The sequence below is a fragment of the Oncorhynchus masou genome, chromosome 28 (genome assembly GCF_036934945.1).
Source record: "Oncorhynchus masou masou isolate Uvic2021 chromosome 28, UVic_Omas_1.1, whole genome shotgun sequence".
NCBI classification, from domain to species: domain Eukaryota; kingdom Metazoa; phylum Chordata; class Actinopteri; order Salmoniformes; family Salmonidae; genus Oncorhynchus; species Oncorhynchus masou.
The window spans coordinates 60,029,751-60,289,391 of record NC_088239.1 but is presented as its reverse complement, the minus strand read 5'-3'; the positions used below and the strand labels follow the sequence as shown (position 1 = coordinate 60,289,391).

The 259,641-nt window shown below is 41.8% G+C and overlaps 12 protein-coding genes, 1 long non-coding RNA gene and 2 pseudogenes across 17 annotated transcripts in view; 6 read left to right on the top strand and 9 right to left on the bottom strand.

Annotated features, from left to right (window-relative positions):
• Window positions 1-31,849: 31,849 nt before the first annotated feature.
• LOC135517025 (uncharacterized protein K02A2.6-like) lies at window positions 31,850-35,962 on the bottom strand (annotated as a pseudogene).
• A 962-nt stretch (window positions 35,963-36,924) lies between these two features.
• On the top strand, window positions 36,925-42,075 carry LOC135518008 (G2/mitotic-specific cyclin-B1-like). The gene is made up of 10 exons (XM_064942817.1): window positions 36,925-36,952; window positions 38,705-38,853; window positions 39,114-39,248; window positions 39,342-39,458; window positions 39,615-39,797; window positions 39,902-40,060; window positions 40,816-41,052; window positions 41,139-41,279; window positions 41,510-41,620; window positions 41,733-42,075. Exons 1-10 carry the CDS (start codon window positions 36,940-36,942, stop codon window positions 41,835-41,837), a joined length of 1,350 nt encoding a protein of 449 aa, XP_064798889.1. The 5' UTR covers window positions 36,925-36,939; the 3' UTR covers window positions 41,838-42,075.
• A 36,697-nt stretch (window positions 42,076-78,772) lies between these two features.
• On the bottom strand, window positions 78,773-79,239 carry LOC135518652 (pro-MCH 1-like). The gene is given in 2 exon segments (XM_064943798.1): window positions 78,773-79,161; window positions 79,163-79,239. Coding segments are annotated over 2 exon segments (399 nt in total). The 3' UTR covers window positions 78,773-78,839.
• Window positions 79,240-89,117: 9,878 nt separating this feature from the next.
• Window positions 89,118-94,198, top strand: spag8 (sperm associated antigen 8). Its single transcript, XM_064943797.1, has 6 exons — window positions 89,118-89,353; window positions 89,652-89,811; window positions 90,069-90,114; window positions 91,133-91,247; window positions 91,437-91,499; window positions 92,809-94,198. Exons 1-6 carry the CDS (start codon window positions 89,282-89,284, stop codon window positions 92,920-92,922), a joined length of 570 nt encoding a protein of 189 aa, XP_064799869.1. The 5' UTR covers window positions 89,118-89,281; the 3' UTR covers window positions 92,923-94,198.
• Window positions 94,199-99,487: 5,289 nt separating this feature from the next.
• Window positions 99,488-154,806, bottom strand: LOC135518007 (atrial natriuretic peptide receptor 2-like). 2 transcript variants are annotated; one of them, XM_064942815.1, is made up of 22 exons: window positions 153,833-154,806; window positions 147,295-147,476; window positions 142,534-142,647; window positions 141,590-141,725; window positions 141,337-141,431; window positions 139,209-139,344; window positions 133,269-133,353; window positions 122,801-122,921; window positions 121,537-121,632; window positions 119,904-119,981; window positions 114,371-114,475; window positions 113,892-113,963; window positions 113,027-113,186; window positions 112,749-112,904; window positions 109,742-109,910; window positions 106,409-106,555; window positions 105,539-105,662; window positions 103,555-103,623; window positions 103,282-103,456; window positions 102,324-102,422; window positions 100,502-100,593; window positions 99,488-100,019 (listed from the first exon to the last, which is right to left on the bottom strand). In XM_064942815.1, the coding sequence occupies exons 1-22, from the start codon at window positions 154,533-154,535 to the stop codon at window positions 99,957-99,959; spliced, it is 3,177 nt and encodes a 1,058-aa protein (XP_064798887.1). In that variant the 5' UTR covers window positions 154,536-154,806; the 3' UTR covers window positions 99,488-99,956. The 2 variants fall into 2 exon arrangements, with proteins under 2 accessions (XP_064798887.1, XP_064798888.1); XM_064942816.1 differs by having other exon boundaries at window positions 121,537-121,611.
• Window positions 154,807-155,332: 526 nt separating this feature from the next.
• On the bottom strand, window positions 155,333-165,356 carry anapc2 (anaphase promoting complex subunit 2). The gene is given in 15 exon segments (XM_064942814.1): window positions 155,333-155,988; window positions 156,121-156,362; window positions 156,477-156,609; window positions 156,762-156,965; window positions 158,616-158,691; window positions 158,973-159,114; window positions 159,346-159,524; window positions 162,687-162,804; window positions 162,976-163,095; window positions 163,276-163,495; window positions 163,747-163,879; window positions 164,126-164,217; window positions 164,219-164,445; window positions 164,558-164,816; window positions 165,078-165,356. Coding segments are annotated over 15 exon segments (2,436 nt in total). The 5' UTR covers window positions 165,156-165,356; the 3' UTR covers window positions 155,333-155,775.
• Window positions 165,357-165,398: 42 nt separating this feature from the next.
• Window positions 165,399-168,270, top strand: ssna1 (Sjogren syndrome nuclear autoantigen 1). Its single transcript, XM_064942812.1, has 3 exons — window positions 165,399-165,746; window positions 167,360-167,559; window positions 167,994-168,270. The coding sequence occupies exons 1-3, from the start codon at window positions 165,695-165,697 to the stop codon at window positions 168,084-168,086; spliced, it is 345 nt and encodes a 114-aa protein (XP_064798884.1). The 5' UTR covers window positions 165,399-165,694; the 3' UTR covers window positions 168,087-168,270.
• A 124-nt stretch (window positions 168,271-168,394) lies between these two features.
• tprn (taperin) lies at window positions 168,395-199,112 on the bottom strand. The gene is made up of 4 exons (XM_064942807.1): window positions 196,810-199,112; window positions 174,426-174,624; window positions 173,749-173,873; window positions 168,395-172,113 (listed from the first exon to the last, which is right to left on the bottom strand). Exons 1-4 carry the CDS (start codon window positions 198,985-198,987, stop codon window positions 172,051-172,053), a joined length of 2,565 nt encoding a protein of 854 aa, XP_064798879.1. The 5' UTR covers window positions 198,988-199,112; the 3' UTR covers window positions 168,395-172,050.
• On the top strand, window positions 189,858-212,922 carry LOC135518002 (delta-aminolevulinic acid dehydratase-like). 3 transcript variants are annotated; one of them, XM_064942810.1, is made up of 12 exons: window positions 189,858-189,951; window positions 203,843-203,965; window positions 204,523-204,573; window positions 205,761-205,857; window positions 209,824-209,959; window positions 210,065-210,148; window positions 210,285-210,373; window positions 210,548-210,603; window positions 210,703-210,790; window positions 210,901-210,987; window positions 212,298-212,427; window positions 212,531-212,922. In XM_064942810.1, exons 2-12 carry the CDS (start codon window positions 203,850-203,852, stop codon window positions 212,587-212,589), a joined length of 993 nt encoding a protein of 330 aa, XP_064798882.1. In that variant the 5' UTR covers window positions 189,858-189,951; window positions 203,843-203,849; the 3' UTR covers window positions 212,590-212,922. The 3 variants fall into 3 exon arrangements, with proteins under 3 accessions (XP_064798882.1, XP_064798881.1, XP_064798880.1); XM_064942809.1 differs by lacking the exon at window positions 189,858-189,951 and adding an exon at window positions 202,904-202,992; XM_064942808.1 differs by lacking the exon at window positions 189,858-189,951 and adding an exon at window positions 203,019-203,141.
• On the bottom strand, window positions 200,037-202,916 carry LOC135518003 (transmembrane protein 203-like). Its single transcript, XM_064942811.1, has 2 exons — window positions 202,834-202,916; window positions 200,037-202,279 (listed from the first exon to the last, which is right to left on the bottom strand). Exon 2 carries the CDS (start codon window positions 201,976-201,978, stop codon window positions 201,562-201,564), a length of 417 nt encoding a protein of 138 aa, XP_064798883.1. The 5' UTR covers window positions 201,979-202,279; window positions 202,834-202,916; the 3' UTR covers window positions 200,037-201,561.
• On the bottom strand, window positions 212,716-216,322 carry LOC135518005 (uncharacterized). The gene is made up of 4 exons (XR_010452100.1): window positions 216,179-216,322; window positions 214,928-215,079; window positions 213,712-213,801; window positions 212,716-213,574 (listed from the first exon to the last, which is right to left on the bottom strand). It is a non-coding gene; the product is annotated as an uncharacterized LOC135518005 (long non-coding RNA).
• Window positions 216,323-217,137: 815 nt separating this feature from the next.
• LOC135517024 (F-box/WD repeat-containing protein 5-like) lies at window positions 217,138-222,430 on the top strand (annotated as a pseudogene).
• Window positions 222,431-224,857: 2,427 nt separating this feature from the next.
• Window positions 224,858-247,476, bottom strand: traf2b (Tnf receptor-associated factor 2b). Of its 2 annotated transcripts, none has more exons than XM_064942803.1 (11): window positions 247,231-247,476; window positions 240,645-240,843; window positions 239,385-239,463; window positions 238,961-239,059; window positions 236,539-236,700; window positions 236,314-236,388; window positions 231,346-231,420; window positions 229,838-230,074; window positions 229,240-229,543; window positions 228,923-229,071; window positions 224,858-228,774 (listed from the first exon to the last, which is right to left on the bottom strand). In XM_064942803.1, the coding sequence occupies exons 2-11, from the start codon at window positions 240,812-240,814 to the stop codon at window positions 228,556-228,558; spliced, it is 1,569 nt and encodes a 522-aa protein (XP_064798875.1). In that variant the 5' UTR covers window positions 240,815-240,843; window positions 247,231-247,476; the 3' UTR covers window positions 224,858-228,555. The 2 variants fall into 2 exon arrangements, with proteins under 2 accessions (XP_064798875.1, XP_064798877.1); XM_064942805.1 differs by lacking the exon at window positions 247,231-247,476 and adding an exon at window positions 246,991-247,114.
• On the top strand, window positions 247,469-253,435 carry coq4 (coenzyme Q4 homolog (S. cerevisiae)). The gene is made up of 7 exons (XM_064942806.1): window positions 247,469-247,555; window positions 249,611-249,763; window positions 250,226-250,322; window positions 250,462-250,564; window positions 250,656-250,785; window positions 250,874-250,967; window positions 251,654-253,435. Exons 1-7 carry the CDS (start codon window positions 247,492-247,494, stop codon window positions 251,844-251,846), a joined length of 834 nt encoding a protein of 277 aa, XP_064798878.1. The 5' UTR covers window positions 247,469-247,491; the 3' UTR covers window positions 251,847-253,435.
• Window positions 253,436-258,448: 5,013 nt separating this feature from the next.
• bspry (B-box and SPRY domain containing) overlaps window positions 258,449-259,641 on the bottom strand; it is a 13,602-nt gene continuing 12,409 nt past the window's right edge. Inside the window, exon 6 of the mRNA XM_064942802.1 lies at window positions 258,449-259,641. This exon is cut by the window's right edge and continues 316 nt beyond it. Within this exon, the coding sequence (XP_064798874.1) occupies window positions 259,422-259,641 (220 nt within the window). The 3' untranslated portion in view covers window positions 258,449-259,421.

Sequence of the window (259,641 nt, the reverse complement as noted above, 5' to 3'; positions counted from 1 at the left end):
GAAGGAGCTTGCCATGGAGTCTTGTTCTGAGCACACACAGTGCATGTGGAGACAAAGGCAGAGACGTCAGGAACCATTGTGGGCTACCAGAAACGTTGTCGGAGGAAGGCTAGGGTTCTATGTGAACATGGAGGAATGAGCCCATTCCAGGACCCGGAACCGGGCCGAGTTTGGGACAAACAACCGGTCAGCTGGGCCCCCTTCAGATTCAGGCTGGGAATGTTGTGCCTTGCGAACCAGGGTTTCAATACCCAAACCCAATGAGGCCGCAAGGCATGGAGGTAGGGAGAATGGTTTCAGAGACTGGGGGGTGGCAGAGGAACTGTATAGATGGGAGAGGGCTTTAGGCTTCACGTTTTTGGACCCTGGGTGGTAGGAAATGGTGAAGTTGAATCTTGTAAAATAACAAAGCCCACCGGGCCTGCCTGGAGATAAGGCACTTGGCTGTACGGAGTTAGCCTAGTGGTTAGAGCGTTGGACAAGTAACCGAAAGGTTGCAAGTTCGAATCCCCGAGCTGACAAGGTACAAATCTGTCGTTCTGCCCCTGAACAGGCAGTTAACCCACTGTTCCTAGGCTGTCATTGAAAATAAGAATTTGTTCTTAACTGACTTGCCTAGTAAAATAAAGGTAAAGTTATTACACATTTTTATGGTCGGCCCAATCAAAAAATGGCTGTTTTGCTCCTTCCAGCCTGTGCTTCCACTCTTACAGCGCCATCTTGACATCCGGAAGTTCTCGGTTACCAACATCGTAGTTCCTTTCAGCAGGATTGAGACAATGAGACAGGAAGGCACAGGGATGGAGCTTTTGGGCAGATCGCTGGGACAGGATGGCCCCCACTCCAACATCAGAAGCATCAAACTCTACCACAAATTGGCGGATAGATGGATGAGGATGGGTGCTGTGGTGAACCGATGCTTCAGGTCCACAAAGGCTCTGTCAACAGCTGGAGACCATGTGAACGGTACTTTGGGAGAGGTGAGTGCAGAGAGTGGGGGTGTAGGTTGAGGCCAATCTGGACGTAGGTTGAGGCCAATCTACCACTGCTTTCACCTTTTCAGAATCCATTTGAACATTTCCATCATCGATGACATATCCCAGAAAGGAGATTGTCAAGTGGTGTAACTCACACATCTCGGCTTTCACAACCAACTGGTTCTCCAGGAGGCACTGAAGGACTTATCTGACATGGAGAACATGTTCTTGGACAGACCAGGAAAACAAATCAGGATGACGTCAATATAAACGAACACAAAACAATTTAGCATGTCCCGGAGCACATCGTTTACCAGGGCCTGGAAGACAGCAAGTGAGTCCAAATGGCATGACCTGGTACTCATAATGTCCGCTGGCTGTGTTAAATGCTGTCTTCCACTCATCTCCTTCGCATATCCGAACCAGGTGGTAGGCATTCCGAAGGTCCAGCATGGAAAAAATGGTGGCCCCCTAGAGAGGTTTGAAAGCTGAGGAGAGGAGTGGTAGGGGGGGGGTAATGATTCTTGATCGTTGTATCATTAAGACCCCGGTAGTCAAAGCACGGACACAGGGTCTTGTCCATCTTCTCCACAGAGAAAAACCCTGCCCCGGCAGGAGATGCAAACGGACGGATGCCTCCAGTAGTGTCACACCCTGACCATAGTTTGCTTTGTATGTTTCTATGTTTTGTTTGGTCAGGGTGTGATCTGAGTGGGCATTCTATGTTGTGTGTCTAGTTTGTCTATTTCTATGTTTGGCCTGATATGGTTCCCAATCAGAGGCAGGTGTTAGTCATTGTCTCTGATTGGGAACCATATTTAGGTAGCCTGTTTTGTGTTGGGTTTTGTGGGTGGTTGTCTCCTGTGTCAGTGTTTGTACCACACGGGACTGTTTCGGGTTTTCACGTTTCTTGTTTTGTAGTTTATTCATGTATAGTTTCATTATTAAAGAACCATGAATTATAACCAGGCTGCATTTTGGTCCGCCTCTCCTTCCCAGGAGGAATCCCGTTACAGAACCACCCACCAAAACAGGACCAAGCGGCGTGGTGACAGGCAGCGGCAGCAGGAGCAGCGCAAGGAGGAATGGACATGGGATGATGTATTGGACGGCAAGGGTTGCTACACATGGGAGGAGATCCTGGCGGGAAAGGATCGCCTTCCATGGGAACAGGTGGAGGCAGCCAGGAGAGCAGAGGCAGCCGGAGAGAGGAGCCGGCGATATGAGGGAACACGGCTGGCAAGGAAGCCCGAGAGGCAGCCCCAAAAATTCATTGGGGGGTGGCACACAGGAAGTATGGCGAAGCCAGGTAGGAGACCTGAGCCAAATTCCTGTGCTTACCGGAGGGCGAGAGAGACCGGGCAGGCACCGTGTTATGCTGTGGAGCGCACGGTGTACCCAGTGCGGGTGCAAAGCCCGGTGCGGTACATAACAGCTCCTCGTATTGGCCAGGCTAGAGTGGGCATCGAGCCAAGTGCCATGAAGCCGGCTCTACGCATCTGGTCTCCAGTGCGTCTCCTTGTGCCGGCGTACATGGCACCAGCCTTGCACATGGTGTTCCCGGTTCGCCTGCACAGCCCAGTGCGGGCTATTCCACCTTGCCGCACTGGCAGGGCGACCGGGAGCATTCAACCAGATAAGGTTTGGCAGGCTCGGTGCTCAAGAGCTCCAGTGCGCCTGCACGGTCCGGTCTATCCGGTACCACCTCCACGTACCAGCCCTCCGGTGGCAGCCCCCCGCACCAGACTGTCACTCCGTCTCATCTCTACAGGTGCTCCCGTCTGTCCAGTGCTGCCGGAGCCTTCCTCCTCTCCAGCGCTGCCGGAGTCTCCCGCCTGTCCGGCGCTGCCAGAGCTTCCGCCCCTCAGTCCAGAGGCGCCAGAGCTCCTCTGTCCAGCGCTGCCGGAGCCTTCCTCCTCCCCAGCGCTGCCGGAGTCTCCCGCCTGTCCGGCGCTGCCAGAGATTCTGCTCCTCAGTCCAGAGGCGCCAGAGCTCCTCCGTCCAGCGCTGCCAGAGCCTTCCTCCTCTCCAGTGCTGCCGGAGTCTCCAGTCTGCCCAGCGCCGCCTGAGCTACCCGTCTGCCCAGCGCCATCAGAGCCGCCAGTCTGCAAGGAGCTGCCAGAGCCGCCAGTCTGCAAGGAGCCGACTGAGCCGCCAGTCTGCAAGGAGCCGCCAGTGCCGCCAGTCTGCAAGGAGCCGCCAGTCAGCCAGGTGCCGCCAGTCAGCCAGGTGCCGCAAGTCAGCCAGGAGCCGCCAGTGCCACCAGTCAGCCAGGAGCCGCCAGTCAGCCAGGATCCGCCAGTGCCGCCAGTCAGCCAGGATCCGCCAATGCCGCCAGTCAGCCAGGATCCGCCAGAGCTGCCATTCAGCCAGGATCTGCCAGAGCCGCCATTCAGCCTGGATCTGCCAGAGCCGCCATTCAGCCAGGATCTGCCAGAGCCGCCAGTCAGCCAGGATCTGCAAGAGTCGTCAGCCAGTACGGAGCTACCCCTCTGTCCCGAGTTACCGCTCTGTCCCGAGCAGCCCCTCAAACCAGTGGGGTCATTTAGGAGGGTTGCCGTGGTTAGGAGGCCGCGGAAGCGGACAATGAGGCGGACTAAGACTATGGTGAAGTGGGGGCCACGTCCAGCACCAGAGCCACCACCGCAGACAGATGCCCACCCAGACCCTCCCCAACAGGTTCAGGTTTTGCGGCCGGAGTCCGCACCTTGGGGGAGGGGGGGTACTGTCACACCCTGACCATAGTTTGCTTTGTATGTTTCTATGTTTTGTATGGTCAGGGTGTGATCTGAGTGGGCATTCTATGTTGTGTGTCTAGATTGTCTATTTCTATGTTTGGCCTGATATGGTTCTCAATCAGAGGCAGGTGTTAGTCATTGTCTCTGATTGGGAACCATATTTAGGTAGCCTGTTTTGTGTTGGGTTTTGTGGGTGGTTGTCTCCTGTGTCAGTGTTTGTACCACAAGGGACTGTTTCGGGTTTTCACGTTTCTTGTTTTGTAGTTTATTCATGTATAGTTTCATTATTAAAGAACCATGAATTATAACCAGGCTGCATTTTGGTCTGCCTCTCCTTCCCAGGAGGAATCCCGTTTACAAGTAGCCAGAAAATCCTCAATGTACTCCTCCATGGCCTTGGTCTCCGGGCCGGATAGAGAATATAGCCGACCACGAGGTGGTGTGGTGCCGGGGAGGAGATCAATGGCACAGTCATAAGGACAGTGCGAGGAAAGAGAAGTTGCATGTGCCTTACTGAATACCTCCAGAAGGTCATGGTACTCAGTGGGAATGGCAGAGACACCCGAGGCTTTGTTTACTCCCTGAGGAGGACTTGAAGGCAGTGGGAATGACAAAACAGGCTCCAACCCAAGATGGAGCTTGTGGTTCAGTCAATAACTGGGTTGTGTTTTTGGAGCTAATAAAATCCCCGAACAACAGGAACATGGGTTGAATCGATGAGGAGGAACTGTATGGTCTCACTGTGGTTTGCTGAAATCTGAATGTGCACTGTTCTATGGGTGACTCTTCCAATTGAGCACCTGTCCAGTGCCTTTGTGTCCATGGGGACAAAGAGAGGTTGAGTGGGAATACCTCATTCAGAAACCATGGTAGCATCCATAAAACGTTCATCAGTCCCAGAGTCAATGAGCACCCTGAGAGACTTAGACTGGTCTCCCCACAGCAGAAACACAAAAAAAGGTGTACGGGTGATTGGAATTAGGGAACTCCCAGTCTGGCTCACCAGAGTACTTGAACTCACTAGAGAAAAGGGTTTCTTGACAGGGCAGGTGGCTATATAATGTCCTACACCTCCACAGTACAGACAACATTTAGAACTCAGCCTACATGAGCGTTCCCCAACCGATAACGGGCAGAGCCCATGCAACTGGGAAGAGCTATCTAACTCACCCGTCGCTGATGATTATCAAGGAACCTGTTTTCGGCTCTCCTTGGAAATACACACTTCGGGGATTTCCTGATTCCTTAGGGCGTGTGCCAGCATCAACAGATGAACGAGTGCTCCCATGGCCTGACTGACCTCTCACACCGGCGATCTCGTAGGCGCCCATCGATCCTAATCGAAAGGGCAATGAGGGAATCGAGGTCCAGTGGTATTTCCTGAGCTGGGAACTCATCCTTTATCCCCTCCAACAGTCCGTGGAGGAAGGTGTCGAACAGAGCCTCCGGATTCCAGGAACTATCGGTGTCCAATGTGCGAAAATCTACTGCGTAGTCTGCCACACTATGAGAGTTCTGACGTACCTGCAGTATTTTGAGCCGCCTCCCTCCCGGGCACTGGAGAATCTAAAACCTTTCTCACCTCTGCCATAAATTCCTCCAGGCTATGGCACACCGCACATGGCTGCTCCCACACAGCCGTTGCCCAGGAGAGCGCCCTTCCAAACATGAGTGTGATTAAATACGCTATCTTCGATTGGTCCGACGGGAACAAAGAGGGCTGGAGTTTGAAAATGAGGGAGCACTGGAAAAGGAATGCCCGGCAGGTGCCAGGATCAACTGCATAACGCTCCTGAAGAGGTAAGCAGGATTCTCGGGGAGCCAGGGTAGGTTGAACCAATCCACAACTAGAAGAAAGGTTACTGAGTGGTTGGGAGGTCTGTGATGTGGCATGCTGCCTATGAGCTACTTCATGGATTTGCGCCATTATCGCCTTAAACCCTTGGTCGTGGCGTTCTGTCAGGGAATGAAGCCCTTCTAAAAGGTCCCGATGTAGCTCCCAATGGTGGTTCCCTGCAGGGAGACAACGTGATGGAGCTGGTCCAAGCCTGCTGGGTCTGTCATGGCCAGCTCGTACTAAACGCAGCAAAAAATGAAACGTCCTCTCACTGTCAACTGTGTTTATTTTCAGCACACTTAACATGTGTAAATATTTGTATGCACATAAGATTCAACAACATACATAAACTGAACACATTCCATAAACATGTGACTAACAGAAATGGAATAATGTGTCCCTGAACAAAGGAGGGTTCAAAATCAGAAGTAACAGTCAGTATCTGGTGTGGCCACCAGCTGCATTAAGTACTGCAGTGCATTTCATCCTCACGGACTGCACCAGATTTTCCAGTTCTTGCTGGGAGATGTTACCCCACTCTTCCACCAAGGCACCTGCAAGTTCCCGGACATTTCTGGGGGGAATGGCCCTAGCCCTCACCCTCCGATCCAACAGGTCCCAGAAGTGCTCAATGGGATTGAGATCTGGGCTCTTCGCTGGCCATGGCAGAACACTGACATTCCTGACTTGCAGGAAATCATGCACAGAACAAGCAGTGTGGCTGGTGGCATTGTCATGCTGGAGGGTCATGTCAGGATGAGCCTGCAAGAAGGGTAACACATGAGGGAGGAGGAAGTTTCCCTGTAACGCACAGCGTTGAGGTTGCCTTTAATGACAACAAGCTCAGTCCGATGATGCTGTGACACAACTCCCAGACCATGACGGACCCTCCACCTCCAGATCGATCCCACTCTTGAGTACAGGCCTCGGTGTAAAGCTCATTCCTTCAACGATAAAGGTGAATCTGACCATCACCCCCGGTGAGACAATACAGCGACTCGTCAGTGAAGAGCACTTTTTGCCAGTCCTGTCTGGGCCAGCAACGGTGGGTTTGTGCCCATAGGCAACGTTTTTGCCGGTGATGTCTGGTGAGGACCTGCCTTGCAACAGGCCAACAAGCCCTCAGTCCAGCCTCTCTCAGCCTATTGCGGACAGTCTGAGCACTGATAGAGGGATTGTGCATTCCTGGTGTTAACAGTGTTTACAGTGTCAAACACTGTTTTAACCCTTTACAATGAAGATCTGTGAAGTTATTTGGATTTTTACAAATTATCTTTGAAAGGCAAGGTCCTGAGAAAGGGGTGTTTCTTTTTTTGGTGAGTTTATAAAGGGCACAGGGCGAGACCCAAATGCAGACACAGGAGGCAGATGGTTGAGCTACAATATTTATTATGAGAAAAGGGTAGGCTAAAGGCAGGTCGGGTGCAGGCGAGAGTTTATAAACCGGACAGTCTGAGCACTGATAGAGGGATTGTGTGTTCCTGGTGTAACGGCAGTTGTTGTTGCCAACCTGTACCTGTCCCGCATGTGTGCTGTTCGGATGTACCGATCCTGTGCAGGTGTTAATACATGTGGTCTGCCACTGCGAGGACGATCAGCTGTCCATCCTGTATCCCTGTATCGCTGTCTTAGGCATCTCACAGTACGGATGTTGCAATTTATTGCCCTGGCTACATCTGCAGTCCTCATGCCTCCTTGCAGCATGCCTAAGACAAGTTCAAGCAGATGAGCAGGGACCCTGGGCATCTTTCTTTTAGTGTCTTTCAGAGTCAATCGAAAGGCCTCTTTAGTGTCCTAAGTTTTCATAACTGTGACCTTAATTGCCTACTGTCTGTAAGCTGTTAGTGTCTTAACGACCGTTCCACAGGTGCATGTTCATTAATTGTTTATGGTTCATTGAACAAGCATGGGAAAGAGTGTTTTAACCCTTTACAATGAAGATCTGTGAAGTTATTTGGATTTTTACAAATTATCTTTGAAAGGCAAGGTCCAGAGAAAGGGATGTTTCTTTTTTTGGTGAGTTTATAAAGGGCACAAGGCGAGACCCAAATGCAGACACAGGAGGCAGATGGTTGAGCTACGATATTTATTATGACAAAAGGGTAGACAAAAGGCAGGTCGGGTACAGGCGAGAGTTTATAAACCAGGTCAGAGTCCAAATGGTACAAGACGATAGGTAGGCTCGAGGTCAGGGGTAGGCAGAGTGGTCTGGCAGGCGGGCTCAGAGTCAGGACAGGCAACGGTCAAAACCAGGAGGTCGAGAAAAGAAAATACAAAATAATTTTACAAATAAGTTAAACAATGCAAAGAAAAAAAAACACAATTGCATAGGAACACGTAAAACGTCAGCCTTCTTTTCCGGCGCCATCTTAACTGTATGGAGCCACTAACTAAAAAGAGGGGTTCTACTTAGCTAACATTGTGAATTGTTTTAAGATGGTCATACCATGGATCATTTAGCTATTTAATTTGGAATTTTATGACCCTTCTACGTGTAAAAAAAAAATCTTTACAAAATCTTAGATATATGGAAAACAGATAGTCCCAAAAAATCATAAGGAATAATGTTTTGAAGTGTCTGTCTTATAAAGTGTCTGAGAAAGAAGAAAACTCAGGAAATAATTGTGTTTTTTGGACACATATTTAACCCCTTTTTTTGGGCACAAAAAGTCCATTCATTTTTTTTACCAGTACCAGGTTACCTTCAGACACGGCCCATGGCAGTTGTGGGTGTGGTAGAACAATACGGAGAAAGTATTGTGTTCGTGATAGTCTCCCCATTCCATAGAGTGGTCATGTTAGTTTGTAGGCCAAACCATTCTAACACCACTTTTGTGAGAAGACTGATTTTCGGGATGTCTCCTGGTCTGACAAACAGTGCTGTAGCTCTGCCACTTTACACTGCAGGTGCAGAAGGCTGATGTAGGCGGATGGAGATATCTATCTCTAGAGTAGCCCTTTCCAGCAGTCATAGACCAAAATTCAAAAGGCACTCGCACATCTGAGCAATCTTATTTGCAGGTGCATGGCAACAATTGAACAAGATGAAGGATTAAGGAATCCGCACACTGCTCTTGATAGTATCACTGAGATTTAATAAGCTTATGTATCGGCCACACGGCCTTCGTCAGAGCATTTGTGATTTTTTTAAATTTGCACCCTTATGTAGACCTGGCTCCACCCACATCCGTTCTACACATCGAAGGGGGTTGGAGGTAAAGGAAAAACAAATAAGTGCTACCAAATATAACAATATGCATTTCATAAATATTACAAAGTGTATAAATAAGGTGTATTGAACACGTCTGTAAAATCTCAATGAGGACATAGCAAGTTTTCATTAGTCATAGGGTACATCGTTCGAAAAACGATAATAATAATCTACAAGAGACACATATTTCATGTTCAAATTCACAACATAACATACATAGGCATTTCATAATTAAGTCCTTTAGGAAATAATGTCTGGAGGGTGAAAATCCCAAAACATTCTCTTTTGTAATATTGATATCTCCTCCCTGTCTGATATCTTAACTTTCTCTATGCCACAAAATCTAAAGGTAGAAATGTCATGCTTCAGGTCATTGAAATGTACAGCGACTGGATAATCCCTGTCATTTCCCCTGATTGAACTTATGTTCACTAATTCTCTGTTTGAGAGAGTGGGTGGTTTTCCCGACATAACAGAGCCCACATGGACATTTAATAATGTAAATAACATGGGTGGAGGAACACGTAATAATGTCATTTATTTGGAACCGTTTTCCTGTGTGTGGGTGGCAGAAATATTCACCCTTCATCATATTGTTGCACTGTGCACATCCTCTGCATTTATAGCTACCATTTGGTAGAGGGCGTAAAAGAGCCTGGCTAATTTTCTTTTGTGGCTGGCAGTTGGCATGAACCAATTTATCGAGTAAATTGCGACCTCTCCTATACACAATACGTGGTGGATATTTAAATTCAGCCGGCAAAGCTGTGTCCGATGATAAAATATGCCAGTCATAGACCAAAAGGGCATTCTTTGGCCTCATGGGTGGAATGTTATGAATATTTTTCAGAATTTCATCATTAATAAATATTTTTAGAAAATCACCAAAGAAAATCCGGTGTTTCTATGTGAAACATTTTTGTTATATTTCTGTCTTCTGTGATGTATAGAAATTGTAATATTGGGATGCAAACTCAAAATTGAATACATTTCAACTCTATATCTGACATGGTACAGGTGTCATATTTTTTTTAAAGCCCATAACCGTGTGTAAGGTGTATACTTGTGTTTCAAAGTAGATTTGTTTGAGATGATCTAGAATCACAATGTGTGATCCTGATTTAGCCCACTGCTGTAAATGGTTAAACTGACCGATTTCAATGTTTTATTACATTGATGCACACGCCTATAGACTCTTAAGGATTTTACACTTTGTAATTGTTTTAAAGTCACCATTGGCCTCATAGTGAAATCCCTGAGTGGTTTCCTTCCTCTCTGGCAACTGAGTTAGCAAGTGCGCCTGTATCTTTGCAGTGACTGCGTGTATTGATACATCTTCCGAAGTGTAATTAATAACTTCACCTTGTTCAAAGGGATATTTTCACATCTGCTTTTTTTACCCATCTACCAATTGGTGCCCTTCCTTGCCAAGCATTGGAAAACCTTCCTGGTCTTTGTGGTTGAATCTGTGTTTGAAATTCACTGCTCGACAGAGGGACCTTACAGATAATTATATGTTTGGGGTACAGAGATGAGGTAGTCATTCAAAAATCATGTTATTATGTGATTTGTTCAGTAAAGTTTTACTCCTGAACTTATTTAGGTTTGCTATAACAAAGGGGTTGAATGCTTATTGACTCAATATATTTCAGGTTATCATTAGAAAAACACGAGTTGACTTTGATATCTTATTAGGGCTAGCGGAACTCCTCGACAACATCCGCTGAAAAGTCATAGCGATATTCAAAAATATTTTTTTGAAATATTTAACTTTCATACATTCACAAGTGCAAAACACCAAATTAAAGCTTAACTTATTGTTAATCTACCCATCGTGTCTGATTTCAAAAAGGCTTTACAGCGAAAGCTGAGACCTGTTAGGTCAGAGCCTAGTCACAAAAACACATACAGCCATTTTCCAGCCAAAGAGAGTCACAAAAACCAGAAATAGAGATAAAATGAATCACTAACCTTTGATGATCTTCATCAGATGACACTCATAGGACTTCATGTTACACAATACATGTATGTTTTGTTTGATAAAGTTCATATTTATATCCAAAAATCTCAGTTTACATAGGCGCTTTATGGTCAGTAATTTTGTGCCTCGAAAACATCCGGCAAATCTTCAGAGAGCCACATCAATTTACAGAAATACTCATAATAAAAAACTTTGATAAAAGATACAAGTATTATGCACAGAATTATAGATATATATCTCCTTAATGCAACCGCTGTGTCAGATTTCAATAAAGCTTTACAGACAAAGCAAACCATGCAATAATCTGAGTACGGCGCTCAGACACAAAAACAAGCCATGCAGATACCCGCCATGTTGTGGAGTCATTAAAAGTCAGAAATAGCATTATAAATATTCACTTACCTTTGGTGATCTTCATCAGAATGCACTCCCAGGAATTCCAGTTCCACAATAAATGTTTGTTTTGTTCGATAAAGTCCATCATTTATGTCCAAATGCCTCCTTTTGTTAGTGCGTTTAGTAAAACAATCCAAACTCACGAGGCGCTTGCAAGTCCAGGCAAAAGTTCAGACAAAAAGTTCAAAAGGTTATATTACAGTTCGTAGAAACATGTCAAACGATGTATAGAATCAATCTTCAGGATGTTTTTAACATAAATCTTCAATAATGTTCCAACCGGAGAATTCCTTTGAAATGCAATGCAACGCAGGTCGCTCTTACTGGTGCGCGCGTGATCAGCTCATGCCATTCTGCCAGACCTCTTACTCAATCAGCTCTCATTCGCCCCCACTTCACAGTAGAAGCCTCAAACAACATTCTAAAGACTGTTGACATCTAGAGTGGGAGCCTTAGGAAGTGCAATATGACCCCATAGACACTGTATATTCGATAGGCAATGAGTTGAAAAACTACAAACCTCAGATTTCCCACTTCCTGGTTGGATTTTTCTCAGGTTTTTGCCTGCCATATGAGTTATGTTATACTGACAGACATCATTCAAACAGTGTTAGAAGCTTCAGAGTGTTTTCTATTCAATACTACTAACAATATGCATATATTAGCTTCTGGGCCTGAGTAGCAGGAAGTTGGGCACGCTTTTCATCCGAACGTGAAAATTATGCCCCCTATCCCAAAAAGGATATGATGTGGTATTGTGTGTATGCCAGTGACAAAAAAATCTAAAAATTCAGGCGGTAACACAACAAAATGTGGAAGAGGTCAAAGGGTGGGAATACTTTCTGAAGGCACTGTAAAACTAGCTGAAATGAGCCACCTACGATTCCCCACAGGGCAGCTTCTTGTTATTATTTCTAGCTATTTGGCCATCCAGAATAACCACAACATGGACTTTTACTCCATTGAAGCGTGCGCATTGTTTTCGTGACGTTGTCAGTTAAGCCGTATATTAAACCGTTCGGACTTTACATATGTTTTTGTGAGATGAACCGTTTTCTGCTATGTGGACTACAGAGAAGGGTCCACTCCCTTTTTTCTGACACAGAGGCTGTCCTTTGAAATGGTTCCTGGTTATCTCTAGGGGTTCTCATGGGTGTAGTTCAGAAAACTACCACCAGAACATTCTAAAAAACCTTCCTTACCCTCTTTGAGAATAATACAGTGCCACCGACGTGGCCCGCTACCATGGATTATGGGCCCCACCTCCCCTTCTCCGTGGCCGATGTAAGACATTTAAATGTGTTAACCCTCGCAAGGCTGCCGGCCCAGACGGCATCCAAAACCACGTCCTCAGAGCATGCGCAGACCAGCTGACTGGTGTGTTTATGGACATATTCAATTGCTCCCTATTGCTGTCCCCACATGCTTCAATATGGCCACCATTGTTCCTGTATCCAAGAAGGCAAAGATAACTGAACTAAATTACTATATTCCCGTAGCACTCACTTCTGTCTTCATGAAGTGCTTTGAGAGACTAGACAAGTCATATTACCTCCACCTTACCTGCCATCCTAGACCCACTTCAATTTACTTACCGCCCCAATAGGTCCACAGACGATGCAATCGCCATCACACTGCACATTGCCCTATCCCATCTGGACAAGAGGAATACCTATTTACATAGGTATTCCATTTGTCCAGATGGGATAGGGCAATGTAAGAACGATGTTCATCGACTACAGCTCAGCATTCAACACTATAGTACCCTCCAAGCTCATCATTAAGCTTGAGGCCCTGGTACTCAACCCCGCCCTGTGCAATTGGGTCCTGAATATTCTGACGGGCCCCCAGGTGGTGAAGGTAGGAAATGACATCTCCACTTCGCTGATCCTCAACACTGGGGCCCCACAAGGGTGCGTGCTCAGCCCCATCCTGTACTCCCTGTTCACCCATGACTGCGTGGCCATGCATGACTCCAACTCAATCATAACATTTTCAGACGACACAACAGTAGTGGGCTTAATTACCAACAACGATGAGACAGCCGACAGGGAGGAGGTGAGGGCACTCGGAGTGTGGTGTCAGGAAAACAACTTCTCACTCAACATCAAATCAAATGTATTTATACAGCCCTTCTTACATCAGCTGATATATCAAAGTGCTGTACAGAAACCCAGCCTAAAACCCCAAACAGCAAGAAATGCAGGTGTAGAAGCACGGTGGCTAGGAAAAACTCCCAAGAAAGGCAATAACCTAGGAAGAAACCTAGAGAGGAACCAGGTTGTGAGGGGCGGCCAGTCCTCTTCTGGCTGTGCCGGGTGGAGATTATAACAGAACATGGCCAAGATGTTCAAATGTTCATAAATTACCTGCATGGTCAAATAATAATAATCACAGTAGTTGTCGAGGGTGCAACAAGTCAGCACCTCAGGAGTAAATGTCAGTTGGCTTTGCATAGCCGATCATTGAGAGTATCTCTACCACTCCTGCTGTCTCTAGAGAGTTGAAAACAGCAGGTCTGGGACAGGTAGCACATCCGGTGAACAGGTCAGGGTTCCAAAGGAGATGATCATGGACTTCAGGAAACAAGAGAGGGAGCACCCACTTACCCACATTGATGGATCAGCAGTGGAGAAAGTTGAAAGTTAAGTTCCTCTGCGTACACGTCACGGACAAACTAAAATGGTCCACCCACACAGACAGTGTGGTGAAGAAGGCGCAACAGCACCTCTTCAACCTCAGGAGGCTGAAGAAATTTGGCTTGTCACCTAAAACCCTCACAAACCTTTACAGACGCACAATTGAGAGCATCCTTTAGGGCTGTATCACCACCTGATATGGCAATTGCACTGCCCACAACCGCAAGGTTCTCTAGAGGGTGGTGCGGTCTGCACAACGCATCACCGGGTGCAAACTATCTGCCCTCCAGGACACCTACAGCACCCGATCTCACAGGAAGGCCAAAAAGATAATCCAGGACAACAACCACCCGAGACACTGCCTGTTCACCCCACCCCGCTACCAACCAGAAAGTGAGGTCAGTATAGGTGCATCAAAGCTGGAACCGAGAGACTGAAAAAAACACTTCTATCTCAAGTCCATCAGACTGTTAAACAGCCATCACCAACACAGAGAAGCTGCTGCCTACATACAGACTCGGCATCATAGGCCACTTTAATAAATGGATCACTAGTCACTTGAATAATGTTTACATATCTTGCATTACTCATCTCATATGGATATACTGTATTCTATACCATCTATTGCTTCTTGCCTATGCCGCTCGGTCATCGCTCATCCATAAGTTTCCCACAGTTGGGTGAATTTTGGCCCATTCCTCCTGACAGAGCTGGCGTAAGTGAGTCAGGTTTGTAGGCCTTCAACTTGCTGAAAGTGTATTTTTTGCTTGTGTGTTTGAGCTGTTGTGTTTGTGTGTGTATATACAGACGACACCAGTCGAAGGGGTGGGAACAGAAGACCGGCGCCTGACAGAGGAGGAGCCCGCAGCAGGGGCAAAGAATCCAGCCAGCGAGGATGAGGATGATGAAGAGGAGGCTTCCAGAAACCGCAGAGGAGCTAATGAGAAGACGGCCACTAAGTCACATGACGGCGATGATGACAGTGAGGATAATGCCCCCAAGAGGAGACGAGGAGAAGCAAACAAAAAGAAAGGAGGAAAGGCCCAGGACAGTGACGGTGAGGAGGAGAAGGGGAACAAGGGAAAGAAGAAGGGAGCCGCAGGAAAGAAGGGGAAAGAAGAGGAGACCAAGGTTAAGAAAGGAGACACCAAGGAAAAGAAGAAGAAAAAGAAGAGAGCAGGTATCTTGGATGGAAATCAGGACCCCAAGCGATAGTGTGATGACCTTAGAAAAGATACTAAACGTAATACTACACAGCACAGGAATCAAAGTAATGGGTCAAATACATTATTTAAGTGTATTATACAGAGGTGCCAGAGGTGGGACCAAGTCATTGTTTTACTAGTCACAAGTAAGTCTCAAGTCTTAGCACTCAAGTCCCAAGTCAAGACAGGCAAGTCCGAGTCTAGTCTCAAGTCAAGACCATCAAGTATCAAGTCAAGTCTCAAGTCCTAAACTTTGAGTTTCGAGTCTTAAACATGTCATAATGTGATCTTCAACAAATGTAATACCATTTCATATTTTTAACAAGAGTAATAGTATATTACATTTACGCAAATGATGAATGCTTTTAAAATATCTATATATTTATTGCTTTCCAAATAAACGTTATATTTCCATGGAGATACATACATAGTGATACATGTTGATCGACTATTGAGGATCGCTATGGGGCGCAATCGGGCGAAGTAGGCTTGTACACAATCTCCCAACACACACACTCTGTGTGGTTACAGTAGGCTAACGTATGTCAATGGTTTTAGGAACAGCAGTAACATCAGGCAGGATTTCGGCTACCAACTGCCTAGCCAGGGTGCAATGATCACGTTCCCACACTGAATGACTGTGTGGAGGTTTATTGATTTAACGTTACGTTATCCTACATGATACACCAGTAAAGTAATAAAATATATAGCTGTCGGCTATATTAGCCACGACTTACCGTTCTTTGTGCAGCTTCAAATGTTGAACAAAGTTGGAAATTGTTGCGCCTCCGTCTAATTTTCTTCCAGCATGTTTTGCAAATTGCAATCAGTTTTTTTGTTGATACAGCATTGTCTTTATATAAGAAAATGATAATTTTGGGTATCATCTTTCCAAGTGCTCCATCTGAATTCACCCGCCGACGTTGTTGTCCGATTCAAACTGTAATCGGTTAAATGAAGAGTTGATGCGCTGCACACTTTTTTTAATAGAATAATTTTTAATATTTGGCCTTGGGGAGGGTATCAAGTCCAAGTCAAGTCACGAGTCATTGGTGTTAAAGTCAAAGTCAAGTTGCAAGACATCATATTTGTGACTTGAGTCCAAGTCATGTGACTCGAATCCACACCTCTGGTATTTGCTAAAATAGGATACAGCCTGATTTTAAAATGGATCAAATTTAGATTTTTGGGGTCACTCACAATATCCGATAATGTCAAAGAGGAATTATGTTTTTCTAAAAGTTTACAAATTAATTAAAAATTTAAACTGGAATGAGTCAATACGTTCAACCCATTTGTTATGGCAAGCCTGTCATGGCCGTCGAATGAAGAGGACAAAAGTGCAGCGTGGTGAGCGTACATATTCCTTTTATTTAGGATGACGCTGACAAAAACAATAAACAATACAAAACAACCGTGAAGCTTAAGGGCTATGTGCCACAAACAAAGTTAACACAATCACAGGTGGGGAAAAGGGCTGCCTAAGTATGGTTCCCAATCAGAGACAACGATAGTCAGCTGTCCCCAATTGAGAACCATACCCGGCCAAAACAAAGAAATACAAAACATAGAAAATAGAACATAGAATGCCCACCCAAATCACACCCTGAACAAACCAAAATAGAGACATAAAAAGCTCTCAGGTCAGGGCGTGACAGTACTCCCCCCCAAAGGTGCGGACTCCGGCGGCAAAACCCGAACTTATAGGGGAGGGTCTGGGTGGGCATCGATCCGCGGTAGTGGCTTTGGTGTGGGACGTAGACCCCACTCCACCTCTGGCTCACCCCGCTTTGGTGGCGCCTCTGGTGTGGGGACCCTCGTTGCGGGCCCCAGACTGGGCACCCTCGCTGCGGGCCCTGGACTGGGCACCCTCGCTGCGGGCCCCGGACTGGAGACCATCGCTGGAGGCTTCGTGCCATGGATCACCGCTGGAGGCTTCTTGCCATGGATTATCACTGGAGACTTCGTGCCATGGATCATCACTGGAGGCTTCGTGCCATGGATCATCACTGGAGGCTTCGTGTCATGGATCATCACTGGAGTGGAGAGACACACAGGAGGCCTGGCTCTGGGAGCAGGCACGGGACTCACCAGGCTGGGGAGACATACAGGAGGCTTAGTGCGTAGAGCTGGCACAGGGCTTACCGGGCTGGGCAGGCGTACAGGAGACCGGGTGCGTGGAGCTGGCACAGGATATACTGGGCCGTGAAGACGCACCGGAGGTCTGGAGCGCAGATCTGGCACAACCCATCCTGGCTGGATGCTTATCCTAGACCGGCAACTGCGGGTTGCTGGCACAGGACGCACTGGGCTGTGGATGCGTACCGGCGACACAGTACGTGTAACCGCAAAGCATGGTGCCTGAAGGGTCACATGCTCCTCAAAGCGACTGTCTTGCTCCACACTCCAACCCCTCCAAACTATTTTGTCCCTCTCCACTGCCAACCACTCCTCACTCAAACGGTCCAAGAATTCCTCCTCGGTCTCGGACTCACCCTTCAGCACCGACGCCCACGTCATCTGCCCCACCCCAAAAAATATTTTGGGGCTGCCTCTCAGGTTTCCGTCGTGTCCTCTCCTCCTGCCCACCCTGCTTGGTCCTTTGGTGGTGGGAAGTTCTGTCACGGCCGTCGAATGAAGAGGACCATAGCGCAGCATGGTCAGCGTACATATTCCTTTTATTTTGGATGACGCAGACAAAAACAATAAACAATACAAAACAACCGTGACGCTTAAGGGCTATGTGCCACAAACAAAGTTAACTACCCACAATCACATGTGGGAAAAAGGGCTGCCTAAGTATGGTTCCCAATCAGAGACAATGATAGACAGCTCTCCCTGATTGAGAACCATACCCGGCCAAAACAAAGAAATACAAAACATAGAAAATAGCACATTGAATGCCCACCCAAATCACACCCTGACCAAACCAAAATAGAGACATAAAAAGCTCTCTAAGGTCAGGGCGAGACAAAGCCTAAATGAGTTTAGGAGTAACAATGTGCTTTACAAGTCACCTCATCTCTGTATCCCACACATACTGTATGTGTGTAAGGTCCCTCAGTCGAGCAGTGAATTTCAAACACAGATTTAACCACAAAGACCGCAGGGAGGTTTTCTAATGCCTCGTAAAGAAGGGCACCAATTGGTAGATAGGAAAACAAACAAACAGACATTGAATATCCCTTAGAGGATGGTGATCCCTTTGAGAAAGTTATTAGTTACACTTTGGATGGTGTATCAATACACCCAGTCACTACAAAGATACAAGTGTCAGTCCTAACTCAGTTGCCGGAGAGGAAGGAAACAGCTGAGTTACCGAGTTTAATTGCAGTGATAGGAGAAAACTGAGGATGGATCAACAACATTGTCATTACTCCACAATACTAACCTAATTGACAGAGTGAAAAGAAGTTAGCCTATACAGAATAAAAATATTCCAAAACATGCATCCTGTTTGCAACAAGGCACTAAAGTAATACTGCAAAACATGTGGCAAAGCAATAAACTTTTTGTCTTGAGTACAAAGTGTTATGTTTGGGGCAAATTCAATACCACACTGAGTACCACTCTTCATATTTCAAGCATCGTGGTGGCTGCATCATGTTATGGGTATGCTTGTAATAGTTATGGACTGGGGAGTTTTTTAGGATAAAAAGAAACAGAATGGAGCAAAGCACAGGCAAAATCCTAGAGGAAAACCTGGTTCAGTCTGCTTTCCACCAGACATTGGGAGATGAATTCACCTTTCAGCAGAACAATAACCTAAAACACATGGCCAAATCTACACTGGAATTTCTTACTAAGACAGTGAATGTGGCCAAGTTACAGTTTTGACTTAAATCTACTTGAAAATCTATGGCAAGACCTGAAAATGGTTGTCTAACAACCAATTTGACAGACCTTGAAGAATTTTGATAATGGGCAAATGTTGCACAATCCAGGTGTGGAAAGGTCTTAGAGTCTTGCCCAGAAAGACTCACAGCTATAATAGCTGCCAAAGGCTTCTACAAAGTATTGGCTCAGGGGTGTGAGTATTTATGTAAATTACATATTTCATTTTAAATACATATGCCAAAATGTCTAAAAACATTTTGTTCACTTTGTCTTTATGGAGTATTGTGTGTAGATAGGTGTAGAAAAAAAAGTCATCCATTTTGAATTCAGGCTGTAACGCAACAAAATGTGGAATAAGTCCAGGGTTATGAATACTTTCTGAAGGCACTGGATTCTGCCAATTCCCCTCCCCCATTTCTCAATTTGTGTCACCCATAAGTGAGAAACCGACATGCCAAGTATAGACCATATCGTGGTCCATAAGCTAACTATCCGTCTGTCTGTCTGTGTCTGTCTGAGTGCAGGAGTCCATCGTGGATGGCATTGGCCTGCTAACTGTCTGAATCGCCGTGTCCCCAGCTAGCCCAACCTCTCACTGGACGCATATGTTCACTTGGCTACGCATGCCTCTCCCTAATATCAATATGCCTCGTCCATTACTGTCCTGGTTAGTGATTACTGTCTTATTTCACTGTAGAGCCTCTAGCCCTGCTCAATATGCCTTAACCAACCATGTTGTTCCACCTCCTACATGCGCGATGACATCACCTGGTTTAAACATCTCTAGAGACTATATCTCCCTCATCATTACTCAATGCCTAGGTTTACCTCCAATGTACTCACATCCTACCTTACCTTTGTCTGTACACTATGCCTTGAATCTATGCTATCGTGCCCAGAAACCTGCTCCTTTTACTCTCTGTTCCGAACGTGCTAGACCAGTTCGTATAGCCTTTAGCCGTGCCCTTATCCGACTTCTCCTCTGTTCCTCTGGTGATGTGGAGGTTAATCCAGGTCCTGCAGTGCCTAGCTTCACTCCCACCCCCCAGGTGCTCTCATTTGTTGACTTCTGTAAACATAAGAGCCTTGGTTTCATGCATGTTAACATTAGAAACCTACTCCCTAAGTTTGTTTTACTCACTGCTTTAGCACACTCTGCCAACCCAGATGTCTTAGCCGTGTCTGAATCCTGGCTTAGGAAAACCACCAAAAACCCTGAAATCTCCATCGCTAACTATAATGTTTTCCGCCAAGATAGAACTGCCAAAGGGGGCGGTGTTGCAATCTACTGCAAAGATAGATAGTAATACAGAACTCTGCAGGCTAAGTCTGTACCCAAACAATTTGAGCTTCTACTTCTAAAAATTCACCTTTCCAGAAACAAGTATCTCACTGTTGCCGCTTGCTATAGACCTCCCTCTGCCCCCAGCTGTGCCCTCGATACCATATGTGAATTGATTGCCCCCCATCTATCTTCTGAGTTCGTGCTACTAGGTGACCTAAACGGGGACATGCTTAACACCCCGGCCATCCTACAATCTAAGCTTGTTGCCCTCAATCTCACACAAATTATCAATGAACCTACCAGGTACAACCCCAAATCAGTAAACACGGGCACCCTCATAGATGTCATCCTAACTAACTCGTCCTCCAAATACACCTCTGCTGTTTTCAATCAAGATCTCTATCACTGCCTCATTGCCTGCATCCGTAGTGGGTCTGCGACCAAACGACCACCCCTCATCACTGTCAAACGCTCCCTGAAACACTTCTGGGAGCAGGCCTTTCTAATCGACCTGGCCGGGGTATCCTGGAATGACATTGACCTCATCCCGTCAGTAGATGATGCCTGGTTATTCTTTAAAGGTGCCTTCCTCGCCATCTTAAATAAGCATGCCCCTCTCAAAAAATTTAGAACTAGGAATAGATATAGTCCTTGGTTCACTCCAGACCTGTCTGCACTTGACCAGCACAAAAACATCCTTTGGCGTTCTGCATTAGCATCGAATAGCCCCCGTGATATGCAACTTTTCAGGGACGTTAGGAACAAATATACACAGGCAGTTAGAAAAGCTAAGGCAAGCTTTTTCAAACAGAAATTTGCATCCTGTAGTACTAACTCAAAAAAGTTCTGGGACACCATGTAAAGTCCATGGAGAATAAGAGCACCTCCTCCCAGCTGCCCACTGCTCTGAGGCAAGGAAACACTGTCACCACTGATAAACCCACTATAATTGAGAATTTCCATAAGCATTTCTCTACGGCTGGCCATGCTTTCCACATGGCTACCCCTACCCCGGTCAACTGCCCGGCACCCTCCACAACACCCCGCCAAAGCCCCCACCATTTCTCATTTACCCAAATCCAGATAGCTGATGTTCTGAAAGAGCTGTAAAATCTGGACCCCTACAAATCAGCCGGGCTCGACAATCTGGACCCCCTCTTTCTATAATTATCTGCCTAAATTGTTGCAACCCCCTACTAGCCTGTTCAATCTCTCTTTCGTATCGTCTGAGATTCCCAAAGATTGGAAAGCTGCGGTCATCCCCCTCTTCAAAGGACACTCTAGACACAAACTGCTACAGACCTATATCTATACTACCCTGTCTTTCTAAGGTCTTTGAAAGCCAAGTTAACAAACAGATTACTGACCATTTCGGATCCCACCATACCTTCTCCCCTATGCAATCTGGTTTCAGAACTGGTCATGAGTGCACCTCAGCCACGCTCAAGGTTCTAAACGACATCATAACCGCCATCGATAAGAGACATTACTGTGCAGCTGTATTCATCGACCTGGCCAAGGCTTTCGACTCTGTCAATCACAACATTCTTATTGGCAGACTCGACAGCCTTGGTTTCTCAAATGATTGCCTCGCCTGGTTTACCAACTACTTCTCTGATAGAGTTCAGTGTGTCAAATCAGAGGGCCTGTTGTCCGGACCTCTGGCAGTCTCTATGGGGGTGCCACAGGGTTCAATTCTCGGGCCGACTCTCTTTTCTGTATACATCAATGATGTTGCTCTTGCTGCTGGTGATTCTCTGATCCACCTCTACGCAGACGACACCATTCTGTATACTTCTGGCCCTTCCTTGGACACTGTGTTACCAATCCTCCAGACGAGCTTCAATGCCATACAACTCTCCTTCCGTGGCCTCCAACTGCTCTTAAACACAAGTAAAACTAAATGCATGCTATTCAATCGATCACTGCCCGCATCTGCTCCCCTTGTCCAGCATCACTACTCTGGACGGCTCTGACTTAGAATATGTGGACAACTACAAATACCTGGGTGTCTGGTTAGACTGTAAACTCTCCTTCCAGAATCACATTAAGCATCTGCAGTCCAAAATTACATCTAGAATCGGTCTCCTATATCGCAACAAAGCATCCTTCACTCATGCTGCCAAACATACCCTCGTAAAACTGACCATCCTACCGATCCTCGACTTCGGTGATGTGATCTATAAAATAGCCTCCAACACTCTACTCAACAAACTGGATGCAGTCTGTCACAGTGCCATCTGTTTTGTCACCAAAGCCCCATACACTACCCACCATTGCGACCTGTACACTCTCGTTGGTTGGCCCTCGCTTCATACTCGTCGCCAAACCCACTGGCTACAGGTTATCTACAAGTCTCTTCTAGGTAATGCCCCGCCTTATCTCAGCTCACTGGTCACCATAGCAGCACCCACTCGTAGCACGCGCTCCAGCAGGTATATCTCACTGGTCACCCCCAAAGCCAATTCCTCCTTTGGTCGTCCTACCTTCCAGTTCTCTGCTGCCCATGACTGGAACGAATTGCAAAAATCTCTGAAGCTGGAGACTCACATCTCCCTCACTAGCTTTAAGCACCAGCTGTCAGAGCAGCTAACAGATCACTGCAGCTGTACATAGCCCATCTGTAAACAGCCCATCTATCTACCTACCTCATCCCCATACTGGTATTTATTTATTTATTTTGCTTCTTTGCACCCCAGTATCTCTACCTGCACATTCATCTTCTGCCGATCTACCATTCCAGTGTTTAATTGCTATATTGTAATTACTTCGCCACCATGGCCTATTTATATCCTTAACTTACCTCATTTGCACTCACTGTATATGACTTTTTTGTTTTCTTTTGTTCTACTGTATTATTGACTGTATGTTTTGTTTATTCCATGTGTAACCGCCATCGATAAGAGACATTACTGTGCAGCTGTATTCATCGACCTGGCCAAGGCATTCGACTCTGTCAATCACAACATTCTTATTGGCAGACTCGACAGCCTTGGCCTCGCCTGGTTTACCAACTACTTATCTGATAGAATTCAGTGTGTCAAATCAGAGGGACTGTTGTCCGGACGTCTGGCAGTCTCTATGGGTGTGCCACAGGGTTCAATTCTCGGGCCGACTCTCTGTGTTGTTGTATGTGTCGAATTGCTATGCTTTATCTTGGCCAGGTCGCAGTTACAAATGAGAACTTGTTTAAAAATGAGCAGAACCAGAAGGATGAAAACATCCACCTGAGGAGGTTCCTGCGTGTGCTGGCCAATGTCATGATCATCTGCTGCCTGGGGGGGGGGAAGTGGCTACCTCATCTTCTCCGTGGTGAAGAGGTCCCAGGAGTTTGCCAACAGGGACGATCTGAGCTGGTACAAGAAAAATGAGGTAATGCTTGGAGAATGGTGTTGATGTCAAGTACATTCTTTCAAACCAATAGAATCAGTTTATATTTGGAAAAAATGTATAGTGATATTATGTTATATAGATGTAGGATCTTCATTTGATCACCTGTTGCAGGAGGCTTAAAAAGGCTTCAGAAGTTTGTAATTTCCACTTTGAAATTTCAGACTTGATTTTCCCTTACAAAAAAGTATCAACCCCTACAAAAATGGCCATTAATTATAATCCACATAATAATGTTTCCTGTTGATGCAGAAATATTTTCCGGTTGTAGCAAACTGGCTCAAATAAAGATCCTACATCTGTAATATTGCAGCCTTTTTTTCCATCTCATTCATTACTGACTAAACAAACTTCCCTCTCTATTTCATCACTGACATCTTTTTTTATCATATGGCGTTGTGTAAAGTGGTGGTGTAGTGGGGAGATGGTATGATTCCTGCCATGGTTACTCTGTGTAGTTGGAGCTCATCATGTCCCTGTTGGGCCTGGTGTGTCCTCCCCTGTTTGAGACAATCGCTGAGCTGGAGGAGTACCACCCCCAGATCACCATCAAATGGCAGCTGGGGCACATCTTTGCCCTCTTTCTGGGAAACCTCTACACCTTCCTATTCACCCTATTAATCTGTCCAGAACTCTTATTCATTTTACAGCACAAAAATAAATACATCTCTCTTCTCCCTCTTACAAGCCAAATCCATCCCTCTCCACCTTCCCCTCCCAGTTCTCCCCCAAGCCAAGCTTGTCCAAACCTCCTATCCTTGCCCACCCAAGCTTGTCCTTACCTCCCATCCATACCCACCCAAGCTTGTCCCAACTTCCCATTTGTCCCACCCTCCCTACCGCTCAGACACACTTACACCCAGCCAGATGTACTCATCCATTCTCATCCATTCCAGACAAACTTATACCCTATGCATCCACAAACCCATTCTCTCCCACCCTCCTACACATATTCATCATCCCTCACTCTTCCCTCACACTCCCATTCATCTACACAAACATGCACATCCTTAGAACAGTTATTGACATGCATGCTATATTTCCCCCTTTGAATTGTCTTTTCAGTCTCCATGTAGCACATTGGTTACTTCAACCGTTACTTCATAGAGAAGAACAGCTACTTGGGGAAAGTAGAATATATATTGTCGAGGAGAGGGAAAGGATATTGTCTCAACCTATGATAAGCTGGTCTAAGGCATCACTGTATGTAGCCTAGTGCACTCATTGTTTTTACTACTTCGTCCTCTTCTCAGAATAATTATTTTGGTCTGATGGTTCCACAGTTTGAAGATCACCATGTGTGGGTATTTAGCGTTCTTCTGTTTCACACCGATCCTATGGCATCGTTCCAGATCTTTTGCTGATATATCCACATCAAGTTCCTCTGATATCTGTTTGACCACGTAGCAGGAAAATGCCCCTTTTTCTCGTTTTCCGCTAAGGCCAATTTTCTCATGTTGTTTTGATTCATTCTGTTTTCTTGCTGGTTCAATTCATCTTATAAAGTTTGCAACTTTGATTCCAAAAGGCACATTTTGTTGTCTTGTTCGTTCATGCACATGCTTTGTTAGTACGTGTCTGACATGATAGCCTTTACTTTATTTTTAAGCAGATCTACTTTTGCAACAACCATGTAAAATGGCACCGGAGAAGAAGGCAGACTTTAACGAGTCAAACGAGCCCGACGATAACGATATACTGCTGTCTTGGGAACAGGCCCAGATCCCTGTGATTTGCGGGAAGAGGAGGCAGAGAAAAAGGGTCCGGAGGGCAGGCTGCTTTCTGAGAATTCGTAGGCGATAGAATAAACCCCCACTTCCTTCCATTCTGCAAGCAAACGTGCAATCTTTGGACAATAAAATAGATGACCTTAAAGTACCAACGGGACATTCAAAACTGCAAAATCTTATGCTTCACGGAGTCATGGCTGAACGACGACACTATTAGCATACAGCTGGCTGGTTATACGCTGCACCGGCAGGATAGAACAGCGGAGTCTGGTAAGACAAGGGGCTGCGGACTATGTATTTTTGTAAATAACAGCTGGTGCACAATATCTAAGGAAGTCTTGAGCTATTGCGCGCCTGAGGTAGAGTATCTCATGATAAGCTGCAGCCCACACTATCTACTTAGAGAGTTTTCATCTGTATTTTTCGTAGCTGTTTACAAACCACCACAGTCAGAGGCTAGCACTAAGACAGCATTGAATGAGCTGTATTCCGCAATAAGCAAAAAAGAAAACGCTCACCCAAAGGCGGCGCTCCTAGTAGCCGGGGACTTTAATGTAGGGAAACTTAAATCCGTTTTACCAAATTTCTATCAGAATGTTAAATGTGCAACCTGAGGAAAAAAAACTCTGGACCACCTTTACTCCACACACAGAGATGCATACAAACCGCTCCCTCACCCTCCATTTGGCAAATCTGACCATAATTTTATCATTCTGATTCCTGCTTACAAGCAAAAATTAAAGCAGGAAGCCCCAGTGACTCGATCAATAAAAAAGTGGTCAGATGAAGCAGATGCTAAGCTACAGAACTGTTCTGCTAGCACAGACTGGAATATGTTCCGGAATTCCTCCGATGGCATTGAGGAGTACACCACATCAGTCATTGGCTTCATCAATAAGTGCACCGATGATGTCATCCCCACAGTGACCGTATGTACATACCCCAACCAGAAGCAATGGATTACAGGCAACATCCACACTGAGCTAAAAGCTAGAGCTACCGCTTTCAAGGAGAGGGACTCTAACCCAGAAGCTTATAAGAAATCCCGCTATGCCCTCTGATGAACCATCAAACAGGCAAAGTGTCAATACAGGACTAAGATCGAATCGTACTAGACCGGCTCTGACGCTCATCAGATGTGGCAGGGCTTGCAAATCATTACAGACTACAAAGGGAAGAACAGCCGAGAGCTGCCCAGTGACACGAGCCTACCAGACAAGCTAAACTACGTCTATGCTCACTTTGAGGCAAATAACATTGAAACATGCATGAGAGCACCAGCTGTTCCGGAAGACTGTGTGATCACACTCTCCGCAGCCACACTCTCCGCAGTAAGACCTTTAAACAGGTCAACATTCACAAGGCCGCAGACGGATTACCGCCAGACGGATTACCAGGACGTGTATTGTGAGCATGCGCTGAACCACTGGCAAGTGTCTTCACTGACATTTTCAACCTCTCCTTGTCCGAGTCTGTAATACCAACATGTTTTAAGCAGACCACCATAGTGCCTGTGCCCAAGAACACTAACGTAACCTGCCTAAATGACTACCGACCTGTAGCACTCACGTCTGTAGCCATAAAGTGCTTTGAAAGGCTGGTAATGGCTCACATCAACATCATTTCCCAGAAAACCTAGACCCACTCCAATTTGCATACCGCCCCAACAGATCCACAGATGATGCCATCTTTATTGCACTCCACACTACTCTTTCCCACCTGGACAAAAGGAACGCCTATGTGAGAATGCTAATCATTGACTACAGCTCAGCGTTCAACACCATAGTGCCCTCAAAGCTCATCAATAAGCTAAGGACCCTGGGACTAAACACCTCCCTCTGCAACTGGATCCTGGACTTCTTGATGGGCCGCCCCCAGGTGGTAAGGGTAAGTAACAACACATCCGCCACACTGATCCTCAACATAGGGGCCCCTCGGGGGTCTGTGCTCAGTTCCCTCCTGTACTCCCTGTTCACTCATGACTGCACGGCCAGGCACGACTCCAACACCATCATTAAGTTTGCCGATGAGACAACCTATAGGGAGGAGGTCAGGAGGTCTGGCCATGTGGGAGGAGGTCAGAGTCCTGACCAGAGACCTGGCCATGTGGTGCCAGGAAAACAACCTCTCTCTCAACGTGATTCTCATCGACGGGGCTGCAGTGGAGCAGGTTGAGAGCTTCAAGTTACTTGGTGTCCACATCACCAACAAACTAACATGGTCCAACCACACGGATTTGCCAAATGGAGGATAAGGGATGGGCCTGTATGTTTTTCTGTGGGTAAAATAAAAGTGTTTTAGCGCACCTTGTGGTGCAAGAGACGGGTTGGTAGAAGTGAGGTAGGACGGTTTTAAGTCAACCTGCTTTAAAACCTCTTAGAGATCGGGCTACTTTTTTCAACATTCTGTTAAAAATCGCGCAACATTTCAACGTCCTGCTACTCATGCCAGGAATATAGTATATGCATATGATTAGTATGTGTGCATAGAAAACACTCTGAAGTTTCTAGAACTGGTTCAATGGTGTCTGTGACACCATTGAACAGAACGAGTTCCGTGGTCACAATCGCCAGGAAACCTGGTCACTAAATCGACGGAGAAAAAAATCAATCCGCCAGTCCATGTATTGTCTATTGGAAGGAAAAATACTTAAGGCTGAGAATACAGTTCCTATAGCTTCCACACGATGTCGCCAGTGTTGTGATTTCGATTAAACTAAATCGTTGGTCATCTGAGTAATAGCCACATCCGGTTGTCAAGTCCACAGCTGTAAACAATGGAACCGGAAAAGTTGGCTACGTTTCCCAAACTTGTGCCTATTGAATACAGATCGCTCCGTGATCAATTTGATCGTTTATTAACGTTTAGTAATACCTAAAGTTGGATTACAGAAGTAGTTTGAAGTGTTTTGTCAAAGTTTATAGGCAACTTTTTTAATTAAAAAAAATAACGTTGCGTTTAAAAAATGTGTTTTTCCTGGATCTGACGGTCTTCATAAATGGACATTTTGGGTACACAAGGACCGATTTAATCGGAAAAAAAAGACCCAATTGTGATGTTTATGGGACATATAGGAGTGCCAACAAAGAATCTCGTCAAAGGTAATGAATGTTTTATATTTTATTTCTGCGTTTTGTGTAGCGCCGGCTACGCTAATTGTTTACGTCCCCTTCTGGTATTTCGGGGTATTTCGGCAGTTGCGTCCCGGGTGGGCCAGAGAGATTAACCTCTAGCGTCGAGCAATCCCGTATCTGGGAGCGTAATCATAGCCTCAAGCTCATTAGCACAACGCAACGTTAACTATTCATGAAAATCGCAAATGAAATGAAATAAATATATTGGCTCACAAGCTTAGCCTTTTGTTAACAACACTGTCATCTCAGATTTTCAAAATATGCTTTTCAACCATAGCTACACAAGCATTTGTGTAAGAGTATTGATAGCTAGCATAGCATTAAGCCTAGCATTCAGCAGGCAACATTTTCACAAAAACAAGAAAAGCATTCAAATAAAATCATTTACCTTTGAAGAACTTCGGATGTTTTCAATGAGGAGACTCTCAGTTAGATAGCAAATGTTCAGTTTTTCCAAAAAGATTATTTGTGTAGGAGAAATCGCTCCGTTTTGTTCATCACGTTTGGCTAAGAAAAAAAACAGAAAATTCAGTCATTACAACGCCAAACTTTTTTCCAAATTAACTCCATAATATCGACAGTAACATGGCAAACGTTGTTTAGAATCAATCCTCAAGGTGTTTTTCACATATCTATTCGATGATAAATCATTCGTGGCAGTTGCCTTTCTCCTCTGAACCAAATGGAAAAGTGGACGCAGCTGGAGATTGCGCAATAATTTCGACGGAGGACACCAAGCGGACACCTGGTAAATGTAGTCTCTTATGGTCAATCTTCCAATGATATGCCTACAAAAACGTCACAATGCTGCAGACACCTTGGGGAAATGACAGAAAGTGTAGGCTCATTCCTGGCGCATTCACAGGCATATAAGGAGACATTGGAACACAGCGCATTCAAAATCTGGGGCATTTCCTGTATGAAATTTCATCTTGGTTTCGCCTGTAGCATTAGTTCTGTGGCACTCACAGACAATATCTTTGCAGTTTTGGAAACGTCAGAGTGTTTTCTTTCCAAATCTGTCAATTATATGCATAGTCGAGCATCTTTTCGTGACAAAATATCTTGTTTAAAACGGGAACGTTTTTTTTATCCAAAAATTAAAAGAGCGCACACTATATCGAAGAAGTTAAAGTCTCCGCTCACCAGAAGTGTTGCTTCTGGGTGAGTGGTTTCTTGTTTGTTTATGGCCCCATACAGTTCATTGAGTACCATAGTGGTGTTGGCATGTGGAGGAATGTAGACAGCTGTGATCATTACGTATGAGAACTATTTTGGTAGATAAAAGGGTCTACAGCTTATCATGAGGTATTCTGTATCACGTGAGCAAAAGTTTGAGATTTCCTTCATACTTGAAGCAGCACACAAGCTGTTATTTATGAAAAAACACACTCCACCTCCTTTCGATTTCCCCGAAGCCGCTGTCTGATCCTGCATGGAGAATCCACGAGTACTACGTGCATAGCATCAAATTCCAGACACATTTCACTAAGACATGTAATTTCGCAGCTTTCAAGTCTCTGTGATAGGAAACCCTTGAACTAAGCTCATCCATTTTATTCTCGAGTGACTAGACATTTGCCAATAGAACAGAGGGGAGCTCTGTTCGGTTCTCTTCTTCACCTTCATTCCAAACAAACATTATCAAGAACGCCTAGCCCTAGCATCATCATCTAAATTAACTAGCTAGCTAGGCTGTTGGCTTGTAAAAGACAAAGAAAGCTAAATGTGTTTTTATGAATTGCTCATGCATTTAAATAGCTAGGCAAATACACGGCTAATTTAGCCATCTAGCTCGGCTAATGTTGCTAACTAACCATGAGCTGGCTAGATAAGTGTACATTTAAAACTTGCCCAAGACAGTTCACAGAATTGTCAATTTAAACAACTTCAGCCAATTTATTAATTACAACATTTTGTTAACATTAGATAGTTAATCCAGAGATTCTTAACTTTGCCTCGATTCGGCAGTCTCGTCCAGATCATCATGGCCCTGGTGAGTGATGTGACGCTTAAGACATTCATTTATAGTTCTGAATGACAAGCCTACACGAAACAGTTCTTATTTGCAGGGTTTCTAAAATTCACAATTGATCAAATTAATGGTGGACATCTTATTAGAACCATTTCCGTGTTTGACCGCTCGGCTTTATGGGTATTATGACTCATACTTCTTCTTCTTTGGTATTATGGCAGTGCGCAAACACGTTATAGGTGCGTGCTGTCACCTACTGTATTGGCTGTGTATCAGCCTACTATTCTGTAATATGATTTCATTACAATTTGTGAAAATAAAAATGCCCTACCAACTAACCCTACACCCATTAAAACCTCAATCATTATTCCACTACTTTGGCCCCATCTGATCCTACACAGGCCAGCAGCCTGGGAGGGCAGGACATATTGTACACCCAAGTACTTCTCTGCAGCTGCCACCACAAAATCTGTCCTCCGTGATTTACATTCCATTCCTGTGGTACAGTTAACAACAATGGCCATGAATGCAAAAAAAAATAAACCTTACTGAAGCACGTGCTATTCCTATCACTATTTATTAAACATGTCCTACTCACAGGGATTCTTATAGGATCCCTCACCCTGGACTATCTTTCTCTACTACTCGCTTCACTGCCTCATCATACGCTACTCAGATCCTGGCAACCTCAACCTGCCTTTCTCTCAATGGACACCTCTGATCTCCAGCACCATGGGTACCCCTGCAGTTTACACTCACAACCTTTCCACGGATATTACACATTCCTTTGTCTCATGTCATCCTGCACACTTCTCACATCTAGGAATCTCCCTCCCACACACTGCTACTACATTACCATAAGCTTGACAACTAAAGCTCTCACGGGATAACTGGCAAACTAACTAGACTTTATGTGGTAAAAACTCTGTATCAAAACTCAGTAGTACAGAAAGTGTATTCTCTATTTCACCACGATCTCCACCAGCTCTGCATCGCACCAAAAAGGGGGCGTTGCAAATCAGGAATCTTCAACTTCAGTTGACCCCCCTCAACACTTAACGCCACTCCAGTTATCACTCCTTTCAATGGTTGTTCCGGAGAGGAAAGCAAGTCACAGTTCTTGTCCCCAGCCACATGTTGCAGTGTGCACGTTCCCTCTGGGAGGCAGAAACACAAAAGAATCGACACGATTCCACATCAAGTCACTTTCACCGAGCCAACATTCCCCAACCTCTTGTCCACCTAACTTGACACAACATATGGATCAGCCAGAAGGCAAGGATCCATTCTCTTTAAAAATCTCACCCCACTGGGTAAAGAAACATATTTATCACCAGTAGGATGAGGTTCAAACTCTGGTTCTTTGTCGCACCTTAATTCATCCTCACTCTCATCATGTTCAATTTCCTTTGACTCATACTTTGGTAGACTATACAGATCATTGGTTGTATGATCATGTAGTATGTAGTAGTATGTATGTAGTTTTCTACATGACTAGCAGAAGGGCAGTAATATCAAAGACAGTACAGTATGAAGATAGGCTAAAACTGCGTCTCCAATAGAAATCCCGGATCACACTTGCAGGCAATGTCATAGCAACATTGGCTAGATACACGTCATTGGGTCTAAGTCTTCTCGTGCCGAACTGCGCATATGTAGGGCATTAAATCAAAGGCACACCTCCAATATAAATTGTTTTTGACAAAAATGAAAACGTGTCAGTTTATCACTTTCACGAGGTTTGAGTAATAACATGTTCAACTACTAAAGACATTGGCTTGAATCTAGGTTGTGGCTTTAGATTTAAAGAAAATTAACAACTAGAGGAAGAATGCTTCACTTATCTCATTGTTTGGTCTGTTTCGCAAGCATTCCCAATTGTATCCACTTTTTGTTGCATTTTTTATCCAAAAGATTCAAGTCATTAATTTGTAAACTTGGAAAGAGGGAACAACCTCATAATATAACAAAGTGTTCTTAATAAGTCCAAGTAAAGGAAGTGGAATTGCTTTGCAAACCTTCATATATTCTCTGAGTAATATTAACCTGAAATTTACCAATGAACTCATCAAACGGCAAAAACTCCCCAGTGTTGTCTACCAAATCACATACAACATGAATACCCTTGTCAAACTAAAGGCATTTGAAAACGGATTTCCTATTAACTTAAATAACTCTATTCTTCCAAGTCAATGTTTTGTGTGGGGAAACATTGTGCTTGAATACCATTTTCCAGAAAAATAACATGTAGTGTCTTAACACTTAGTACTTATTTATGTAATAAGAAAGACTGAATAAAAGCAATTGAACTGGAGCTTCACATTTACTCAAACTAGTTAGTACCAGAATAACATAGAACAACACTGCGCATGACCAAGGGTGCTCCCGCCTTAAAGGGGACATCAGTAATTAACAGAACATAACATTCCTTCTCTTATACAATCAGAGTTACTTTTACCAAACCACAACTGAAACATTTCCCAGAACTTGTTGTAGTTATTTTGCATCCTTTAATTTGAACTTGAACAGTTAGTTTTTGTTTGTTTGTTCATATGTCTAGTCTGTCTGGTGGGCGGTGCCTTTGTTCTGGGTAGCGCCTCGGATTGTCTGGAGGCTCCTGAACATCCTCAGTGTGTGCTTGTTCCATTATAGCGTCTGCTATAGCAGCACCTTCATCAACATGTTCCCTTCTTTCAGCCTGGGGTCTCTTTACTGCCCCACTGTCCTCTACAGTTCCTGAGAGTGACACACAGGGATCTCTCGGTGCCTGTTCTCTCTCGATTGTTGTGCTGTTTTCCGTGGAATGCATTTGGTTAATGTGACGCCGCCACATTATGTCTGGGCTCACTTGAACCTGGTAAGTTCTGGGTCCCGTTTGTGTGTGTACGGTCCCTCTTGTCCATTTCCCCCCTCTTCTGTAGTCTCGCACCATCACTTCCTGTCCTGTTTGGAGATGGCACTCCCGGCCACCAGAGAGCATCTTGGCTTGTTTGTTCAGCACTTCATTACGCCTGTTTGGCTTCATGATGTCCAGCTGTGTGCGGAGAGGCCTCCCGAACATCAGTGCGGCTGGGCTTTCATTTGTCGTGGCATGTGGGGTGTTCGGTAGGAGGCCAGGAACTTGGCCAGTTTTGTTTGCAAAGTCCCTTCGTCTTGTTTTGCTGCACGGAGTCCTTGCTTTAGGGTTTGCACAAAGCGTTCTGCCAACCCATTGGTGGCAGGGTGGTACGGAGCTGAGGTTGAGTGTTTGATTCCATTTACTGACATGAATCTTGTAAACTCGTCACTTACAAAAGCGTGCGCGTTGTCACTTACCAGCTGCAGTGGCAAACCGAAGCGTGCAAACGTTGTTCTGAGACACTCTATCGTCTGAGCTGAGGTGGAGGAGTCAGTGCAAAACACCTCTGGCCATTTGGAATGGGCATCAACTATAACCAGAAACATGTGCTTTTCAAAGGGACTAGCATAGTCCACATGAATTCTCTGCCATGGCTCTGCGGGCCATTCCCATGGGTGGACTGGGACAGGAGCAGGCATGTGAAGGGTTTCCAAACATCCGCTACAGTTCTTCGCCATGTTTTCTATCTGTTGATCCAGACCTGGCCACCAGAAGTGGCTCCTTGCGAGCAGCTTCATTTTGACAATTCCAACATGACCTTCATGTAATTGCTGCAAAACTAGATGTTGGCATTTCTGGGGTATCAAGACTCTCATTCCCCACATCAAACATCCTTGGTACATTGTAATTTTGTTTCTCCGCTGGAAATACGGAGTCAGCTCCTTTCTGCCAGTAGCTGGCCATCCTGACATGGTGTAGGTGTACACTTTTGACAAGGTCACATCTTTCCTTGTCTCCTGTTTGATAACTGTGCTTGTGACTGTTAGGGCCTTGAGCTGAGCGGTATGGAACATGTCCACTGCATCCACCCTCCTTTGTCTTTCTCTTGTACATGGCAGTCTGGATAATCCATCTGCATTTGTGTGGAGGGATGACGGTTTAAACTCAATGTCATACATATGACTGGCAAGGAACAGGGCATATCACTGTAACCTGGCTGCTGTCATTGCCGGAATGCCTTTCTTTGGACTGAAAATGGAAAGCAACGGCTGGTGATCTGTAACCAGTGTGAAACGCTTGCCATATAGGTATGGGTGGAATTTCTTGACGCCCCACACTAGTGCCAGTGCTTCTTTGTCTATTTGTGAGTAGTTTTTCTCTGCATCATTCAATGTTCGTGACGCGAATGCAACTGGCCTCTCTGACCCATCTTTCAGTGTGTGAAAGGACGGCACCTAAGCCATAAGGGGACGCATCACAAACCAACTTCACTGGCATTTCAGGGTCGTAATGCATCAGGACCTGTTCAGATGTTATGAGCCATTTTGCCTCCAAAAATGCATTTTCACACTGCTCTGTCCACCGCCATGTCCTATTCTTTTCCAGGAGCTGATTTAGAGGCTGGAGTACTGCTGAAAGGTTTGGGAGGAATCTTCTGTAGTAATTGATCAGTCCAGTGAAAGATCTCACTTCTGTGATATTTTGTGGTCGTGGTGCCTGTACCACTGCCTCAATTTTGTCCTGTGTTTTGTGCAATCCATTGCAGTCAATCTCATATCCACAGAAGACAATCTTGTCTTTGAAGAACTCACACTTCTGTAAGTTTGCCTGTAGACCAAACTCTTTCAGTATTTTCAGGACCTCTTCCAGGTTAGCCAGGTGCTCTTTGTCGGTGCGTCCTGTTATGATCATGTCATCCAGGATACACTGGGTTCCTGGGATTCCTTGCAAAATCTGGTCAATAGTTAATTGCCAAATGGCTGGGGCTGATGCAATGCCAAAAACCATGTGGTTATACCTGTATAGACCTTTGTGTGTGTTTATTGTCAGGTACTGTTTGGAACTCTCTTCAACCGGTAGCTGCAGGTAAGCCTGTTTCAGATCGATTTTACTGAAGTGTTTCCCCACAGCTAGTGCAGCAAAGATGTCATCCAGGTGTGGTAGGAGGTATTGGTCCACATGCAACATTGAATTCACAGTTACCTTGAAGTCCCCACACATTCTAACAGACCCGTCTTTCTTCACAATAGGAACTATGGGTGTGGCCCATTCGCTTCTGTCCACTTTTGTCAGGATCCCTGTATTCTGCAAGCGATCGATTTCCGCTTCCACCTTTGGTCTCAGGGAGTATGGAACAGATCTGGCTTTGCAGAATTTGGGGGTTGCGTCATCTCTTAGTACAAGTTTTGCTGTGAAGCCTTTTACTGTTCACATCTGATCACTGAAAACTGTGTTGTATTTCTTCCGCAAGTATTCCAGTGTTTGGTCTGTACCATTCTCTTTGGACTGGAACGTGTGGAGCATTTTCAAGTCACACCAGTTCAGCTTTATTTTTGAAAGCCATTCCCTGCCAAATAATGGGGGGCCAGTTCCAGGCACCACATACAGCTGTAACTGCTGTTTGCCCCCCATAATGCACTCAGACCTGCAACACCCCCATTGGGCTCAATCTCTCTCCTGAGTATGTCTTCAGCAACACATTTGTGTTCTTCAGCTTGATAGCCTTAAAGTGCTCATTGTAGACGGTAGTGGAAATTATAGACACTGCAGATCCTGTGTCCAGCTCCATTTTGAGGGGTTTGCCTTCGATATCTGGTGTCACTCATATTATGCTACTGCTGGGAGAAGTCACTGTGTTTATCTCCATTGTACCAATTAATCGTTCATCTGAATCACTGCCACTGTTCTCTGCTAGTGCATTCACAGACCCTTTCATTTTATCAGTTTTCCTGTTGTGACTGAATTTTGCTTTGCATGCTCTTTGAATGTGCCCCCTTCTACTGCATTTGTAACAAATTTCGTCTTTGAAACGGCAGTCCTCTGCTCTGTGACCATCTGTCACACCTGCTGCATTTATCGGCCACACGGGGGAGCTGTCGACTGCGTGAAAACTTGTGCAGGGAGATTTGTGACAGGTCCGTACTTCTTTTACTTTGCAACTCAAATGCATCTTTAGCCGCGATTTCCATAGCCACAGCAATTTCAACCACCTTTGCAAACGTGAGCTCTGATTCTGTGAGCAAACGTTTTTGAATGTGTTCATGTTTCAGTCCACAAACAAATCTATCCCTTAATGTGTCATTTAGGTTCTCTCCAAACTGGCAATGTTCAGATAGTTTCTTCAACACTGCTACATATGTACTAACACCCTCCCCCTCATTCTGATCTCTCTTGTGGAAACGAAAACGTTCCGCGATGAGGAGTGGTTTAGGTGATAGGTGATTTTGCAATATCTCCACAATCTCTGTGATTGTTTTATTTGAGGGCTTCAAAGGGGCAGTCAGATCTCTTAGCAAACTGTATATTTTTGGGCCAATTAAACTCAACAACGCTGGTACTCTTTTGTTATCAGCAATGTCGTTTGCAATGAAGTACTGTTCCAGTCGTTCAATGTAAGTTGCCCAGTTTTCTTGCGTGTCACCAAACACATCTATTGATCTGCCGCCTCGTTCTCGTCAGCTCTCCCCTCGTCTTCACTGCTTGCTAGCTGTTATGCTACAGGGTCAAACTCTTCCTCTCTTCCTACGAACTCCATCTGTATTCGTGATGCACACTGCAGGTAATCATCCTCGTCGCCATTGTAGTGTCTTAACATTTAGTACTTATTTATGTAATAAGAAAGACTCTGAATAAAAGCAATTGAACTGGAGCTTCACATTACTCAAACGAGTTAGTACCAGAATAACATTGAACAACACTGCGCATGACCAAGGGTGCTCCCGCCTTAAAGGGGACATCAGTAATTAACAGAACATAACATCATCATATGAAACATCATGTGAAACTTAGACAATTTCACAGGTCATTTTGGAGGGTCAAAATACACCAAGTTTATTCAACAGACTGTTAGGGATATGATACAACATAGAGATAGGATTAGACAGACATCATTTCAACCATGTAATTCTAAAACACCCACTAACGATTCAATATCAATAGCCTGTAATCCTCCACGATCATACTCTTTCACTAATTGTCATCTCCGAATATAATGCGTTTTATTCCTTCAAACAAATCTAAATATAACAGCATTGACTTAAAATAAATAAAAAGGGACTGACTTGAGTAAATGATTCTAGATAAACAATCAGTCTTGGACAAAAGAATAAGACCCAAAATTGAGATATCACGTTGCAGCCACTGACTTAATGACTCTCATAGAATTAATCATATTATCGATGTTTAAAGATTCTCTATCTGACACGTCGTTTTTAGTGATAACAATTCATAAATATTTCACTTCATTTTTAACAGGTATGTAGGCAATGTTAACGGAGTCACAGCAATTCATTGGCATGAGATCACATTTGTTAAGAGGTTTAGAAACTCTGTGGTAATATCACAACGTTTTTAATGCCGCAAGTCGGGTCTAGGAAACTCAAATGTTCGACTTACTAACTGGTTGAATGTGCCACGTGTATAACTGCAAGTAATACATTTCAAGGTAAACCTAGTTCCGACTCGCAGATGAATATGGAATTAACCATACCGTCTTTGGTAATATGATGCCACGTTCACTTGCTAGTCGGAACTAGATAACGTGTTTGTTGTTGTAATGCCCCGTTAACATCAACTGGGAAATCTCTGACTTCCGACGTCAATTCATCCAAGACAACTGGGAACTCGGAAAAACGAGCTCTGACTGGGAAAATGTATTTTTGAACCGTCATCCAACTCGGAATTCCAAGTCAGGAACTCGTGCCTCTTTCGAGCGCTCCAAAATTCCGACCTGAAGATCACTGACGTCATGATTCAACCTAGTTTTTTCCAGAGGTCCAAGTTGTCTTTAAAGCACCATTATACATACACATGCCACGTTCAACCAGTTAGAAAGTCGGACATTTCGTAGAGTCCATGATTTCCAGGGTATGTGGGACGTCCCTACTCCATTAAAGTTGAGATGTAAAATGGTTAAGATAAAGGATTCTGGTTAGGGTAAGATTTAGGGTGGGACGTCTGATCAACAAACTACTTTCCTAGTTCCGACTTGCACGTAAACGCACTATTACGACCGTAAATACTCAAATAAGTCCAAAGTGTACACTTGTATTAGATAAAATACAGGTTAAGAAAATCAGCTACAAAGGTTTATAAGAATATTTGGGACATGTGTTCTATATAGTAACACAAACCTCAACTAAATTTTACATGAACTGTAAATACAATACAGTGCCTTTGTTTTGAACTGGTTAACTTGCTTCTTATTTATAAGGTAGCGGAAGTCTTTAAAAAAACTACTAGCTAAATCCTGTCATGTGATTACTGGTCGTCCGAGGAACGCATTCTAATCACGTGCTTGTCATCCAATCAGATGGCAGCGCATTTTGGAACGCAACGAATGAAATTCGAGTAAACCAGGATTTAAACTACGGCTATTCACCCTTAGAAGTTGTGTGCAGTAAGTGTATTCTCTTTCGCCGAAGCATCGCATATTTAGAAATGGCTCACCGTATGACCAGAGTAAGTTGTATTTTTCAGAAATTGTTTTGTGCTACGATATATTTGGTTTGTTATAGCTATGTGTGTTACGTTTGCAACTTGTTCATTGCTTTTGCTTAGAATTCAAGCTTAAATGCAGAGGAGTGACTCGCCTCGTGCCTCAGCAAAATGTTTTGCTTCTGCCTTCTCTGACGTTATTGTTTACTCGTTCAGTATGCTATATCGTGTTCTATTTTAATAAAATCTTATTCTACATGGTTCCCTTTTTTTTATTCCTTTAGAATCGTCTGGGTTCCTCAGAGAACCAAACTGCCCTGCCAGGCAAGGTAGTTCTGGGAACCAAGCCTACACTGAGAACACGAGCTGCGCTTGGCGAAATCGGAAATGTTGGAGTCCCCAGACAGACTCTGAAAAAGGTGACTTGTATTTTGGGACAACTTCACAATGCATAGGTTTCTAGCTACCCTGTTTCTAGTACTAAAATACGGTGCTTCATTTTTATTCTACAGGATGCCAAGGCAGAACCCACAAAGGTGGTTGAGAGGAAGGCCAGCACACGGTTGGCGACTGTCCCTGAAGTCCAACAACCCCCAAAAGTTATTTCCCCAGTTAAGCTGGAGGTTCAGGTGAGGTTTCTGGGGCAAAGGGCAAGAATTTGGCTGCTTGTGATTTCTTTGTAATAGCCTTCAATCTGCTCAACTTCATGCACTATCATGATTAGATATTGTTCACTGTCATACCCCATATTGAATAACACTAGTATGTATTTATCTATCTGTCAGGTTTTCCCTGAGCCATTGTCTCCCACAGCAATGGAGACCTCTGGCTGTGCTCCCATTGAACTGTGCCAGGCCTTCTCTGATGTCCTACTTAATATTAAAGATGTGGATGCTGACGACTATGACAACCCCATGCTCTGCAGCGAATATGTGAAGGACATCTACAAATACCTTCAAAAACTTGAGGTTGGTGTATTGTTTCTCAGCTGAAAGCCATGGTCCAGGAAATGTATTTTATTGTCCTACATGTGCCTGTTGCTTACATATCCCTTTGTGTCGTCTCCCCTCAGGTTGATCAGGCTGTTAAAACCAAATACCTGGAAGGACGGGAAATTACAGGCAACATGCGTGCCATTCTCATTGACTGGCTCGTCCAGGTCCAAATCAAGTTCCGCCTGCTGCAGGAGACCATGTATATGACTGTGGGAATCATTGACCGCTTCCTTCAGGTAATTTGCTTTACCCGCTGTCCTAGCCACCCTGATAAATTACTGCCAGTGAACTACAGTGTAGCAGGAATGACGCACAGCCCACCAGTGGGCTTGCTTGCTGACCATGTTTAAATGCGCACAATATTCTGGATGGTAGAGCGATATTCCACGTAAGGTCTTATTCGGGATAAGCTGTTTACATGCACCTTTGACAAGCTGCTCAAGTAGCCATGAATAAACAGGTTCCTTGTAAGTTTAATGGTAACTGTAATATGGACACTGACTGTAGGTGTAAAACCTCTCATATGTAGCATAATAACTCTTGCAGCACTATACAGTTCTTGCACTAAAATGATACAACATGTGGTTATTTTGTCTCACATTAGTGGAGAAATGTGACTCTAACATCTGCATTCTAATAGATGTGGAATCATCTTTGAAGCTTATGCAAGCAGACAGCATTTCAACTATACAAAATATCCACCCAAGACTTTTCTCTGCTTTTAATTTCCTTAACGGGTCAAACTGATAATTAGTCCTGTGTAACATCTTTCCATTTTTTTGGGGGGGGGGGGCATTGTCTCCCCTGGCTGTAAACAACATTGACTAGATTACTAATGCGCTCTATTGACATAAGGCATTATTCTGGTGAGCCCTACTTCATTTAGTTTTCTAGGGCAACACGTTAAGCCAGTACCGGCATGTATCTAACTATAGTTGACAAATGGCCTACCAACTTATGGAAATTATAAGCAAAAAATGTTCTTCAACAGGATAACCCAGTGCCCAAAAAGCAACTTCAGTTAGTTGGTGTGACTGCCATGTTCGTCGCCTCCAAATACGAGGAGATGTACCCTCCAGAGATCGCAGACTTTGCATTTGTGACTGACCGTGCCTACACCACTGCCCAGATCAGGGACATGGAAATGACGATACTGAGAGTGCTGAAGTTCAGCTTTGGCCGCCCTCTCCCCCTCCAGTTCCTCAGAAGGGCCTCAAAGATTGGCGAGGTATACCAACCCCTTCAACACTGACACTCAATCTGTATTGCCTACAGTCACACCAGTTCTAGAATCAAAATGACATCTCTCTACAGGTGACTGCTGAGCACCACACCCTGGCAAAGTACTTGGTGGAGCTCACCATGGTGGACTATGAGATGGTGCACTTCCCTCCCTCCCAGGTGGCCAGTGCAGCCTTCGCCCTCACCCTGAAGGTCTTCAACTGCGGTGACTGGGTAAGATGTCCTTCAGTAACTGCTGTGGGATTCCACCATATTTGCTTATCTGGTCTCTGATCAGTGATTGTGGGGAAATAAGCCCTTTGTTTATTTAACTAGGCAAGTCTGTTAAAAAAATTCTTATTTACAATGATGGCCTAACCCGTGTCACTCAGGAGCCCTTGGTGTATACCAGGTCACTGCATCACTTGATCTTGTCACTTACTGCCTTTGTATCCTCTCCCCAGAGTTCCACACTGCAGCATTACATGAACTACACCGAAGACTGCCTCGTCCCGGTCATGCAGCACATAGCAAAAAATGTTGTGAAGGTGAACGAGGGACAAACTAAGCATATGGTGCGTTGAGGAACCGCCTTATTAGTGAATGCCGTTAACAGCTCTTTAAATGCACCTAATTGTAAGACATCTTCTACAAAATGACCTGTTGCCATTTGTTTTTCTTTTGCAGGCAGTTAAGAATAAGTACTCTAGTCAGAAGCATATGAAAATCGCCACCATTTCACAGCTGAAGTCTTCGCTGATCAAGGACCTTGCAAAGCAGCTCACCCTATGAGATGCCTGAAAGCACTGATGATTGTACTGTACAGAATGTATGTAACTTATGTGATTTTAGCAATTATGGGAGAAACATTGGTGTTGGGTAGTGTACAGCTTTTGTTCCCAAACCTGGGTTTAGACCATTCCAGTAATTAAATGCTTTGAGTTAATGTAGGTTTGTTCTACCCTCTGTGATGTGTGTCTGATCAAGACTGTATATTCAAGTAATGCCAATAAACATTTTAACATTTTAATTCTACTTTGCTATAGACACTTTATGGCTAACCTTTTTGGCAGACTGTAGGCATGGCAATCTTTACCAAGGATCACCTTCAGTGCTTGGTTGTCTCTCCCCAAACAATTTGATTAGCTAGTTTTAGGCATTAAACTTTCTAATGACTCTTTGTTGCTGGGTGCTATAGTCCTCCACCAGCACTGACTTCTGCCTTAAGCTCTCTTTGGCTCCTTGACATTATCCTCACAAATAGTCTGTGTTCTGTAAACCTTAATGATCAGGTTTACACCTTACAGCCTGTTTGTCATGGCTTTACAGTGAAATGTGCTTTCCTCATCTGTCAGATGCTTGCTTAAATTTTAATGCGCAAGCCTTCATGAAATGGCCTCCGGTATTGAAGACGCTTGGACCTTATAATAAAAAATGTTTAAAAAAAAAAATACTTCCTCAAGAATTGTGTTTGGTGACAGGCTCGGCATACTCTGGCTGGCTCTCGTTCAGGCAAATGAGGAATGTGTTCACTCAGGCTATCCAGAACGCCAAAGTTAGTTTAAGGAACAGTTTTCTCTGTGGGTATAACCCTAAGACGTTCTGGAAAACAAAGACCTGGCTAATAAAACCCTTACAGCTGCCCATGTCCCTTAATGTTGGTGGTTGTTACTGACAAGAAGCACATGGCTGAGCTCTTTAATGACCACTTTAAGTCAGGATTCCTATTTGACGCTGTCTTGCCCATCCAACATTTCCTCATCTCCCACCCCTTCTAATGTGACTCCCCAATGCTTCTCTTCCCTGCCCCACTACAGTTTTCCTGCTGGCAGTCACTGAGTCGAAGGAGCTCCTTAAACTTGACCTGTAAAAACCATCTGGGTCAGATGTTTTAGACCCTTTAAGGTTGCTGCCCCTATCGCCCAACCTCTTTATCCTGTCTCTTCTTGGGATGTTCCAATTTGCTTCGACGGCAGCCACAGTTTGTCCTTTATTTAAAGGGGGAGATCCTGTTACAGGCCTATTTCTGTTTTTGCACTGATTATCAAGTGTTGGAAAAACTTGTCAATCAACTGGCTTTTTTGATATAGTATTCTCTCAAATATGCAATTTGGTGTCTGCTCAGGTTGTGGATGTGTCACTGCAACCTTAAAGGTCCTCAATGATGTCACCATTGCCCTTGATTCTAAGCAATGTGCTGCTATTTTTATTGACTTAGCCAGCCCACAAGAATGGAATACCGTAGCAAAGACTTTGGCTAAGGAGTATTGGTGTCTCTGAGGGGTCTTTGGCCTGGTTTGCTGACTACCTCCAGAGTGCAGTGTATAGTCAATCTGCTCTTACCTACTGTCTGTCACCAAGGGAGTACCCCAAGTCTCAATCCTAGGCCCCACTCTTAATTTACATCGGAGCTCAGGCAGTAGGAAGCTCTCATCCATTTACATGCAGGAAGGCTTATACTCAGCTGGCCTCTCCCCGGATTTTGTTAAATGCTCTTCAACAAAGTGTTCTTAGTGTCCAAGCTTTCTCTAACCTAGTTCTGAACACCTTCAAAAACAACGGTCATGTGGTTCGGTAAAAATGCCTCTCTCCCCACAGGTGTAATTACTACCTCGAGTTTAGAGCTTGAGGTAGTCCCCTCATGCAAGTACTTGGGAGTATGGCTAGACGGTACACTGTCCTTCTCTCAGCACATACCAAAGCTGCAAGCTAAATGTAAATTTAGATTTGGTTTCTATCGTAATCGCTCCTCTTTCACCACAGCTGCCAAACTAACCCTGATTCAGAGGACCATCCTACCATGCTAGATTACGGAGATGTGATTTATAGATCGGCATGTAAGGGTGCTCTCGAGCTGCTAATGTTCTTTATCTATTCAGCCATCAGATTTGCCACCAATGCCCCTTTTATAGGACACATCACTGCACTCTATACTCCTGTAAACTGGTCATCTCTGTATACCCATCGCAAGACCCACCGGTTGATGCTTATTTATAAAACAGTCTTAGGCCTCACTCCCCCTATCTGAGATATATACTGCATCTCTCATCCTCCACATACAACACCCGTTCTGCCAGTCACATTCTATTAAAGGTCCGTAAAGCGCACACATCCCTGGGTCACTCGCCTTTTCAGTCTGCTGCAGCTAGCGACTGGAACGAGCTGCAACAAACACTCAAACTGGAAAGTTTTAACTCTCATTCAGAGACTCCATCGACACACATGCTGACAGTTGTGGCTGCTTTGCGTGATGTATTGTTTTTTTCTACCTTGCCCTTTGTGCTGTTGTCTGTGCCCAATAATGTTGGTACCATGTTATGTGCTGCTACCATGTGTTGCTGCCTTAGGTCTCTTCATGTAGTGTTGTCTCGCTTGTTGTGATGTGTTTTGTCATATCTCCGTCCCCGCAAGGAGGTCTTTTGGTAGGCCGTCATTGTAAATACGATTTTTTTTCTTAACTTGCGTACTTAAATATGTTTTAAGTAGAAATAATATGTTGTTCATTTTGAAGGAATTCATATTGCACAACTTGGTCTTGTAACTGTAAGTGTCCACGAGAGGGAGGTAGTGCTCTGGTTACAGTCCTATCTTGGTTAGTGACTGTTTTAGTGATCTGCTAGAGTAGTTCTGACATGCCCACAACCTGCAAGTGACATGCAGCTCATTTCCTTTTGATGCTTGCATGCAGGGCACATTTAGAATTTGCCACTGTAAAACTAGTCTAGTCCAAATATTTTGTTGGCGGTCACTGTAAATAAGAATTTGTTCTTAACTGACTTGCCTAGTTAAAAGTAAAAATAAAGTAGTTTAAGTGAGGAATGCAACTGCTTGTGCCACTTGCTGGGTTTAGAGGGGAAATGGCAGTTCAGTTCATTAATGGTGTTCACATGCCTTTTAAGATGCCACACCTGAAGGCTCTTTGCTGGCTACACGTGGCTGTGCTAGCCCAGCGGCTCCGAGCTGCTCCTTTTCAAGGCCTCATCACTGCAGTCTTAAGGAGCAGATATTTAGGTCAGATCCATTCCACTAGTCAAGCCCCATTCTGGCTTCTAATTCCAGTATACATGTTTTGTAAATTAACATGGATCCATCCCTTTTGTCAATGAAAAGCTATTTTATTTTGTAACACCCATTTTCTTAGTGGATAGGCTTGGACAACAAGGGGTCAACAGCAATTATCTGATTCCATAGTCATAACTGTTTATAAATCTTAATTCCAAGTGGATGTAGATTGAGATCTGTCTAATTCAGATTTAACAGTAAGACATTTCCTACACATCCAGTTACCCTAACAGCCATTCCAATGAGTTTAGCCTACCCTTTGAACTCACAGATTCCAGTTTAGGAACAATGTCACCTGTCTATTTTCTGGCACTGCTTTTTTGCTAGGTGGTTCCATTGCAGTCAAGGCTGTAGATTAAGAGCTACTTGACTATTCTTGGAATATGAGGATCCCATTAAAATAACAGGCAGATGCACAGGACTCATAACCCGTCCTGGAGAAAGCAAGCGGCGTCAATTACAATTGATCACATCAAGCCTCAAGTATTTAAGGCCAATGGACACAGCAGAGGGGGAGAAGTTCACTTTAGCCCATCCACAGCTGCTCGCCAGGGGACCTTGTGCAATGACCCACAAGGGGATTTGCAGAGCTTACGCTGTACAAGACCACCTGTCATCCCACAGAGGCTCTTCACTGTATCCATTATGGCCATCATAATTGCATCTGTTGACGGCTCTCAAACTGTTTATTGGACAACCGCTTGTCACCAAATGAGAAATATTACAGTTATGTTTTTGTTATTTGGAATTAAACCTGGTTTACTGTAGTTTGTTGTACAGATCACGTTGCTATAAGTCTAAATTAGTAAATATTAAGAACACCATTATACCAAGCAGCACTCACTGAAATATGTATTTATTGGAGAATTAAGAAAAACATTGCTTTAGTAAATTGCTTTTAGAACACAAATGCAAAGTAGAAAAACAAAACAAAACCTGCTGTCATGGGCAGAGGGGATGCGTTAAAGAACATCTATAGGTTCATCTTTTTAGCTCTACCTTATGCTACTCTTCATAGGGACAGATGATCATTAGTTTCAGTTACCCAGAAAGCTGTGCTTTTAAACCCGGCCCATGCTGAGAACTCATGCTTGAAGGGTGAGGTCATGAATGGGCAGCAAGATCAGTTTACAAGACATATTCCTTCTGTGGAGCTTGAAAACATACGGTTGAAGCCGCCTGGACCCCTGGATTTTGGGCCTTTAGCTTTTTGTGGAAATTTCATGGAAAGCAGTTGTAGGCTAGAGTGGGGTAAGTTGAGCCACATTTGTGTCTTTGTTTCTAAGAAACCATACACAAAATGTATGTTTACCAAATTTAGGAAGAGGTCATAATATCATGGAGTCTGTGAAGGAAGAAACCACATGGAAAAAGTGGTAAGCAAGTTAGGAAACAAAACAAACTAGCTTTACACCAAGTCAAATTAATTTGTGTTAGAGATTTTATGATGCTTGTATCTAAACCAAAGTATATAGTTGTAATATTGTTCTATACATCAGTAAGCTTTAATACGAGGTCCTAAAACTAGCATGAAAGCGCATCATTGTAACTATCTGGGATATGAATCAAAATGTTTACCTTGGGGTAAGTTGAGCCAATAGCAAGTTGAGGAAATGTAAGTGTTTTCTTCCCAGGTGTAATGCAAGGCATTATCGCTGGGATATGAGGTATTAACATGGCCTATCCTATGCAAAGAAAGGGGTTCAGAAAAGTACTAAGTGTTTGTTAGGTGTTAAGCCTGTGTTAAAATACACTTAAAATTAATAAAAGACAAAGTGATTGTGATTGTGTTGAATTGTGTTTGGGAAATAAAGATAGACATGGTTTTAAAAAGGTAGTGGTAATATTTAATTCAGTACAGAAATGTGTAGGCGGCTTCACTTACCTGGCCCAGGGCTCAACTTACCCCATACCCGGGTTAAGTTGTGCAAAGAGACCTTTTTTTGGACAAGCTTTGTTTTCAAAACTGTAATGTTCACATGAATTCTGATTATTTCCAGGTAAACACAACATCCTGAAATATATGTGGATATCTTTGTTAGAATACTATATTTCCTGAGACTAAGTGATGCTGAATGTAAAAAAAAAAATAAATTACCCCACTCACCTGTATGACATAGTGGAATCGTGGAGATGAGTGACCACATAACTGTAGTGATGAATGACCTCTCACTCATTAACCTGCGTATTATTGTTGAATATTGAATAACAACAATATATCATATGTCAAAACTGGATTTATGATTTGTGAAGTTCACACTTGGAATGCCCCAGAATTACATCAAATTACACACTCATTACATCAAATTACAAACTCACTGATGACATCTTAAAGACACTTTTGGGATAATCTTTATTCAACCATATTCAATCAACACTAAGGCACAAAAACTCATGTCATATTCTATTTTTATTCAAGCCCTCCTCAATAAATTAATTCAAGAGTCAGGATTGATGTCCAGAAAGAATGAAAAACTTGGCCTCAGAAACCCATTTAATATTTCTGAGATAAACTCAACCAAAGTTGAATTGTCCAAGACCAGAGTCGAACGTTTGGAAGTGTTTCTCAGTCTAAACATTATCCGGGATAGCCAGTGCACCCTTGAAAATGAGTCCATACACATTCTCAATTCACAACCACTGCGTATGTGTGTCTCAGTTCAATAATGACAAAGTCAAACAAACACAACCCCACAGAGATGATGTTAGGGTTTCTGTGGGGTGCTAATAGGTATGCAGCTGGCAACCGGACTGAAGTCTCTCGGCCTGAAAGTGAAGCACGAATAAACCAAGGGGGCATTCATTTTCACAATTTATAGATAATAATAAAACAACAAAAATCTGTGTGCTCCCTGAACTTTACAGAAAGGCTCCTATTGTGTCCTGAACACTGGTCTGTTTCAACCAGGTGTGAAAAAGCATCACACCTTGGTTCATTCCAATTCACTGAGCAGAACTTTCCTCTGACCACGTAACCTCTTTGTTAGAACTGAACGGCAACAGCTCTTTCACCCTCTTTGCCCAAACAAGTTCATACCCTCACATTTGTTGAATAGTACAGCATTGATCCTTACACTGCACATTTTCTTACTAAACCAAACCCACTGTTTGTTTGTTGTCTTTGCTCTAAGAACTGAGAACCTCCCAACTCATCTGACTTTGTAACACAACAGATACACTGGTAACAAAGTATTTACATAGTTATTAGCTTGTGGAAAATTGCTATGCTGTTATCATTGAATAAAGTTTATGATAATGCCATTAGCTTTATAATTGATCAGTCAAATCAGATCACTTTTTTTCTCAATTTTTATCCATAAAAATGTGATACATTGACACTGTGTGCAGTTGTGCTAATGCCTATTTTGCAAGTTAACATGGCTGCGTTTACAAAGGCAATTCTGATCTTTTTCTCACTCTGGAAAAGATCTGATGCGATTGGTCTAAAGACCAATTAGTGGAAAAAATATCCTAATTGGGCTGCCTGTGTAGACGCAACCTTATTATTGTGAGTTGAATCATACTGTTACTTAGTAGCTGTCAAATTTTTAGGGATTAATGCCAATGTACTTTGTTTATGTTTTGCTTTGACAATATGTTAAATTATGAGACCAAGAGTGCCTGTAACTCTTGTTTTACTTGATGCTTTTAAAATCAACACATTTTCAAATGGTCCAGCTCCTCTTTCTACAGAAGTTCTTGGAACCACTGGCTTTTGCAATATGACTACATCAAGAAACCTTTAATGGAAAACAGTTTACAACAAGATTTTTTATCAGCCGGAACTATAGGTATTGTTTTTTGTGTGTATTACGCTTGTACAATATTGATCACTTCATGACAATTCCAGCTGGGGGTTTTCTGCAAACTGGCCTTGAACCTGGAATGAACCCTCTTATCAAGCAGTAGGTTTAAATTTAGTGCAGAATCTGACGGGAAATGGCAAATTTCCAAAACATATCTTTCTATACTATCAGTCTATCACCACCATGTCCTGTACTGTAATCTATGCTCAAGATAGATCCACTCTTCATTCCCACAACCATATTTCCACCCCATTCCATATACACGATTTATGAATACCTCATCTGTATATCTATATTCCAGATTGGCTTTGACACGTACACCACAATGTGAATGAGCTATTGGCTCTGACTTCGTAGGATTTCAATTCAACCACATAGTGAAACCATGGTGTAAAAGGCTCCAGATGTAGCCGGAAGTCTGTGGGGACTGATGTAAAGATGCTATATGATTGCTCTTTCATCATGTGGCTCATCAAACAGCAAGATTCTGTCATTTGACCTTGGTGAATCAGCTAACCAAGCTAACACTTCTCCAGTCATGTTATAAATCTTTAGGGCATGTAGGGAGGAGGGGGGAGGTTGCTGCTGATACATTTTAAATCTACCTCTGGGGTCACTTGACCATCTCCAATGTTGTTGTGAGTGTGTGTGTGGCAGTGGATTTGCTGAGAAGGCCATTGCACCTGGACACTTTCTGTGAGTTTGCTCACCAACCAGAATCCAGTCTTTAGAGAACAGCTGTCCATGCATCATCATAATTCTATTATGACTTTGAATTGACCCGAATGAGACAACACAATCCATTACCTGTTTCCTTACAAAACATGTTGGAGAATTAAATTGATGAATATGTCCATGTAAAATGATTTCAGTGAAAGTTTACTATAAAACATGTTGGAGAATTAAATTGATGAATATGTCCATGTAAAATGATTTCAGTGAAAGTTTACTATAAAACATGTTGGAGAATTAAATTGATGAATATGTCCATGTAAAATGATTTCAGTGAAAGTTTACTATCATCAACAGGGATGACCTTATTGTAAGAGCAGTGTGTTCGGGTAGTTAATTTCTACCCCAAAGCTCGCCAAAATGCTATGTATAGTAGGTGTAATGGAGTAGGTGTTGCATTGGCACACAATGCTGAGTAAGCAGTTCCATAAATTGGAATGGGAGGGAGCCTCATTTTTCTTTTTCTTTACATGAAAGGTGGGCAATCCCCTACAAAAGACAATCCCATTACTATCAACATGGTTAATCTCTTGAGATTTTTTACATTCTTCATCTGTCATCATTCTCTAATAAATGACCTTGAGTTTATATTCCAATACGATCTCCTTCATTAATAAACAATTCTCTCAACGACTATTTTAGTTTGAGTCATTCAGTATAGTGTAGAGGTACTTAACCTTGTTGGAATAGCTCATCCCCTTGCCACGAGGATGTTGTGTGTGAATATTGTCACTGATGGCTCTTCGCTCTGACCAGGACATGAATGGTAAATGAGTGAATCAACACAAATCATTTATCAGCTGTTTGTTTTGCTCATTGGTATACAACAGAATATGGGAAACTAATTCCCCCATAGGTGGAATTGCCGTGGGGTATGGGGGGACATGTCCCCCCCCCCCCAATATTCAGAACAGGTGGTTTCATCGAATTGCAGGAAATTTGCTTTAACTGTCAACTTTGGGCATGAAAAAAACAGTCCAACTCCTCTTTCAACATTTTCAAACAGAAATGGGGTGTGCATTTGCTAGTTCATCAATGTACCATTTTGGTAATGCGCACTGTGACTGACATAGTCAGTTCTTTAGCTAAGCTAGCCACTTGAGGCTAGGCAGTAACTTCTCCAGTATGTGGACATCATTTCACATGATTTGTTTTTGGATGGAAGCTGTAGAGAAATGGAGAAATGGCACTTCTGTAGCCAAATATCTTATTCATCCATTTTTGTTGTACTTTATAAGCATTAAATGATCTGGTATGATGAGTTTTACAATTTAAAGTCATTATTTTCTCAAATTCAACCTTTAAAGTAACTCAAGTGTTTCCAGATTTCTATGAAATATGACCTAAAATTAATTACAATATAAATTAAATAGTTTTAATTAAGCATGTTAAAAATAAGCTTTTCTGTGTTGGAATGGTGTGGGCGTATACTGGTCATAAAAAATATTCATGCGATTAGACTGCTGATTGGCAGGTTCATCCTCCTCAGGAGGATGACATCGTCCTCTATGAGATAATAGCAACCATTTATGAAACGGTCTCTTTGAGATACAAGATTGAGGTTGGGTTTTTGAAGTGTTTTTTTCCACTCCAATTTATGCTTTGCCACAAATATAAGTATAGGATGAGTCAACAACATTGTATGGCTATGAGTTAACAGAATATGAACTTTTAAATGTGAGACTTTCATGCGACAGTTACTTTAAAACTGCAACATTTTCTCTCAGCCTTATGGCAGAATGTGTAGAGTAGCAGGAAATTAGCTTTAAAACTGCAAAATGTTCTCTTTTCCTCATGATAAAATGTGAAGAATAGCATGAGATTAGCTATAAAACAGCACATTTCTCTCTCTGTTACATTGCAAAATGTGTAGAATTGCAGGAAATTAGCTTTAAAACTGCAAAATGTTCTCTCAGGCTCATGACAAAATGTTTGGAATAGCATTATAAAATGGTAACATTTTTTTCTCTCTGCCACATAGCAAAATGTATTGAAATGCAGGAAATTATGTGTTTTCCATAAATATATATATTTATATATACGGACATCTCTCCAAAAAGTACTATCTTTGTCCACATGTGCAGTTGCAAACCGTAGTCTGGCTTTTTTATGGAGGTTTTGGAGCAGTGGTTCTTCCTTGCTGAGTGGCCTTTCAGGTGGCCTTTCAGGTTATGTTGATATAGGACTCTTTTTACTGTAGATATAGATACGTTTGTACCTGTTTCCTCCAGCATCGTCACAAGGTCCTTTGCTGTTGTTCTGGGATTGATTTGCACTTTTCGCATCAAAGTACGTTCATCTCTAGGAGACAGAATGCATCTCCTTCCTGAGCGGGATGACGGCTGCGTGGTCCCATGGTGTTTCTACTTGCATACTATTGTTTGTACAGATGAACGTGGTACCTTCAGGCGTTTAGAAATTGCTCCCAAGGATGAACCAGACTTGTGGAGGTGTACCATTTTGCTTCTGAGGTCTTGGCTGATTTCTTTCGATTTTCCCATGATGTCAAGCAAAGAGGCACTGAGTTTGAAGGTAGGCCTTGAAATACATCCACAGGTACACCTCCAATTTACTCAAATTATGTCAATTAGCCAATCAGAAGCTTCTAAAGCCATGACATAATTTTCAGAAATTTTCCAAGCTGTTTGAAGGCGCAGCCAACTTAGTGTATGTAAACGTCTGACCCACTGGAATTGTGATACAGTGAATTATAAGTGAAATAATCTGTCTGTAAACAATTGTTGGAAAAAATACTTGTGTCATGCACAAAGTAGATGTCCTAATCAACTTGCCAAAACTATAGTTTGTGGAGTAGTTGAAAAACTAGTTTTAATGATTCCAATCTAAGTGTATGTAAACTTCCGACTTCAACTGTATATACAGGTATATTCATTGTGGGGCCTTCCACTTATACTGTGTTTTTGAAAATACACCCCCATAAACCCCTCAAAATACCTCTCAAGAGAGGCATAGTAAGTAATGACAAACTGTAGAGTTGCACAGATGGGACATGACTTACTGTTCATCCCCCCTCAATATCAACACCACAATTTCGCCCCTTGAATTCACTCCAATGAGAACAATTCATCTGGAAATGCTCTGTAGTTAATCTTATCCTATAGGATCATCTGTCCACCGCACCCCCAGTCCTTGTGAACAGAAGTGGTGCTATTGATTAGATTAGTCAATAAAAGCTAGTTCCCCCTACTACTATTATACTAATGCAATTAGAGAGAATGTCCCAGGAAAGCAGCCTTGCAGGCCAGGTTATAAAGTGCACCAGAGCTCGTAAATTATTCACAAGCCCCTTCACCAGCTGAGGCCTCCATTAGAGACGAGCGGGCGGTGGGCGATGATGTCACACAGCCCCATGGAGCCAGACAAGGGCACCTGGGACTGAAACTGAATGATTGAGTCAGCTGTGCACGCTCTGTTCAAACCGCTCAGGTTGTAATGATACTGCCTATGTCCAGAACAAAGAATGAAGGACTGTAGAGGCATTCAATTGAAAAGTTATGTAACCCCATTTGATTGGGTCGGTCCAGAGAGATGGGAAAATGTGACTGGATTTGATAGCTTTTCTCACAAATGGGACCATTTATGAAGAGATACACTGTCAATTTGTCGAAACATTCATGTATCAAAGATCTGAATTGGTATTTCATATTCCAGTCTTGGACTGCAGTAAAGGGAATGTGTGACCATTTTCTTTTTTATCTACCCAAAAATATATATCTCAGATGGAGATCGCAAAGGGCATCTAACAACTTCTGTTTTATTTAGCCTGTTCCATCAGTGTTACATCAACAGGGTTCTATGTGACTAAGCTCAGACAGAATACATTGAGGTTAATACCCATAAAATAGCAGACATTTTCATGTCATTCATAACAGCACACATCTAAAGTAAACACTCTTGTGCAAAACTCCGAAATGGAGAATAGACTGATTGAAATCAGCCAATTGACAGGATGTTTTATCACACAGCTCAAAGCAGCTCATCTACCTACTCATCTAACTATAGTCACCTTGGGACTGCTACTGCCATTGACTATTGACTGCTTGTCAATAAGGATTAGAACTAGCCTGTTTCATAACAGCCGTTTTATAATGTCCATGTGTCATAAAAGCTAAAGCACAGCATAGCCTGTCTTCCAATTTCCTTCAGCATTAGCCAGGACTATTGTCTTTGTAATGCCCAATGCCAAACAAGGCAGCAACAGCTGAGCTAGCTATGACTAAAACAGACAGGCAAATCCAGACTATACCCAGCCCTCAGTCCAGGTTTAAAAACACCATGAAACAAGAATTGCGTATTTAAAGAAAGAGTCTGAGGTATTTCTGCTCTCCTGCTGGTCTGCTTCTCTCTCATTTCTGGGAAGCCCAGCTGAAAGTATATACAGTAGAAACACTGTGGAAAAATCAACATATTCTGCAACAAAGCCAAGAACTAAAGGATGACATTGCCAAGCGCTAGCTCTCTGCTCTGAGCTCAGAGCTTCAGGAGGGCTGGAAAGGGCTTCGCTTCAAATCAAATCAAATCAAAGTGTATTTGTCACGTGCGCTGAATACAACAGCATTACAGTGAAATGCTTACTTACAGGCTCTAATCAACAGTGCAATTTTAAGTAAAAAAAAGGTATTAGGTGAACAATAGATAAGTAAAGAAATAAAAACAACAGTAAAAACGACAGTGAAAAATAACAGTGACGAGGCTACATACAGTAGGGAGGCTATATACAGTAGCGAGGCTATAACAGTAGCGAGGCTATAACAGTAGCGAGGCAATATACAGTAGCGAGGCAATATACAATAGCGAGGCTATAACAGTAGCGAGGCTATATACAGTAGCGAGGCTATATACAGTAGCGAGGCTATAACAGTAGCAAGGCTATAACAGTAGCGAGGCAATATACAGTAGCGAGGCTATAACAGTAGCGAGGCAATATACAGTAGCGAGGCTATAACAGTAGCGAGGCTATAGCAGTAGCGAGGCAATATACAGTAGCGAGGCAATATACAGTAGCGAGGCTATAACAGTAGCGAGGCAATATACAGTAGCGAGGCTATAACAGTAGGGAGGCAATATACAGTAGCGAGGCTATATACAGTAGCGAGGCTATAACAGTAGCGAGGCTATATACAGTAGCGAGGCTATAACAGTAGCGAGGCTATAACAGTAGCGCGGCAATATACAGTAGCGAGGCTATATACAGTAGCGAGGCTATATACAGTAGCGAGGCTATAACAGTAGCGAGGCTATAACAGTAGTGCAGCAATATACAGTAGCGAGGCTATATACAGTAGCGAGGCTATATACAGTAGCGAGGCTATATACAGTAGCGAGGCTATAACAGTAGCGCAGCAATATACAGTAGCGAGGCTATATACAGTAGCGAGGCTATATACAGTAGCGAGGCTATATACAGTAGCGAGGCTATATACAGTAGCGAGGCTATAACAGTAGCGCGGCAATATACAGTAGCGAGGCTATATACAGTAGCGAGGCTATATACAGTAGCGAGGCTATAACAGTAGCGCAGCAATATACAGTAGCGAGGCTATATACAGTAGCGAGGCTATATACAGTAGCGAGGCTATATACAGTAGCGAGGCTATAACAGTAGCGAGGCTATAACAGTAGTGAGGCTATATACAGACACCAGTTAGTCGGGCTGATTGAGGTAGTATGTACACGCAGGTATGGTTAAAGTGACTATGCATATGTGATAAACAGAGAGTAGCAGTAGCGTAAAAGAGGGGTTGGCAGGTGGCGAGACACAATGCAGATAGTCCGGATGACCAATGTAGCTTAACTTGCTCTCTAGCTTAACGATTTGATTTATTCTCTATTTGATGACATGGAGGAAGCAATCAGTGCAGAGCAGTGCATTAATTGTGCTGTGTCATGCCTTAATGTAACCTTTATTTAACTAGGCAAGTCAGTTAAGAACAAATTCTTATTTACAATGTCGGCCTAGGAACAGTTGGTAAACTGCCTTGTTCAGAGGCAGAACGACAGATTTTTACCTCGTCCGCTCAGGGATTTGATCTAGCAACCTTTCAGTTACTGGCTCAACAATCTAACCACTAATGAAGGAAGAAGGTAAGAACAAAAATTAATTCAAGGAATTCAGACCTTTCTTATACTCATTGAGATTCCCACACTATTCTCTGACTAATATACACATAAAGCCTTTGATTTGAATACAACTATATTATATAAAAGTCAACATTATTTCAGGCACTACAGATATATTTATATGTGCACAAGATAGTTTCCTCTGGTGGCTCCACAGTGACATGTGGAAAGTTAATCAAACAAAAGTCAAGCTGAAACATGTTAAGTACTTGCACTGATTGTTTCTACCGATTAAGGGAATTCAATCAGCAAATTAAGCGCTCATAGTCCAATTGGCCTTTGGCGCCAGCAGCTGTGTTACAGGTTATTGAAACTATTAGGTTAATCTTATTATCGCTAAATTGAGTTGTACATCATGGTTATGTTTGTACAAGCGTCAGTTTCCAGGAGACAGGTTCTTCTCTAATAGACATGTTTTATGCTACTGTCTACATAACTCTGGACTCCAGGACTAGTTTTAGACATGCAGCACAATCAGATCAGCTATGAAAAACAGATTAATTTTTTTACTAGGCAAGTCAGTTAAGAACAAATTCTTCTTCTCAATGACAGCCTAGGAACAGTGGGTTAACTGCATGATCAGAACGACAGATTTTGTACCTTGTCAGCTCAGGGATTTGAACTTGCAACCTTTCAGTTACTAGTCCAATGCTCTAACCACTAGGCTACCCTGCCACCCTGATGATGTGAAAAGATCTGATGTGATTGGTCAAAAGCCCAATTAGTGGAAAATAATATCAGAATTGGGCTGCCTGTCAAAAGGAAAGCATGTACATTGAAAAAATATATAAATATAATTAAGTGTTGGTCCAGGGTTTCATGAGCTGAAATAGAAGATCCCAGGAATGGAGGTCTCTGATTCAAGGTCCATTCTTTTCATTAAATGCATTCCCTTCTTCTTCTTTTTTTTACTCCTTTCTGTCAAGACGAAGATGAGGAATATCATGGGATTTTCATGAAGTAAAAATTAATAAATTCATGTTTATATTAAAAAGTTACTTATTACGAATTTCACTTTAAAATGTGGCATACAAATAATGATTTACAGACAGTTCCATCATGTTGCAATGAAACAAGAAAAAAAGCATTTTGTTAAAATTTGTAAAACAATGCAAAGATTTTTATCTGTTTAGGATTTGACCAGACAGGCAAATCACTTAACCATTGATGTCTTCCAGATGTGATTTTTTTCCCCCCAAGGTACCCCACAGATAGCGAGACACATTTATTTTAAACTGCAAATCGACTACTGTTAAACAATGAAAATCTAGGAGACCATTTAAAGACAATTTCTGGCATGCTACAATTATGCTTCACATGCTAACCTCTTTTCACTGTCAGCTGTTTCAAGCATTTTGGACGGGCTCATGGGTCTACCTTCACTGCAAAGAATGCCTCCCTCCAGCCAAAATGTCTTCCAACATTGCTGAAACTCTACCCAAGACAAAACATCAACTGAGTGTCATCCATCAGATTTCATTTCCTCAAATGATTGAATGTGTATTCATTCACATTTTACATACTCTATCTACTGTTTACATTATTTTCATAAACGACAAGAGTGTCTTTTGCAATGATAAGTGGTATGAAGGAGATAATCAGGGGTTCAATTTGGAATTCGGAGGTGGGGGAGTCCTATTTCGGGAGGATAGGTTAGGATTAGGGTTGAACCAGGCTTCAACATAAGGCTAGGGTTAGGGTTATGTCAACATTAACCCTAACCCTAGCTTAATGTCCACACCCCAGCTCAACCCTGGAGGTTGGAGGTTCTATCCACAGGATTGACAACGCATCACCTTATTTCCCTGGACTTCATAAAACACATGAGGGATACACAGGGAAATTGGATTTCTCCCCTAAGCCAACCCTAACCCTAATTCTTGGTTTATCGTACTTTTATACTTTTTTATTGTACTTTTCTCTTTGGACCTGTAAGGTGCTGGAGCTCAACTTTATGACCAAGTCCTATATGGGCATTGAGACAAAGCATTCACGTCATCTCAACTGCAGTGAGAGAGCATCTCTATATGAGATGGAGTTGAAACAATGAGCATGGACAAGCACCACCTCAATAAATAAGATAGCACTCTGTTCTGTATTAGGCAGATGGTGATGAAAGCACAGACAGTGTGATTGTGGGACTGCGGTAGCGATATACTGTACCTGAGCCAACACTCTGGGTTTTATCAGTGTAACACTTGGGCTAAGTGGTTGTAATTTCAAACATTACATCAAATGGTGCAATCTCATGATTAAGATGTTTAGCCTCCCAATTTTCCATCTTTTACCATTGTTTGGTGAGATTAAAGTAGGCCTGTTGGTCTTCGCCTATGTTCATTTCATCTTAAATTAACCAAGTCATATATTTTCACACAGTTTTTTTTTCTTCATGCCCCATCCAATAACATAGATAGCACATACAGTTCAACATATTGTTTTCCAATAGTACAGGGATACATCCATTCAGTATATGCTCCATTCAATCACTATGTCCTAGTCATTGAGAACAACACAAAACAAATCAATGGCCTGATCCTTTCCACTGAGAGTGTAGAACCAGAGCCATTAAGGCCAGGCACCTTTTTTTCTTTACTCTTCTCAGACTGAAACTTTACCAGTTGATATTTTTGATTTATAAGCTTTATTTTTTTAATAACATATGCAAATGAGGCAACACTTCCTTAAAATGCGCTTATTTGCATATTACGAGAATCAGTTTTTCAACACATTGCTTCATGGCAGAATAATTGTTGTTGTTTTATTGTGACAAGACACTCAATGGTCAGACTTTTACAGAGCAGTTAATCAAAATATTGTAATTTCATGGATTTTTTTTTTTAACTATGTATGACGGATGCATATTTTGCAGATAAAATTACACGTAAAATCAAAACGATATACAAGATATTTAAAAAAAGCCTCTGTAAAAGTCTGACTATAAGACCTAAGAACCTGTGTGTGAAATAATGTGACTGTACATCATATGCTTTGAAGACTGTTCTGTCGGGCAAATCTGCAGTTTTGGGAAAATTCTCACATCACTTTGTTCAATTTGTCACATTCAAGGTTTTTGTATGGCTGTTGAAATGTGCAGAACATTAATCAGCTATGCCTGGCCCATATGTACGGCCCTCTTTGAGTTGTTGCTGGAGCCGCTTTACTTTCTTGACCGTGTCCTGGGACCTGCCCCTACGCTTAGCACATTCCATTGAAGCAGCATCAGCTCTCACAACACGCCTCACATTCTCCTCTCTGATTGCCTCCAGTGCCACCAAAGTGCTGTCAAGCCACAATTTGTCTATCACATTTGATATAGCAGTGGCTCCCTCATTGAATGTGGCTACTGCCATACTGGCTGCTGCGTCAATGCAGCCTTTGCCCACAAAGACAGTTTTGGGGCATTGGGATCATATTACAGTTCAGACATTCATTTTCATTCTGGGATCCTCCGTGCTGCATTCTTTTGAGGTTATCATTTGACATCCTATGATATACAGGTACCATATTCTTTGCAACCTCTTTATTCAAAAAATGTATGGCCTCCATAGTTTTTGTGACTGGGTGGATCTTCACCCTTTTCTAGGGCTCACTGGTACCAGCACCAATGCACACACCTATCCCGTAGTAGAATTCTATCATGACAGAATCACTGGTTGGTGGGGTCTATGTTGATTTTCAGTCTCGTGTTTAGATACTAAGGGAAAATCAAAACATGTACAAATTGGTTTATTTGTGACATGTGGAATAAAAGCCACTGTTGGTTGACTGGCTGCTGCCTGGTTGATCGCTGCTAGCTCTCATCTTCATCTCAACTAATTTGCGTCTCGACGCGCTGCTGTCGGCTACCTCCTTTTCCTCAGCTATCTGTACTGTCACTGGCTGCCTCGATCGGGTGATCTGGCACATTTTTTCTTTCATTCACTGTTTTTCTAGCATTGGCTAACTGAGTTTGCTTATTTTTATTCACAAACTGTAAGTATATTCTTCGACATTTTCTAATTGTGTCTCTCTTCACCGGATTCTTAGCGGGATATTTTCAAACAAGCAAGTGCGGCACGTGAGGCATTTTAACCAATCAGGTTGCTGGAAATACCAGTAACCGGATGTCAGGAAATTGCTATTTTTTTTTCGCACGAAGCACTACGTCTACAAAGGATATAGCCATGTATGGTCTAGCTAACGATATGCTCCGGAAAACAAGCTTTTGAATGATATATGATTCAAAATGGAGAGTTTTAAAAATAGTGGTTGAAGTTCTACATGAAACATGCTAACAACAGCAACATTTATGCTAGGTGTAGTTGACAGAATTGGGATAAAATGAAAAGTAAGTATTTATATACATTATTGACGATTTATTTGTACATTTTATGAGAGTATGGAAGTTTTTGCAAAATATCCCAACATCTGAAAATTGACAAATGGAAGCAAAATCACAAATTCTGCATGTGGTGCCTGGCCTTAATTATACGTTTTTTTGACTGTAACCCCAGTGTTACACTAGTGTATACACCCTTATGTAATTCTAGGGAAATTGTGTTTCCATAGCTAGGACTGACAGTCAGGATTTGTGATATCATGGGCAGAAAACCCAATTAATCTCCATCATTCATTGAAGTTGATGGGTCATTTATAACAAAACATTTTGATATTGCCTTGCATTTCAATTATTATTTCACTAGTAAAGTGGAAAAACTCCAAATGGAAATTACAACATTGAATAGTGAACCATCATCTTTTTGTATGAAACATCTAATAATGAAAGAGTAGGATTGCTGTTTTGAATTTGGTAAAGTTAGTGTGAGAGGTGGGAAAACTATTGCTATCCATCAATAATGATAAGCTACCAGGTATAGACAACCTTGATGTGAAACTATTGAGAATGGTAGCAGACCTTATTGCCTTGGGCCATTATCTCTTCTCTATTTTTACAAATGATTTTCACTGGTCGTACACAAAGATAGAATGGCTATGTATGCAGATGATTCCACACTCTACATGTCAGCACCCAAACCCAAAATTCTAAATAAGGATTTACAGTCAGTATTAGACTGGGTGATTCATGGTAAACTGGTGTTAAATACATCTAAAACTTAAATCATTGTATTTGGTTCAAAACATTCTCTAAGACCTAAACTGGGGTTGTGTATAAAGGGTGTGACACCGGCCAAGTCCTGGCTGTTCTGCCGCCCTCCTCCTATACCCCCTGCATTCAGTTGTACAACATCCACGTCATCGGCGCACAGGGAACAGTGGGTTAACTGCCTTGCTTGGGTCAGAACGACTGATTTTTACCTCGTCAGCTCGGGGATTCAATCCAACAACCTTTTGGTTACTGGCCCAACACTCCTACCCGCCAGGCTACATTATACTGTACTATACTCTACTGTGCTGTAGTGTTGTACTCTACTCTACTGTACTCTACTTTTCTTTACTGTACTGTAATTTACTGTACTGTGCTGTGCCGAGTGGCACAGCGGTCTAAGGCACTGCACCTCAGTGTAAGAGGTGTCGCTGCAGTCCCTGGTTCAAATCCAGGCTGCATCACATCCGGCCATGATTAGGAGTCCCATAGGGCGCTGCACAACTGGCCCAGCTTTGGCTGGGGTAGGCCGTCATTGTAAATAAGAATTTGTCCTTAATTGACCTGCCTAGTTGAATAAAGGTTAAATAAATACAATTTAAAAAATGTGCTGCCTTAAACTTGTAAAAAATAGATTGTTTCAGATTTGGTCCAGTCAAATATTCGGGCCAAGTCAAGGCCGTCCGGACCGGGACAGATCTGAACCAATTATAGATGTTTGGGCAAAATATAGACTGGTATGTATCGGATGTGTGTGGACATTGAAATCAAGGCAGGTCCAGACCAAATCTGAACCAAATGTAGATGTCTATGGTTGGTTCAGATTTGTTGAAATCAAGGCCGGTCCGGACCGCACCAAAAAAAGACGTCAGTGTCGGTCCGTGCTTAATGGGGTGGAGCCTACAGTGTTCGCCTGCAATGGAATTTTATGAATGACCATCATTTGGTAGGCCTACAGTTTGTAAAACAGGAAGTTGCATTGGCTTTGTTAGTTCTGATTCCTGTGACTAATCCTCTTGGCTATTTAAGCTCTGAATATCAACTACCCAACTTATCCTGAGCCTATTTGCAAATGAGAATCAATCTGTTTACACAGAGGGAAATGCAGAAGTACTTTTTGCTATGATCATCTTGTCAAAACTGTACTGATTTGAAAAGGCGTTAAAGTTCACAGTTAGCCATTGTTATGTAAATGCTGCTTGAAAGTACCAGTGGGCTGGCTTTGGCCTCAGGTGAGAGCAGTTCTGCCAGAGCCAACAAGTTTTGTGTAAACTTACTGTAGCAATAGAGGCTGGAAAGGGGCACAATACAGACATTGGAAAATTCTGCCTTTCCTACACATGCCTTTCCTGTGCATTTCTCAGTAGTTGGTATTCAGACTTAATATAGTATTTGGTCACCTACAAACAAGCAAGATTTCTGTCTCTCACAGACCTGTAACTTCTTCTTTTCTTCTGTCCTCCACTCATTGCCTGTATTAATGGCACCTGTTTGAACTTGTTATCAGTATAAAAGACACCGGCCCACAACCTCAAACAGTCACACTCCAAACTCCACTATGGCCAAGACCAAAGAGCTGTCAAAGGACACCAGAAACAAAATTGTAGACCTGCACCAGGCTGGGAAGACTGAATCTGCAATAGGTAAGCAGCTTGGTTTGAAGAAATCAACTGTGGGAGCAATTATTAGGAAATGGAAGACATACAAGACCACTGATAATCTCCCTCGATCTGGGGCTCCACGCAAGATCTCACCCCGTGGGGTCAAAATGATCACAAGAACGGTGAGCAAAAATCACAGAACCACATGGGGGGGACCTAGTGAATGACCTGCATAGAGCGTGGACCAAAGTAACAAAGCTTACCATCAGTAACACACTACGCCGCCAGGGACTCAAATCCTGCAGTGCCAGATGTGTCCCCCTGCTAAAGCCGGTACATGTCCAGGCCCATCTGAAGTTTGCTAGAGAGCATTTGGATGATCCAGAAGAAGATTGGGAGAATGTCATATGGTCAGATGAAACCAAAATAGAACTTTTTGGTAAAAACTCAACTCGTTGTGTTCGGAGGACAAAGAATGCTGAGTTGCGTCCAAAGAACACCATACCTACTGTGAAGCATGGGGGTGGAAACATCATGCTTTGGGGCTGTTTTTCTGCAAAGGGACCAGGACGACTGATCCGTGTAAAGGAAAGAATGAATGGGGCCATGTATGGTGAGATTTTGAGTGAAAACCTCCTTCCATCAGCAAGGGCATTGAAGATGAAACGTGGCTGGGTCTTTCAGCATGACAATGATCCCAAACACACCGATGGGAAACAATTGAAGGAGTGGCTTCGTAAGAAGCATTTCAAGGTCCTGGAGTGGCCTAGCCAGTCTCCAGATCTCAACCCCATAGAACATGTTTGGAGGGAGTTGAAAGTCCGTGTTGCCCAGCAACAGCCCCAAAACATCACTGCTCTAGAGGAGATCTGCATGGAGGAATGGGCCAAAATACCAGCAACAGTGTGTGAAAACCTTGTGAAGACTTACAAAAAACGTTTGACCTCTGTCAATTGCCAACAAAGGGTATATAACAAAGTATTGAGATAAACTTTTGTTATTGACCAAATACTTATTTTACACCATAATTTGCAAATAAATTCATAAAAAATCCTACAATGTGATTTTCTGGATTTTTTTCTCATTTTGTCTGTCATAGTTGAAGTGTACCTATGATGAAAATTTACAGGCCTCTCTCATCTTTTTAAGTGGGAGAACTTGCACAATTGGTGGCTGACTAAATACTTTTTGCCCCACTGTACGTTACAGAGGTAAGAAAGGTCAACGGAATGGAATGGAATGATGCAAAATGTAGTCTACAAAATAATTTTTGTTAAACAGAAAACCCAAACATATGGCAGCAGATCCACAAGGTCGGCCATGAGAGGTGACTGTATAGTTCCCTTAAGGAAAAGCACCTTTAGTAAATCCGCTTTCTCTGTGAGAGCTTCCCATGTCTGGAGTACACTGCCATCAGCCACACATAACTGCACCATCTATCACACTTGGACATGGCTAAAGGTCAGCCAGATTTGTGAACATAATCCTTAGCTGTGTATTGTCGCTTTCCATGTTGTCTGTTGTCTGTAGCTTGTGAGGTGTGGAAACACTGTTGCTTTTATGGATTTTGTCTTGTTGCTTTTTGTTCTATGTTGCTCTGTCTGTATGCTATGTATTGCTTGTCCCATGTTGCTCTGCGTGTTATCACTGCTCATTGATTGTCTGTATTGTAATTGTTTTTAATAACCTGCCCAGGGACTGCTGTTGAAAATCAGCCGGCGGGCTAAAACCGGCACTTTTCCTGAAAGTTGATTAATGTGCACCGTCCCTGTAAAAATAAAATCAACTCAAACAACTAACTCTAAAAAGACAGTTATAAATGAATGTGGGTATTACTGACGGTGGCCCCCGAAAGTGGCTAATATTTAACATGATAGAAATGGTCAAATAAACGGAGAAAAGCCTGTGCATATAATGAAAACATTCTAAAGCGTATACATCAACTCGGCAGACTCGGCCCTACAGATACAGTACCTATAGCTTGGGTCTCCAAATTTCATCCACTAAAATTTTTAGGGCATACAACTCCAAATAATGTTATTTACAGCCTATTTCACTGTAGAAAGGAGCCGAAATACATTTCATAACTCATGTTGATATGATTTATTTTCATATGACTGGTTTAAAATGAGTCTCCATGGATCGTAAGGAAAAATAATCTAAAACAATTGCTATGTGTATTTACAATAACCTTCTCCAAACAAATGACTAATTTACCTACCAGTTATCAATAGCTCTGATCAATTTGTAGATTACAGTTCATGGAGAATGCTGTTATTTCTATTGAAAAAATAAAGTAGAGGCTTTTCCCACTTCGAACCGGCACGTTTGCACAACCTTATTCATGGTTTCCTCACACGTAAAGGTGTCGGAAATATGAGGTCAAAGGTCAGAATATGGTGTATCTGTAGACATACCTCTGCCACACCTTCATTTGGTTGATCTCCACCCCAAACAAATAGTGGGTGAATAGCATGCTTTTCTCATGTTTAAGTTCAATGTCAGAATACGCATAGAGAGAAAAGTGCACAAAAAGGGAATTGTGTTCCATGTACACGTGCTTAACTCAGGTAGAAATTCCCCCCAAAGGAGAAATAAAATATCTGTTTAAACAAGGAATCAGAAACCATTATAGGTGGCTCTATCTATACTGTAAACAAAACATGAAACGGAAAATGTATTCTGTATACTGTAGAATAAACTGAAAATGGTCAAAACAATACATGCAACATTGATCTCTTGTTTTTTTACTTTTTTTTACTTGGGAGTCTAGTTAGTCCAACACAAGAATTTGGAGATGATACTTAATTTTGTGTAGTGAGCTAAATCAGGGTCACACAGAGTGATTCTTAGTAGTGTTGAACAAATCTAGTTTGGAACAGAAGTATGTGTCACGTTCTGACCTTTATTTCCTTTGTTTTGTCATTATTTAGTATGGTCAGGGTGTGAGTTGGGGTGGGCAGTCTGTTTGTTTTTCTATGATTTGGATATTTCTATGTTTCGGCCTAGTATGGTTCTCAATCAGAGGCAGGTATCATTAGTTGTCTCTGATTGAGAATCATACTTCGGTAGCCTGGGTTTCAATGTGTGTTTGTGGGTGATTGTTCCTGACTCTGAGTTTGCACCAGATAGGGCTGTTTTGGTTTTGTCACATTTCTTGTTTTGTTAGTTTATTCATGTATAGTGTCTTTATTAAAGTACCATGAATAACCACCACGCTGCGTTTTGGTCCACCTCTCCTTCACCAAAAGAAAACCGTTACAGTATGCACCTTATACACATGGTTATGGGCTTTCAAAAATAAGACACCTGTACTGTCAGATATAGAATTTAAATGTTTTTGCATCACAACATTACACTTTATATACATCATAGAAGACTCAAATATAACAAAACTGTTTGACAGAAACACTGGATTTTAGTTGTTTTTAAAATGTATTATGAAAAATATTAATAACATGCCACACGTGAGGCCAAAGAGGGCGCTTTTGGTCATTGACTGCAGGAAAGGCTACACCTTGGTCAATAATGTTAAAGTTTTGAATATGGGTCCTGATTCAACTGTGCTAATTCTTCAAATGAAAAACAACCTTTCCAGACAGATGCATTTTTTTTGTGTTAATCTAAAGAATTGTTGGTGTAATAACATCCACAGTAATTTCAATGAAAACAAAATCGAGTCCCTTTAAAAAAAAAAGATAACCAGCCCTGCAAGTGACACTTACAGCCTCCAAATCAACAGTTTCCAGATGTTTCTCCAGCAAGGCTTAAAGATGTAATCTGCAGTTCAAACAATAGTAAAGCAGTCACCCACTACTGTTTTGGAAAAAGCTGAGGGACAGGACTGGAGAAATGTTACTACTCTCAAATTCATAGACAGAGCTATGGATGCATATAAGTTAAATTCTTCTAAAATCAATGGGTATACAGCGGTCAATTAAAAGTATCAATCGCAAATTGCCCCTTTAATGTGTGCCATCTATAAAGAACCACACTCTCCCATAAAACCCTTATCTTGGTACATTGTGCATGTGCTTATGAGATGCAATGCCTCTGGAAAGTATTCAGACCCCTTTAATTTTTCCACATTCTGTTATGTTACAGCCTTATTTTAAAATTAATTTTTATATTTTCCCCCATCAATCTACACACAATAACCCACAATGACAAAGCAAAAACACATTTTTAGAAATGTTTGCAAATGCATTACAAATAAATAATGGAAATATCACATTTACGACAGGTAGCCTAGTGGTTAGAGCGTTGGACTAGTAACAGAAAGGTTGCAAGATTGAATCCTTGAGCTGACAAGGTAAAAATCTGTTGTTCTGCCCCTGAACAAGGCAGTTAACCCACTGTTCCTAGACCGTCCTTGAAATAAGAATTTGTTCTTAACTGACTTGCCTAGTTAAATGTAAGGTGTCATGTCTTGTTATGTCTGTTCCTGTCCTTTCTCTTCACTCTGTCTCTCTCTGCTGGTCTTTTTAGGTTACCTTCTCTGTCTCTCATTCTTCAGCTGTTCTACATCTCCCCTAACTAGCTCATTCACTCTTTCACACCTGTTCTCTCTTCCCCCTCTGATTAGGTCTCTATTTCTCTCTCTGTTCCTGCTACTTTCAGTGTCTGATTCTTGTTTGTGTTTTTGATGCCAGAAGCAAGCTGTCGTCTCGTTTGCTTCCACCTTGTCCTATCCTGTCGGAGTCTGCCTGGCAGGTGCATCCTGCACTATACTACGTTCTTTTTGTTCCATTGTCAACGTTGGAAGAGGATTTATGCCATTCCTGTTTTTCATTAAAGAACTCTGTTTTCTGTTAAAACCGCTTTTGGGTCTTCACTCAAGTACATAACAGAAGAATCAGACCAAGAATGGACCCAGCGGCTCCGGACCCTTTTCACTCCGCCGTCGAGATCCAGGGAGCGATGCTAGGCAGACACGAGGAGGAATTGTCTGCTGCTCGACATGCCGTTGAGACCCTGGCCGTCCAAGTCTCCGACCTCACAAGACAGGTTCACCAACTCCACCTCGATCCACCGCCCACTTCCAGGGTTTCCGAGTCTCCGGAGCCCAGGATCAACAACCCGCCCTGTTACTCTGGGAGCCCACTGAGTGCCGCTCATTCCTCACTCAGTGTGATGTGGTGTTCTCTCTCCAGCCCAACACTTACTCCAGGAGCGCAGCCCGCATCGCCTACGTCATTTCTCTCCTTACCGGACGGGCGCGTGAGTGGGGCACGGCAATCTGGGAGGCGAGGGCTGAGTGTATTAACCAGTTTCAGGACTTTAAGGAGGAGATGATACGGGTTTTTGACCGTTCTGTTTTTGGGGAGGAGGCTTCCAGGGCCCTGTCTTCCCTATGTCAGGGGAATCGATCCATAACGGATTATTCTATTGAGTTTCGCACTCTCGCTGCCTCTAGTGACTGGAACGAGCCGGCTTTGCTCGCTCGTTTTCTGGAGGGTCTCCTCGTCGAGGTTAAGGATGAGATCCTCTCCCGGGAGGTTCCTTCCAGTCTGGACTCCTTAATAGCCCTCGCTATTCGCATAGAGCGACGGTTTGATCTTCGTCGCCGAGCTCGTGGAAAGGAGCTCGCGTTCTCCGTTGCTCCCCTCTCCACATCACTGCCACCTGCCGCATCACTGCCACCCTCCTCCGCCGGCTCGGATGCTGAGCCTATGCAGCTGGGGGGTATCCGCATCTCGGCCAAGGAGAAGGAACGGAGAATCACCAATCGCCCTGTCTCTACTGCGGCTCCGCTGGTCATTTTGTCACCTCATGTCCAGTAAAGCCAGAGCTCATCAGTAAGGGGAGGGCTACTGGTGAGCGCAACTACTCAGGCCTCTCCTTCTGGATCACGCACTACCTTTCCGGTCCATCTCCGCTGGCCCGGTTCATCTGCTTCCTGCAGTGCCTTGATAGACTCTGGGGCGGAGGGCTGTTTTATGGACGAGACCTGGGCTCGGGAACATGACATTCCTCTCAGACAGTTAGGGGAGCCCACGGCCTTGTTCGCTTTAGATGGTAGTTCTCTCCCCAAGATTCAGCGTGAGACGCTGCCTTTAACCCTCACTGTCTCTGGTAATCATAGCGAAACCATTTCTTTTTTAATTTTTCGTTCACCTTTTACACCTGTTGTTTTGGGTCATCCCTGGCTAGTGCGCCATAACCCTTCTATTAATTGGTCTAGTAATACTATCCTATCCTGGAATGTTTCTTGTCATGTGACCTGTTTAATGTCTGCTATCCCTCCTGTTTCCTCTGTCTCTTCTTCACAGGAGGAGCCTGGCGATTTGACAGGGGTGCCGGAGGAGGAGTATCACGATCTGCGCACGGTGTTCAGTCGTTCCAAGGCCACTTCTCTCCCTCCACACCGGTCGTATGACTGTAGTATTGATCTCCTTCCGGGAACTACTCCCCCGGGGTAGATTATACTCTCTGTCGGCTCCCGAACGTAAGGCTCTCGAGGATTATTTGTCGGTTTCGCTCGACGCCGGTACCATAGTCTCCTCCTCCTCTCCCGCCGGAGCGGGGTTTTTTTTGTTCAGAAGAAGGACGGGTCCCTGCGCCCATGCGTGGATTATCGAGGGCTGAATGACATAACAGTTAAGAATCGTTATCCGCTTCCTCTTATGTCTTCAGCCTTCGAGATCCTGCAGGGAGCCAGGTTTTTCACCAAATTGGACCTTCGTAACGCCTACCATCTCGTGCGCATCAGGAGGGGGACGAGTGGAAGACGGCGTTTAACACTCCGTTAGGGCACTTTGAATACCGGGTTCTTCCTTTCGGCCTCGTTAACGCTCCAGCTGTCTTTCAGGCACTAGTTAACGACGTCCTGAGAGACATGCTGAACATTTTTGTTTTCGTTTACATGGACGATATCCTGATTTTCACCGTCTCTCTCGATTCATGTTCAGCAATACGCGTCCTCCAGCGCCTTTTGGAGAACTGTCTTTATGTGAAGGCTGAGAAGTGCACTTTTCATGCCGCCTCTGTCCCTTTTCTCGGTTCCGTTATTTCCGCTGAGGGCATTAAGATGGATCCCGCTAAGGTCCAGGCTGTCATTGATTGGCCCGTTCCTAAGTCGAGCTGCAGCGCTTTCTGGGCTTCGCTAATTTCTATCGTCGTTTCATCCGTAATTTCGGTCAGGTGGCAGCTCCCCTCACAGCCCTTACTTCTGTTAAGACGTGCTTTAAGTGGTCCGTTTCCGCCCAGGGAGCTTTTGATCTTCTTAAGAATCGTTTTACATCCGCACCTATTCTTGTTACACCTGACATCTCTAGTCAGTTTGTTGTTGAGGTTGACGCGTCAGAGGTGGGCGTGGGAGCCATTCTTTCTCAGCGCTCTTCTCTGACGGCAAGGTCCATCCTTGCGCGTTTTTCTCTCATCGCTTATCGCCGTCAGAACGTAACTATGATGTTGGTAATCGCGAACTGTCGCCATCCGCTTAGCCCTAGGCGAATGGCGACAGTGGTTGGAGGGGGCGACCGTTCCTTTTGTCGTTTGGACTGACCATAGGAACCTTGAGTACATCCGTTCAGCCAAACGACTTAATGCGCGTCAGGCTCGTTGGGCTCTGTTTTTCGCTCGTTTCGAGTTTGTTATTTCTTATCGTCCGGGCTCAAAAACACCAAGCCTGATGCTTTATCTCGTCTCTTCAGTTCTTCTGAGGTCTCCACCGACCCCGAGGGGATTCTCCTGAAGGGCGTGTTGTCGGGTTGACTGTCTGGGGAATTGAGAGGCAGGTAAAGCAAGCACTCGTCACACTCCGTCGCCGCGAGCTTGTCCTAGGAACCTTCTGTTCGTTCCCGTTCCTACTCGTCCGGCCGTTCTTCAGTGGGCCCACTCTGCCAAGTTAGCCGGCCACCCCGGCGTTCGGGGTACGCTCGCTTCCATTCGCCAGCGTTTCTGGTGGCCCACTCGGGAACGTGACGCGCGTCGATTTGTCGCCGCTTGTTCGGTCTGCGCGCAGACTAAATCTGGGAACTCTCCTCCTGCCGGCCGTCTCAGACCGCTTCCCATTCCCTCTCGACCGTGGTCTCACATCGCTTTAGATTTCATCACCGGACTGCCTTCATCAGCGGGGAAGACAGTTATTCTTACGGTTGTCGATAGATTCTCTAAGGCGGCTCATTTCATTCCTCTCGCTAAGCTCCCTTCTGCTAAGGAGACGGCTCAGATCATTATCGAGAATGTTTTCCGAATTCATGGCCTTCCGTCTGACGTCGTTTCCGACAGAGGCCCGCAGTTCACGTCTCAATTTTGGAGGGAGTTTTGCCGTTTGATTGGGGCTTCCGTCAGTCTCTCGTCCGGCTTTCATCCCCAGTCTAACGGCCGCGAACGGGCCAATCAGACTGTTGGTCGCATTTTACGCAGTCTTTCTTTTCGTAACCCTGCGTCTTGGTCAGAACAGCTCCCCTGGGCAGAGTACGCCCACAACTCGCTTCCCTCGTCTGCTACCGGTCTATCTCCTTTTCAGAGTAGCCTCGGGTACCAGCCTCCGCTGTTCTCATCTCAGCTCGCCGAGTCCTGCGTCCCTCCGCTCAGGCTTTTGTCCAGCGTTGCGAGCGCACCTGGAAGGGGTCAGGTCGGCACTTTGCCGTAATAGGGCGCAGACTGTGAGGGCCGCTAATAAGCGTAGGACCAAGAGTCCTAGATATTGTTGCGGTCAGAGAGTATGGCTCTCCACTCAGAACCTTCCCCTTAAGACAGCTTCTCGCAAGTTGGCCCCGCGGTTCATTGGTCCGTTCCGTATTTCCCAGGTCATTAATCCTGTCGCAGTGCGACTTCTTCTCCCGCGCTATCTTCGTCGCGTTCACCCGGTCTTCCATGTCTCCTGTGTTAAGCCCGTTCTTCGCGCCCCAATTCTCTCTCCCCCCATCCTTGTCGAGGGCGCACCCATCTACAGGGTTCGTAAGATTTTGGACATGCGCCCTCGGGGCCGTGGTCATCAGTACCTAGTGGATTGGGAGGGGTACGGTCCTGAGGAGAGGAGTTGGGTTCCCTTCGGGACGTGCTGGACCGTTCGCTGATCGATGATTTCCTCCGTTGCCGCCAGGTTTCCTCCTCGAGTGCGCCAGGAGGCGCTCGGTGAGTGGGGGGGTACTGTCATGTCTTGTTATGTCTGTTCCTGTCCTTTCTCTTCACTCTGTCTCTCTCTGCTGGTCTTTTTAGGTTACCTTTCTGTCTCTCATTCTTCAGCTGTTCTACATCTCCCCTAACTAGCTCATTCACTTTTTCACACCTGTTCTCTCTTCCCCTCTGATTAGGTCTCTATTTCTCTCTGTTCCTGCTACTTTCAGTGTCTGATTCTTGTTTGTGTTTTTGATGCCAGAAGCAAGCTGTCGTCTCGTTTGCTTCCACCTTGTCCTATCCTGTCGGAGTCTGCCTGGCAGGTGCATCCTGCACTATACTACGTTCTTTTTGTTCCATTGTCAACGTTGGAAGAGGATTTATGCCATTCCTGTTTTTCATTAAAGAACTCTGTTTTCTGTTAAAACCGCTTTTGGGTCTTCACTCAAGTACATAACAAAGGTAAAATAAAAATAAACATAAGTATTCAGACCCTTTACTCAGTACTTTGTTGAAGCACCTTTGGCAGCGATTACAGAGTCTTCTTGGGTATGACGCTGCAAGATTAACACACCTGTATTTAGGGAGTTTCTCCCATTTGTCTCTGCAGATCCTCTCAATCTCTGTCAGATTGGATGGGGAGCGTTGCTGCACAGCTATTTTCAGGTCCGGGCTATGGATGGGCCACTCAAGGACATACCAAGACTTGTCCCGAAGCCACTCCTGCATTGTCTTGGTTGTGTGCTTAGGGTTATTGTCCTGTTGGAAGGTGAACCTTTGCCCCAATCTGAGGTCCTGAGTGCTCTTGAGCAGGTTTTCATCAAGGATCTCTCTGTACTTTGCTCTGTTCATCTTTGCCTTGCCGCTGAAAAACATCCCCACAGCATGATGCTGCCACCACCATGCTTCACTGTGGGGATGGTGCCAGGTTTCCTCCAGACGTGACGCTTGGCATTCAGGCCAAAGAGTTCAATCTTGGTTTCATCAGACCAGAGAATCATTTCTCATGGTTTGAGAGTCTTTAGGTACCTTTTGGCAAACTCCAAGTGGGCTGTCATGTGCCTTTTACTGAGGAGTTGATTCCATCTGGCCACTCTACCATAAAGGCCTGATTGGTGTAATACTGCAGAGATGGTTGTCCTTCTGGAAGATTCTCCCATCTCCACAGAGGAACTCTAGAGCACGGTCAGAGTGACCATCGAGTTCTTGGTCACCTCCTTGACCAAGGCCCTTCTCTCCCAATTGCTCAGTTTGGGCAGGCGGCCAGCTCTAGGAAGAGTCTAGGCAGTTTCAAACTTCTTCCACTTAAGATTGATGGAGGCCACTGTGTTCTTGGGGACCTTCAATGCTGCAGACATGTTTTGGTACCCTTCCTCAAATCTGTACCTCGACACAATCCTGTCTCGGCGCTCTACGACAATTTCTTCGAACTCTAGGCTTGGTTTATGCTCTGACATGCACTGGCAACTGTGGGACCTTTATATAGACAGGTGTGTGCCTTTCCAAATCATGTCCAATCAATTTAATTTACCACAGTTGGACTCCAATCAAGTTGTAAAAACATCTCAAGGGTGATCAATGGAAACAGGATGCACCTGAGAAAAGGGTATTTCAGTTATTTATGTTTAATACCTTTGCAAAAATAATAATAATAATGTTTTCACTTTGTCATTATGGGGTATTGTGTGTAAATTCCTGAGCTTTTTTTTGTATTTAATCCATTGTAGAATACGACTGTAACATAACAAAAGGTGGAAAATGTCAAGTGGTCTGAATAATTTCCAAAGGCACTGTATGTAAATGTCAAAAGGCAACCTGGTTTAGAAATTAGCCTTTGGAAAGAGCTAGGCTTTGGTAATTAAACCCTGGCAGTATGTTATTGCACAGAGAAGGGAATTGGGAGAAGTGTTTGTGGTGCAAGGGCAGAATGTGACACCCATCAGGATATCAGCCAGAGAAAGTACTGTATGTGGGGAAGTGTACACTGCAGACTCGTGGTCCTTTATTTATTGATTTTTATTTCACCTTTATTTAACCAGGTAGGCTAGTTGAGAACAAGTTCACATTTACAACTGCGACCTGGCCAAGATAAAGCATAGCAGTGTGACACAAACAACAGCACAGAGTTACACATGGAGTAAACAAACATGCAGTCAATAATACAATATAAAAAGTCTATATACAGTGTGTGAAAATGAGGTAGGATAAGGGAGGTAAGGTAAAAAATAGGCCATGGTGGCAAATAATTACAATATAGCAATTAAACACTGGGGTAATAGATGTGCAGAAGATGAATGTGCAAGTAGAGATACTGGGGTGCAAAGGAGATTAAAAAATAAATAAAATAAATAACAGTATGGGGATGAGGTAGTTGGATGAGCTATTTACAGATGGACTATGTACAGGTGCAGTGATCTGTGAGCTGCTCTGCCAGCTGGTGCTTAAAGTTAGTGAGGGAGATATGAGTCTCCAGCTTCAGTGATTTTGCAGTTTGTTCCAGTCATTGGCAGCAGAGAACTGGAAGGAAAGGTGGCCAAAGTAGGAATTGGCTTTGGGGGTGACCAGTGAAATTGTCACGCCCTGACCATAGTTTGCTTTGTATGTTTATACAGTATGTTTTGTTTGGTCAGGGTGTGATCTGAGTGGGCATTCTATGTTGTATGTCTAGTTTATCTGTTTCTGTGTTTGGCCTGATATGGTTCTCAATCAGAGGCAGGTGTTAGTCATTGTCTCTGATTGGGAACTATATTTAGGTAGTGATTGTCTATGTTAGTTGCTTGTGTCAGCACATTTCGTATATAGCTTCACGGTCATTGTTCATTTATTGTTTTGTTCAGTTTACTTCGTGTTTTCGTCATCCATTAAAATGATGCATTCACACAACGCTGCGCTTTGGTCTGCTTCTTACGAATATCGTGACAGAAATATACCTGCTGGAGCACTTGCTACAGGTGGGTGCTGCTATGGTGACCAGTGAGCTGAGATAAGGCAGGGCTTTACCTAGCAAAGACTTGTAGATGACCTGGAGCCAGTGGGTTTGGCGACAAATGTGAAGTGAGGGCCAGCCCACGAGAGCATACAAGTCGCAGTGGTGGGTAGTATATGGGGCTTTGGTGACAAAATGGATGGAACTGTGATAGACTGCATCCAATTTGCGGAGTAGAGTGTTGGAGGCTATTTTGTAAATGACATCGCCGATGTCAAGGATCGCTAGGATAGGCAGTTTTACGAGGGTATGTTTGGCAGCATGAGAGAAGGATGCTTTGATGCGAAATAAACTGATTCTAGATTTCATTTTGGATTGGAGATGCTTAATGTGAGTCTGGAAGGAGAGTTTACAGTCTAACCAGACAGCTAGGTATTTTTAGTTGTCCACATATTCAGAACTGTCCACATAGTCATAACCGTCCAGAGTAGTGGTGCAGGTGTGGGCAGCGATCGGTTGAAGAGCATGCATTTAGTTTTACATGCATTTAAGAGCAGTTGGAGGCCACGGAAGGAGAGTCGTATGGCATTGAAGCTCGTCTGGAGGTTAGTTAACACAGTGTCCAAATAAGGGGCAGAAGCATACAGAACGATGTCATCTGCGTAGAGGTGGATCAGAGAATCACCAGCAGCAAGAGCGACATCATTGATGTAGACCTCCTGTTCAATGTTCAAAAACAGTGAACCAGCACCACTGCACACATTCAGCGCTGCCGTTAGGTAGCAGGGGGACACTGTGTAAGCACCCTAAGGGAAGTGTATTTGTAAGTAAATGCTTTCAGAGATTACACACACCAATTCCTACAGGGATTCAACCCCATCCATTCTTAGGTAATACAACTCCTTGGTATTAACAAAGTGCTATTGAAATAAAATGACATAACATCCTAATGCTATTGCAATTACCGTTATCTATCCCCATGTGGGTTGAACTGATATCCAGGAAGTATTTTCTTCAGAATAGTTTAGTGCTGTTCAATGTTGCTGCATTAATGGTGAACAAATATTATTCTCCACTGCTGAGGGGTGCTCATTATCATAACACAATGTATTGTTGCTGACTCATTAACTCTATATTTTCTAGGAATTGTTCCTGTCCCTCTCGTTCCATCTCTATCAGCTGATCAGCTGATCATGAATGGTTACTGTCTGCTTGACATTTCAAACCAAGGTTTATTGGGGTACAAATACAAAAACTGGTACTTATCATCCCTCTTCTTTCAGACATGTACCTCTAAAAAACACTCAATTAATTATCTATAGGGTTACTTGTTATTTACACAAGTGCACTACAATACTGTCAGGTACACTAGAAATGCAAATCATCTGGCATCATTATGACATTAAATAATAATTTAATACCTCCCTTTCAAGGTCATGAGATATAACATATCTAAAACACACTCCAGGTTGGCCAGTAAAAATGTCCTCAATTAATTCTAACACATCCAAATTCTAGTAAGCAGTGTTCTTTTGACTAATCAATGCTACAAAGGACTTTAATTCGCCTGCTGCTCTGACAGTTCAGAGTATTTATATACAAATTTTTTGGTCCTTCATTTGCATCTGCATTTGACAGGGTGGCTGCATCAAAACATTGTAGATACAGTAAGCCCATTCCAAACTCTCAGGGCATTTAATTAATGTCCCCGGAACAACAGGAAGCTTAATGCACCTCTTAACTGAGCTATAAACCCTGAAGGTCATTCTCAATTGAAGTGTACCTCAGAATGGCAGACAGACAAGAGGCAGACAACATACTAGTGTTCAGAGGTTTTCTCAACCTTACTGCAGCACTTAGTGGAAATCATATACAACCTAATGCTTTGAAAGTATAAGGACATCTGCTTAGGGTCCTGAGACACTCAGCCGTTAGACGTGTTAGTAATGTAACTGGGGACTGGAATGTTTAGCATGAGATCATGTCAAACTCCCAGACAAAGTCTGATACATGTTAGTAATGTAACTGGGGACTGGAATGTTTAGCATGAGAGCATGTCAAACTCCCAGACAAAGTCTGATACAGGTTAGTAATGTAACTGGGGACTGGAATGTTTAGCATGAGATCATGTCAAACTCCCAGACAAAGTCTGATACATGTTAGTAATGTAACTGGGGACTGGAATGTTTAGCATGAGAGCATGTCAATCTCCCAGACAAAGTCTGATACATGTTAGTAATGTAACTGGGGACTGGAATGTTTAGCATGAGATCATGTCAAACTCCCAGACAAAGTCTGATACATGTTAGTAATGTAACTGGGGACTGGAATGTTTAGCATGAGAGCATGTCAAACTCCCAGACAAAGTCTGATACATGTTAGTAATGTAACTGGGGACTGGAATGTTTAGCATGAGATCATGTCAAACTCCCAGACAAAGTCTGATACAGGTTAGTAATGTAACTGGGGACTGGAATGTTTAGCATGAGATCATGTCAAACTCCCAGACAAAGTCTGATACATGTTAGTAATTTAACTGGGGACTGGAATGTTTAGCATGAGATCATGTCAAACTCCCAGACAAAGTCTGATACATGTTAGTAATGTAACTGGGGACTGGAATGTTTAGCATGAGATCATGTCAAACTCCCAGACAAAGTCTGATACATGTTAGTAATGTAACTGGGGACTGGAATGTTTAGCATGAGATCATGTCAAACTCCCAGAAAGTCTGATACATGTTAGTAATTTAACTGGGGACTGGAATGTTTAGCATGAGATCATGTCAAACTCCCAGACAAAGTCTGATACATGTTAGTAATGTAACTGGGGACTGGAATGTTTAGCATGAGATCATGTCAAACTCCCAGACAAAGTCTGATACATGTTAGTAATGTAACTGGGGACTGGAATGTTTAGCATGAGATCATGTCAAACTCCCAGAAAAAGTCTGATACATGTTAGTAATTTAACTGGGGACTGGAATGTTTAGCATGAGATCATGTCAAACTCCCAGACAAAGTCTGATACAGGTTAGTAATGTAACTGGGGACTGGAATGTTTAGCATGAGATCATGTCAAACTCCCAGACAAAGTCTGATACATGTTAGTAATGTAACTGGGGACTGGAATGTTTAGCATGAGATCATGTCAAACTCCCAGACAAAGTCTGATACATATATTTTTCCTGTGTTGATACACATTGACTTTCTTTTGGTCTTTTTTTTTACACATGCAGCTCCCTCATAACATCACACGGTAATGAGCAACATAATACTAATAAGGAGAAATCTAGTTATACAATGCAGTCAGTGGAATGAGATGGGAGAGATGAAAATGATAGAGGATACTGTGTACAGAGGAAAATCTGGCAACAGGACAAAGTGTGCAGTCGTGAGATTATAGTAGGTAACAGAATGAGACAACATGGAACTTGTAATAATGTGCTTTGATAACCAACAAGATTAACCATAATAACATTATTTTCTCAATCAAGAGACTGGAAAAGAGTATTTCAACTTATCACATAATCGGTGATTAAAGGCCAACTTGAGCAATCATCGCCAACCCAAGTAATTGCTTCTTGATGCAAACTCATTATCATATTGATTCTCAGCTCACCCCAGGAAGTTTGGAGACATTCAGAGCCATGTACACATCCACAAGAGGGAATGATTATCAATGGTTTCACAATCAAACACTGCAATAAATACACGCTCCTTTTTTCCTCTGAAAGCTGGACAGAATCCACTCAGAACCTGGACAGTTTACATTTACATTTTTTTGTAATTTAGGGGACACTCTTAACCAGAGCAACTTACAGTATTGATTGCAAAGATTTTCATACTTTTTTCATACTTGTGCCCCGTGGGATGTATGGTGGACAAACAGAATATGACTTCAGCTGATTATTTCTGATATCATACTGGTTATTAGCAACACCACATTATTCCCGGAATGATGCAAATCTCTTGTGTAGTTTATAGACCTACTTCCCACTTACTTCCCATTCCAGAGTGATGTAAATGTTAAAGACCAAATAACAAAAGGCTGTTGTAAATGTAATACTGTGGGTAATTTCATAATGCTATTATTTTAGAATAATTGGCTGTCGCAACCTTATTAAGACTGATAAAGGCCTCCCGAGTGGCGGAGGTGTTTATGGCACTGCATCGCAGTGCAAGCTGTGCTACTAGAGAAAAACATACACAAGACGTCAAATGCAGTGTCCTGTCTTTTTAATTGCAGATATCATTTCATGTAATTACATGAATACATATACTCAAAAGCGAAAGATCATATTATACAACTTAAGATGCAGAAGGGTAATCTGGCTGGCAGATTGATGATGAGACGAGATGCTCTCATTGGTCAACTCTACACCTCCCAGCAGGGTCGGTACACCCTTCCCACCATACACCTCATGGTGTCCCTCCTGACGATGGAGATGCTGGGGCTTAGGTCCTGGCCAGCCTCTCTGCGGTCCAGAGTCAGGGCTCTGTCAGGCCCGGCGGCTGCAGCTCTCAGCTTGTAGAAAGGAAGTCCTCTGTTCAGGTTCATCCACAGGCCAGAGTCTGCCAGCAAGACAATCTTGGAGCTCCTGCCTCTGACTGAATCAGGACTGTTTTCAGACACCTCTACACTCAGTAGGGAGTCGAGGGTATCTTGCTCCAAGGCGACGTCGTCCATCTTCCCGATGGGGATCGAACATGGATGGTGTGTAGCACTCCAAGAAAAGTGCCACGGCAAAGGAGATGGAGAGGACAGAGTGTCTCATCTTGGAGAATGAGGATCTTCGTTGAGGTTGATGTTGCAGGTTGTTGTGATTTTTTTCGAGCTCGTTCTCTTCTGACCGAGATGTTTGTCTTCCTCTTTTATACTGGACTTCCAGGATTTGCAACATTTGAAATTTGTTTCATCACTGCTTTTCTTCTCATTGTGTTTCAGGATATTAAACAGTATGATGACGTGAGACCCCGAACAGTGTTGGAGTGTTGTGTCTTGTGGAGAGTTAATTAAGCTTATTTGTAACGTGGCTGGTTTTCTAAAGTCTGTGAGGATGAAACAGTGGGATTTCATTGAATAAGGACACAAAGGAAGACGCCATTCCAAGAGCCTGCCCTTTAAAACAACTGGAGAGGATTACTCACACCATTTACTACCTTGTGGTTAAGGACTCTCAATGATACATACTCCCCTCTCATGGCCACCTTATGACAATGTAAAATAAGGGATTTCAGGTGGGATTACAGTTGAAAAGTTAACTAGTGATCATTGAAGTGCTTGGTGTGTATGTGGCACCAGGAAAACCAGCAGGGTTCTTTGAATACGTGTTGAGAGGAAATTCATGTCGTTACTGATGTAAGGCTTTGGTGAAGATCGGAAATGTCTTTTAATTCAGAGCATATCCTTTATGTCTGCTGTCTGTGCTCTCTGTAAAGCCTTATTTGTTCACATACTGGTACCTGCATATTTGCAACCTTACCTAATTAGGAAGATCAGACAGGGAGTTAAGGGTTGAAAACCTGCTCACATACTGTAGCCCTCTTCAAACAGAATGCTGGTGTGATGACGATGGGTTCAAAGTCAGCTTGGCTAGAGATTTGCACAAAAAAGGAGATGTTGGCTGGTGAACCGTCAATGGTTTTGTTTGGTGATTTATAGAGATGACCTCAGATAAGATATTGCTACGGTCAGATGTTGTTACTGCATAATAACTTTTCAAATACGCACCACTCTCGTCCAAAGAAGTATATATTTTTGGGGAGCTGTTATTATTGTTCTATAAATAGGCCTACTACAGTATATTTTGGACATTTGTCTGTTTATTCATACGAGCATGTCTTGCTTCAAAACTTAGCTTTGTTTGATAAGGGTTGGTTTTTGCCCAATGGTCAAACCCAGCTGTAAAACTTTAAAGTGGAGGATGTTTTTGTGTCTTAGAGTAGTTTTCCAAGACATTTTAAAGAAATTGATCACTTTAGATAGGAATCTGATTTGTTCAGATATCGTTAGCACACATGCATGTATACTGTGTGAAAATGACACTCTAAGAAGTTCTCCCATAGTTCCCCAATTAAGAGGAATAAACTTGAAGTAGGTGGTATCTGTGTTTTCGTCTCAGAGAAATGCTTTAATGGCCTCCTTTAATGTTATTTTCCCTTCTCCTTATCAGAGAGAAAATGGTTCTGTTGAAGGGGATCTAGAAGTTTGCATTATTGTTTTCAGCAAATTAATACTCCAGCCTCCTCTTTCTGCAGGTGAATGTTAAATGTCAAAAAAGAATTGGATGTAAACAAGCCGACTGTGTTACGTCCGTCATCGGAATGAGACAAAAGCGCAGTGTGGAAAGTGTACATCTTTATTTTTAGATGAACACCAAAAAACAACAAAAGATAAACAAATGTTAAGTTCTGCAGGCTAACTAGTAACTGAACAAAAACAAGATCCCACAAACACAAGTGGAAAACAGGCTGCCTAGGTATGATTCCCAATCAGAGACAACGATAGACAGCTACCTCTGATTGGGAACCATACCCGGCCAACAAAGAAATAGAAAACTAGAATGCCCACCCAAATCACACCCTGACCTAACGAAATAGAGAAATAAACAGGCTCTCTAAGGTCAGGGTGTGACAGACTGGCTCGAACAGAAAATATTAAATTATATTGCAACTCAAATAATCAAACACGATGCTATTAAAATCAAGCAACTGGCTAGAGACAAAATCAAAATTTCATAAGGATTTCTAGCAGGGTTTAGTATGATATACAAGAAAAAAAAAGCATATCAGGATGCAGTACTATGTTTTTTAAATTCAATTAATGTCCTCTTACTCCATTTATTTAAAAAATGTCCATCACCCCCCCCCCCCACAAAAAAAATAATATTCAAGCACTTCATATTTCTTCAAAATCAAAACAACCTTAAAATCTATATTGAACTTACACTGAACAAAAATATAAACGCAACATGTAAAGCTTTGGTCACATGTTTCATGAGCTGAAATACATTTCTCAGAAATGTTCCATATGAACAAAAAGCTTATTTCTGAGCATTTCTCCTTTGCCAAGATAATCCATCTACCTGACAGGTGTAGCATATCAAGGAGTTGATTAAACAGCATGATCATTACACAGGTGCACCTTGTGCTGGGGACAATAAAAGGACACTCTAAAATGTGCAGTTTCCACTCTATGCGAAGGAGATTCTGCACTGCATGATGGTGGTCAGACCAGATACTGACTGGCTTTTTGATCCATGCCCCTACCTTTTTTTCCCTTTTTTTTCACAAATAGGTATCTGTGACCAACAGATGCGTATCTGTATTCCCAGTCATGTGAAATCCATAGATTAGGGCCTAATCAATTTATTTCAATTGACTGATTTCCTTATATGAACTGTATAACTCTGTAAAATCTATGAAATTGTTGCGTGTTGCATTTATTTTTTATTCAGTATATATTAAAAGCTAACTAAGTAAATCAAAAATTACCTGGCCACAGCAGTAGGCATGTATTTTCTTAAATTAAATATTTTTCAATTAGGTCAACAGTTTATAATGGGTCAAACAGTCCATAGTCACATTAAGAACATTAATGTCATTCTGAAATGTGTGCATTTTCTAAAACTCTGACCTTTAATGGCTTCCAGTCTGGAACAAATCACATTGGTTATTTTAGTGTGGGTGATGTACTGCCAGTGTGGCCAGATGGAAAATGCCATGGACCATTTCTTATTGAAAAGCGTGTCTGTGTTCTGAATGGTCAAAGTTAGCCAATCTGTGATGACTAAGGTGGGCGGGATTGGATAAAGTGCATTTCACAGGCCTTCTGTTCCATAAGACAACATGTAAGGACCAAATGGATGGATGCTATGGGGGGTGACTACAGCTAAGATTACTGAAACAGGATGTCATGACGATAAATCTACTTTTATTTACAAGTGGAGAACCCACTCAAACAGACAGACATCACTGAAAGTTGTGGAAAACAGAGTAATGACACGGTGAAAACCTAACTGAAACCACATTGAACTTTTATAACCTGTAATTGATCTGATGATTAAACAGAACCTCCAAATCATATTGTTGATTCATTCATTCATGACTTTCCTTATAAACCACATGTGGAGAAGACAAACAGTCCGAACCCCACGAGTTATTCATTCGCAGTATGGAACTGTATTGACCTCTGTATGTGTCCAGTGGTGTTGTGGATACTGTAGTTATAACAGAGTGGGGTGTTTATCTGTTGGTGGCCAGTGTGTTTCAGGCCTCTCCCTCCTCAGGTGTTTGCTTGGTGATGTGTGTGGTTATTGGAGTACAGCTATATACCACATGTCCATGACAGACCTGACTCTATAACATAACTAGAATGCTTGTTTTATGCACTATGGATGCCATTCTATCATAAATACCGGATAAAATAGGCAGTCAAGGCAACATGAAAGACTGCAGACTTTTTATACTCCTCAATATGTATTTTCTTAACTTTTCTATCCTTGAAAGTCGAGTAGCAGGGTAGAGGACAGGGTACCCCTTCCATGTTTGCCCTTGGGCGAGGAGAGGGGGTAGCAGCTAGTCCAGAGCAGCGTTCAAGGTGTTTGTGTTTTACAGAGAATCACATATTGACTGCAACACTGCCTCACCACTATAGAAAAAAAGGCCCTTTGAAGTGCGAGGCCAAGGTGGGCAGACCAGCTGACTACACTGACGATGCCAACCCAAACACCAGGTTTGAGGGGCGCAAAAAGACCCCAGCCAAGCACCGAGGGGAGACAGTGCCTCTCACATAACGCAGGGCCCTTTTGGACACGGCAACGCACTTCTTTAAAACAACACCAAGAGGCAGGCCGCACCAAACAGGCTAAAGTGTTATTCCAGCTAGGTAAATACAGGGCACAGATCTAACAGGGACGAATGCCACATATTAACAGGCACAAATTGAATTATGTTGTTGAAATTCCATGCATTCTGCTAGCCAGTTTGAGATTGGGGTGATAGAAATCTATGTCTTTCCACTTACGGCGTGAGGATTTCTGAACCAAACTCACCATTCAGAGGCAGATCATGCCATTTCTAAAGGATGGATGACATAGTCCTCCAGTCTTCTATCCTGTGAAGAACCTAGAGAAGGTAATCTAGTGTGTCTTTCATATAGACTTTGGATAACAGTCAGCTCACCAGGGTAAGGCATTGACGTTGACACTTAGCATGTGTGCCCAAGGACACTTTCAGGCAGCAGGCACTATTGCATTGGGATTTAGAGATGAATACAAACTAATTAGGGTCTGAATGGAAGATAGAAGTTCAGATCTGATGTAAGGTCAGTTTTGCTCTATAGCTAATGGATAAGGTTAGGCTTGGATAAAAGGCAATGGATGAAAGCCGATCCTAGATCAGAGGCTACCTCCACCTAAATCACTCATTAGATACAGTGCAGAGATACCATAAAAGCCATATGGACCCAAATAGGTCTGAGTCATGAAGGGGTCGCTAAATGCAATAACAAGAGGCAAAGCCATCTTCTCATCTTTGAGCACTTAAGGATGTATAATCTCCCATACACATACACAGGTTACACACACAAAGAGATCTGCAGAGATACCAGTAGCCATGGTGATGGTCAGACAACAAGTAATCATGATGCAGAGTATAAATAGCAACACAAGCTCTCTGGGTGTTGTGTAAGAGAGAGACAAAAACATGTTTTGCGGAAAGTATTTCAGGTTTTTTTCTTAGTGAAATGAAGGAATAATTCATTATATGGACATGCTCGATAAAATCTGATCCCCTTCCAAATCACACACACCTCGGTGACCAAACCGTTAATATTGGGTTTTGGAATGTTGTTCCAAGACTCTGGATTATGAGCATTAGTAATGTTGTATTTCAAAGGGGACTTGAACATTTGCTATGAGTGTTGTGCATTGACTATTTTTAAGTTGTAAGTCGCTCTGGATAAGAGCGTCTGCCAAATGACTTAAATGTAATGTAAATGTAAGTGGGAAATAGGTAAGGTTTGTAATGTATGAGACCTTTTCACTCTCTTTTCTTAGGTCTTTGTTATCAAAGTGTTAATTCAACTAATTAGTTCCAATGTAAGTAATGCCAAGTAGAAACTGGGTGCGATTCTTGGCATGATGTGTTTGTTGCCAAATTGTTATTCTGCTCCCATGTGGAATGATACAAAGAGAAAATGTCTCAAGGAGTTCTGATGATTTCACCCAAAAAGTCTTCATACATCACAACGCATGAATAATCTGGTTGGGAGGATCGTTTTGCGCCATATGAAAAATCTAGCTTCAATAAAACATTGACTGGATTTCTGACCACGCTTTATACTGTGGAGGTAGACCATTCCAGACACATGGGCTGTCTGATGGCTCATGTAAAAAAGACTTGAGTGGTTAGGCCTTTACAAGAAACTCCTCTGTTGTGTTACTCAGTAACAGGATCCCATTATGTTTGGGTTGCTGTGACAGACTACTCCATGACTTACTCCGTGATTTGTCTGTTCGTCACATGTTTTTGTTATAGGCTATTGTATATTCAATGGAACTGCTCATCATAGAAAATAGATTAATATACAGTAGAATCACCAACGCCATAAAACATTTTGTTATGTTACAGCTTTATTCTAAAATTAATAAAATAAATGTTTTCCTCATCAATCTACATACAATACTCCATAATGACAAAGCAGAAACAGGGTTTTATAATTTTTGCAAATTTAGTATTCAGACCCTTCGCTATGAGACTCGAAATTGTGCTCAGGTGCATCCTGCTTCCATTGATCATCTTTAAGATGTTTCTACAACTTGATTGGAGTCCACCTGTGGTAAATTAAATTGATTGGACATGATTTGGAAAGGCACACACCTGTCTATATAAGATCCCACAGTTGACAGTGCATGTCAGAGCAAAAGCCAAGCCATGAGGTCGAAGGAATTGTCCTTAGAGCTCCGAGACAGGATTGTGTCGAGGCACAGATCTGGGGAAGGGTACCAAAAAATGTATGCAGCATTGAAGGTCCCCAAGAACACAGTGGCCTCCATCATTCTTAAATGGAAGAAGTTTGGAAGAACCAAGACTTTTCCTACAGCTGGCCACACAGCCAAACTGAGCAATCAGGGGAGTAGGACCTTGGTCAGGGAGGTGACCACGAACCCGATGGTCACGCTGACAAAGCTCGAGATGGAAGCTACTCCTCAGTAAAAGGCAAATGAAAGCCCCCTTGGAGTTTGCCAAAAGACACCTAAAGGACTTTCAGACCATGAGAAACAAGATTCTCTGGTCTGATGAAATCAAGATTGAACTCTTTGGCCTGAATCCCGTGTCATGTCTGTAGGAAACCTGCCACCATCCCTACGGTGAAGCATGGTGGAAGGCAGCATCATGGTGTGGCAATGATTTTCAATGGCTGGGACTGGGAGACTAGTCAGGATAGAGGGAAAGATAAATGGAGCAAAGTACTGAGAGATTCTTGATGAAAACCTGCTCCAGAGCGCTCAGCACCTCAGACTGGGAAGGTTCACCTTCCAACAGGACAACGACCCTAAGCACACAAATACAGGTGTGCCAAGTTTGTAGCGTCATACCCAAGAAGACTTGAGGCTGTAATTGCTGCCAAAGGTGCTTCAACAAAGTACTGAGTAAAGGGGCTGAATACTTATGTAAATGTGATATTTTTTATTTTGAATATATTTGCAAAAATTTCTAAAAACAATTTCATCCATTTTAGAATAAGGCTGTAACATAACAAAATTTGGAAAATGTCAAGGGTTCTTAATATTTTCCAAATGCACTGTACATGTAAACAGCCATTCACTCAGAGATATTTATAATTTCACTGAAATTATGCAGGAGTTCATGCAGGAATTTGAAAGATCTAGTCATTTTGGGGATGATTGTGCTGTAAAGTTTCACGTTTAGGACGTATTAAAGGTGTGCAGGCACATGTTTATTTTAACAACGTATGTAATTGTTTTGCCTTGCACCTGAACTGAGTAAAGCTGGTGTGGAGCTTACCGTTTTTCTCAATTGCGTACAAGCAATTTTCGGATCTGTGTTGAAACGTAAAGTATGCTCAAATCCATTTCAGCACTAGCTAGCGATCTTGCTAACCTTGTCTAGCTAGCTCATGTTATGTTGTTGCATTTGCTTTTACTACTACACCATCTTAAAAATATTAGCCAGCTGGCTTTATAGCTGGTTCTGGAGTTGGATTTGTCATAAGCATTCATTTAGGTAAAAATTCGCCACAGATGGAAACCACTGGACTAACTTTGACTTCGTCAACTATTGTTATCTCCACATTTGTGTAGTCTTTCATGAATGGCAGCCGCAAATCTGCCAGAAGAAAAGGTTTGAAAGAATAAGATGAAGCTCCGGTAATATGTATAACTATTGAAATGCGAAATTCTAATGGACATGGTACAACCCTTGGCAGGTAAGCTGCTGGCAGGCTTTGGCTGCGGTACAGCAAAGCCAAATCAGGAAGTGCTCATGGTTCTCACATGGGAAGTGAAATGATAGGCTTCAATGATTTTGATAATTTTATGTTAAAAATAGTGGAGGTTAAAAAACATACGTTTCCAGATCCTATTCTAATTTGCTTCATGGCTCAGACGGCCAAGCAGACACAAGGATGTTTGGTTCATCTCAGTTGCAAAGAGGATTAATTTTGTAGCTGTTTCTGATTAATTAACAATGCCAGGCTTGTTGGTGGGTGGTAACTTTCAATTAAAACCAAGCCCTGAAATGAAACTTAGGTTGAACATAATTTGTGTGTCATATCGTAGGAAAAGATACCGCATTCACATGGATATGTTACTTCAAGCCCAAATATATCATACTTTGAGTAAAATGATGACGTATTGCCTTAAATCGTTGTGCAGCATCATGGGTATGCTTTGGCCATCGTCTTTCAGCTAGATTTGCGTTTAAATAAAATATCATCATTCAATACAAAATTCACTGTTAAGTGTTCAGTTCACAGAATATTAACACATTGTTTTCATCACAATATAAATATGTGCAATTGTGTTCATTGTTTTGGCAAGCAGTAAATACTACTGCACCAAATTATAGTGTCATACCATGTACAATATACGGAAAGATCTAGTCAATGGGGACCGTCTAATTGTGATGACTTTTTACATTTTGCGGACATGCAGAGATGCAGAGAATGAAGTTGAGTTCTAAGTCATTTTGGGTTACTCCTAAGTCATCATCTTCAACATTGTGGCCTTCCATTATAGAGCTTTGCTTTGATGTTAATTGAGGCATATCCGTTGTTTTCCTCCATTGTATTCACCTTTCCTTATTTCTATTGTGGATAGTGCTTCTGTGCACCAATGGAAAGTCTACAAAACAATAAGCAAACCAGCCTTTGGAATTGGATTGTGATGATACCATGAATGAATCCTGCACACACTATGCTTTTTTCATATTTTTTTTAGTCAGGAAAAATATTTGATTTGATGTGTATGAAATTAATTCATAGGGCAGATGCCTTGGAGAGAAAAATATTCAGGGCAGACACAGGGCAGTGTTTCTCCAATCACAATGCCTCCAAACACAATAACATCTTCTTTATTCACTGTAATTGTACCTCAGGGGGCCATTTCTTCTCTTGGAACCAAAACAATGCATTTCACATTCCTGCATTTCATGCCATACCTTCCATCCTCTACATATCCATGTCATTTGTCTTTCCTCTCACAAGAGACACCTCAGTCTGTACTGTTACACACACATACACGCACACACACGCACACACGCACACACACGCACACACGCACACGCGCACGCACGCACACACACACACACACACACACACACACACACACACACACACACACACTTTTTAAGAGCAGAAAGCATTGGCATTTTTTAAATAAAATGGCTGTCTGGTGAATAGACAGGAAGCTACATTTAAATTTTGCTCCGTCATCTGGACAGCTGTTTGGAATCAGTGTATACCCTGCCATCCCTTTCCCCATCCCAAGGGTCTCGGGAGAAAACGTGTCATGACTGGCTGCTTTGTGCACAACCAATGGGCACATCTGAGGACAAATCCATCCACCCTTTTAGAGCAGGTACTGACTATATGCGGTTTAGCTGCACAGTGCAAATACTGAAAACAGGGTTTTGAAATTGGGGTGTGGACACAAATACACATTGAGTGATGTGAATGTTAGCTACATAAAATATAGTGCTTTATGGGCCAAATTATATTAAAACTTTACACCAAGGATTTAATAACAAAATTATATTATAGAATGTTGTGTGTGCTGAAATTGCACGTCATGTTTACAATACCGCGTTGGTATTAAGGCATTATTTGTTCGACCAAATGGAAAAACGTCTATGTGATCATTTGAAATAAGAGCAGGATAAAAAAAATACAAATATATTTGATACAGATGTTATTATTAACATCATGGCATACATATCGGTGAATGCTGTGACATATGAAATACGAGTGATGGTGTAATCAATGTGTAATAACTACGTAAAAAAAAGAATGAACGTGTTAAATTATTATGTGACTTGCAGTCATATTCCGGCCCTGATTGGTCAACAAGCTTATTTGACCCGCAAAGACCCAAAATTATCTCTATGCTTATTTTCGAATGACGTCACGATGTCGTTTGTTTACAGTTGTTAGGGTTACACTTCCACAACAGAATAATAAATAGTGGTAGCTACGTTTAGCTAGAAGCAAGCTAGCTAGCTACATCAACTATCTTGGTTTCACAAGATAAATTACGATTTCACACTACTAACTAAGTGCATTGTAATGCAAATATAATGACTGCGTTGGACACTTCTGTTGAACAAAAATCTATTGGAAAATGTTTGCTGTATAACTGGGTAGAGGAGGTGAGTTTTTTTCTCGGCAAAAGTTGTCTCAATATGAAAGCTGGTAGTGGTGTGTGTGTGTGTGCGTGTGTGAGGGCGAGAGATGTAAGTTAGCGGTAGGCCTACATGTATAGCTAAGTTCAGGTATATGAGGGCTCGCATGTTCTCCCTCCTGTTTTCTCAGTTAGCTATGAGTGCCATCCTTAATAGGTCATTAGTACAAGTCACTCCTTTAACCAATTAAAAATGATTGAAAACAACAATATGTTGTCACACATGGCACAGCTTTTTATTAGTCTTTGGAATTACATTCATTCAGCGGGCCACTGCCGTCCTTGACAATGAGAGGTCCAGAGCGCACATCCACAAAAATGGACATAAAGGGATTCTCACAATGGATCTGTCATCCAAAGTTCAAGGTGTCACCACAGTGAATGCTGCTTTCACCCCTCCCAGGGGTCACGGGGTGAGACAAAGAGGTAGGTACAGAATAAGAACATTGAACACCAATAAACATATCTACATCCAGCCGACCTTGAATAGATTTTTCCTGCAATGAGTTTTAGATTCAGTGGATGCCATGCCACATTCAAACATACTGTAACCTTACTACTGTGCAAACTGTTCATAAGCATCCTGTTATGCTGTCTCACTGGCTGACTTGATTAAAATTCACTCAAGCATTTTAGAGTTCGGTTTGTGTTTTGCCCATGTTTTATTTGTTTTATTTGTTAAGGCCTCAGAGGAGAACTTTTGGAAAATGATCTGCTGAAGAAAATAAGGTAGGCCTAACTGACCAAAGTATCATTTCATAACAGTTATCATAATGTGAACAACACATTCAAACTTGAAAAATATATATATATTACTCGAGACGTGACACAACACTGTTCAATCGATGCCTTGAGCGGAACTGGTAGAAGGAAAGTGATGTAATTAACAAGTCTTGGTTAGTTTTACAGTTCTATGAACACTTTGTGCTTTTTGATTTGACTTCATTATCTGATTTAACATTTATGTGCAGTGGAATGTGGTTCATAGAATGTGTCCACAACAATGTGGTTAACATCCCCCAACAAGCGATTTTAACAAAGGGAGGTAAGAAGGTTAAAACGGGTTGTTGGAGGGGAGAGAGTCTCAACTCATATTCACTGACTTATGCCATACAAAATCGCACAGTCACAAAACTGAGCTAGATTTTTACTGAATGCTCAAAGTTAAATGTAAAGAACATTAACAAGGCTCTAACTAGTTTATTATGACAAAAATAACATCAATTTAAATAAGTAGCATTAGTCATAGAACCTTTAATAGTGGTTTGGAGAGTGTTGCTTTGTTTTTCCATGGCAATAGTCTGCTGTAGGGAAACAGTAAGAGTAAATGTCAACATATCAACACTTCTTGGAAGCTGCTCAACGTGAGAATTTAATTTGGATCTGTGGACACCAGTTATGAAGAGATAGGACAGGGAGTTTACACCACAGATAAGTATGTTATGTATGTTATGACAACCTGTATGAATAATGTAGAATAACAGTGGAACTATGTTATTTTGATTCATATGGTAATGAATGTATTATTATGCATATTCATACACTAATCATGTAAGCCTAAGAATAAATAGCCTTTATCACTGCATAGACCTTACACACAGCAATGCAGCTACTGATAGATTTAAAAATAGTAATCTAAAGTTCAGCAATGTGAAAATGTGAGAAAACAATGTCAGAGTAGCAGAGACAGATAAGGCTATTGCTGTAGGTTCTCATGCTGATATGGCACTCCTCCTCTATCCCACAGTGAGCAGACACATGCAGAATTTAACCCTGAGCCTCCCAAAACAGAGTTCTGCTCCACTACCAAGGAGGACTACAAAGTTGAAGGCTTTCTGCCTTCCCTGCCTTCACCACTAAAGGTCTTCTAAATCAAGTATATTCTATGAACATGATTACAAAATTCCACTCTTTGTGAGACACCTTGTTTTGGGACTAGTTACCTTTTATCATTTTCCTGTCTTTCAAATATAAAAATGACTTCAGCATTATTCAACTCATACTTGAACAGAATGTTCATTTCTAATGCATTCTTGGTTTGCTGTGATTAGGAGCATGACTACAAAAGCGATCAGGCAATTACATTTTGGAGTGAGAATCATCATCAGATACAGGTTGGTCTGATTATTACATTACTCACCCATTTGCATAACCCTCTCTACATTATCGTAAATGGAGAGAGCACCATGTTTTTACTATTACTGGATGGCTGCTTAACATTATAGTCAACACTAGACAAAATGCCGTTGTTACATTTTTTCATCTATATTATTTTCAATTATTAAGTCAGCTTTTGTGTGTTGTGTCATTTACTCTGCTATAGTACAGTGACTGTGGCGTTAGTGGTCTGTCTGTGTTTGTAAAGCATTTGTTGCTTGGCTATTCCACTTACAAAATTGAATACAATAAATTGCTGGAAGAGACCTCCCACATACCCACAACTCAGTAAAACATTACACGAGTGTGTAAAGAAAGCAATTCTTTTCAGAAGCATTTTATTTACCCTATCAAGGTTACAGGACCCATAGCCTTATATTCTTAAGTATCCTTAGGTTTGTACTCTTTGGGACTCACTCCTAACATTATATTATATAATTATATAGTATTTATATTAATATAGTATTCATATTATATTAATCTCTACTGCACAATCTGGTTTTTATTTTCTCAATTAAACCATCAGTATTGTTGTACATCTGGCCCTTGAGTTTTAGTATTTGATGGCTGTTGATATGTAAGATATTAACAAATGAAAATGATTTAGCATATGTTTGTAATTTTGGTGTCATATTTGATGGCTATTTACAAGCCTCCATTTTGAATGTGGTCTCAAAGTGCCCTTCAATAAGACATCTTATTAAATTCTGCCAATAGACTTTAAAGAGCACAGCTGGTACAGGCTACTGTCGATTTCTGAATGAAATGATACATCTCGCCTCCCGGGTTGCGCAGTGGTTAAGGGCGCTGTACTGCACCACCGGCTGCGCCACCAGAGACTCTGGGTTCGCGTCCAGGCTCTGTCGTATCCCGGTCGTGGCCTACGCACAATTGGCCTAGCGTCGTCTGGGTTAGGGAGGAAATCCTTGTCTCATCAAGCACCAGGTTGGGTTGTGTATCGGAGGACGCATGACTTTCAACCTTCCTCTCTCCCGAGCCCGTACGGGAGTTGTAGCGATGAGACAAGATAGTAGCTACTAAACAATTGGATACCACGAAATTGGGGAGAAAAAGGGGTACAATTTAAGAAAGAAATGATACATCTCATCCACTTTTTAACTCAGTTAATTTAAGCCTTAAATGAGCAGATACTGTAATAATAGCATACCTAGCATACCTTCACTGTAGTCTGATAATACTCTACAGTCTACACAAAAAACTTTTTAAACAACAGCAAGTAACATGTACCATGTTCTGCCGTCTCAGGGTGTGACAGCGGTGAGAACCAGGGATACCCCATTCAAGAAGAATGCCACCTTCAGCACACCTATCAGTGAACACATGGATGACAAGCCTATTCTGTACACACCGGAGAATTAAACTGTTACTCATGTGCGCATTGGACACAGTGGTATTAAATTATTGTTCCATAATATTGTGTATGAATATTGCTCTGTTTATCATTTCAATTAGGTCTAGTCTCTGCACTGTATATGAATTGTGTAAGTACTGCACAAATTATTTAACACAAGCAGACAGATGAATGGTTTTGAATTGTAACTTTATTTCAGGGTCATTGTCTCCTTGCAGAATTACAGTTGTTGTTTTTTTATTCATACCAGAGCTTTGTATTAAGAATATTCTCTCTGTTTGTTCATGCTTTTATTTTTGTTTGTAGGTTATTTTCTCCTATGGTCTTTTTCTCAAACCTTTGCAACTTGTAATTACCACAATTGAGCAGTGCAGAACAACAGAAAGCCACATGTTCCACTTTCCTCTGTGCTGGGCAAAAATGGATCTGGCTATTGTCCTTGGACAAATGGCAAGAAAACCATTTGTTTTCTGAGATGAGGAAAGTGTTTTTCCAGCGTTAGAAAGAGAGGCACACAGAAGCCTCCTCCGCCTTACAGATGTCAGAAATATTGATGTTCATATTGATGTTCATGCAGCCTCCTTACTTTAGAGAGCATGGCTCCAATTCAGATTCCTGTTCTGTCAATCAAGAGACATGTCTACATTGTGTTCCTCTCTCCTCTTGCTTTCAGCAGAGATTATGAGGAGGTAGCTATGGCAACAAGTAATTTTAGACTACACTTATGCAAATTATCCCCCAAAACATTTCCTTACCTCATGGGATTAGAGGGGGAAACAATTGATGTCTGAAACAGATGCCATTTATCTACTTCCAGCCAAGTGAAATATATTGCATATAATTGTTTTAATTCAAATTAACTGTGAAAAAGTAAATATTCATTGAATAAATTTGGCTACTAATTTTCTTCCATGATTAATTTCAATTAATAATGTATGTTTTGATCTATCCATAACGGTGTATTTGTTTAAGTTTATAAAAAATGTATTACAATACTTAATTCTCTGTATTTCCCTGTGAAGGGAGCACTGCTCTGAGTTATTAAAATGGATGTAGTGCTTTTGTCAGAGGAGACAAATGTTGAACCATCTTATGAACTATGTGCTTGTGATACAGTAGGCCTACATACCTGCAGTAGAAATTCCTTCAATGCATTCCCCGTCTAAAGTTCCCTTCTTGGTTGTTGTTGTCTCTCCTCCCAAATTGTATCAAAAATGCTAATGGCGTTCTTCACCCTCCCTTCAACTCTCTTCAAAAAATAAAACCAGGAGCCTTTGATGACTCAACCATTACTCATATTCATCCTTCATTCTTCTACTGAATTCTACAGTATCATTTAATTTAATTTAAACATTTGTATGCACACATATGTACAGATTTGGATACTGTACACTCCCTGAAGGGGAGACAAAAGTGATGAGAGACTTATGTGACACTTACAGTGGGGCAAAAAAGTATTTAGTCAGCCATCAATTGTGCAAGTTCTCCCACTTAAAAAGACGAGGGAGGCCTGTAATTTTCATCATAGGTACACTTCAACTATGACAGACAAAATGAGAGAAAAAAATCCAGAAAATCACATTGTAGGATTTTTTATTTATTTATTTGCAAATTATGGTGGAAAATAAGTATTTGGTCACCTACAAACAAGCAAGATTTCTGGCTCTCACAGACCTGTAACTTCTTCTTTAAGAGGGTCCTCTGTCCTCCACCCGTTACCTGTATTAATGGCAACTGTTTGAACTTGTTATCAGTATTAAAGACACCTGTCCACAACCTCAAACAGTCACACTCCAAACTCCACTATGGCCAAGACCAAAGAGCTTTCAAAGGACACCAGAAACAAAATTGTAGACCTGCACCAGGCTGGGAAGACTGAATCTGCAATAGGTAAGCAGCTTGGTTTGAAGAAATTAACTGTGGGAGCAATTATTAGGAAATGGAAGACATACAAGACCACTAATAATCTCCCTCGATCTGGGGCTCCACGCAAGATCTCACCCCGTGGGGTCAAAATTATCACAAGAACGGTGAGCAAAAATCCCAGAACCACACGGGGGGACCTAGTGAATGACCTGCAGAGAGCTGGGACCAAAGTAACAAAGCCTACCATCAGTAACACACTACGCCGCCAGGGACTCAAATCCTGCAGTGCCAGACGTGTCCCCCTGCTTAAGCCAGTACATGTCCAGGCCCGTCTGAAGTTTGCTAGAGAGCATTTGGATGATCCAGAAGAAGATTGGGAGAATGTCATATGGTCAGATGAAACCAAAATAGAACTTTTTGGTAAAAACTCAACTCGTCGTGTTTGGAGGACAAAGAATACTGAGTTGCATCCATAGAACACCAAACCTACTGTGAAGCATGGGGGTGGAAACATCATGCTTTGGGGCTGTTTTTCTGCAAAGGGACCAGGACGACTGATCCGTGTAAAGGAAAGAATGAATGGGGCCATGTATCGTGAGATTTTGAGTGAAAACCTCCTTCCATCAGCAAGGGCATTGAAGATGAAACGTGGCTGGGTCGTTCAGCATGACAATGATCCCAAACACACCGCCCGGGCAACAAAGGATTGGCTTCGTAAGAAGCATTTCAAGGTCCTGGATTGGCCTAGCCAGTCTCCAGATCTCAACCCCATAGAAAATCTTTGGAGGGAGTTGAAAGTCTGTGTTGCCCAGCAACAGCCCCAAAACATCACCGCTCTAGAGGAGATCTGCATGGAGGAATGGGCCAAAGTACCAGCAACAGTGTGTGAAAACCTTGTGAAGACTTACAGAAAACGTTTGACCTCTGTCATTGCCAACAAAGGGTATATAACAAAGTATTGAGATAAACTTTTGTTATTGACCAAATACATATTTTCCACCATAATTTGCAAATAAATTCATAAAAAATCCTACAATGTGATTTTCTGGATTTTTTTCTCCTAATTTTGTCTGTCATAGTTGAAGTGTACCTATGATGAAAATTACAGGACTCTTTCATCATTGTAAGTGGGAGAACTTGCACAATTGGTGGCTGACTATATATCACTAGCCACTTTAAACAATGCTACTTAATATAATGTTTACATACCCTACATTATTTATCTCATATGTATTCGTATATGCTGTACTCTATGTAATCTACTACATCTTTATGTAATACATGTATCACTAGCCACTTTGTTTGCATACTCATCTCATATGTATATACTGTACTCGATACCATCTACTGCATCTTGCCTATGCTGCTCTGTACCATCACTCATTCATATATCTTTATGTACATATTCTTTATCCCTTTAAACTTGTGTGTATAAGGTAGTAGTTTTGGAATTGTTAGCTAGATTACTTGTTGGTTATTACTGCACTGTCGGAACTAGAAGCACAAGCATTTCGCTACACTCGCATTAACATCTGCTAACCATGTGTATGTGACAAATAAAAAATTGATTTGATTTGATTTGACTAAATACTTTTTTGCCCCACTGTACTTGGTTTATAAGGGCCTGATTCAGACTTAGGAAATGTATGCTACAGACAGAAATGGGCATATCACATCATTGACAGAATCCGGTGGCGCTTGTGAGGGTCATAGAGCAAAACAGAGAACACCACTGTGTTTTTGAGAGTCTCATCTTTTCATAGAGTTGTCACATTTGTTTGGACGCTACAGATGTTTCTGTGAGAAGACAGATTTTTTGGGATGTCTCATGACCTGACAAACATCGCTGTAGCTCGGCCACCTTCCACCGCCGATGCGGAAGGCCGACATACGCAGATGGGGCGGATTGAGACGCAGCCCATGCAAATATCTCTAACTTAAACAGACAGATTTTGACGGGGATTTTTTTTTTATTATGTTACTTAGATTGATGCACAGATTAATTTTAAGGATTAATCTGTCTACTCCCCTTCATCTACACTGATTGAAGTGGATTTAAGAAGTGACCATAAGGGATCATGGCCTTCACCTGGATTCACCTGGTCAGTCTGTTATGTAAATGTTCTTAATGTTTTGTACACTCAGTGTATATTGGTGAATCAAATTATTATTTTTTGATTCATCATGAAAGTTGCCATATTCAATTGTCCAATCCATTAAATATTGGAAAGAGGGAAAAGTGTACAATAGGGGTTGACCAGTAGTCCTATAAATCTACCCTAATAATCCTCACTAATCATGAAACTGATGACAACGGTTCAGTCTTCCTGAACCATGTACAGGCTTCAGGTTTAAACTCAATATGATCTGCATTCCATAATGATTCAAATAGGTTACAAGTGACAAATTATATCACAACTTGTAATATTCTAGCCTAACATGATCCACTATTGCTAGCGATCCCCAGAAACAACCACAGGAACTTGACAGAAAGTAATGTAAACTAACGATGAAATGGAATGATGCAAAATGGAATGAAACAAACACTAACATGACAGTTCTACATTTATGGTGGTATAACTGACGAGGGCTACCGATAGTGGCTAATGATGATATAAACTGAAGGAAAAAAATACAGTGAAAAGTCCAGGCATATAATTAAACCATTCTTGAAATCATAAATCAACTCCGTGGGTTTGGCGCTATAGGGTCATTTGCGCATGGCTACAGGGTGGCAGGTAGCCTAGTGGTTAGAGCGTTGGGCCAGTAACCGAAAGGTTGCTAGATAAAATCCCCGAGCTGACAAGGTAAAAATCTGTCGTTCTGCTCCTGAACAAGGCAGTTAACCCACTGTTCCTAGGTCGTCATTGTAAATAAGAATTTGTTCTTAACTGACTTGACTAGTTAAATAAAGGTTAAATAAATAAGCATGATCACTTAATTACGGAATTCCCCCTTAGTTAATTGGAACAGAGATGAAGAGACACATGATGCACACTGCCATGTCACAGCAGCTAATGACTGGCGATGCAACAGCATCCTGCACAACCTGATGACTGTTAATGTACAGTACAGTCAGGTTCTTCTCACTCTGCATCTCTTTTTTGCTCTGTCTGTCCACTCCTGAATTTTGCAAACAGTTCATTATAGTCACTACCTGTGCGGTTTGACAACATTGCCATGTGAAAAGGCGAGATATTTTTGTCAGTGGTGCATATGGTGGTGTTCTAACATTTAATTGAAGGTTTCTGATACTGGCAGATGCAATGCAAATACTAGGCTCCAGTATCGTGGGACTTTAGTTAAATAAAAGAAAGAAAACATTTAAAGCTCCTTAGCTTTGCATAACTTCTGTCATTCATGTGTGAAATGCAATAGCCACTGTTGGTTTATGAACCTATTAAAGTGATATTGTAATGGACTAAAAAGGACAAAGCAGGGGACAACGCTGTACTTAGAATTTAGGATGTCTAAGGTACCGCAGCAATTTCAACAGAAGGGCCGGGCCATTCAAGATTCCCAACAGGTTTTGCAGACTAACTTACATTTTCACTCCTAAAAAGAGAAACCTTTCAAACAATAAATAAAGCAGATTCTCTAACATTTTTTTAGAGAACGTCATAAGGACATTAAATTCTGTCCAAGTTACATCAGGGGAATATTGTCCAGTTATTAAAGCTGGTCCGGTTCCACGAGAGGGCAAAATGGGACTTAGCCCCCTCAGTTGAAACTTGTGTCCCCTCAGTTTTAGTTGTATGTCCTTATAAAAAAAATAGCATAAAAGTTAAAATGATTGAGTGACAGGTTTGCGCGAAATCTGTACCTCTACTGCTCTGTATCAGCACCATGGACAGAGTGCTCCACGGAGTGTGTTTGTGTGTAAGGAGGGGGGGGGGGGGGGTATGGAAAGCCACCGGGTGGTTCGGTATGACTCCTTTGGATTTCAATAAAAAGCTGCCAAATATAGATTGTGTTATGCCTTTATTGATCTGATATTTTGTCTATATGCCTACAGTAGGCTTACCGCTGTTTTGTTCTTTTCGCATTCATTCTTTCGCATTCCCAGTTGTATTATTATTCAAAGCCCCATTTTTTTTGCATGAATAACTAGGCTACTACTTTCAGCATTTAGTTTGCATTATTTTGGTTAGACATATGTGTGTAGGGCTGCATTCACATAAGGTAATTCACCTTTTACAAACAGCATATCTATCTTGTAGCCTATATTCGTTACCAAAGTGGCATTGCTTTAGTGTGTAGGGCGCTGTCTATTGTATTGATACAGCGCAGCTAAGATGGGCTACAGATTTCGCGCCAACATGTCACTTCAAAAGCACTCAATGGTCTCGGAGTCTCAACCTTTGAACTGTATGTTTATTGTGATAGAAGCAGAATTCTAAATAGTTCCAATGCAAGAACCACCAAAAATGTTGCTCCCTCACCGATTTCAACTGCCCCCTTAGTCACTTTATCCTGGCACCGGGTCTGTATAAAAGTTAAGACGTACGGTCAGACACATAAATAGTAAGCTGGTTACAAGAAATGTCCCCCCTTTACCGCCAATGATGATATTTCAAAATGTTAATGTTTTGTAAAAATCGGATTTACTAAATCATGAAATGTTTTTATCAAAAGTACATTAATGCAGTGCACCGACTCACAGGGTTGAACATAAATAATATTATCTGAACAATGTATGAAACACAGTTGTAATGTACTCAGTTTATTGAACAAAATATCTTACAATATCTTGGAAATACATATATCATCTTGTACTCTATAACACCACTGTGGAACTCGGACCTCTGCATTGACATCTATTACACTGTGCGCCCATCCGTTATGAACGCTGTATGGAAATATTAATACAGAATTGACTTCCAAACACATGATATAAATCTAAATATAGAAAGTACTCAATCTCAGGACAGAAAGATTCTCCATACAAAACCTCTTACAATTGTTGGGGCAGTAACCGTACACAGGTATTATAAACATACCATTAAACATCCCTTCGTTTCCAAAAAGGTCTAATTCAGTAAATATTGTTGTTCCGCTTTTGGGGAAGGAATCACCTTTAGGCCTTATTCTAGAACAAATAAAGCATTGGCTGACTGTGCCACTGTGTAACCTCTGTGGTTGGCTCCACTGTGGGTACACGCTACCAGCAGGCCTCTCAGATAACGTACACATCAGTCTTCTCCCCTTCAAGCCAATAGGTTCGCATTTTGCCTTTGCCCTGGAAAAACACATAAATCAATAGGCTCATCAATAGAGACGAGTGGGAGTGATAGATACACAAAAGGGCTTCTCTTTCTTAAAGGGTGACCCTGGCATTAGCTGGGCCTGTTAAAACTAATCTGGCATCCCTAGAGAGAGTACACTACACTTCATAACCAGACTTTATGGTTTTCTTCCATTTCAACAGAAGAGTACAGACATCCTTTTTTATGACACTCGTAATCTGAGAGATCCAGAGCTGCAATCTACTGAAATGCACTGCACTAACCCTAACATAATGGGAATCACAAGACCACATTTCACTATAGCTGACCCTGTAAAACAACAGATTTCACTGCACCTATCTGGTGTATGTGACAAAACACTTTTGTATTCTTCATTTATTTTTCTATCATATTAATTTATCAGACAATATAGAATACATGAAGCCATTACAGATAATGCTGACAACAACACATGCATTATTCATTGTGGCCTTACCTTCATTTCTACCTCCCCTCTTTCTTGGAGTTCAAAATAGCCAAACTCATCCAGCACTTCTTTGGTTGCTGAGGACAGGTGGATCCTCAAGGCTGTGAAACACATCAATAGACAATCACAGTGAGTGCTTTGCAGGGAGTGACACCGAGAAGCATTAATGAAACATTTATCCTCTGCCATATGCACTGTGGTAGATCATAACAATTACAGTACGCATACATACACACACACACACACACACACACACACACACACACACACACACACACACACACACACCACACACACACATACATACATACATACATACATACATACGTATGTCAACCAAGTGTATGTTATGTGAAGGTCAAAAGTAGAAATGAACAGTGAAATCTTCCTGTTGCTGTAGAAATAGTCCCTAGAAAGAGCTGTTGACAGTCCAGTCCCAGAGGTGATTCCTACCACTATAGGATATTTTATGGTATGCAGTTTATCACTATGGATGTGGCCTGGCTATAAGTGTTATTAATTATTTATCAACGGACGTGAAAGCACACAGCAGGAAGTGAGCAGGAAGTGAGTGGGTTAATCAATAATGTGAGAGTCACTCACAAAAAATCCTGGCTGGCACAGCACCAGCGGTCCAACTACCACTACACCAGTTAAGAACTGCTGCCAGTAATACCAGTCTAGATAAACACTATTAAACTATGATGACAACCTCCATTCCCACTGTTGCTTTGTGATTATAAATATCCCATTCCCTGTCTACTTAATCTATCCCTTGATGCTTCATTTCTTACAGGGAAGTATGTGCAAAGAGCTAGTACACAATATGTTTTGTTATGGATTCTCAGACACAAGCATTAGTCAGATTTAGTCAAGACAAATAATGACGGGAAACCAGTCTTTCACAAAACAATTGCATAAGTAAATATTCAACACGGAATGCTCGACAGACAAACTAAATCCAAATCCAAGGAAATACCACATAATCAACAGGAAATAATGAATACTTTGTTGTTTTAGTTTGTGTCAGCTGAAACATACAGTGCCTTCAGAAAGTATTAATAGCCCTTGACTTATTCCACATTTTGTTGTGTTACAGCCTGAATTCAAGATGGCTTTTTTCTCTCACCCAACTGCACACAATGCCCCATAATGACAAAGTGAAAACATGTTGTTAGACATTTTTGCAAATGTATTGAAAATGAAATACAGAAATATCTCATTTACATAAGTAGTCACACCCCTGAGTCAATACACATTACAATCAACGTTGGCAGCAATTACAGCTGTGAGTCTTTCTAGGTAAGTCTCTAAGAGATTTGCCCACCTGGATTGTACAATATCTCATCCTCAGTTTTCTCCTATCACAGCCATTAAACTCTGTAACTGTTTTAAAGTCACCATTGGCCTCATGGTGAAATCCCTGAGTGGTTTCCTTCCTCTCTGACAACTGAGTTAGGAAGGACGCCTGTATCTTTGTAGTGACTGGGTGTATTGATAACACATCCAAAGTGTAATTAATAACGTCACCGTGCTCAAAGGGATATTCAATGTTTATTTTTATGTTTACCCATCCACCAATAGGTGCCCTTATTTGCGAGGCATTGGAAAACCTTCCTGGTCTTTGTGGTTAAATCTGTGTTTGAAATTCACTGCTCGACTCAGGGGCTTACAGGATAATTCTATGTGTAGGGTACAGAGATGAGGTAGTCATTCATATTGTTGTCCCAACTGGATTCCAGAATGTGACACTGTTTTATGCGGCTACATTTCCACATTAATAGTTTTAAGTGTTAAAGTAGGAAAACAGAGATCCAAATCTGAAACTCACCCTCTCCATTCGACTCCATCCGAGACGCTGTGTTGACAGTATCTCCAAATAAACAATATCTGGGCATTTTCAGACCCACCACCCCAGCACAGACAGGCCCTGTACAGAACAAAAGGCAGTGACATTTACTGGAAATATCCTCCATAGCATACTGTTGATGGATAACAATTTCTTTCATCACCAGAACCTCATGATAAGCCAAGTGTATTTAAAAGCATGATCAAGATATGATTGAACTCAAAAACAACATATTCCCACAATGACAGGATCAGGCACCTCCCACACACAATTTTTAAAGACCTATCAGTGATGATATTCATGTCAAGTGTTTGAATAAGAATATAAATAGTGCCTGCATGAGATAATTGTGTCCAAGCACAACAAAAAACCTCCTTTGCATGCAATACAGCTTGTATTTGTTGTATTTGATCATCATGTCAAAATATTGTAGGTACTGGAGATATCTCCAGAGATTTCTTAGCTGAAATACTGTAGGTCTTAAAACCTAGATATTGTCATCAACTGTCATAACCAATCACAGCAGTTTATAACAATTAGTGCGCAAAAGCCCCATGCAATCATGAGGCAGGATACATAGGTGGGCAATTTAATCACAAATGACTTCTTGTCTAGACAACTATTTACCATATAATAAATACTTTTGTGTCATAACATAATTCAGTTATTTGTCATAGAATTAAATAAACTGTCATTGGCTAGGGAAGATCATGTAACATTTAGGAGGTATTGAAAGATTTGCATTTGTATGATTTATTAGAGGTGTTTTGACTGGTAACAATATGGATGCTAAGGATCAGGAGAAGGATTGGGCAGTTCCCAAAAGCACTGATTCATTCAATTTGAAATACAACAACAACAACATCTATCTTCTAACAGTAGTTAAGCATAAGACATTTTAACCATCATTTCAAACTCTATGTGAAATGTGAAATGATACCTGTGTGGATTCCTATCCTTAGCCGTAGTTGGTCTTGGGGTCTGTGACGAATCTTGAATGTTTTCACTTGTTCTAGTAAGGCTAAAGACATCCCAGCTATCTCCCTTGCGTGTAGGTTACCATTCCTGACTGGAAGCCCTGACACCACCATGTACGCATCACCAATGGTCTCCACCTCAGATATACATGACAACGTGTTAGTAGGTTGAAACAGGTGATTATATATATAAAATAACCATATTTACATTACAAAACATTATTAATCTGACTTACCTTGTACACATCAAAATTATCAATGATAGCATCAAAGCAAGTGTAGAGATCATTCAGCACTGTCACAACCTATGAAGAGTAAGACAAAACTTTAGCTACGGTACTCAGGTAAACTAGAAACAATAGTTCAAGGGTAGAACAATCACAAACACCACCACTCAAACCAGGTAACTGTTACCCTCCTGCTCCTTCATTCTCTAATTCAGAAATACTTCTTCAACTAGTGGCAAACATTTGTGAAACATAGCAATTTCAAAGATAGTGTGCAAAGATAATAAGTTCCACTGTGCGTGTTCATGAGGCATGTTCCATTTGGTTTGCCCCCGTGATTGACTGAGATGTGTTTCTGCATGAACTCCCAATGGTTCCCCAGTCAGATTAAAATATTTCTGCTCCCCCTGCCTTGGACAAGTGCCCAGAACCTCAACTTACTGAGAAATGTGCTTGCATGAGTAAAACAACGCAACAGACCAAATACTAGGGACACATTTTCACAATATTTTCTGGAATCTGAAGAGTAATACACATCAGCTGTTTATTCAAAATATGAAGTGTTTCTTGTCATTCATAAATGTTTGTATATTGTAATTCCTTTGAGGGTCTATTGGTCAAGTTAAGAGATTCAGTGGCTTATGGAGAGAGAAATGGTGCGAGGAAAACAGTCTCAGTTCTAGTTTAACTTTCAGAGGGGCTTAGCATTATTTATTAAACCATTACGACTTAATCTGGGGGGAAAATGGATAAATGTAATTCAATGTTTTAATTAAACAGAGCACTAACTGGTAGGTGAGATACCTAAACCTCAAAGCTACACTAATGTTGAAAGAATACCGTCGGGTTTGTGACCTTAAAATCAAGTGCGTAGAATATAAGTGAACAATGAATATATTTCACATAATACATCGCCACTGAAACCTAGTGGTTGGATTCTTAGCTCTGAGCTATATTAAAATACATTTGATGAAAGGTAAGATTTATGACTGTACTTGTAAGTAGCTTCTGCTGGATGAATAGAGTAGATCTGTCTGAGTGTACCACTCGCCAAGTACAAAATATCGCTCATGCAGAGTTATTGGAAATTATATGAAGACTGACGTGTCTTCACAATTTTAGAAGAAACACTCCAGTAAGACTTTGTCTGAATTCATGGCACAAGTAGCATCAAGAAGAAAACCTGCTTCCTCTGGATGGATTTCAGAATTCGGAACGACCAAAATGTCTGGAGAAAATAACATGTTGGGGCACTGCACTTAAAACCATTACAACCATTGAGACCATTACAACAATCCCATCAAATCAAATCAAATTGTATTTGTCACATGCACCGAATACAACAGGTATTCACCTTACAGTGAAATGCTTACTTACAAGTCCTTAACCATTCATCAGCCAATCGTCATACAGTACTTTAGACCCTGGTGAAGGGATTCTCAATATATGAGTGGTCTTGAAATCTTCTTCTTCATCTTCTTCTTCATGAGAGAGAACACATTTCATAGCAGCTACAGCACCCAGTGACTCAGCAATGCGTCAATGCGCTCTCAGCTACTCACAATAGCTATTTTGAGTTGTGGCCTTCATGTGGGAATGCTGTGTAACTATGAGACATACGGTAGGTGCTTTAATAGGCTCTGCATGAGTGAGATCGGTGTAAGTAACAAAGAAGCTCCTCTACATTTCCTCTTCATATTCTCTTCCCATAATGAGTTGTTGGACCAGCATATTTTCAAGCTTTCTTGTCAACTACCTTCAAGTGTCTTGAGGGAGAGTTTACAGGAAGTCTGTCATTTCCCACGGTGAATTGATACTTTGACTCAATAAACCTTGAGTGCATTTTACTTAGCAAAACTGACTGGTCACACAGTAAGATTCAAAGTGCAAAATCATGTTGTGAATTTGCTCCTGCTGTTGGTTGGTATAGGATAGCTACTGTATAAAGTCTGTACCTGTTGATGGTTAGGAGTATCTACTGACAGTTGTTTACCTGCAGTGGTGTACTCTCAGCTGACATTGACGTGAAACCCACAATGTCACTGAAGTAGATTGTTACACTGTCAAACGCCTCCGCTTGGACCGTCTCCCCTCGCTTTAGCTGCTCTGCTACTGAGCTGTGGACAAGAAAACGCTAAGTAAGTAAAACCACAATGAACAAAATGCTTATATCAGTGCTTAAGAGATAATGTTATCGTTTGCTATAAATCAACAGTGACAGTAAGCTTGGCAGCTACGATCCACAATGAGTAAATAAGCAGATTCTACCAGTATCATTTCCTGTTCACCAATATTTTAAGGTACAGTAAAGAGCCAGAGGCACAGTGCAGCACTAGCAGCTGGGTTAATCCAGGACTCTGGTCAAATGATCGGAATTTTGCAGTGAGAGAAGGTATCTCTCGGTTCTCTCAGGCCATTCTCTGTCTGTCAAATTGGCTGAAAGTTGGAGGGAGTCATTTGGCCAGACAATGGGAGGATAAATGAGTGTGACTATGGCACTGAGACAGACAGCCTAAATAGATGGAGGACATGGCTTATCGTTTGCTGCTTTCGTGTTATCAGAGGTGCTTAACACCCTATCACATTTCTCCTCCTAGTTCTGGTTAATGAGAAGTTTGCTTGTCAGCTCCCATCTTGCCTTGCCCTTTCATCTCCTCTCTGCTTAACTGTGAATGTGTATCTTTTTTTAAATTGTGAGATATAGAAAGCTGAGACGCTCTTTCTTGGAATTTGAACAGTGATCAAGTGGCACAGCATTATACGGAAAATAGTTTCCTCATTTTCACAATTTGATAAGCAGAAGTTCAGACTGATAATAAGGATAATAGGGCAAGACGAAAATCGGAATAATAATTATTCTTACTGTGGCAAGATCTGGTAAAGTAGATTTTCGGCTTTTCTCTTCTCCTCCAGGTAGGCTTGCGTTCGTTCCTCTACCAGGTTCTCCAGGTTGTTGGCATACTGCTCCATCCTGGACAGCAGGTTGTTCAGAATACTGGTACTTCCCTCCCTGTGATGAAAAAAGACAGAAAGATAACATACCCATTCATTTGTTGCCATTCTGAATGAAAAATATCTGAACTTTCTATTCTGTTAACATCACCTAATGTACAATTCAATGCGTATTTCAGAAGTGACTTCATGGTCTAGGGCCCGATAAAATCTGTAACATTTTTTTGCCTGATTCCGTTTAGTTTTTCCTAAATCCATTTCTCCGTTTTGTTTTTCCAATTTATTTTCAGGTTTTCGGCCTCTCAAAATCACACTTTATTTATACATCAGGAGGCCACTTTTAAGATCTGGGAAAAATCTAAGAATGTTGAACTTTGTGTGTAGTTACCCTTTAATGCAAGTGTGCACCAGCCAGAGACCATTGTTTGGTTAGCAGAGTTTCTGTAGCGCTTGTGGGATTGCAGAGTTTCCTAAACGAAATGCTCACTGGATTGATGCAAATAATCATGATATAATTCTGTCAGGTAGGCATAGACTACACTGTAGTTAAAATGTAATTGAGAAGGTTTTTGGGAAATCCTTAACATTTACCAGCAGACGGTTATCATTATCATTATCACTAATGGCTACACAAAGTGGCGGGTTGAATAAAGAGAAAAAAATACCTTAAAAAAAATCTATAAATGTATAATTCTTGTGCAATTTACACTGTGTACAAAATATTAGGACACCTGCACTTTCCATGACATAGACTGACCAGGTGAAAGATATGATCCCTTATTGATGCCACAGGTTAAAGAAGGTTTGAAGCCTTGAGACAATTAATACATGGATGGTGTATGTGTGGGTGAATGGGCAAGAAAAAACATTTAAGTGCCTTTGAACAGGGTATGGTAGTAGGTGCCAGGTGCACCGATTTGAGTGTGTCAAGAACTGCAACGCTGCTGGGGTTTTCACACTCAACCGTTTCCTGTGTGTATCAAGAATGGTCTACCACCCAAAGGACATCCAGCCAATGGCAGGCCAGTGGTCGAAAATGGGTCATTGATGAAAGAGGACAAAGGAGGCTGACGAATTGTGCAGAGCAACAGACAGGCTACAGTTAGTCAACTGACAGTCCAGTACAATATTGTTGCCCAAAGACCCATAAAATAATGCACAACTCGTCGTACCTTGACACGAATTGGACATGGCAGCTGACGACCTTACAGAGTTCCACTTCTTTCAGCAAAAAAACAAGAAACTGTGGTTGCAGTAGGCTAAGGAACGAAAACACTGGACACTGGAGAATTGGAATTACATTGCCTGGTCTGATGAATTGTGGTTCCAGCTGTTTTATGCTGATGGGAGGACTATGGTTGTAGAAAAGGCCCATGGAGTTGGTGGAATAATCCTTTAATTCATTGCCATTTACTCAGCTGGGCCAGGGGCGCTTTAATTAGGTCAGGTGGAAATGTCCGACCGATCTCAACTCCATAAAAGGAGGAAATTGCCATCGCCTGATCTCGCTGCTTTCTCTTCCTTAACACCATCTGATCCAGAAGTTCTGTGCGTCCATGAATCCACGTAAATCCACCGACTCGTACCTTTCATCTGAATTATCTGTGGCGATCGGGAGAGTGGGCCATTCAGTTATTGTTTATAGTTATCACCGCGGAGCGCGGCTTGGAGCGCACGCTTCAAACATATTGTGTAATGTGAATTGTCAATGATTACATCCCTACGGATCGTAATGAAATGAAATGAGAAACGTCATTGTTTGCTAACTGATTGACTTTGATAATGGGATTATATTTTGTATTGTATTCACTGTTTGTATTATTTCATGATTTATGATAAATAGTTACGAGCCTAAATGACTCGCGGATGATTACTATTAACTTCTTAATGAACTGGACTGTTGAATTCCCTAAATGATGTTAATAATGGATGATATGATTTGATCTTTGATTATGAATTTGATTGGATACATGTTATCTGTTTCCTTTGTGATGCAACACAGACTACTCAGTAAATATACCACTTTATGGTTAAAGGAATTCCTGCCTCAGTCTCATCCATTCCTGTCACCTGACACGTGACCACCTGTTCACCTTCACTGTCAGCCATCCTACCTGTCCAGCTACCCACACAGATTCCACTAATCTTTCAATGGTATTGAGAAAACCACATGAGTAGATGCATCCATCTTGCTGCGTGTTAACATTGCAGGCTGGTGGTGGTGGTGGTATGGTGTGGTCTTTTCATGGCACACATTGGGCCCCTTGATAAAAGTGGAGCAACGTTTGAATGCCACAGGATATCTGAACATCATTGCCTATCAGGTGCATCCCTGCATGGCAGCAGTATATCCATGAATGGATTTTTTTCAGCAGGATGCCACAAGGCTAGTATTGTCCAAGAATGGTTATACGAACATTACAGTGATTTCAGCTTACTGAAGTGGCCTGCGCAGTCACCAGATTTTAGTTATTCAAGTATACATTACCAAAGTTACCATAGATTGACAAAAATTACCTGTTAATTACCAATATTACTGAAGATTCTTTGGTAAATTACCGGTACCTTCGCAACCGTAGTTGTGATCTCCCTGTCACAACTGTCAGAATTGGAGAATTTCTACTATACCAACACAAAAAAAGCCTTTGTTTGCACTTGTAGGAAATACAGAAGCGTTGAATAACATCAAAACACTTCTGCACTAAGGGGGCACATCTGAAAGTTGCAGGAAAGCTTAATCCAGCGACAAAGCAAATACCAGGGTCTGATTTCCTCCCACAGCTCATAAAGTACTTTATTTCCTTCATCAGAGGTCACTCATCTGTACATCTTTAAGGTTTTCCTGCTTTTGATCAGCATCCGGTGTGCCCAGCTCAAGGGAAAACATGCTTTTTACATGCATACACGCACACACCACGGAACCAAAATATGCATCTAAATCATGCATAGCGTAAGCCATGAAAAACAAGATAAATATGAACCACACACTTTTGGAGGTAGAAGACTTCCTATCACTCTGATCTGAAATGATTTGTGTGTGATAAGCATCCCGATTTTATTTAATATTAATAGTAGATCCCTTTTCCAGCGTCTCTTGATAATATCAATTTAATGCAATTATTTCCTTCATTCTCTTTTTCAAACATCTTCATAAAATAAATCCAAAGAAAATATGATCTACATGGTATCTGATACAAGATGAGATTGGAAGCCATTTTGGGGCACGACGGTGCTCAGTGCTCACTTGTTTAGTTTGGTGATGTAGATCTTGATGTGGCTGAAGTCTGGCCGCTCGACGGGGTCCTCGGCCCAGCAGCTATCCATCAGGATGGTCAGCTTCTCACAGTGGCAGCTGTTGTCTGTGGTGGGCCGAAAGTAAGGACTCTGGTCGTTACGCACCTTCTGCACTATCTCTGTAATAGACAAGATAGGGGGAGTGTTAGTGTGTGTGTTCTGCATTCTCTGGGAAAAAGGTGAAATCGATCAATCAATTAAGGGCGTTTTCACACATAGTTTAGAGCTATAGCTCGAATCAGAGTCAGACTATTTGTTAATATAATGTTTTCATTTGGTCAGGTTGGTTTCACATTGCCAAATGTCAAACTAATAAAAATGTCTAAACGTGTCCATGCAAGTTATTTGCTTATTGGACAAAAATGCATTGATGATTATCATGAAGGAACACTTGTGTTCCCATCTTCATACTACTTTCGCTTTTGTCTTCCAACAACATGCGGGAGGAAACTCTAAACACGACGTGAATAGACTATATTCAGTATAGCCCGGTCTCTACAATTCTGCATTGGACGCACTCATAAATGTGCTGCTACCCACAGAATGTTTCAGATATCTCAAGTTATGATGCTGTGTGCATTTCATCAAATGCTCGCAGCCAAACAACCAATAATAATGAGCGACTGGTTCTTTTCCTGTATCTGGTCTGGACTGCGTTCTCACCTGCAGCGAACCTCATCACGGTAAGAATTGAATTGGACCGAGACCACCCTTTTTGATGGAACCACAGTACGTTGTTTAGTGAGCTCCCGAGTCTGTATAGAGTGTTTACACCAGTCCAAACGAAGGGGGTAAATGCACCAGAGTTCGGAAAAACAGCACAAAACCAATTTGGTGTGAAAGCCCCCTAAGTCCCAGGGAGAACTGAAACCAGCAGTACTGCAGCCCTCGAACTGAAGACTGGAGTTGTCCAACTCTGATGATTGTGACTTTTACTCCATTACTTTATCGATTAGGAACATTCAATCAAGCAGGAAATAATGGCACTTGATTCATGATGAACAGGAGGTAAGCTGCCTAAAGTATCTGAAGAGACAGAGTAATTGGCTCAACAATGGAGACAGACAAAACAGGGCATTTCCATGTAAAAGGACCCATGAGCACCAACGTGAAGTTCATAGGAGCATATCAAATTGGGTGTAAAATGAAAGCTGAGTCTATATTTTGGGGAAAGGAAGGCATAGATACACTGTTCAACCAGTTTCAATCTTTGAAAAAGTACATCGAACCGGCCTCACAACCGCAGACCACGTGCATGGCGTTGTGTGGGCGAGTGGTTTGCTGATGTCAACTTTGTCAACAGAGTGCCTCATGGTGGTAGTCGGGTTATGGTATGGGCAGGTATAAGCTATGGACAACAAACGCAATTGCATTTTATCAATGGCAATTGGAATGCACAGACATACCATGAAGAGATCCTAAGGCCCATTGTCGTGCCATCGATTGAAACCGATTGAAACGCTATTTAGCGCACACCGCTAACTAAGCTAGTCGTATAATTTTAAACCGTCCCCTCGCTCATACCCGGGCGCGAACCAGGGACCTTCTGCACACATCAACAAAAGTCACCCTCGAAGCGTCGTTACCCATCGCTCCACAAAAGCCGCGGCCCTTGCAGAGCAAGGGGAACTACTACTTCAATGTCTCAGAGCAAGTGACGTCACCGATTGAAATGCTATTTAGCGCACACCGCTAACTAAGCTAGCCGTTTCACATCGTTACATCTACACCAGGCAGTGTCAGAGGAAGGCCCTAAAAATGGTCAAAGACCCCAGCCATCCCAGTCATAGACGGTTCTCTTTACTACCGCAAACGGTACCGGTGTGCCTCGTTACTTTTATAGCCTCGCTACTGTATATAGCCTGTCCTTTTACTGTTGTTTTATTTCTTTACCTACCTATTGTTCACCTAATACCTTTTTTGCACTATTGTTTAGAGCCTGTAAGGTTGCATTTCACTGTAAGGTCTACCTGTTGTATTCGGCGCACGTGACAAATAAACTTTGATTTGATTTGAAGAACTGCCTTCAGGCTATGGTCAAACACGACACCCCAACCTGAGTACTCCGTTCTGCCACCTCTGATCTCTTGGCCCACCCACCCACCCCTATGGGAGGCCAGCTCCCGCTCAGCTCAGTCCAAGCTCTTCTCTGTCCTGGCACCCCAGTGGTGGAACCAGCTTCCTCCTGAAGTTAGGACAGCAGAGTCCCTGTCCATCTTCCAGAAAATGGCTGAAACCCTACCTCTTCAAAGAGTATCCTAAATAACCCCACAGCACCCTTGCCTCTTGTAAACTAACACTTGCACACACCTTTCTATTTTCTACTAGCATTGACTTTGCTGATAGCTACTGATAGCTTTTATTCCATTTCTGTGTTCTATTCATGTGCTTTTCTAATAACCAATTTCTTTGTTCATGCAAGTGACTGAATGAATCCTCACTATCAGTATCTGCAATTTGGCAATACGCCCAGAACTTTGTTTTGAGAAAGGGATGTCTTAGTTTCAAGGTCTCAGCTTAGAGAGAAGAAGCCTCATGAGGTATTGGTCTGTCACGTGAATTAAGCAAATGTTAGTGATGAATGAATTATGAATGATGACTACGCTAAATCATGCAAATATAACTTGTCTGTATAAAAGAGAACTAACTGGACTGCCCTGGGAGGAGCTCCTGACCAACATGTGTACTTGAGTTGGTTGGAACCTCTCCAGCACGCTGAAAGTAAACAATGATTCATTTAAGATTGATTTTGAGTGTCCCTGTGTAGAATTTCCACGACACTGCTTCATTAAGGATAAAATGTACTTACAATGGCAGAGATATGTTTCTGCCTCACCTAGCCTCCTTAAGAAGAATACACTAACTGTAAGTTTCTCTGGATAAGAGCGTCTGCTAAATAAATGACTCGAATGTCTAAATGTCATTACAATTGTGTTTAGTGGCATAATTCATTTTACCTTTGGGGCTCAGATCCATGCCCTCCACATAGAAGGGTCCATTCCTCAGGGCTATCTCCTGGAGTATGATGCCAAAGCTGTACACATCTCCTTTCTGGGTGCCCTGTGGAGGGTGTCTGTCGTAGATCAACAACTCAGGGGCCGTCCACAGCTTCTCTGGAAACACAACAAACTCACATTATCCACTGAACACCTTTTCTTTTATCCAATCCTCCATTTAGTTTCCTTCCATTGGTGAAGAGGCAAAGTGATCACCTCCGCGGACAATGTTGACCTACTTGCATAGAGTGCGTGCGAGTCGTCATTTTCACATGATGAATGGAAACTGGCCAGTCCGTAATCTGTAATTTTCAACACAAATCGACTGTCCACCACACAATTAGATGACTTCAGATTTCCATGGGAGCCGATGTAGCTGTTGTGCAGATAGTTCATTCCCTGGCGGAGCAAGCATGAAATGTACCGTTCAAGACATTTTTCCTACAGTATAGCATACGTGAAAACATACTGATCATGTGGAAAATATGTGTTTTGAGTTTGATCGAAATGGAAATGCAATAAAAATTCTGCATGGATCCAAGTGTTCAGTTTACATGTCACATTGGAACTTTTGTGGTATTAATGTGCACAACATTTCTACGGGGACTCAAAAGGATACTGCACTCTCATGTATACCTCTAATATTTTGAGACACTTGTGTATCAGAATGTGGCTTATAGGCTTTTTTGCTTGTCAGAAGGTCCCTGTTGTTGCCAGCTTGAAGGACGGTTATTATATCAGCAATGTGGTTGGTGTACGCCATTCTCCATGTATTTCACCAATATAGTATCTCTCAAGATAGTGATTTCAAACAAAAAGCCCCTTTGTTAGAGCAGGCTATAAATAACTATTGAAAATATATGGATGATTACTTTTTATTAAGTGCAAAGAATTTTGTGGTGAGATTGTGATTATGTTGCTGTCCAAGTTTGAGGTCATATGAAGTTTGATGCATATAGCCATGTGACCTCAAAACAACCAAACTGCAGTTACCAACCTAGTATTGTTGACTGCTATCTTACAGCAACATGTGACGTGGCTACACACATGGATTACCTTTATATTTTCCACAATATGACACCTAAGTAGGTGAAAAACACATACCTTGACTATGTCGTTGATGAGTGAATAGCGGAACATCCAGTCCAGATTGATGCTCTCATTCTCCAAAATGTCCTAAAAGTGAAATAAGCATTTCTGGAAACTTGCTGTCATCTTGCTACATCACATGTATCTGTCCTGTCTTTTAAACAGTAACACAGTGTTACAGTGAGTCAGTATGAAATGTTTTCACACAATAAGCTCCATTGCTAAAAGTTTCCTATAGTTTTACATTCTTACATTTTTGGCAGTTAAATAGTAGCAGTATATCAGGCTGGCATTTCAAACTGAACATGAAAGTCAAGTGTTTGTTTCCAAATGTCTCTCAGCATTTTAAACCATACATTTACAGAAATAGTATGAATGAATAAATGAGTAAGATTACACTGAATGGCCATTTTAATATAATATTGGTGGTCATACTTGACAAAACATGCAATACAACTAATATTCCATGAAATATAATGATTGTGAGGTGTTACCTGAAGACTGCCTCTGGGACAATATTCAGTCACGATGCAGATGTTGGGAGGGTCAATGCAGGCACCAATGAATCTGGTTAAATGGTTGAATTGCACATCTCTCATCTGTAACCAAAACAAATATAATTATTACATCATTATAGCTATATCTCTCAAGATTATATGGCAATAGATGCTAAACAAAATGGATGAGCTTTTCTAGAAAAGCTAACAAATAGGACAGACAAAACCTCATCAGAATAGTCTATTTACAGCTAGCAGGTTTGGCACGGTGTCTTGTCTACGTGTTGAGTATAGCATTCACTCATAGGCCATCCAGTTGACACGTGCATGTGAATAAACTGGGCCGAGAGGTTATGAATGAGGCAGTGTTGTGAAAAACCACAGAATGTGAAAAAATATGGAGGTGTTGAAAGGATGTACTAGCTATAATATGAGTGCATAGCTGGCTAACGTGTCAAATGCATTACATGGGATCTAGTCCAAAAATGAATCATGTCAAATGAAATGTCATGGAAATCACCTTGGAAAGCATTGTGAGCTCTGTATTTAAAAGTTCCATATGCTGTGTATGTATAAACAACAGAGTGAAGGAATCTTTTAAAGAGACACACAAATTAATTCCTGTCCACATATCCTCTCGGTTTCAATACATCCATGCCCTAGCAGGGAGGAGGTACATAATATCTCTGAGCAGCATGAAACTTCTAAAAAAACAGCGAGCATAACCTGTATGGTGTGTTTTGGTCTGAGGCCATTTCATGGAAAACAGAGCTGAGTGACAGCTGTTATAACACCAAAACCAGGGAGTCAGTCACTCCTGTTTCACGACTCAGGAGAAGTTAGCATACCCTTTGGCCTATATCATTTCCCATGCTGAACGCTAGCTAACGGGGGAGGGGAGGAGAGGCTCTGGAAGACAAGCAGTTAAGTTTCCATTGGCAGAACCCTCTCTCCCCCATCTGGTTGGCTCTTTCATGAGCGGGGCCGGGGCGTCTGAGGAGCTGCTAGCTCAGACGGTTGTCTCTCCTGTGCTCGCAGCCTGCCCACCGCCGTGTCTCATCCAAAGCTCAGACACAGACAGAGTGAGAGAGCCCAGGCCACCCAGAGCCTTATCCACCAACACGGGTGATAACTCAATTAATACAGACCCAGAGATCAGATAATAGCACTGACTTCTGGCTTTTCAGTAGCTTTAACCCTCCTGCTGTGTTCTGGTCGAATGGGACAGATTTACAAGTTTTCTCTCTGAAAAATGTAGTTCACTTAATCTGATTGTCATAATATTCCATGACTTTTGTCCACACAGAGCATCTCAACACACAAAATACATTTGGATGATTTTCATTACATTTTGGGTGTTCTATTTAACTTTTGTACACCTGTGGTGTTCCCGGTCAAAGGAAATTAATAGGTGAGATTACAATTAGTGTATAACATTTAGTTCAGGCATATCCCCATTCATCAGATGGACACATTTCTTCTCCCAGACCCCCACATGCCTGTGTGTTTGAGCACACACACACACCTCACTCCCCTTCTTGGCTTCCATGACAACCCCCACGGGAACCTTTCCCCAATATAATCTTTCCCCCACGGGAACCACACCTGTTGGCATTCTCACAAACAATCGCAACATTGTTTCAATAATATATAGAACTTTTCTCACATCTCTGGTATATAAAGCTTTTTTGAGGCCTTGCTCACAATTCATTCTGTGGCAGCACAATGACCAAACGATATACTGTATGTGAGGCTCTTGATCATATCTTTGATCATGATACTGGTGAGGAGGAGAGAGAGTCCCTGTTAAACTTTGACACAAAGTAGTCTGTGATAACTAGCACAATATATTTAATCTGAGTATTTGTTATAGTCAAAATAATTCATACATTATGCTTTTTCTAACTTAAAAACAAGTTATATGAGCTCAGGTCAATGAGGCCTACAGGCCATAAATAGCAAATAGAAGTTCAAAACTTGTAATGTACACAAGAACTTAAGTTGATAAAAAGATCTATCACAACATTAGGTGATAATATATGTATTATTATGGATTTATAATCAGCTATAAAGGAGCGGTCATTTTGGACCGGGAACACAGAATTAATTAACATGAAATGAACACAACAGGAGGGTTAAACTAATATGTTTCATCAATGTTTGCCTTTTCCAAATTGTGTTTCAAATATTAGTTTTTTTTTCTTCCCCCATTTCCTTATAACTGTCTCATAAAATGTCATTCCCAAAACGGAGACAATTTCCTTCATCCACAGCTGATGTTGGAGGGTGTTTGAGGATGTTTGAGGATCTGTCTTTGTAACAGCAGCAAGAGCACAGGTTCATTAATGAGACATCTCCTGCAGCAGAGTGAAAGAGGCCCTCCTGTGACCAACCTGGTAATGATTCAGTACACATCCCCTTCACATCCCCCAAAGTCTACAGTGGCTTAACCTCCTCAGTGGGAGAGACTCATTCTACTACTGCTGTTGCACAGGGGTCATAAACAGAGGTATGATCCCCTACAACAACAGGAGGCAGGGAACAAGGCAGGCACATTCAACTCTAGTCCTGGAGGGTCCAAGTGTTTACTACTTTAGTCTTTTCATCAGCGACTGGTTTAAATCCGGTGAGTGGACTCTCTATAGCAGCCAATAAAACTAAATCATCGAGGTAAAAGACCGCTATATTTTTACATATGAGTCATTTTATAGACACCCTTTTCCAGAGCAAGCTTCCAGTAGTGAGTGCACACATTTTCATACTTTTTTCATACTGGCCCCATGTGGGAATTGCACCCACGACTCTGATGTTTAAAGCACCATGCTCTACCAACTGAGCCACACGGGACCATCCAGCTGAACGAAGCTTAACAAACGCTTACTTAGGGAATGAATATCCCTGCAGTGAGGTAGTAAAGAGTTAAACAACACACCAGACTTTATGATAATAATGTTAAGTAATAACATCACACATACAGTACATTTGGAAAGTATTCAAACGCCTTGACTTTTTCCACATTCTGTTACGTTACAGCCTTATTCTAAAACGGATTAAATCATTTTTCCCTCATCAATCTACACACTATCCCATAATGACAAAGTAAAAACAGGTTTTTAGACATTTTTGTAAATGTATAAAAATGTCCTACTGAAATATCACATTTACATAAGACCAAGACCAAGGAGATGATTGTGGACTACAGGAAAAGGAGCACCGAGCATGTCCCCATTCTCATCGACAGGGCTGTAGTGGAGCAGGTTGAGAGCTTGAAATTCCTTGGTGTCCACATCAACAACAAACTAGATTGGTCCAAACACACCAAAGTTGTGAAGAGGGCACGACAAAGCCTATTCCCCCTCAGGAAACTAAAAAGATTTGGCATGGGTCCTGATATCCTCAACAGCTGCAACATCGAGAGCATCCTGACCGGTTGCATCACTGCCTGGTACAGCAAATGCTCGGCCTCCGACCACAAGGCACTTCAGAGGGTAGTGTGTACAGCCCAGTACATCACTGGGGCAAAGCTGCCTGCCATCCAGGACCTCTACCCAGGCGGTGTCAGAGGAAGGCCCTAAAAATGGTCAAAGACCCCAGCCTCCCCATTCATAGACTGTTCTCTCTACTACCAAGCGGTACCGGAGTGCCAAGTCTAGGACAAAAAGGCTTCTCAACAGTTTTTACCCCCAAGCAATAAAACTCCTGAACAGGTGACCAAATGGTTACTCGGACTATTTGCATTGTGTGCCTCCCCCAACCCCTCTTTTACGCTGCTGCTACTCTCTGTTTATCTTATATGCATAGTCACTTGAACTATACATTCATGTACATACTACCTAAATTGGCCTGACCAACCAGTGCTCCTGCACATTTGCTAACCAGGCTATCTGCATTGTGTCCCACCACCCGCCAACCCCTCTTCTTACGCTTCTGCTACTCTCTGTTCATCATATATGTATAGTCACTTTAACGATACCTACATGTACATACTACCTCAATAAGCCTGACTAACAGGTGTCGGTATATAGCCCTGTTACTCTTTTTTCAAATGTCTTTTTACTCTTGTTTTATTTCTTTACTTACCTACACACACACACCTTTTGTTTCTCGCACCATTTGTTGGAGCCTGTAATTAAGCATTTCACTGTTGTATTCAGCACACGTGACAAATAAACTTGGATTTGATTTGATTCAGACCCTTTACTCAGTACTTTGTTGAAACACCTTTGGCAGCAATTACAGCCTCAAGTCTTCTTGGGTATGACGCTACAAGCTTGGCACACCTGTATTTGGCGAGTTTCTCCCATTCCTCTCTGCAGATCCTCTCAAGCTCTGTCAGGTTGGATGGAGAGCGTTGCTGCACAGCTATTTTCAGGTTCAAGTCCGGGCTCTGGCTGGGCCAGTCAAGGACATTCAGAGACTTGTCCCAAAGCCACTCCTGCATGTCTTCGCTGTGTGCTTAGGGTTGTTGTCCTGTTGGAAGGTGAACCTTCGACCCAGTCTGATGTCCTGAGCTCTCTGGAGCAGGTTTTCATCAAGGATCTCTCTGTACTTTGCTCCGTTCATCTTTGCCTCAATCCTGACTAATCTGCCAGTCCCTGCCACTGAAAAACATCCCCACAGCATGATGCTGCCACCACCATGCTTCACTGTAGGGATAGTGCCAGGTGTCCTTTAGACATGACGCTTGGCATTCAGGCTAAAGAGTTCAATCTTGGTTTAATCAGACCAGAGAATCTTGTTTCTCATGGTCTGAGAGTCCTTTAGGTGCCTTTTGGCAAACTTCAAGTGGGTTGTTGTGTCTTTCACTGAGGAGTGGCTTCCGTCTGGCCACTCAACCATAAAGGCCTGATTGGTGGAGTGCTGCAGAGATGGTTGTCCCTCTGACAGATTCTCCCATCTCCATAGAGGAACTCTGGAGCTCTGTCAAAGTTACCATCATTTTGGCCGGGCGGCCAGCTCTAGGAAGAATCTTGGTGGTTCTAAACTTCCTCAGTTTAAGAATGATGGAGGCCCCTGGGTTCTTGGGGACCTCCAATGCTGCAGACATTTTTTGGTACCCTTCTCCAGATCTGTGCCACCACACAATCCTGTCTCGGAGGTCTACAGACAATTCCTTCAAACTCATGGCTTGGTTTTTGCTCTGACATGCACTGTCAACTGTGGAACCTTATCTGGAAAGGTGTGTGCCTTTCCAAATCATGTCCAATCAATTGAATTTACCACCGGTCAACTCCAATCAAGTTGTAGAAACATCTCAAGGATGATCAATGGAAACAGGATGCAGCTGAGCTCAATTTCGAGTCTCATAGCAAAGGGTCTGAATACTTTTGTAAATAATGTATTTCTGTTTTTGCATTTCCTAAAATGTCTAAAAACCTGTTTTTGCTTTGTCATTATGGGGTATTGTGTGTGGATTGCTGAGGGAAATAATAAGGCTGTAACATAACAGAATGTGGAAAAAGTGAAGGGGTCTGAATACTTTCCGAAGGCACTGTATACAGTAAAACATTTGGCACTGATCTGGACTTACATGTTTGAGTTCAAACAGCACTTGTCTGGTCAGCTCTATCCTCTTCTTGTTCATATGTTTGATGGCCACCAGGTTGCCCTGTGTCAAAGAGAGATAAAGAGCAAGATAAAGAGACAGATATTAATAACCTTCTATGCAGGCTATGTGACAGACTACTGAGTGGTGTACTGAAAGAGATGTGTTCTATGTGTGGTGTACTGAAAGAGATGTGTTCTATGTGTGGTGTACTGAAAGATAAGTGTTCTATGTGTGGTGTACTGAAAGAGATGTGTTCTATGTGTGGTGTACTGAAAGATAAGTGTTCTATGTGTGGTGTACTGAAAGAGATGTGTTCTATGTGTGGTGTACTGAAAGAGATGTGTTCTATGTGTGGTGTACTGAAAGAGATGTGTTCTATGTGTGGTGTACTGAAAGATAAGTGTTCCATGTGTGGTGTACTGAAAGATACGTGTTCTATGTGTGGTGTACTGAAAGAGACGTGTTCTATGTGTGGTGTACTGAAAGAGACGTGTTCTATGTGTGGTGTACTGAAAGAGACGTGTTCTATGTGTGGTGTACTGAAAGAGACGTGTTCTATGTGTGGTGTACTGAAAGAGACGTGTTCTATGTGTGGTGTACTGAAAGAGACGTGTTCTATGTGTGGTGTACTGAAAGAGATGTGTTCTATGTGTGGTGTACTGAAAGAGATGTGTTCTATGTGTGGTGTACTGAAAGAGATGTGTTCTATGTGTGGTGTACTGAAAGAGATGTGTTCTATGTGTGGTGTACAGAAAGAGATGTGTTCTATGTGTGGTGTACAGAAAGAGATGTGTTCTATGTGTGGTGTACTGAAAGAGATGTGTTCTATGTGTGGTGTACTGAAAGAGATGTGTTCTAGAACTTAATGTGACCATCTTTGGGAGCTGTGTGACAGACAGGAATCCATTCATTGTAGGAAAATAGCGAAAAGAAAGGACATGTATAAGGTTCATGGGAACATTGACCTATTCCATTCTTATTCACTGAATTCTTGGGAAGAGGAAGAAAAAAGGGAAAAACATAAGTAAGAATGGGTGTACTTTAGTGTTCCTTTAACAGAGTATAGTATCTGTGTGCCAGGTATATTTACCATGAACTCTATGCTACCGGAATGGAGAGTTATATCTGTCATTTTGAAATGGGATGATAAGTCAATCTTCAGAGAAGGTGAGGAAGCGAGAGAAATCCAGGGAGACAGTACATTATAGACTGCTAGGTACAATAGGATGAATATAGCAATTGAGCAGCTCACCATCAAATTCAAGGTGTGCATTCTAAATAGAAACAAGGAGAAAATATAATGCTTTGGATACTTTACAGCATATTTCTATAGAGAAGAAATGTGTTACATGTAGCCAACAACCACGTCTCAACATTCAAAGTCTGACGTTTTTCACATAATCCTCCCCATTCTCAGTAGACTCATTAAACAGAGACATTAACAACAACACGTTGCTAGCTGTGTCCAGACGAGGTGTGAACCACACTGTGTATCACATTAAAACCAGCCCAGCTGAGCTGTGCAGAGCTCGCCTACTCTCTTCTCCATCTCCTCTGTGAGCGTGTACACGTGGGTGAGCAGGAGTTGAAAATGTCAGAACTCAGAAAGCCTTACCTTAAAATAGCCTGTTTTAGCAAATAGCTGATATTTTCCATGGGCAGTTATCAAGGAGCCGTAGCTGGAGCCTCTCTGGAAGGAGGAACAAGTATCCTTTCTCAGATAAGATACAGTCAGAGAAATGTTCAGGCACACTACAGTTAGGTTCAGTTTGGTTATCATTACATATACAAATATACAATGTTCACTTAAACAATTCAGATGAATTATTTGCAATAGCTTGAGCATTTTATTCATATGTATGTGCAATGGGTATATTTGCCAGTTAAATGAAGAATTGCTGTTTTCATATGCTAAACCGAATCTCGGGAGACGTATGTGTAGCAACGGGTGTACACAGAGTGAATGAAAAGGGAGTGAGGGTAATGTATTAAGTGTCAGCATGCACTACACATGTTTAGATAATGCAAATACTGGCAACACATGGCATACTGGAAATAAATCGGTCTGGAAAATCAACATGTTTCCCACACTATTATCCCAGGAAATGGACTGAAAGCTTGTAATGAAGAAGGTGTGTGCATGTGCGTGCATGAATGTCTGCACGTGTGTACTGTACGATTTGGGATTATTTTAACAATCATTTAATATGTGTCTGCCACCGCAAACCCAGCCACCTTCAGTAAACCACCGGGAAGACGTTCAAGAATGTTTAAACTAACATAGGATTTCGACTGTTTTTCTCTCTTTCTCTGTCTTTTGCTCTCAATGTAAAACATATACTGTATGTACAGACACCAACATGTAACTACAGTTCTAGATACATTCCAATGCCAGTGTTGTTACTGCACATTTTGTGTGCTATTAAACAACAATGATGTCATAAATTGTACCACGGAGACAGACATCTAGTCCTCTGTTGCATATAATAATAATAATAATAATAATATATGTATTTTATATACCACTTTTCATTACAAACGGAATCTCAAAGATGCCTTAAGAACAAAGCTATGAGAGAGGTAGCAGTGATACTGTGGGTCTGTAGAGGTTTTGGCAAGATAAACTGCATCTGTTGAGCCTTTTCTTTCCCACTGGCTAAAATGGAATTCTAATCTGCTAGAGAAACAACAACAACTTCATCTCCGATGCACGGCAGTGCCAGGACTACTGACCAAATCAAAACAATATTAAGAACAAATTGTGAGGAAATGTTTTAGGCTGCCAGCATGTCATAATATGAGATCGCTCTGAACAACTAATAAACAACATAATACAGGTCATTCATTGGTTTGAACTCTTATTTCAGAGACAAATGTACCTGTGAGAGGGTGAGACGGCTGCCTGCTTTTTTGGGATATTTGTTGGGGCTCTCAAACTGCAGGTCCTCCCACTTTATCCTCCACAGCATTCCAGCCAACTCCTTTTCCAGCTTCAGTTTCCTTCAACAAGAACAGCAGGAGGACACATGAATAAAAGTGTTTACAACAAAGGCACCGAACTGAAACTCTAGCATGTAGATACATTATGCATACATTGTTGTTATCAGATTGTTCTAACATGATATAATCATTACTGTTATGATCTTTCAACATAATTGACACTTGCCATATCAAATGAGATATTAAACTTTTGTCAGTGGTATTTCCTCAGATACTATCTGATTAAATGAATGATTAGGGCTCAGCAATCTAACATTGACAAAGGGTAAAGTTTGAACTGTCCACAGCTCTATGAAAAATCATCAAAATTAAGTTGTGGTATTATGATATTAACTTTAATGATGTAATGTTACAATTCTACCTCCCCAATGTCGATCAAACTGTAAGTTACCAGAACAAAACTAAATACGGTGTGACCAAAAATAGACCACTTAAAATATTTTTAAACACCAGTATAACTGGTAATCACTCTTGAGATGTGAAAAAAAATATCCAAGTGAATAAACACATCTGGTGCAGATCTCTCAGGACCTGGTGTTTCTCAACATCCCCCCGATTTGCTGCAAAAATTCCATGTTTTTAAAATCCTCAAACATGGCTTCAATGTTAGGAATGTGAGCGTTTTGAGGAGGAAATCATTATTAGTTTGATACGTTGAAAATGAAGGGGGAAAAAGAGCAGAGCCACACATTCCAGGTCAGTCTAAAAGGTGCAAGACACTTCCAGATAGTGCCAGTATATTATTGCAGCGTTTGCATATTGGTGGATTTTACCCCTCTGCTGAGCCACCTATTGAATAATTATTTAACTACATGTACCATACATGTGACTTGAAAATGTGTCCTGGATAAACAAATAAAACAGCTATTTTCACTCACATGTACAGTACATGTAGTTAAACAATTATTCATATATTCCTAATTTCCTCTTCCTGCAAGTGCTGCATTTCCACCCACAGTGGCCAATCATCATTCATTCTGATCTTAACTCCCGTCCTCCTTTTGCTGGGTCTTAACATTGAAGACTTGGAGCTGTTCTTGATGTGTATGCACAGGAACCAACTTCCATGGCCCTGCATTCCAGAGTAGCCAATTCATAGAAGAAAACAAAAGGTACTGGGTTTTCAAGTGACTCCTTGACTAAGTAGGAACTGTATTAACTGTAGGTATGTCTAAAACAGACATAAGTTGTACCAAACATAAGAACTACAAGATAAGCCTCATCTTAGTAAGTAAGTGTCTGATCAGCTACTTTTACTAATCAGCTACTTTTAGTCAATTCATAAACCAGATAACAACTTGTAAGTCTCTTGGGGTATGTCTCTATATCTCTATAAACTTGGCACATCTAGCCACTGGGATTTTTTTCCCATTCTTCAAGGCAAAACTGCTCCAGTTCCTTCAAGTTGGATGGGTTCCGCTCGTGTACAGCAATCTTTAAGTCATACCACAGATTCTCAATTGGATTGAGGTCTAGGCCATTCCAAGACATTTAAATGTTTCCCCTTAAACTACTCAAGTATTGCTTTAGTAGTATGCTGATTGGTTGTTGATTCATGTAAAGTTATTTGTTTCATGCCCGTGAGTATATACTGTTGAAGTCGGAAGTTTACATACACCTTAGCCAAATACATTTAAACACAGTTGCACAATTCCTGACATTTAATCCCAGTAAACATTCCCTGTTTTAGGTCAGTTAGGATCACCACTTAATTGTAAGAATGTGAAATGTCAGAATAATAGCAGAGAGAATGATTTATTTCAGTATTTGGTAGCATTGCCTTTAAATTGGTTAACTTGGGTAAAACTTTTCAGATAGCCTTCCACAAGCTTCCCACAATAAGTTGGATGAATTTTGAACCCTTCCTCCTGACAGAGCTGGTGTAACTGAGCCAGGTCTGTAGGCCTCCTTGCTCGCACAAGCTTTTTCAGTTCTGCCCACAAATTTTCTATAGGATCGAGGTCAGGGCTTTGTGATGGCCACTCCAATACCTTGGCTTTCTTGTCCTTAAGCCATTTTGCCACAAATCTGGAAGTATGCTTGGGGTCATTGTCCATTAGGAAGACCCATTTGCGACCAAGCTTTAACTTCCTGACTGATATCTTGAGATGTTGCTTCAATATATCCACATAATTCTCCTTCTCATGATGCCATCTATTTTGTGAAGAGCACCAGTCCCTACTGCAGCAAAGCACCCCCACAACATGATGCTGCCACCCCAGTGCTTCACTGCTTGCCTTTTTCCTCCAAACATAATGATGGTCATTATGGCCAAACAGTTCTACTTTTGTTTCATCAGACCAGAGGACATTTCTCCAAAAAGTACCCATGTGCAGTTGCAAACCATAGTCTAGGTTTTTTATGGTGGTTTTGGAGCAGTGGCTTCTTCCTTGCTGAGTGGCCTCTCAGGTTATGTCAATATAGGACTTGTTTTAGTGTGGATATAGATATTTTTGTACCTGTTTCCTCCAGCATCTTCACAAGGTCCTTTGCTGTTGTTCTGGGTTTGATTTGCACTTTTCGCACCAAATACATTCATCTCTAGGAGACAGAACACGTCTCCCTCCTGGGCAGTATTTTTTTATTTTACTAGGCAAGTCAGTTAAGAACAAATTCTTATTTTCAATGACAGCTTGGGTTAACTGCCTTGTTCAGGGGTAGAACGGCAGATGTTTACCTTGTCAGCTTGTGGATTCGATCTTTCAAACTTTCGTTTACTAGTCCAACACTCTAACCACTAGGCTACCTGCCACCCAACTAGAATTGTGATACAAGTGAAATAAGTGAAATAATCCGTTTGAAAACAATTGTTGGAAAAATTACTTGTGTCATGCACAAAGTAGATGTCCTAACCAATTGCCAAAAATATAGTTTGTTAAAAAGAAATTTGTGGAGTGGTTGAAAAACGAGTTTGAATGACTCCAACCTAAGTGCATGTAAATTTCCGACTTCAACTGTATAAGCTCTCTGGACTGTGCCTGTGTGGAAGAATGGAAATGTCACATTATCGCTGGGGAGCGGTGCAATCTTTTAAGGCAGGAAACACTATTAAACTAATTCTCTCTCCCCCCAAAAGTATTTTTCTATTTAAAGGCCTTCATTTGCAGTCTGGTAGCCGCAGCACCAAAGTGCTCCACACTAGCTCTATTGTTTCATAAATCCCATATGTGAATACCTTTGCTGGACAAACTCTCCATTAAACTACAGAGCCCTATAGTAGGTTCTACTCAACATCCCCTAACACTTCACCAGGGATGGGGAGTTATAAACCGTTACATGTAAGCGATTACAAAAAAACACTAACTGTCATCGTTACATTACCAGCTAAATTATTGTAATCAGATTACAGATACTTTTGAAAAACTAGATGATTACTTCAAGGATGACTTTTAAACTCAGAAAAGATGTTTGCGTAAAAAAATCTTTGACACTTCTCTGTTTTCGCAATGACATTCAAATCAGCATTGAAAAAAGGCGCACGTTTAAGTTTGTTCCACCTGAGCGAGTCTGACCACAAGTCAGAGACCACTATGATGACACACCAAATGTGCTTGATGGATCGCGGGAAAAGAGCAGGAATAGGCTTTTGTAGGCTACAGTCCAAGCTATGTCTTCCAATGGTGCAACTGCTGTCGGCATCCAAAGATTATCCAACTTGAATAAACGCTTGGAGGTAAGGATGACAGTAGTGGTGTAGCCTACGGGCGATACGGATATCACTTATTATTGATATCTACATAGTGCATTGATGTGAATCACACTGCTGCTCTCTCATTTATCTATTTGCGCCTTACGGATTGTGGTTGTTGTGGATGGCTGTTCACAAATCTAAATGTGTATTTGAACCCAATAAAGGTTGAATTCAAGAAGTTTAAGCTGCCTATCAATCATTGTTTTTGAAACCAGTGGACAGCCAGGGAAAAATGTGCTATTGCAACAGCTGCATAGTGCAGATCCCAGCCTAAGGAATAAAAGTCTGTTTTATAGATCAATCTAATTCATGCTGATAAAAAAAATCCATAGTCCTAATGGACACATGCTCAAACTCACACACTTTTGATAGACATAAAGGGGCAATCTGTAGTTGCTACATCCATTTTTGGACTTATAAATTATATTTACGGTACCAGTCAAAAGTTTGGACATACCTACTCATTCCAGGGGTTTTCTTCATTTTTACTACTTTCAACATTGTAGAAAAATAGTGAAGACATCAAAACTATGAAATAACACATATGGAATCATATAGTAACCAAAAAAGTGTTATACAAATCAAAATATATGTTATGTTTTGTCACGTTCGTTGAATGGAGGAGACCAAGGTGCAGCGTGATGTGAATACATTCTTCTATTTATTAACGAAGAAATACTAAACAAACTATACAAAACAACAAAAAGAACGTGACGCTGTATATAAACAAATGCCGACACAGGCAACTAACCGTAGACATACAAAACCCAGAGACAGGAACAAAAACACATACATCACCCATGTCACACCCTGACCTAACCAAAATAATAAAGAAAACAAAGATTACTAAGGTCAGGGCGTGACAGTACCCCCCCCCCACCCACCCAAAAAAAAGGTGCGGACTCCCGGCCGCAAACCTAAACCTATATGGGAGGGTCTGGGTGGGCATTAATCCACGGTGGCGGTTCTGGTGAGGGACGTGGACCCCGCTCCACTTCTGACTCGGCCCACTTACGTAATGTCACTGGAGCGGGAACCCTCACCATCGACCCAGGGCTAGAGGACGCCACTGGACTGATGGTCGAGTCTGGAGTGAGTGGCGCCTCTGGACTGGCGGGAGACTCTGGCAGCGCCGGACAGGCGGGAGACTCTGGCAGCGCCGGACAGGTGGGAGACTCTGGCAGATCCGGACTGGAGGGAGAATCTGGCAGATCCGGACTGGAGGGAGACTCTGGCAGATCCGGACTGGAGGGAGACTGGCAGATCCGGACTGGAGGGAGCCAGACTGTCACCCGTCGTAGGAGGTTCCGGTCTGTGGCCCGTCGTAGGAGGTTCCGGTCTGTAAACTATCGCCGGACGCTCTGGACTGGGTACTGTCGCTGGACGCTATGGAATGGGTACTGTCGCCGGATGCTCTGGACAGGGTACTGTAGCCGGACGGTCTGGACTGGGTACTGTCGCTGGACGCTCTGGACTGGCAAGGCGCACTGTAGGCCTGGTGCGTGGTGCCGGCACTGGTGGTACCGGGCTGGGGACACGCACCTCAGGGCGAGTGCGAGGAGCAGGAACAGGGAGTACTGGACCCTGAAGACGCACTGGAGGCCTGGTGCATGGTACCGGCGCTGGTGGTACCGGGCTGAGGACACGCACCTCAGGGAGAGTTCGGGGAGGAGGAACAGGGCGTACAGGGCTCTGGAGACGCACAGGAAGCCTGGTGCGCGGTGTTGGCACTGGTGGTACTGGGCTGGGGACACGCACCTCAGGGCTGGATGTTTATACTTGCCCTGCAAATGCAGGGTGCTGGCACAGGACGCACAGGGCTGTGCAGACTCAGTACGCAGATCCCGCGCAGGATATCCTGGTCCAAGGAGGTACACTGGAGACCAGGAGCACTGAGCCGGCACTCTCCTACCTGGCTGGATTCCCATTCTAGCCCGGCCAATGCGAGGAGCTGGAATAGAGCGCACCGGAGACACCGTGCGCTCCACCGCATAACACGGTGCCTGACCAGTAACACGCTCCCCACGGTAAGCATGAGGAGTTGGCTCAGGTCTCCTACCTGACTTAGCCAATCTCCTCGTGTGCATCCCCCCAAAAAAATATTGGGGCTGCCTCTTGGGCTTCCGTGCTAGCCGTGTACCCTTATATCGTCGCCGTTCCTCCATTCTCCTGTATCCCTCCTCGCACTGTTCCATAGAATCCCAGGCAGGCACTGGCACTTTCTCTGGACCACCTCTCTATCTCCTCCCAGGTTGTTACCCACTCATCCTTCTCCCGGGTCCATTTTTCCACCAAGCGTTATTCCTCCAATTCACGCTGATTGGTCCTTGTTTGGTGGGTTATTCTGTCACGTTCATTGAATGGAGGAGACCAAGGCGCAGCGTGATGTGAATACATTCTTCTATTTATTAACAAAGAAATACTAAACAAACTATACAAAACAACAAAACGAACGTGACGCTATATATAAACAAGTGCCGACACAGGCAACTAACCATAGAAAAACAAAACCCTTAGACAGGAACAAAAACACATACATCAACCATGTCACACCCTGACCTAACCAAAATAATAAAGAAAACAAAGATAACTAAGGTCAGGACGTGACAGATTTGAGATTCATCAAAGTAGCCCCCCTTTGCCTTGATGACAGCTTTGCACTTTTTTGGTTACTACATGATTCCATATTTTCCACTTATTACATAGTGTTGATGTATTCACTATTATTCTACACTGTAGAAAATAGTAAAAATAAAGAAAACCCTTGAATGAGTAGGTGTCCTAAAACTTTTGACCGGTGGCGTATATCCATTGATTCTTGAAGAATATAACTTATAAATAAATGGCTCATGAGCTTAGTTCAACTGTCACACTCCATGAGAACCCAAAATAAAAGCTTGTTTTTGTCCAATGTCTGTAAACAATGTAAATGTAAACAAACACTGTATAGCCTCATACTATGGTTAAAACAATAATTTTGATATCATGGATGGTCAATCCTTGCATCCATAGCTCTGTCTATTAATCTGAGAGTGGTTAAATTTCTCCAGGCCCAGGCCCTTAGCTTTTTACCAAAACAGAGGAGGGGTGGCCGTTTTGTTATTGTGTCATCTGTGGATTTGCCCTTTAAACTGCTGCATATTGTCAAGATATCAAAGAGTCACCAACAAAAAGGTAAACAATGGGCCTATGCAGCATATGACATTCATTTTCCAAATGAAAATAGCCCTTTTCAGTAGTGCTCAAAGCATGCCATTCCATGAGTGCAGCATTTACTTTTCAACTCGAACCAATGAGCCCAATCAGTCCTCCATGACAACAAAATCATAAACAACAGAGTAGGGCTGTCTTATAAATCCTTAGTTTTGGGGATTTTCTCAGGTAAAATTATTTGGCTAATCTATACTTTCATATTTCCAAGTCCTATTGTTGAAGATCAAGGGGTATATCATTTATTGTAATGACTGGAATTCTGTTAGCCTTTGGTTTTTAATGTAAAGATATAATTTAATTGTATTATTATATGTAGTAGAAAGCGATTAGGTTAGAAGAAGCCTACTTAACCAACTCATAAATTAAAATCTAACATCCATATATGGCCAGCTATTTAAACTTTAACTTTGATTTATCTTGCAATAGATTCCGTTCAATTGGTAACCTACATTTCTGTCTTCTTCTAATGCCTCTTAAAACCTCGCTGGGATATGTGGGACGGTAGTGTCCCACCTCGCCAACAGCCAGTGAAAGTGCAGGGCGCCAAATTCAAAACAAAAAAATCTCATAATTAAAATTCCTTAAGCATACAAGTGTTTTACACAATTTTAAAGATACAATTCTCGTTAATCCAGCCACAGTGTCTGATTCCAAAAATGCTTTACAGCGAAAGCACCACAACCGATTATGTTAGGTCACCACCAACTCACAGAAAAACACAGCCATTTTTCCAGCCAAAGAGAGGAGTCACAAAAAGCACAAATAGAGATAAAAGTAATCACTGACCTTTGATGATCTTCATCAGATGACACTCATAGGACGTCATGTTACACAATACATGTATGTTTTGTTCGATAAAGTGCATATTTATATTTAAAAAAATAATTTTACATTGGCGCATTATGTTCAGTAGTTCTAAAATATGCAGTGATTGTGCAGAGGGCCACATGAATTCACAGAAATACTCATTATAAATGTTGATGAAAATTCAAGTGTTTTGCATGGAACTTTAGATACACTTCTCCTTAATGTAACCGCTGTGTCAGATTTCAAAAAAACTTTATGGAAAAAGCATAATCTGAGTACGGCGCTCAGAGCCCAAACCAGCCAAAAGAAATATCTGCTATGTTGGGTAGTCAACATTAGTCAAAAAGAGCATTATAAATATTCACTTACCTTTGATGATATTCATCAGAATGCACTTCCAGGATTCGCAGTTCCACAATAAATGTTTGTTTTGTTCGATAATGTCCAAATAGCTTATTTTGTTAGGGCGTTTGGTAAACAAATCCAAAAGCGTGTTCAGGTCCAGCCAAACGTCGGACGAAAAGTTCAAAAAGTTCAAAAAGTTCCGTTACAGCCCGTAGAAATTTGTCAAACAATGTATGGAATCAATCTTAAGGATGTTTTTAACATAAATCTTCAATAATATTCCATCCAGACAATTCCTTTGTCTTCAGAAAAGTAAAGGAATGGGAGATACCTCTCATGTGAAATGCGCGTGACCAGCGCGTGACTGCTGGCAGACCTCTGACTCATTCCTCTCTCATTCTGTCCCACGTCAGAGTAGAAGCCTCAAACAACATTCTAAAGACTGTTGACATCTAGTGGAAGCAATATCCCACTGTATCTACAATAGAGGCTGGGTTAAAAAACTACAAGCCTCAGATTTCCAACTTCCTGGTTGGATTTTTCTCAGATTTTTGCCTGCCATATGAGTTCTGTTATACTCACAGACATCATTCAAACAGTTTTAGAAACTTCGGAGTGTTCTCTATCCAATACCACTAATAATATGCATATATTAGCATCTGGGACAGAGTAGCAGGCAGTTTAATCTGGGCACCTTATTCATCCAACCTACTCAATACTGCCCTCCTGTCACCAAGAAGTTAATTAAGGGGAAAGTAATCTAAAAGTAACTGAATGTAATCAGATTACATTACTGAGATCGGGTAATCCAAAAATTACGTTACTGATTACAATTTTGGATAGGTAACTAGTAATTGTAACAGATTACATTTAGAAAGTAACCTACCCAACCCTGCACTTCACACACATTTAAACCCAGTCAGTCTTTATTAGAAAGCCAAGATGACCCTTCTTTGAATGTTATAAGATACACATGGAAGGAAATGACACCTTAAATTGTGAAGTCTTTGAGAAAATGTGCTTGTTCACAACTCCTATAACAGTACCCTATATAGCCAAATAATGGAGTTTCATATAAAGCCAATGACCCAAACATATGTTTCACTCCAGAAATGCAATTCTGCCTGTTTCCTGAGGAATACCTAGTATCTAACTAGTATCTAACTGTAATTATATAGATTTGGTCATTAAAATCCTGGCAAATAGAGGGAGGCCAATGAATGTTTTGAAATTAAACATAACTAATATGAAATATCAGTGTTCCTCCTGTGACGGAGAGCATTAACATCAATATTAGGGGTGACAGTAGATGCATTCATTTACTGCCAAAACTACACCTGCATGAACAGCATGTGTGAACATTTACATGTCGCTCTAGATAAGTAAGGGGTGTCAAATGTCCGGACCACGGGTGGTCTAAGTAAAAATAATATTGGGAAAACGAACTCGACATACTTTAAAATGACTAAAACCAAATCGAAACAGTGTAGAAATGAAAATTTACCTACATTCATACATTTCCTTGACCTTGTCCAGCTCGCCAATAATCACATAAATTAAAGCTAGACATTCAGGCAGCTTCGGAAATTCCAGATACGATGGCGTTTTGATAATTTTGACGGCGAGGAAGTATAAGCAATTTTCAGAGCAGCCCTCTAGACCTTGTTGAAGACAGAATGCAGCCCCTACATAGACAGGGTTGAGAGTACCAATCATTTCCCCAGCAGATGCACAAGCACATGTGGGTGTTTCTAGCCTCCGCATTTAAAAATCCAATTATGAAAAACTAGAACTAGAAAGCTCACCGGAACTCTATTTCATTTCACAAACAGGTTCATAGCAAAGTTCATAGAATGCGACTGGAGATCAAGCAAAGGTCTCTGTCTACATTCAAGGTAAAGAATAATAACAAAGGAACGTGTTAATTACTATTATGTGAGCGTAACTATGTAGTTGTTCAAATATTTAGGCCAGATAGTGTAACTGAGTTTACCTTGGGAAGTGACATACTTCTCTGCTTTACTTTTCCACCATCACTTGCTGAGTGGTTGCTCCTGGCAACAATCATGTGCATTTCATGCTGGCACCTATAGTTGTGCTCCTAATAAATCCTCTTTGAAGCACATCAATTCTCTCTCTCTCGCTCTCCCCCCCTCTCTCCCTCCCTTCCTCTATCCCTCCCTCCCTCTCCCTCTCTGTCCCCCCCTCCCTCTACCTCCCTCCAAGATGAAAGATGTTCATTTCACTGCTTGGTCTTCAGAGCACAAGCCTGAATGAACAAAACAACTCACCTGTAAATGAGAAAGCTGGAGATTCCAAAAATGATGAGGGCTAAGCCAGACCCGACAGCTACAATCCCCAGCACTGGAAGATGACCTGAAAATACAGGGAAACACAGCAATGTACATATTTCTCCTTTTATTAACATTTCACGATTTATAAAATTTGTTTTCAAAACCAAATGATGCTTTCAAAAATCAATAATATTAAAACTCCACAATGCTTTCCTGAAATGAATATATTCTGTATTTGGGTACCGTAAAACTTTATTTGCTTAAATCACTGAACGCAACATGCACTTATTAGAAACAGGCTTCTATTTGAGCCAGGCGTCTATTTCCTTAATTCACACAGCTTTTGCTCATTTGCATAGTTAATTGTTTGATTCCAGCATTCACTTCCAGCCTTTTAATCAACTTCTTTATTTTCTGCACTAATGTGTTACCATTTACACACTGTGTCACGTTTCTTTTTTCTTAGTATGACAGAATAATTATTCTCCTCTTTAACTGTGCATTTTTGATAGGTCATACTTTTGCCACTATAGGGCGATTGGCTGATTTCTGGGGGTTTGTACTCCTGAAGTTGTTAACTGTTTTGTGCTTGCCAGTTAGCTAGTAGTTCTCAGCTGTTAGCAGCAGGCGCGCAATAGCCCCGTGGCTACCGCGCAGCCCCCCGGGGGCCTGCCGAGCCTACCTCGCAGCTCCCCCAGGGCCTGCTGCTTAGCACACAGAGAGAAGCACAAGGTTGAACTTCACTCAACTTTCTAGAGCAGTGGTCACCAACCGGTCGATCGCGATCGACTGGTCGATGTCCAAGGCATTCTAAGTCGATTGCCAAACATTTCTGTAAAAAACCCAACAATATAGCCTTGTGTTCCTATTTTTTTTTTATTTGTCTCGGGCCGATGGCGGTAGATACACTTGATTCAGCTGCCTTGCGTGCCGTTGCAGGCGAACTGTTGCCATTTTGAACCATTTCATATTGTAGAAAGTACAAACTCTGCCGTCCCGCCAGGTCCGAGAGCAAATCAAGTACACTATAGGCCTAACGCTGGTCAATTGGACTACCGTGTCTGCAGTAACGTAGCAGGAATAAAAGAAAGCTATAGCAAAGTTGATACTGTGAGATTTCAAAACTAGAGAGATACGAGAGATGAACTCACTCGCTCTTTGACAGTCTATGTTTAAGTTCTTACTCAGCACTGTCAACACTTTGTATTCAACGCTTTTATAAGGCATAAAATGTGTGTTCTTCATATTTCCACTCAGCGCTACAACAAGCACTGCAGCAGTAAGGAATGAGTATGAAAGTGTATCTATAGGCTTGCATTGTTATTATTAGTGGCTTGGGTCTTTTTTAATATCAAGGAATATTTCACTTTCTCTGCTCATTGGAGTAACAACATGAATTACTTAAATGTATGCTCCCTCAGCTGTGCCTCACAAGTAATACAACAATGGATCTATTACCGGTGTGTTCATATAGCCTACCTCAAATTTTTAAATAATGCATTGGCAGGGCAATTCAAGCAAAGCCAATATGCATAGATCATTTATAGGCAGGGCCTATAGCTTACTGTACAAACCTCATTGCTACAGTACAGTTTTTAAATGGTTAATGTTTCATAGGCTTACGTTTAAGTCATGTTAAACAAATTACTGATCGGTAGATCTCGGCTTGCATTTTGACTCAGAAGATGATCTTGACTCAGAAAAGTTTGGTGACCAATGTTCTAGAGTTTTCCCTGTTAACACTATCAACGTTTCCCTTTATTGTGGCAATTGTGATCGAATCAATGCAATATAATCCACTTTCAATGCAACATACCGAAACAAAACTAACAATGCAAGAGATTTGGTTGTAGGTTGTACTTTTATCTAGACTGTGTTTACAGCATGAGCGGTCATGAGTAGATGCGCTTGTTTTGAGATAAAAGCAAGAGCTGCACGTAGCCATGTGTGCACATTTGTTCATATCCTTTACTAGTTAGTGAGTTATTAGCCCAGTTATAGATCATTTGTAGTCAGCAATAAGGGAGTGATGGCTTCCTGCAAAAGCACAAAATGTTTACAATTCTAGACATATTTGAAAAGCGAGTCAGGGAAAGAGCTTTTTTCTTTCTTAAAGGGGCAGTGTTGTATTTTGAGACCGGCTTGAAAAAGCTAAGTAGCCAATAGGCAGAGGGTAGCATAATTTGTCTGATTCACTGTGATAATGGTATGGGAATAATAATGCATTTTATTTTGTAAAGGTATTTTTTGCATCAAACAACACAACAACATTTTCAGTCATCTCCTTGTCTGAAGGACAAGTCCTGCATGTTTTTTTTTCTTCAAAAGTCTCATGGAATGTAGGCCTACATTGAACACCAGACATTGACTGCTACTGTAGGGTGAATGATAAAATTGTTATGGGATGCATTTTCTCCATTGTTTTTGATGTTAGGCCACTCTAGTAGGCCTACATTATGATCAAATATCCTCAGTAGCCTACTTGGGTACCGCCTCAGTGTTCACAGTAAACGCTCACTCAGTAAACGCGCACTGCATTTTCACAATGTTCAAGTTTGTGCTCAGCAGACCTGAAATATGCTCAGTGCTGATTTTTTTTGAAGGAACATTGGTTAGCAGCCAATGGCTAGCAGTTTCTTACTGGCGATAAAAACAGATGATTGCCATCATTTTTCCAATCATTACTGAATTATTTAATGTAATAAGTCAAACATTAAACCTTGCAAACAATTCATAATATTTTTTAAAGCTTTTATTTGATCAGGGGGGCCCAATTGAGACCAGGGTCTAATTTTCAATGGTTCCCTGAAAACAACATTACATTAGAACATCACAGGCATCATAAACAAATTATTCATGTCAATAAAAACTCATTTATCATCAGGGTTTTCAAAATTCCCTAGTGGCACCAGGGAGTCCAAAATGTGTAACTAAAAGCGGATTTACCTAGTTCGATGGAAACCCGAGGAATCTCAAGAGTTAACCAAGACCTAACAACGAAGTTAGGTCTTTTGGAAGCGTGTATAGTAGAGCTTTGTAAACAAAAATTGAGTAATGAAGTGATCTACGGGACCAACCTTTTGACACAGGATACAGTGATGCGTATTAAAACTATCACCTGTGATAAAGCGAAGGGCACTATGGTTGACGACATCCAAAGGTTTAAGAGTAGTGGCTGCTGCATTCCGATAAATGGTGTCACCGTAGTCAAGAACTGTCAGGAAAGTTGACTGTACAATCTGCCTTCTGCTGTTCAGGGAGAAGGATGATATATTTCTATAAAAGAAGCCTACTTTAAATCTCTAACTAGCTCATCCGTATGTTTTTTAAACATTAAATTATTATCAATCCAAAACCCCAGATATTTATAGGAGGGAACCTGCTCGATGAAAGAACTAACCAATGCATGACTGTGTAAGCCTTCTGAAATATTTCTACGATCATTAGAAAACAACGTACATTTAGTTTTCCCGCATTAAGTTCCATTTTTTTTATTAACAAGGACTTTTTGCAAGGAAACAAAATCAGATTGCAGCTCCAACATAGCCTGGTCAGCCATAGGGACAATAGCGTATATAACAGTGACATTTGCATACAGATGAATGTTGCAGGTTTTTGAAAATAGACCAATATTATTTATATAAATAGTAAAGAGGACAGGTCCCAAAATCGAGCTCTCAGGGATACTTTTAGTAATAGTATGGTTACCTTGAAAATAATTCATTTAGACCAGGCGTTTATTTGAAACAGGCTTTTATCTGCTGAAATGTGCCGTATATTAAAAGGAACAGGCGGCTATTTGAGACTCACCGTTTAATTGTAGTTTTAGGGTATTCTATATTAGCCAGCACTTACAGACATAATATCCACCAGTAATATTTCCTAAAAATAACATATTGTACATCCACCCTGGCCTAAATTAAGCTCACACTGGCCTAAACTCACACTCTCCTAAATTAAACTCACACTGGCCTAAATTAAACTCACACTGGCCTAAATTAAACTCACACTGGCCTAAATTAAACTCACACTCTCCTAAATTAAACTCACACTGGCCTAAATTAAACAAACTAACCTAAATCAAACTCACACTGGCCTAAATTAAACTCACACTGGCCTAAATTAAACTCACAAATTAAACTCTCCTAAATTAAACTCACACAGGCCTAAATTAAACTGCCTAAATTAAACTCACACCTAAATTAAACTCACACTGGCCTAAATTAAAAACTGGTCAAATTGACCTAAATCAAACTCACACTGGCCTAAATTAAACAAACTGACCTAAATCAAACTCACACTGGCCTAAATTAAACTCACACTGGCCTAAATTAAACTCACACTGGCCTAAATTAAACTCACACTGGCCTAAATTAAACTCACACTCTCCTAAATTAAACTCACACTGGCCTAAATTAAACTCACACTCTCCTAAATTCAAGTCACACTGGCCTAAATTAAACTCACACTGGCCTAAATTAAACTCACACTCTCCTAAATTAAACTCACACTGGCATAAATTAAACTCGCACTCTCCTAAATTAAACTCACACTGGCCTAAATTAAACTCACACTGGCCTAAATTAAACAAACTGACCTAAATCAAACTCACACTGGCCTAAATTAAACAAACTGACCTAAATCAAACTCACACTGGCCTAAATTAAACTCACACTGGCCTAAATTAAACTCACACTGGCCCAAATTAAACTCACACTCTCCTAAATTTACATTTACATTTACATTTAAGTCATTTGGCAGATGCTCTTATCCAGAGCGACTTACAAATTGGATTAAACTCACACAGGCCTAAATTAAACTCACACTGGCCTAAATTAAACTCACACTCTCCTAAATTAAACTCACACTGGCCTAAATTAAACTCACACTGGTCTAAATTAAGCAAACTGACCTAAATCAAACTCACACTGGCCTAAATTAAACAAACTGACCTAAATCAAACTCACACTCTCCTAAATTCAAGTCACACTGGCCTAAATTAAACTCACACTGGCCTAAATTAAACTCACACTCTCCTAAATTAAACTCACACTGGCCTAAATCAAACTCACACTGGCCTAAATTAAACTTACACTGGCCTAAATTAAACAAACTGACCTAAATCAAACTCACACTGGCCTAAAATAAACAAACTGGCCTAAATTAAACAAACTGGCCTAAATTAAACAAACTGGCCTAAATTAAACTCACACTGGCCTAAATTAAACTCACACTGTCCTAAATTAAACTCACACTGGCCTAAATTAAACTCACACTCTCCTAAATTAAACTCACACTGGCCTAAATTGGTGTCTTGGAGATATATGTCACGTACCACTTGCTGCATCAACTCAGTTTTTCAAATGTGCCTTTTTCAACCATCCTCCTATAAGTGACCCTCTGCGTGGCTCCATTACAGTTCTCCTTCAGTCTAACTCATGCTACCTGAGTCAGAAGGTCATTCCTAGACATAGCAGAATCCTGTCTGTCTCTTAACCTTGTTCAGCAGGCATACTGTAATATATCATCGTGCATGAGTGTCTCCCTCCTGTCTTCCTCATATACCACTGAGACAGCCAGACTCACAAGTCAGATAATTATTTGTGGATGGACTCTATTTGGAGAGATTGTTACTTCTCAACACTCTCCCCCTCATTCAATATCTATAGATACCATATCAACACATTGCAGTGGCCAACCTAATTATTATTTATTAGCTAATACATGTATATTACTTCATAACAAATGTTGCTCCTTCTACAGTAGCCACATTTTTTCATCCATACATCCCTTCCATGAAAAAACATGTTGCACATGAAATAGAATCAACGCAGATGGTACAACATGTAGCAGAATTAGTCAAAACTGCTGTACTACTATATAAGCACCTGACTTACCTATGAATCACTTGTACAGGAGCCAGCCTACTTTACATACCATCAGCACAGGTGGGGTCATCAAAAGAGAAGACGCACGGTGGGTTATCCAGAGGTGGGCTTCCTTTGGGCCAATGAATCCTCTCCGTTGAGGACCAGATGATCTCTTTGTTAGTTCCATTATAATGGGCCACAAGCTGCAAAACATCAAGAAAAAGTTTATGCAATTTTTACAAACGCGATGGCAGAAATCCCATGGCCAAATGATACATTCAGGGGGATGAAACTGGAGCATGTTACCTAATTCAAATGAGCTGTTTTCTCCCACTTCAAATAAGAGCACAAAGCACAGTATTACTCTAATGAGTGCCTGTTTAAATTCACAGTAGCATTAAAGCTGCATATTAAAATAGCCGTTACTCTTTTTCAGTACCTTTAAAACATATGAGCCCATCAGTGAAGAAAGCACATCTTTGGCATGCTTTTTTGGGGCACGTCCATAATAAATAACTATGTGACTAAAATGTTCAACATTAACATATACTAATATGTATAGCAAGACACAATATTGTTGACTTAACAGACCTGGCAACTTTTCAGACAAATTAGCTGTTTGGAAAAGGTTGTCTGAGAAACGATGGCCTTTCAGCTCTAGCAATGGGACGTTTATTGTTTGATGCTATGGGATTTGTCAGCCCAGTCAACAGCTTCCCTTTTCACAGAAGGGCATTGTGAAACATGACTCCCATGTCTCTAACCAGTCGCTGGAGAATGTCAGTTTAGCCTGCCTCCTTAGTGGAGGGCCAAACAGGCATGTTGGGTCTCACTGCTAGACAGTCTGTGAAGGGGGGGGGGGGCAGCCCCACTCAGAGGGATGTAAAAATAATGCAGGTTGTAACCGTTTGTTGTGGAGCAGGAGGACCACTCAACTCAACCATTTATCAATGGATTCACTAGTTGCTGGTTTCTACAGAACCGTGGCTTTCTAATCAGCCATTTATTCACATTGGGAAGTTTTAGTTAGGTTAGCGGACTCTCTGATCAATCTGGAATATTTGTGTCCTCCAGAGAGCAACTCTGGAACAGTTCAGAGAGTAATGGAAGTGTTTGTAGAGCACAAGACAAGAAAAACAAATATCTTCATTTGAATTTCAGGGAAATGTTTTTTTTTTACACATCTTATCATTAAAAGAGTACTGTACTCCAGAATACTGTATCTCCCAAACAGTAATAGCATTTGCATGATGTTGAACATTTACTTTTAATTACATTGATGGCATCTTGGCAATTCCCAAGCAAAGCATTGGGATTTCAGCTCCACATAATTCATTATGTGGAGAGGAATTTCGAGGGAAATTGTTGTTACAGTAATTACAGCAACTGTAACATCTGTAACAGATTAGACCGGTCCCCCAAAAGCACTGCTCTCACTCATTACTAGTATTTACTACTGAAATATAAAATATAAAACCATAAAGTAAAATAATTGATCTTATCTTGATCTTATATTTTTGTAGTTTAGAAATATAAATGTCTATGGAAATGTTGGCTAGAGCCTTAAACAATAACTATAAATAAGACTGTATAAATAATCTGCATCCCTCATCACCTCTGTGGGATATTGTAAAAGCAGGAATTTAAAAATGAACACTGTTAATGAAAGTTCACATAGGAAAACACATATTGATAATGCCAAATGTTTACTTGGAGAACTCTTAAGGGTTATTTTGTAAATCACACTCAAAACTAACCTAAAAGTACCTTTGTCATAGTGACCATATGGCCACTCATCAAAGCATATTTGCATGACATCATTACATGCAGCTTAAATCTCATGATGATGCCAAAGTGATCAGTCTATCTGAGCCAGTCAGAGCCATGAGCTGCAGCCCCCACCACTGTGCATGGTGTGCACTTCAGACCACAATTCAAACAGTATAAAATAATGGTGCACTGTCTACCACTATGGTAAATTAGCAACACATGTATTGTGTAATGTTTATAAACTATTGGTCCTTTTTGAAATAGTAATAAGTATCCTGAGCTGAACACAACTGTATAATTAACTTGCCAGAAAAACAAAGCCTGAAAATAAAATAGCAAGTTGTGTCTTTCTGTGAGTCGCTTCCAAAATAGACAAGCTTTAGATGTCTTGCTTAAATTGATCTACCTGCAGAAGTATCACTTACCCCATACTCTCCAGATTCCTGGTTTGTCATTGCCCAGAGGTTAAAATCAGTGTTCCTGGCATTGTTTTTGTCTGTGGTCACAAGTCCTGTAACCCCTTAAACACAGAAAACCTTCACATTTAGACATTTCATATCACTCATAATGCAACAATGGGTTTAACAAATGCACTAACTTTTTCCTTTCCAATTGACACCAAATAGATGAATGCAAAGTCAACTAAACACATCACCATGATCCACTCATAATATTCACCCCAGAATCGCAGGTTTTGCATCCTCTGTGTGATGCTGATTCCATCGTTCTGGGAGCCCCCCTCAGCTAGCGTGTCCTCCAAGGCCTTAGCATACATCACAAAGCCATCATAGAAGCAGCCAGCGATGAAATCCATCTGAAAGGAATGGAATGGAGGTCTGTACATAAGCCAGCAAGAGAGTATTCTTCATGATCTTCGTGTCTGAAACAAGTCTGAAACCAACAGGAACCTGAACAGCTTCTAGCCCCAAGCCATAAGACTGCTACATAGTTAGCCAAATAGCTACCTGGACTATCTACATTGACCCTTGTTGCATTTGACTCATCACATATGCTGCTGCTACTGCTTATTATCTATCCTGTTGAATAGTCACTTTACCACTACCTATATGTACATATCTACCTCAATTACCTTGCACATCAACTCGGTACTGGTACCCCGTGTATATAGTCAAGTTATTGTTACTCATTGTGTTTCTATTCCTTGTGTTATTGTTTTTCTATTATTTCAAAAATGTTCTCTCTGCATTGTCAGGAAGGGCCCGTATGTAAGCATTTCACCTGTTGTTTACGAAGCATGTGACAAATAACATTTGATTGATTGATTGACTTCATTTACCATTTGCCTGGAATTCTACCTTGACCCCTATAGACATGGGTCTATGGCTGTCTCTAGTTAAATATCTGTTTGCATACACTTAGTCTGCCAAAAGGCTATACATCTTCACAAAGAAGAGTGAAGTTTTTCATGAATCAAAGAAGTCCATTAATAACTATGCACAAATTATCTGAATTTATGATCTCTCTTGGGTCCTTTGAAAGATATTTCAAAAACACAGTGCTTTTTTCTAGTGTGGAGAATCCTATCAAAGGTGTAAAAGCCTTTCAACAAATAAACTTTGTGGCTCTGATGCTGAGATGTGGCAGGATTTCAAACAACTTACCAGAGAGGGTTCTATGTTCACATCAAAGTCCTTCTGAGCTCTAATGTGGAGCTCATCTTGGAACTGTTTGTACTCTGGATTATCAGGCTCCCTGTATGTTATTACCAACACAGACTGGGCGGAAGAGAGAGACAACAATGAGAAAGTGGAGCATTCCTGTGGAATTACACAAGGATGTAATTTCAACCTCCGTCCATAGGGGACTTGGCTTTGGGACACGACATCGGTAGTCTGTGTAATACTTGGAATCCCTGAGTTGTGCATCGTTCTCTATCAAATAAACATGAATCCAACTTTTGTCCAAACAGCAGACCAGGCAATTCACGTGAGACTTCCTACCACAAAATCTACCACTGTCTACATAGCAGGAATATGGTACGGATTTGATAAAAGTTGATTCATATGTTTATTTGATAGCGAGGGACACATTTCACTTCACGTCTGGTGGGTAGAGTTCCTATAAATTACACATATACCTGAGTTGACAGGAAAGGTTTTTTTGGTGTAGTCGCAACCCACCAAAACAATTCACAACTCAGGGAGTCCCAAGTCATACAGACTCTGGATGTCCCAGAGTCTGTATTCTACAAACACGTCACACAATAATTAGTTGCTACGCACTTGCTCAGCACCTGGATTAAACTCTAGTTTCATGTCAAGTCAAACAGCATTTAGCCAAAGCAATCTAGTACAGCCATCTTTATCTCTGCACAGGTTCCTGCAGCTACACTCTTCATCAAGCCAGCCAGCCATTCAAACCGCCTTCCGTCCCGCTCCCATGCATTTGCATGGTCCTAAAATCAGAACCTAATACCTCTAAACTGCATTTTCCTTTTAATCGGGATTGGAATTATTTTAGTATCCTATTTTAAATTGTTGGTGTTGAGCTGCCATACCCAGCTGACGTGCTTGGAATCACAACCAGAGCATCATAAACATGTACCAACTACTGTTTGACAGGTTGGAATGGTATGCAGACTGATTTCCTACTGGGTGGAAATGTCAATGATAAACATTACATTTGAAGTGTATTGTCAACACCAGAAGTAGGATTAATGATGAACAGATGTCTCCTCTTTTATAATCTAAATGGTCTAATTAAAAAGTCCATTATGAGTAAACAGCAACAACATTATTTATAGTGAAGAATAGACAATCTGCTGTATCCAAATGCACTTAAATTTATAGACATGTCTTGAAGAGAAGGCAAAAACATAGAAGAGCAGCTGTGGTAACTCTGTATATTGCTTATGTTATCCCTAATTCCTCGTTGCACCACTTGTTACAAATTTGCTATTACACGACAGTTGTGTCTTGTTGCATATTGTTTGATTATGTCTGGATGGAAAAGCACGCTTTCTGCCAAAGACTCAATATAAGGTCATCACTTGAGTTTTGACTTGTACTGTGCCTTGATATACTGAAATAAGCTTCATCCTTCTGAATGGCTCGACATATTAATGATAAACAACCAACTTCCAAAAGCAATCAACGTTCTATGTGCAGCATATTGCCATTTTACTGAGTTACAGTTCATATGAGGAAATCAGTCAATTGAAAAAAATGTATTAGGGCCTAATCTACGGATTTCACATGACTTGGAATACAGATATTCGTCTGTTGGTCAAAATAGGCCTCAGGATCTTGTCACGGTATTTCTGTGCATTTAAAATGCCATCAATAAAAGGAATCAATATTAACTATGTATTAGTAAATCTCTATGAAGTTCTTCAGTTTATCTAAAATCCAACCAAAGTGTATTGGTCCCGTGCACAGGATACAGGGTGTAAACAGTACAGTGAAATGCTTACTTGCAAGCTCTCAACAGTGCAGTACACATTTATAAAGAAAAAGTACATAATACGTAATAGATAGGTAGTAAGAAGAAAAATAGCCATGTTTGGAAATATATACATAATATTAATATACAGTATAGACAATGAAAAGTGAGTAGTGACATGGTTGAGCAGCTTTGATAAATAATAATAAATAGTAGCAGCAATGTTGCCTGTGTGTGTGTGTGTGTGTGTGTGTGTGTGTGTGTGTGTGTGTGTGTGTGTGTGTGTGTGTGTGTGTGTGTGTGTGTGTGTGTGTGTGTGTGTGTGTGTGTGTGTGTGTGTGTGTGTGTGTGTGTCCCACTATCTCCATCTACAGTGCCTTCAAAAAGTATTCACACCCCTTGACTTTTGACACATGTTGTTGTGTTATAAAGTAGGATTAAAATGGATTTAGTTCTCATTTTTGTCAACTATCTACACAAAATACTCAGTGGAAGAAAAATGTTTTATAAATTGTAGAATTTATGAAAAATAAAATAATAATATATCTTGATTAGATAAGTACTCACCCCTTGAGTCAATACATTTTAGAAACACCTTTGGCAGCAATTACAGCTGCGAGTCTTTCTGGGTAAGTCTCTAAGAGCTTTACACACCTGGATTGTACAATATTTACCCATTATTATTTTTACAATTATTCAAGCTCTGTCGAGTTGGTTGTTGATCATTGCTAGAAAGCCATTTTCAAGTCTTGCCATAGATTTTCAAGCCGATTTAAGTCAAAACTTTAACTAGGCCACTCAAGAACATTCAATGTCATCTTGGTAAGCAACTCCAATGTATATTTGGCCTTGCGTTTTAGATTATGTCCAGATGAAAGGTGAATGTCTTCCAGTGGCTGTTGGGAAGCAGACTGAACCAGGTTTTCCTCTAGGATTTTGCCTGTGCTGAGCTGTATTCCGTTTCTCTTTTAAAACTCCCTAGTCCTTGCTGATGACAAACATACCCATAACATGATGCAGCCACCACCATGCTTGAAAATATGAAGACTGGTACTCAATGATGTGTTTTGTTGGATTTGCCCTAAACATAATGCTTTGTATTCAGGACAAAAAGCTAATTTCTTTGACACATTTTTTGCAGTATTACTTAAGTGCCTTGTAGCAAACATGATGCATGCATTGGAATATTTTTATTCTGTACAGGCTTCCTTCTTTTCACTCTATCATTTAAGTGGAGTAACTACAATGTTGTTCCATCGTCATTTTTCTGATAATAAAACCATTAAACTAATTCACTGTTAAAATCACCATTGGCCTCATGGTGAAATCCCTGAGCAGTTTCCCTTCCCTTCCGGCAACTTAGTTAGGAAGAACGCCTGTATCTTTATAGTGACTGTGTGTATTGATACACCATCCAAAGCCTAATTAATAACTTCATCAAACTCAAAGGAATATTCAGCTTATTGACTCAAAACATTTCAGCTTTTCATTTTGTATTAATTTAAAAAAAGTTCTACAAACAAAATTCCACTTTGACATTATGGGGTATTTGTGTGTAGATCAGTGGCACAATTTTAAATTCAGGATGTAACAACAAAATGTGGAAAAAGTAAAGGGGTGTGAATACATTCTGAAGGCCCTGTAAGTGCCTTGATATTCAGTCTGATATCTCTACCCTACACTTTTGTATTGTAACACTTCAGAAAAAGATCTGCAATTGCCAGACAATAGCAGACATGTTTTACACCACTTACAAATTAAGATGACTCAGTCAAGTTAATTAGCCTAACTATTCTTTATCAATCCAAAGCCATTTGTAGCACCTTTCATTTGGAGTTCAACACCGGAATCCACATTTCCAATACTAAGTAGGTGACTACAGTAACTGCAGTGCAGTCAGTGACATTTAACAGCCAAATTGGAAGAGGAGCATCTGTACCCCCACTCACTTATTTTTTGACACATTAATATGCATAAGTAAGTGGCTTTTAGCTGAAAAAAACGCTCTCTCCTTCATTAAGTCCATCCAAGTATTAAAGTCCAAGCAGAGACGGGGGCGAGGCAGGGAGTAAGTTATGACCTTTCTACAGATTATTGCCTGCCGGAGTCTGGACCCTTATGAGGTTTGCATGTTGCAATTTCCTTTTGCAATTTGTGGGACCACTAATTGTTATTATAAGCAAAGGTCAGTTCTGACTTGAATGCAGTGAGTAAGCCTGGTTTAGGGGAAATTTGTGGGTTGGATTAAAAGGATGTGATGGGTTACCTCGTTAACTGTTACGTTATGGATCAGTGAACCAAAATTGTTCCAAGCTGGTTGTCAATGGCTGGTGACAAACAACAAACATATACATTGTACCTCATGCAATTTGTATTTGTTTACTGTTTATAAACATTTTGTTATGTTTTAAGATAAAACTTTACAGTAATTCATACACGTAGGCTACATGTGGGTCAACCTCATTCAACTTGATGAACTTTGTGTTCCCTTTAGTACAGGTTCAGTTGGAACAGAGGGGTACGAAGGTATTCTTTTGATGGACAGGCTGCTGATTCACACACGAATGAGAGGTTTTGAATTGAATGTCCTCAGTGAAAGACATCCATTTCACATGCCAAATGGCGGTTTCAGACTTGTGATCCTGTCTGGCTCCAATTACCGAAGGGAGGAATGAACTGACAGTTCTGCACCAACTAATTGACAGAGTATTTGGACACAATTACTCAAAAAGGATTCTGCAATAAATTAAATGAATCAAGCGTAATGAATGAAATGGAAGGAATATTTCTCCGTCTCCATCCATGTTTGTCTGTCTGTCTGCCTGTCTGTCTGCCTGTCTGTCTGTCTGTCTGTCTGTCTGTCTGCCTGTCTGCCTGTCTGCCTGTCTGTCTGTCTGCCTGTCTGTCTGTCTGCCTGTCTGCCTGCCTGTCTGTCTGTCTGTCTGTCTGCCTGTCTGTCTGCCTGTCACAGTGCAGTGTACCTTGAAGACCTTGATGGGATCAATCCAAAGGCTGTCGTTGTTCAGCCAGGGTTTGCGCTCCGTTAGGCTTTCAGCAAACACGTCCAGATAGAAGATGGCGTAGTTCTCAGGGTCTGGGATCTCACTCTGGAAAAGCTTCATGATTTTCAGAAACGTGTCCGGAGGCCCGCAGATATACACAACTGTAGAGAAGACAAAAAAACACAACACAAAAGTTACTTATGACTGATTATCTGAATTATGGTTCTATTTCCTATAACTGCTTTAGCTATCAAACCTCTCCATTTTGTGAATTGCTCCTCTTATCATTGGTAGACTAGATGTAGATATGAACCATATGAGGTATGGAAATCAATCCAAATCAGTAAGGGGAATGCTGTTATGAGGAATCATGTGTAGGTACGCCTACTGAAGTTGCACAGCCATGTGTCTGCTATTTAGGGGGAGTGTGCATGTGTGTTTAGAGTGTTTAAAGCTGTCTGTGCTGTACGTCTGCCTACATAATACCATCCCATTCTGTTTTCATGCAGTCTGCTCCATAGACAGTATGTCTGTAGGCCTTATTTCCATTCGCTGCATATGTCATAGTGACTGCTGCCAGCTCTAAGGCAGTCCTCCCAGTTAGCAGACATTTCCTCAAGTGTTAGACCAAAGTCGGCACAGACCGCCTCTCAGACCCCAACTCTCATCTCTTCCAACATAGCTCACAAGGAGCCATGCCAAGTAGTCATGCCAAGTAGTCATGCCAAGTAGTCATGCCAAGTAGTCCTGATGTCTCCTGGACATCGTCCAAAACAAATGTACAAAAAGGCGGGGGAAAAGTCAACCTGTGTTGTAGGAATCATAAGGATCTGCCTGGGCTTAACTTATTACAAAGCACATCAAAGTGTTTGGTCAATTTTGTTTCACTTAGCGGCAGACTCAAAGATAGCAACCAGCCCACCTTACCTGAACTCTCCCTTTCTAGTAGAAGGCAGCATTAGCTCCCATGACTCACACAACATCTACACATAGAGAAACTTAATGCTGCAATGACTATTAAGTGCATCCCATTCTGTTCATAATCAAGCGCCTGAGTCTCCAAGCCTATATCATGATTACATTCCATTTGTAGTTTTCCCAGGTGTGACGCTTGAAAGAAGACCAATGGAACAGTCTGCAAAATTGCATGTTTAGAAACTACCATCAACGACAGTGTTTTGTGTAATGTGTATCTTACTTATTAAAGTGTAATATAAATATGACAGAGATCATTTTAGAGATAATTATTCTGTAGACCATTGTGTTACCATGGTCTAATCTGTCAGATGGACTTTCACAACTCTCGTAAGAGGACTTAGGAACCGTACGCCTTCGTCGCATGTCTTTGTTCTCTTCCAGGAAGTTGTACACAACTTCCATAAACACATTTATATCTCCGATAGACAGAAAAGAGCCCGTCACAAATGTGATGCATGCTGACAGTTTTTGATATACAGAACCAGTCAACAGTTTGGACACACCTACTCATTCCAGGGTTTTCTTTATTTTTGCTATTTTCTACATTGTAGAATAATAGTGAAGACATTAAAAGTATGAAATAACACATATGGAATCATGTAGTAACCATAAAAGTGTTAAATAAATTCAAATATATTTGAGATTTGAGATTCTTTGCCTTGATGACAGCTTTACACACTCTTGGCATTCTCTCAACCAGCTTCATGAGGTAGTCACCTGGAATGCATTTCAATTAACATGTGTGCCTTGTTAAAAGTTCATTTGTGGAATTTCTTTCCTTCTTAATGTGTTTGAGTCAATCAGTTGTATTGTGACAAGGTAGGAGTGGTATACAGAAGATAGCCCTATTTGATGAAAGACCAAGTCCATATTATGGCAAGAACAACTCAAATAAGCAAAGAGTAATGACAGTCCAGCATTACTTTAAGACATGAAGGTCAGTCAATTCATAAAATGTCAAGAACCTTTAAAGTTTCTTCAAGTGCAGTCGCAAAAACCATCAACCGCTATGATGAAACACATCTCAACATCAACTGTTCAGAGTAGACTGCGTGAATCAGGCCTTCATGGTCAAATGCTGCAAAGAAACCACTAATAAAGGACACCAACAATAAGAAGAGACTTGCTAGGGAAAAGAAACATGAGCAATGGACATTAGACCAGTGGAAATCAGCCCTAAATTTGAGATTTTTGGTTACAACCACCATGTCTTTGTGAGATGCAGAGTAGGTGAACGGATGATCTCTGCATGTGGGGTTCCCACCGTGAAGCATGGAGGAGGAGGTGTGATAGTGTGGGGGTACTTTGCTGGTGACACTGTCGTGATTTATTTAGAATTCAAGGCACACTTAACCAGCATGGCTACCACAGCATTCTGCAGCAATACGCCATCCCATCTGGTTTGCGCTTAGTGGGACTATCATTTGTTTTTCAACAGGACAATGACCCAAAACACACCTCCAGGCTGTATAAGGGCTATTTGACCAAGATGGAGAGTGATGGAGTGCTGCATCAAATGACCTGGCCTCCACAATCACCCGACCTCAACCCAATTGAGATGGTTTGAGATGAGTTGGACCGCAGAGTGAAGGAAAAGCAGCCAACAAGTGCTCAGCATATGTGGGAACTCTGTTGGAAAAGCATTCCTCATGAAGCTGGTTGAGAGAATGCCAAAAGTGTGCAAAGTTGTCAATAAGGAAAAGGGTGGCAACTTTGAAGAATCTCAAATATAAAATATATTTTGATTTGTTTAACACTTTTTTGGATACTTCATGATACTTCCATATGTGTTATTTTATAGTTTTGATGTCTTCACTCTTATTCTACAATGTAGAAAATAGTACAAATAAAGAAAAAACCCTTAAATGAGTAGGTGTGTCTAGACTCTTGACTGGTACTGTATATATATATATATATATATATACATATATTACATGAAACACAATTTGTGTGATTTCAGTGAGAGGTCTATATAGTATCTGTGCTACATTATGTTGGCAACCCTGTTAGCACTCAGGTAGTCTGCAACAAACATTCACATACAGTATGTGCCTCCACAAAAGAGAAGACACAGCTTGATGTATTCTTCCTTCTAGCCGTGTGGCATTTTTTACCTTTATTTAACTAAGCAAGTCAGTAAAGAACTTGCCTCTACCTTCTTGCCCTTTGTTCTTTTGTCTGTACCCAATAATGTTTGTACCATGTTTTGTGCTGCTACCATGTTGTTTTGCTACCATGTTATTGTCATGCTGTGTTGCTTCCATCCTCTAGCACTGCCTTAGACCGCTGTGCCACTTGGGAGCCCAAGTGTATGTGTGCTTTTTAGTGGTCTGAAAATGATCAAGGTGTGAGCTTTCTCCACAAGTAACCTGGTGGGACTTTGAAAACATAATTGGCCTCATGTTCAGTCTGGTTGTTAAGGTTTGTTAATTTGAGGCAGGTAAATGTTTTTTTGGGGAGAAATTACATGTTTCTACCATTTCTCTTTTTTCATGAACAAATCTGATAGGAGGCTAATAATTAGACTTCAAAGGGTTTTCCCATCAGATTCAGAACACAAAATCAGAGGGACTATGTCGGAATGAATCAATTTACATTACAAATCTGTACCTGACAACCACTGGCTTAAAAACAATCAACACTCAACGCTATACAGTACTGTCAAGACGTCAACCAAAATGAGAGACCACACAGTTGAGGTAAAGGTTGACAACCCAGGGTTTATATGTTGGTGATCTCAGAGGGATGAATGTGAATGGAATGTCAAGCCAGAACTCCAAGCTTAGACAAGCCGTGACAAAACCATTAGCTTCCGTGACCCCAAGCTCACCATGGCGGGCCCATAATTCAGCTAAGAGGTTTGGCAGCTTTCAAAATGATTTTCCTGATGTAACAGCAGTTAAGTACCATATGCAGTGTTTATTGCACTATTTGTTAATGTTACTGCTGGAAATGTTTTTCAAGTGTTTTAAAAGAGAATAAACCCAGTCATTTACATGCATCACTCATTGACAACACAGTCGTATCTGCATTCTGTGCTAGGCTGCTTCTTGCCGAGTCACTCTAGTCTATAATGTTCTTCTCATCCACCGATTTCTAATCAGTACCCTGACAATAACTATTAATGAAAACAGTGAGCCAAGAGTATCATTTTGTGGTTATAGTAATGTTTTAGGGTTATTGAGAAAACCGAAGGCCAGTATCTTCCCAGATGATGTGAAAGAGTTTAGTGTCTTTACTTCTTCCAGATGAACCAACACACAGCATCAGACAGTTCCTACAAACAGAACAGTTCTGGGCCAAAGCACACATCAATATCACTTGCCAGTATTTGTGTTTCGCTGTTGGACTTTCAACACCCCAATTCCCCTCTATCGGTATAGATATTTTGATATTGCAGTATAACACAATGGTCCAAGGTTATTGTTTAGCTGATGCAACTTTGTCAGTAGAATTGATCGTTAACATCATTCCATTGTATTATTGATATGCAGCATCCAATTTTGATGGATTCTGAGTTACCAACAAATTTGAAAGCAACAAATTTGAAAGCAACAAATTCCTAAAATATTTAGTCTTGAATTTGTGAAATATTTATTCAACTGAGACACAAAAAAAGCATTGATGTCACTTAATTGTGTGGATAAGGGTAAACAACAAGAAAGTCTAGCTGCATAATGCAACTGTGAGCTGCCTGTTCCTGATGACTAACAGAGAGCAAACACTCACAAGTAACTGGTAGCAAACAAATGACCCATTTTCAACCTTAGATGTGTCAACACAATGGGTCATTTGCCACATCTAACAATAAATCAGAGTACATGTTGTATTAAGACAGAGGTGTAATGGGTCTCTACAGACAACATCTCTCTACATCACTAACAATATTATTTGTAAATGTTATAATGTAGTGTGATGTGTGTGTGAAGACTTGGCAGAGTCTCTGTTTATATGCTTTCTCCGCCCATTACAAGTAGTGAGGATTAATTAACCATTTCTAAAATAGTTTTGGAGTTAATCAAATGTAATGACAACATTCCTGTTGTAATGAACATGTAATAAAATATTCTACAGTGGGGATTACCATGGAAACAATGTTACAACAGCTGTGTGTCACTGCAATTTTACACTAGGTAAATAATCAACACTATTTGTGTAATGATAAGAATGTATTTTTAATTGTTTTGAAATAAGCAATAGGCTACATCAAGTACATAATGGTGAACTGTAAATAGAATGAGCTGGAAAACAAGGTGGTGTGAGTCAACACGGCATTAATGAACAATAATAATGCCTTAGCCTTATTACAGGTAAAACTGAATATTTACAATCATTTTTAAAGTTTCAGCTGAAAATGCCTGTCTACTTAATTGGGATAGATGCTGTAAATAACATGTATGAAAGACCTATTGAATAAGAAAAAAAATTAAGAAAATCTATGCGTGCAGGCACATAATCTCTCTCTCACACACAAACACACTTTCAGTGATTACGCAGGTGGTTCACAGCAATAAATGGTGGTCTGGTAAGTCACATACTGGGTTTAGAAGTGAATTCTATACTGTCTTCATCTCTTCACTTCTCCCTTTTTGTTTACAAAGCTCTTCTTCACAAGCTTTCAACACATCTCACTTATCTGTTACAGTACAAAAATAAGGGCCACCAAACCCGCTCACAGGGTTGGTTAACTCTTGAGGTCCCTCGTGTCTCTACCAACCAAGGTAAATCAGCCTTTAGTTTTAATACCTCATTAAATCTTTGATCCCTAGTGCCAACAGGGCAGTTTAGAATTCTGATGAGGAGTACATTCACTTAGGTTTACAAGTGTTTTGTTGATCGTGGTGGCTTATTTGTGTTGTTGAGATGTGGTGTGTCTATCTGCTGTATCTTCTAGTTTATTGTTAACAGTTTTATTGATTTATGTTGTGAGTGGTTTGTTCTCAGGGCACCATTGTGAATGAGACCCTGGTCTCAATTGAGACCCTGGTCTCTCCTGAATAAATAAAATCTAAATAAAAAAATAAAATAGGTAGGCTTACTAAATACGTTTTTATTATATTAAATAAGTATTCCAAGAACATGTTTAACTCCACTTTAGGCCTATGTAAGAATATGCTTTGACGAACACTGAGTGTACAAAACATTAGGAATACCTGCTCTACACCGGTTTGAGTGTGTCAAGAACTGCATCGCTTCTGGGTTTTTCACGCTCAACAGTTTCCCGTGTGTATCAACCACCCAAAGGACATCCAGCCAACTTGACACAGCTGTGGGAAGCATTAGAGTCAACATGGGCCAGAATCCCTGTGGAACGCTTTCGACACCTTGTAGAGTCCATGACCCGACGAATTGAAGGCAAAGGGAGGTGTTCCTAATGTTTTGTACGCTCAGTGTATATGACCAACATTGGCTACTCGTAAATTAAAAACGTAAGCCCAAATATCATATTAGCCTACTATCAAGCCAATGTTCCACATCTTATAATGGAACATCTACATTTCATATTGCACATGTGGAAATAGCCAATTTATAGACTTACTTCTTCCGTGGTCTTTCATGAAAGTAATGATTTCTTTATAATAGCTTGGCGAGTCTTGATATGGCAAGGCATCAACTGTGACATTTTCCGCTTTCAAAATTATGTAAATTCCTTCAGAGAGGAAGTAGTGAGGTCGGTCATCTTTTTTCACATCGTGAAAAATCAGAATGGCACGAGAGGTCCAATTAAACTGCGCGTGAATAATACTAGCAAAGTCTCCCAATTTTGTTGTCGAGGGTCCGGTGCGCACAATCGTTTTGTACTCATCCCCGTTAACAAACCCATATGCTGTTCCTCCCGCAGTTATCAATGGGAGTTTCCAATGAGATGCAAATCTTCCAACCGAGGCCACTGAATACACGCAACCTGGTCCGAAGAAAGCATCTGGTTTATTATAAAGTTTTGTGTCCACGGCGATAATCTGTGCCTTATTTTCTGCGCAGACACCGGTTGAATCCTCCGTGCTGAAATTCAAGAGTTGAATTGAGTGGCCTTGGAGAACTCCGTGCTTCTTCTGTAGATTCTCGTTCGCCATAATAATTGCTGGGAAAACCCGAGGCAAAGCCCAGGGATACTTGTGGTAATTGTCGGGAAGCATCACCGCAACTGTGATATTATTTCCCATCTTCGTTCGACACCTGGATATGAGAGAGTATGTGAATACCACAAATAAACAGTATCCGAGATCTGTTTTATATCCCATTGCTTTAATTTGAAGTATAAAATAAATCCAAGAAAACGGACCTCGTGTGTTCACCTGGAGTAGTAAGACGCCTTACTGTCCTGAAACCTAACCATATGGCTCTCTATTGAAATGCAACTTCAGGCACTAGAAGAAATGTTTAGGTAATCCATGTGTCATTTATCATCTTTAACGTTGCTCTAATGGTTATCCAGCAGTGATTCTGTGCGTTGTTCACTTCAGCGCATTTCTAGGACTGATGTTCCTTAACTCGCCCCTCCGAGTGTGATAACATCCATCCAAATGACTGGAACTTAAATCACAGAAACATTCAGTGCAGCCCCACACACGTCATATCACAGGTCTGAGAAAGACTAGGAAGAGGCGCCCCCTGCCTGCTGTCAATGTTCTTCAGTCCTGGTCCTTGGAGACCCACCCGGTGTGCAAGCTTTTGCTCAGCCATAGCACTAACATAACTGATTCAACTACCCTTGAATCAGGTGTTCCTGCTGGGCTCGAACAAAAACCTGCACACGTGTAGCTCTCTATGACCAGGTCAAGAGATGATCAGTTAAATATGAACTGTTTTTGACAATAATCTGTAAGACACAATTTCAGCAGTTGCAAGCCTTGTGTTAAACTCCGTGAGAGTTGAATAAACAAAAACACAAGCATGCAGTATACATTCCAAACTGAGACGCTGAATTTGATTTACACAAATCTGAGATTCCATAATGATCCACTAGAGGTCAGGAGTTCCTCACAAGGCTTCATTTCGACAAGCGCTACAATAATCTTTTATGACAAATACAATCATATTACATATTCATGTATTTTTATTAACTCAGACAATTGTCATGTTATCAAAAGGGGAACTTCAAAATACACAAAGTCCAACCACGTCTCAATTCAATGTGCAGCTTTGTTTTAAAAGCATCAGAACACAATGGTTGCTGAAACACATTGATAGTATGATTTTTGAGTCCTCCAAAACTCATAACAAAGTCAAGCAACCTGGATGGTCAACAATAAAGACAGAATGAGAGGTTCATGCTCCTTATAGCCATTAGTATTGTAAGACATAGTAATTCAGCACGATGCTTGGCATTTTCAGTTGCCTTTACAAACCCATTTCTGAAAAGGTTCATCTGTGAAACTGGAGTCTCCAACTGCAATGCAGCATCATGTACATTTCAGAAACTAATCAGATATTTCCACTTTTCAGTTGAACCTCCTCTTTTCTCCTCTCTTCTCCCCATCCTCAGTTGGTGGACTTAGGCAGTCTGTAGATGCCTGCGGACATGATGAGCTGATGGTCTCGCACTTTCCTTTGCAGGAAGGCCTGCAGCTCATTCACGTCCATCTCTGTGACAATTGGTCCCGTGGCAACAAACATCCTGAGCATGGAGTGGATGCGCTCTAGGGTCATGGTCTCCAGGTTGGTCAGCATGGCCTGGATGTAGGCCCAGAACAACTGCACCAACAACCACGTACACAGGGGAGAGAGAACACTGCTGTTAGGCCTAGCTTGATTTGTATTTGACAGGAGATTTGTATTTGAATTCCATGCCTCCAATGTGTGTGTGCGCGCGTGTGTGTAATGCACCTGTAGTTTCTCCTCCCTCTGCTCTGACTGGGTGGTGGTGTTGGAGTCTCCCTCCTCGTCACTGTCAATCAGCATCACCCCTCTCTCAGGTCTCTCCCGGGACGAGCCTGTTTCCAGGACAGAGTAGCGCCCCCCAGCCTCCTCCTTTAGGACCCCCTGCTGCTGCCACAGAGCCAACTTCCTCCTCACCATCTCCTGGGGCACGCCCAGGACCCCACTCAGCTCCTCCAGAGTCCACGAGCCTTCAGGACACATAGACAGAGAGAGCGATGGTAAAGCTAAATCTTAGTTACTTGTACAATGTTTGTATGCATTGATAAGTTGTACATAAGGCCTGTGATGGCCATAGTAATAACTTTTGTCTTGGAAGTGCAGGATGATGGCAGCATGGATGGGGGACACAGTCAGGTTAGTCAGAGTCCTGTCTTCCAGCTCCACATCCAGGGTCACTAAGCCCAAATGAGGCTTCCAGCTCAGGGTCCTCATCGCCTGGGGAGCGAGAGCATTTGAATTATGGAATTTAATTTTTAAATTAAATTTCCCTATTCATTCTCTGTTGGCCTGGCTGCCAGTCTGTTTATAAAGACTTGACTAAAGAAGAAACAGACTAGCACCCAGGCTATGGCTCCATCATCAAGTACCTTGAGTTTCTCGTAGCGGTGTGTGTAGGCCTCCATGGCTTGGGAGGCCAGGGGCGGGAGCTCCATCTTCTCCTCCTTCAGTGTGGGCCAGAACTCAGAGGACAGGATCATGGCTGACAGGGCCAGAGGGGGCTGCTCCTCCTCAGCCAGCCTGGACTCCTCCTCCCGGATGTTGGTGTTGATCCTCCGTGAGTCAGCCACGTCCTGGAGAGAGAGAGGGAAGAGAGGAGAAGAGAGTGAGGCTCTGTCCTAAAGTGCTTAAATGCCCTCCTTTTCTCATACTGTACTGTCCTGTGTCCTCGGCTTTTATCCTATGATAGATGGGACTGCATGTATTTTTAAAGATACTGCTTTGATCAGTGGTGATCAGAGTATGTGAGCGGAGCACAGAGTGCCCAATTTGACTGGAGGTGGAGCAAGATTCCCCGAGGCTGGAGCGTCGGCCTTCTTGCCTGATCCAATTTCGCTCCAGTAGCGCTCACTTCACGAGCTCAGGCCATGTCCGGCCCAGCATGCATTTGTAGTCCACTTGTGTACTGCTATATTCCCTTGATTTAGCTACTGTCATCCAGTTTGCTACATATTTTCAAAAACAAACTGATAAAACAGGAGGACTAAGAGTAAAAGAGGGAGTGCAGTGATGTAGTCTCCACAACTAAATAATAAATTGTGGAATCTGAAAAGGCATGTATTCCGAAAGCATGATGGTGTACTTACTACGTGCGCATGCTAACAGAAAGGAATGAGGTTGGTAGCTAGCTAAGTGTGTCATTGTAGCAAAGTATTTATAAACAAAATAAATCAGATCTCTTAAAAGTTTTGTTCAGTTTCGTTCATGTATCTATACAATGGGCCAAAATTGATTTTGCATCCATTTTGATAGGGTTATTTTACCTGAAATCCTTTAGGCTTACCTGCAGAAAAATAAAAAACAACTATACACCCTGCCCAGCTGGCAAGAGTGACCCAAAGGATGTTTAGCATCCCCAGTGGCTCTGCAAGTGTGGAGAGGATATTCTCCATTGCTGGCCTTCTCTCCAGGCACCATCGCATGAGTCTGAAGTCACAGACTCTGGCCAAACTCGTGTTTCTAAAAATGAATTAAAAGGCACTGTAGACTGAGCCTAATAAGGCATTTTTCGTTTAGTTTGTATTTCATTTTAAGTCAGCGCCTATATGCGCAATTTATAGACGACAATGATTTAATACAACAAAATGTTGTTTAAACGCTGAGCACTTAATGTCCCTGACTCCCTACCAGCCTAGTGTGTTGCACTTGCAAATGCTTCACCATGTATTTCTTTGTAGGCTATAGCCTTGAAATAATTGAAATAATATAGCCTAAATAACACATTTTTGTTCCTCCTTACGCTCCCTGTCTGGCTCCTGACTTATTTAGAATGTTTATAAGCTGTTTAATATGACATGTAGCCCATTTAAATTTATGAGCACTTCTTCCAGTCACCTTTTCCTGTTGTTTATTCAAATACGTTTCATTCAAATCATATGGTTTGGTTTGAATAGTTCAAAACCAAATGACCCCGTGACCCAGTAGTCACAAAAATAGATGAGTGTTGGTTAAATTGTGACTTTAATGATTGGAGTGGCAGTTTTTTCCCCCCGTGAGCGAGGAGCGATTTTTAGTCGAGCGGTTTGAAAGGACGTGGAGCACCGGGAGTGGTGCGCAAGCATGGCTCCATGAGCAATGAGCATGATTTCTGACCTGCTCAGCTCCGCTCACATACTCTGATGGTGATCAGTTGTGACACAGCTAGGGAGTCATGATGTCAAAGCTCACGCTGGTATGAATGGGGACTTAAGGAGACACAGAGTAGTGCATGTACAGTACTTTACCTTCAGCATCACCTCGCAGTAGTGCATATGGGACTCTCCAAATCTCAGTTTCAGTAACTCCACATTACGGATCTCCCTGGAGGCACATGAGAAAAGTGACTTATAGAACAAATATGGAACGATTTCACTCACCCAAAATGACCAGTCAGAGAATACATTATAATCAACAAGACTACCAACACCAGTATATCTGCGTAATAATAGGGTCTCCAAAGTGTCTCAAGTGTGTAGATGGATGCTGAGTAGTAGGATTTCATGGTGTGCAGTAAAGGAGTGAAGTGAGTAATGTACAGTATAGCAATGGGATACATGCCTTTGGAGTGCAGGTACTAGCTACTGTATGTGAGTGTTGCGTACCTGGCCGTATTGTAGTTGAACTGGTGGAGCAGCCTGTCTGCCAGGACAGTTCTGTACTCGTCTATGAAAATCTCTTTACTGCCATATATGCTGACCAGAAGAGTGATGATGTCAGACGAACGTCGCTTAGACCCTGTCTTGTCTGAGAGAAGAAGGAAGATGATTTTGCATTTAGTGAAAGAGATGTGTTGGAGAGGTGTTCTTTCGGAGCAATTCTAGTTCAATGCAGCAGAAACAGGAAACGGACACAGTTTGCCTCGTGTGATGACAACCAGATAGTGATAATCATATACAATACATCTCCACTGGAGAATTGGAGTTCACAGAGTAAGAGAATGCAGTGTGTGTAAGGTGGGTACACAGAGGGTTCGACCTGTCACAGCATCCTTAGGGTCTGGGGTCCATTCCTCTGGGTCGCTGCCCTCGTCCTCACTGTCCTGGGTCTCCAGGGTCACGGGGTCGGCACGGGACAACTCATTGGCCAGGTCACTGCAGCCCTCCGCATCTCCAGTAAGGCTGGCCACTATCTGACGCACTGTATCCTCACGCGTCCTAGCAGCAGCACACAAACGTTACGTCAACATCACAGCAACTCAACAGCAATACGCTATGGGAATCAAATCTGTCAAGTATCAAATAAAATCTTTGTCACATAATTCGCACACAATGTGTAGACTAACAGTGAAATGCTAACTTATGGGCCCTTTCCAACAATAAAAAATAGAATATAGAATATAGAGAAATAAAATAATAACACAAGGAATAAATACACAATGAGGGTCTGTAGTGGTGTATAAAAAATTGAGCACACAGCAATGCAATCTCCATAGCAAACATTGGCCGTAGAATGGCCTTACAGAAGAGCTCAGTGACTTTCAATGTGGAACCATCATAGGATGCCACTTTTCCAACAAGTCAGTTCGTAAAATGTCTGCTCTGGTCAACTGTGCTGTTATTGTCACGCCCTGACCATAGAGAGCTGTTTATTCTCTATGTTGGTTAGGTCGGGGTGTGATTAAGGGTGGGTTATCAAGGGGAATTGTATATCTATGTTGGCCTGGTATGGTTCCCATTCAGAGACAGCTGTTTATCGTTGTCTATAATTGGGGATCATACTGTATTTAGGTAGCCATTTCCCCATTGTGCTTTGTGGGATCTTGTCTATGTATAGTTGCATGTGAGCATTATTATAGCTTCACGTTTCGGTTGTTCGCTTTGTTGTTTTGTTCTTTAAAGTTTTCTATTCCAAAATAAAGGATGGAAACATACCACACTGCATCTTGGTCTACTGCTTATGACAAACGTGACAGTTATTGTGAAGTGGAAAATGTCTAGGAGCAACAATGGCTCAGCCGCAAATTGGTAAGCCACACAAGCTCACAGAACTGGACCGCTGAGTGCTGAAGCACGTAGCGTGTAAAAATCGTCAGTTGGAACACTCACTACCGAGTTCCAAACTGGAAGCAACGTCAGCACAAGAACTGTTTGTCCAGAGCTTCATGAAATGGGCTTCCATGGCCGAGCAGCCGCACACAAGCCCAAGATCACCATGTGCAATGCTAAGCGTCGGCTGGAGTGGCGTAAAGCTCACTGCCATTGGACTCTGGAAACGCATTCTCTGGAGTGACGAATCACGCTTCACCATCTGGCAGTCCCGGCGGACAAATCTGGGTTTGGCGGATGCCAGGAGAACGCTACCTGCCCAAATGCATAGTGCCAACTGTAAAGTTTGGTGGAGGGGGAATAATGGTCTGGGGCTGTTTTTCATGGTTCAGGCTAGACCCCTTAGATCCAGTGAAGGGAAATCTTAACACTACAGCGTGCAATGACATTCTCAACAATTCTGTGCTTCCAACTTTGTGGGAACAGTTTATGGAAGGCCCTTTCCTGTTTCAGCATGACAATGCCCCCATGCACAAAGCAAGGTCCATACAGAAATGGTTTGTTAAGATCGGTGTGGAAGAACTTGACTGGCTTGCACAGAGCCCTGACCTCAACCCCATCGAACACCTTTGGGATTAATTGGAATGTCGACTAAGAGCCAGGCCTAATCTCCCAACATCAGTGCCCGACCTCACTAATGGTCATGGTAGAATGGAAGCAAGTCCCCACGGAAATGTTCCAACATCAAGTAGAAAGAAGAGTGGAGGATGTTGTAGCAGCAAAGAGGGGACCAACTCCATATTAATGCCCATGATTTTGGAATGAGATGTTCAACAAGCAGTTGTCTACATTCTTTTGGTCATGTAGTGTATGTACATATTGGTAGGGATAAAGTGACTAGGCAACAGAATAGATCATAAACAATAGCAGCAGTGTATGTGACGAGTCACAAGAGTTAGTGCAAAAAGGGTCAATGCAGATAGTTAAATAGTTACCCAATAGCTACCCGGGCTAACTATTTAGCAGTCTTATTGCTTGAGGGTTGAAGTTGTTCAGGGTCCTGTTTGTTCCAGTAGAGAGCAATATTCTCTAACATTTGCCTCACAATGCAACATGTAAAGTGTTGATCCAATATTTCATGAGCTGAAATAAAAGATCTCCGAAATTTTCCATACGCACAAAAAGCATATTTCTCTCAAATGTTGAGCACAAATTTGTTTACATCCCTGTTATTGAGCATTTCTCCTTTGCCAAGATAATCCATCCACCTGACAGGTGTGGCATATCAAGAAGCTGATTAAACAGCATGATCATTACACAGGTGCATCTTATGCTGGGGACAATAAAAGACCACTCTAAAATGTGCAGTTTTGTCATAACACAAAATAACACAGATGTCTCAAGTTTTGAGGGAGCGTGCAATTGGCATGCTGACTGCAGTTATGTCCACCAGAGCTGTTGCCAGAGAACTGAATGTTAATTTCTCTGCCATAAGCTGCCTCCAATGTCGTTTTAGAGAATTTGGCAGTATGTCCAACCGGCCTCACAACAGCAGATCACGTGTAACCACACCAGCCCAGGACCTCCACATTCATCTTCTTCACCTGAAGGATCATCTGAGACCAGCCGCCAGACAACTGAGGAATCTGTGGGTTTGTACAAGTTAAATATTTCTGCATAAACTATCAGAAACCATCTCAGGAAAGCTCATCAGCATGGTCATCGTCCTCACCAGGGTCTTGACCTGACTGCAGTTCTGCGTCGCAACTGACTTTAGCGGGAAAATGCTCACCTTTGATGGCCATGCTGGAGAAGTGTCCTCTTCATGGATGAATCCTGGTCTCAACTGTACCGGGCAGATGGCAGACTGCGTGTATAGCGCCGTGTGGGCAACGGTTTGCTGATGTCAACGTTATGAACACAGTGCCCCATGGTTGGTGGTGGGGTTATGGTATGGGCAGGCACGGATGGCAATTTGAATGCACAGAGATACCGTGATGAGAACGAGGCCCATTGTCGTGCCATTCATCTGCCACCATCACCTCATATTTCAGCATGATAATGCACACCCCCATATCACAAGGATCTGTACACAATTGCTGGAAGCTGTAAATGTCCCAGTTCTTCCATGGCCTGCATACTCACCAGACATGTCACCCATTGAGCATGTTTGGGATGCTCTGGATCAACATGTATGACATCGTGTTCCAGTTCCAGTCAATATCCAGCAACTTCACATAGCCATTGAAGATGAGTGGGACAACATTCCACAGGCCACAATCAACAGCCTGATCAACTCTATGCAAAGAAGATGTGTCACACTGAACCCACCTGAGGTACTTGCGGATTGGTTGGCACGCAACCTGCAGGATGACCATGGATGGGTCCAGCTCCCGTAGGGCCTTTATAGCTGAGATGTACACAGTGATGATGTCAGAGGTATGGACTCCTAGAGGGGAAGAGGAATGTTGTTGGGATGGGATTCATATACACAAGTCTAGTTTCTTCTGTAACATTGTGTTTGCAAACAACACTTAGTCTTCACTGCTTTAAATGTGTAACAGACAAAATAAACAGCAAACACCAGTCATTGTTTGTAATCTACCATCGGTTCACTGACCTGGATGAAGCAGACGGGTGTCAAAGGCTGTCTTAAGGGACGTGAGGAGCTGCTGCCTCTGATTGGTTCTCTCCAGGCAGAACTTGAGGTCATCGATGGCAGGCTTTGACTCAGGGAAATCTGACAGGGACAGAGCAAACCACAGCATGTGAGGGAGAATAAATAACCACGACTCTCCTCCCTCTCTGTATCTCCTTCCCAACAAATCTCTTCCCTATGCCATCAAGTGCCCAACACTAACTGCTTTCTCTTATTATTCACCACCTCCCCATCTTCTCTCTCTGTTCCCTAACCCCTCACCTCTGATGATGCTGAAGAGCTCCTCGATCCTCATGTTGACGTAGATCCTGCAGAAGAACTGGTGCATGTGACACCTCCAGCGCTGCAGCACGGCGTTGGCTGGCTGGCCCACCACCCCAGCCCCGCTGCCTGTGCCGGTGGGCACCGTGCCCAGTCCACTGACTCCACCCACATCACTGGCAAACACCCTGCTCAACCAGCCCAACACCAGCTCTAGCCACTGGAGAAAGAGAGAAAGAAAGAGGAATTTGAGAGAATGTTTTTAAGTAAGATAATAAGTAAAACAGATAAATGATCACATTTCTGAGATTTGGACTTGGTGTAGTAAATTGTTTGAAAAACAAATCTTATTTGGTCATCAACCTATTCTGTTGAGTAAGGCAAGCTGGAAAAGTCTAACTTGTTGATAGGTAATTCCACTTTATTCTGTGAGGTGGTCCTCCCATAGACAGGCTCTTTGGTCTACTGTACCTCCTGAAAGTCGAAGAGGAAAGAGCTCTCGTACTCCCCCCTGCAGTGCTGCTCCATCCGCTGCTCTATCAGTTTGTGTAAGATGGACGTCACTGCCTCTGAACTGACCCGCTCCAATAGCTGCAACCTGGACCTGGGGGGCGGGACAATCACACTTTACCAGATTTGTAGGAAGAGACAACCGCACAAGATACATTTTAAACATAGCAGGCACACAAAGGTAGAGATGTAGACAATGGTTAAGGAAGTGAACCCTGATCTAAGACATTTGTGATGTTGTTTGTTGTTGTCATATTTGAATGTAAGACGTTAAGCAGTACAACAATTAGGGTCTATAAAACAGAGCAGACAGTGACACAGCACCCCTCCATTCACTCACAGTACTTGGCTGAGCTCTTGCAGCTGCTCCAGGGCTTGCTGACACCAGCATCGCTGAGTGGGGACAGTGCAGCCCTGACAGACCCCCCTCAGGCCCCCCGTCCCCCTCGTCAGCCTCCCCTGCCTCCCCCTCCTGGGTCATGTGCACAGAGAAAGTCCTACTGTAGAACTCCAGTATTCTCTCCTGGAGCACAGCCGAGGGGGAGAACAGCAGAATGGCCCTGATGACAGAGAAGGCCCTCTCACGGAGACCCCTGGCCCCAGGGCCACACAGACCACCCCGACCCTCGTCCTGCCAGGTACCCAGCCTCTCCAACCCTCCTGGGGAAAAGGATATAGAGCACATTTTTATGCATATGCCAAGATTCTGTTCAGTCAAAATTCTAGCATTATTAAGGGTGCATTTAACTGTAACTTCAATGTTTGAACCCACCTAGGAAAGGTTGCAGTCTGTCCAAAAGGGTACGGAAGGCCATGAGTAGGATCCTGGCCCTGTCCTTCTCCTCCAGTTCATTCTCTGGTTGCTTCATTCCAGCCCAGAACTCAGGGGCAATAGCAGTAGTAAGACGCACCTGCAGGGTCTCCATTAGCCATCCCTCCAGAAACTGTCCCAGGCTGTTAGAGCACAGCAGGCTAAGCCCCTCAGAGAGAGACTCATCAGACATGGTGATGTCATTGGACACTGGAGACACCTACAGACAGAGGAAATTGTTTATGTTCTTATAAACAGATACAGTCTATGGTGTGTATGTACATTGATAGATCAACATTGGTCTTAGCTAGTTAGCTAATGCCTGCCATGTGAATCTGTTAACGTTAGCTATCTAACGTTACATGTCCAGCAGCCAACCACAGTGGTACAATTGATCTTATTTAATTCTCACATAAAAGGCAAGCAGGCTATATCAACAACGCATGGTAGTACCGTAGGCAAGTTATGTCCATCGACTCACCAGAGCTGCAGTTACGGTGTCCCAAGCAGAAGGTAGCCCCTGTGGTACTGAGAAAAACATCTCAGTAGAGTCCATCATCCCGGGTAGACCTAATTACTCAGCGAGAACCACTCGATTGTGTACTGACAAAGTTATCGTCTGTGTTATATCACTCACCCATATTAATAATATGTACGTATCATAGTTTATAAGAAATACTAATATGAATCTAAAATGTAATTATAGATGCCATTTGATTGAAGTTATCGCGCTCTTGCTAAACCTGTGGCGCATAATAGTGACGTATGTGTGGTTGCGGAAGTCATAAAAGTGTGGCGGAAGTGTACGTGACAGTTTGTTAGCTAGTTGTCGTGGAAACAAGCTAAATGGAGGGATTTTGAAGATAGTTAAGGACAGTGTCGGTGTCGAGAAGGAGTCCATATCGGCTGCCTACATCTTTGCACAAATGAGCCAGTTTGCAAACTAGTTAAATCTAGCGAGAGATTATCTGTAGCAATACCTTGGCTTCAAACTGCAAAGTTATTATTGAGTCGCTAACTAACGTAGATAGTACTCTGGCTGTGTGCGCGAGGAAGGGCCCTGAAGAGCTGGAAAAGTAAGTATAATCGACAACAATCATGACCCAACAAGGAGCAGCGCTACAAACCTACAACAATGAGCTTGTCAAGTGTAAGTGAATGTGGCATTTCGTATATTTGTCTTTAAATACTACGTTGCTTTAGTTAACTGTTAGCTAGTTTCTACCTAGCGATGTCAATATGTTAGCCAGCTAGCTTCTTGTTTTAACTTGTTTGGGTCCGTTGTGGAAATATCTGTATTTTTTATACTGTATTTAGGCCCTTCAGGGACAAAGATTTCCCGAATGTATCGTATTCCAGCTCCTCATTTTGGACAACTACAGCTAATTAGGCACGTGTGACTGAATCTGGTTAGTTAACCTTGAAAGAGTATGCTGCTTCTATCCCATGCTTTGATGCAGCCTGTTTCTAGGCTCTTTCTCTTTGCTGCGGGTTCCTTTTCTCCCCCAATAGAAAGTCATTATTTCCCTAGGTGCATGTGCAGACAGTTCTTTTTTTCCTATATCACTACACAAGAGTGTGTGATTCAGTCAACTGAGTTGTTGAAAGGTTAGGGAGGGGGATTAAATGCGGCAGAATCATGTTATTCCTTACAGGCAAGAGACGCTAGACTTGGACCCAGCTGTGCGGAAGTTTACCTGTTTTACTTGTCAAGGAAATATGTTTAGTTTGAAATACTTTTACATTAATTTATTTCTTTAAGCCTTCATTTAGTAATTTACACACTTGTGACACCCAGTGTGTGGTTAGTGGGAGGGGATATAATTGTTACAAGAATGTTGGTATCCAAGTAGTAGGTGTGTTTGTACTGCATATACTGTCTGCAGCTATTCCAGACTACAGCAGACCCATGGGAAATAGCCACAGACTATAATTGACCTTGCTTTAGCACAGCCATCAAACCCCTGACACGTAGTTTAAATCAAGACATGGCATTCTGCTTGTGTAGAATTTAAATGCATCCAACTCTGAGTAACTGTTTCAATCAGTCCATGTATAGATGCCCATAATCTCACTGACATGACTGGTAATGTCAGAGGAATTTGATCTAGACTTTAGCCCAGGTGTTCTGCTTCATAAGACTATTTTCATTGGAATTGTCTAAGATCAATTGAACCCTTGATTCTCAACCCACTCCTTATAGTTTTGATAGATTTGTCAGCAGTTTTGAATCATAATGGCTGGCTTTGAAAATATAGGCTAGTATTATGGAGCTGATTCGATGGAGTGTTGATGCAACTAATGCCTATCTGTATACTATGAAAGATCTAATTCCATAGCTACGGACTAAGATGTGACCTCTGGCAGTGGGATTTCATTAATGCATGATTGATACAGTCTCTCACACTTTAATCCACCACAGGCTGGAATGGGCTGATTCAACAGGAAAGGGATGCTGAGTGAGGGTGACCTCAATTTAGACCTCCCCCTCTTATCCCTCTTACATTGTGCACAGGAAGTCTGACATGTATTTAGAAGGATAGATTATAGGCCTCTAGGTTGTTTTCTCTTTAAAATACCCAGATTTCTTACTATTCACAGGCTGTTGGGACTAGGAATGTAGGCCCAGGCTATATTTGATGCTAAGCATTCAAGTAATTAATTTAGGCTATGGCTACACTGTAAAAACATGAAAATTGAACTGAATACCATGGTCGTATCCACATTCCATCTCCTAAACAGCCAGTGTTTCCTTTTCCCCAGGTATCGAGGAGCTGTGCTCTAAGAGGGATGAGTTGAACCGTCAGATACAGCTGGAGGAGGAGGAGAAGGGTCGTCTACAACATGACATTCGTGTCCTCACTGAGAAGCTAAGCCGCGTCAATGAGAGCTTGGCCAGACGACTCACCGCCCGCGCTGACTTTGACCGCACCATCGCTGAGACTGAGGCTGCCTATATGAAGGTCAGGCCAGGGATCAGGGGCTTTATTTTTCATGTTTTTTCAACGCTAGTTTAGTCTCACAAAACCCTGAATGGATATGTCCGGTTTACAGGATCGCTCATGTTAATTTGACTGCAAAAAGACCCTACAAAATTAACAGGGCAAGACATTTTCTGACTCACAAAAGAACCCTGGAATTACTTGTTGTAATTCAAGACAACATACATCCCACGTGTTTTCTTAATATTCAACTCCCTTGGTGTTACTAAGAGCTTAATGGCAGAGCAAACAAACGCCCGTAAGTGTCGTTAATTAAAAACGGAGTGCTCAGACTTTCCAATCAAATTGTTACACAGCACATTGTCATGCTGCATTTCATTCCCACTTACCTCAGGCTATATGGTATTTCATAGACTGAGGCAAGTGTCTTATGTTAATTCATGCCTTATTCTCAGATTCTGGAGAGCTCTCAGACACTGCTGAGTGTACTAAAGAAGGAAGCGGGAAATCTCGGCAAAGCCACTGAACCCAGAGGGAAAGACCACTGACGTCCAGACTACCTTCCCTCTCAACCAGATACCAGCACTTCCCATCACCATCTTATCTAGAACTGTTTGTAATATATTTGTCAAAATGTTGAATATTTAATTCTGCTCTTTACTGGTGTACTTATTTTATATCAATTGAATTATTTTAATAAAGTTTGAAGATTCCCTTCACATTTGCCACCAACTCAAAAGTAATTCCATTTGTTGTGAGTGCTGTCTTTCAACAAATACGCACACTCGGAAGATTCTGCCTTCACATGAGGGCTGGATACTAGTCTGACACTCTGCACCAGAAACTATTCACACTGTCAAGGCTTCATCTATTTATTGATCTTTCATTTGTACAGTTGACATTTTTTTTGCCCAAATCATTGACAACTACACATTTTACAGTAAGCACATCTTTGATGCTGGAGATTAATAGTGTAGCTGGAAGCCTCATCTTTCTTAACAGGAATATTCAATGGTCCCAGGCTTCAATATTCTTTCAAGTGAATCCGTCTCATCCCAATCTTGCTGGTGTCACTGAAACATGCCATTATAAAGCCCTGGCTCTTGGTCCCCTGATTCAATTAAAGGCACAATTCCCAGAAAAAGCTGCTGGCCTACTTAGGGATTTGGTCCTAAATGCAGCAGTTGGCACAGATGAATGGCAGGTGTGCTCTATATGCTTTGTGGGATTATCAGTGGACACTACCCAGTTATCATTCCCTGGTTTCCCCAATAGGGTTGTGGCAGAAACAGATCATGCATTCCTTGTTTCTCATTGATTGAACACTTTCACCTTGCCTGTATTTGAGGTTTAAAATAAAATCTTGACAAGTGTCTAATCATGAAACAGTTACAGTAATCTAAACCTCTTCCTTTGAAGATATTCAAAAAGAAATACATTGGCGTATATAAACTGTACATCAATACTGTCCGAAGGAATATGTTTGAGAATGTGAGTTGTGTCCACCACAGTAATTGGCATTGAGTAAAAATCTTGAAAACAAGATCAATGTCTTCATTACTGAAATAGACCAGCTCACTCTGGCAGGGGCTCCCAAACTCAGTCCTCTGGACCCCAATGACTGCATGTTTTGGTTTTTGCCCTAGCATTACACAGCCGATTCAAAACTATTCATCAAGTGTGTAGTGTGAAGGCAAAAAACAAAAACGTGCACCTGTTGGGGTTCTGCAGACCAAGTTTGGGAAACCCTGCTCTATGGAATGTGAATGTGTAGGAGGTCTGGCTGTTGAGGTCAGAAGCTATTCACTGGTCAATGAAGGAAAAACATGGCCATGAGGACACACCCTTGTTCCATCTAGCACAGCTATTTGATCCATACACTACACAAGAACGAGTATCTAAAAGGTGACCTTTCAAACGCACATGCTGGTGAATTGTTTCAATAGTTGCTATTCTTGGTCTACCTTTGATCTTGGTATCTTTCACACTTGGCAGTGTTCAAACATTAACACAGAATGGGGGAAATTGTTTATAATAGTATTCCAGACAATGGGTCTAATTTACTGTCCCTTTGACATTAAGCTTCTTGCAGATGGTATAATATCAAATGGTCACGAGCTGCTGAAGCAATATTTGAAGCAGTACTTCACAGCTCTTTGATGATCAAACAAAGTTGAGCAGGTCTACAGAGCATTTCTTAATTATAAGAGGGAGTGTTGTCATTCGCTTGCTCCTGCACTCTTCTGGCAAAATCTCCAACACAACATTGGAAACATACAAAAACTAAAAAGGCACACAGAAGAAGCATACACTAAGGGGAACCAAGTCAATTGAAATCAGGTAGAAAAACAAACGACTAGGATTGTGGAACCCTTGCCGTATTTAAATATTGTTTGTTTTTGTCTGCCCATTCCCTATGAAGTGTGGCGTCCTCAGCCTACATTTTGGGACTCCAGGACACGATAAGAATGGGCACTGATGGCTTCCTTGTTTAAGGAATTTGGTCACCACCACTACACAAATCCCCTTTACAAGGACACACAGACACTGCTGCATTCGGGAAGTATTCAGACACCTTGACTTTTACTACATTTTGTTAGGGCCTTATTCTAAAATGGATAAACAAAACATATCCTATCAATCTACACACAATCACCCATAATGACAAAGTGAAAACAGGTTTTTAAAATAGTTTCCACATTTATAAAAAATAGAAACTGAAATACCTTATTTACATAAGTATTCAGACCTTTTTCTATGAGACTGGAAATGTAGATGTTTCTCCAACTTGATTTGATTCCACCCGTGGTAGATGTAATTGATTGGAGACGATTTGGAAAGGCACACCTGTCTATATAAGGTCCCACAGTTGACAGTGCATGTCAGAGTAAAACCAAGCCATAAAGTCAAAGGAACTATCCATAGTGCTCTGAGACAGGATTGTGTTGAGGCACAGATCTGGGGAAGGGTACCAAAAACATTTCTGCAGCATTGGAGGTCCCCAAGAACAGCGGCCTCCATCATTCTTAAACTGAGGAAGTATGGAACCACCAAGATTCTTCCTAGAGCTGGCCGCGCGGCCAAACTGATGGTCACTGACAGAGCTCCAGAGTTCCTCTATTGAGATGGTTGTCCTTCTGGAAGATTCTCACATCTCTGCAGCACTCCACTCATCAGTTCTTTATGGGAGAGTGGCCAGACGGAAGCCACTCCTCAGTAAAAGGCACAATGCAGCCCGCTTGGAGTTACCCAAAAGGCACCTAAAGGACTGACCATGAGAAACAAGATTCTCTGGTCTGATGAAACCAAGATTGAACTCTTTGGCCTGGATGCCAATTGTCTGGAGTGCCAGTCTGGAGGAAACCTGGCACCATCCCTATGGTGAAGCATGGTGGCAGCATCATCCTGTGGGGATGTTTTTCAGTGGCAGGAACTTGGAGACTAGTCAGGATCGAGGGAAAGATGAACAGAGCAAAGTACAGAGAGATCCTTGATGAAAACCTGCTCCAAAATGCTCAGGACCTCAGAATGGGGCAAAGATTCACCTTACAACAGGACAACCCTAAGCCAAGACAATGCAGGAATGGCTTCAGGACAAGTCTCTGAATGTCCTTGAGTGGCTCAGCCAGAGCCCGAACTTGAACCCAATCAAACATCTCTGGAGAGACCGGAAAATAGCTGTGCAGTGATACTCCCCATCCAACCTGACAGAGCTTGAGAGGATCTGCAGAGAAGAATGGGAGAAACTCCCCAAATACAGGGGTGCGAAGCTTGTATCGTTATACCCAGGAAGACTCAAGGATGTAATCGATGCCAAAGGTGCTTAAACAAAGTACTCAAATGTAAATTTATAAAAACCTGTTTTTGCTTTGTCATTATAGGGTATTGTGTGTAGATTAATGAGGGGGAAAAAACTATTTAATCCATTATAGAATAACGCTGTAACATTAAAATGTGAAAAAGTCAAGGGGTCAGAATACTTTTTGAATGCATTGTATTGTGGTCATTCCTGTTATACATACGCAGTATATATAATATGACAACAATGATGGAGACAGAGAGACATCAAGGCAGACAGAATGGAGCCAGATAGCCGCCTTCTAGAGATCGTAAAGCCTGGAAAACAGCATTATAATGCATGATTATCTTTCAAGCTCAGATTTCTTTGGACAATCAAATACAGTCTGTCAGAGATCTGGTTCAGACTTCACCGCTCAATGGCAGTCAGTGAGAGGAATTGGTAGTGGTTGAGAGAACAGACAGATCAACTGTACATGTAAGGTGAGGACAGTCCAGCTGCTTGGGTTGTGGTTGGTTGGTGTCTATGTATCAAATTAAACAAGGTGTGAAAAAAAGAGTGCTTTGATTGTGTTGGAGTGCGACTTGAGGTCCAATTCTGTTATGTCTCACTGGGCGGGCACTGGTAGGAGTCTGGTCCCAGCCTGGGTTGTGTAACTGTGGTTCTGAGTCCAAGCTGTAGGGCAGTGGTCATTCCTGTTTGGTCCAGGCATATCAGAAGTACAGAGCAGGATCACTGCTGAAATCTGACAGCAAGGAGCTGTCTGCTGGGGTGAGCTGATATATATATAAAATGAAGAGCAGGGTAAGGGTGGAGAGAGAGAAATAGAGTTACTTTAGTAAATGATGTGCTGTTATGCCATTCTGATACTTTTAAAGTAGCCCCACAAAAGTTGAGGTTGAGGAATGAATTTGTCATATATACAGTACCGGGTCACAAGTTTGGACACACTCATTCCAGGGTTTTTCTTTATTTTTCTACATTGAAGACATCAAAATCATGTAGCAACCAAAAGAGCGTTAAACAAATCTAAATATATTTTATATTTGAGATTATTCTAAGTAGCCACCCTTTGCCTTTATGACAGCTTTGCACACTCTTGGCATTCTCTCAACCAGCATCATGATGTAGTCACCTGGAATGCATTTCAATTAACAGGTGTGCCTTGTTAAATTTGTGCAATTTCTTTCCTTCTTAATGCCTTTGAGCCAATCAGTTGTGTTGTGACAAGGTAGGAGTGGTATACAGAAGATAGCCCTATTTGATGAAAGACCAAGTCCATATTATGGCAAGAACAGCTCAAATAAGCAAAGAGAAATAACAGTCCATTACTTTAAGACATGAAGGTCAGTCAATTCATAAAATGTCAAGAATTAAAAAAAAAAAGTTTAAGTGCAGTCACAAAAACCATCAAACACTATGATGAAACTGGCTGTCATGAGGACCCTCCACAGTAAAGGAAGACCCAGAGTTACCTCTGCTGCAGAGGATGAGTTCATTATAGTTACCACCCTCAGAAATTGTAGCCCAAATAAATCCTTCAGAGTTCAAGTAACAGACACATCTCAACATCAACTGTTCAGAGGAGACTGTGTGAATCAGACCTTCATGGTCAAATTGCTGCAAAGAAACCACTACTAAAGGACACCAATAATAAGAAGAGACTTGCTTGGGCCAAGAAACATGAGCAATGGACAATAGACTAGTGGAAACGATGAGTCCAAATTAGCGATTTTTGGTTACAACCGCCATGTCTTTGTGAGATGCAGAGTAGATGAACAGATGAACTCTGCATGTGTGGTTCCCACCGTGAAGCATGGAGGTGGTGTGATAGTGTGGAGGTGCTTTGCTGGTGACACTGTCATGATTTATTTAGAATTCAAGGCACACTTAACCAGCATGGCTCCCACAGCATTCTGCAGCGATACGCCATCCCATCTGGTTTGCGCTTAGTGGGAATATCATTTGTTTTTCAACAGGACAATGACCCAAAACACACCTCCAGGCTATATAAGGGCTATTTGACCAAGGAGGATAGTGATGGAGTGCTGCATCAGATGACCTGGCCTCCACCCAACAGATGGTTTGGGATGAGTTGGACCGCAGTAAAGGAAAAGCAGCCAACAAGTGCTCAACATTTGTGGGAACTCCTTCAAGACTGCTAGAAAAGCATTCCAGGTGAAGCTTTTTGAGAGAATGCTAAGAGTGTGCAAAGCTGTCATCAAGGCAAAGGGTGGCTACTTTGAAGAATCTCAAATATATTTTGATTTGTTTAACACTTTTTTTTTTACTACATGATTCCATAGTTTTGATGTATTCATTATTATTCTACAATGTAGAAAATGGTAAAAATAAAGAAAAACCCTTGAATGAGTAGGTGTCCAAACTTTTGACTGGTACTGTTGCCTTACCATAACTTCCCCTGACATCTGTGTGCGCTGGAAATTGGTGTCCCCCTGGTAAACAGGGTCATCAAGCTTATGTTCCTGCCAGCTGTTAAAATCCACAGTGTGCTTGGGAATGTAACTGGACAGATCTGAAGGCATAGGAATGGGGAAAGCACAATGCAAGTCTGTAGCACATTGGTTATTTATTATACATAATTTTTTTGCACGAGCTCATGTACACGTTGATTAAAGATTGGCAATAAACTGTGTAATGAATAACAAATCTAATTATACTGCATGTCTACTGTTTAAATGGGGAGACATTTATGGGAGAGCAAATAAAAATGACAGTTAAGTTTAGTTACAACTCACTGAAAGATAGTTTGCCTGCGACCCCCAGCGGTTTCTTCATTAGGATGTAATGCTAACTCTGACCAGTAGGTGTCTCCCATGCTACATCAAACAGTAGCAGTTCAGTGCCAAACCACCATGCAGCCATTTCCAGATTACTAATAGGTTGTAGGAATTCATTACTTTCCCGTATCTTACCCTCTTCACCATTAGAATATGTTTCATTTAGTCAGTTCGATTACTTTCCCTTTAACTCTGTCCTCTTCTCACTCCAATTCCATCCCCTCCCTCTTCCTCTCATTCTATACGTTTCCTGCCTTCCTTTCCCCTCCCCCCATTCCCTCTCTCACCAGTGCCGTTGCTGGTGTAGCTCGGACGAGGGATGTGGATGCGGCCCACCATGCTGGGCTGATCTTCCTCCTGACCTCCTCCCTTCCCTTCCGCCGCCGCCTCCTCAGCATCCTCCTCCTCTCCGCTGTCCCACACGCTGCTCTCTGAGGGGTACTCATAGCTGCTCTGCATGCTCGACTCGTTGAACGATATCTTCAGCTGAGTGAGGGGGAACGGAGAAGTCCGTCAGTGATTTAAAAACACTCAAACATAAGACTCAGTGGTGAAATGGTAGGCCTGCTGTTTTCTATGGTTCTTTTAAGGGTTGAGTGCTATGATTTGAATTGATCTCCTATCAGCACTTCCAATTGGTAAGTGTACCAGAGAGAAAATGTCAGCTTCATGTTAATTCATGTACAAAGCTTGACATCAGGCTAACTCAATGATTGGGATTTCCCCTAGCTCTGCTTGCCACAATACTAATTTTCTTCCTCAGCACGACAAAGTCAGTTTAGTATGATAGTACTGCCACAAAAGATTCAAAGCTGCAGAATTAAAATACCGCCGGTTTATTGTGCATACTGTACTTTACTCCCCTATGATGACAGAATAGTTATCTGACCACATTGAACAATAACAAAGAAATGTGTTTCCTTATTACTGTATCATTAAATGTAATTTGGCTTATCGCATTGTCAGGCTGGCCTAGTTTGATTGGATGAATTTCAACACCAGCATTATATGGTATGTGTACGTGACCCAAACTGAACCTAGTAGCCTACACAAGCACATTATCTTGATATATTGGGGTTACCTTAAAGGTACTTGTTAATATGAGAATATGTGCTTGACCTGTGAGTTTAATTTTCCAGTGTTGGCCTCTAGTATCATGGCACAGGGCAGGTGGCAGCCTTGCAGGGGCTGCTGGCATTGTGATTGATGGCTGGAGAGCTAGTTGTACGACATCTCCGTTTGACAACACCCCAGCGCTGCACAAACATGCCACTGTGGGGTGAGACTTTGTGGCAACATGTTGCAGAACATGACTATCAACTTCACAACAGCCAACCTCAATAGTCTGAAGGCTTAATGAAGCTCAAAACATTGACCTTTAATGGCTAATAAGCTGTGACAATTAAGCGTACATGTACAAAATGAGAATAGGCTGTATCTCATACATTCAATAACTCAAGTCATTTCTCAACTTCTCAGCCCCGATGATATTGTATGCTTTGATAAAACAAAAACCCATTGAGGCTTGCTGCCTTAACGCTGATTTCGAAAGTGCTTTCATTTTCACTTGTGGTGCATTTTGCAGTTCATCATCATAATAAGCATGTGCTTTCAGAAGGGAAAGGGCATGCATTGAACTCTATTAATAATCTAAGCACTATAATTAGACAGTTTTATAAAATCAGTCATTTTAATTCCTTACAATTAAAATTACATTAAAACCCAAGAAAGATGCAGATATCATATTAGGGACAAAACGTGTTTTTTAATCATGAGATCTATCAAGACAGTGTATTAGTTGTGTGTTTGGCCTGGTCATGGCTGAACCAGAGTGACAGCCGTGGCCTTCCAGTGACAAAGACCAAATGAGGAGCACAAATACTATTTTTAAAAGTTATTAAATCCAGTCTAAAGCCATATCACTGGAGCTACAGCCCCAAAAGACCATCAGCTTTACAAATCAGCTCTTTTAAATGTCTAAAACCCTCGCTCTCTCCCAAGTTCCCTGATCAACTTAATCACGCCAAAGCATTTCACCACGTGGCCCATAGACTCCTAAAGCAGGACATCTCCATGCCACGAGAGTGTATCAATAAAATCAGACTAGCCGCGGGGTTAGCTTCCTCTCTGTGTAGATCTGGGCTGAGACGTCAGGGCTGCCCCTCTCTCTCTGCCCACCCGTGGCTATGAAGGCCTGTATTATTCAAGAAGTGATTGCTGTCCTCCTCTCTGGGCACTGAGACAGGCCAACAGAGGGCCGATTCAGGCACCAGGCTCTTCTCATTCACCACTGCACACTTCAACAGGACAGAGACCACAGAACCAAATTGTCTGAGCGCTCTCTCACTCCAAAAACAGGACAATGACACGGAAATGACTCAGCTGAAGAGGATTTGAGCATTTGCTGTTGGTTTTTATGATTTTTTTCCTCAAGAGAGTAGTGAGAGTGTATTAATATAGTGTTGAAAAAAATGGTGTCTGTTTGCAATTCTGTCTGTGCGGGAGAGAAAGTGCACAACGGAAAGAGTAACAATGCGAGAGAAGGAGCGAGACAAAGCGAGAGGGAATTAAAATTTTCCAGGCCACCCAGCACGCTGTCCTAGTTTAGTAGAGGGTACAGTGACATGGTGCACATTGAGACACACGGTAGAATCTGGTAGAGTTCATCCCAACATTCTGGCAGCGGATTGGAGGGGAGCTCTGCTGTGGAAATTGGGTAGGAGCTACAGCAAGTACAAGAGTGCAGGGTTTGGGCATTTCCATTTAAAAGGACCCATGAGCACCAACATGTGAAGTTCGTAGGATAATGTCATTAATTTATATATAGTACCAGTCAAAAGTTTGGACGCACCTACTGATTCCAGGGTTTTTCTTCATTTTTAATAGTGAAGACATCAAAACTATGAAATAACATAGAATCATGTAGGAACCAAAAAAAGTGTTAAATCAAAATATATTTTATTTTTGAGATTCTTCAAAGTAGCCACCCTTTGCCTTGATGACAGCTTTGCAAGAGGTTCTCCTGCTCCCTTATAATTATCCGTGAATTCCTTTTTGATTGTTTTTTTGTGAGAGATGTAGCCACTTTCGTTTGTTTCCCGCCGTTTCAATGGAAGTGCGTTGGGCTTCTCTTTTGCGGTAAAACCATGTGTGATTATTAGGAAGATGAGGATTATTGGCTTCAACTTGGCCATCTATACAAATCCTTAAATAAAAAAAGGAACCTGGTTTTTGGTCACTTTCTCATTATAAAAACAGCGATGGTGAGATTCAAATGGTGAGATGAATGCTACAGCTCGTCATGGCTTTATGTGTCCCTGCATCGTCCCCATAGGCTACAGAAAGACTGGATGCATGGAGATTTATTTTGTCAGGCAATGTCCACATTATTCTCACATTTTAGAATGTAATAATTTTTATATCGCTGCATTGGCAAGGCCTAAACAAAACAATTATTCTTAAAGTGGTAATGTCCTACTTTGATACTTTTTGCATGTTTTTTGGAGCAGTAGGGTTCTAGATTAGGCCCTATATGTACAATTATATAACATTGAGGTCCTTGACCATTACAATGAAGTGCTTGAAGAAGTCCCTGAAAGTCCTTGAATTTTGCTTGCCAATGTCTTTATGAACCCTGCTTAGAGTATGTGTAGTTCTATGTTGTTGTATAGGTGGAGTTATGGGCCAATATGCATATATTCAGTTTTATTCCTCTAAGTACACTGCATGATAATCTTTAAGATTTTTGTTTCAAACCATTTAGAAATTTTGATCACGATGTTACACATTGGCCCCATTATTTATGGGGTCCTTATTTAGGGGTCCTGTGTGGCTCAGTCGGTAGAGCATGGTGCTTGCAACGCCAAGCGTCGTGGGTTCGCTTCCCGCTAGGGCCACCCATATGTAAAAGTAGTGGCCCCAGCCGACTTGTAAGTCGCTTTGGACAAAAGCGTCTGCTAAATGGGATATATTATTATTATATTATTATTTATAGAAAGACCCATATACCTGTTTAAACAAGTTTCCATCCCAAAATTAGGAAGAAGCAAAGGCTTTGATTTCTGTTCAAATAGATGGAAAAAGTTTCTTAGACCAGTTTCCCAAACTTGGTCCTAGTCCTTGGCCCCCCCAGGTGCACATTAAAATGTAAATACTACACAGTCTTAACAAGTATTTTTTACGACAGTGAATACTACAGTAAAGTCCCCAAAAACACTACAGTGAATACTATATTATTTATAACATAGTATACTATTGTTTTTTCAAAACAGTAAAATAAAAGTAGAGTACAGTAGAACACACTCGAGTAGTGCCTACTGTACCTGATTTGGTCTCGTCTGAACCAACCAAATACAGTGTTTGGGGGCAGAGCTCATTACAAAAGAAGGATATTGTATATTTCTACCTTTGTGTTCAGGATACATCACCATGAAGAGAAGGACATTAATATCCATAATTATACATTTCTGTATAGTACAAATCAGGGACCCATGACGAAATTCCGTTAACAAAATAAAACATTTCAAAGTCAAGGTGTCTTTCTGCAGACATCTTTGAATCTTAATTCAGGGGAAGATATTTAAGAGCTTTTGGAAAACGTGGTCTCATAAAATACTGAGGGAGATTTTACTGTAATTCAGTTACCAAACTTTGCATTTGCAGTCTACACAGTTCTTCCAGCAAATATGTTTTTGTGAAGTTCAGTGTAAATTGTTCAAAGTGGTCTTTGTGCATAGAATTATATATTTTTTTTATTTAACTAGACAAGTCAGTTAAGAACAAATTCTTATTTTCAATGATGGCCTAGGAACAGTGGGTTAACTGTCTGTTCAGGGGCAGAACGACAGATTTGTACCTTGTCAGCTTGGGGGTTTGAACTTGCAACTTTCCGGTTACTAGTCCAACGCTCTAACCACAACGCTCTAACCAGTAGGCTTCCCTGCCACCCCATATGGTCTGTTAAACTCTGAAGTCTGTTTGGCATACATTTTAAAGTAAAAAATCTTAATCAAAGAATAATTGCATTACTGTGGAATTGCCCAATTGTAGGTGTGTGTGGGTTTACATGGGTGTGTTTTGTGATAGGAGGGGAGGAGGGATAGCCTTGTTAATGCCCCTCATTGAGGTGTGGGACAGACTGACCACATGCCTGATTAAAGCCCAGCCAGTTAATATTAGAATCCTACTACAGTGGAGGAGACAGACAACCACTCGCATACATTATCATATACAGAGAGGAGATTTGTGCGTAACCGATGTGAAATAGCTAGCTAGTTAGCAGTACGCGCGAGTAGCGTGTCAATCGGTGACATGTCTCGCTCTGAGACCTTGAAGTAGTTGTTTCCCTTGTCGCTCTTTTTGTGGAGCGATAGGTAACGACGCTTCGAAGGTGACTGTTGTTGATGTGTTTAAAAGGGTCACTGGTTCAAGCCTGAGATAGGAACGGAAGCAACACTGTTAGATGAGCATGGATTGGAGTTATTCCACTAACATGCTGACTAAACCATTGCAAAATAAATTGACACGTTATTCAATAATTTCATTCAAATTCCTCGTGGGCGTTTACGTAGCCAGGCGCTAAAATCGAACTTGGTTCTATTTTAGGCACCTGACGCGCTGCAAGTCCCGCCTCTCCCATCTACTCATTGGTTTATAAAACGAGCATATTAACCCACGTGGGTGTTTGAAAGATGTGTGGACATCGTTCCAGTCCAGTTGGTGGCGATAATGTGGTTACCAACAGCCATATATAATCCACAGAAGAACAAGACAACAAACGAGGAGAGATTAATAAAAAAATATATACAATTAAATAAACTGCTTTCACCAGTAGATTTCTTTTCCGAGTCGAGAAAACCTGATTTGACTGAAATTGATTTTTTATTTTACCTTTATAAAACTAGGCAAGTCAGTTAAGAACACATTCTTATTTTCAATGACGGCCTAGGAACATTGGGTGAAATGCCTGTTCAGTGGCAGAACGGCAGATTTTATACCATGTCAGCTCGGGGGTTTGAACTTGCAACCTTTTGGTTACTAGTCCAGTCCAAACACTAGGCTACCCTGCTGCCCAATAAAAAAATTATACAAAAATCCAGCAAAAAAAATAAAATAAAAAATAAAAATGCCCATATGCATTTCAAGTACAATAACCCAATCTTAATCTCCCAGGACAAATAACCTAGCAACAGCAAACTCTTAATGTCCATGAATGTTTGTGTTAGGACCGGTCCTCAAATTTCAAACGCTACATAACCATCTCATTCCAAAATCATGGGCATTAATATGCTGTTGGTCTCCCCTTTGCTGCTATAACAGCTTCCACTCTTCCGGGAAGGCTTTCCACAAGATGTAGGAACTAGAGGTCAACCGATTATGATTTTTCAACGCCGATACCGATTTATTTATTTGAAATAATGACAATTACAACAATACTGAAAAAACTTATTTTAACATAATACATCAATAAAATCAATTTGGCCTCAAATAATGAAACATGTTCAATATGGTTTAAATAATGCAAAAACAAAGTGTTGGAGAAGAATGTAAAAGTGCAATATGTGCCATGTAAGAAAGCTAACGTTTAAGTTCCTTGCTCAGAACATGAGAACATATGAAAGCTGGTGGTTCCTTTTGACATGAGTCTTCAAGGTTGTAGTTATTATAGGAATTATAGGACTATTTCTCTCTATACCATTTGTATTTCATTAACCTTTGACTATTGGATGTTCTTATAGGCACTTTAGTATTGCCAGTGTAACAGTATAGCTTTCGTCCCTCTCCTCGCTCCTACCTGGGCTAGAACAAGGAACACATCGACAACAGCCACCCTCGAAGCAGCGTTACCCATGCAGAGCAAGGGGATCAACCACTCCAAGTCTCAGAGTGAGTGATGTTTGAAACGCCATTAGCGCGCATCCCGCTAACTAGCTAGCCATTTCACATCGGTTACACCAGCCTAATCTCGGGAGTTGATAGGCTTGAAGTCATAAACAGCGCAATGCTTGAAGCACAACGAAGAGCTGCTGGCAAAACGCACAAAAGTGCTGTTTGAATGAATGCTTACGAGCCTGTTGCTGCCTACCACCACTCAGCCAGACTGCTATCATAGACTTAATTATAACATAATAACACAGAAATACGAGCCTTCGGTCATTAATATGGTCGAATCCGGAAACTATCATCTCGAAAACAAAAGAAGTTTATTCTTTCAGTGAAATACGGAACCGTTCCGAATTCTATCTAACGGGTGGCATCCATAAGTCTAAATATTCCTGCTACATTGCAAACCTTCAATGTTATGTCATAATTACGTAAAATTCTGGCAAACTAGTCGGCCCAAACTGTTGCATATACACTGACTCTGCGTGCAATGAACGCAATAGAGATGACAATTTCACCTGGTTAATATTGCCTGCTAACCTGGATTTCTTTTAGCTAAATATGCAGGTTTAAAAATATATACTTCTGTGTATTGATTTTAAGAAAGGCATTGCTGTTTATGGTTAGGTACACATTGGAGCAACGATACGCACTGCATAGATTATGCAATGCGGGACACGCAAGATAAACTAGTAATATCAACCATGTGTAGTTGACTAGTGATTATGATGATTGATTGATTTTTATAAAGATAAGTTTAATGCTAGCTAGCAACTTAGCTTGGCTTACTGCATTCGCGTAACAGGCAGGCTCCTCGTGGAGTGCAATGTAATGTAAGCAATGTAATTAAGTGTTCTTTCAGTATTGTTGTAATTGTCATTATTTCAAATAAATAAATAAATATAAAATCGGCCGATTTTAAATCGGTATCGGCTTTTTTTGGTCCTCCAATAATCGGTATTGGCATTGAAAAATCATAATCGGTTGACCTCTAGTTCCTACATCTAGTGGAAAGCCTTCCCAGAAGAGTGGAAGAGCGTTGGATTAGTTAACTGTAAGGTTGCAAGATTGAATCCCCCGAGCTGACAAGATACAAATCTGTCGTTCTGCCCCTGAACGAGGCAGTTAACCCACCGTTCCTAGGCCGTCATTGAAAATAAGAATGTGTTCTTAACTGACTTGCCTAGTTAAATAAAGATTAAATAAAAAAGGTGTAAAAAATAATAAATGTCCAAAAATACCGATTTCTGATTATGAAAACATGAAATCGGCCATTCCGATTAAATCGGTTGACCTCTAGTTGGAACATTGCTGCAGGGACTTGCTTCCATACAGCCACAAGAGCATTAGTGAGGTTGGGCACTAAAGTTGAGCAGTTGGCATTCCAATTCATCTCAAAAGTGTTCGATGGGGTTGAGGTCAGGGCTCTGAAGGCCAGTCAATATCTTCCACAACGATCTCGACTAACCATTTCTGTATGGACCTCGCTTTGTCCACGGGGGCATTGTCATGCTGAAACAGGAAAGGGCCTTCACTAAATTGTTACCAAAGTTAGAAGCACAAAATCAGCTACATTAGAACGTCATGTTTTAGCGTTAAGATCTCTTCACTGGAACTAAGGGGCCTAGCCCGAACCATGAAAAACAGCCCCAGACCATTATTATTCCTACACCAAACTCTACAGTTGACACTATGCAGTCGGGCAGATAGGGTTCTTCTGGCATCCACCAAACCCAGATTTGTCCGTCAGACTGCCAGATGGTGAGTGTGATTCATCACTCAAGGAGAACGCGTTTCCACTGCTCCAAAGTCAAATGGTGGAGAGCTGTATACCACTCCAGCTGATGCTTGGCATTCCGCATGTTGACCTTAGGCTTGTGTGCGGCTGCTCGGCCATTTTATGAAGCTCCCGACGAAAAGTTGTGCTGACGTTCCTTCCAGGTAGTGAGTGTTGCAACCGAGGACAGAAGATTTTTTTACGTGCTACAGGAGCTGTTCCTCCTAGATGTTTCCACTGCACAATAACAGCACTTACAGTTGACCGGGGTAGCTCTCGCTGAGCAGAAATTTGTAGCAATTACTTGTTGGAAAGGTGGCATCCTATGACGGTGTCACGTTGAAAGTCACTGAGCTCGTCAGTAAGGCCATTCTACTGCCAATGTTTGTCTATGCAGATTGCATGGCTGTGTGCTTGATTTTATACACCCGTCCGCAAAGGGTGTGGCCCGAATCCACTAATTGAAGGGGTGTCCACACTTTTTTATATATAGTATAGTTTGTTCACAGTTGGTTTTGGCATTTTAACCTGCGTGTCATGAACGTGTCTGGTGGAGATAAACAATCAACATGCGCACAATGACACGCGGAGCCTGTTTGATCAGCATGTAACGCACAACATTTCAATTCCAATTTTTTAACCAGCCTTAAAGTAGACAGCAGCTCTACAGAACACAAAATAGTAGCAGGAACCATTGGTTTCTGAACTTGCAAACAACCATTAGCAAATCTTCAAACATGTGTTAGTAACCACACTTACTGATTTAGTGCCTTGAAGTACCACCCCCTACTCCTTACACACAGTCAATCATGTAGGCAGAATCTCTCACAGCTGTGGATGAAAGTGTTTGTTTGCTACAGTGTGAGCCGTCTCTTAGATACAGTCAAAGAAAGAGAGAATGTCAAATGAATGAAAAAGTGATATGGTCCATTACAACGTCAAAGCTAAGGTGAATATATACACCAAATGTACAAAACATTAGGAACACCTTCCTAATATTTAGTTGCACCCCCTTTTGGCCTCAGAATAGCCTCAATTCGTTTGTGTCAAAAGTGTTCCACAAGTATGCTGGCCCAGTTCTTGACACACTCAAAACTGTTGCGCCTGTCACCTACTACCATACCCCGTTCAAAGACACTTAAATATTTTGTCTTGCCCATTCACCCTCAATGGCACACATAAACCATCCATGTCTCAATTGTCTCAAGGCTTAAACATCCTTTAAAATCAGTCTCCTCCCCTTAATCTACCCATATTATAGTGGATTTAACAGGTAACGTCAATAAGAGATCATAGCTTTCACCTGGGTTCACCTGGTCAGTCTATCATGGCAAGAACAGGTGTTCCTAATGTTTTGTACACTCAGTGTCAGGAGTAAGAGAGAAAGCTAGTGCTGTGTATGGACCTCTTCCTTATCCTGGAATCCTAATGGCAATATAGAATGGCCGCAGCTTGCGTTGCCAGGGTGACAAATGCCATAGATAAATGGGAGAGAGGAGGTGGAGCATGAACAGGCAGTACAGGACTGAGAGGGAGAACGAGAGAGTAGAAGAGGCATGCTAGTAGACAGACAGACCGTATTGTATATGCTCATTGAAAGAGGGAGAAATAGGGCATAGCATTTGAGAGAACTGAGTCCGATTATAACCTTACCACAGAAACAGTGCCAGAACATAATAAACCACAGAAAACCATGGCACTACAGACAGATATGATCTGTGAGAAAGACCATCTACAGTACATGCAGTTGGTGATGTAACTGTCACAGTGGGGTTAGAGGGGAATGTGAATATTATGTGTTTGTATATAAATAGACAGTAGCAACTGAACAGTGTTACATATACAGTCAGGCAACATTATCTACAAGAACACACTGAGAAATAGTGATATTAATAGGGGCTGTTCCATCTGCCCACATGACCTCAACACACAGTCCTGTTTTTATACATCCCCGAAACCACCTCCGCATCATTCTATCCATCCGGTTCTCAAACACTTCTCTTTTCCTCGTTCTTTCGATCGCTCTGACACACACAGGTCACGTCTGAATTAAACATGACACTGACGCTTTGCTGGATGAATTCTAATTAGTGACTGGCGGAGCTATACAAATGACACAGGCTGTATGAGAGCTGTGTGTGTGTGTGTGCGCGCGCATGTGTATGTAGGTGCAATATTTGACTGTGTGCCATCATCATTTTGTTGGCATTGCCCCAATAGTTCCGTTTCTCACCCTGCCTGCCCGGGCTCACAGAACTCTACAGCCGGATCACACTCACTGGAACGGTCACGCTTGTCACAGGCGCAGACGAACCGCACACAGGTCGGAATGAAGCTGAAGACCCAGTATCAATGGCATATTTACACCTCGGTATGGGTCTCGAGGCAAACACTGGTCTCTGCTGCTGCAGTAGATGCACCTTAAATACACAGACCTACTGGAGAGGCACAGGCAGGCAAGCGTGTGACAATGGGACGTAGTTATGATGAATGTTCCAAGATGCTGAGATAGATGAACCGTTTCAGCCACTAAACCACACTGAGCCTCTTGGGTACGACAAACAAAACACACACACACACAGCGCATACAGAATCAAGCACACCCAGGCAGGCACAGTAGAAGTCGGAAGTTTACATACACCTTAGCAAAATACATTTAAATTCAGTTTCACAATTCCTGACATAATCCTAGTAAAAATTCCCTGTCTTAGGTCAGTTCAGATCACCACTTTATTTTAAGAATGTGAAATGTCAGAATAATAGTAGAGAATTATTTCAGTTTTTATTTCTTTCATCAAAAGTGGGGCAGAAGTTTACATACACTCAATTAGAATTTGGTAGCATTGCCTATAAATTGTTTAACTTGGGTCAAACGTTTCAGGTAGCCTTCCACAAGCTTCCCACAATAAGTTGGGTGAATTTTGGCCCATTCCTGCTGATAGAGCAAGTGTACCTGAGGCCTACAAACCTGACTCCTTGCTCGCACACGCTTTTTCAGTTCTGCCCACAAATTTTCTATGGGATAGAGGTCAGGGCTTTGTGATGGCCACTCCAATACCTTGACTTTATTGTACTTAAGCCATTTTGCCACAACTTTAGAAGTACGCTTGGAGTCATTGTCCATTTGGAAGACCCATTTGCGACCAAGCTTAAACTTCCTGACTGATGTCTTGAGATGATGTGGATATATTGAAGCATTATTTTCCTGCCTCATGATGCCATCTATTATGTGAAGTGCACCAGTCCCTCTTGCAGCAAAGCACCCCCACAACATGATGCTGCCACCCCCGTGCGTCACGGTTGGGATGATGTTCTTCGTCTTGCAAGCATCCCCCTTTTTCCTCCAAACATAATGATGGTCATTATGGCGAAACAGTTCTATTGTCGTTTCATCAGACCAGAGGACATTTCTCCAAAAAGTACAATCTTTGTCCCCATGTGCAGTTGCAAACCGTGATCTGGCTATTTTATGGCGGTTTTGGAGCAGTGGCGTCTTCCTTGCTGAGCATCCTTTCAGGTTATGTCGATAAAGGACTCGTTTTACTGTGGATATAGATACTTTTGTACCCGTTTCCTCCAGCATCTTCACAAGGTTCTTTGCTGTTGTTCTGGGATTGATTTGCACTTTTCACACCAAAGTACATTAATCTCTAGGAGACAGAACGCATTTCCTTCCTGAGCACTATGACGGCTTCATGGTCCCATGGTGTTTATACTTGCGTACTATTGTTCGTACAGATGAACGTGGTACCTCCAGACATTTGGAAATTGCTCCCGAGGATGAACCAGACTTGGAGGTCTACAATTTTTTTTCTGAGGTCTTGGCTGATTTCTTTTGATTTCCCCATGATATCAAGCAAAGAGACACTAAGTTTGAAGGTAGGCCTTGAAATAAATCCACAGATACACCTCCAATTAGCTTATCAGAAGCTTCTAAAACCATTACATAATTTTCTGGAATTTTCCAAGCTGTTTAAAAAGGCACAGTCAAATTAGTGTATGTAAACTTCTGACCCACTGGAATTGTGATACAGTGAATTATAAATGAAATAATCTAACAATTGTTGGTAAAAATGACTTGTGTCATGCAGAAAGTAGATGTCCTAACCGACTTGCCAAAACTATAGTTTGTTAACAAGAAATTTGTGGAGTGGTTGAAAAACACATTTGAATGACTCCAACCAAAGTGTATGTAAACTTCCGACTTCAACTGTACATAGATACACACTCGACAGAAATGCAGACAGAGACCGACACACACAGTCAAGGAGGGAGCAAGGAGAGAGGCAAAGACTGAAGCGTGCAGAAGAAAACGAAGTAGTGAGATAAGAGGAGAGAAGGAGGAAGTGTGATGAGGGATGGGAAATGACTCGAGGTGGTAAATAATTAAACACAATGGACCTTTACACCTGGAGCACACAATAATTGGATTTCCTGTGTTACAGACACGGTGCATTGGCATTACTTAAGTATGGACATTTTTAACTTCCCTTACGCATGGCATGACTTTCCCACAACCAATAAAAAAACAGTTTCTTAACATTGGACAGAGGAATGCACTATTGTAAACCATGACTGCTGCTAGGATTGTAATTTTCCAATTTGAGATATTTCAACTAGGGCTGATCCCAATTAGTTGACTAGTTAATCGTTTGGTCGATGGGCTGTTGGTCAACAGTGATTTATTTGTCAAGCAGTGTGTGAGATAGAGAAATAAAAGAATGATGGCACACGAGACACCTGTCTGATTTGTACCCTTTTCAGTGAACTAATCCATTGGAGGCTGTGTGAATGGCACAGTCCAAGAAGGGAATTGTGGCCAAAATACACATCTCTACAGAATGTGCCCTCTCCCAATTGGTCCACATGCATTGTTTCATAACTTCATTGTGTGAATTGTTTGCCTTGATTGTAAATAATAATTTGTTCTTAACTGAAATGCCTGGTTAAATAAAATAAAAATGTAAAAACAATGACGGCCTACTCCGGCCAAACCCAGACGATGCTGGTCCAATTGTGCGCTACCCTATGGGACTCCCAATCATGGCCGGATCTGATAGTACCTGGTTCGAATCCAGGCTGTATAGTGCCGCATCTAGGACTGAGCTGCAGTGCCTTAGACTCCTGTGCCACTCGGAAGCCCTATCAGTTCCCCATTACATATATCACCAGTAGTAGCCTACATTTACTTTGAATTCCTAATCTACAATGTTTGTTTGGTTATGGTCATTTCTATTAATGCATTCAATATATTATTCCAGTCTTTCACCGTTCTCATTGTTGGAGTGGACACGTTGCTTGCACAGCATACAACCTATGCTACACATGTGAGAAACAAGTTTGGGTTTATTTCATTCAATTTAGTCATTTGTTTGAAGCGCTACTTGTCAATGTTGAGTAAGGACACACCTCTGATTATGTGTAAAAGTAGGCCTATAGACTACCTGGCCTGCCTGCAAATGTAGGCATATAAATATGTGCACAATTGTGGATCGGATATTATTTCCGATTGGCTTAATGAACTACTACTAATGACCTGTGGAGCTTCTCAAAGTAATGTTGTTTTCTTCACCTCAAACAGCAGGCAAACAAAGTCTGTTTTTACATCCATTGAGAATGACAATAGTTCATCAATGTATCTGAAAGATCTTTCCAGCTCTCTCCCTTTTCTATAACCACTCAGCGTGAAAGGGAAAAATGTCATGCCCTGATCCAGTGGAAATGTCATAAAATAGATCTACTTGATGAGCTCTTATCTCTAGGGAAAAATAGCCTACTGCTGTGTCTGTCTCAAGCTCACTGGTGTAAAGAGGGCCCTACATTTTTTTTCAATGTTGCAAGTTTGCTAGCACGAGCTTCTGGCTGGACCAAAGTTGATACAATGTTTAAAGTTGGTTGCAGACAGGATATGCATAGCCTGTGTTTTATAGAAAAAAATACGTAAAATATGTAGATTATTTGTACATAGTTGACAATGTCAATAGAAATAACTTTTTAGGTTGGGACGGCAGGTAGCCTAGTGGTTAGAGCATAGGAATAGTAACCCAAAGGTTGCAAGATTGAATCCCCGAGCTAGCAAGGTAAAAAAATAAATAATCTGTTGTTCTGCCCCTGAACAAGGCAGTTAACCCACTGTTCCTAGGCCGTCACTGAAAATAAGAATTTGTTCTTAAATCGACTCTGCAGCAATATTTTGCCCCGACAAGAAAGGGCTGTTTGAAAAGGTTTCCCTGTCAAGACGAGAAGTGACACCGCGTGTTGAGGACGTCACAGAGAATATGGAACAGATGAAAGACAAGGTAAAGGATTTCACCCATTTCTCCTTGGCCCTGGATGCGAGCAGTGATGCACGTGACACGGCGCAGTTGTTGATATTCTTACGAGGCGTAACCCCAGACTTTGAAATTGGAGGTGATTTCTTCAGTGCAGTAAATGAAGAGCACAACCACAGGAAAATATTTATTGGAGGCGCTGGGACTGAGTTTTGAAAAGTTATCCAGTGTGACCACTGATGGGTGCCCAAACTTGGGCAAGAAAAAAAAGGATACAAGATCAAGTAGCTGAGCTGAACCCAGATCAGAAAATTATTTCCCTGAGTTGCATTATTCATCAGGTGCACTGTAAATGTGTTGAAAATGAAATGGAAAATGTGTTGAAAATGAGTCATGTTGGAGAAACAGGTCATTAAAGGGGTAAACTTCATAAGAGAAAAATATTTAAACCACAAGCGGTTTGTCTCACTGTTGGAAGAGAGTCCGGTCACGCAGATCTCCCCTACCACACAAACATGCAATGGCTGAGTTTGGGGAAGATGCTTAGAAGGGTGTGGGAACGGAAGTCGGAGATTGCAGAGTTTTTGCAAATGAAAGGAACATATGTGGATTTCCCTCAACTGCGAGATAAAGAATGGTTGGCTGATTTGGCCTTCACCGTGGACATCATGGCCCTCATGAATGAACTGAATTCCAGACTACAAGGGAAGGGCCTTTTTGCACATCAGATATACAGCCTTGTCAAAGCCTTCAAGGGAAAATTACTCCTCCTGACCCGCCAAGTAGAAGCCAACAATCTCACCCACCTTCCGACACTACTAGTCGGTTCCCTATCAGATGACCAGCGGGAGAAGTATGAATCGCTGCTGTGTGCTTTGAATGGTGAGTTCTCGTCATTTTGAGGATTTAAAAGTGTTGGAAAATGTCATGCTGTTGGTTTCCTCTCCTTTCACCTTCAATGTGGATAACGCTCCCACTAACCTGCAACTTGAGCTTATCGACTTTCAGTCTGATGCAGTGATTGGAGAAATATTCAAAACAATGTCACTGACGAGCTTCTAAAGAATTAGGAGTCATGCTTAGAAGATGTATGTACTGTTTGGGATAACCCATGTATGTGAACAGACAGTGATGTATGTAAACAGACAGACGGGGATGAATTATAAGTCAAGGCACAAATAAACTCTTACTTACTCACTTCTCAACAAATCTTGCGCATGGCGACGTCAGAAACTATACCGGACTTCACTGCTCTAGTCAATGCCCATCAGAGACTTCACTACTCACACTGATTGAATAGTTTAAATGTAAAGTTGAGCTTATGTGCATCTTGAAAAAGCAAAATAAGTAGCATATCTGGACGTGATTTACAGTAGATATATCTTTCGACACATTCATATACATGATGTATAATGCTGTAATCTGATACCTTGCTGATTCATCATATCATCCTACTTCATTCTGGCCTATGTGACAGTGTAACATCATGGGTCCAAACTACAGTAGCCTATACTCATCATGAGCCCCATATCTGGATAACAGGCCCTAAACTCCTGCAGCACTGAGCACTAAATTGATAGCTGACAGACAGTTGCGCCTGACCAGCCTGGAAGACAAACAGCAGTTGAGTGTACTATCAGACAGCCAATACAGCTGACAGTCACAGGCCCCTCCACTCACTTCCTGATGATGACATGTGACATGGCCTTCTGCTGAGAGCCAACATGACAATTAATCGACAAAGACCCATGAATGTGCTATAGAGGTGTGATTGGGACTGCTATTTTATGTTTTCTGCTTGATAAACAAGGAAATCTGTACAAAAGACAAGGACCAAAGCATTTTAAATAAAAGGTTATAGGTTTTCAGTGATATGTTTGTGGAATAGATTCAGGCCATATCATGAGGAGGAAGTACATTTGAAAATAGTCCAGCCTCAAGAATTAATCTGACCAGAACATCTCGTTAGGGGTATGCTCCTGGCTGTACTACTATGGGTATTTAGGTTCCATAGGGTATTATCAGCTTGTCACAAGCACTTTTTCATTTGAATCAAGGTTATTTATAAGTTGAATATGGTAGCCTACTTGTAGTCTGGAATGACTGGCATTACTACAACACAACAACAGTACTTAAGAGAACAGCCCGGTCACCAAACCTTTAAAAATCAGCTTGAATGAATAGATCAGTTCTATCAATTACACATTACTCAGCTGCGTAGGTCCAGGCCTTCCACTGAGAAAACACATGGAAATGGCAACATGGAAGCACAGGAAGAATACAAAATGGCAGGAATAGTCTCTTCTCGTTCTGTCACGAACACATGGGCCATCTCCTGTTTCCTATAATAACTGGTCACCAACCTCAAAAACAACCAGCCACTCCCCCCCCCCATCTCTTCCTGACAACTCCATTTCTATTCAATGACAGAGAATTGCCATAGACCACAACAAAGAAATACACCAAAAGTATTTCCAAAAGGTATTAAATGCATTCGGAAAGTATTCAGACCCCTTGAATTTTTCCACATTGTTACATTACAGCCTTATTCTAAAATGTATGAAATAGTTTCCCCACCCACCTAATCAATCTACACACAATACCCCATAATGTTCAAGCAAAAACAGTTAAATAAATTTAGCAATTTTTAAAAAATATCACATTTACATAATATTCAGACCTTTCACTCAGTACATTGTTGAAGCACCTTCGACGGTGATTGCAGCCTCGAGTCATCTTGGGTATGACGCTACAAGCTTGGCACACCTGTATTTGGGGAGTTTTTCCCATTCTTCTCTGCAGATCCTCTTTGCTGTGTTCATCTTTCCCTCATATCTGACAAGTCTCCCAGTCCCTGCCGCTGAATAACATCCCCACAACATGAAGCTGCCACCACCATGTTTTCGCTTTGTCATTATAGGGTATTGTGTGTAGATTGATTAGGTGGGGAAAAAACTATTTCATACATTTTAGAATAAGGCTGTAACATAACAAAACGTGGAAAAAGTCAAGGGGTCTGAGTACTTACTGAAAGCACTGTATGTTATTACACATTCTGTAAAATCTATTACCATTGAGAGAATCTAGGCCAATCAAATTATTAAAGCCTTATGCAAACCAACTATCACTCCTTAAAGATAACATCACAAGCAAAGAGTAAAGGCTTAAAGGACAAGTGTGATTATCCAAGATAATGAATACAGAATTACAGTAGGGCTAGGTGTAAAGCATGTACATGTAAGGGCCTTACTTGAATCTGTCATAATGATTTGAAAGCAATGCTGAGACTTAACTCCAACACGCTGTAGAATCCCCCCCAACACTCAGAACTGAACAGGCAACCGTGGCCAATAAATGAGTGGAAGTACATTTTTTCAGAAACATAAGAACCTAGTAGGCGGCGATACACTGGTTTCAAGATCCACTCTTCTATTGATGTGTTTGAAAAACTTTACATCCAGCAAGCTCAGTTCCTCTTGAAATGGATTTGAATAGGAAAAAGCACATTCGAAAAACTCATCCCAAATGCTGAAAAGGAAACTCACACAGAACCATAGCCAAGTAATTCCACACAATTCCATAGGCCTACCCTTGATGCTTTGGTAATTGCTGCCCTGCTCTAGCTTTAATACCAGAGGAACTTTGGCCGTGGTAAAATGATGACCGGGAGGAGAAGTATGCATGTACATACAACAAAGGCGAGGGAATTTGGTGAGCCCAAACATAGCATGCCTAATGAATTCTATAGAGTTCAGAGTACAAAAACACTGATTGTTTCTGAGGGGCCTCATTACTGCCTGTGTTCTGTCTCCTGGCCAGGGACAGACACACACACACACACTTAAGCAGGTTAAGTGTGACGGGAGCTGTGGTTGAAAGGGGTACAGACAGGAGACTGATAATACCTAGAGACGAAAGGAGTAGGATATGACAGAGACAGTGCTGCACTGTCAAGTATGTAGCCTAGAGCTCAGAAAAATAGCCAATAAACAAACAATGATATCCATTTGGGGAGAGTTACAATTCTATTCATAAATTGAAATGTATAGGAGTGTCTTGATTAACGAATGGAATTGATCCCAACCCTGGTCACAAAAACATCTCCATGTTGCAAACCATGTTGATGGCTGGTGCTAAAAATCAACAGCTTCTGCCTTCCCTGTTCAATATTACTACTAAATATGCATTACTTCCTGTAGAGCGGGTGTCATCAACTAGATGAAGCCGACGGGACGTTTTTTTTCTTGTGCCGATGGTCGGGGGGCCGGAACATAATTATAAATCATTTGTACTCTGCAAATTGACGCAAGAAGACAAATAGATATTGTATTTTGAAACCTTGATTACGTTGATACACGATCACATGTCTATTTATGAGTGGAAATACTTAGGATATATATTTTCTACATTCAAATCATTTTTAGGTGAATTTCAAAAAAGAATTGTGGGCCAAATCAAATTGAATTTGGCCCACGGGCCACCAGTTGACAATTCCTGCTGTAGAGTTAATAGAACTTCATGTTGAATATCCTACATTTAGCAACAGAGGCCTGAGTAATATACAGGGCATTCGGAAAGTATTCAGACCCCTTCCCTTTTTTTGTTACTTTACAGCCCCATCAATCTACACACAATACTCCATAATGACAAAACAAACAGGTTTTTAGAAATGTTTGCTAATTTATAAAAAACAGAAATACCTTACTAACATAAGTATTCAGACCTTTTGCTATGAGACTTGAAATTGAGCTCCGGTGCATCCTGTTTCCAGTGATCATGCTTGAGATGTTTCTACCACTTGGAGTCCACCAGTGGTAAATTATTTGGAAAGGCACACAGCTGTCTATATAAAGGTCCCACAGTTGACAGTGCATGTCAGAGCAAAAACCAAGAGTTCCGAGACAGGATTGTGTCGAGGCACATATCCGGGGAAGGTTACCAAAAAATGTTGGCAGCATTGAAGGTCCCCAAGAGCACAGTGGCCTCCATCATTCTTAAATGGAAGAAGTTTAGAACCACCTCTTCCTAGAGCTGGCCGCCTGCCCAAACTGAGCAATCGGGGGAAAAGGGCCTTGGTCAGGGATCTGACCAAGAACCCGATGGTCACTCTGACAGAGCTCCAGAGTACCTCTGTGGAGATGGGAGAACGTTCCAGAAGGACAACCATCTCTGCAGCACTCCACCAATCATGCCTTTATGGTAGAGTGGCCAGACGGAAGCCACTCCTCAGTAAAAAGGCACATGACAGCTCACTTGGAGTTTGCCAAAAGGCACCTAGAGGCAACTCTCAGACCATGAAAAACAAAATTCTCTAGTCCAAAACCAAGATTGAACTCTTTAGCCTGAATGCCAAGCATCATGTCTGGAGAAAACCTGGCACCATCCTACGGTGAAGCATGGTGGTGGCAGCATCATGCTGTGGGGATGTTTTTCAGCAGCAGGGACTGGAAGAGAGGAACGGAGCAAAGTACAGAGAGATCCTTGATGAAAACCTGCCCCAGAGCGCTGAGGACTTCAGACTGGGGCGATTGTTCACCTTCAAACAGGAAAACGACCCTAAGCACACAGCCAAGACAATGCAGGTGGGGACAAGTCTCTGAATGTCCTTGAGTGGCCCAGCCAGAGTCCGACTTGAACCCAATCAGACATCTCTGGAGAGACATGAAAAAAGCAGTGCAGCGACGCTCACCATCCAACCTGACAGAGCTTGAGAGGATCTGCAGAGAAGAATGGGAGAGACTCCCCAAATACAAGTGTGACAAGCTTGTAGCATCATACCCAAGAAGACTTGAGGCTGTAATCACTTCCAAAGGTGCTTCAAAGTACTGAGTAAAGGGTCTGAATACTTATGTAAATGTGTTTTTTTATTATACATTTGCAAACATTTCTAAAAAACTGTTTTTGCTTTGTCATTGTGGGGTATTGTGTGTAGGTTGATGAAGGAAAAAACAAAACAATTTTAGAATAAAGCTGTAAAGTAACGAAATGTGGAAAAAGTCAAGGGGTCTAAATACTTTCCGAATGCGCTGTACATAGTTTTTTTTCCCCTTTCTTCTTTGGGACAGACAGGGTTGTTTGGAATGAGGCCTTACATGAACCTGTTGGTAAAAGGCCTAGACACCACACAATGACAGATAAAACAGGCCTACTTAGACTAGGGTCCTGGGGTGAACCTGACTACTAGACAGCCCTTTGAGTCCCATAACTTAGACAGGTGGGTGTCTGGTACCAACCAACTCAAGTCAGGTTTTCCAAACCAAATCCTGGGGATCAAGTAACAGGTTGATCAGATCAGTATGCTTCAAGCAAAGACATACCCAATAAAGCGCTGGCAAGGAAATAAATAACATACATTTGCAGGACAGTGGTCAAAAACACTGCAAAATAAAAGTGCCACACAAACACACTAACAATATAAATCTACAGAGGTGTGGTATAATGAGAAGGGCTGAAAAGCAGACCTAAATTAGAAGCTTAGCCGAGTCCACTCCATAGACATTAAAACCAGCTGATAGTGATAGCTTCAACATCATCCACTTATTTCTATGGAAAACTCACTATTGGCACATGAAGGCGGAAGTATTTGAATTTGAAGTGCGCGTCCTCTGCATCCATTTTGGTGTCACGTGTTCAGAGTTTGTTATAACCAATTTATTGATGTGATTATGATATAGGTCAAGCCCTATTGGTCATGTACATGCGAGGCATACATGTGTCATGTAAAGAGAGCCAGAGGTTGAGGGAATGTTTATTGATTATTGATTTCAGTAACATAACTTTTCATTCAGAAATGGGTAAAATTATGTTGCATCTTCAGCAACACGGACAGCATGATAAATACTGATGTTCTGTAGTGGTCGCTGAAGCAGGGAGGAGAGAGAGACAATGGATGCTAGTCACACAGTCACTCGCTGTCTTTTTTTAACACAGCGCCACAAGTCTGAGCCAGGCGGCACAATCAAATCAATTGTGGTCAGACTCCATCTAGTCAGTTGTGTCTTAATTATTTAATCAAACAGCTCGCTTAAAGCATCAGACAAGCTCAGTGCATATAGTTGATTTGATTAAAACACAGGATGTGTCTATATATGGAAAAATAGGTTTTAAAATTTCAACCAATCGATTGGTCGAAAGAACAGACGTCTCTTGGTCAACCAAGATTCTATTTTGTCGGGGACAGCCCTACGAAGGATCATGGTGAAAGTGGCCATAACTAGCAAAGGATCATGGTCTATGTAGTTGTTTTCATCTTGCCTGAGAGTTAACATTAATGTCAATAGCATAAGGGCATGAGCACATGGTCCTGTGTGTAGACAAATGTAGTAGTCAGAATGGATCACTATTTAAATATCTAAATTTGTAGAGAACTTTAAAATAATTAATCGTGGGGATCAAACTTGATTATAATAAACAAAATTAGAGCGAAAAACAGCAGTCTAAAAGATTATTCTGCCAATCGTAATTTACATAGGCTTTCTAGGGCAGACCAGGGCTTTTGGCACCACTAGGTTGCTATGCAGTAGCCGACAAGCAGAGCTCATGACTTCACGCTCCAGACCAGACACTGGGGGCTAGGTCCACTCATATGCATAATCGCATAAAAACATTGTTTATTATACTAAATGACAAAGCACAAATGGAAAATGAAAACGAGGGATGCATTATCACTGTAAAAAAGGCTTCTTTAGATTAGTGTTCAAACAGCATGTGAAGTACAACAAGTTGGGCATTGTCTCTCACCTTCTTGCCAGTGGAGCCTGTCTTGATGAGGCAGGAGCGTCCCAGGGACTGGTAACCACCAATGACCTCGATCTCCTCCACAGCAGGGTAGCGCTTCTTCAGCAGGGAACCCAGCTGGGCGTAGGGGGCCTTTGATGGCGTGGGGGGGGTCTGGGCCCCTCCGGAGGGCTCCTGGGGCTCTGGAGAGCCAGGCTGAGGCTCTGACTTACGTTTAGGCACCACAGTGAAGGTATTCCCCTTCCGCCCATGCACCACTGGAGTTGGACTGGGTGCGACAGGCTTCGAAGGGTCCACATCTATGTCATCTATGTTGGTGACAGGTAGCTGGTCAGCTGGGGCATCCTCTGGAGGTGGCGACTGGACAGAGGGAACTGAGGAGGGTGCTGGGGATGGAGAGGAGGGGGGCTGGGTGGCAGTAGGGAAAGGTGGGTCTGGTTTGGTTGGCCTGGCTGCCCTCACCTCCTCTTTCCTCTTGGAGGCTGCTGGGGTGGGTGGAGGGGTAATTGGAATTGGCACTCCTGGAGTGGGCATCTCTGCCAATCTCTGGGAGGGAGGAAACATGATGGGGCTGGAGGGGGCTGTGCTTCCCGGGGAAGAGGCTGCTCTGTGGCGTTTGGGGAAGACGGTGAAGGAGTTGCGGGACTGGAGGCGCAGGTTGGCAAGGGCACGAGCCTGGATGTCCCCGGAAGGCAGCAGGGAGAGGTCAGGGCGGGGCGAGGGGCAGATCATGAACCCTGGAGAGGGGGGAGACATCAGGGGTGTGGTGGGGCTGGCAGGGGACTCGGCACAAGCACAGTAGGTATCCGGAGAGCATGGCACCTTGGATTTGGGGGGCACCTCTGTGTTCTCCCAAACGCTCTCTCGGAAAGGCTTGGCCTGGGGCCCATCTGCCTTCTCTCTGGGGTTGACCACCACACTGTGTCCCCCACTCACCTCAAAATGCTGGCGGTAGGAAGACACTGATTGAGGGGGTCCAGCAGACTGCAGGATGCGGTCAGGCTCATAAAGAGGGGGCTGTAGATTTGGTTTGGAAGACTGGGAGCTGGGGGAGACTGAGGAAGATGACTGTGTGTTGCCTAGGGTGCGGACTGGTGAGCTAGGCTGGGTGTGTGATTTGTATTTTGGCACCAGATCTGGCTGTGGCTTGGGTCGTTGTCTTGGCCTGCTTGAACTGGTCTCAAAGTCCAGTAGGTTCTCTGTGCTGCGAGACTTGGGTTGCAGTTTTCCGTAGTTGCTGTCAAATTTCTGCAGCATGCGGCTCACCATGCCCTGACCCTCTCCTGTCTCGAATGCGCCCTCGTGACAAGGATGATTTAGCGTGCTCAAGTTCTCCTCGCTCCTGCTTAGTGTGGTGTCATAAATAACCACCTCCTTTGCCCGTATCTCGGTCACCCCACCAGCTCTCCTGTCCAAGAGGTCATTGAGGGAGCTGTAACTGCTTAGCCCATTCTGCTGCAGAGAAGACCCGCTTTTTATTCCACTGGCCCCCGGAAAGTAATCCGGATCGGATTCTATGATAATGATATTCTCAGCGCGTATAGTCCGAATTCCAGGTACACTGCCATACAATTCCAGTATATGCTGGACGGGACGAATGGCACACTCCCTGTCCTGCCGTTTCTTTCGCTCCTTCTCCAGTTTGATGAAGGGATTCTCCTGCAATGGGCCTAGACTGTCCTGCAGAACCAGGCTTTCCTGTCCCTCGCCATCGTTTACCGTTTTCTCCGAGGTATACGGGTCGGTGGCAGTCAAGAGGTCTTTGTTAGTTTTCACCGGCGAGAGCTCTGGGGAGGTGGGGGAACTGCCACGCTTGCCTGCAAAGTGCTGGCTCGCTGGAATGATGGTGTAGTTCCGAACTGAATCAGCGTTGGTTTCATTGTCTTTTTTGGGGGCGCTGCTGTTTCCCGTTACTTCGCCATTAACCCGCGATGAGCTCGCGCTAGGGCAAGGCACAGCCGCTCCTGCTCCAGACCCGCCACCCTTTGCTTTCCTCCGCTCCAGAATCTCTCGTTTCCAGTCCGGCATCGTCGGCCTCTCCTGCCCAGCCTCCTGGCGGAGAACACGGACTTCTCCTCCACCAGACATTGTGGGGAGAAATGTAATGTATCCGGGAGATGGTGTTCCCCGACTGGGAAAGAAAGCTGTATGTCGCTGTACCTGCAGCGCCGAAAATCGCATACACACTTACATCCCCACGGTCTCTTTCGGTCTTTCTGCGTTCTTCCTCCTCTGTCTGTGACTCCTGCCCCGCCCTCCGCACCTGTAAATCTACGTCATTATTCAGTCTTAAGAACAGCGCCCCAAGAAGCAACCTCATTTGGTGATATCGATTTGGAATACACCCCATTTTCACAGAGTACCACCCATCAAAGGAAATCCCTCCTCTTTCTATTGTTGAGTAAGTAAAGAGGAACTGTCAGTCAAGGAAATTCAGTTCAGCCCCACTTTTACGGTTTAACCCTTTCAGTGAATAAATTGAAATATTTGATCATAATAAAAGCACGTATCGACTCCTCAATTGTTCTTTAAAAAAATAATAATGCATTTCATTTCAATTTAATTACTGACCTAAACATGAAAGGTACCATTAAATGGTTTTAATAGATTAAAGTATTTAATGTATGTGGAACAGAGCAAATTATCTACCATCCGTGTCCAAGACCAATACATTTAAAGTCCCTGCTGTTGCCTTGCCAGCACTCTAAATAAAAGGGTACTGGATATAAGAGAATTAATTTGGTCAAGCTATGCCTACTACTATTCTAGTAGTTGTTTAGGGAAAACTTTAGATTAAATCCTGTGGGACTATTGGTGAGTGGATCATATTCGATTCTCTCACCTTAATCCATGTAATAATAGGAAAACAAGATTGGTGCTTGATAGGCCTAAAATGGTCAAACAGCTCACCATGTATTTTATTTTCCAAAGATATTTGCGATTATGACTTTTTCTTACATGAAAGTTCATATAGGAGCGAGTTCCTTTTATTACTTGAACGGCCTTGCCAATGTTGGTTTAGGCATAGGAAATTGAGTGGGTCACACGCCCATCTTCAATGTAAATAGCGACACCTTGTGCCCACATTGTCGTCATAAGGCATAACAGTGGACATACCAAAAATCTATGTCTACATGGAACATAACGGCATGGAATCCGTTCAGCATTGTCCAAAAGAGGGTTAATGTTTCATAGATTTCTGATGATATTAAATAATATTACATTATAACTTTACCAGCTTAAATGTTTATTTACACATATATACAAAACAACAAGGTTACCAAAAACGAGCAGATAAGAAAAGGAGAAGAAAAAAAACTGGCGACAGTCTAACCAAATTCAAGAAAGTTCTTCAATTATCCCTCCCCAGCACCACATTTCACGTTAGGAATTAAATTACATTTTGAAGGACAAAATTAGGCCATGCTTGAACAAGAGGACCATAACACAGATCAAATACGATACATTTTATCCACAGGCAGCAATGTTCATGGGAGAGCCATGCAGACAAAGCGCATGGAAACACTGTAACACTGTCCTCAGACGAGGTCAGAAACTGAGGGGAAACCCATGACCCTTATCTCCATCCATTAGTCCACCGAGTATTTGACAATAGTCTGTTAATTAAAACAACCCACCTGTATAGACGGGTTGGCTCACAACTTCACGAAAGTGATCCAAGCGCATCGATGTGGCCCGGAATGCATGCGTTGTTATGATAGCTAGCAATAATAGTGAATTTCGTTTCGCATGGCCCGGTGCCAAAGGTGGGTAGGATAATTCACTTAAGACCTCCGTCTACCCGGGGCCATGCAAAATTAACTTGACCATTGACAAGAACCTGCCATGAGGGGAATGGTAGGTGGGTCGTTGCAGCTTGTATCTTCTTATTGATATCATATCTTGTTTAGAGGTGTTTTCGCTAGCTAGCTAACCAACAATGTATTTGAGAGACAGCAAGTACTCATTGTGCAAATGTATTTGTGTTTTCAATAAACACTGAAAGTAAATATAGTTTACATGTTGTCAACAATCTAAGCCAGGGATGGTGAACTTTGGGGGGTCACAAAATTCTGAACTCATGAGGCCTGGATCTGTGTACCTACATCCATACAGTCCCCCTTACATCCAGACACACACATTTTATTTATTACCTTTATTTAACTAGGCAAGTCAGTTAATAACAAATTCTTATTTTCAATGACGGCCTAGGAACAGTGGGTTAACAGGGGCAGTACAACATATTTTTACCTTGTCAGCTCAGGGATTTGATCTTGCAACCTTCTGGTTACTTACCCAACCACTAGCCTACCCTGCCACCCCAACATGCCTTAAGCCCTAACCTTTTGGAGACCCTACCTTTTGCCCCCCTACCTTGCAAGCAAAACGTGACAGCGGAAGGAATAATATGCAGTTTTACAGCTAATTTCCTGATATTCTACACATTCTACCTTAGAGAGAGAAATGTTTGCTGTTTTTAATATGATATCTGAGTGAGTAACAAAATCAACGTGGCCCCCCTGGTTGGTAATTAGACGAAGTTTAAATAGCTGGCAAGACTAATTTACCAATCTAAAAAAATGTTAGCTTACATGGTATAACTGAGTGACTGTCAGTGACTGACATAACACGAGAAAAACTGCTTATACACAACCAAATTTGCCCAACCCTTATCTAAGCCAACCCGGTCTGGGTTTTTCCCCCCCATAGTTGCGCACGCATCGATTTTGTTGCTAAACAAAACCGCCCCTAGCCTCAGTTGACACGGCAGGCACGAATCATCAGCAGCTGCAGGAGGATGAAGAGCGGCGAGACAATGAGACCGAACCACAGATCGCGCGCCTGCTCCTGCTCTGCAAGCTTCTGGCACAGCAGCACCTCACACACCAGCTTGAGGCTGAGCACCGTCAGCACCCATAGCAGCCTCAGCACTGCCAGCCTTTTCTCATTCTCCTGGTACAGCCGGATGGACACGATGGCTGTGAAGTAGGTGCTGAGGCCATCAGCGGCAAACAGAGGGATGAAGACCAGCCACCAGCTCATCCCAGGGTCAAAGAAGTCAGCCCGTAGCGCCACCAGCACGCTGAAAACCAGCAGAGCCCCCAGTTGGAGGAAGAGCTCAAAAGTGGCAAAGCCCAGCCATTGGACCAGCTCCCGCAGAGAGAACAGCATTGCCTTAAGGTGGAGGAAGTAGACGCAGGTGGACTGTTCAACCAGGGATGAGCTGGGGTATAGTCACTGGTTTGACTCAGGAGAGGTGATGTTCCAGACTCAGGGTGGTAAAGTGTGAAGGACAGGAGACATGGACATCTGGGCAGGAATCCACAGAAGGCAATAGAAAAGGAACTGCTGCACAGACGATAAAGTTCATCTACATCATTGAAGACAGTGGGGGGCAGAGAGGACGGAATACTGTGAGCCAGTGATGAGCTTCACATGTGGAGGATGTCTTCAAAGAATCAAGGTGTTCTGCCTTTATTTAGAAACAGAGATATTTTATTCAGAGCATGACAACAAAATGTAACTTCCATTTATTGAGATGGCCATACACTGAACATCAGGGACAATAACTTTTCTTCAGTTCCCTTTTACCAAATTACATTGTAACAAGCGTGAAGTCGATTGAAACAAACGTATCAAAAGTTGCAAACATTGTTACAATCTCAATCTGTAAGGTTAGTCTAGACGAAACTGATGTGTCGTTCAGAAATACAATGGTTCGATGGTAGTGATGATAGTTGAAATCGCAAACGAATAACGTAATATCTGTCTAGTAGTTAACCGATCAAATGCTGTATTGTCAGATTATTCGGATAGTTAGCTAACTAACGTTAGCTGAGCTAGTCAGACAGTGCTAGCACAATGAGCTAGCTCGCTCTCTACAGAATCTCGTAGCGAAGCCCTTCTTCATCTCATACTAGCTAGCTACAATCACCACATACAGCTATTTCTCCTTCTTTGCATGTGTGAACTGATGGGGGTTATTGTATGACATTACAAGGTTTTAACAACAGTTGGTGGTTTTACCTTAATTCATTGCGTTCCGATTTTTTCGTAATGTTTTCCTTCCTTCAATGAGATAGTGTACAATCGCGAGAATTTGTACGTTCACGGAATTTACGGTGGCCGGTTAGTGCGTGAGATGAGTGCAAGCGAAAGCCAATGAGCAAGGACGTACTGTACAAGGTAAGAACATGAACATTAACCTTGTTGTATGTTAGTTTATGCTGATAAATTACGTTTTGGATGTTGCAAGGTGAACAAGTTATACATCTGCAGAATATGAGCAGGAGGAGTTGCAAGTGTGCTTGCTATAGCCGTTTGGAGCACATGATGTATGGAGCACATGATTCTTGATCGAATAAATTGAAGTTAGCTTTCTGTCATTACATTTAATTGTTTTAAACCTATTGTTTAATAACATATTTAGCTTTATCATTACTAATAGTGGGTGTTGTATGTCATAAAGCACAATATTGTAAACTTGCTTTCGAAATCAGTCATTTAACTATCGTTGTATTTTATTTTATCAAACGCGCTTTTTTGTGTGTCAGGTATCGCTTTAACGTTACTCGTTTCCAGCTGTGAACTTTTGATGTCAGGTGTCAAAGCATGCATTTTGCTTCTCTGGTCCGCGTGCTTATGGATAGTTCCTAAGAAAATAGGAATTATGGACGGACTCTCTCCACACATTTGATTCGAATATAATTACCTGGTTATTTGAAAAAAATCAGCCTTTTTAATATAGATGTAGACCTTTTCCTGTTAATAAATCTTTAAATTATATAATTAAACGGATCTGAGATGTGCTTTCATAAATGTGAACAATTACTCTTGCTCACGTTGTGTGAAAACCAGCATTATCACTGCTGTCACTCAGGGTCATCCAATTGTTTCGTTTAAGTCGGGTTTCACGCATGCTTGGTCAGTTAATGTGGGTGAATGTGTAAACCATTCTCTCATTCCAATGCCTCTCAGAAATATGGGCGTGAATATAAGTTCCATTGTCAAACACCTCTCTCTTCCTCTCTCTCAGGGCAAAGATGCAACCCGTCGAGTCTCTCCTCCACAGTGGCTATTTCCACCCAACACTCAGATACTGGCAGACCTGTGCCTCAGACTTGAGACCTGAGAACCTCATCTACCCCATCTTCATCACGTAATGTCTCTCCTCTACCACATAGACACTAGGATGTCTTGATGTTGTGATACAAATGTCAAAGTAAGGTAAACTGTACAGTACCAGTGAGAAGTTTGTACACACCAACTCATTCAAGGCGTTTTCTTTATTTGTACAATTTTCCACATTGTAGAATAATAGTGAAGACATAAAACTATGAAATAACACATATGTTTGAAAAAGTTTTTTAAATTTGAGCATATGTGGGAACTCCTTCAAGACTGCTGGAAAAGCATTCCTCTTGAAGCTGGTTGAGAGAATGCCAAGTGTGCAAAGCTGTCATCAAGGCAAAGGATGGCTACTTTGAAGAATCTCAAATATAAAATATATTTTGATTTGTTTAACTCTTTTTTTTGGTTACTATATGATTCCATATGTGTTATTTCATCATTTTGATGTCTTCACTATTATTCTACAATGTAATTACAGAAAAACCCTTGAATGAGGTGTGTCTAAACTTTTGACTGGTACTGTATATATTTGGGTGGCTATGTGTTTTTGTGACATGGCAGCTTTCTGGTTATTTTCTCCAACAGTGACAGCCCTGATGCTGTGGAGCCCATCGCTAGTCTCCCTGGCCAGGCCAGGTAATGACTCCAGATTACCTGTTCATTTGGTTTATAATCTCATCTATGATAATTGCTCATCTATGCTGGGTACAGTAGTTGAATACCCCCAATGTGCTATTAATGTATCATGTATTGTAATCATATTTTAAAACATATGACTTTGAAACAAAAATACTTTCAATTAGAATTATCATGGCTATCTGATTGAGTGAGTATGAGCGGGGGATGGGACCATTGAGAGCAAGGCTGTGACCTCCAGATAAATACTGTGAGGCAGGGTGGATCCAGAGCCAACAACTGGGCCGAGATAAGAAGAGAATCCATTAGCTTTTTGTCCCTCACAACCCTCTCTTATCATGCACCATTTGGTTACAATAAAGTAGGCTGTAAACCAATACTGAGCCCTAAACCTTGGTACTATTATGTGTCAGAGTTGAAAATACTGTGTCTATAGTTCAAATCAAATCCAAGTTTATTTGTCACGTGCGCCGAATACAACAGGTGTAGTAGACCTTACAGTGAAATGCTTACTTACAGGCTCTAACCAATAGTCCAAAAAAGGTATTAGGTGAACAATAGGTAAGTAAAGAAAAAAAACAGTGAAAAATAACAGAAGCAAGACTTTATACAGTAGCGAGGCTACATACAGACACGGGTTAGTCAGGCTGATTGAGGTAGTATGTACATGAGATATGGTTAAAGTGACTATGCGTATATGAAGATGGGATATAATGCAGACAGCCCGGTTAGCCAATGTGCGGGAGCACTGGTTGGTCGGCCCAATTTGAGGTAGTATGTACATGAATGTATAGTTAAAGTGACTATGCATATATGATAAACAGAGAGTAGCAGCAGCGTAAAAGAGGGGTTGGGGGGGGGCACACAATGCAAATAGTCCGGGTAGCCATTTGATTACCTGTTCAGGAGTCTTATGGCTTGAGGGTAAAAACTGTTGAGAAGCCTATTTGTCATAGACTTGGCACTCCGGTAGTTATCTGACTTCGGCAGTTATCTAACTTACTAAGACTGATTTGGTTTGTTGCCCAAGGCAAACATGATTTTAGGCTATGGAGATCAAATACATCACAATGCATTGCTAATGAAGTGCCATTATGTAATTGCTTGCCTCAAAGTTGTATTGAAATAGCACTTTGTTGTTTGTCCATTCCCTGTGTCTCCCTCAATCAATTTTTTTCTCTTCTCAGATATGGAGTGAATAAACTGGAGGGCATGCTATGCCCCCTTGTGGAAAAGGGCTTGAAGTGTGTGCTGATTTTCGGAGTGCCTGCAAAAATAGCTAAGGTACCAGTAAACTATACTGTATCAAAAATATAAACACAACATGTAAAGTGTTGGTCCCATGTTCCATGAGCTGAAATAAAAGATCCCTGAAATTTTCCATACAGACAAAAAACTTATTTCTCTCCAATTTTGTGCACATATTTGTTTACATCCCTGTTAGTAAGCATTTCTCTTTTGCTGAGATAGTCGATCCACCTCACAGGTGCTGTAATATCAAGAAGCTGTTTAAACAGCATGATCATTATATATGTGCACCTTGTACTGGGGACAATAAAAGGCCACTCTAAAATGTGCAGTTTTGTCACATAACACAATGACACATATGTCTCAAGTTTTGAGGAAGCATGCAATTGTCATGCCGACTGCAGGAACGTCCACCAGAGCTGTTACCAGATAATTTAATATTAATGTCTCTACCATAAGCCGCCTCCAACGTCATTGGAGAGAATTTGGGAGTACTTCCAACCAGCCTCACAACCGCAGACTATGTGTAACCACACCAGCCCAGGACCTCCACATCCGGCTTTTTCACCTGTGGTATCGTCTGAGACCAGCAACCCGGACAGCTGATGAAACTGAGGAGTATTTGTCTGTAATAAAGCCATTTTGTGGGGGAAAACTCATTCTGATTGGCTGGGTCTGGCTCCCCATTGGGTGAGCCTGGTTTCCAAGTGGGTGGGCCTATGTCCTCCCAAGCCAACTCATGGCTGCACCCCTGCCCAGCCATGTGAAATCCATAGATTAGGGCCTAATGAATTTATTTAAATTGACTGATTTCCTTTATATGAACTGTAACTCAGTAAAATTATTGCATGTTGAATTTATATTTTTGTTTAGTGTGTATATATAGGTATTTCTAAACTATGGTACCAGTGAGGATTTCCTACACTGGACAACTTGTTACAGCTGTTGATAAGTCATTGATAATAATCAGCATTTCCCCCCCCCCCCATGTCATTACATTAAGATATGCGGGGATTGTGGCTATCTATATTGAATACGATTCACAAGTTGATGTAAAACCTATGCTTAACCTTTTATCATGGTTGGTGTTTTGACCGATTTGTCTAAAATAGTGTGACATAAAACAACTTTTCTTTCCTTGCATTTATGGCAGTGCAAATTGTCGTTAAATAATATTATGCATTAATCAGTTAAATTAGACATTGAACTTGAACCCTTTAAGAATCCTGGATCTAATTGTTGGACAGTTTTTTTGTAACTCAGAAATGCAGTGTAACTACGTAACATTTAGTTTCTCCTTATGTTACGGGGTGAAAATCAAATAAATGATGTAGGCGATTGCAAAATCGAATGCTTCTAACCAAAAGGGTCACCTTACCTTAATACTTAAAACCTAAGTCAATACTGCCATTAAATTAGTTCTTCAATAATTATGCATAATACTTGTTGGATGCGCATTTGTGTCCATTTGATGTTACACCAGTGTAATTCTCACATGTCATCTGATCCAGGAAGGAATTGTCAGAATGACAGTCAAGTGATGAACAGCTGTTGTGATAGTGCATGCGATGCAACAACAGCCCGAGTGCTGGAAAAAAGGTGTACACAAGGAATGTCCCGAATATTTTGGTGTCTCATTCCTTACATTGGTGAAGACAGTTGTGCCTGGATCCACATTGGATCTAATATTGAATTGATATTGATATTGATCATCTGTTGTTGTCTGCTTGATTGACAGCAGGGTCTCGTTAGATTTAACAGAGAAGGCATTAAGATAATGGGTCTATGTTTTTGTGCCACAGATTGGACAGAGTTTACTGTGCACAATTGTTTATATAAATTATACAATTGTATAACACTGAGGTCCTTAAAAATTACAATGAAGTGCTTGAAAAAGTCCCTGAAAGTCCTTGAATTTTGCTTGCCAATGTCTTTATGAACCCTGCTTAGAGTACGTATAGTCCTAGGCCTACAGTCGTGGCCAAAAGTTTTGAGAATGACACAAATATACATTTTCACAAAGTCTGCTGCCTCAGTTTGTAGGATGGCAATTTGCATATACCCCAGAATGTTATGAAGTGTGATCAGATTAATTGCAATTAATTGCAAAGTCCCTCTTTGCCATGCAAATGAACTGAATCCCCCCAAAACATTTCCACTGCATTTCAGTCCTGCCACAAAAGGACCAGCTGACAACATGTCAGTGATTCTCTCGTTAACACAGGTGTGAGTGTTGACGAGGACAAGGCTGGAGATCACTCTGTCATGCTGATTGAGTTCAAATAACAGACTGGAAGCTTCAAAAGGAGGGTGGTGCTTGGAATCATTGTTCTTCCTCTGTCAGCCATGGTTACCTGCAAGGGAAAATGTGCCGTCATCATTGCTTTGCACAAAAAGGGCTTCACAGGCAAGGATATTGCTGCCAGTAAGATTGCACCTAAATCAACCATTTATCGGATCATCAAGAACTTCAAGGAGAGCGATTCAATTGTTGTGAAGAATGCTTCAGGGCGCCCAAGAAAGTCCAGCAAGCGTCAGGACCATCTCCTAAAGTTGATTCAGCTGCAGAATCGGGGCACCACCAGTACAGAGCTTGCTCAGGAATGGCAGCAGGCAGGTGTGAGTGCATCTGCACGCACAGTGAGGCAAAGACTTTTGTAGGATGGCCTGGTGTCAAGAAGGGCAGCAAAGAAGCCACTTCTCTCCAGAAAAAACATCAGGTACAGACTGAGATTCTGCAAAAGGTACAGGGATTGGACTGCTGAGGACTGGGGTAAAGTAATTTTCTCTGATGAATCCCCTTTCCGATTGTTTGGGGAATCCGGAAAAAAGCTTGTCCGGAGAAGACAAGGTGAGCGCTACCATCAGTCCTGTGTCATGCCAACAGTAAAGCATCCTGAAACTATTCATGTGAGGGGTTGCTTCTCAGCCAAGGGAGTGGGCTCACTCACAATTTCCCTAAGAACACAGCCATGAATAAAGAATGACACCAACACATCCTCCGATAGCAACTTCTCCCAACCATCCAGGAACAGTTTGGTGACGAACAATGGCCTTTTCCAGCATGATGGAGCACCTTGCGATAAGGCAAAAGTGATAAGCGGCTCGGGGAACAAAACATCAATATTTTAGGTCCATGGCCAGGAAACTCCCCAGACCTTAATCCCATTGAGAACTTGTGGTCAATCCTCAAGAGGCGAGTGGACAAACAAACAACCCACAAATTCTGACAAACTCCAAGCATTGATTATGCAAGAATAGGCTGCCATCAGTCAGGATGTGGCCCAGAAGTTAATTGACAGCATGCCAGGGCGGATTGCAGAGGTCTTGAAAAAGAAGGGTCAACACCGCAAATATTGACTCTTTGCGTCAACTTCATGTAATTGTCAATAAAAGCCTTTGACACTTATGAAATGCTTGTATTTATACTTCAGTATTCCATAGTAACATCTGAAAAAAATATCTAAAGACACTGAAGCAGCAAACTTTGTGGAAATTAATATTTGTGTCATTCTCAAAACATTTGGCCACGACTGTATGTTGTTGTTGTATAGGTGGAGTTATGGGCCAATATGCATACATTCATTTTTATTCCTCTAAGTACACATGTGGTACTGCATGAAAATCATTTTTGTTTGTTTGAAAACATTTTGTAGTGTTGATCCCAATATCACACATTGGCCCTAATTATTTATAGAAAGACCGATACAGATGTAGGATCTTAATTTGATCACTTTTGTTGAGAATTTTTAAAACTATTCTTAAGTTAGTAATTTCCACTTTAACATTTCAGACTTGATTTGCCCTAATGTAAAATTTATCAACGCCTACAATAAATGTCAATTAATTATAATCCACAGAATAATTCACATTTCCTGTTGCTGCAGGATTATTACCCTGCTGTAGCAAACCGTCTCAATTTAAGATCCTATATCTGTATGCACTTGGTATGTATTTAAAAGGCTGATGCCAGATTCCTTGCACACCTTGTCATCCTCTCAGGATGAGAGAGGTTCGGGTGCAGACACAGACAATACTCCGGCTGTGTTGGCTGTGAAGAAGATCAAGTCTCTTTTCCCTGACCTGCTGATGGCCTGTGACGTCTGCCTCTGTCCCTACACCTCACATGGACACTGTGGTCAGTCACTCTCAATCACATTCCATTTGTCTAAAACGAATGCAAATCTAATTTATTTTGATTGACAGTATATTGTTATAAGACTTCCCTCTGATTCTCCTTCAGGAATCTTGCGGGAGGATGGCACTCTGGACAATGGTGCCAGTTGCCAACGTTTGGCAGAAGTGGCATTGGCCTATGCCCGCGCTGGTGAGTTTGTTCACTCCTCACCCCTCTGTTTTCTACTCACTTCTAAAAATAGTGTTTATCAATACCAATGTTGTTATTGTTTATGGGGCCTTATACCCATGTCAATAGTTTAAGATCTCTTGTTTGTCTCGTACAGGCTGTCACATCATTGCACCCTCTGATATGATGGATGGGCGAGTGGGAGCTATCAAACATTCACTGATGTCCAATGACATGGGCAACAAGGTAACAGATGGGAGCACTAGTTTGTACATAAAAATAGAAGGCATATTCATATGGACTCAATAAGCAAAAGAAAACGTGCCTTAAGGAAATCCTCAGTAAGGAAGCCATTTGCTAAAAGGCAGAATTTCCTGAATGAAAATGTCCAAGAAAATACATGTATTTCCTCCTCCTCAGGTGTCAGTGCTGAGTTACAGTGCCAAGTTTGCTTCCTGTTATTATGGTCCCTTCAGGTAACAATTGATTGTAAAACTTAAGATGGGCAGAAAAGGCATTACTTACTCGTTACCATTTGACAAGATGTTCTAAGATCTATTATTATGTGTGTGTAGAGATGCAGCACAGTCCAAGCCAGCATTTGGAGATAGGCGCTGTTATCAGCTGCCCTCCGGTGCAAGGGGCCTGGCACTACGAGCTGTGGTAAGAAAGTGTCTGAAGTGCGTCCATGTGTATTAGGGAGAGATCGTGTTTGTGTCAGAGATCTTCTGTTTACCCAGCTGGTTGAGGTTTTGTTTATGGTTTTATCTCAGGACAGAGATGTCAAGGAGGGAGCAGATATGCTGATGGTGAAGCCAGGACTGCCCTATCTGGACATAGTGAGGGAGGTCAAAGACAAGGTCAGTATGTTCTCCCTCATTAACCCCTTTCTGTCTGGTAACAGTGTTTCAGGCTCTGGGAGTGGTGTTGATATTTTGAGCTAAATAACCACACCACACTAAATTCACTTCCAAGCTTTTCATCAGTTATCTATAAAGACTACAAAACATGCCTCTTTAGCTTCTCTTCTGACAACATGAACTCAGCAAAAAAAGAAACAGCCCTTTTTCAGGACCCTGTCTTTCAAAGATAATTCGTAAAAATCCAAGTAACTTCACAGATCTCCACTATAAAGTGTTTAAACACTGTTTCCCATGCTTGTTCAATGAACCATAAATAATTAATGAACATGCACCTGTGGAACGGTCGTTAAGACACTAACAGCTTACAGATGGAAGGCACTAAAGAGGCCTTTCTACTGACTCTGGAAAAACACCAAAAGAAAGATGCTCAGGGTCCCTGCTCATCTGCGTGAACTTCCCTTAGGCATGCTGCAAGGAGATATGAGGACTGCAGATGTGGCCAGGGCAATAAATTGCGATGTCTGTACTGTGAGATGCCTAAGACAGCGCTACAGGGAGACAGGACGGACATCGTCCTCGCAGTGGCAGACCACAACACCTGCACATGATTTGTACATCCGAACATCACACCTGCGGGACAGGTACAGGATGGCAACAACAACTGCCTGAGTTACACCAGGAACGCACAATCTCTCCATCAGTGCTCAGACTGTCCGCAATAGGTTGAGAGAGGCTCGACTGAGGGTTTGTAGGCCTGTTGTAACTGTCAAAAACGTCACCAATGGGCACAAACCCACTGTCGTTGGACCAGGACTGGCAAAAAATGCTCTTCACTGACGAGTCGCGGTTTTGGCTCACCAGGGGTGATGGTCCGATTCGCATTTATCGTCAAAGGAATGAGTGTTACATTTAGGCCTGTACTTTGGAGCGGGATCAATTTGAAGGTGGAGGGTCCGTCATGGTCTGGGGCGGTGTGTCACAGCATCATTGGACTGAGCTTGTTGTCATTGCAGGCAATCTCAACGCTGTGCGTTACAGAGAAGACTTCCTCCTCCCTCATGTGGTACCCTTCCTGCAGGCTCATCCTGACATGACCCTCCCCCAAGACTCCCTCCCCCCTATGTCTCAGTTGTTGAATCTTGTTATGTTCATACAAATATGTACACATGTTAAGTTTGCTGAAAATAAACGCAGTTGACAGTGAGAAGATGTTTATTTTTTTGCTGAGTTTACATGTTTTCACTATCTTTCACAATAGTTTCATCTGCTCCATCCCTTTCTTACCATCCTTCTCTGGTCTCTTCCAGCATCCCACTCACCCACTGGCAGTGTATAATGTGTCAGGGGAGTTTGCCATGCTGTGGCATGGGGCCCAGGCTGGAGCTTTTGACCTGCGCACCGCTGTACTGGAGTCGATGACTGCCTTCCGCAGGGCAGGTGAGAGGGGATGGGAGAATTTGGGTCTGAAGGAACAGTGCTCTATTCTCTATAGAGAGAGTGAGTTCTACTGCTCTAGTTGTATATTCTTCCTCTGCTCTAGGTGCTGACATCATCATCACCTACTACACACCTCAACTGCTCACCTGGCTGAAAGAGTAACAGACAGAAGGATGGACATAAAGATGGATCATGTGACAAACTCCTTTTTACCTAGCTGTGCAAGGCTGACCTACACTGACAAATGGTGTCTATTCAAACCAAACTGACATGTGAGAACAGGCAATCTATCTTCATACATTAATTTACAGTTTATTTTTCTATATAACATTGTTACGTCATGTTTGTTTTTTTCTTTGTGTGCAGCAACCACTAATTCTCAGCAAAATTGTGAGTCATGGAGCTAGTAGACACATTTGTAAAGCGTATCAAATTCGCTTTGAAGGGTTTGTCTGTTAGATGAAAGAATGGTAATATAAAATATGTTGATTGTGATTTTGTTTTATGGGCATTATTTACTATTCTATAGTTTTCTAAATAGAGTATGACGAATATAGGCCTTGACTTTTTATAGCTCTGTGACGTCTGTAATAGTTCTGGCTTTAGCGCTGACATTTAGCAGTCGTTGTAAGGTTGGGTCAAGAAACCTGTAAAGATATTTTTTACCAGGGTAAATGGTCCTGTCCCAGAAAATAGAGATTTGTTAGATAACAGCAATAAAGCTACAATCAAGTCTGCAATGTGCTCCATCAAGTAACATTTTCTTGATTACATATAACTTTGTTCAATACGTTTGTCATAGATTTTACTAAATATAATGAAAGCAAAATAGGTTGCAGTTCAGATACACTTGACTCTGCTGGTTACCTTCTGTACTTGGGTGTTGTCAGATATATCCACCTCCCAAACAAGGAGTTTACAGACAAGTCGTCATTATCACAAGCACAGAGGAAAAGTACCGGCTAGACATATGCAGAACTATCTAATTCTGTACTAATCAGTGAAATCTTGAAGGAAGGATGCATTTTCAAAGTACAAAAACCCTACCCCTAGTCCCTCTCTAAAATAGCCATCTAAGAGAGAATCTTATTGGCTGGAGGGTTTTCACTGGATGGTGCCCCTGTGAAGACTGTCCACACATCCTCCCCTGCAAAATAGAAAAACAGGTAGCAGTTTAACATGCTTTACTCAGCTACTATACCTACACACACCCATAGATTTGACAGGACACATGAAACTGGATGTAAACTAGACATACACATTTTGGCAGGTCAAAACACTTACCCCTGAGCTGGTATTGTCAACGTGTAGCTGATTTGATCTTTCCTGAGGGGCAGCAGCAGGAAACTATGCTGTCAGCCACATAGGACAGCGCTGAGAAGGGACACAATTTCTTAATGTGCAATATTACAGTATGTGTCTGTTTCAGTGCTTTCATGTATTTTCCTCATCCTATGTTCATTACATTGTTATTACTTTTATACTAGGGCTCTTCGTTAGGAGAACAGATATTTTTTAACTCCAGTGAATTTCAAAGCTTTGTATTTTGTCTGCCAATCTTTTGTCATCTGTAAATGATGCACAATCGGGAGCATCCTGTCACCACCACCATGTACGGCAACTGCACCGCCCTCAACTGCAAGGCTCTCCAGAGGGTAGTGCGGTCTGTACAACGCATCACAGGGGGCAAACTAGCTGCCCTCTGTGACACCTGCAGCACCCGATGTCACAGGAAGGCCAAAAGAATCATCAAGGACAACAATGACCTGAGCCACTGCCTGTTCACCCCGCTATCATCCAGAAGGCGAGGTCAGTACAGGTGCATCAAAGCTGGGACCGAGAGACTGAAAAACAGCTTCTATCTCAAGGCCATCAGACTGTTAAACAGCCATCACTAACATAGAGAGGCTGCTGTCACCATACAGACTCAAGTCTCTGGCCACTTTAATGAATGGACTTAATAAAGATATCACTAGTCACCTTAAATAATGCCACTTTAATATTGTTTACATATCCTACATCACTCATCTCATATGTATACACTTTTCTATACCATCTACTGCATCTTGACTATGCCGCACTGCCATTGCTCATCCATATATTTATTTGTACATATTCTTATTCATCCCTTACATTTGTGTGTATAAGGTAGTTGTGAATTTGTTAGATTAGTAGAACATTACAGTTCAGATTATTCACAATACAATCCTGCACTTTAGTCTACCTACAAGGGCAACCAGCAAAGCTATGCGACAGGCTGGTAAAATGATACCACCCCTGTCAGGTTTCAAGTTGTAACTCCTTGGCCAATTGAGAAAATCCTAACCATTCTCTTATAGGTGTCTTATTTTGATGAGCATGAAAAGGAATTACTCTAGAAAATGGTAAATTATTGCATTCATTGAATAATGTGTACAATTTTGATTTTAGTTAAATATTGAGTAAATGATGGTATATTAGACTTGTAATTATTTGCTATATAATGTTGTAATTTTCTTACCGCTGAAGATGAGTCACATCATGGGTTGGCTTCAGAAGATGATCTTGGTCATAGACTATATGGGTTGTGGTAGGAAGCTTGTACAGTCACAGGAGCTGAAGAAAGGTGCTCAGTTCTATGCAAGTGCTCTAGCTGTTGGAGGTGTGTGCCGACTGCACAGACAAGCCAATGAGAGAACATTCATCATCACAGATCTGCATCAGCAATTATGTATGAATAATGCAGAGGAAACTCACTCTGCTAAACTGTCAACAAATTTCTTTGTCAAATATTTTCAACAAATACATGATTTTGCTCATTCTATTTTCCTCTACCCAAGAATACATTGAGTAGGCCCATCTTTTATACACACAATATATATTGTGTATTTGTTTACTATTGTTATTAGTTTTGTGTTTATAAACCTCTCTGATAGTGCACAATAATTCCCTAACGACCAATTGCTGCTATGTAATTGATTGGTTTACCCCTGGTTTTAATGTCTGGTTTACCATTCTGATGAGATGGCGAGTGTTCTGAAATCCACTTGTCGGGTCTATAACATGTGGGACAGGAGACTTCTCGCGTTTGTCTCTAGTGACCACAAACCACCCGAATTTATGATTTCATGATTATTATTATTTTTTACAATGGAGTCTTACAGGTGCAGAACATTGTCATTTTTCCTGGTTCGCTAGCTACAGTAGCTACCTCTGGTTAGCCATTTGATTAGTCTCCATAAAGATTGTCCACGGGCAGGTGGTTCACGGTTTCATATTATACGAATTTATGTTGGGGGGAAAAGTAGTTATTGATATAGCTACATTAATGTTTAAGGACACACTTGCAAAGTGACATTTAGGAACGTATGACCGCTAACGTTCGCTTGCAGCTTATCTTGCTATCGCGTAACTTTAGCTAGGTAACGTTAACTTAGGTACTTTAGTTAGCGAGCTGAAAGGTTTTGCTTCCCTAAATGTGTCTGTTTTAATTTGACTGGTATTTTTTTAGTTTGAGGTATGTAGAACATAGATAATTGTTGATGCCGGTAATGTAACTAGCAGGCCTTTGATCAATACTAATTTATATTAACGTTACACATAAGAGTCATTGGACGACGCGAAAGCGTATTCAATGGGGAGTTTAAGAGCCCCTACGCTCGGTCGGATATTAACATACATCACATGCGGTACCGTTTTTGAAGCATAAGGACCTTAACTTTAATATCAGTGATAAATAATTTTCAATAAACAATAGGTTAAATTGACACACATAGGTTTATGGTTCCCACACAGCCATATGTCCATGTTACAGCGCTTGTTTACGGGAGACCGAGTGGACTAACGTTACATGCATCTCCCAACACCTGTGTGTAAACTGAAGAAGGATACCACAAACTGGTTGTCGTTGGAAAATACTGTCGGCTGCAACTGTGTTAAAATCGATTAAAACAGTGTACATTAAGTGTAATTTTTCGTTTGTACAATTATTTTGATGTGATATGAAAGTAGAGATATTAGAATCCGATTCACGTTTGAGAATCAATTGAGAATCGATTCACGTTTAGATGACGTATTTTGCTGTTTTGGCTTCCAGAGCAATTCGCCTATAAACAACAAGTCCTTGGTTTAGCTAGCAATCTAATGTTTACAGAAAGGGGGTTGTTTGTTTGCGAATGCAAGATTAACGTTAGCTAGTAACTTCAGAAGATTCGCTAGCAAACGTTGTAGCTATATGTGGATATGTATAATTTATGGATATAGCCACCATTCCTTGTTGTGTCCATTATTACATATGATCAAGACTGATGATTATACACATGACTGGTTAATTCTACTTCATTCTATCAACTCATGACTGGTTGCTGGACCTCAGTGGGCAAACCTTAGCTGTCATGCTTACTATAAAACGAGTTGGAAGGAAATAGGGTTATTTTCTGGGGCAGGGTCTTATATGTTTTGGGTGCTGCTGTCATGCATGTGTTACTGTATGGCTTCAAATCAAAAACAAAATGTATTAGTCACATGTGCCAAATACAACAGGTGGAGACCTTACAGTGAAATGCTTACTTACAAGCCCCTAACCAACAATGCAGTTTCAAAAAAGTATGAATAAGAGATAAAAGTCAAAAGAAATTAAAGAGCAGCAGTAAAAGAACAATAGCGCAGGTTCAGAGCTTCAAGTTCCTTGGTGTCCACATCACCAACAAACTAACATGGTCCAAGCACACCATGGCAGTTGTGAAGAGGGCACAACAAAACCGAGAGCATCCTGACTGGTTGCATCACTGCCTGGTATGGCAACAGCTCGGCCCAGACCACAAGGCCCTACAGAGAGTAGTGCCAACGGCCCAGTACTTCACTGGGGCCAAGCTTCCTGCCATCCAGGACCTCTATACCAGGCGGTGTCAGAGGAAGGCTCTAAAAATAGTCAAAGACTCCAGCCACCCTAGTCAAGCCATAAGACTCCTGAACATCTAGTCAAATGGCTACACAGACTATTTGCTGTACTGCCCCCAACCCCCTCTTTACACCACTGCTACTCTCTGTTGTCATCTATGCATAGTCACTTTGATAACTCTACCTAAATGGACATACTACCGCAACTAACCGGTGCTCCCGCACATTGTATTGGTACCCTCTCCACTGCAGCTCCGTCGATGAGAATGGGGGCGTGCTCAGTCCTCTTTGTCATGTAATCCACAATCATCTCCTTTGTCTTGATCACATTGAGAGAGAGGTTGGTGTCCTGGCACCACACGGCCAGGCCTCTGACCTCCCTATAGGCTGTCTCGTCGTTGTCGGTGATCAGGCCTACCACTGTTTTGTTTTTGTTTTTAATTTTACCCCGTTTTCTCCCCAATTTCGTGGTATCCAATTGTTTTTAGTAGCTACTATCTTGTCTCATCACTACAACTCCCGTACGGGCTCGGGAGAGACGAAGGTTGAAAGTCATGCGTCCGTCAAGGTCTGCACCGTGAAAGACTGCACCGTCAAGGTCTGTCACATCATATGACCTGAGAAGATGGTAGCTTTAGCCTAGGGCTAGGGTTAAGCCAAATAAAGATGGCCATTGTGCACCAATATTTGTTTTGTTGGTTTCCACAACAACAGTCACAAAGATACATTTCTGCCTCAAGGCCTATGTTAGCATAACTACTGTTATGCAAAAACAAAAATATAAATATTTGTCAATAATAATATTTGTCAATAATATTGCACCATCAGGAACCATCACGGACCTGAGTTTCAAGCTTGTAGTGCCCAAAAATGTGATGTAAGGAGAAAGAAATGTAATTGTTGAGATTTGCACTTCGTAGCGGTAGACTTGACATCTACTCTCACATTTTTCTGTTCTCATCTTTAAACCACTCGTCTCTCTCCTCACCCAACATCCTCCTCTCTACTGTGCTGGCCAGCTGTGGGACACAGAGCGGTCCGATGGCACCATTACCATGGTGCCCAGCTCCAGCATGCTCCACTTCAACTGGGGCTACACCCAGTTCTCCCAGTTCAACACTGACGACACCCTGCTATTGGTGTCTGGAGTCTACCTGGGCTCTAATCAAATCAAATTGTATTTGTCACATACATGGTTAGCAGATGTTAATGTGAGTGTAGCGAAATGCTTGTGCTTCTAGTTCTGACAATGCAGTAATAACCAACGAGTAATCTAACCTAACAATTTCTAACACGTAAAAAACCCAAATACTGCATAGTTTCCTTGGAACGCGAAGCGAGGCGACCATCTCTGTCGGCGCCGGAAGTCACTCTTCCTCTGGGGAGATTGCTGTCATCTGTCTTGGTAGGACACACACACACCTGCTATTTCTCACTCACTTTTTGTCTCCTTCCTTGTCTCTCCTCTATCTCTTTCTCATAATGTGCTTTCATTGGTAATTGTTCTGGAATGTGCATCACAAGGCATTTAACAAATGAAATTAGGCTACTTAATTCAAAACGCAAGTTATGCTCATTAGAAATGTTTTGGTACGCAATGACTTTACTTACAACACAGACATTGTGACTCGTGGCACATAGATGGAGCTCAGTATGAGGACATGTGGAGGAAAACTAAATGACATACACAGCACACCTCTTAATTATAACCCTAACAGTAAGGCAACAAACAAGTCGCTCTGGATAAGAAATTAGTTTTCCCCCACAAAAGGGCTTTATTACAGACAGAAATACTACTCAGTTTCATCAGCTGTCCGGGTGGCTGGTCTCAGAACATCCCGTAGGTGAAGAAGCCGGATGTGGAGGTCCTGGTTGGACCTACTGCCAAATGATCTAAAATGACATTGGAGTGGCTTATGGTAGAGAAATTAACATTCCATTCTCTGGCAACAGCTCTGTTGGACATTTCTGCAGTCAGCATGCCAATTGCATTCTCCCTCAACTTGAGACATCTGTGGCATTGTGTTGTGCCAAATCTGCACATTTGTCTTTTTATTGTAGCTTCTTGATATGCCACACCTGTCAGGTGAGTAGATTATCTTGGCAAAGGAGAAATGCTCACTAACGGGGATGTAAACAAATTTGTGCAAAACATTTGAGAGAAATAAGCTTTTTGCATATGGAATATGTATTTTATCTTTTATTTCAGCTCATGGAACATGGGACCAACACTTTACATTTTGTGTTTATAGGGAGAGGACAAGACCTACCTGCTCTTCACCACCGGCAGCCTTACCTACTCCCCCCACCAGATAGGTATCAAGCGGATCATGCCTGACCAGATGATCACGTCTGGGCCTGTCCTGGGGGAGGAGTGCAGCACAGACAAGTTATTTGACTCTCTAGACCATGTGATCGGCATGGGCCTGTCTCCAGACCACAGGTGAGGGAGTGAGTGTGCGTCATGGGCAGCAGTGTGAAGAGGCTGAATAACTTAGTTACAAGGCTACAGGTGCAAAGATGTGACAGAAGGAGTGCACCTGAAACCCATTTGAATGACTGTCATAAAAACCTCATAGTAACTAATCTCTCATGGACAGATTCTCGCGGACAGATTAAACGTCAAGAATCTGTCAAAGCTCAAGCATAATTGTGTGATTACAAGCAGCAATACTGCCTGGTTTTGGGGTTTTATCATTGATTATCTGGACGAATCAGCATTGGGCGAACATGGTGCTTAAATTGGTGCAGGGATTTTCAAGCCCACAATTTTTAGTGGAAACTGTTTAGCGTAAAAATTCATGAAAACCAAAATTTGCTTTTGGCCATGATGAACACGGGTGAATTTAACAGAAGGGAGGGGTTTGGCAGAGTTTCCTTTTGCACAATGGTAATCACAATTGTTAACTGCATTTCCCCCAGAAGTAAATCAGGAAATGAGAATTTAGCTTCTGGGTAACCAAGATTACATAGTAAATATTTGTCTTACAACATCACCTTGCTTTCCTCACTTTGTTTTTAATGCTGAACAAGTACACCTTTACCAAGACCGTCCATGCTGTTGTCTCTGTCCAGGTATCTGTATGTGAACAGTCGAGTGTGGCTGGCGGGCTGGGTGATCTCTGTCCCCATGTCTCCGCACCCCATCGCTGAGGAGATTGACCTGCATGTCATTGACCTGAATAGCCTGCGGGAGGAGAGGCGGAGCCCTTAGGCCCACCGAGCCTTCACGCCCAACGAAGAGTGCTTCTTTATCTTCTTGGACGTCAGCAGAGATTTTGTGGCCAAGTATGTATGTCACGGCTGCTTAAACAGTTACAGGCAGTATGGGGTTACTATGGGTTTATAAATGACTTCCGATCCCTTTTTCAATGTCATTGGGGCTGTGTATCAGATACTAACAGAGAAATTATGTGTATTATATGAAGGACATATTCTTCCATATACAGATTTTATCATCTTTAATCCTGTTCAGCATGTGTTTTATGAAGTTGAACTAAATGTAATGCAAACCCCAGCTGGGCACAGAAATCACCTACAGTACCGTCAGAAAGTATTCACACCCCTTGACATTTTTCACATTTCGTTATGTTACAGACTGAATTTAAAATATTAAATTAAATTGTGATTTTGTGTCACTGGCCGACACCCAATATCCCATCATGTCAAAGTGGAATTAGGTTTTTAGAGATGTTAACAAATGAATACAAAATTAAAATGTCTTGGGTCAGTAAGTATTCAACCCCTTTGTTATGGCAAGCCTAAATAGGTTCAGGAGTAAAAATGTGTTTAACAAGTCACATAATAAGTTGCATTGACTTTCTCTGTGTGCATTGACTTTTTCTAGTGTACAAGAATACAGGCATCCTTCCTAACTCAGTTGCCGGAGAGGAAGGAAATCACTCAGAGATTTTACCATGGGGCCAATGGTGACATTGAACAGTTACAGAGTTTAATTGCAGTGATAGGAGAAAACTGATGATGGAACAACAACATTGTAGTTACTCCACAATACTAACCTAAATGAAAAGGAAGCCTGTACAGAATAAAACATATTCCATAACATGCATCCTGTTTGCAATAAGGCACAAAAGTAAAACTACAAATAATTGAACCTTATGTCTTATGTTTGGGGAAAATTCAACACAACACATAACTGAGTACCACTCTTCATATTTTCAAGCATAGTGTTGGCTGCATTATGTTATGGGTGTGTTTGTCATCGCCAAGGACTTGGGAGTTGTTTAGGATAAAAAGAAACGGAATAGAGTTAAACAGGCAAAATCCTAGAGGAAAACCTGGTTCGGTCAGCTTTGCAACAGACACTGGGTGACATTCATCTTTCAGCAGGACATTAACTTAAAACACAAGGACAAATATACGCTTGAGTTACTTACCAAGACGACATTGAATGTTCCAGAGTGGCCTAGTTACACTTTTGACATAAATCAGCTTTAAAATCTATGGCAAGACTTGAAAATGTCAGTCTAGCAATGATCAACAACCAACTTGACAGAGCTTGAATAATTTTAAAAAGAATAATGTGCAAATATTATACAATCCAGTTGTGCAAAGCTCTTAGATTTACCCTGAAAGACTCACAGCTGTAATTGCTACAAAAGGTGATTCTTACATGTAGTGATTGACTCAAGGGTATGATACATATGCAAATTAGATTTCTGTATTTCAATAATTTGCTAAAATGTCTTAACATGTTTTCACTTTGTCATTATGGGGTATTGTGTGTAGATGGGTGAGAATTTAAAAAAATATTTTTTTATTCATTTTGAATTCCGACTGTAACACAACAAAATGGGGAAAAAGTTAAGGGGTATGAATACTTCACTCGTCATTCACCAGTGATTATCACTCTCCCCTAGTGGTGCAGAGGACAAAAATGGTTACATCTGGGACCACCACCACAACATCTGCCTGGCGCGGCTGCAGCATGACGTAGTGGTCAACTGTGGCCTTCAGCCCGACCGACCTGGAGCTGCTGCTCTCTGCCAGTGACGACTCCACCATCAAGGTGTGGCACTCGGCTCGTCCGCCTGGTACAGACGCCCGCACCCTCTCCTGGCTGGTCCGCAACAAGAACACCACCTCCGCCAACGGGAAACCCTGACCACCTGAGAGGGGTGGGAGGGGACTGGAAATGAGAGCGGGGGAAAATGCTTTCATAGGTGACGCACACTCCAGGAGTAGCCATCTTCATTGTGGGAAAATCACACTTTTTATGCCTGCCTACACAGTGTGGTAGATATGACATCACCAACCTCCAAGGACATGTGACAGCTGGGGTAAGCCACAAGGAGGCATAATTGCAACAGCAATTTCACAGGCCTCTCCATAAATGTCCTTTTTGAAGGTGACACTTAGCAAGGTGAATTGCTGTCATGGTGAAGGTCATACGGTATAGGTAAATTCCTCCTGGACCTTTGCAATGTCTGGGAGGGAAATTACATTCATTGATTATAACGATCATGCTTCCAAAGAATGAATGAGCTACTGGAGAAGAAACATGGGAGACTACTTCAAGAAAATAATTATTTCAAGTTTGTTCACTGAATGAAGAGAAGAGATGTGGACACTAAAATATGGTCAAAGATCACACTTGTGTGTTTTGTCTTCTGTTAAGTCTTTCGATCTATGTGCATGTTTGCACATATTCTTTCACATTTGTTTATGTTGGGTTGTACTATCACATCAGTGATGTCATATGATTGCAGAGCTGAAATTACCAAGAGGATGTCTGAAATTACAAAGAGCAATTCAAGTGGTCTGGTACCTCCTGAAAGTGTGTTTGTGAATGTGTGTCAGAGGGGCCCGAATAACCCAGGACTGTAATGACCGAAAAGGTATATCTTCATTGTTACACTCAAGTTTCACCAAATTGTCATGATAGAAATATCACAGAACTTTGTTGCTACATTCCACAAATTTAATCTGACTCTCCTTTAAAACACATGCTAGATGAACAAGGTGACACAACAGACTCATTGCTCCTGAACACTGCCAGTATGATGGCAGTTTCAAATCAATATTTTACTAAATGGTTGTAACAGTCCTGTGGTCATTGTATCCCTGATGGATAAACATCCAACTGGTCATGGGATGGGTTCATAGGAAGACGTGTCTTTATTACTATTGCGCCAGCAAATATGCTCAATGAATGCTTCCAAAGAGGCTTACAATGGGAGTGCCACCTATCCTAATACCCCACCTGGTCCAAGGTTAATGTGAAAACTGGCTATATCAAGGCAGTATTCCTTTGAAATTGTTTTGCAGCCATCTGGTAAAGATATCCGTATCTGAACTAGCACACGATTTATGTAAGTGTTGCATTTTTATAGAGCCTACTGACAAAGCACATTCAAAGCAGTACAGTAAGTAGGGCATGGTCATATCTGCATTTCTTGCAGCAAAAGCCTTCAGCCCTCTAATGCTTTTAAAACACTCTCTCCTTAAACCTGAGCTAGACATCTGTGTGCATGTTGCTTCTCTGATTGGATGGAACCACAACCTACCCCAGCTCTGGTCATGCATCATTTTATTGTGCATAGAAAATGTAAAAAAATAAATATGTCTTGCTCTTTTTCAGTCGTCTCTGGCTAATCTGCAACCCTACACCAGATTTGATTGAACTTCAAATAGACACATTCCTGTTACCTTTCATTTCCAATGTGAGTGGAAAAGAGCCTTGTGATCACAGGGCAAAATTCACAATCAATGCTCATATAACAAAATCACATGCTTGGTTCATGTTCACTGACCAAAGCAAAGAGGTGTATAGTATCCATAAAGTAGATCTCCCCAGAGCCCTATACTACGAATGTCGTTAGCGAGGTAACTTCATTCAACTCGGGATAATCGGTACCACGTAAGTGGCTCACATTTTAGCAAGGTACATTACTTTTTTATATGGCAACGAATCCTTCAGATCTAATCTGGCTAAATCATGCAACTCTGGGCTAACTCCATTAACCCGAATGAAGGTGTCCGAGTCTCGAGTTGAGGCCCAATGAAATCAGATTGCATCATCATCCTGTTCATTTGAGGAAGACTGACACTTGATTTTAATCAAATGTCAGGTATTTTAACGATCACATTGCACATTTAGTAATGACAGAATACATTTAAAACTTTACGCACTAACTTTTGACTTAATACAATTATTTTATTAATTGGAGTGGGGGAAACTGCTTGTGCATTAATAAACACACCGAAGACGAACTTTAACGTAATCCAAAGACGTCACTAATAACCTATTTCACACCATAGCCTGCTGCAACACAAATTAAAACAATGTGGCACTGGCTCGCCCATTGATTGATGTTTCAGGATTGTCTCAATTAAGAGTTCCAGTAGCCATGCGCGACATTCACTCGCCCGTTACTAGCCTGCTAGAGTTGTTAGGAGACGATCAATATCCATCGTCGTATGGATGAAGCCTGAGCAGTAGTGTGAAGCTGGCCAGCTTTAGAAAACCCTGAGTAGATCTAGCTTGTTTGGTAGTATACCCCTCTGGAAGTAAAGTCACACGGACTCACAGTTTTATCAACTGTATTTATTTTCATAACAACATTCTCATTTTTTCTCAATACATTATCTACCAGGTATACTTTCCCCCCTCCAATTCATTGTTATAGATATTATATTCTATTCTATATAATCCCAGGACTACTCCATGCTAGATAGGTGTTTGAATTAACATGCAATCAAATCAAACACCTCAATGTTCCAATAAAAACAAGTAATTACAGCACACAAGTCTTGACAGTCATGAGAGCATAAAACAAAATGACTCCTGCAAGATCAGTGCGACTTCCTTGGTTAAATAAGACAAAAATCAATGACAACTTACAAAGGTAACTATATTAAATCAGAATTGCTTTCCTTTAAACACATGCATATAATTAACATTACACACTGTGCTGTTATATTTTTGTAACCTTCCCTTCAACAATACACCTACATATGACTCTTTACCATTACAGTGACAAAAATATACATAATCTACATTAACACATCAAATGTCTTTGTATATTAGTTATAGCTGAATAATGACCAACAATAATATGTTAAGTGAAGGAGAGGTCCTTAAATAATTCTCATCCACTCTACACAAGATAGATAAGGTTAACCTGTCACAAGTATGACATTCAGAAGCACTTAATTGTTCTATTCAATACAATTATGCTGGCATAATAGCATGCTAACTTACCATTTATTTATGCGCTAGCTCAGTATAAATACTAATCTTGAAATTTGAGATAAAATATGCATTTCGTATTTGAAAAGAGCAGGCGCTTTCTCAGCTTGGCCTATAACATAGTTCATATAATTGTTAGTTAATACTGTATTTTATTACAGTATATTTAATCATAATCTTAATTGGGTACATGTCTACTGTGGCATACTCTTGTACACTACAGCTATATAGGCACTGTTCATCTACCTAGCTAACAGAACTGGACTAAAAAGTATACTGAGGAAAGATACGATGATCGTTTCATCTGAGCCTCGAGCGGATCAAATCAAAATCTAATTGTATTTGTCACATGCACTGCATACAGCAGGTGTAGACCTTAAAAAAATAAGAGCAGCGAGGTACAAAATATGTTACAAATAACACGAAAACACACACAATAGCACAATTGGTTAAGGGCCAGTAAAATCGGCAGCGATCTCATCCGGCGCCATTAGGTCAAAATGGCATATAATGCTCAAATTAAGTATTGCCCATGTCTGCCTGAATCTCAGGACAATGCAGAGGATGTGGTGCCTTTGAAATGTCAATTAAGAGGTGTCAAATTTGGTCTGCTTTGCAGCTATTTTGATAATGTCTTCTACTAAGCATGGCAAAGAATTAACGGTGACACAAACTTGATACTGCTTCAATTTGATGAAAAACTACTTGAATTCAAGGTAAAGCCTGTTGTGCACATGCACAGTATTATGCACCCACCTGGATAGATGTGAGCAGTGGTGTGTATTCATGGATGCCAAGGGAAGCCAGGCTCCCCCACAAAAATAACAAATTCATTTAGCTTTCATCTTTCTGTGTTTCATAAATTTCCTTCAAATCGCAAGAGGCTGAATGTATCTCACAGGAGAAAGCATTCAATCAAAAAATAGCAACCCTCTGTCTCTGTGTGTAGCCCATCTATGCTGTCTGGTCAAAAAGTGTGACATTGTTGCCACCCATAACATTGAATGCAAGGGAAGCCAAGGAGCATTTGGCCTCCCTTGATCATTTTTTTCTATAAAATAGCCAATCAACGTTGAGCTAAACTGAGTGAGATCAGCTGTGAATGAGACTTCTTTTTTTTTGGTGTGACAGGACCAAGGTAAGCCAGTTTGGATTTGGCTTCAGACCAATCACATCACATTAGAAGCCAAACATCATTGACAGAAAACTTGAATTAATTGCATCCCATTGTGTCGTTGTCCTCCAGTGGCTAGATAGCTAAAATTGTCCCATTCCTAAATTAGCAATGGATAGAGAATTGGACTTGTGGTTTACTTAATTATCCGTACTGGCCAATGATTATAATGGAAATTCTGATCCAACCATAAATTCATACATTGTGTACCTGGCCCGAGAGGATGGAAGTTCAACATGTAGCTACATGTAGTAATGTTAGGCTAATGTTAACTAGCTGGCCTGGCGCATCATTGCCAATGAAAAGAAGTTAGGCTAGTGAACTAGTATTTTAGCCAGGTAGCCTTGGACAACAAAAAACATTTTTTTCAAGTGTATGACAGCGTCATAGTTCGTTTAGGCAACAGGAAAGCGGAGGATGGCATTGGCGTTTCTAGGGTAGGGTGTAGGGCGAGTCAACATGTTTTTCTACTTGCACGCATACACACAGAAATCAGAACCATGGACAGCTACATCATATTTGGCTGACATTGGTTGGACAATTTGTGGTATCTTTTAGTTGTCACTGTATTAGACTAAGCATAGGGTGATTAGATGATGTTGAAATGGTGCTGGAATAGTGGAGGCAGCTCCTGGTTTCTTTGTGACTTGCGGTAACTCAGTGGTTCTAAATCAATAGTTGTTTCGTAGTCTGAAGATGACAGAAACATTAACTTACATGACCTACAGCATGATCAAGCAACTGTTACATGCAATATCTTTTGTGGACTTCACCAGACAGAGGTTGCTCTCCTGTTTTGTGATGAAAAAAAAAGCTGTGGTTGAATTTATTCTGCTTCTGTGTCTTCTTATTGTCTCAGCCTTAGGCCTATATATTACAGTGTCAAGGCATATGAACTAACAGGTTATAGAGCAAACAACGCAATGACCACAACACATAGGTTGTAAAATAGCTCCCCCTCCCCCCCAGCTTGGCTTCCCCAGTGATTTTACCCACGCATCGCTACTGGATGCGAGTGCACAACTGTTTAAATGGGAAAGCGTACTCATGTTTTTGGAATGCTCTAAGCTACTTAGTTAGACCCGTTGCTCCTCAAGGAGCATTTGCCATCTATGATCAACTAGTATAATTGTACTGTTGCCCCCCCACAATTTTTAAATTTTTTTTTTTTTTTTACAGATTGCGCCTGCTAGTCTTACGCATAACCTAACCCATCCTCCTTTATCCGGGCTTGGGACCGGCTTGTAGCTTTTTTGAGAAAGCACTAGGCGGAGTTTGTGGAACATTTCTTTAATATAAATTAACGACCGGTTGGTTTTGCCATTTAAAAAGTTGTGCCTGCTTACATGATGAATGGGCAGGATCTCTAACACATCCTTGTCCATGTGTACAACAGGTGCTACCTCAAGTAAAAGCAGTTTTTCACAACTTGACAGTGTCATTTTGGCACGATCACCTCAGTGTCTCCAAATTAAGAAATATTGGAAAATAATAGAAATACATAACGTGATTTATGTGCAATGAGCCTATTTGCTGACCAATTTTGACAAGCTCTTATTGCCTTGCATTCAAAAACAGTCACGGCATCCTCTGCATAATACTGCACTTCTAGTAGTCAGAGCCCACACTTGGGTTGGCCATATCACTCACCCTATTTTTCTCTGTTTAAACCAATTGAAAAGATCTGCTAGCAGAATTCATTTTCATTCCAGTGCCTTCAGCCAGCAAAATAAACAGTGTCTATGATATACTTATAATAATAAATATATGCATTTTATTATAATATTACTTATATTATGTAATTTCAGAAGTTATATATATTAGTCTGCGTTTTGTGCCTTTGTGTAGGGGGCTTCCACAGCCTCTACAAGCCTGTGAGGTCTACAATGGCCTTGATGAAAATAGTATCATCCCTAAGGTAGGAGCTCTTGCCTGTCAGTTTAGCTAATGGGCAGAAGAGTGGGCAGCCACTGGCTATGTTCATCTCACTGATTGGCCGCTGGAAAGAGGTGGAGCTGACATCAGGTCGGAAGGCGTCAATAATATGCTCCCTGTTATTCTGATCCAGCAGCATCAGAGTCACCTATAGGGAAGAAAATGAGTAGGGAGACTTCATATTTTGTTTGATTTATAATGCAGTCGGTTGTAGTTAATTATGTTAGACATAAGTAAGATCAGGTTAATATGACAGATGGAGTTGAATAAGGAATCAGAAAGGTAGAGAAACTCACTTTCTGACTGAAGGGCCATTTGAGCAAAGCGTCACACTTGCCCCTCATCACCACAAAGAAAAGAGAAAGGTGTGTCCCTCGACCTGTTCCATCCCCATTCAGATACAGTCTTAGACACATCTTATAGCCATATTTACTGGAATAGAACGCTGTGGGGGAAGATAAACTTCTTTAGACAGGCCCTCTGTATCTGCTTCTCACACACACACACTCACAAGGAAAACACGAGTGCATAAATGTGTATTGGTATGGTATATTTACAATACAGTAAGGATACGCAGGTGTAGAGAATAACATCTAATCAGCGTGGATCTAACCTGGTGAGAACATGGCGGGTGTTCGCCCGGCCACAGCGTCCTGCCGGCGGCGTGAGAAGTCAGCGATCTTCCAAACAAACACACCGTCAAAGGTGCAGAACTGGAGCTCCCTCAGAGTCTGGTCTGTCTCGGCTAGCTGTAGGTCCCGCATGGTGAGAGTACGCTCTAGTTGACGCACCTTGTTGCTGAGGTTCTCTATCTTGTCCTGGTCTAGTCGATGTTGTCGAGAGAAGGCCTCTAAAGTGAGAGAGCTCCGCTCTACTTCTCTGTTCAGTACACACACTATATTCTCCAGCACCGTCACCTGCAGGACCACAAGGGGAGACCAGAGAACACAATGAATACCAAGCCTACGCTATGAGTTGCTGTATCTTCAACAACTTCAGATGGACAAATATTCAGGTCATCTATTATAGTTAAATAACAACACTGTACATGTAGGACGCCAGTCTGTTTCATAATTTACCAGCTTGATTATCATTGTCACACAGGAGGAGGGACAACAACCACCACATTTGGACTGCGAAATTTAGACAAGCTAGGAAATTACAGCAGCTAGCCTTCCTACATAGCAAATATCTGCTCAAATGAGACCCACCTTATGGTCAAGGCCACTGGTCTGTCCAGAGGCAGCGGTTCCACCCCCAACTGTGGCTGCAGAAGTTGTGGCTCCCTCCTCAGGAGCGCGGTACAGGCCAATCCCAGAGTCCTCCTGCCACTCCCCCAGCCCTGGGGCCTCCGGACGCTGCAGCCGCACCATAGACGTCGCCAGGATCAGACGCATGTGCTCCACGACGCTCGTCTGCTCGTGGTCACTGTGCTTTCCATTATCAATCTGTGGTGACACAACACAAAGCATTTAGCACACCGAGTTAACTAGTCTGTTCGATACTGTTCAGTGTCAATTTCAGATGCCCTTCAATATTGAGATTAAAGCTGGAATTAAATTGTAGAGGGCTGCACATGAAGATAATTTACTCTCTACAAACACTAGATGTCTCTTTTGAGACATGGCTCTCTTAAGGGTGTGTCCAATACTCAAGGGCAGATCTAAAATCAGAGATACACTGAACAAAAATATAAACACTGAACAAAAATATAAACGCAACATGTAAAGTGTTGGTACCATGTTTCATGAGCGTAAATAAAAATTCTCCGAAATTTTCCATACTCAAAAATATTCTCTCAAATTTTGTGCACACATTTTTTGTTTACATCCCTGTTAGTGAGCATTAATCCTTTGGCAAAATCCACCTAACAGGTGTGGCATATCGAGAAGTTGATTAAACAGCATCATTACACAGGAGCACTTTGTTCTGGAGATAACAAAAGATCACTAAAATGTGCACTTGTCACATTACCATGCCACAGATGTCTCAAGTTGAGTAAGCATGCAATTGGCATGCTGACTGCAGGAATGTCCACCAGAGCTGTTGCCAGAGAATTTAATGTTAATTTCTCTACCATAAGCCGCATCCAACGTAGTTTTAGAGAATTTGGCAGTACGTCCAACCGGCCTCACAACGTGTATGGTGTTGTGTGGGTGAGCGGTTTGCTGATGTCAATGTTGTGAACAGAGTGCCCCATGGTGGAGGTGGGGTAATGGTATGGGCAGGCATAAGCTACGGACAACGAACACAATTGCATTTTATCGATGGCAATTTGAATGCACAGAGATATCGTAATGAGATCCCGAGGCCCATTTAAGGCATCGTCTGTGACCAGATGCATATCTGTATTCCTAGTCATGTGAAATCCATAGATTAGGGCCTAATGACCATATTTCAAATGACTGATTTCCTTATATGAACTGTACCTGAGTAAAATCTTTGAAATGGTTGCATTTATATATTTTTTCAGTATGATAGTCATCTTTGCACCCCGACAATGGGCAAGTTTCTCTTGATCTACAAGGCTACAAATATAGACATTTATTTGACGAACAAATGTGGTCATAGGAAGGTCAGGTCATAGGAAAATATAAACTTGTTCCCTCTATGACAAACAAGAAACCAGTACTAAAGAGCTGGCTGGGACATTATGTTCAAAGATCATCATATAGATAAAACCTTATATGATTAGATATAATTGATCTTCTACACATACCACAGCCTTGCAGCCAACCTCACTGAATGGACATGCAGTCTTAGACTTGGCACAGGATCTGCTGTGATCTAGAAACTGAAGGGAAAGAACAGAAAGAGAAAGGTCAGGGTTATGAAGATGAATGGGGGCAAACCCTGAAATTACCCACCATATTTTAAAATGTGAAGGTTGACAGTTGAGGTTGACAGGTTATTTTGATCTAAGTTCAAAGGTCCAACTCAAATGGAAAGTGCAACTACCTTTTTAGTTGTGTTATGAGAAGACTTTGTAGTAAGACCGACTTCTACTAAAGAGTGATAAATGATTAACATAGGCCATTCTGTTCATGCTCTGGCCTCCCACATGAAAAAGAAATACTACAGTATACTGTAGTATCACTATATACTGTAGTTTTTTTGCAGACTTTACTGTAGTATTCACTATAATGTACAGTTAATACTGTAGTATTTACTGCAGTGTTTTGAAGACATTCATTCAAATCTTATTTGTCACATGCGCCGTAAACAACAAGTGTAGACTAACAGTGAAATGCTTACTTACAGCCCCTTCCCAACAATGCAGAGAGAAATAAATTACTCAAGTAATTACTTACTATTGTGTCTGTAGTATTCTGTATACTATAGTCTTGCTTAATTAGGTTTTAAAATATTTTATTTGTAATCTTGTCGTTACTTTCTCCTAGAAGAAACTTACTGGACAAACTAAAAGAGCAAATTGTCCATAACCTGTATGTAATTAGGACTGTGGTCTGAACTGAACGGTTCCACGCTTCTGCTCTTTTCTATAACCTGTAGGCAACACAATATATGGTCTATACTTGGCATGTAGGTTTTTCAGTAATGGGTGGCACACATTGGGAAATGGGGAGGGGACCCACATGCAAATACAGGTTCCATTGATGACTGACTGGCACTCGTCTGGAAACCCAGCAATTGACTATGTTGTTTACATATCCTTTCTTACTGCCTTGTTTTTTTTGTTTGCCTGGTTACTACACAATCGAGGGATACTACAGTGTGTAGAATATATTCTACAACATTCTATAGTAAGCACTACACAGTCGACGGATACTAGTGTGGACTATAGGATTCTGCAGTATACTACAGTATTCTATAGTAAGTACTACAGTATTATATAGTAAACTGTATTATTTTTATGTTGGCTATTCTTGGCTAGGCAATAATGTAGCCTTATTGAAAGCAGAAACAGTATGGCACCAACAATGCTATAAAATAAGATTAACTGACCTAAAAATTTAACTAAATTACATTTTAGTAATTTAGCAGATGCTCTTTGCCAGAGCGACTTACTGGAGAAATTAGGATAAGTGCCTTGCTCAAGGGCACTGACAGATTTTTCACCTAGTCGTCTCGGGGATTTGAACCAGCCCACCGCTCTTAACAGCTAGGCTGCCTGAAAGTTCACAGAGATACAGTAGAGCATAGGGCTGTGCGGTATACCGTATTTGACTATATACACAGGTATTTATGCACGAACCAGTTTGGGTTTTTACTTTACCTTCCATAACGGCATTTGACTGTTTGGTTTGTTAAATGTGATACCCCGTGTGTAACGCCCATTTTTCCTCCACTCTCTCGCTCTACATGCTGCTTTCCACACAGACCTAGTCCCACCCCGTCACTCAAGAAGCGCATGTTGTAGTCTGCATGGTCAATGCAGCACATGCAACAATTTTGATGACAACCATGTTGTTTCCACTTTGATCTTAATTTAAATCCACAAGAGTTATATAATTACAATATTAGTTTGTGTTTATTACATCTGCAAACAGCCAGTTTGTAATTTCTTAGCAAGTTAAGATAAATCGTGTTAGCCACTAATGCTAATCGCTAGTTAGTACTTTTATTAGCTAGTTAGCTAGCCAGCTAACAGTATCTTCTAAAACAAAGAGGAATAGGCAAAGCATGAATATGTTGGCTATAGGAATAAAGAATTAATGTAGACAAAGAATATAGGGTCCCCTAGGAAACACTGAACATCACTTTGGTTCCTTCCCTGTCACAACTCTTCCATGGTATTTTCATTCGTTGTCATGTCAAGCAACACTCAATTCAAAGTGCCCACTATTATTTATATTCTAACTATATAATTATAATAAACATTCAATTTCTATGATTCCAAAAATTCACCCAAGTTTTTTGATCTAAATCACAATTGCAACATTTGGTTTCAAATAAGGCCTAGTATTATTGCCCATATCGTGGCAGTGGGGAAATGATCTCAAATGAGTGCAGGAAATGCAGAAATGGATGGAAATGCAGGAAATGATTTTAGGTTGAAGTTAAATTGAACAGTATAAAACAATCCGAATGGAGAAAGACCCATTGAAATCATTTAGAATATAAACTCAGCAAAAAAAGAAAGCCCCTTTTTCAGGACCCTGTCTTACAAAGATAATTCGTAAAAATCCAAATAACTTCACAGATCTTCATTGTAAAGGGTTTAAACACTGTTTCCCATGCTTGTTCAATGAACCATAACAATTAATGAACATGAACCTGTGGAATGGTCGTTAACTGTGGGACAGTATTGAGTAGCTTGGATAAAAAGGTGCCAAGAGTAAACTACCTGCTACTCAGGCCCAAAAGCTAGAATATGCATGTGATTAGTAGATTTGGATAGAAAACACTCTGAAGTTTCTAAAACTGTTTGAATGATGTCCGTAAGTACAACAGAACTCATATGAGAGGCAAAATCCTGAGAAAGAAAATCCAACCAGGAAGGGGGAAATCTGAAGTTTGTAGTTTTTCCAAGTCATTGCCTGTCAAATATACAGTGTCTATGGGGTCATATTGCACTTCCTAAGGCTTCCACCAGATGTCAGTCTTTAGAACCTTTGAGGCTTCTACTGTGGAGGAGAGAATGAGAGCGGTTTCAACCAGAGGTCTGGCAGAAGGCTATGAGCTGATCACGCGTGCGCCCGTGAGAGGTAGCTGCGTTCCATTGCATTTCTAAAGACAAAGGAATTCTCCGGTTGGAACAATGAAGATTTATGATAAAAACATCCTAAAGATTGATTCTATACATCGTTTGACATCTCTACGAACTGTAATAGAACTTTTGACATTTCGTCTGAACAAGTGATTGCGCATTATGCATTTGGTTTACGGGGCTAAACGCACGAACAAAAAGGAGGTATTTGGACATAAATGGACTTTATCGAACAAAACAAACATTTATTGTGGAACTGCAATTCCTGGGAGTGCATTCCGATCAAGAACAAAGGTAAGTGTATATTAGCCATTTCTGACACCTCTCGTTATGTACAAAAACCTCATTTGAAATTGGTCTGCTATGATGCATTTCTGATAATAGCAGACCAATTTCAAATGAGGTTTTTGGACATAATGATTAACTTTATCAGACAAAACATACACAATAAATGTAACATGAAATGCTGTGAGTGCCATCTGATGATCAAAGGTTAGTAACTAATTTAATCGCTACTACTGATTTGTGAGCCCTCTCCTTGGCTGGAAAATGGCTGTATGGTTTTGACCTAACTTAATCGTTTGGTGTGCTTTCGCCGTAAAGCTTATTTGAAATCGGACACGGTGGCTCTATTTACAAGAAGTTTATCTTTAAAATGGTGTAAAACACTTATATGTTTGAGGAATTTTAATTATGGGATTTCTGTTGTTTTGAATTTGGCTCCCTGCAATTTCACTGGCTTTTGGCGAGGTGGGACACAACTGTCCCACATATCCCAGAGAGGTTATTAAGACACTAACAGCTTACAGATGGTAGGCAATTTAAGGTCACAGTTCTGAAAACTTAAGACATTAAAGAGGCCTTTCTACTGACTTTGAAAAACACCAAGATCGGTACAGCCGAACATCACACCTGCTGGACAGGTACTGGATGGCATCAACAACTGCCCGAGTTACACCAGGAATGCACAATCCCTCCATCAGTGCTCAGACTGTCCGCACTAGGCTGAGAGAGGCTGGACTGAGGGCTTGTAGGCCTGTTGTAAGGCAGGTCCTCACCAGACATCACCGGCAACAACGTCGCCTATGGGCACAAACCCACCGTCGCTGGCCCAGACAGGACTGGCAAAAAGTGCTCTTCACTGACGACTCGCTGTTTTGTCTCACCAGGGGTGATGGTTGGATTCGCGTTTATCGCCGAAGGAATGAGTGTTACGCCGAGGCCTGTACTCTGGAGCGGGATCGATTTGGAGGTAGAGGGTCCATCATAGTCTGGAGGGTGTGTCACAGCATCATCGGACTGAGCTTGTCGTTTTTGCAGGCAAGCTCAACGCTGTGCGTTACAGGGAATACATCCTCCTCCCTTATGTGGTACCCTTCCTGCAGGCTCATCCTGACATACTGCTCGTTCTGTGCGTGATTTCCTGCAAGACAGGAATGTCAGTGTTCTGCCATGGCCAGCAAAGAGCCCGGATCTCAATCCCATTGAGCACGTCTGGGACCTGTGGGATCGGTGGGTGAGGGCTCGGGCCATTCCCCCCAGAACTGTCCGGGAACTTGCCTTGGTGGAAGAGTGGGGTAACATTGCAGAGCAAGAACTGGCAAATCTGGTGCAGTCCATGAGGAGAGGCACTGCAGTACTTAATGCAGCTGGTGGCCACACCAGACACTGACTGACTTTTGATTTTGACCCCCCCCCCTTTGTTAAGGGACACATTATTCCATTTCTGTTAGTCACACGTCTGTGGAACTTGTTCAGTTTATGTCTCAGTTGTTGAATCTTGTTATGTTCATACAAATATTTACACATGTTAAGTTAGCTGAAAATAAACACAGTTGACAGTGAGAGGATGTTTCTTTTTTTGCTGAGTTTGTGTTGCCACCCTAGGGTCACACTACTCAAAAAGCAAATTTCAGAACTTTTATTCATCTAAAACATAAAATGCTGTCATGAATTTGAAAAAAAACCATGATATGATATTTTGTCCATATCGCCCAGCCCTAGTGGAGCACAGACCTTTTCCCGTGGGATCTTTTTCTTTCCACAGTCCTTGCACTGCATGGGAAACTTCTGGCAGATTTCATCATGAGCCTGTAACACATGAGAAGTGGCATTGGTAAAAGAAGATCAGTTCATCCCAGAGAGTAAGGAGGACATTCCATAAGCATCTCATCACAACCTTGCTCTAAAGTACTGGAGCTAATTGTTGGCCATTGGTGTTCTCCAGATAAGCTCCCTCACCTTGATCTGCTTGAAGTTGAAGGAGACTTTGCAGTACTTGCAGTTCAATGTTCTTTCTTCACATTCTCTCTCGTTATGCCTCTCTTTTTCACTACGCAGGATGAGGATCTGGCAGGCTTCACATGGTACGTGCTCATACTCGCACTTGCCCTCGTGTTGTGCCTAGAAACAAAAATAGAGACACTATTCAAACAAATTCATCACATGCAGCCCAGATTGTAAACACATGGACACAAGCTTTGAGAGGAATAATGGTACATGTTACACCACATTTGAAAACCCCCAGAACCAAATTGAGTAGTTTGACAGCACTTGTTACATTTAGTGCACAATGAGGTTTAGTTCTGGGTTTTGAGAATATACCGTAAAGGACAGTCATTCCTTATCAGACTTTATGTAAATTCCTCAAACAAAATGGAGTGGCGTTATTACTGGTTTTAGAATTTACATTGAAGTTGAATGGTATTCGAATTGTAGGTAGGTTTAACACCTGACATTTACTTATGAGTGTACTGTGGCAGGAAATGTAGTTTACAATGACTAAACTTGTGCATAGATCCCTTTCCTGCAGTCAAATGACCTGATCACCCTCGAGTGGCCTCATAGGTGGAATGTTATTATTAATGTTCATATTTTTTAATTATACGCTGAAAATCCTGTGTTTCTATATCAAATGGTTTTGCTATATTTCATTCTTCTGTGGTATATAAAGTGGGATGCACCCCAGTTAGCAATTGATTGTATTTGTTGCGACAGTTGAAGCAGTTTGTTGCACCCAGCAGATAAGCAGGCAGTTCGGGACATTTTCAAGTTCAAATACAAACATCCCCCTCTGAGCGGGAAGCATGATCAGAATGTGGGGTCTAGGAGTATTTGTGAGGATGTGCAAAGTAAGCCTTTGTGTCTACTAACTAAAGTATTTGGCATTCATGAAACGCAAACACAATACTGCTGCACAGTTCATGCAGTAACAAGCAAATTATAACTCAACATTTACTGTGTTTTGTTTTTCTTTGTCTCATCTCAAAAACATGTGGTCAGGTAAAGGAGGGTGGGTTGGAGAGGGTGTATGGCATTTCTGCTCTGTGGAATCACTCTTCTCTGAGCATCAGTGGGAGCAGCAGAACTGGTGAGTACACATCTATTTCTTCATTTCGACCTGGGACTAACCATACAGGCATGGCCCACTGTAGGCTTCTATGACTAACTCTTACCATAAACAAACCCAAATATAGCTCCACCCACCACTAACTTTAACCAGCATCAACATCACTCCCTGAATGGAAATAATTTCAGCCCATGCCTGGTTGGTGAGCAACAGTATATATCTTCCTATTCCCCAGTATATCAAAGTATGTGACACTGAATGAGGTTTGTCTTTCATTTCTCCATCTTGACATATCACACTAAAAAGATCAGAGAAACCCCACACATCACGTATGTTCTGCGTGATAAAACAAATTATGGTAACACTTCTTTGAATAGTCTGTAGAGTATCTACAGACTATCCACTAACCCGAACCCTTACCCTAACCTTAACCCTTAATCTAAACCTGACCCTAACAGTAACCTTGCAAGCATTTGCTTGTCAGCAGGTAGTTTTGTTGATAGTATGACCATCTGTAAAGCATCTACAGATGGTCACACTTCATTTGGATAGTCTAAACCAAGAGGTTTAGCTAATCAGCAAGTTGTCAGGGTGACATTCGTCGACACGTATGCAAAAGAAATCTCCTGAATCAGCCCTATTGCGGTGTAGATACCATTAGTATTAGTATCACTACTTTTCCCCCCCCATGTTAAACTACTGTTGATTTGCAGTACACTATAGGCTAAACCCACAGCTTGGAGACATACATGTACCTGGTATCAATCATTACCCAAAACCCCCTTTTCACTGCATTAGCATAGACAAGATTGTCACATATAATTGACCGTCTTGACAGCCCTTTTATAACCCAAAGAAGCAAATACAACACTCTGACCAAATAAAAAAGGAAAATGGCCTTTTAAAAATCCCCCATGCTGACATGTCTTGTATTATACAACAGTACATGTTTTTTTAACCTTCAGCGCTGTAGGGCAAAGTTCGTTCCTCAAAAAAATACTTCCCTCCTGTTTTTAAGGCACAAAAGTCAAAGGACATTGAGATGTTTAGTATATCAGCCAGTATCACTATCATGACTATTATTGCTAAACATTGTACTGAATACTGTAAACATGGTTAATCCAGCTCAGGGAGACTTCGGGACTTTCCACCTCATAGTGTGCCAGTCAAAGCATGTAGGGACTTTCCAGGCTGAGCCTTAATGAGACAAAGGCATCCTGTTTCAAACCAAAAGTTCAAAATCTGTGCCAAATCAAGCACCACAAATGTAATAGTAAACCTACAGACAGGTATGAATCTAAGTCCTTACTATACCTCATATTCTTTGATGCAACCTGTCCAAGAGCAGCCCCCATTGAAACATTTGGCAGGCAGGCTGGCGATTTCTCTACCGGCTGCATTGTCTGGAAAAGCCTTGGAGGGGGGGGGGAAACAAAGAGTACTATAATTACATAGCTGTCTGGTTCACTGTGAGCTGTCCAGACAATGTGGGGTATGGTTGAAGGATGTGGTTGGTGCCTTGTGAAAATGACATCTGGCCAACTACCTAAGCAGGGGAATATCCTACATAGTTCACTTCTTCCCCCTCAAGTTTCATTTTCTCCCGCATGCGTCGAACTGTAATGAATCGGAATCTTGTGAATGAAAACACTCCAGTATTGACGTCCTTTTTTTGCCAGGAGCAACATGAGTCACCAGTGATATTCTTTGAAGTCAAATTAATGGTACAAACGCTTACCTCATTGCTATTGAGAATGGACTGGGGCTCCTCGTATATCTCCTCCTGTTGACATGCTTCACAGGGCTTGGGTCCAGAGCTGATGATGGAGACATACGTCATGGGATTTTACAGTTAAAACATGATTTCAGTGGATTAGCCTCACCTGATCCACTACCAGCATCTCTGATGATCACCAGTGGGATATAAAGCACAGGGCTAAACTAGTAAGATGAATCGTGTAACTATGTAGCACTTTGCAAAATACAAGACTCTTTTGTTGGGCAAGTCATGTCAAGAGTGGGATAAAAATAGGTGATACTCAGATCTACAACAAGACAGTAATAATAGGTATTAATAACGCTAGAATTAGAGAGCACAGGCAAGACACAGTACAAGGACAGGCGCATCAGTATTGCAAGGCAACAAATTACCTTCCACGTACTCCTTCACTCAAAGCTTTCCCCAGTACAGATTCTATGTGGTCTGAACTCTGATAATGATTTCGTTACATTTCACACGTCAGAAATGTCCAGTCTTGAACATACATCCAATAACTCACTGATAATCAGGTGATAAAAATCAGGACATCCTGTAACTACATAATGTGGATGCTCAACTCCATTCCATCTTCTTTCAATTTCACTGCACATTTTTGACTGGAGCTCAAATTAAAAAAGGGGCAAAAACATTGCTCTTTCATTTGTAGCAGCATGTGAATTATAAACAATTCCATGATTCCACTTCTCTTTAAAGGACTAAAAGGTGTGACAAAAATTTAAAATCATTGTTAAAAAGAAGGGGGAATCACAGAAAAAAAGGTGCCCAAAGTTAAAAGAACACCAGTGTGTTAATGATCAGATTAACAAACATACATAATTAGGCAGTGTGATATGGAGAGTAAAAACTCCTGGTGAGTAGACATCTTGAGTAGTAATCAGCAAGAGCAGCTTGATCCAGTGTTACCACCTCCAGAGCTAAAAATCCATTCCAGATAATCCCAGTGGAGGCTGGACCTGCATTAGTGTTGATCATCTGACAGCACTACCACACTCCCACCGCAGACAGACACACAGTCCATGATTGCTCATCAAGTGGAAGGGTGAGATGCTGATGGGAGCAACAACAACACCACAAAGAGACGCTGCAGTACTGCAACTACAGCAGGACAGGGTAGGGTGGAGCAGCATGCTCAGTGAGAAAGGGTTTTTAAAGGTGGGGGAAAGAGCAGGGTTTGCAGAGCCGGGAGAGTGGCTGAGGTGAGGAGGTCCTGTAGTCTACCTGGTGAGCAGTTTGAAACAGTGGACACAGAAGCGATGTCCACACTGAGCCTGGACCGGCTTCCTCAGGACCTGGTGACACTGCTGGCATTGGTACTTAGTTTCCATGGAAACAGCCAGCACATTCTTCGGGATCCCTTGGAGGGAGGAATCTAAAGAGGGCAGGGCCATGCTCCTCCATCAACTTCTGATACAGCTTCCTGTGTAAACAAACAAACACTTATGAGTAGATAGATCAACTGCAGCGAATCCCCCTACCCCCTCCCAGGCCACAGCAAGTTTAGGCTAGCTACAGAACTCAAAACAGTTATGTTTATTCATTTGCAGCTGTTGCACGTGGGATGCATTCACAGTTGTGCACCCCCCTAACACATCCACATACAACTTCAGCACATAGTATTCCGAGAATAATTTGTATACTATCAAAGGGTATAGTGATGTCCCTTCAAGACATCTCTGAAAGAGAAATAAGAGGTGAAAGGGGATGTATTGTGAAACAGATAGGCCTACCAACTGCCAGTTGGGTAAAGTAGAATAAAGGCCATTGTAGAATGAATACACAGGGTCTGGCTTGTGGGTTGCTTTGTACAGAGGTAACTTATGACAAAACATGTATCACATGCAGGATCACATGACAACTGGGAAGAACTAGGCAACATGTGGGTTGTGATGAACAAAGCTGTGATGACAAGTGCATGACTTGGCAGTAAGGTACAACAGACTACAACCCTATTTCATACAATATACCAATGGTGACCTGCCATTAAGGGCAGGTGGGGCTCTTGTTAAGTTTTTGTAAATTATAATAATTGAAAAATAGAGCATGTTCTTTTGGCATTAATTCATGTCACAAATCAGTTTTTAAAAAAAAGTTAACTGTTTGCAAATAGTTTTTTTTGTTGTTGAGCCGCATACAAACATGGCCTCGTTCTTGAGTAAGGCAGCTCCAAAATACAGATGTTTTCAGCCCTCTGTGCTTACTGTGGTGGAGGGGCAGCCAGCGAAAATACAGAGCGTAGGCGTTTGTAATCTTCGCCGTGATTGGCTCAGTGTTCTGTCACTCATGGGGACACTGCAGAATCTACAGGGCGAGCTAGGCTGTTCAAACACCCTTGGGTGTTGCCATAGATTTACATTAGAAGTGCCTGTCCAAGAAGGCCCAAGGTCATTGGCCACAGATAAAATGTCAAATCACGTAATAGCTATCCTAGCTTTGATTGGACTGATCATGTCAACATCATACTTTCAAAATCTTCGCTAGCAAGCTAGCTAAACAAGCAGTCATCATCATGAATCACATCGACATTCTACAGGCAAATCCTTTTCAATTCTCGTCAAATCAAGAGAAAGTTTAGATAAAACGTATTGGTGCTCATCGACCATAAACATTACATAACAAGTCGGAAATCACAAATTCGACAATGAGTGGTTTGGAAGGAATAAGTGGTTAACTGCGAGTGTCGCAAAGCAATCCCCATTTTGCGTCGCCTGCCTGCTATTCGGTGGATAGGGTGTGTGGTCCAAGTCTGGGTTTAAGGATTTAAAACAGCTGTCTGAAAAGTTCTCTTTTCAAGTTTAAAAGGATAAACTTCTGTTGGTGTCCAAATAAATAGGCCTACCACGTAGCAGCTTGTTTGCTTGCACTTGCTTATACACTTTGAGCTAAGTGTTAATGAGAACAAACATTATGAAATTTACTAAAAATAAATGTAATAATGTTTGTGTATTGTTCAAAAGTCACAACTTATGTTGGCTTTCATTATTAATGAAGGAGAATTGCGGATCTTATCGAGTTTCACAAATCCACAAGGCTTCAGTAGAAACCATATTTATTTAAGCAAGTCAGCCATAGCCGCTATGGTTTTTTAAAAAGGCAGTAAATGAGGCTGAATGAACTGTTTTGCTGCCAGACAAGGCCCCGTGAGACAAGCCAGGTGTAGCGGTGGTAAGTGGTGCTGAAGGAAAGCTCCACTGTTGGGACAGCTTTATGTAGGTCTAACAGTTTGTGGGCACCGTTTGTCACCGTTATAGTGCAATTAATGTATTGTTTAGTGTAGTGGCTTTGCTGGCATGTATCTATAAAAATTGGGTGAATTTGCCCCACCAAGATTTACATGCTAAAATCACGACAGCAATATATAACATTGTAACTGCAGCATTATTACAAGTTTTAGGCTTGCTTGAGTCTCCATAGAAACCATATCAGTAAGACAGGCCAAGCGGAGAAAAGATGGCCCGTGTAAAACAGAACCATAAAACACATTACTGGTATCCTGGAGACCATAGCGTACCTAGGGATTTGTTCTCCCTAATCAGTAAACCATTGGTAACAGAACATGAACAGGGCTCTGGTTAAAAGTAAAGTCAGGTAAAGAGAGTTTGCGGTCTGTGGCAATTTATCAATTCCTATACAGCAGAGAGTGACCACCCCACAGCAAAGGGTTTGTCACACAATTTACCGATCCAATCAAACCAGCTAAGTAGATGCAATGTACAAATGACCTCGACTAACCTGTACCCCCACACATTGACTCAGTACCGGTACCCTGTATTTAGCTTCATTATTGTTATTTTGTGTTACTTTTTGTATTTTTTTTTTTTAAATGTTACTTCAGTTTGGAGCTATTCTACTACTACTACAACTACTACACAGCCACAAGATGGCACTCTTTTACTTGAGTAAAAGTAAAGTCATTTAATATAAAATGACTCAATTAAAAAGTGAAAGTCACCCAGTAAAAGACTCGAGGCTACAATAAATACAGAGGATCTCGGAATTGAACCAAGGTATGAACGCTCTGGTTTTGAATCACGGTTCTCTGTGCAACTCAAGAATCAAGATCATATTATTAGCCAAGCTCTGGGATACTCAGTATCTCCAGGACAGGCCTACTCATCACAAGTCCCAGAAAGGAAATTCCCCCGCTAAAGGGGCGCAATCTTACAGTCCTCGGCTCCACACCGTGAAGACGTAGCCTACTCAAGAAGCACTGTCAATAGGCCTCCCACTGACCCAGTAAAGCCAAGGCATTTCTAGATCCGGGCCGAGCTGAACGAAGCCTACTTCTTGGTCTCAGAAAGGCAGCAGCGATACACTTAGTCATCTGCTACATCCTCCTTCTCCCGCAGCAACCCCAACAGCCGGGCAGAGCCTAATCTCTCCTGGACAGATGGTAGTAGCACCTCTTAACAGACAAAGGGATGCAACAACTAACGAGAAACGTTGTTCCATGCAGCATGCAACACTCGAACAGAGTGGAAATAAATTCCAACTGACCAGGGCGCCAATAAAACGTACGTCTAGGTCTATGGAAGGCAAATAGAGATGCACCAAGCCATCAGATGCACCTCTGCTGCATATGCACTGGGTCCCCATAGGACCTAAGACGATCAACGAAAGTGGCAGTCCATGAAGCAGTCTGACTCCACACACACACAAACTACTGTTTTACATGTTTATTTAACTAGACAAGTCGGCTAAGAACAAATTCTTATTTACAATGACGGCCTATTCCGGCCAACGCTGGGCAAATTGTGTGCCGCCCTATGGGACTCCCAATCACGGCCGGTTGTGATACAGCCTGAATTCGAACCAGGGTGTCTGTAGTGATGCAGTGTCTTAGACCGCTGCACCATTCAGGAGCCCCAGCGCAGAGAGATGGACACCCTACCACTGTCACATCCGCCACTCGAGGCCCTTAACATCAGATAATTTCACACAAGTGCACACTATGGGAGAAAGGTCAGAGAATCTGGAAGACCTAATGCAGTCTCATAGTGCAGTGTTTAAATGAACCACTAGGAAGCTAGATTGAAAACCTAAAATCTGTGTTCAAGATTGTAAAAAGGAAGTACTTGTACAAATGACAATTGTCAGTGTATGCTATATTTGACCGGCAGATGGTAGCTTTTATGCCTTTCCCTAACCTAAACCTCACTGAAACTATATCCAACCTTAACCTAACCAGAATTCCTAAACTTAATCTTAATTCGTTTCAACCCCCTATACCTAAACTTAATTGTTGTTCTGCAGGTCAAATTTCCACTTCCTTTATGCTGCATTCGTGACATCTCGTAAATGTGTAAATACAAACATAGGACTGGGAAAAATCCACTTGAATGCCCCTCCAACTCGTATTACTTCTGGGAAACCTGTCTATCAAGATGCGTTTTAGTGCTCGTCGGAGCTTCCTATTTCTTAGCTGCGATGTCGGAAATAGGACTTTGTTTCATTCATGTGGTTTTTGGTCCGAACAATTCTTCAACCGGTAACATTTTCACAGGCTTATAATAAAGTTCACTTGCTTGTTTAACATTGACAATATGGTCAAACTAGCTACGTGGTCATCTTTTGGTTTAAAAAGGCAGTTAACCCACTGTTCCTAGGCCATCATTGAAAATAATAATTTGTTCGTAACTGACTTGCCTAGTTAAATAAGTTTATTTTATTTAAATAAAATATATATTTTTTTGAACTTCCGATAACTCATAGCACGTAAACGCAGCATCTTCTCTGTGCTCCAAGTTACCCACTTGCAGCTCTCTGACATCATATGTCAAAAAAGTTGTGTTAACAGAAATAACAAAATACAAATTGTAATGTGTTTATTAGGCTTTTGAACACATGCTTAAATTGATTTTTGTGCATGCATTTACATTAATGGCTGTGATCATTTTCTGAATTGATAGGTAAAACTGTTCTGTAGCCAGCTAGACAATGTAACCAGCACAGAACAGATTAGGCATGTGCTGTCTTGGCAGGTCATTCAGCTAGCTAATTATTTATTTATTGAAACTTCTAATGTACTGATGTGTCCTTTCATCTTCCGTTTGATTCAGAAATAAAAAGCAGCTCTGGATATACTTCTTATGGGCAAAAACAAAAGCGAAAAAAAGAGCAAAACAATCATAGCTAGCTTTTTAATTACCTCTATCCTTGATTATATTTCCCACTTAAAAGCACAATATACAAAACTCATTATGACATAACTGGTAACTACAACCTTCCCACTTGGTCATGAACGTAGCATTAGGACTTGCTTCCATTCAGCCACAAGAGCATTAGTGAGGTGGGGCACTGGTGTTGGGCGATTAGGCCTGGCTCGCAGTCAGCGTTCCAATTCATCCCAAATGTGTTCAATGGGAGGTCAGGGCACTGTGCAGGCCAGTCAAGTTATTCCACACTGATCTCGACAAAGAATTTCTGTATGGAACTCACTTTGTGCACGGGGGCATTGTCATGTCGAAACAAGAAAGGGCCTTCCCCAAACTGCTTTCACAAAGTTGTAAGCACAGAATCTAGAATGGCATTATATGCTGTAGCGTTAAGATTTCCCTTCACTGGAATGAAGGGGCCTAGCCCGAACCATGGAAAACCACCCCAGATCATTATTCCTCCTCCACCAAACTAAGGTTGGCACTATACATTCTGGCAGGTAGCGGACTGCCAGATGGTGAAACGTGACTCATTACTCCAGAGAACGCGTTTCCACATTTCCAGAGTCCAATGGCGGTGAGCTTTACACCACTCCAGCCGACGTTTGGTATTGCGCATGGTGATCTTAGGCTTGTGTGCGGCTGCTCGGCCATGGAAACCCATTCCATGAAGCTCCCGATGTACAGTTCTTGTGCTGACATTGCTTGCCGAGGCAGTTTGGACCAGGGCAGCTCTAGCAGGGCAGAAATTTGACAAACTTACTTGTTGGAATGGTGGCATCCTATCATGGTGCCACGTTAAAAGTCACTGAGCTTTTTGATAAGGCCATTCTACTGCCAATGTTTGTCTAAAGTGATTGCATGGCTGTGTGCTCGATTTTATACACCCGTCAGCAACGAGTGTGGCTGAAATAGCAGAAGCCACTAATTTGAAGGGTAGTCCACATACCTTCATAAGTCCAAACGAGAGCAAGGTCAATTATATTATACTGCCAATGTAACCAATAAAATAAGATACAATTGATAAGACTGACTTCACGAAGAGACTTTGAATGTCATAAACGAATGAATGTGGCATAGCCTACGACCATTCACCCTGGAAAAAAGTAAACAAGATTGCCATTAAATAATTCTGAAGTAGAGATCCATCCAACATTTCGAGGTACTGTAAAGTTTAGGTACGTGTATTTGTCTGTATGTATGTATATACGTTTCTGCCGGATCAAAAAATACGTATAAACAGTAAAGCGGATCTTCCTACTCTGTGCTGCACCTTAAATACGCAGCCATGTTCAGGCAGGCATAGGCTAAGATCGAGTCTGAATTCATGCTCAAAAATGTAGTTGCCCTGTGTAGGAGTCACCGTCACAATCATTTAACTGCTCGCTAAGTAACCCAAGTGTTACACTCACCAATACGTGCTCCAATGTGATGTTACAGGAACATTTGTAATAGAACTTGCAAAGCGGTGCGACAAAAACAACAGTTACACATGGGCTAAACAAACGCAGAGCCAATCGCACAACATGATGGCTCAAACACGTATCATGAAAGTCATGTTTTTGTTTAGTTTGCTTTTGGAAACGTTAACTTGAGCACATAACTTTCCCGAACATCACACTTAACGTTATACATTGTAATATTTGATTTACCTGATATAGTAGGATGGCTAACATTCGATGTTTGCTGATGCGTTGTCTTCTAGCCAAGATATGAAATGCAATCATAATTGACTCTAGCACATATAAGGCACACACAATAGTTCCATTATGAGTGACACATTTCCAGTCCATTTAAAATTAACTCATTATTCCCTTGCTCTCTTCAACACTCTTTTAACCGTCATGACACGTCATCACGTCCGCTTCATTTTTGGTAAAAGGCGTCTGTGCCAGCCAGCGCACAACAAAGAAATGTTGCGTTCACTCCTCGGTTCAAGTCGAAGAAGCCCTGGTAGGGGCGCGTTTATGTTCGAAGGTATGCAAGTGAGACTGTATTGTAACTAAATAACCATGGACAATATATATTTCGATAATTAGAGAATGATTATGTATTATTTGTTTTATTTAGCTATAAGGTCGTGTAGTAGCGGTTAGCGGAGTGTACCACAACTCCACAGTAGGGGGTTCTCCATTATATCACTTCACAGAACTACCTCTAATAAATAGGGCAAACCAAATTGGTTTTCCCCTACTCATCTGTAGATCTACTGCGCAGACGAGACCAGGGTTTCTCAAGCAAGACACATCACAACTACAGCTACCAGATGTATTATACTGCTCAAATATTAGACTATAAATAGTACCTTATTATATTTATGCTAAGATTTTTGGCATAATTTACTTTATATTCGTATTCTTATTTTATTTCTTATTGTTGTAGCATTTTCGAGAAGGAACCTGCAACTATTCATTTCGTTGGGCTATGCATACCGTACATATCCTGTACATACAGTACGACTATTAAAACTTGAATCAAGAAGTGCTCAGAGTACTTTCAGGGGTTCCCTGAAAATGCAGGGATAAAATTAACTCAATGAAAATAACTGCAGCAATGCCAAAATACCTATAATGGAAGAACTGTTTGACAAACAGTTTTGTAATTTTATATTTTGAGTGTCGACAATTAATTTTGGCCTCACATTGTATTTTTTAAAATGTGTAGGGGTTCCCTAGAAAAGGGTACAGTGGGCCGAGTACCCCTTGGACTAGACTCTGTATTAAGTACCTATTCATAGTCATATGATCTCATGAAGCGCAAAGGAAAAACTCCTAACTTAAGCTTAGCCTAAGGTACCTTAGCGTGAAATGCATACTTACAAGCCCTTAACCAACAATGCATAATTTTCCAATGTAAATATTTGTTAATAAAATACAAATGTAAGAAAAATAAGTGACACAATAAAATAACAATAACAAGGCTATATACATGAGGTAACGGTACCGAGTCAATATGCGGGGGTACATACTATTCGAGGTAATTGGGGTAATATGTACTGTACATGTAGGTAGGGGTAAAGTGACTATGCATAGATAATAAACAGCGAGTAGCAGCAGTGTAAAAAAAGGGGTCAATGCAAATAGTGCGGTGACCATTTGATTAACTGTTTAGAAGTCTTATGGCTTCAGGGTAGAAGCTGTTAAAGAGCCTTTTTGGACCTAGACTTGGCGCTCTGATACCGCCTGCCGTGCGGCACCAGAAAGTACAGTCTATGACTAGGATGGCTGGTGTATTTGACAATTTTTTGGGGGGGGCCTTCCTCTGACACCGCCTGGTATAGAGGTCTTGGATGGCAGGAAGCTTGGCCCCAGTGATGTACTGGGCCATACGCATTACCCTCCGTAGCACCTTATGGTCGAATGCCGAGCAATTGCCATACCAAGCGGTGATGCAAACAATCAGAATGCTCTCAATGGTGCAGCTGTAGAACTGTTTGAGCATCTGAGGACCCATACCAAGTCTATTCAGTTTCCTGAGGGGATGTTGTTGTGCCCTATTCATGGCTGTCCTGGTGTGTTTGTACTAGGATAGTTTGTTAGTGATGTGGACGCCAAGGAACTTGAAGCTCTCGACCCGCTCCACTATAGCCCTGGGATCGTGCAAGGCCCCCTTTTTCCTGTAGTCCACTATCAGCTCTTTGGTCTTGCTCATGTTGAGGTAGATGTTGTCCTGGCACCACACTGACAGGTTTCTGACCTCCTCCCTGTAGGCTGTCTCATCATTGTTGGTGATCAGGCCTACCACCGTTGTGTCGTCGGCAAACTTAATGATGGTGTTGGAGTTTCCTGTAGTCCACTATCAACTCTTTTGTCTTGTGTTGAACCGTTGAAATACGTTGAACTAATGTGGAATAGATGTTGAATTGACGTATGTGCCCAGTTTGAAGGTGTTTACTGGAAACAGAGCACTGGAAACCACCTGTGGTCCCATGATCTCTCAGTACTAAGGTCACTACAGTATTAATACCATGTCCTGATGGGATGTACATGTGTACTCTACTGTATGTCTGATGCTGTTTGGTGTCACCCACAGCCCTTTGTGTCCGGCCACATCACCACGGCGTGGACTCTGCAGACGTGCAGTATGACGGACTGTACCCAGGCCACATTCCCACCAGCCCCATCCAGAAAGCCCTGTTGGCTGTCGGCTCCGGGGTGGCAGCTCTGCAAGACCCCTACAGACATGGTGAGAGGGATGCCCACTTCCAGTTGTGATACTTTCATATGGTCATTTTGCATCTGTAAGGAGTTTGGCATGCTTAACTGTTCTTACAGAACATGTGGGTAGGCTGTGTTCACTGTTTTACTTTCCTTTCTTTTGCATTTGAAACTCAAACTATTTGAATGAGTTTCATTACGCACAGTACACAATACCATGCAGGGTTATTTAATGGTTGTCATGTGTCATTTAGATCCCTAGTTATCAAGGTGTGGAAAACACTGACATTTTAGAAAAACAAGAAACTAAGAGTCATAGGGAAACTAATGTCGTAGATTTTATTTTGATTTAAACAAGTCCTTGAAATATAAATTATTCAAAAGGGTGAGAAATAACTTGAAAGTGACTCTTGGTGTAACATACTGTACTGCATTTTCTCAATAAAAAGTACCACATTTCTCTTCACTGTAAGCCGTGTTCCCCATGTAGACATGGTGGCAGTGCTGGGAGAGACGACAGGACACCTGGCCCTGATGGCGCTTCGGGATCGAATGAGAGGAGACCCTGAGGGCTATACCATTCTAACGTATGCCACAACTGCTGCTGTCTCTCACTCTTATGTTCACCCTGAAATATACATCTCTATGATTTTAAATAAGTTGTGTGTGTACAATTGCTTGTCTGTGAATGCTCATGTGTGCATGTTTCACCTATTTCTGTGTAAGTGAGCGCCCACGGATCAGACTATCCACATTGGATCTGTCCGAGATGGCTTCCCTTCCAGATGGATCCTTTGGGAGAGAGTACCTGCGCTTCCTTGAGGACAATGTGAGTTTGTGAAGGACATAATGGATCTCTTTATAGAGGAAGCGTAGTGGTTATTTGCCAATCCTCGTATCCCTCTGTCTCTCTTTCTCAGAGGGTGACCCCTGACTCCAGGGTGAACGTGAAATTTGTGGATAATGAGGAGTTGGCGTACGTCATGCAGCGGTACCGAGAAGTCCACGATTTACTGCACACCTTACTAGGCATGCCCACTAACATGCTGGGTGAGTCTGGGGAAAGGGGATTCACTGAGAGTATTGGCATTAGTGTGTTTCACTACATGTATTTTCTTTCTCACTTCCTCAAACTCAGGTGAAGTGGCAGTAAAGTGGTTTGAGGCTGCTCAAACTGGCCTGCCCATGTGCATCCTGGGAGCAGCGTTGGGACCGCTCCGTCTGTCCACAAGGTGCTGCCCATCAGGCTCTCTTCTTATTCATACTGTATGTAGTGATATAAACCAGGGGCCTTTTCAGGAGACTGACTGTATGCCATGTTGAATAGGAAGTAGTCTTGGCTCTACTCGTTACATTTCTGCAATGTTTATTGAATACATCCCAAGATTTATCTGATGTCATCAGTTTCCAGGAAGTTGTACTGTATATTCTAAGGGAGACAGGTGGTAAATGGAACATACACTTCCTAGACACCTCTGATATTTGGTAATCAATCACACACCTGAGCAGCACCCTGAGGTGTAAAGAGAACTGACATTTAGGTGGATGACTTCCTTCAGGGAACTAAGACAGTATAGTTGGTTTATTTGCAAGTGTCACAGAGATAGTTGAGCTAGTTATATTCAACACACTGTAGTTATTGACTGAAAGGAATGGAATTCTGTCTTCTGAAAGAATTACAGTTCACACGTATTGTTTTTCTGGAAGGGAAGTCTAGTTTCCTTCCTGGCTGAAAAACATCCCCCATGTGTGTGGAAACTAATACTTACTGAAAGTGTCATCATGATTTATCTGAGTATTGGCTTTGACTGTAAATTATTTCTGCTCTGTAATACAATAACCATTGACATCACAGTCTGGTATTTGTACAGTGATGCAGTTATTACGGCCTGATTGTTTCCTTGTGCCACTCCCGCAGTCGTCTGGAGCCCTTGGTGACGTCCCTGGGACCGTGGGCTGTGAGGAATGGCCGGCAGGCCCGCTGTGTCTTCAGCATCTTCTACGAGCGCCGCTGGGAGCAGAGTCTGGAGGACCTGAGAAAGGAGCTGAACATCGAGCCTCCCCCGCTCACCGTCACAGCCACCAGCCAGAAAGCCACATTAGATTCTTAGCACTGACCTTGAATGTCAGAGGTCACTGTACAACCAGATGGGACAGAATGCAGGGACTCTTTGGAGGGATGTCATACAGTAATTTAGGCATTGTATGTGGACTGACTGAGTCATAGCAATTGTGTCAAGCTTCCCCCATGATTTCAAGTGAAGGAAGAAAAGGCCAATATTCACAGTGGGTGCAGAGGATTACCAGAGGGCTGGATGCAATTTTCACCATGGCACGGATACACATAATTATTAGAATATGGCACATATTAGTCAATTATTGCATTCTATCCATGCTACCTGAGACATGATACAGACAAGTTGGAGGGCATGCAGTAGGGCATACAGATAGGTCAGATCGTATTGGTCACACACACATGGTTAGCAGATGTTATTGCGAGTGTAGCGAAATGCTTGTGCTTCTAGTTCTGACGCACAAGCATTTCGCTACACTCGCAATAACATCTGCTAACCATGTGTGTGAGGTCAGATGGTATTGGTCAATCTGCATGCCCTCCCACTTGTCTGTTTCATGCCTCAGGTAGCATGGATAGAATGCAATAATTGACTAATATGTGCCATGTTGGAATAATTATGTGTGAAGTATCACCACGGTCCGTGCCATGGTGAAACTTGCACTCCTGGGAGGGCATACACGCAATTTGCCTAAATGGAAACAATTCTTCATTTTTATTGGACACTGTAGCAATGTTTTTGCGAAAAAGTGTATTTGTTGTTTTTAAAAGTCACCTTGACCTAGAGAGATTTACACCGTTACCAAATCATCACAGCAGGGTAAGCCTACACAAAACAGCCCTTATTTGTAGTGGTTGCTAAAAATCCCATATGGGGGAAAAAAAGGATTGGAACCTTTTCCCTGTTTGACAGTTGGCTTTTATGGGTATTATGGTTCATACTGTGGTACTCTGTTCTACTATATCTGCCATTTACATTACACATGTCACAATGATTCAATATAAACCTACCTATTGTGTGCAAGGCACTTTTTGTAACAACCTTGTTGAGGATCTTGTAGGTCATGGCTAAATGGGATAAGATACAGCTTTTGTAAAATTAATGCCTAAATGTGATTTTATTTGCATGTTAGCTAACCTGAACCCTAATGCTTTTCCTGAGATCTTAACCTAATTCACCTAATCTGCTATGTTAATTATCCTAACCTGCTAATAAAAGTAACAAAAGCTGTAGGCTACATATCCCATCTAGTCAAAACCGGGTCTTGTATTAGGCCTACCAGCTGGTATTCTTCAACCACCTAATCATCACAAGGCTAGGCAGACCGAGGACAAGGGAGAGCATGTTGCTGGCAGTTAGGCTATGTGAGGTGGAAGTGAGTGGTTATTTAGTCATCAATTGATGACTGTTGATAGAAAAAGTAATGTCTCGTCTGGTATCAGTAAAACACTAAGACTTAAAAAATGTTATATCTGACATAGCCCTATTGGTATCACACATGGCACATTTACTGTAAAGAATGGCAGTCATGTAATATGTTTTATATGTATTCATGATGAGCACAGGGCTGTTCATGTATCTCAGGGGTGAGATGTGTCGCTCATCAATAAATGCTTTGCATATTGTTGATGCCCGTTTCAATGACTCTGGGATGAGTACAGTAGTACAGCATTATGAAAAGACTAAAGGCTCTATTCAATCAGATCTGCTTTAGGCAAGGTCATTTGACTCTGATGTGTGCCACAGAAAGTATTTGACTCAAGTGACAAAATTAAGGAAATTAGAGGGGGGGATTTTGCCAGGGCCATTTTCTTGCCTGCCTAACCCCCTCCCCCTCCCCCTTCTAATTTCCTTAATTTTGTGGCTAGAGTCAAATACTTTCTGTGTGGCACACATCAGTCAAATACCTTATGTAGAACAAACTTCATGTCAGGCTAGGAAAGCGAAATGAATAATTTGTGTATGTGTTATATTTAACATAGAGGGAGTAAAATGTAGGCAAGCAATAAACATTTCAGAACAACTACTAGTCGAATAAGACGACGAATTTTGGAAAAGAGATTTATATACAGACTAATAAACATGAAACAAATTGCCAAACCGAAAACTACAGACATTTCTAGTGCCTCCACCGCGATCAAACCGCCATAAACCTGTTTTTATTGTTATTATTTTTTATTTCAACGTTATTTAACCAGGTAGGCTAATTGAGAACACCTTCTCATTTACAACTGTGACCTGGCCAAGATAAAGCAAAGCCGTTTGACACATACAACAACATGGAATAAACAAACATACAGTCAATAATAGAGTAGAAAAAGTCTATATACAGTGTGTGCAAATGAGGTAAGATAAGGGAGGTAAAGCAATAAATAGGCCATGGTGGCGAAGTAATTACAATATAGCAATTGAACACTGGAATGGTATATGTGCAGAAGATGAATGTGCAAGTAGAGATACTGGGGTGCAAAGGAGCAAAATAAATAAATACAGTATGGGGATGAGGTAGTTGGATGGGCTATTTACAGATGGGCTATGTACAGCTGCAGTGCTCTGACAGCTGGTGCTTAAAGTTAATGAGGGAGATATGAGTCTCCAGCTTCAGTGATTTTTGCAGTTCATTCCAGTCATTGGCAGCAGTGAACTGGAAGGAAAGGCAGCCAAATGAGGAACTTGCTTTGGGGGTGACGAGTGAGATATACCTGCTGAAGCGCGTGCTACGGGTGGGTGCTGCTATGGTGAAAAGTGAGCTGAGACGGGGCTTTACCTAGCAAAGACTTGTAGATGACCTGGAAACAGTGGGTTTGGCGACGAGTATGAAGCGAGGGCCAGTCAATGAGAGCGTACAGGTTGCAGTGGTGGGTAGTATATGGGGCTTTGGTGACAAAACGGATGGCACTGTGATAGACTGCATCCAATTTGTTGAGTAGAGTGTGGGAGGCTACTTTGTAAATGACATAGCCGAAGTCGAGGATCGGTAGGATGGTCAGTTTTACAGGGTATGTTTGGCAGCATGAGTGAAGGATGCTTTGTTGCGAAATAGGAAGCCAATTCTAGATTTAATTTTGGATTGGAGTTGCTTAATGTGAGTCTGGAAGGAGAGTTTACAGTCTAACCAGACACCTAGGTATTTGTAGTTGTCCACATATTCTAAGTCAGAACCGTCCAGAGTAGTGATTCTGGACGGGCGGGCACGTGCAGGCAGCGAACGGTTGAAGAGCATGCATTTAGTTCTACTTGCATTTAAGAGCAGTTGGAGGCCACAGAAGGAGAGTTGTATGGCATTGAAGCTTGTCTGGAGGTTAGTTAACACAGTGTCCAAAGACGGGCCAGAAGTATACCGAATGGTGTCGTCTGTGTAGAGGTGGATCAGAGAATCACCAGCAGCAAGAGCGACATCATTGATGTATACAGAGAAGAGAGTCGGCCCCATAGAGACTGCCAGAGGTCCGGACAACAGGTCCTCCGATTTGACAGACTGAACTCAATCAGAGAAGTAGTTGGTGAACCAGGCGAGGCAGTCATTTGAGAAACCAAGGCTGTTGAGTCTGCTGATAAGAATGTGGTGATTGACAGAGTCGAAAGCCTTGGCCAGGTCGATGAATACGGCTGCACAGTGTTGTCTCTTATTGATGGCGGTTATGATATTGTTTAGGACCTTGAGCGTGGCTGAGGTGCACCCATGACCAGCTCTGAAACCAGGTTGCATAGCGGAGAAGGTACGGTGGGATTCTAAATGGTTGTTAATCTGTTTGCCTTTCGAAGACCTTAGAAAGGCAGGGTAGGATAGATTTTGGTCTGTAGCAGTTTGCGTCTTGAGTGTCTCCCCCTTTGAAGAGGGGGAAGACCGCGGCTGCTTTCCAATCTTTGGGAATCTCAGACGATATGAAAGAGTTTGAACAGGCTAGTAATAGGGGTTGCAACAATTTCGGCAGATTATTTTAGAAAGAGAGGGTCCAGATTGTCTAGCCCAGCTGATTTGTAGGGGTCCAGATTTTTCAGCTCTCTCAGAACATCAGCTATCTGGATTTGGGTGAAGGAGAAATGGGGAGGCTTGGGAGAGTTGCTGTGGGGGGTGCAGGGCTGTTGACCGGGGTAGGGGTAGCCAGGTGGAAAACATGGCCAGCCGTAGAAAAATGCTTCTTGAAATTCTCAATTATCATGGATATATCGGTGGTGACAGTGTTTCCTAGCCTCAGTGCAGTGGGCAGCTGGGAGGAGGTGCTCTTATTCTCCATGGACTTAACAGTGTCCCAGAACATTTTTTAGTTTGTGCTACAGGATGCATGGGTCATCTGTGTGTTCACCCGCACCCGCCTGCAATTGACAATAACACATCTGCAACTGCCCAACTTTTGGCTATGTGAAAAGTGAAAATCTGAGGCCGGCACCCGACCCTAACCCGCTAATATAGAAAATGTGCTGTAGGCTACAGTCACTTGGAAAATTCCAGAAAATAATGGCATGGCTCGAGAAGCTTCTGATAGGCTAATTGACGTAATTTGAGTGAATTGGACGTGTACCTGTGGATGTATTTCAAGGCCTACCTTCAAACTCCGTGCCTCTTTGCTTGACATCATGGAAAAAAAATCAATAGAAAACAGTCAAGACCTCAGAAAAAAGATTGGATCTTGTGAAGATGCTGGAGGAAAAAGGTAATAATAATAAAACAATAAAACGAGTCCTTTATCGTCATAACCTGAAAGGCCGCTCAGCAATGAAGAAGCCAATGCTCCAAAACCGCCATAAAATAGCCAGACTATGGTTTGCAACTGCACATGGGGACAAAGATTGTACTTTTTTGGAAAAATGTCCTCTGGTCTGATGAAACAAAAATAGAACTGTTTGTCCATAATGACCATCGTTATGTTTGGAGGGAAAATGGGGAGGCTTGCAAGCCGAAGAACACCATCCCAACCGTGAAGCACGGTTGTAGTAGCATCATGTTGTGGGGTTGCTTTGCTGCAGGAGGGACTGGTGCACTTCACTAACTAGGTGGCATCATGAGGCAGGAAAATGATGTGGATATATTGAAGCAACATCTCAAGACATCAGTCAGGAAGTTAAAGCTTGGTCGCAAATGGACAATGACTTCAAGCATACTTCCAAAGTTGTGGCAAAATGGCTTAAGGAAAACAAAGTCAAGGTATTGGAGAGGCCATCACAAAGCCCTGACCTCAATTCTATAGAAAATGTGGGCAGAATTGAAAAAGCTTGTGCGAGCAAGGAGGCCTAGAAACCTGATTCAGTTACACCAGCTTTCGTCTGTAGAAGGAGGAGCAGACCAAAATGCAGCGTGGTTGTTATTCATTTTACTTTAATAAAGAAACTATACACAAATAAACAACAAACGTGCAAAAACCTAAACCAGTCCTATCTTGTGCAAAACACAGAGACAGGAACAATCACCCACAAACACACAGTGAAACCCAGGCTACCTAAATATGGTTCCCAATCAGAGACAATGACTAACACCTGCCTCTGATTGAGAACCATATCAGGCCAGACATAGAAATAGACAAACAAGACATCCAACATAGAATGCCCACTCAGATCACACCCTGACCAACCAAAACATAGAAACATACAAAGTAAACTATGGTCAGGGTGTGACACCAGCTCTGTCAGTAGGAATGGGCCAAAATGCACTTATTGTGGGAAGCTTGTAGAAGGCTACCCAAATCGTTTGACCCAAGTGAAACAATTTAAAGGCTATGCTACCAAATAGTAATGGAGTGTATGTAAACTTCTGACCCACTGAGAATGTGATGAAAGAAATAATAGCTGAAATGAATAATTATCTCTACTATTATTCTGACATTTCACATTCTTAACATAAAGTGGTGATCCTAACTGACCTAAGACAGGGAATTTTTACTCAGATTAAATGTAAGGAATTGTGAAAAACTGAGTTTAAATGTATTTGGTTAAGGTTAATGTAAACTTCCAACTTCAACTGTATATGTTGCCCTATATTAGAAGACTAAATAAACCCATTCTCCCCAGAATGTCATAAATGATAGAGTGAATGCTTCAATCTAGTTGACATTGGTAAAGTTCTCTGTCATCTTTGTTTCTTTTAACGAGCAACGACAAATCAATATTTCTCCACAAGTAGAGTTTCACAATCATCACACATAACATAGCCGGAACTGTTATCCTCTTAACATTTCACCAAGCATTACTTTTCGCAGCTTTTCTCTTATTTAATTCAACACTGACATTGTCCATTTTGCCTCCATAACTTTTTCTGCCCGTTCCCAATAACATTTGGCGATTGGCGTGTAGGCTATTTGGTGCGCATACAGGCACACGCTTTAATCAGACCAACAGTGTTACATTTTGGTACACCAGAATTACATTCATTTCCATTGAAATGCTGCATTTGCCATGCAGCATTGCGTTGCAGAGGCAGTTGCGCAGACGGCTTTACAGAAATGGTAGCAGAAGGTGAATGTTGAACTTTTGTTGCATACATATCCTGATACTGCGTACTACTTTGCGCAATGACACTGTCGGTGTGTATGTGAGGCTTCATCACACTGACAGTCTCATTGCACAAAATAGTACACAGCATCATCAGGATATATGTATGCAACAAAAGTTCAACATTCACCTTCTGCTACCACTTCTGTCAAGCCATCACACCGAATGCACTGCAACTGCCTCTGCAACGCAACCAAAATGAAAACACACTGTCGGTGTGATCGCAGCCTTAAATTTAGGCTTACACACTAATGCCAGATAGCCTAAAATAATGAAATAAAAGCGTAAATGTAGCCTACAGACATAAATTGCACAAGACTTATACATTTATGGATTTTTTGTAAGGTATTGTTTTCTCTTTATTCAACCCTTTAACCGCAGGGATTGCGGGTTACGAGTCAACCTTCGCATCACTATGACACTACATTGCCCCCTGCTGTTCATTACATTGCCCCCTGCATCTCTTGCGTTGAGTTTCATTAATTTTCTTCTCACTGACGGACGGATGGAAAGTAGGATGTGAGTTTCAATAGAGACATACATTGCATATCAGACAATTAACAAATATTTGTATGCGTATGGATCAACCATTCCTTCAGACAGGTGTCAGTTTTAGAAGATAGAAAAGGTATCAAACAGTCACTTCACTTACAGTAAATTATCATAACATATAATAACAGAAATATAAATAGCATACTCCTATATCTAAAATGACTACAGTATGACTCATTAGGACTACTGTATAATTTGATCAAGAGACTCATACAGAAATCTCTACAGATTCATTACTTCAGATTAAAATAAACAAAGAATAAATTAGAAATATATCTCCCATCAAAAAACCTTCTGCATACCTCTTCAATGCAGAGAGACATAGGGGCCTAAATTTGGCCAATTTGATTACATTCAAATAAATTGTGAAGCTTTGATAGTATTCTATTAGTAGGATGTACAAATATTATAAGTAATTCAGTATCATTTTATCAGCAGGAATAATGTAGTACTACTTGTTGTAAGCATTAATGAGCCCTTTCACTGTTATATTATCAACTCATATGATATGCCTTATGAAAGTGTTACCCGTAATTCTATATCATTGACACTTCAGTTACAGTACTTCAGAGGTCAGTGCAGTATGCTGACACTGCGGTCAGCCACAGCAAATGCTGGCAGCAGCGGGCCACTAAAGGCGTGTCTGACCGAGTACAACACAGCACTGGAGTCTGGGTCATAAAATATCAGGGTCTGACTAGGCCAGTCCAGGAGTAGCCCTAGACTCTTGGGCTTGTGGACCACATGCAGGGGTGTGTTCTTCCCCGCATGGCAGAAGGAGAAGTCCCCATTG

Excerpts from the sequence above, each read along its gene's own strand:
- traf2b (XM_064942803.1), bottom strand. The coding sequence starts at position 240,814 with ATGGCCCTGCCCTCTTTAGATTCCTCCCTCCAAGGGATCCCGAAGAAT. Across the intron at positions 231,421-236,313 it reads AAAAGATCCCACGGGAAAAG|TTTCTAGATCACAGCAGATC; the intron begins GTCTGTGCTCCA and ends CTTTCCCTTCAG. Across the intron at positions 229,544-229,837 it reads CCAGTGGCCTTGACCATAAG|GTGACGGTGCTGGAGAATAT; the intron begins GTGGGTCTCATT and ends GTGGTCCTGCAG.
- LOC135518002 (XM_064942808.1), top strand. The coding sequence starts at position 203,053 with ATGTTGCAAGGTGAACAAGTTATACATCTGCAGAATATGAGCAGGAGG. Across the intron at positions 203,142-203,842 it reads AGCCGTTTGGAGCACATGAT|GGCAAAGATGCAACCCGTCG; the intron begins GTATGGAGCACA and ends CCTCTCTCTCAG. Across the intron at positions 212,428-212,530 it reads GACTGCCTTCCGCAGGGCAG|GTGCTGACATCATCATCACC; the intron begins GTGAGAGGGGAT and ends CCTCTGCTCTAG.
- ssna1 (XM_064942812.1), top strand. The coding sequence starts at position 165,695 with ATGACCCAACAAGGAGCAGCGCTACAAACCTACAACAATGAGCTTGTC. Across the intron at positions 165,747-167,359 it reads CAACAATGAGCTTGTCAAGT|GTATCGAGGAGCTGTGCTCT; the intron begins GTAAGTGAATGT and ends CCTTTTCCCCAG. Across the intron at positions 167,560-167,993 it reads CTGAGGCTGCCTATATGAAG|ATTCTGGAGAGCTCTCAGAC; the intron begins GTCAGGCCAGGG and ends CCTTATTCTCAG.
- LOC135518003 (XM_064942811.1), bottom strand. The coding sequence starts at position 201,978 with ATGCTGTTCTCTCTGCGGGAGCTGGTCCAATGGCTGGGCTTTGCCACT.
- LOC135518008 (XM_064942817.1), top strand. Across the intron at positions 39,249-39,341 it reads CCAGACAGACTCTGAAAAAG|GATGCCAAGGCAGAACCCAC; the intron begins GTGACTTGTATT and ends TTTATTCTACAG. Across the intron at positions 39,798-39,901 it reads AATACCTTCAAAAACTTGAG|GTTGATCAGGCTGTTAAAAC; the intron begins GTTGGTGTATTG and ends GTCTCCCCTCAG.
- LOC135518007 (XM_064942815.1), bottom strand. The coding sequence starts at position 154,535 with ATGGGATATAAAACAGATCTCGGATACTGTTTATTTGTGGTATTCACA. Across the intron at positions 113,187-113,891 it reads TCATCAACGACATAGTCAAG|GGAATGAACTATCTGCACAA; the intron begins GTATGTGTTTTT and ends TTGCTCCGCCAG. Across the intron at positions 105,663-106,408 it reads CTTTACCAGATCTTGCCACA|CTCAGTAGCAGAGCAGCTAA; the intron begins GTAAGAATAATT and ends TCTTGTCCACAG.
- tprn (XM_064942807.1), bottom strand. The coding sequence starts at position 198,987 with ATGCGATTTTCGGCGCTGCAGGTACAGCGACATACAGCTTTCTTTCCC. Across the intron at positions 174,625-196,809 it reads CAGGCTCCACTGGCAAGAAG|CTGAAGATATCGTTCAACGA; the intron begins GTGAGAGACAAT and ends CCCCTCACTCAG. Across the intron at positions 173,874-174,425 it reads CTACACCAGCAACGGCACTG|ATCTGTCCAGTTACATTCCC; the intron begins GTGAGAGAGGGA and ends CTATGCCTTCAG.
- spag8 (XM_064943797.1), top strand. The coding sequence starts at position 89,282 with ATGACTGCGTTGGACACTTCTGTTGAACAAAAATCTATTGGAAAATGT. Across the intron at positions 89,812-90,068 it reads TCACGGGGTGAGACAAAGAG|GCCTCAGAGGAGAACTTTTG; the intron begins GTAGGTACAGAA and ends TTATTTGTTAAG. Across the intron at positions 91,500-92,808 it reads AGAATCATCATCAGATACAG|GGTGTGACAGCGGTGAGAAC; the intron begins GTTGGTCTGATT and ends CTGCCGTCTCAG.
- coq4 (XM_064942806.1), top strand. The coding sequence starts at position 247,492 with ATGTTGCGTTCACTCCTCGGTTCAAGTCGAAGAAGCCCTGGTAGGGGC. Across the intron at positions 250,565-250,655 it reads TGCGCTTCCTTGAGGACAAT|AGGGTGACCCCTGACTCCAG; the intron begins GTGAGTTTGTGA and ends TCTCTTTCTCAG. Across the intron at positions 250,968-251,653 it reads CCGCTCCGTCTGTCCACAAG|TCGTCTGGAGCCCTTGGTGA; the intron begins GTGCTGCCCATC and ends CCACTCCCGCAG.